We start from the raw sequence: 288,358 nt of genomic DNA on the forward strand, positions 1-288,358 counted from the left end.
AAACAATCATATGCGGATTTTATTCATATTTATAGCATTTGAGACGTGCGGGATTAAATACACGTACAATGAACACTGCTTTTAGCAGAACATATTTATGATCCTTGAGTTTTTTCACTTTAATCTAAGGACATTAACTCGGCTCATCCCAGTTCCACATTAATCTTGACAAACATAGGGATGACCGGAGGAATTGATATTGAAGTACACTGGATACATTGTAATTAGTTTCAGTTGGTCACCTGACTATCTCACACACACACATCCTGAGGGATATGTTCATACAGTGTGTACATCGGAGGCACAGATTACAATGGGAGAATGTTGTGTGACCAGTCTGCTGCTTCGCGAAGTATTTGGCAATAAGGCAAAGTGCCTGAAATGAATAAGCGGAATTACAGGAGCTAGATTCTTGCAAAAACATTTTCCCTAATTGTATATCATCTATATTCTCCACTCTGTGGTTTCAAGTGGTACGGTCTATTTTCAGCCAACGGGTGAGTGTTTGAGTGAGAGCTGGAGTCATTGAGTGCCTGTGTCCCTGAGAGAGAGCGTAAGTGCTTGCTTTAGTGATTGCTTGAATGCGTGAGTGCGTGAGTGAGCGAGCGAGTGAGTGAGTGACACATTGTTTACAAAAGCGTCAAGTCGTCTCTGCTTCCTGAGGGAGGGAAACCCGACGTCATCCAGCCCACGACCTTGCACAACTAATTGCGGTATCCAAGGAAATCAGACCATCCGTGCCCCCTCCCCTCTATCTTCGATTGAACCGAACATCCAACGAACTGACAACTAAGTAACAGATCTATAGCAGGAAACGTTTTGCCTAGAGCATAATCCTTCACAAGTTGACAACTATACCTCCTGCGTACCCACACTTTAAAGAGACCTCTTACAAAAAACAGCGAAATAATTCCAGCGACCGATTACTACACCGTGGAAATCCTAAGTGGTGGTTGAAGATTTTCCTCACCCCATGTCTTCCATTGCCAGATGAGGAACAGCTATTTTTTCGTTTGGGTTCCATAGCCTATGTGTGTCTATGCAGGTGAGAAAAACTCTTTTTCTCATCGGCCTGTTTGTAGAGTACAGAAATCATCACTATCAACTTCTGAACACGTATACCACTGATCTCGCTTTGAACAAATATCTAGATTTGAAAGAAATGGAACACTTCTCCCAGAGACAAACTGTAGAAAGAGACGAGGAAAGAACAGAGAGTAAAAATAATGGACACTTAAAGAACCATATTGATTCTACTGGCCGGACTCAGTGTTTGGAAGTGACGCCGTTAATTACAACCTGGAGTCTCCTAAACATCTGCTTCTACAAGCACGCAATCTACATGCACACGTACATACACACACACGCACAACTTCTCATTCAATTATGAAAGCCTCTTGTGCATACTTAAGATTAACAATGAATGATACGTGATATTGTAATGCTTCAGTTACTTCAGTGAGTGAGTGAGTGAGTGGTAATAACGGTATTTTAATCAGTGTTAGTAGTGTTACAGTTTTGTCACTAGTTCATCTTAGTTTGAGGCAAAGTCCTCAAAGACTCAGATCAGGCCCCGATTTCTCGAAACAAACTTAAGTCTGAGTTTGAGAGGTTGAACGTACCACCCTGCCCTACCAGTGCCATCCGTCACGAATACTTGCAAAGGCAAGTCAACAGTCACTTGAAGAACATATCCAACGGACCCAGAACATTAAGAGACAGATGTTTCGACACACCCGGACCTACTCTGAACTGTCTACATCATGAACTGTCAGCGTTCAAAGCAAATCTGGGCGGTGGGGTAGCCTAGTGGTTAAAGCGTTGGCTCGTCACGCCGAAGACCCGGGTTCGATTCCCCACATGGGCACAATGTGTTAAGCCCATTTCTGGTGTCCCCCGCCGTGATGTTGCTGGAATATTGCTAAAAGCGGCGTAAAACTAAACTCACTCACTCACTCAAAGCAAATCTAAAGACCTACGTCTTCCGAAAGGCATACGAGGTTTCCTCAATAAGACCCTTAACAAGTTTTTAACTGCCTGTTACTAGCTCAGTATAGCGATTTTAAGTGGTTAGGTTGCAAGAACAAAATTGCATCGCACATCACACTGTCCATCGATGTGCAAATCAGAAGATCTGAAATTGTGCTCACAAATCTCGGATCCAAAATCAGCGGATCCTGGCAACGCTTAGGGATGCAACTCTGTACAGGCAATGTATTTATCAGGCTCATTCAACACGATGATTCACTTTGTCAGCCAGGCCACAAGTGGTACTATACTGACGTCAATAGTGCGACTACATGCATCGGCTGATCGAGTGACATGGTTGATTGCAGTCCCCGTATCCCGACGGCGTGAAACGTTCTTCATTGTCGTCGTCAATTCCTGGATTGTTTGAACTAGAGACGATGAAGTACAAGCCATACAGCTGGAACATTGCCGAGTGCAGCGTTTAAAATAGTCACTGAAGTAGTGGTAGTGATGGAAGTAGTAGCAGTAGCAGCAGCAGTAGTAGCAGCAGTTGTTGTTGTTGTTGTAGTAGTAGTAGTAGTAGTAATTAGTTGTACAAGCAACAGAAGTAGTAAGTAGAAGCAGTAGTAGTAAGTAGTAGTAGAGTAGTAGTAGTAGTAGTAGTAGTAGTAGTAGCAGAGTAGTAAGTAGTAGCAGCAGCAGCAATAGTAGTAGCAGCAGCAGCAGCAGTAGTAGTAAGTAATAGCAGTAGTAGCAGCAGTAGTAGTAGTGGCAGTAGTAGTAGTAGTAACAGTAGTAGTAGTAGTAGTAGTAGTAGTGGTAATAGTAGCAGCCGCAGTAGTAGTAGTAGTAGCAGTAGTAGTGGTAATAGTAGCAGTAGTAATAGTAGTAGATGTAGTAGTAGTAACAGTAGGAGTAGTAGTAGTAGTAGTAGTAGTAGTAGTAGTAGTAGTAGTAGTAGTAGTAGTAGTAGTAGTAGTAGTAGAAACAACACGACCAGTTTAGACTTTTATGATCAAGTACCGACATGCTGCTGAGAAATTCAGTTATGTGTTGTATATTTCGAAGAGAAATGAAGGCCATTTTTAAACAGATTTTGTCAGCATCTCTCTGACTGCAAGAAACTGAAACATCATATGTAGAATTTCAATTCCATTATATGAAAATTGTTTGGAAATGTCATACTTTAAGAGGTGTTTATATGAAAATCTATACTGCTACAAGAAATACTTGGTTTGGCGTATTTAAGTTGAATTTTTAACCACCACGCTAAGAAAACATCTTAGGATAAAGTACAACATTCACGTCAATGCCCGCGTCTGAAACAACATATTTGATGGACTTTGATTGCAAATAATAACTGTAAGGTGATTCAGTTTAAAATTGATTTCCTAGGGCCAGTTTTCAGCCGCCATGCGATTAGATAAGAATCAAATTATATTTGGATCGTCAAAGGCTCTGAGAGACATCAGTACCTGAGAAGAGACTCAAGGTTTAGAGGAGAGCTTAGGCTAGAGCTGACTGTTCCAGCAAGTTATTCAATTACAAAAACCCATTGTCTCTTGTATATATATATTTAATGCCTTTGGCCAATTTAGTAAGCAATGACTATCCAAGCTAGAGTGAGACGTTGTCTGGGTGTCTTACTGGGTATCAAAACTGAGCGAAATGTTCATCACCCATCGTCAACCTGGTTATATTGGTACACATTTAAACCCACTGCAGGTGAACATTTTGGTACTTTTGACCCTAAGTGTAGTCGTTCCTGATTCGACAGTCTGAGTCTAATAGTTATTTTGTGATGGAAGTATTTAAAAACCCAGTGAAGCCCATTTCTGGTGTCCCCCGCCGTGATATTGTTGGAACATTGCTACAAGCGGCGTAAAACCATACTCACTCATTCTCGCTTTGTGCATGTATTCCATCAGCAACTTCTTTGAGTGGCATTTGTCTACGTTAAGAAGTACAATGTAGGCAAACTTTATGGATAACAACTTCCTTATTTCGTGAGTGCGACGTTTCTATATAGATTACTGTACCGTATCAAGCAGGCATGTGGAGGTGACGTAATATATTAATTTTGTTGTTGTCTTTGTTACACTCAGTACATATACGTCGCCTCCTTCATGGTATTCCATCAGCAGATTAACGCAACTACTCCCCTTGTACAACAACATTACCCAAACAACACACGTAATGCGGCAATCTATAAGCACAGTCAATTTGAAGTAGAGTCCGCTAATGGCATACAGTAAGTCAGCATAGTTTACTATGACTTCCAAAACAGGCATTTACCTGAAATATCTAGCTAAATTTAACGATCTAGACTGCTATTCTTGACATATTGCGAGATGACAAGGCGAGCGCGGTTCCCATTTTACATATACATATATATGAGGAAACATATACATAGGAAACGTATTTTCCTGTACCGTTTTACCTAAGGCTTTAGGTCAGTAAAACAGCTTCATTGGGTTTAGTTAATGTCATGTACAGACATACATCTATATTAGAAAATGTATTTATCGGCATTTTCTGTGATAACGTACCTTGTCTGAAACTGTCATGCAAATTGTGACTGGCAACTTGTAGATTACTTTGCTGCATATTTAGCCTGATTATACACGGAAAAAACGAGGAGAATTTATCTAGGGCGAAATAGATGACCATCACTTATTTGTATGATGTAGAGGACCCAAGATTACAATATACACTGTACCACTGAATTTAATATAGCTCGAGTGTGGAACGGCTGTTAAATGCTAAAGGTTTTCATGTGGAAAAGGTTTTCTGAAATACGACCAGACGCATTAAGCCTGCTAATACGAGAAAATATGAAGAGTTTGATTTGAGTGTCCATCTACATAAGTAAAGTATACCATATCCAGCCATTTACGACCTGCAGCTCCAGGGTACGTTCCAAGGTTATCATCATCAAATCGGTTAGCTTTCCGTATCACACAACACATGCTCGTCGAGGGCGACTAAATGGATCGGGTGGTCAGACTCGCTGACGTGGCTGACTGTGTGTCATCTTCCATAGTAGTAGCCGTAGAGTCGTAGTTGTGGTAGTAATCGTGGTAGTAGTCGTAGTAGTAGTAGTAGTAGTAGTAGTAGTAGTAGTAGTAGTAGTAGTCGTTGTTGTTGTAGTCGGAGTCGTAGCAGTTATTTGTGACCAGATCCAACTAATGGAGACTTGGATGGGTAGGCTACCTTCATGACGTGGATCTTTGTTCTTGCTATCAACCACTAGTATTCCGTCCGAGTCCAGGCACCATGATGTGCAGCTCTCCATGTTGATGGGATATTGCTGAAGTCTTTAAGGTAATCTTCGCTGGCAAATCCACTCACTCACTCACTTCCTCATCTCATTCACTACCTCATCTCATATATATATATATATATATATATATATATATATTCACACGTACCTACGACACACACACACACACACACACACACAGAGGTCGCCTGTTTCTGACACGCATCTGTATCATGCCAATACCACGTATGTCACGCCTTTCAGTTTTTCATCCTCAGCTCAGTAATATCGTGCATAACGTTACGCCTTCGCATGACGAGTCTATAACATCATTATTGTTGCAAGTATTTAATCAGAGACCCTTTTGAGTAAATGACAACCTACATACGATCCCAATAAATGTCTTCCCTCCGAGCAACAAACATGAAACACAACACAGACAGTCTCCAGTATACGTATTTGTGTAGTGTTCTATACAAGACTCTACACGGAGTGGTCAGGGGGGCATATATTGTGATATTTACCACCCATGTTTGTCCAGACAGGTAAACATATGTTGTACAATGGTCAAACACCCACAAGATATCTTAGTGGATATGTATTGAGTGAGTGAGTGAGTTTAGTTTTACGCCGCACTCAGCAATATTCCAGCTATATGGCGGCGGTCTGTAAATAATCGAGTCTGGACCAGACAATCCAGTGATCAACATCATGAGCATCCCCGCCAGGTCCTCATCCTCTGCCCAATGACATATCGTGAATACACCAGAACTACATATTCGCATGAAGACGTTGTGTTTGATCTGGTTTTATTAATATGTGTATTAAGTTTATATATGCGATATACACTACTGTGATGACGTGGAAAACGCACGCACGCACACATACATAGTCAAATCCGATTGATTTTTAGCATCCGAAAGTATCACATTACATAAAGATACGTCTCCCATGAATCGAGTTCATCCGTTACGGTAGTAACACCAGCCTCCTCAAACACGGTGCCAGTGAAAGGAGGACAGAGGCCAATTGGTGTGAAACTGGATCACCCCACGGCATTGGAGCGCCCCGAGGACCTAGTCTCGAACAAGGGTTGTGATAAATTACAACCCATTCATCCTGCAGTTCACAAGTTTCAATTTCAGAGTTGAACCTCCGTCGAAATTTCAAAAAAATACAACTAAGACCGTCTCGTTTGGCATTAATAATTCCGCTCAGTTCGAGCCAGTCAAGTCAAAGGAACACCACAGACCGTCCTCCAATATCTTAGGCCTGTGGGAAGCAACGTATTTTGGAGATAATTGCATTTTGATACCATTGAGTTTTCTACAACGAAGTTGCTGCGAGGGATAAAGGTTTCCAAACTTGATTTATCGAACAATACAAAACAGGAAAAAAACATCAGGAATCTCCTACATGCAATGATTCCACCCAGGGGCTCTGTTTCCTCCCCGACCAATTCTTGATCATTCGGGCAGTGTCGAGCATCCATACTCCTTAGCACCCTCTCGTAATAAATTGTTTTCCGGAAGAGAAAACTCACGCATGTGTTGTGTGTCTTAACAAAGTCACGAGTACTGAAAAGAAACCTTATTTCGTTCAGTACCTGTGACATTTGAAACAGGCAGCCATGTAACTGTTAAATCCTTGTCACGTTCGCTTCAAGGAGACAGTATGCTTATCAGAAAGAGACATAGAAACAAATTTTGATTTTCTATGAGCCCCAGGAAAATATTTAGCCCCAAGACCTATGTTGTCTTATTAAAATACATATCTACAAAATATAACATAAATTCTGAATGGAGTGAGTTTTACATCGCATCGGCGTTTTTTCAACCATGTTGCAACAAGTCAAGTTGGAACCCAGAACTGAGGCAATCAAGACTTGACAACTTCAATTGGATAATCTGTTTAAAACGTATTCTCAAAAGTCTGCAAGTCAAACTGTACAAGTCCCACCGAAATAGACTCGAGTATCAAAATGTTCATTCCCGCAGCCTACGGAAAATTCAACATGTGATAAAAAGAAATGCCTTTCGAAGCTCCAAAATGTCAAGTTTACTCCCAAATGAGCAAGAAAATCCTAAATATAGAAGAAACTACTGAAAAGATAACGCAAATTATGTACATTGAACAGTAAAAAGATTTGAATGTATTTCCACAGTGTGCAGTTGGCTCATCGTGGTACAAATACACATAATTGTGAAAGGCTAAAAACTAAAATTAAAATAACGAAAAGTAGAAGAAACCATTGAAAGGCATTCCGCAGCGAAAATTGCGATTATTTCCCTAAAGGGCGACGGTAAGAGATTGGTTTTTACATGCGCAGTTGGTGGTTGTACGCCAAAGAACAAGTGACAATACTCAAACCTCGATCTATTAACACAACGACAAACCTGTTGCATAGTATGTTTGTTGTAACGGACGTCAAATGGTTAATATCCAAACTTAATGTCATTAACATTGAGTGGTATCATTTCTTATAGTAACTAAAGAGTACATCTACACATTACAGGTCAGCCAAGTAACGTGTCCATAATGTTTGGAATTTTGCGGTCAAATACACTTATCAGGTGTATTCTTTCTTTTATAACTGAATTTCGTTTGCATTTGGTGTTGCCTTTATGAAATAGGTTCCTCCACATCCATCATCTGATATTGAGGACAACTCGAAACATATTCGATTATCCCCACGACAACTTAATGCATTTTCTTCTGCACTTGAAAGATGAAAAAAACTAAAACTAAAGTAAATAAGGTGTGTTTTATATTAATGAAATGCTTGCTAAAAGAACACCGTTAACCCATACTCATTCTACCTATAAAGTGATTGAATATGGTTTTAAAACGCTTCCAGCTATATTCACAACGGGGAGACTCCAGAATACGGCTTCAACCATTGTACCAAAATGTGAATCCGACCCCGACATACCGCGTCATGAGGATATGTTTCAACCACTCGGCTACCCCGTCGTTCCTCGAATCAAGAACCAAATCTGAGAACGGAGTATGTAGATAGCGCAGCGGGTACTTAAACATTGGGCAAGTTCTTTTTTTGTGACTTTCCCATACATGCTTGTTCATTTTAATGTGGACTCTTGCCATATCGCTAGATTACCCAAGACAGTTGTCAAGAACATTCACACTAATGCTATCAAAATGGGTTTCGGTGACTCCATTCAGACGCTTACCCTAATGATTAGCAACGTAAGCCCGGGTTCGGATAAAGAACGAACACTGACATTGACAATTTAAGTACATCACGTGATGTCCTATTATGACCACTTGTTACTCTACCACCATCACAATGGACGGCACGAGAAATTGGCAGTGTACCCATGTTGGAATTAAACCCGGACATACAGAGTGACGTGCGAATACTTCAGCAACTGGACCACCACACAGCCCCTTGAATCCTGACACGAATAGACCAAATCCTGAGAACACAAATACTTTTAATAGAGAAGGAATGATATGGACAGTACAAGACATGTAATTCGCGAAAATATTTCGAATAATCCATATTCGACATAGAAATACTTTCACTTTCATCACAGAATGTTGAAGCTTAGTCCAATTCGAATGCCTAAAATGTTTGTTGCGTAAACCATGGCATGCAATAAATCGTTCAGACATGAAACAGCACTCATATATTCAATAACGTATTGATTCCTCTTGAGATAACGGTGTCAGTGGAAGCTAATTATAACGGGCACCAGACTAACACCTGACGTTACAAACCAGGTAACGGTATTGCATCACGACAGAACGCACGGCGCTAATGGTCATCATATCCCTGTCACACACATCGTAACAAAAGCTTTATTGAATTGCAACATGCATTCCCAGAGGAATCAACGGTTTGGTCGAGAATATTGGCGAAGACATATAAGGACATAATTGTATTAACATTTCGACGAATGGTCGTTGTACCGTCAGCCGTTACGACGTTTCACACACGCCTTCGTGAGTACATATGGCAGGAAACTAGCCTCTTTATAGATCAATGAATCACCGGGACTAATATTCAGATAATATATCACCCTGGTAGGCGACAGTATTTGGAAATTGGTTGTTTTTTATTTAGATCTGCTGAAGAAGGATAGACTAACAAAAAACAGTTTCATAATATTAATGTCTTCGAAGATTACCGCGTGTCTACCCCCACTGAAATATTACAGCCTTTCCACTTCATGTGGGAGGTGACGTGTTGCGCATATTGTTGAGTGCCACGAGCTTGGGCATGACATCGAGAAACCAAGTATTATATTATATATGCAATATGTTTCCGAAACATGTTCATTTCAGCAATTCTCATTGGTGCTTGGTCAGATGAAGCACAATGCCGTCACAATAGGACGTCACAAAATGCTGACCTCATGACGTCACAAATTGCTGACATTACGTGCTATAGGTTCTAAGTTGAGTTGCGTTTTATTCTTAAAACTGATCAATAGAAAAATCGTCATAATTAAGAAATACAGTTCAGTCTACCCCCAATGGATAGTGTAATAAAGTACATTTTTGCCCTGAACTATTATAGTTAAAGTAAGAGGACGCTTGATAAAGTACTGTCGGCGCCTTTGATCTTTTAGCGAAGCGTCTTAGAGCGGATAAACTAAGCCTCGTGACTGATTGTTGTAAGTTCCTCGATAAGGCTCCGGGAAAACACCATTCCTGCATTGGGAAGAGACAGTCCAGAATGTCTTGGAGTTCGTTGGTTAATTTGTCTATTTTCAAGCTTGACACATATAAAACTATCTACATTTGACATGTAGAGATGTGCCCTTTAGCGAGCCTCTCCATGCAAATTACAAGGGCAAATTGTATACGTTTATACCTAAAGGCGATGTATCTTAACTGATGATCCCAAGTAAACAGATATTTTATTGCCGCCGATTAAAACTGAGACTATCCCGATAGCTGAAAATGCCCTATATAAACGTACATGTTAAGTTCCTTTAGTATAATAGTGTTTTTCTGTGTTAGCGGTAGCACTGTCTTAATGACTGGATAAACATAAAAATTATATTTTCTAATTCTCGATGATAGTCCGAAGGAAAATTTTAACGGTATATTTATGGCGACGAGAGCACGTAAACATTTCGCCAGTGTAAGTTTAATTTTATGATATTCCCTGCATTCTTGTTCATTTTAATGTGGAAGGTTGTCATAACGCTAGATTACCCAAGAAAATTGTCGAACAAATTGACACGAATATTGACAATATGGATTTTGGCGTCCCTTGTCAGAAGGGCGCCGATCCGTCTTACTGAGCGACGTCAGCAAGGATTTCCGAGTTCAAGAAAACAACCACATAAAGACCATTTATAATGTCACGTGTTGAACCCCGCTTATTGGGCGAATTAAAACCTCAAAACAAGCCCTGGCTTCCATGAACACAACGTTAACACCACGTGCGTTAGAAAGCAAAGCTAAGAGCCAAAGCTTTTCCTTTCGCACCAAATTCAAGCTACATATTTACGCCGCTTGTGCCAAATTCTGATCAGGTAGGAAACTCTTCTCCTACTGGGTCGTGAAAGCTCATATAACACTATCAATATCTACTATGGTCTGACATGCCTTATTCAAGCGAGATATGTGCTATCCAGACAATGTGTATCAAGACCCACAGAGCCAATCCGCTCTTTAACTATGGAGAGGGGCCAGACAGCCGTACCGAGATGTCTTCCTTAGATGACCAAGATGAGGAGAACATGGTCCACCGATTCCGTCCAGACTCATAAACAACCCAAATAGGAAGCCCCAACCGAGGAAATGATAAAGGATTGAGCTATCAGCTCATACACCTTAGTCCCATGAATTCACGGAATATAGAGGAGAAATAGATAGGGCTAAAATACGTCTATGTCATGGTTTGCACGAAAACCTACCTCGTACCAACCGGTATAATAAGAAGCAAACTAGTGATGGAAAATTTGAGTGTAAGTGCGTTGTCATGGTACCACTCGTGTGGTACCAATCTTCCCTGATGGTGACATGCGAGACGTCACAGCCAACCACTCTGACTGGGCTCCTGTCCACCTAACGAGTACGCCGGCGGTGACCGATGTCTCGTTGGCTGCGATTCGATGACACTAATCATAACATTCATTGGTCTTTGGTGTAGAATGTCAACGAATTTTTGCTGCAGTAAAATCGATCTCAACACAACCTCGTCAGAGCGCATTGTCAGAAGTTTTTATCATCCAAAACAAACGTTTGATGTGTAGACATGTCGTCATGTTCATTTGCAGCATGTAAAAGTGCAGGTTTGGAACAGCAAGTGAAATATCTCCTTGTTTAGAAGAAATAATTGGTGAATCAACGAATGCGCCAGTAGTATTGCTGCAGCAGCTCCTGTAAATAAGTCTGGGGACCTATTTTGTCCGGCATCCTCACAAGATTTCAACTAAGTCAATACCGATCCTGAGAGATATGCTATTTAGCTGTAGCACATAACAAATAATCCTTCACGCCTTGCAGTTCAGCCCGACAAGGTTTCTATCTGAGTAGCATTAGGACGTTAACACTTCAGAAGCCGAAGGAAGAGTCAGCTCCAGCCCTCGATCTATTTCTTGCACAGGGGCGTTGTTACAAATTAGAAAACCCCAGGATCACTATGGCCCCACCAGGGGAAAGAAAAACACATCATTACCTACGCAGGCATTGATAAAGCTCTAGGTGGTCCTCTGAGACTCGACCTAAGAGTTTTATTTTCAGTGATTTATGCATACAAGGATGGAAATGTCACTGAAGAGAAGTCCTCACTGTGACGTAATAAGAGGACGAGGACCTGGTTGATTGATTGTTTCTCGGCCTCCACACGCTAAGATATAGTCAGAATGTCAGACGAAATACAAAAATACATTCGGATACTATTTGAACCAAAACGATTGATAAGGAAGTGGCAGAAAGAAGGGGACTAATGAGGAAAGAAGTTCCGATCCTGGCTGCCCGCTTCCTTGGAGGTGTATCAGGTGAAGTGGCAAGACATCAAACCGAGGAGGGCCTGGTTGTATCACTTTTCCACCACACATAGCTGGAAACCGTACATCACAATGCTAACTTAAGCTAAATCATGTTGTATAATCTTACGTGTACAAAAAAAAATACAAGGCGGACTGTAACACATCTCGCACTAGTAGGTCGAGGGTCCGGTTATCAAGCCGAGAGTGGTTGTATATTCTGACGACACAGATACAGTTCAATGCAAGGCAGACTTTAACAAATCTCGCACTAGTAGTAGAGGGTCCGGTTATCAAGCTGAGAATCTGGTTGTATTATCTTATGAGTACAACACAAAGCAGACTTTAAAACATGTCGCACTAGTAGCTCAAGGGCCTGGATATCAAGCCGAGAGTGTGGTTGTACAATCTTACGACACTGAAACAGTACAACACAAGGCATACTGTAACAAATCTCGCACCAGTAGGTCGAGGGTCCGGTTATCAAGCCGAGAGTGTGGTTGTACAATCTTTTGACACAGAAACAATACAACATAAGGCGGACTATAACAAATATCGCACTAGTAGTAGAGGGCCCGGTTATCAAGTCAAGAATATGGTTGTATAATCCTACGACACAGATACAGTACAACACAAGGCAGACTTCAACAGATTTTTCACTAGTACCTCGAGGGTCCGGTTATCAAGCCGAGAGTGTGGTCGTACAATCTTACGACACTGAAACAGTACAACACAAGGCAGACTGTAACAAATCTCGCACTAGGAGCTCGAGGGCCCGGTTATCAAGTCTAGAGTGTGATTGTATAATCTCACGACATTTAAACACTACAACACAAGACTGACTTCAACAAATCTGACACCAGTAGCTGGAGGGTTCAATGGAGGTAAATGGCTACCCGCTACCACGAAGGGAAGACGTACAGCAGGAAAACCTTATAGCCGGGGGATTGACCGTTTCTGTCGGTCCCTGAGATCAAACCTTTCAACTGTTTTCTGGACATTGGATTGGAACGACCGAAACCTAATAAGTGTGAACATTCTGATGGTCTGACTACTATTGTGCCAAGCAATACCTCTTTGTGATATTTTCTGTAAGCCAGATGTTTGCCATGTCAGGATACTGACCAGGGCCCCGTTCCTCAAAGCGATCGTAGCGCTACGACAGTCGTTAGTCTATGTTAAAGTATGGGAGTTACGATCATCTTAGCGCTACGACAGTCGTAAGTCTATGTTAAAGTATGGGAGTTACGATCATCTTAGCGCTACGACAGTCGTAAGCTATGCTACGATGGAGTTTGATCATCTTAGGGAACTGGGCCCTGGCCACATTATTTTGCCTTATCATTGTAACATTGCCTGAGCTATACTCCATAAGTGCCAGAGATCGTTATAATGTCAACTGGTTCGCCCGCGCCATACGTGTTCATGGGATTTGGTGCCCGTCACTCAACCGATCAATTTAGACAACACTTTCATTTATCTAGCGAAAACAGATCACGCAGACAGAACTTATAAAACATATTTATGGAATGGATTTTCACCTTATCTTGTCTATGGGTTCCACCATTTTGAGACTTCAATGCATTGTAATTGCACTTAACTACGTTTGCGACGACTGACTGACTGAGTTTTGGTTTTACGCCACTTTTAGCAATATTCCAGCAACATCACGGCGGGGGACACCAGAAATGGGCTTCACACATTGTACCCATGTGGGGATTCGAACACGGGTCTTTGGCGTGACGAGCCAACGCTTTAACCACTAGGCTATCCCACCGCCCCCGTTTGCGACGAACTGAAAGGGACCATCAAACGTTCGTTATAGCCATGGTTCGTTATACGTGGTTCGTTATTTACTAAAATATACAACAAGTGTATAAGACGGGTATATGGATGGCAATCTTCTTCTTTATTGTGTAACACGACGTTTTAGGGCTACTTCCTGCCCCTTCTTCGGGTGATTCGGTGACCTGGAGAAGGGGCAAGAAGTAGCCCAGAAACGTTGTGTTATACAATAATGAAGAAGTTGTCATTCATATACTCGTATTATATATTCACCAACTTCTGGTGCCTCTCAAGAATCTCATACAACAAGTGGTCGGGACAAAAAACATTTCGATATGGTTATAGTTAACTGTACGTGTCACGATGAAAATTTAAATCCTTTCCACTCGCTTTTTGTTGTTGTTACTGAATAAATTGCTGGTGTAATCTCTCACGAATTCATCATTGCAGTAACAACGAATGGTGACGAATTCCAGCGCTGAAGCACCAAAGCAAGGATGCAAAACTGCTTGTAACATAATTAAGGCTATCCAACAGCCCATTTCAGGCCTGTTACGTGTGTTTTAAGCATAGGGTTTGATTTAGTAGTATGTCCTATATATTTGCGTTCCGGTTGTCTTGCATTATATTGTGTGACATGTGAGGTGATTCATATTTCTCCCGTCCCCAAAACACTGTGGGTCCGACTGAGGTATTGGTGCTCCGTGTCAAAGCGTTCACATAACCGTGATCGAACTTTACAGCAAAGACATAAACAGGGTAATGAATCTGAGTGCCTAATGCTAAGACCTCTAATGCTGAAACCTATTCTCAATGGATTGCTAAATTTAGGGGAAAGAAGACAGCTTGTCACCAAAGTACCAGACTGTTTAAAATATCCACTTTGGGTCAAAATTGAGATATCAGTTTTATGTTCCGTGGTATTAGGCCACAGCATGAGAAACGGCGTTGAAGGAAATTACGTGTGTAAAACACTCTTTGACTGTCGACTTCAAGTCGTTTTTGGCCCAATGGATCACACGGATAAATCAAGATGGCGTCGGTTTTATAGCGAGCAGACGACAGGAGAATTTGGCAGACGCCGGTCATGTTTGCGGGGGTTGTCTTCGCGCCAGAGGTCGTAGATCGCAACAACAACGTGACTGACGGTGTCTTGCCGGAAATGACCTCCATTTGATTATCCCATTTCATTTTGGATAACGGGATAGAGAGGCCCTTGTTGCACAATTGGTGTCGGACGAACGTAACGTAATGGCTGTAGATGGTAAAGCTTTTTTTCTTTATGAGCAAGATCGATTTGGGAGTCACAGAGTATATTTGGTTTCTAGGATGTATACAGGACACATAACCAGAATAATACATCACATTTGACAAGAAGATACAGTTAACTTGACAACGATGTACTTCAGATGGTCCTGTCATACAGTATACAATGAAACCTTGCTCACTCGAACTCCGACGTAACGTTCTGATCATTTATCAACATCTGCCTTTCTCTGTTAATTGTCACACTGTGTGTTAAGTCAGTTTGCCTTCAGGCAGGTATTCCAATGGGCACGGGTTGTGCTCTCCTCTTTGCTGATCGGTCCTTTTATGAATATGAGTCAGAATTTCTGCTTGGATATAATTTAGCAATATGGCCGACAACATAGACATAGGGATATCTATGATCTCACATCATTCAATAATTGTCAAGTAACCAATTGCTTTCTTTTGATTTACGTGACCAAATTGGAAGAGAAAGAGACAACAACCGAGGGAGAAACAACCTCTTAGATCTATGCATAAAGACAAATAGCGATAAAGCACCATCTACAAGACTGTATGACAAGAGGGATGACTTCAATTTCCCTATAGTCAACTTTCCCGTTATGTCGAGCAATATTCCAGCAGCTTCAGCCTTGGGTGTCTACAATTCACAACTTTTGTGGTACGATCGATCATATTCTTTCTGCGAGGATTGCAACGAGTGTCTTCTCACTCTTGCTCATAAGGTAATTGGTTACAACATTCAAGCCCTCAGTTTGGGTTTTCATATGGTTTTGGGGTAAACATTTATTTCAGGGAGGACATTTCCAAATTTGACTCGTCAGTGGCAAAACGGATTTCTAAGAAAGTCAGTATTTTGACCAGTGCTACAATTATGTCCCCGTGTATTTTCAGATGAACAATAAGTGTTTGTGAAAGGCCCGAATACGCTCACCTTTTTCACCAACACCTTTTATAATCACGTTTTGATAGACATTCATAAACACACGGTTATGATGCTTTTTGTTTGGATTTCTTATGATTATTAAATGGCATCAATGATACCTGTTGTACTTTTTCGATGGCTGTATGGACGGTTAGTAGGAGTGAGTGAGTTTATATTTACGCCGCTTTTGGCAATATCCCAGGCAACATCATGGCGGGGGACACCAGAAATGGACTTCACACGTTGTACCCATGTGGGGAATCGAACCTGCATCTTCGGCATGACGAGCGAACTCTTCAACCAGGAGGCTACCCCACCGCCCCGGGCTAGTACCACGGCATTACTAAACATCGTGGTGTACATGCCGCATCAATAAATAAATGAACGAATGTTGTTTTATGCCGAGTCAGCAATGTCCATTTACATCACGTCAGAGGGGCGGCGCGCCGGTAGCCTAGTGGTTAAAGCGTTCGCTAGTCACGCAGAAGACCCGGGTTTGATTCCCCATATGGGTACAATGTGTGAAGCCCATTTCTGGTGTCCCAGCCGTGATATTGCTGGAATATTGCTAAAAGTGGCGTAAAACTAAACTCACTCACATACATCACTTCTGCTTCAACTTATGGACAAGGGTCGGACAAAACAGTGGATGACATCATGAGCAACATTACCTAGTATCGGTGACACACAGTCAGCTTTGTCATACACTGTAATTGCCAACTTGATCCTAACTTTATTGATTATTATTGGCAATATTACCTGTTGTGCCCCCAGCCTCCACGCAGGGAACAGACGCCTGAGTCAACCCCCTACAACTTAAACATGAAAATAATGTCGATAACGATTTTATTCAAATTGAATTATCCAACAACTTAAACTGATTTACTATACATGTAACTGACGTTTATCATCCCGATGCCATTTCAACACAAACGGCCAGTCTATACATTTCTTTCGCAATTTACCAAATTGAATTTAACAAAATACATGCAATGCAGCATTCTACTTGATCACAATCAATATGAAATGGCTAACGTAGGCATCTAACACCTACTGGTCAGGGCTGTGTAGTCTAGGCAATAGGCAACAGCAGGGCAATTTCAGTAGGAAATATGGAGCCTTGATTGATAGGCTGATTACGTTCCTAGTCGTAAAGTGACCATAAGGAGCCTGGTCCACATTAAGCCACACGCCATTGCCCAATCATTGGAACGTGTTGAATCGGAAGAAAAATGTACTGTGTGTTAGTCAGCGAGATGGTCTAGATTAATGATAAACGGTTTTTCATATCTTTTCATTAAAATTATTGTTTATGTTTTTGCTGACAAAATACGATATGCACATCCCTGAGGTATTGACGATTTTAATTTAATATAAAATATCGTCGGATTAAATTCCGTTAAAAAGCGCACGGGTTTGGGGATTCAGCGCATTGGTCTTGCGCTAAGATGATGCTGAAACGATTTTCCTGTACGTTTTTATCTAAACCTATTTGGTTCCGTTGGTGAAGTGGACAACGTTGCCTCTTCACGATACACTGGTTGTTAGTTCGACTCTACGTGCTCCATATATTTGTCAGCACCATACCATGGTCATACGTTTCGTTTTCTTTCAGGCTCTAAAATAGTGAAATACAGCATTATAGGTTCATTTCAGACCAAAATCTAAACTGACCGACAATTTTTTCATATATTCTCCACCTGTTTCAGCCTGATGGTGAATTGATCACATTGCTGTCTAAAGGGCTTTGTTCTACAGTTTGCCGTCCATGGTACCAAACTGGATTCAATATATAATGAACGTTGAATCCAAGCCTTGCGTTTCTGTTTGAAATTGGTCCCTTTTTTAGCTTTTGATATATGAACAGCATAAATAAATATATGCGTTTTTTAACCATAAATGTTCATCACATATGAACTTTCTGATTTTTTAGAAAACATCTGATGACCATTAAACTGTCTGCTTAAACTATTTTTGTAACCAAACAAATTTAAGATAAGAAAGACATCTAATATTTAACATTCAAACGGTTGATCCGGTAATTTGCTTCGAATCAAATGTCACCAGATGCTCGTCGATTATCAGGTCACGTTCCAGCACTAACCGGTGGTTATACTGAGAGCGAACAGTATGGATTGATGTTGTTGGACGCCACAAGCAGCAACATTTTAGTAATCTGACAAAAGCAAACCGGTGGTTGGTGAAAACAGAATGAGTATATTGTTTACTTGATGCTATGCATGTTTGTGTTCACCGCGATTTGCTGTACAGTCAGATCAAGATTAGTCCCGAGCACCATACCCTTTCTCTTGGGTTATATACCCGTGACGGTCCGGGTTAGAATATTGGCCATCAGTAACCCATGCTTGTCGTTAGCGGCGACTAACGGGATCGGGTTGTCAGGCTCGCTGACTTGGTTGACACATGTCATCGGTCCCCAATTGCGCAGATCGATGCTCATGCTGTTGATCACTGGATTGTCTGGTCCAGACTCGATTATTTACAGACCGCCGCCATGTAGCTGGAATATTGCTGTGTGCGGCGTAAAACTCAACTCACTCATTCACTCTTGGGTAATACAGGCAAGATCTTCAATATGCGTCACTTTCCTTCGTAAAACTGTCACGACGCCATGTAGCTCAGACTACGCTCCCACCACGTCAGTTTGGATTTTGTCTCAAGTAACTCACGAAACTACAAGTAACCGACCCGTTAGTATCAAGTAGAAACAGATATGTTTTGTCTTATTTCAATCAAACACCCTACTCTATTTAAAACCCTTTCCGTCTCCCGAGGCGACAGTCGGATTCTATTCAAGGTTTTGTATTTGGTAGTTACATTAGCTATAATTAGAGTTACTGCGTGTTAATGTCGCTGGACTGATTCGGCTGACCAACATAATCACAGTTCCTGATGTTGTAAAATTCTTCATTACAGTAAATCCATATGCTAGTACATTGCGCCTATTACAACCTGAGTACGCATACTAAGTAAATAAGATGGCATACCTGCAAACAGTCACGCTGTAAAATAACATATACAGACTTAGATGAATAGATACATAACCCGCTCGTATGTATTCCTGCGTTGACAGCGGCGGCTAGGCAGCAATGAGCTATGGGGTATTCATATGAATACTTTGTTGCGTTCAGCGTAACTCAGTTATTTCATTTCTACTTCATCCTTGACATTATGGCCTAATGGCTATGCTATTAAATATTTCTTCCAATGTGTATATGGGTATGCGTATGTGTTATATACACATTCGATACATTGTTTCCATTTGATAAAACCTAATTTAATCCATTGAAGAAATGAATGGCAGATGATTAGACAGTTGGTACCCACCATCTGAAGATGTGGTGGGTGTGTGAAGGGGGTGGCGGAGGTGGGTGGGGAGAGCGTGGATTGGGTGACTTGCATGGAGATTAGATATGTTATATATTAAAAGTCATCTGGCCAACATTGTATTTCTTTGTCTAAATATGAAATTTACATAGAATGCTAAGATTGTTTTTCTCTTCTACTGAGCTTAGCATGTGACCTTCTTATATATCTATGTGACGTAAATGTTTGCTGAGGTGGACAAATCCTACCTAAATATTGCTAAACACAATATTATCATTATCGTTTGGAATGACAATTTCATAATGTTGTGCTCTAAACATCTTTAACAATATCCATGAGTATATTGACAGTTATACACTGGGAAGGTTTGAATTGGTACAGAGTCCCTGCAACCGAATGATGAGATACTGGTATGTTGCTGGTGTTTGGTCTCTATATCTCTATATCGGGGCCCATTTAACGCCTCATTACCGCCTGTCATCATATCTGCTCTATATCGTGCCTTGACATTTTACTAGAATAGTGCTTATCAAACCTTTATATCTTCATGAGGATGTTTACCCTTCTTTAGGTATCCGGATCATAACTCAAGAAGCATAGGTCGGATATTTTATGCATATTTGCCTCTTTGTAATCCAATTAGTGCGGACAGACAAAAGTGATGCTGTAAAACATGCACTGTTCCGATCGCAACCCGATGTATATTCCACAAAGATAATAAAAGATGCCAATTTAATTCGAGGAAATAGCACTGAGAGCTCTTGGAGATCTGTAGGGAATAGTAGAGCGAGAAACTGCGAGAAAGCACGCGAGATCGAAGTGACGATCGCCATCTTAGATCCCACGCCTCTGACAGCTGCATGTTTACAGCTGGAATCGAGTCCTATTTCAAGGAATCGAGTACCCGGAAAGGGAGAGAACTCAGTAATGACAAGGGCAGGTAACTCTAACCTAGAGCAATAGAGCAATATGGACGACACGCATGCTAAGTTGAGTGTTTGGGCTCATTTTGAGCTTGATGCAAATGGCAAGAGAACAAAATGCCGACTCTGTGGTATCATGTCTGAAATTGATAGTACAGTCTGCTTATGGTTTTGAGATTTATCAATGTTAGACCCTGCAAGTGAATTCTACTGAAGTGGTGAAGGTGTGGGACTTGCGCTACTCCTGGGCTTCATCCCTTATGAAGCTGACACGCCAAGATCAGGATATACTTAATCTCATAATTTAACACAGTTACAAATTTGAAGACCCATGCGGTTTTTCAATCTAATATGTCAATCTACTGCGGAAGCTGTACAAGGTCAATGCAAAAACATCTTGCACTAAAACACAACCTAAACAATAAACGTGTTCATTACATTGTGTATTTGTGTCCATTGCTTATCAAGCTTTTAAGATTACATGTACATTTCTATTTTATTTCAATTTCATGAAACACAGTTTTTACATTTGCGTTTAACATGAATACATTGACTATTAAAGAGATTGCAATTAAATGATTGTATGTGTTGGGAATATCAATTAAAACTAAGGAATTAACATTCTGATTTGCAAATACAATGTTCGACTGGTTATCATTACAATAAGAAGGAAGATGATCAGAAATAGAAGCAGAACTCACGTAACATATACATTTTATAGTTTAACAAATAATCAGCATACAGTTATTCCAATGAAGATAGATACAATTTTAGAATATCGATTTAACAATAGTTTTGTTTTTCATTTAATAGGGAAACTGTAATGCAACTGAGTTGCGCAACAGAGCAAAATGACCAGTCTTTCCAGATGCGAGCCAAGCATTTTGCTATATTGCTTAACTCAGTTGCATTAGAGTTTGCCTGTCTGTATATCTCGTACAGAATTCTCCGGTCAGTAAATTCATCAATCAAATTGTATTCTATGCAAGTTTACATAAAGTCTGCATGTAAAACATTATATGTTCAGTTAGAATATCACACATGAACGTAGTTGTCTACTGGCTGAATGAATTACTGGTCTTTTTCATTATAAACACACATTTTTGGCATTGTCCAGTTAATGGAGGTTATTATCAACGACGGTAATTTATCTGCGCATGAGCAGTGAGTAGTCAAATCACAGTAACAGCGGGAATGAAAACTTCTGTGTTTTAACATATGTTCTGTGTTTTAAGTAACAATGTAAGTAATGGTGTTACTCTTTATATTAGTTATAAACAGACGTAAATCAAATAGCCTAAGATCAGTTTCAATGTCTCATTGCCATCCTTTGAGGTTTTGTCAAATCGTGATTGAATATTCAGAAAGTTGACTGAAGCTATGTATTCCTTACATGTGCGGGTACTCGATTCCGATTCGGGTAAGTACATGCGGGTACTCGATTCCAATTTTTCCTACCCGTCCCAGCCCATTTAGCTTTGTTTTACAATATCACAGAATCCATTCTCGACGTGAACAGCAGAAAAACTCAAGCGTGAAACATAAGAAAACAAAGCAGTCCAAGATATCGATGTCAATGACTACAATTTAGCTATCCTTCATAACTTAATCATATCTGTCGTCTTCTCCGGAACTAAACAGCAGGATACAAACTGCTACATTGGAACTGTTACAAATTATTTATTAAGTTGTTTTTTTCGGACGGTAAAACGGAGCATGTTAATGCTTACCTTTGGAACAAAGGTTTGGGATGTTGAAACTGGTATGTTTTAATATCAATACTGGAGGTGACAATGGTGTTCTCTGTAGGGAGTGAGGTCGGGAGGTAGACTGGATTAAGAATAGTATTTCAGTCATGTGATATTACCGTGAGACAACTTTTAAAGAGTGGATTAAGTGTTGCAGTAAAGACGTCTACCACTTTGATCACACCCACGCTCATGTGAATAGTTTGGGATTTCCTTTAGCAAAATAAGCATCATGACCAGGGCAAAACGGGTAATTGAACCTACGATCACTGAATCCTGGCACTAACAAGGGACTGAACACTAAATCGATTTGTGGCGCTTTAGGCCAGTGGTCCACCCATGCCTTCAAAACTGTTCAAACATACACGTGGGTTTACCATTATTATTGTTCTAAAATGAACAGTGGGTTTCAGTGAATGGCGTCATCGTTGGAACTGCTCAGCGAAGCGACAGTAACGCCTTTCTTTAAAACAAGAGAACGGTAGAATGACGATAACAACTTCAGAACAAAGCAACCCACTGATGATAGGGAAATATTGATGTAAGTGAACAGCTTGATCTTTGTATGGTGTAATGTTTCCCATGCAATAGCTCCAAGAGAGCAGTCACAAAACGATAAGGCTCCCAGCAATACCATGATGTTGCTAGATGTGTATTCTAGCCCTAGTTACAGCGTAAAGAACGGCAGTTGGGGATATCTCCTTTGAATACCCTGTTGTCAGATGCGTATTCTAGCCCTAGTTACAGCGTAAAGAACGACAGTTGGGGATATCTCCTTTGAATACCCTGTTGTCAGATGCGTATTCTAGCCCTAGTTACAGCGTAAAGAACGGCAGTTGCATGGGGATATCTCCTTTGAATACCATGACGTCAGATGCGTATTCTAGCCCTAGTTACAGCGTAAAGAACGACAGTTGGGGATATCTCCTGTGAATACCATGACGTCAGATGCGTATTCTAGCCCTAGTTACAGCGTAAAGAACGGCAGTTGGGGATATCTCCTTTGAATACCCTGTTGTCAGATGCGTATTCTAGCCCTAGTTACAGCGTAAAGAACGGCAGTTGGGGATATCTCCTTTGAATACCCTGTTGTCAGATGCGTATTCTAGCCCTAGTTACAGCGTAAAGAACGACAGTTGGGGATATCTCCCTTTGAATACCCTGTTGTCAGATGCGTATTCTAGCCCTAGTTACAGCGTAAAGAACGACAGTTGGGGATATCTCCTTTGAATACCCTGTTGTCAGATGCGTATTCTAGCCCTAGTTACAGCGTAAAGAACGGCAGTTGGGGATATCTCCTTTGAATACCCTGTTGTCAGATGCGTATTCTAGCCCTAGTTACAGCGTAAAGAACGGCAGTTGGGGATATCTCCTTTGAATACCCTGTTGTCAGATGCGTATTCTAGCCCTAGTTACAGCGTAAAGAACGGCAGTTGGGGATATCTCCTTTGAATACCCTGTTGTCAGATGCGTATTCTAGCCCTAGTTACAGCGTAAAGAACGACAGTTGGGGATATCTCCTTTGAATACCCTGTTGTCAGTTGCGTATTCTAGCCCTAGTTACAGCGTAAAGAACGACAGTTGGGGATATCTCCTTTGAATACCCTGTTGTCAGATGCGTATTCTAGCCCTAGTTACAGCGTAAAGAACGACAGTTGGGGATATCTCCTTTGAATACCCTGTTGTCAGATGCGTATTCTAGCCCTAGTTACAGCGTAAAGAACGGCAGTTGGGGATATCTCCTTTGAATACCATGACGTCAGATGCGTATTCTAGCCCTAGTTACAGCGTAAAGAACGACAGTTGGGGATATCTCCTTTGAATACCATGACGTCAGATGCGTATTCTAGCCCTAGTTACAGCGTAAAGAACGGCAGTTGGGGATATCTCCTTTGAATACCCTGTTGTCAGATGCGTATTCTAGCCCTAGTTACAGCGTAAAGAACGGCAGTTGGGGATATCTCCTTTGAATACCCCTTTGAGAAAGCGTAAGTTGGGGATATCTCCTTTGAATACCCTGTTGTCAGATGCGTATTCTAGCCCTAGTTACAGCGTAAAGAACGGCAGTTGGGGATATCTCCCTTTGAATACCCTGTTGTCAGATGCGTATTCTAGCCCTAGTTACAGCGTAAAGAACGACAGTTGGGGATATCTCCTTTGAATACCCTGTTGTCAGATGCGTATTCTAGCCCTAGTTACAGCGTAAAGAACGACAGTTGGGGATATCTCCTTTGAATACCCTGTTGTCAGATGCGTATTCTAGCCCTAGTTACAGCGTAAAGAACGGCAGTTGGGGATATCTCCTGTGAATACCCTGTTGTCAGATGCGTATTCTAGCCCTAGTTACAGCGTAAAGAACGGCAGTTGGGGATATCTCCTTTGAATACCCTGTTGTCAGATGCGTATTCTAGCCCTAGTTACAGCGTAAAGAACGGCAGTTAGGGATATCTCCTTTGAATACCCTGTTGTCAGATGCGTATTAGCCCTAGTTACAGCGTAAAGAACGACAGTTGGGGATATATCCTTTGAATACCCTGTTGTCAGATGCGTATTCTAGCCCTAGTTACAGCGTAAAGAACGACAGTTGGGGATATCTCCTTTGAATACCCTGTTGTCAGATGCGTATTCTAGCCCTAGTTACAGCGTAAAGAACGGCAGTTGGGGATATCTCCTTTGAATACCCTGTTGTCAGATGCGTATTCTAGCCCTAGTTACAGCGTAAAGAACGGCAGTTGGGGATATCTCCTTTGAATACCCTGTTGTCAGATGCGTATTCTAGCCCTAGTTACAGCGTAAAGAACGACAGTTGGGGATATCTCCTTTGAATACCCTGTTGTCAGATGCGTATTCTAGCCCTAGTTACAGCGTAAAGAACGACAGTTGGGGATATCTCCTTTGAATACCCTGTTGTCAGTTGCGTATTCTAGCCCTAGTTACAGCGTAAAAGAACGGCAGTTGGGGATATCTCCTTTGAATACCCTGTTGTCAGATGCGTATTCTAGCCCTAGTTACAGCGTAAAGAACGACAGTTGGGGATATCTCCTTTGAATACCCTGTTGTCAGTTGCGTATTCTAGCCCTAGTTACAGCGTAAAGAACGGCAGTTGGGGATATCTCCTTTGAATACCCTGTTGTCAGATGCGTATTCTAGCCCTAGTTACAGCGTAAAGAACGACAGTTGGGGATATCTCCTTTGAATACCCTGTTGTCAGTTGCGTATTCTAGCCCTAGTTACAGCGTAAAGAACGACAGTTGGGGATATCTCCTTTGAATACCCTGTTGTCAGTTGCGTATTCTAGCCCTAGTTACAGCGTAAAGAACGGCAGTTGGGGATATCTCCTTTGAATACCCTGTTGTCAGATGCGTATTCTAGCCCTAGTTACAGCGTAAAGAACGACAGTTGGGGATATCTCCTTTGAATACCCTGTTGTCAGATGCGTATTCTAGCCCTAGTTACAGCGTAAAGAACGACAGTTGGGGATATCTCCTGTGAATACCATGACGTCAGATGAGTTTTCTAGCCCTAGTTACAGTGTAAAGAATAGTCTGTCTCACAGTCCCTGAACCACATTATTTTCCCCACTGCCAAGCCCTATCTGCAGTGCTAAAGCCCTAAATAAAGCAAGTCTAGATTTCCTCAGGTTCTGAATCTCTGGTCTCCCTTGGGCTCCTTTTCAATATAAATGGGCTTGTTTGTTACTATCAAAATTATAATATATTCAGAGACTAAGCCTTAGTCTATGTAAAGAACGGCAGTTGGGGATATCTCCTGTGAATACCATGACGTCAGATGCGTATTCTAGCTCTGGCTACAGTGTAAAGAATAGACTTACACTTGTCTCTAACGTAATAAAATAAATGATAATTTCTAAAAGCTATATAAATAACAGACTGGGGTCCTGTACTGTCCGTATATCTAGACTTGCCTCTTTAAAGGATAGAATTACTATACATCCATGGGCTTAGCACTCAGTATAGCCTTGTTGCAAGGCTACGTATAGAACGGGAGTTGGGGATACCTCCTGCGTGTTTTCGCTGACTATACAGAGTGACAGTATTGTAATAGAGTTCTAATGTACGAGAATATTCTACTTCGATCCACTTTTCTCAGAGGCATAAATGCCATGGCGGTAAGCCAAGGGAGAAATTGCAAACGTGTTTGTTACATAAACCCTACGTGAAACAGTTGTCCAGAATACACCACAAACCTGGCCACCATCGTCAACTAGCGCGTGGTGCCGACATAGAGTTGTTATTCTTTACAAATGGTTACACATGTCAAGCTTTCTTCAAATAAAAACAGTTTTAATCAAATTATGGCGTAGATATTTTGTTCAAAACCCCTGCTCTATATTATCTATATATCACCCAACAACCCATTGCGGTATGGACTTGATTCAATAATGGTAACCGGAATTAAAGCCCTCAAGTCGACTTGTTTGACCGAATCTGTTCCAAAACCCCAGCGAACTCAAACACTCGCTCTGTGTCAGCGAATCAAACAGAGAAACAAACACAATTTGGGGAAAGCTCTTTCTTATCAATAAGAATGAGGACCTGTGCTATCAACAGGGCGTGTGCCCATCTCGGTTTATTATACAAAGTGAGAAAAGGCGCGCTATACGGAGATGTCGAGTTATGTTTCTTTATTTAAAAAGCAATCAGTCCTGATAAGGGACCTATGTGTCAAGCATGATAAATAAAATTTGCAAAAAAATGGCCGCTGCTGTACAAATCACGACCTTTATCGCTCTGTCTGTCACACTTCCATTCTCTCATGTTTGCTTTCAGGGCAAACCCTGGCATTGAATGTATTAGGTTATGTTTTTCAAAGCTAAATAATGAAAACATTTAGTTTGGTTCTATCGTTATATATAATCTTAAAATGGGAGCCAAAATGTACGATATGATAAGAATGAATGTCAATTGTTATTATTCCAGCTGAATGTAAAGGTTGAGACCATTGATTTCACAATTAATGTTTGTGATGAAGCATTGTTTGGTACTACTGGATTGTTTGGATTTATTAATTGATAATTATTTGATCCGTATCCTGATAAGGGAAGCAATTAAGCCTTTAAATGTGAACATTAAAAAATATTGTATTTGGCATTTTCGAAAATTTAATAAATCAGAATTCCTCTTCAAATTCATTTCATTCCTGAATCCAAGGTTTACGATTACTGCGATATATTAAATACAATTTTGAAAAACTTTTAGATTCAGTAATGGTATTTTAATCGCATGGTGGTTTCAATTCTATATTCACTGCACAAATACAAACATTTTCAAAACAACACATGGTGTACAGAGAGAGTTATGCTAACTGTACACCGTGAAGATCTGGGTAAGAATTGATCTTCAGCAACCCATGCTTGGCGTAAGAGGCGACTAACTGAACAAGGCGGTTGTTGGCCAGGGCCTCCTTCACAAAGCACTAAGGTGATCGCAAGGTCATTAAGGTAACCTTAGCGCAATGTTAAAGAATGGGAGTGAAAGGAGCCCAAGACTCGGGACCTAGGGGGCCACATTTCACAAAGCGATCGTATCGCTAAGGTGATCGTATACTCCCATACTCTAACATAGACTTACGACAGTCGTAGCGCTACGATCGGTTTGTGAAACGGGTCCGAGGGCCTAGATTTTCGAAGCTCTCTAAGAGCTAAGATAGTCGTAAGTTAATGTTAATGTATGGCACTTACGACTATCTTAGACCTAAGAGAGCTTCGAAAATCTAGGCCCATGTTGATAGTGTGTCATCGAACCTCGACGGCATGCATCGTTCACAATATCAATTACTGGATCGTCTAGTTTTACCTGGAATAATTACAGGCCGCTGCCATGGAGATGGAATAGTGCTTAGTGCGGCGTTAAAAACAACAGAACGATCCCCTACTATTCATAATGTGAATTTTCACACATACATACATCGTCTTAAACTGATCTACCTATACTTGTCCTCCCATTTACGTCGTTTGCTTCATCCAATACGCTGGCCCTCTTAACGCCCTCCATTGCTGATCCATATATACTAGTTCCCGTATACAAGACATGGGCTGACTTCAAAACACTGTCTATCTGATAACAATGACATGTAGCTTACAAAGAATGTATTAATAACAAACCCGTTACTGGTTCCAAGGTAGAAGGGCAAGTTTGAAAATTATGGTCCAGACCCTCATACAGTGGAATGAGATGGTAAAGCACGTACTTCACACATTATTTCAAAAGCTTACGTGGCGTGTTCATGTGCTGCGTAGACGCCAAGCATATATTTCATAATTGCATAATATGCACCGCAGTATTCTTAACTGATTTAAAGGACGACAGGACTAAGCTTTAACTTGGCAAGACTAGACTTACAGAAAGTACACGACAGCAAGTTGTTGCATAACGGGATGTCCTGTCGCAATGTCGCTGCAAACTTGAACATCAACCACCTTTAGTCAGCACGTGAGGACGCCCGTGGCCTCCAGTGAAGTAAAGGATCGTGCAAAACCTCGAAACCCGAGGAAGACCAATGACCGTGAAGAGCGAATCCTAATTCGTCTGTCAAGACGCAATCCCATGCCCCATGCCAAAGAACTATACTAGTAATGGAAAGTGATTCCGACTCTCCAAAAGTACCATCAGGAGGCTGTGGGCTGCTACTCTGAGGATACGCTGTGGGCTGCTACTGTGGGCTTTGGGCTGCTACACTCCGAGGAATGTCACCAAGAGATTATCCATGCAGCTGAAAGTTTAGTGGTAGCTCAAAGATGGTGGTGGAACATTGTACTCGTCCGGGGCATATCACCAAGAGATTATCCATGCAGCTGAACCGTTTGATGGTAGCTCAGAGATGGTGAGGGGTTGCGTTCCATATGACTGCAAGCTGGATACCATTACGGTACTTGGGACCCTCAGTGGTCAACGTTATCAACAGGAAGTGCTGGAAACCGTTGTTGTGCCACATTTCCATAACCATCATCTTGACAGTCATGGATGACAAGTCTCGAGCCGCTATTGGGTATTTGCCCAACAACGCTATCGAAACATTATCATGAACCGCAAGGGGCCAGAAAGGAGCCCTTATATGAATACCAAAGTCTTTGGGCCTATTTTGGACGCGAAGTCCGAGCTGGAGACCCTCCTGTTCCAAATCAGCACGAATTGACGCAAGCACAATTGAAGAGGAGAGTGACAGATGTAATCCGTGCGAGGAGTGGCTACCCAAGGTACTGACGTGATCACTACTGGTTCATACAATCACAACAATAACTATTTGAGAACTGTGTTACAATCAGATTGGTGGCGTAGTCATGGAGATCATACATTTCGGCATTATTCATGTCCACGTTTTTTGTTAACAAATTTCACTTTCAATTTTGTTTTATTCAAAGTAAAATATGTTACAGTGGCCATTTTAAGACAAGGAATTTGGTTTTCAAAGCATACACAAGAATATGTAGTGTTTTGGCACTTATAAAAGAAGTGAGTAAGTGAGTGAGTTACGGTTTACCCCGCTTTTAGCAATATTCCAGCAATATCACGGCGGGGAAAACCAGAATTGGGCTTCACACATTGTACCCACGTGAAGAATCGAACCCGGGTCTTCGGCGTGACGAGCGAAAGCTTTAATCACTAGGCTACCCCACCGCCCCTATAAACGAAGTGGATGGTGCCTGATTATTGCTCTTGTGTATACATGGTGGTTATAATGAATAGTAAACACGCTGCTGGATTGTTTTTAGGACATCGAAAAACGAATCGAAACTTTAAGCCTAGCCGCGGCTAACTTTTTGATGCAAAGAAGCTCACCCACCCACCAATGCTGATGATCTACCCATGACAGTTCTCCCATACAAGTCACATGCTGATTTCAATACACTCGTCAATCTATATCAGCTGATGGTAATCCCCCTGTACAAGTACTCCCATACTAGCCACATGCGGATTTCACTCTATTTGTCCATCCTCAGCGGTCAATGGTCACCAATCTATACTAGTCTCCATACCACGCTGATTTCAACACATAGGTCTGTCCTCATCCACCAATGCTGATCCACCCATCACAGCTCCACCCCAGGGGCGATCCAGAGGGGGGTTGCGCGCCCCACTTCCCCCCGAAAACATTCCCTCAGGAGCATTCCCTCCTAGCCTTTTGACTTTATGATTTACGTGCACCCCCACTTCTCCAAAATCCTGGGCCTAGATTTTCGAAGCTCTCTTAGCGCTAAGATAGGCGTAAGGTAATGTTAATGTATGGCCCTTACGACTATCTTAGCGCTAAGAGAGCTTCGAAAATCTAGGCCCTGCCGCCCCTGCACACTATCCATATGCTGATTTCAATCCATTTGTCAATCCTCATCCGCCAGCGATGTCTAACACACACGTACAATCAATCCTTCCACACCAGTCACCATATATTCTTCTTTTTTTCACAAGTTATTTAAAAACTAACTTTACAAGCAAACAAGTCAGTCTAACTGTTTGCTAGTGGTGTACACATAAACACGTCGCTTTTTACAACACTAAGAAGGTTACGCACATCAATACCTCGAAATATTGGCGTTTGGTGCATCACGAGCGCTCAAAGTTTGAGAATTATTGCAACAGAGGCGAATACGGACAGAAAATCAATCGATGATCTGGTAATCGCGGAAGGATTTTCAAAGCTATTTTTTTCTATTAGAAGGTACACTCGGAGTAAAAATGATTAAACATGTTGTAATATCTTATTATCAATACCGCGGCACCATTGTCAAGTTCAATATAGTGTGGAGAGCGTAAATTATCACCTCGATATAACAAGGGTCTCGGGAAACATGAAATTCCCCGTCGGTGGTTGTATAATTTTCATAACGTCCCGGATTTATCGTCTGGCACGGATTTGAAACACGTGGTATGGTTTCGATTTCAAACCACTGATGCTTTAATTATTATAATGATTCAGTGCGTTATATTGGAGATCGATCTGAAACTGCAGCACTGCCCGGATGCGATTGACAAGCAAGTTCTTCATAGAGGGCGTTCGACGCAGCAGGTCTACGCTTTTGGTGAATGGAAGCGTCGGCGCTGTTTGCTTGCGAAGAAAATGGTTCCTATTGGGAGTTCTGGTCAAAATGACACATTGGATGCGCTTTAAATCTCGCGATACTTTACAACAGTGATTTCAGTGAACATTGTATCTATACATTTAAAGGTAAGTGTCATGGAATGTGTTAAATCAGTGGTGTGGCAGGTGTTCTAGCGCTAACATTAGCAGACGTCACAATCAAAATTGATATCGTCTGTTTCCAACGAACGAAACCTGTCAAACTGCATCACATCCCTAATTTGATTTTACGTTGCTTTTCTCATTGAACCAGTGACAGATATTAAAGTTATCGTAGTTTAAAACAGAATACTACAGTGGGTACAACTACCACATTTAATTTTTGATAAACAGATATCGACCCGAGGTATCCATATCGAACATGTCGTCTGCTTCGCCGGAGTGATTGGGATTGCACTATGGCGTATATGTAATTCATAATATACAAAACTGACTGCTTCTTAATGGTTCATATTTGATTAATGATTCAGTTTGTTAGGAAATATTATTTTCAGCAGCTCTCTTTAAATCTGGAAGTGTCAAATGTAATTCATTTTGTTGTCATCAGAATTTTCAATGCTTCCCTAACCCGTGCACTGTTACGGTGACAGACGGGGAGCGGTCATGGTGTCATTAGAAACTATGGACGTCCATTATCACAGGTAGAGACTCCCTTGGCAATTCGCTCTCACAACGAGCACGTGTTCTGTGCGACTTCGAAGCTCCTAATGCCAACACAGTTTGACGTCTTTGTATAATTTAACAACCATTTCCGTGAGTGATAACGTTTATGTATTCTAGAAACGTTCATGGGGTCTTAAAGACCTGTGTTTTCATGGCTGACTGAGTTTTGTAGTTAGCAGATCTGTGATGAATTAATGCTAAGGTAGTTGAAATATATTGTGTGAAGTATTATATTTGAATCAAGTGAACCTGTGATGAGCAGCAGTTACCATTGATATACACTTTTGTTGAACTACAAGAAAAGCTTTAGAATTACATTTGAAGATAAGGGACTTAATAGACATATAGAAGTTTGATATTATTATGGCAAGGAATATTATGGATAATAACTTCGAAATTCTCCTTTTATGCATCAGGGGCGGATCCAGAGGTGCCCCAGGGTAATGTGAGCCCATGTGCATGGTTCATGCCTTCTTGTCTTCTGGTGAATGATATTTGTTTTGTTCTTTCAGTCTGGTGTCCACCTGGAGAAGGGCCAATAAGAACCCTGAAACATTTTGTGATCCATAATATTCCTTATACATTTCTGATCATGTTAATGTCAGTAACTGTTACACAGTGCCTCTGTAGATGCCTGGAACTGGTACCTGGACAGAGTGTGTAAATTGTCAGTCAAAAGGATTCCAGTTGGTGGACAGGGGAAAATAGTATAGATAGTGAATAACTTTAGTTAAATGCAGCTTTTAACAATATTCCAGCAATATCAGGGCAGCGGACAACAGAAATGGGCTTCACAATTTGTACCCATGTGGGGAATCGAACCTTGGTCTTTGGTGTGATGAGTGAACGCTTTAACCACTAGGCTACCCCACTGCCCTGAAAAATAGTATAGAGTACAGGTAGTTGCAAAAACATTTTTACAGTTCTTGATTACTTGTATACATTGCTTTAGACAAGTTAACTATTTGCTAGCCTTAGTTTTCATGTTTGAGAATGGAGCCCTTAGGACAACATCTAGCTTTGGATTTGCATTGGGAGGGAGTTAATGTTGTAAGCTGCTTTTGGCAATATACAAGCTTGAATATATCTGGGGACTCGAAGTTTTGGCTTCACATGCTATACCTGAAAAGAGAATTGATTTCATCATGATTGACAAACACTTAAACCATTACACTACATCATTGATGTTCCCTATAAATGATTGTGTCTTAATCTTTTGGTTCTATATATTATTCAAGCATATTCAGGTATTTCTAGTGCTTTCTAATGGTTAGACAAGATACGTCATGTACATACATTTTGAATCAGTTGCACAATGTTCAAACATCACATGTGTATACAGTATTTGGTGAGGAAAATATGAAATAAGGTATAATTATACATATAATCTTGTCAGTTTGCATGATTTCATTTTATGTATGATTTTCAGGATGTTAGTAATGTTTTTGATCAGATATGGTATATCATATGTTTTCTTATACAAACAGATCGTGGTGTTTTGAAAGAGAAATTAATCATGTTATCTCCACAGGCTCTTCACATTTTTAGGCAATTTCATGGAAGCATAAGAAACATCTGCTCTCCGTCAAGGAAGTGATTTATCGAACGATTCCATTTCCTCTCCTGGAGCCATATGCTCTACTAGTCAGTGTAGGTGGACTTGTGATTTACATATTTATGGAATGCAGTGAGGAATAGACATCTTGGGGGGAATTTACATGACTAGACCAATTTCACGAACAAAATTGCCTTAAAGCAAATGAAAGGAGATAAACTGGTTTAAAACAGTGGCTTTTTTGTCTGGAAAATGAAGTACAGAAATTTCAATCACATCTTCCTTTCAACTAGAAGTAAAACTTCTTGATGACAAAAGTGCAGTGTTCAAAGAACTTTGAATATACATTTGTCTGGGAGTTCTTAAACTGTCCCTAAAGCAACGGCAGTGCCTGTGTCATCTGTTAGCTGCGAGGAAGCTTTTTGAAAAGAAAACATATTGGTGTTTGACTGAGTCTGTAAAAACAACATGTCTGTAATGGAGTTGATATGAAATCTGTCAAATGGCCATAGGAGAGAAAGAAATTTGAGTACAAATGGTTTTTTGATTTATATGTCACTTACCAGTGACATTGTGAAGTTAAGAAGAATGTCTTTAGTTTACTTTGTTTTCTGAGTTTTGCAGCCTTGTTTTTGAGTACTAGTATATATAATTTCTATGCAATTATGTAGATATAACTATATGCTGGATCACTGAAAATGCACTTTCCTGACAAGAAGTAAATCTGATGAATCCCAATATTTATGTTATGTACTGTACTGTACCAAAAATTATAATAGTGACTGCAAAATATATGTTATGCATATTTTAAACAAAGTGACAAAACCCTTTCGATAATCATAAGAAATCTTAGCTGCAGAGTCTATTCTATGATTAAGGACATATCTGAATATGTTTTCATGAATATTATCAAATAGTGATGACTCCAGGTTTTCGTGAAAAGTTTTTTTTGTGAAAAGGTGTCCTGCAGTTTATTCTTCTGGATAAGACTTATAATCTGAATATGTTTTCATGAATATCAAATAGTGATGACTCCACGTTTTTGAGAAAAGGTGTTATGTAAAAAGGGTTCCTGCAGTTTATTCAATGACTGGATAAGACATATAATCTGAATATGTTTTCATGAATATCAAATAGTGATGACTCCACGTTTTTGAGAAAAGGTGTTATGTGAAAAGGGTTCCTGCAGTTTATTCAATGACTGGATAAGACATATAATCTGAATATGTTTTCATGAATATCAAATAGTGATGACACCAGGTTTTTGAAAAAAGGTGAATGTACCTGCCATACCACTTGCATCCATCACAAACACATGCAAAGACTAGTAAACTGTTCACCTGAACATAGCATAGTATGATGTCCATGCTGTTGATCACTGGATTGTCTGGTCAAGACTCAATAATTTACAGACTGCCGCCATGCAACTGGAATATTGCTGAATGTGGCGTTAACCTAAACTGACGCACTCACTCACTCACTCACCTGATTACTATTAATGCTGCATAATGGGCAGACTGTAATAAGCCATTAAACAATAAAGACAGCAAAACTTTTGATAAAACTGCGATGTGGGTTAATCAAAAGTTCATCTGACAAACATTACTGGGCCTTTTCAGAATTTTATTACACAAGCTTGGGATTGAGGGTTTCACTTGAAATCATGCTGATTTGAGAATTGTTTTAGATCATAATAAAACCTTGATGGATCCACATCTGATCAACTGATGATGTTTATCCTTGTTTATGTGTCTGAATCTGACAGTCATTTAAGGATGCTGCCAAACAGACATCAATATCTTAACCGGTTCTGCCTTGCTAGTCCTTCTTTGTGTAATTGCTATATTTTATTTTCTGAAAATTACATGATTTCTCAGGATTTAGATGTGGTTTGTGTAAAAATGGTATTTTCCAGGTTTGTGTATAACAGACATTATTTGATATGATATTAGGTTCAGTAAAGACCATGTATGTGCTTCTGTAAAGAAGTCTTAACTGAAGTTCTTGATGACATTAGTTTGTAAATATTTGAAATACCGACAATAATAAAAGATGAAGAAGTGCAATTTGTTTCAAATCTAGCAATATCATGATACATCTATTTCCTGACATGATATTTATTGCTGTACCTTGTTCATGAACCCGTGAAGATCTGGATTAGAATTGGTCTTCAGCAACCCATGCTGGTTGTAAGAGGCAACTAATGGGATCGGGTGGTCAGGCTCGCTGACTTGATTGACACATGTCATCGAATCTCATTTGTGTAGATCTTAGCTCATGATGTTGATCAGTGGATTTTCTGGTCCAGACTCGATTATTTACAGACTGACGCCCTATAGCTGAAATGTTATGGAGCGCATTGTTAAACAACACAAGCAACAAAACAAACCTTGTTCATGATGTAATTTCATAGGGCATAAACACTGTTGAAAATTCTTAGGTTTCCTGAGTACCTTGTGTCATATTTGAAATTTAAATGTCCTATTTCAATCTTTACAAAATTTCAGATAAAACTGAGGTATTTTCTATTATTAAGTATAATGTTTGTCATTTATCTTAGATGTGCACCTGAAATTAACATCTAAATGAATGGGTCCATGTGTTAAGCGTGATGGGGCGGTGGGGTAGCCTAGTGGTTAATGCGTTGGCTTGTCACGCTGAAGACCCGGGTTCGAATCCCCACATGGGTAAAATGTGTGAAGCCCATTTCTGGTGTCCCCCGCCGTGATGTAGCTGGAATATTGCTAAAAGTGGGGTAAAACCAAACTCAGTCAGTCAGATAAGCATGACAGGATTAAAATAAGAATCTATACCCTTTGTAGTGCATCATGTTGTTGAGAATAGCAGTTTCGTAGCAGTGTATTCCTGCTAAGTTCTATGATACTTGTTTTTACACAGTTGCACATGGATATGATGCATGAATAATTGCTAAGTATGAACTAGGCATGATATCGATAAGATTACTGTAATGTACTGTATAAATAGCAATGAAAAGTTTTATTTAAATTTGTTGTAGAACAAACTCATTTGCATTATCCAAAGGTAAATCTCGTTGCCAACAATATGTATAAAACCAAGGGAGATACTTCTTAGAAATATTTTAGAACATTACTAGTGTTAAGACATCATTAAAACTTTTGACGTTATTGTTTTGATTAAATCAGTAATGTGATACAACAAAAACTTAAAGCAAAAAGGAATGAAAAATAACAATATCTAGTTGCCCTTTAGCTTGACTCTGAAGATATGTTTTTACCACAAGATGTACATGTGTATGTCAGAATTGGGAAAACAAGATGATTAATGACATTTCAGGCACAATATGAAAACCACTAGTCAAGTCTGGTTAAGTCTTCTTCAGACAGAACAAATGGCCCTTTCCCATAGAATACCCTTCTAGAAATAGAACATCACACCAGCATCTCCCTGTTCAACTGAGGGCCGAAAGGGCAGACTTCCAAGTGATATCAAACAGTCTAAGCCCTATACAATATTCTCCAGCCATGGACTCGCACCCTAAGAAGAATTCCAGAAAAGAAAAAAAATATCCAAATTGGGCAGTGGAGTTTGTGGTCAGTTGGCCTGAAGAAGGGCTGGATATTGATCAATGCCCATGGCTTGTAGAGCAAAGGTTCTATAAATACCATGTCAGGTTGTCTTGCATCAAACATTGATGACCCCCCCAGCAGGCGTTTAGTCACATTCATGACAGATCTTGAACATGGTGTTACGACATCCCTGTTGGTCATTGCAGACAGCCAACAGCATCACACCTTCCTTCTGACAGCTCTCGAGACAAAAGTCACACTTATTTTCTTTTGGTTTTCTTGTTTTCATTCTGAGATAGGTTATTGATTTCCTTAGATGTGGATTGTATATAATCTTGAGTAGGACTTTGCACAAAGTAAGTAAGTTTGTCCCTTGTACCAAGCCTCACATTGCAGATCCTTAGCACTGTGGTGAAGGATGACCAGAAATGAAACATAACCACTAATAGAGTAGTATCATAAACAGGCCATTGAGATTTTCAGCTGAAATACTTCTCACTGAACACACCATTAAAACAACACTTGCTATTTTTATGTATTTACACGATAATTTCTCTTATTTGTACTCTCAATTTTTAACATATGTTATATTTGGGATTACACTTTCTCAGTAAAGTACAGATTCTAGTACATAGCAAGAATATGACTCAATTTTTTTACAGTAGAATTCCATGAAGATGCCTTTATTCTGAAGTACAAAGTAACACCTCTATTTGTTTCTTGCTTAAATTGTTAAAATGATGAAAAGCGTATCTGCTACTTGATTTTTAAAGGATGATGGTCTGATGGGTGCATTTTGATAGTCAGGTGTTTGAAACTTTCACATATATATAGTCCATCGGTTTCATGTCCCCACATGGGTACAATATGTGAATATTTGGTTTCTCCCAAACATCTATATAGCAAGAATATGACTAAAACAAAATGAGATGCAACTCACTTACTCTGACCCTTTCTAGTGAATGTTTTTTGTAACTTTAATTTCTTAACAGATGGAAAAGTAATGCATAGTTGTGCTAATTGTTAGATTTAAGAATACTTTTTTGTTGTCAGAAATATGTGAACATTAATGCAAAAGAGACTATTATCTTCAGTTTCTGACTGAAGTATGTCTTTAAATAGTGTACGGCCTGTGTAATGGCCTTCAGCTTAATGACTTTGCAAGGCTAAACAAAAATTGTAAATATGACATTTATGTATAGGTTAGAGCAGGAGTACCTCGAGTTAAATCATTGACATGATTAGACACCAAGGTCCAAGTGTTCTAAATCGCTGCAAATAGCAGCTCAATTGCTGATGTGGTGTTAATCAATGCTCACTCACTCATGCCAAATTATTTATACCATGGCTAATATTTAAAGAACCATAACATCTAAAATGTTACTTTAAATCAGGTTCTGGGGAACGAACAGGGACACATGTATCAATCACCTATGTTGAACCTCTTCATGTTAATGGGCCTATCAAGTTAAGAGTAATTTGTTTTCTATTTCTTCATTTCTTTCTAAAAAAGGCTACAAAATCACATAAATTAACACAAAAGGTACTGCATTGAACATTTTTCTCCATATATTAATTAATAGACAATTAGCCATGCTGTAAGTAATTTAATTTAGCTACTTTCATAAAATTTCAAACGAAGACATTTGGTGGCCTTTGTCAGGTACTTTGCTCATGTGAATCCCACTGGCTGCCCAAATATTTGTGTGTGTGAGTGAGTGAGTTTAGTTTTATACCACATTTAGCAATATTCCGGCAGTGGACACCAGAAATTGGCTTCACACGTTATGCCCATGTGGGGAATCGAACCCTAGTCTTCGGTGTGATGAGCGAATGCTTTAAACACTAGGCTACCCCACCATCCAAATGTTTAGTGAAATTGTCCTGTCATCATTAAAAATAAACAACAGACATTTCCATTATCATGAGAATCAAAACAAAGGACAAAGAAACTACCCCAGTCATGAGTGAGTGCATCAGGCACAAGGATCTATGTTAATTGTGCAGTCAGTCCTCTATTACAAGAAATTACAAAACCAAATTGGTGTTAATTATTTGTTGAGTAGTAAACTGACATTTAATGCTACGATCAACATTAACATTTTCTAAATGCAACCGACTTCCTCTTTTTGTGGATAATCAGCACCCAAAGTGTATAAAACATCATGTACTTCATCATGGAATACATTCCTGGACCAAACTCAGATGTTGCATGTTCAGCAGGTAGGTGTTGATAAATTATTCTGTTCATGTGAAATGAAGCATCTCTTACCACCCGTGTACATGCATCAGCTTGAACATTGTGAGCAGAAGGCATTGAAGCAACCTTCACATAGAATTTATGTGCCATGTTATACTCTTATGACACGATCAACTGAATGTTCACAATTGACTGCCTTCTCTGTAAGTCATTTAATATTGAAGACTGTTACAGTTTGCACGTGATGGAAATGGTAGAAAGCCAAACAGAAAGAAAGGTGAAATTCTTTCAAGTTTATCAATATTCGAAGCTGACACTGCTGTGTAAAAAGAATATTATAAAAACGCTATTTTTTGCGCAGTTAGTTCCTTTTCTCACTACATTTTTAAATAACAGACAGTGAAGTGTTGAAGTTGTTTTATGGATGTTAATTATTAATCAAAATCCATATAGCAGAAAAGTCAAGTCTTTCACCCCTGTGCTCTACAGTGGGAGAATTATTTTCAGCATCTAATCTCAAATGGACACATCCTATCTACTGCATGAAAATAAGTTTCTTTGATTTCAGGTTACCTGACTAAGTATAGAGTTTTAACTTTGGATAAAAGAATCTATCACATAACATAAACTTTTATGTGCAGTTCAACAAAAAGAAACACCCTCTACTAAAAAATGCATCTAAAACCTAGAAGTTGATTAAGGTTTCTTTTGTCAGAGAAGCTGTTCAGAATTTCAAAGGTCTTGTTCCAAGCTGAAGTCTTTGATTGTTATATTTGCCAAATTACAATCTTATATCCTGGGGGAGAATATTATTCTTGAATGCAAATAAAGCTAGTTTTCAGGGAAACAGCTTCCTTCTGTTGAACCGTCCATTTTTAATGTGAAACTTTGTGATAGGATATTTGTAACAATGGATGTACATGTTTGGGCGGGAGTCATGGTGACCATGGAGCGATGTCAAAGTGTCGAAGAGCACAGCAGGTGTATCTATCAACTCTAGGATGGTGAAGGTGAGGTGAGGTGAAATGGGGTTTTACGTCGTACTTGAGAATATTTCGCTCATATGACGACGTGCATGCGTGTGTATGTGTATGTGCGGCTCCTTGTACTAGCCCAGACTTAAGCTTGTTTTATAGTGCTAGCTCACTGAGATACCATGCCGCAGTTAAGCATGAATACCCCACTCAGACACATTATACTGACTCCGAGCCGACCAGTCCTTGTTGTACCCATTAATGCTGAGCGCCAGACAGAGACCAACAAGTACCATATTTTTACGTGTTTTGGTATGACGCGGTCGGGGATCGAACCCACGACCTTCCGCTCTCCGGCTAGGATGGTGAAGATGCAGCAAAGTGGCAATATATATGTTCTTATGAAAATGAACTTTGGTGTTGAATAGGTGTTAAGAATTAAAAGTAGCATGTCATAAATACTATTGTGGATTGCAACTTCTTTTGTATATAGTTAGTAGTCGCTACATTTCAAGGCTTGGTTAAACTTCTTCAGATTTCCTAAGCATGGAGATTCTGTGATAGTTAAGTGGGTGAATGTTGCTTCATGCCGCAGGCGGCAATATTCCAGATCTTTCTCAATGGTTCATGAATAATTGTGTCTGAAACTGTTTATGACAGTTTCAAGTTGGATGTATTATATTCATGATGATACCATTTGTGTGTCCTGTGCCTGTTTGTCTGTGTCTGCTTGAGATAGTCTTGAAAGTGCTATCCCACTAACATACCATGCCACAGTGTAATCTGTATATCTCACTCAGACACAGTATCCTGACCATTGTTTTACCCCCTTAATTCTGATTACAAAGTGGAGCGGTGGGGTACCGTAGTTGTTAGAGTAATAGCTCTTCATGCTGAAGGCCCGGGTTCGATTCCCCACATGGGCACAATGTGTGAAGCACATTTCTGGTGCCCCCCAATGTGATATTGCTGAAATATTACTAAAAGCGGCGTAAAACCCAACCCACTCACTCACTCACTGAGCACAAGGCAGGATAATAAAAAGTACCATCATTTAACATCTTCGATTCCCTGGGCAGATGCTCCATCAGCTAGAACAAAACGGTGATAGAATAAAGTCTGTTGTTAGGACTGACTTAAATAAGAATGGTGAGACTAAGCGAGTTTGCCAGATGAGGCAACTAAATATAAAGTGTGCAGATCTTACCGTTTTGGATTTTCCCATTGGTTTGTCTTGAATGATCTGGCAATGGGGATATGATTATCTATGTTAATAGTTGCTATGGTAACACCTTCAAATCACTGTTCAGGTTATGATAAGGGTCACAAGTCCCCCAGTCCTCTTAGGGAGCTGCGTGATGCAGTGTTGCTTGCATCTTTGAACATGCCATAAACTTCAGCAGTGATACTAGGTTCAAATCCTGTTCTCCCCTCTGAATATGTTTCTAGGTTTGTTTGCACAATACCCATGCTTATGGGTTTCCCTGAAGTGTTTTGTGTCCAAAGCCTGCATCACTATGAGCATTACTCTCATGTAAAGCTGACATGCAGTGATATTTATCTGGAATACTGTTCAGAGCAGAGCTAAACACGACTCACAAATTTACTCACAGATTATACCAGATGAAAAGGCAGGTTACCCACAAGTGCATAACGGTAATTTCTTATGCATCTCTCACACAACATAGAAATTACTTCCTCTTTGTGAGGTTTGTATTAATGACATTTATAATTGGTATGCAAAACTATTTGATCTGATATTTGCAGATTTTGATTGTATGTTTTCTTAAAAAGGTATGTCTTCAGGTTAGATTTGAAAATCTTCAGGTTGTTAATTGTCCTTAACTCCAGTGGAAGTTGATTCCGGAGAGTGGGTCCTGCCACCTGAAATGATCGATCCCCAAACCTGGTACTGGACCTAAAGTGTGGGAGAACAAGAAGACCAAGATTTTCAGATCAGAGACTTCGGTTGGTGATATCTGGTGATCAGGTCAGATAGATACTTTGGAGTTAGGTTATTGAGACACTTGAAAACGAAAAGGTTGAGTTTGTATTGGATTCTGTCTGATATGGGAAGCCAGTGTAATATTCATAACTGCTGTGTGGCTGGTATGTGCAGTAATGTGTTGTGATATCAGTGTTTGCGTTAACGCAAAAACCTGCGTGTTTCACGCAAATAAATTTACATTTCACGCACGATATTTTCTACCTGGGTGTTCTGCATGCAAAGCATATTGTGTTCTGGGAACAAGTAACCACAAAGCGTATTTTGCCCAAGGAAACAACAAAATAAAATAAAAGTTTCTCCCTGCTAATTTGACTTGTGAATGATGAGAACATGCTCTAAAATGCAAGGAAATGGCATCTAAATTTCAAAATTTTACTGGGGTATCTGCGGTGCATGCACACGCAAGATTCTTGGGGCTGTGAACTTTAGGAACACAGAGCTTTTTTGTTACTGGGAACAGTGGATATGGATTGATACCTAATGGAAAACTACTACTGGATATGTGAATAGGACACAACTCAAATATAAGACAAAATATTATGGATGTCAACTTCTTTATTGTATACACAGTGTATACAATAAATAAACAGTTGACATCTGTAATATTTTGTCTTAAACTTGAATACCAACATCATGCCTGTCAAGAACCTTGACACAACTCTAAGTTTGCTGTACGTTGGAAGAAACTGTTCCTTCAGTTAAGCTCAATTGTTTGTTAATAATGTAGTGTTAGAAACTTCGAGAAACACTGGAATATGTTTTCATTAAAGTTTGTCCTACATGTACATGACGTTTCCTGCTTCTTGTCGTTTTTTGTACATGACCTCTGAATTTTGATGAATCAATTCCACAAGGGTATTTTAAGCATCAGTGCAACAACATGCAATGTTTGGAGAGTTAGATTGCCACATACATCAGGTGTACGTTAAGTGGCCCAGCTGAGAGCATTGTCATCCTTCATCTTAACATTCACCTGTAATGTTTGCGTAGAGATAGTGGATTTTTGTGTGCCCTGTGGTCTCTGCTCATTGAGGTTGCAGTCATTATACTAACTCCAGTTACCGAAGAGGAACTCGTGTGAATGAATCACGTTCAGAATGCAGTGAAACACTATTCTGTATAAAACCCTTTTATATGATTTAACAGTTGCATCAATCTGTGCAATCGTTTCAGTTACGTAATCCAAATTTATATCTTATCAGTTGAAACTCAGAGACTATTTGTGCAGACAAGTAATTGCTTTTGTTTTAAGAGTAACAATTTTGCTTCTGCAGTGCCTGAATTTACTATTTTGACCAACATGTCAAAATAGAATGTTGTAGCTGAGGTTTTATTTTTTGTCTAAATTATTATTGCCACCAAACTGAAGCTTTTGAAGAGTAATTACTATTGATGTGTGTGCATACCCCGTTGTGTTATCAGAATAACCCCAAAAGAAGCATTTAATGTTTAGAAAGTGTCACTGAGTTTTAAGGCTTTAAAGTAGTTAAGTGTTCCCTTGACAGAAAGAATAAACAGAATTCTTTTTACATGTGTTACTTGCAACTTACTAACCCAACACTTGAAATTACATTTTCTGTTTAGCAGATTTTAAAATAAGAAGCTATCTTTAAAATGACATGTGCCTAAAAATCTATAATCTGCAATCAAAACTGGCTCTTCTCAGGCTTTTGGATTGAGTTTCAATTGAATGTAAATGAAATTCACAAATTTTTTGGAGCCAAATTCATTTTGTTAAATTGGAAATGGGTTTTACTCTAATTGGAATATTCTTTTGAAGTTTTAAGTCTTGATTCTCAATGTTAGAATAGTGAGTACTTTTTCATAAGAAACAACAGTATTGAAACTCATGTTGTATGAGATGAGCATGAAAATGGTCAGCACAAACAGGGTTTTATTGATTTGGAAATGTTTTGCCTGAAGAGTAATGTGAAAGATTAAGACACTTGTTTTCCTAACCTAGATAAGGTCAGATGGATAGTTGCTACATGTACTTTTTAAGCTTGCATGTCTTTCATTATCCTTGGTCAAGGGTAGGCCAAGGTTTGTCTGCCCTTCTGCCCTGCCCCTATCAGACTGACTGGCTGAGTTTGGTTTTACACCGCTTTTAGCAATATTCCAGCAACATCACTGGCGGGGACACCAGAAATGGGCTTCACACATTGTACCCATGTGGGGATTCGAACCCGGGTCTTCGGCATGACGAGCCAACGCTTTAACCACTAGGCTACCCCACCGCCCCGCCCCTATCAGAGAATATCAGTCTTTGGGCCCCATTCCACAAAGCGATCATAGTAGCGCTAAGATGGTCATAACTCTAACTTTAACATAGATGTACGACTGTCGTAGGGCTACGTTCACTTTGATGAACGGGGCCCAGATCTTGCAAAATGTTCATGTGGCTTTATATCAATTATGGGAATATCAAAATCAACATAAACTGTGACCTGCTTTAAGATTCTTCTCAACATTAAGATATGGTATTAAGGGGACATGCAGTATTGAAAGAAGCACTGTTTGTGGATCTGGAGGTGTACTGGTGTATTGTATATTAATCTAAGCACCTGTTAAATCTATATTTGACTGACATTATTTCTTTTTAATGTAAGACATTTATCAGGGCTCCAGATAAGGGTCGTATCGGCATATGTACGGATAAAAAATATGCAAGATACGGTAGGAAATAGTTTAGAAAGCGTAGCAGATACACACCACAGCAATGGTGTATGGTCTTAGAATCATTTACACACGTATTTATCTGAAAAAGTATTGTTTTATTGTTTATTGACCTGTTTACACAAGAGCAGCATTGTTGTGGTACATATATATGAAACGAAACACAAGATTACTGATATGCCATCAAATTTCCATTCAGTACTCTAAATGTACTCTTAAGGTTTTCCAGTACTCCTATATTGAATAAGTAAGGAGTATGTACTCCTGATCATGAAAAATTATCTGGAGCCCTGATTTATCCTTAGTTTTGTACACAGCGTGGATGGAACTTAGCTCTAGCCTGCTTGCCTAGCTCAGTTTGTTAATGTTAATGTTTCCTAAGGCTAGTAGAATCTTAAACAGTTAAGTTTAGTGTAGTAGATGTTCTTGTTTGATTTCCATCCCTGCTTAACAAGAGGTCCTAATCGGTTTTAAATTTGGGACAAAACCAATTAAAAGATATTAAATAGAGGCACAAGGCACTGTAGCTAACCTGAGTTATTAAAAAATAATGTCTGGCTTGTATGAATTAAGATTGGAATTCTGTGTGCAATGTTTTTAGATACCACGGCATGGATTATTCATACCTAGTTTCAGATCCAAGTTCCCATAGTTTCAGAGGAGCTATGAAAAGGTTGCTTTACAACAAAGTTCATACTGATATATACAAACATGGCCGAGTATTGACTAAAAATACAGTTTCCAATATGGCTGCCATGACAGCCATGAAATTGACTTCTTTGTGAAGAAAAGTCAATTCATTTATAAGACTGCAGTGTATGGTATATATTGTAACATTTAGTGAGGAATTCTTAGTTCTAATGGTTAAGTGGGCAGGGTGTCCCAGAAGCTGAGAGCATCACAGTTCACCTAGCAGAGATATACTCCCATAATGATTGTGTATACAAATCCCAGTTGCACTTATAATGTTTCCAGCTGTGTCAGCACCATACCTAGCCTTCCTCCAAGACTGTACTGAATGCTGAGCCCATGGATGTATAGTAATTCTATCCTTCGAAGAGGCAAGTCCAGATAAGCAGACACTACAAAGACCTAAGTCTGTTATTTATTATTTTTAGAAGTTATCATTTGAACTATTAATTTTTACCTTATAGACTTGTGCAAGTCTACTCCATACCCTCTCTTGTGGTATACACTAAAGTAATCAAAGGCTATATATTTATTTAAGGGCATTTCTCCAAATTATATTTACACACTGTGATACTATTCTAAACTGGAATACTATTCAGAGTGGTCTATCATAGGCAGATCCGGAGTGGGGTCTGCAGGGGTGCACACCCCCTTTTGTCCAGAAAGTTCATTAATTGACCATTGAAACTCTCATGAAAATGGGTGAAAATGAACTGTGTGCCTTTTTGGCTAAATGAGCTGTTGTCTTGTTAGATTTAATTCATATTGACCGGTGAAGGTCCGGGTTAGAATGAACCTTCAGTAACCCATGCTTGTCGTAAGAGGCGACTAACGAGATCGGGTTGTCAGGCTCGCTGGCTTGGTTGACACATATAATCGGTTCCCATTTGTGCAGATCGATGCCCATGCTGTTGATCACTGGATTGTCTGTTCCAGACTCGATTATTTACAGACTGCCGCCATATAGCTGGAATATTGCTGAGTGCGGCGTAAAACTAAACTCACTCACTCACTAACTCATATGGTCAAACCAGAGACTATATAATATAATAAGAATCTATTATATGGTCTCTGGTCAAACCAACTCAGAATGACACCTGAGGTTTTTTCTGTGAAATAATTCCAGTGTGAAGCATTACAAACATTAGAACACAAATATTCTCTTGTCTGTCCATTGCTATGGAGGTTTGTATCAACAGGGGAAAAATTCAGGTGGTTATGTTCGCGTGATACATTGTGTCCTCTATAAAAATATCACACTCAGTAAGTTACTTTGGCCATACTATATATGTACCAAATCAAGACATATTTTCAAATTTTTTTGCTCACCCATTCTGAGGCCATTCACCAAATTGTCAAACTAGTGTCTAGAAAATAAAAACTCTGTAGCATTTCTTTTGAAGAAGTAATGTCTCCTGCCCAAGAGGAAGCCATGGGCTAAAGGAAGTGATCTTGCAGCATGGGAGTTTCAGGTTTCATGGGCTTAGCTACAAATCGCATTCTTTAGAACATTTCAGGCCAGTTCGTTACTAAGTTTCAGCCTAAAATCAATAGAAGTGAGCCTGGTCCGGCGGAGTGTTTTATGCTTTCTTGAAGAAGAATAGGAGCAAATCTCTTTGTTCTAAATGAAGATTGATAGGGTGTTTCAATGTTTTCATCATGAAACAGTGATAGGTTTGAAGTATGCACCCTCTGCACAATGTATCGTGTGGTAATTTACATAAACTGATCGGGCCCTGACTCCTAAAAACACTCCTGTTCTCTCGGGTGGAAAATTCCTTTCAGAACAAAAGATCCATGTGGCCAGATTTTGCAGCTTTCGCGTCTGCATGGACATTTTGGATGAATTTAATCTCTGTAAGTTGTTCAAGTGGAATGATTAACATTTTTTCAACGACCACAAAATGTTCATGCAATATCTGAAGAAAGTACTTGGTTTCAGCATATTGAAGTGATGTTACTAGTTGCTGCAAATTTGATATTAACAACAGGTTTCATGCTTGAATGACAACAATTCAAATGCTTGCGATTCGTCATGCCATAATGGTATTTATGTGGTTGTGTATCAAATTTGTATGAGGAGGTCTTTTTCTGTAAGGAATTATACTTTTGAGTGTTTTTTGTATGTGGTGAGATGAAATGGGGTTTAATGACGCTTTCAAGATTATTAATTATTGCACTTACATATAACATTCATGCACGCATGGCATTGAATCGCCCATGCATGGCATTGAATCCTGCCAGAGACTTTGTTGACTAAACAATTGAAGTGGTCTGAAATTTGTGTTACTGAAAACACAAGTCCAAATTGTGACACTATTAAGTGTGTAATCTGTTGTGCTATATAAACTATATACAACATTCTATTCATTAATATTACTGGGTATTCAAATATCTAAGAGAAATGAAACATAGCATGTCTTTATGTATATATCAGGGCTCCAGATAAGGGCCGTATCGGTGTATGTACAGATAAAAAATATGCATGATACGGTATGGAATAATTTAGAAAACATAGCAGATACGCAACACAGCAATGGTGTACGGTCTTAGAATCAGTTACAGACACATTTATCTGAAAAAGTATTGTTTTCTTGCTTATTGACCTGTTTACACAAGAGTATCGAAACGAAACACAAGAGTACTGATACTCCATTAAACTCCATTCAGTATTCTAAATGTACTCTTAAATTTTTCCAGTATTCCTATATTGAAACAAGAAGGAGTACGTACTCCTGATCATGAAAAATGATCTGGAGCCCTGATATATGGAAGTAAGAACGAATGTTTGCGTACCTGGCTTTGGTAGTATGACTGGTTATGAATAGCTTCTTTTAATCATGCTGCATATGCCACCCAGATTGTTTTTTATAGGTCTCTTTGTAGTTCAATTCTTGAGAGTTATTGGAATAATGATCATCTGTGTTGAAAGCATCCAGCCATAGTGCCACAACATTTGAAAAATCATGAAGGAATCAGATTTGTCAGAAATGAAATATGTATTCAAGTATGCCCATGAAACAAAACCTGACAAATCTGAATTATTAATAGATATAATGTAAGTGAATTAGCAATGAATTTTAGAGAAGGTACGTCCATTTTGTCACGACAGTGTGTGTTACCTGTCCATCTGAGTGGCAATTGTAGATTACTTCAGACAGTATTCCTGACAGCCTCCCTAAGTGTAGCACTAAGTTCCAGAATAAATGTATGTGGATGTGCCTCGAAAGGTCATCTGTCTTTCAAACGGATTTTCTAGCAAAGGAATTCCTTTTCAAAAATCAATTTGTGTCATTTCACCTTTCAGTTATATACCTTTGCCCCAGAAATTCAGTCTGCCCACCGATGGTTACATAGCCTTTAGCCTCAGTGACAACTTGACTCGCAGCCAACATAGGTTTGGGCATTTTTTATGGAAGATGATAAACCATAGATGAAATTTGGGGTTGAAGGCTTGATGAGTTGCTCCTGAAGTGAATTCTTGTTCCCCATCAGACAAAACCTTGCTGAGCTTATGACGTGTGTAGCCATCTTCGAAATACTTACAGTTATGGTTATTTGCTTCATTGTATGTTATTTACAGAAATGTGCAGAAATGTAAGGACATTTAGTCCTATATAAAGGCAAATCAGCCCCTATAAAGGCTAATATGGTGAAAATTATGTAAATGGTCTGAACACCAGCAAAAGAATGGCATTTTGTTTTTTTCTACTTATGTTTAATATCTCATCCGGAGAACAGTTCATAAGGCACTGATTGTCAGCTGAAGGGCAATTAAGGAAAACAATGTCATAAGATGTGGGGATTTTTTATTTGACATTTTTCGCACAAATTAAAAGCAACGAAAGAAATAAAAACAATGTACTCTTTTGGCATTATGTTTTGAAAATGTAATCTGACTCCTCTATATCGCAACAGACAATACACTCAGTAAAACTGCAAATGTTAAATGTCAACTTAAGTATCAAATTTGTGGAGTTCTGGAGAAAAATAATTGTTTCACCTAAAAGTTCACATAAACAGCATGAGCATGAAATGGTCCACAAGGTATCAGGTAAAGTGTGGGACACTCTAATTGAATAATGGGCTTATGTTGCCTATCAAAGTGTCAGTATTTTATCAATCATGTATTTAATTTTGACATCAAAGTTAATATGCATACAAATGAAGAACAGGTGTCTAACTGTATCAGTACAGCTCTGTCAACTTGATTGGTACCTCACAAGTCAGCTGAAAATTTAAGGGTTGATGGTGTCCCATGTACATGTATATGTTCAGGAGCAGATGGAGACTAAATCGAACTAAATGTCGAACTGCAACATGAAAACAGTACTCTCACTTTGCACACTGTCAATGGCCAGCAAATCTGTAAACTGATATTCGAATAGCTCACATAATTGTCAGTGGTGGAATGAAGGCTGAGGTTGAAGGCTGATCCTTGACTTTGTAATCTTTGTGCTTTTAGCCATTTTTAGTTATGGATTTCAAGGCCACTGACCTCCCTGTATGTTTTTGTAGAGGTTAGAACTGCATAGCATATGGTATTTGTGTAATTTACTAGATGGAATTGTTTCAGGGATATTATCCTATGTTATATTTCAAAATAATAGGACTCACTCACTCACTCAGATAGTCTAGGTCATGGTGCTCCTATTATTATGAAACTGGAACATTGCCACTTTATATTTATAGTAATCAATTACTGGTAGTTTTATGTTCCTTATAAACTTTGAGTAGCCAGACAGTGGGAATTGTACATGACTTGCTCCGATTTAGCCTTTGAGTGCCCATTCCAATTATTGCTAATCCCAGAAAGGAGGCTTACATTACAGTATCATCACTGATTTTCAGTGATCCATTCATATAATTTTCACCACAATTTGGCTGTTTCATCCTTTAGTGAATCGAGACTGTTCTCTGTCATCGACATTTTATTTTTATCATAGAGTCACTGGGTTTATCAACACAAACATGGTAGCAAGACACTGGTGTATTGTGCAGAAGGGAACTACAATATACAGCCCATAGGTAAAAGAAAAACTTTCCAAGAAACAGGATGTCTCTCTGGAACTTTGTCTCCAAAACTATTTGATATATTTAGGTAACATGATATCTGAGATCTTCCAGAAAATGTGCTTGCTTGGACTGAGAACTGAGAACTTTGCTTTCTACTCCATGATTCAGCTATTATGACATATTGGAAAATATTTTGGCATCAAAAGGGTGTCATTGATTTGAAAGTGTAGTCTGCAACTTAACCAATTTTTCTGGAGCACAAGTAAATTGCTGTATTGCCTGTATGGTAAGCACTGCTAAAAATAGTCCTCATAAAAGACACTGAAGATGTACTAAGAGCAAAGCTGGAGCTAGAAGATTCAAGATCTTCGACCCTGAATGCCAGATGTGTGAAAAACTTGGTGATGGTGATATTTGGAGGCTGTTTGCTACAATTTTTACCAAGATTGTGCCTGCAAGAACAATTTTCTATGATTAAAATGCTTGAATTGAAATGAAAATGTTTTCATTCTAAAATCCCAGTACAAGCTTCCTTTTATCCATTTCTCTGCAATATTTGTTGAGTTGGATAATTTCTTTTCACATTAATTCATTCCAGAGGCCTTTCCATTCACTTTTGTAGAAAATGAAAATGTGCAGGATGATGAAAAGTGTTGGACAAAGGGTGTTCTCTATATTCATCCATGCCTCGAAGTAGAGTGTGTATGTATGTAGAAACAGTGCTATTTCAACAATGGGTAAGTGAGTGAGTGGAGTCAGCGATATTACAAATAATAGCAACTAAACCCTTTCTACAACCATAAGAGGACTCTCACAAGAACAGAGTCAGGTGCATTTATGAATCACTGTCAAAGGTGATGATACCATGGTGTTCATGTAAAGGTGAGCATCCTGCCCCGTTGGTAGCACCCATCAAAAACTGGTCAATTGCTGTTCACCTTAAAAACATGAGAACTTATTGTATAACCTTACAATTGCATAACCCGGGTTCGATCCCCACATGGGTACAATGTGTGGAGCCCATTACTGGTGTTGCTGGAATATTGCTAAAAGTGGCGTAAAACCAAACTCACTCACTCACTACAATTGCACCAGGCATCAGTTTTGTCAAAGTTGGAAATGTCCTCCACATGTTGCCTATTAGACTTTTTGAAACTTTACTGAGGCCCTTAATTTTGTAGGGGTGGTGGGGTAGTCTAGTGGTTAAAGCCTTTGCTCGTCACGACGAACACATGGGTTCGATTCCCCACATGGGTACAATATGTGAAGCCCATTGCTGGTGTCCCCCGCTGTGATATTACTGGAATATTGCTAAAAGTGGCATGAAACTAAACTCACTCACTCACTCACTTAATTTTGTAATCTTGATAAAACAGCTTCTGAGCTAGTGTTGTATGATTTTTTGTTACAGAATGTAAAAAATGTCATGGCTACATGAACATCAACATAGGTAAGCACAAAATTTTGCAGCAGTTACAACCAATATTTTGGCTTCAGCTGTTAATGGACTGTGTACTGTCAACTAATTCTAGTGCATGATTTGTCCTTGCCTTAAGCCTATCCTGACTCCATTACCAGTGAGGTGAGGTGAAATTGGGTTTAACGTCGTGCTTGAGAATATTTCGCTCATATGACGACGGGCATGCATGTGTATGTGTATGTGCGGCTGCTTGTACTAGCCCAGACTGAAGCTGGTTTTATTGTGCTAGCTCACTGAGATACCATGCCGCAGTGAAGCATGAATACCCCACCCAGACACATGATACTGACTCTGAGACGACCAGTCCTTGTTGTAGCCATTAATGCTGAGCACCAGGCAGGGACCAACAAGTACCATATTTTAACGTGTTTTGGTATGACGCGGTCGGGGATCGAACCCGCGACCTTCCGCTCTCTGGGTGACGCTCTAACCACGACACCACTGAGGCGGTCTCCATTACCATGAGTCTGCATTGATAAACAGTAGTTGAATATTCCTGAATGTGGTGTAAAAGTAAAACAGGTTCACTGACTGACTGTTAGATTTGTACAATTACCATACATACTGGCCTTTACAGCATTTTAATGTCAGAATAATCAAGTATTAAATATACATAATTTAATAATTGGATAGTTCTGATAATCATTATATCTTCCAAATGTGGAAATCATGCTGTGGTAAATTATATTGCTGTTGACTGATGCATTAAAATAAACAGTCAATTTTGAAGTAATTTTTAATGTGCAGAACATGATCCAGAAAATGTCCTTGGCGATATCGTTTGTAATGAGTTTTCGGAATGTTGAACAGTGTTGGTTGATAATTGTTGTGAAATATGAACTTTTGGCATTTCTGTCTTATAATACATTCTGTATGGTGTATGTAACACAACACATTTGTGAAAATTAAAGGTTTTCTTCATTAAGTATTCATAAACAAATATAGGGCTAGGTTACAGGTTACACGGCCGCCTCCGTGGTGTAGTGGTTAGAGTGTCTGCCCGGGAGAGCGGAAGGTCGCTGGTTCAATCCCCGACCGCGTCATAAAAAGAGATGTTAAAATATGGTACTTGTTGGTCCCTGTCTGGCGCTCGGCATTAATGGGTACAACAAGGACTGGTCGGCTCGGAGTCAGTATAATGTGTCTGGGTGGGGTATTCATGCTTCACTGCGGCATGGTATCTCAGTGGGCTAGCACTATAAAACCAGCTTCAGTCTGGGCTAGTACAAGCAGCTGCACATACACATACACACGCATGCACGTCGTCATATGAGCGAAATATTCTCAAGCACGACGTTAAACCCAATTTCATCTCACCTTACAGGTTACACATTGTAAAGCTGTTTCCTGCTGAATTATCTTGTTTTTCTTTATTTACCTCAGAAGATAAAACCTTTTGTGAACATCCTGTAGTTTGTATGAAGAATATCAAAGCAATCCAGGACATAATTTGGCTATGCAAAACAATTCCAGTGGAAACTATTAATGAAAAGTGCAAACAATACTGAACAGCAAAAGAAACACAAGTGGTGTAATTGGGATGTATTTTGTACTGTTTGGATATGTCTAAAAGATCTTTTTGCAGCTTGTCTGTGGCAGTCTGGATGTAATGCTGTAAATGTTGGCAATAAATGTGTCAGTTCTTGCTCATCCACTTTGCTCCCATCATCAGTGTTGTCCATTGTTGAATTCATCTTGCAAGTGGAGAGCGGTGGGGTAGCCTAGTGGTTAAAGCGTTGGCTCGTCACGCCGCAGACCTGGGTTCAAATCCCCACATCTGTACAATGTGTGACGCCATTGCTGTCCCCCGCCGTGATGTTGCTGGAATATTGCTAAAAGCGGCATAAAACCAAACTCAGTCAGTCAGTCAGTCATCTAAGTTTCAACTTTGATAAATATATGGGACCATGGTTCATTCAATATTGTTTGGCCTGGTGTAATTAGGTTTTCTTGTCAACTTGGTGAAAGTTATATTATATCTAGCACCTGTAATCATGCTCACTTGCATTGTATTATTTCTTTTAAACAATGGATTGTGATTTTTTTGTCGAGCAAATAATTGTTATTTTGATATGATCACAAAGTCCAATGAAAGCTTGTTTTCCTTCAAATTCCATAGTCCAGGAAGGTATTATTTGTCTTAGTTTAGAGGATGACTCATCTCTTGATTATTCCAGTTAACAAAGCATTTAAATAGAGACAGGTAGTCCCATTTTGATTAGTTCTTGAAAGCAGATATCCTTTGTTTTGTGTGTATCAGGTAAATATATTCCTCACTGAATTCATCAGGGATGTAAAGGGTAAACACATACAGCAGAATTTTGAAAGCATACATCTGCAATGTGAATACTGTATTCTGAGAAATTGTTTCAAAACTTCAAGTCTTACGTTTTAATGTGCTATCATTGGATTTATTTCACCAATGTAACGTTAACCTGATTAATTTTAAGTAATGTTTATCATGAAATGAATGGTGTAGCTTTGATAGATGAATATGTAGCATTCCGTCCTGGATTCAGTGACGAATTATTAAGAATTCCGCGGCAAATTTTAATAAATTCTGCATCCCATTTTTCAAAATTCTGCCAAAAATTCTGCTGTTAAAAACTTGAAAACACACACAAAATAATGCAATTTCAATCTTCGAAAAGATCGTTTTGGTGAACATTATTGCAGTGTCAAATTCAAATAATATTATTGTTAGGTGCTGAAGAAAATATTACCTAATGAATAAATCATCTTTATTCGTGAATATTTTGAAAATATCGTTATAACAAATGTCTCAGTTCGTTTTTGTGTAACCCATCATACTTTTGACATTTTCCCCTTACTTTTTGTTTCGATTGATAGTCAATCTTGTTTCAACTTTCAAAATAAGTAAATTATGCAGTAGAAAAATGGCAAATTCTGCAGGTATTTTGCATGAAAATGCGTTTTCCGCGAACCATACATTTTTCTGCATCAAAAGGTAATTTCCGTGATTTATTATGCAATTATGGAATCCAGGAAGGACTGATGTAGAAAAGATTTATAGCCATGTGATAAAAAACAATGCAAAATGTTCTAAATTTTGAGAACTCACTTAGTTGATAATGTCCAATGGTTTTGTATTTTGTAACTACAGCTTACTCTGTTAGTATAGCTGGTGAAAGTGAAAGTTTTGCACATGCTTACGGGGGTATACTTTTTGTGAACATCTTGTGTCACGGATTCTAAGTGGTCCATTCATGTAATTTCCACATCCGTTTTGTCTTTTACATCCACTGAAATTGTAAATTCGACACTGATTATTCTCTGCCATTGACATTTTATGTTTGAAATGGTTTCAAATGGTGACTAAGTACAAAGACATAATCCCTTTTGACTAGTCCATAAAATACCCTATTCTTATGCTTAACTTTCAGGAATTGTTCAATAACAGTCTTAAGATATTCTGGTGTTGATTTTGTGTACTCTTTTATTACTCACCTGTTGAAGATATCACAAGCTGGTTTAATTCCAAAGAATATCTTTGTGTGTGGACAGAGCTAGTTTCAAATACTGAAAATGCCTGATGTCGCTGGGCTTTTTCAGTGACATGCTTTGAGATGGTAGATCACTAAGAGCAGTTCAAGCATACTCAATGGCAAGTTTGACATCACATGGCATCATTTAGAGTATCTTTCTCCAAAATTTAGCAAATTATGACATAGCTTATTGTGACATGTTTGAAAACTCTGTGGTGCTTACTTCAGTTGTATTATCCTGTTAAACTCATTTGGATTATGCTGTAGATCTTGTTGATGTTGGCCTATTCTACACATGTAGTATTCATATGCCTGTCTTAGTTTTTAATCGATATTCTCAATTTTAGATCAAGTTACATTTTCAAAAGTTACAATCAACAAGTAATAAATATTGTATTAAAACTACAATAGTAAACTGTATAATACCAGTTCTAAGAAACTTGGGAATAGCTTTCATTGAATTTGATTGCTGGACCTAATATTCCTGGTATCTTATTCCGCATAGAGAAGTAAGTAAGATGCTACTCTGATATCTTCCTTTCAAACACACCCCTTCTCTGACAGCTTCATCTGACTACCCATGAAGATCTGGTTTTGAATTGGTCATCAGCAACCCATGCTTGTCATAAGAGGCATCCAGCAGGAGGCAACTCAATTCTAGCAATATCGGGATACATCTATCTCCTGATATGATACTTATCACTGTACATGAAGATCTGGGTTAACATTCGTCTCTAGCAACCCATTCTTGTTGTAAGAGTCGACCCTGGGATTGAGTGGTCAGGCTTGCTGACTTGGTTGACACATGTCATCATATTCTACCTGCGTAAACCAATGCTCATGATGTTGGTCACCGGATTGTCTGGTCCAGACTTTATAATTAACAGATATATAGCTGGAATATTGCTAAGTGCAGCATTAGACAACAAACAAACTTCATCTGACCTCATTGCATATATTATCCTTTATCAAGCAATTAACTTGCCTTTGTTGGGCAGGCTATGCTTACCTTTCAGTGAACACCTGGTATCAGCAATATAGGCATGGTTGTGTCTCTTTTTGTTAGATAACAATTGTCCAAGACATTACTTAAAAACATTAAACTAAAAATTTAAAACATGTATGATCAGGGGTGGAAATAGCTTTAAAATTGCTAGTGTACTCCGGTACAGTGGCACATGTAAAGTCACTTGCCCTGATAATTTTTCCACTATACCGACCGTTTTCTTGCTGATTTTTTAAATAAACAACATAATACCATTGGAAAGTCAACTGGACACTGGTACAGTGTGATATACAAATTTGCTTGCCCGACAGAAAAAACACTGGACTCTGACGTTGGGCAATGGGTTATTTCCATCCCTGATGATGTATAAAGTGGATGCTGTTCTTGAATATCCAGCAAATAACTTTCCTTTAGTTCATAAACACTTCATTTTCTGAGGCTTCCATAAGAATGAATTGTCAGAGAATAAGGGTGTCTGTTCTATAAGAATCCATCACATCTTGTCCTGCTAAAGGTCATCAGTCACTTGCATTTGGCAATTGATTGGATGAAGTGACAAGGTCATGTGACCTCGTTGACTGCCGGAACCTTGGCAGTGGCAACAACTGGCAGTCACCGTAGTGCCAATCTGCCTGATTATCTAGCGTACCACCCACAAAGTGAGATTTAGCAGGCACACACAAAAACCCAGCAATAACTGGGCTTTATTATATTAAAGCTTGATTGAGAGATAAATAACTCAAAGTCTTTGGTGCAGGCCTCAGAATTGTGTAAATCATATGATGGAGGTGATGTTGCACTTGTTTTTCAATGTCTGTAATTATTCATGATTGTTTCCAGAATGATGTCATGACTTGTTAACTTAACTGTCTTCACATTCATGTGAAGGTGTCAGCAACAGTTTGTGTTGGATTTCAAGCTATAATATGTTTAAGAGAATGAGGAAACTGTCATGGTGTAGTGAGAGAATATACAATGAATCTGGGTCTGTATGCTTGCCCTTTGTTTTATGAAAGTCCCGAAGGTTTTATTGATATTTTGATAAGTTTTATAGAAGTAATAAACTTTGATGCTTTTGAAAATATGAACTTGACGTGTGAAACTTGATCGATGACTAACCCCAGAGACTGATCTAATTGGTACATACTTGACGTTGATTTCATGTCATAACACCAGCAAGCGATGGCATCTGAACCAAATTTAGCTGTCTGAAAACCACTGTTATAACACAAGGGAGAAAATTAAACAGCAGAATGATACATACATACATACATACATACAAATACTTCTGATGACAGATTATGGGCAGGAAAAATAACCCCATGAGATGAATATATATGGCATTAGTCAGGTCAAAGTGAACTTTTGCCAAAATCTAGACATCTGAAATCATGTTTAACAGTATACTGGGATTAAAAAAATTCTTTATGCCAGTGAATAAAAAATCACAGACATAAACATTATCAGGAGTACCTTAATATGTCCATAGCTTAGCTGTTGGCATTGAAAAGAAAGAAGTTAGTAAATATATTTCATTTGTGGAAAATGTTAATGCATTAAAATTTCAGGGACCAGAAGTCCCTGAGAGCTGATATTTAAATAGAAAATGTATCACTAGGTGTAGAGTGCACATTTCGTGATGAGAGGAGATTAGATATTGATTTTTTTCCTTGAAATAGAAAATGAAATAAAAAAATAAGAATGTAGTGATAAGTCTGAAATTTTGTGTAGATGATATTGATGTGAGGTTACTTTTGTGCAGCACCATCTAATTTTCCTTTTGGTTACAGATGATGATTCATGGTATCACAAACTGTATCACAACATCTCATGATACTATATTAGTGTACCCATAAAGCTCTTGGTCAGAACTGGTCTTCAGCAACCCAAGTCAACAAACATGATTGGGCAGGCTTGCTGACTTAATTGATGCTTGATATCCCAATTGGGTAGATCGATGCACATGATGTCAATCACTGGAGCGTTTGGTCCAGACTTGATTATTTACAGACTGCCATCATGTAGTAGGAATATTGCAGTCTGAAACAAACAAACATGGATAATGTAATTGCTGCAAGACACTGGGTGCAGATTGGTGTAAATAAAAGGTAGCAATTTGCAGTTTCATGATGCATCAGTGCAAGTTCTTACTGCTTAAATCAATCCCTGTAGAGGAATAAAATTTCAAGAAATGCTTAACATTTATGAAATGTTGTGGAGCTCTTCATCTACCTTGTAGTGGAGAATACCTTTGCTGTATATAAGTCTACCAGTGTTTTGGAAAGTTCTAAAATTGTTCATTGCAAGCTGTCAAAATGAAAGTTGAATCATGCTGTTCATTTCATATAGAAAAAGGGTAACCTTTGATGCATTAATACAAGACAAATCTTATGGATAACAACTTCTTGATTTATTTTTCACAACGTTTCTGGGCTATAGGTGGATGATGCATGTTATTTGCTTTTGCAGAGATACCGAGAAAAAGAATATTGATCTCCAGAAAGCTTTCTGAATTCACAGGTAAGGTCTGATTTTGTTCTCTCTCCATTGTGATATCAGGCCCCGATTTCTCGAAACAAACTTAAGTTTTTACTCAAATTTCAAACTGAGTTTGACAATTTGAAACAGCTGAATTTTTAACTCAGCTGCATTGTTAAGATAAAAAGGCCCAAACAACTTAAGTAATCAGTCCACCAAACTCAAATTGTCTACTATGTTTGAGTTTAATATCGATTTCAGTTCTGGGAAATACATTTTCTCAAATTTGAGTAAAAACTCTAACTTAAGTCAAAACTCAGACTTAAGTTTGTTTCGGGAAATCGGGGCCTGGTGTGTGTGGAGGCTTGCTACTGCAGCTTATCCTGCCCCACTGCTTACAGAGGCAAGTGAAGTCTTCGCCCCATGAACATGGAAGAATATGTCTCCAGTCAAAATTGGGAATTAATGGACATGATTTTGGTCAGTGATGCATTAAATCTAAAAATATCCACCCCATTTGCATATTTAAGGAATAATATTTCATCATTTAGTTACATAAATGTTACTAAAGTGTAGTATCTATGCTGGTTTTTAATACATTTCTTATAAAAGCTGTATTACTAAGTGTTTCTTTGTTTGTTTTGTGTATGACATTAATATGTGATCTTTTTGCAACTTTTAATTTATTGTACATTGGCCAATTTAGCAGAACAATTAAAAAGCAATACCAAAAATCGACAGATCCCTCTTTATCTGAAGAAATCCTAAAGCATGTCCATGAAACAAGATCAAGTCTGGGACACATTTAGTTTAAAAATTGAATTATTTTATCAGTAGTCATTATTTATAATTATAATTTATAATTATTTATAACTATTATTATAATAGTTTAATTTATAATTATATGAATTGATCACTGAAAATCAGTGATGGCACAAGGTATTTTCAAAAGGAGTAAGCTATGTCCTGCCCTGCTGGTAACACAGTCACTTACAGAATGTCCGCAAAAGTAGGTTTTCGTTGTCCGACGCTGCAATCCATCAGCAGTAATCCTGTCATGTGAACAACAAAATCTCTTCTATATTCGCAAGACACACATGAAACACACAGGAGATATCTTAGTTTTCAGAGCAGTTATTTGCATACTTGTCCCAAACATGAATTACCTGAGGGGTTAGTGTTGCAATATTTGTGGCTGAAAGCAAATGTTGGTGTATCAGCTTTGGCTACGTTTTCAATGATGCTCAATGTGATGTGACATTTACTGCGTAGGCATTTCCATTGGTGTAGCTCACATGAAATGGAAAGAGATGCAGTCATAATTATGGTATTCAAAATATTGTGAATACCTTACTATTGTTAGTAGCTCATTAATCACCTGGGGAAGGCAATGGGCTACTGCTTTCAATGCAGATGGGTATCAGGATTAAATATCTCCAGCAATGTGGCATGAATACTTGATAATGCTTAACTCTCTTGTACAAATGGCAATAGAAATACATTTCTTTGATGTCTCAGAAGAAATTGGATTTAAAGAGCAAGTATCTGTGCTATGTTATTTCTGTTCATAATGTATTTGTGTACACTCATAGGATGATTTATTTGTGATGATAGTTTGGTGCATTGAGGTTCTAACGATGTATTGTGTTGAAAGGTCAGGTAGGACCGTTGTACAGTTACAGGTACATTTAGTCCGAACATTCAGAGTGGATGGACTTTGAAGTATAGGAATTATGCAAGATGTGCAAGGAAGTCACTGTTGGCATATCTATCATCAGACCAGGAATTACCATAATAAAGCCTATGAGAAACTTCCAACACAATTGATGCAATTGATGGCTGAACATAGTATCCTCTTAATCACCATTAATCATCACCCTAGTGATGAGCTTAGTCTTCTAAGTACATAATCCATTCAGTCCTTTGAAGAATGAATTTGTATATTTGGAAATTTCATTGGATGGTTTCTGTGGATGCATTAATTACTTACAAATACCCAAAATGAGCATGACTCAGAATAACCTGAAAACAACTTTTTCATAGAGGTTCACATTTTACCTGATGGATCCAGATAACTTGTCATGAATGTATGACAGATCTAATATTTAGTCTGTTAAAGGTTTCATATTTACCTATTCACAAAACATTCTCAATAAACTGTTGTCAGATGGTCCTCTTCACTAAAGCAGCTTTAAAAACTGTCCCCACTAAACCATATGTGCCTCTTCACTAAAGCAGCTTTAATACCTGTCCCCACTAAACCATGTGTGCCTCTTCACTAAAGCAGCTTTAATACCTGTCCCAACTAAACCATGTGTGCCTCTTCACTAAAGCAGCTTTAATACCTGTCCCCACTAAACCATGTGTACCTCTTCACTAAAGCAGCTTTAATACCTGCCCCCACTAAACCACATGTGCCTCTTCACTAAAGCAGCTTTAATACCTGTCCCCACTAAACCACATGTGCCTCTTCACTAAAGCAGGGTTAGTACATGTTGTCGCTATACCACATGTGTATCTTCACAAAGCAGCTGATAGCTGTCCCCACTAAACCACGTGTGTATCTTCACAAAGCAGCTTATAGCTGTCCCCACTAAACCACGTGTGTATCTTCACAAAGCAGCTTATAGCTGTCCCCACTGAGCCACGTGTCACCTCACAAATGCTTTAAGTAAGGTCACATGTCACCCAGTGCCAGTGGGTTCTCACTTTCTGAGACTTGACTAATAACATTCTGGTTAAAGTAGTAATACCATTTAGACCCCAAGCTTTCAACTGAAGGAACATCTTAAAAGCTTAATGGCTTGTAACCTGATCATGAAGAAATTGACTATGTCAGATGGAGTTGGTTGTATAGATTGGAAGCTTGGTGGAACTGATAGATCCAGTGTGAATATTTCATGACCAGGAATGTTGGGGAGAGGGGCATCAGAAAGCTAGGCTAGGATGGTTGTATGTTTTTTAAGTGTGGGTCAGATTGGCTGCAGGATCATGCTGTCAAACAGTTGACAACTTGTACATCTTCCTGTAATCCTGGAGTTTGTCCATGTGCCAGGGTGATGCTTCCCATGTGGGTTTTGGTTTGAGTTTCTGTCAAAACCTTAACAATATGATCTAACTCTGGAACGCTTCATCATGCATGCCTGTAATACGTTTTTACGTCCAAGAAGCATTGCGTTTTCTGCTTTTGACATCCCCTCCATGATTTTCAGTTTTCTCAGTTTTGAAAGTACAGGTTTTCTCTTTTGTACGTCTGTACTTTTTAGAATTGGATATTTATGCATTTAAGGGCCTTGTGATTTTGTTCTCGTCTGAATAACAAAACTAGCATTATAAGATAGCAAAGCATGTTGAGTCAGGAAGCTAAACCTTCTCCTTCAGCTGCAGGATTAGCGACACAGTCTCATGAATGTATTGACCTTATGGCTAAAATGGGAAGCAGCACATAGTTCAACTCTGACCACTGTCTGCCCTGTCTGTCTACTCAAGCCAGAAGACATATCCATATTTCTTGCAACAAAGTGCATCATCTACTCAGCTAATAAGATGAGAGCTGAATGTAGTAAAGAACTGGACTCTTAAACACACTTTGACTTGCTTAATTTTCACTTAGCATTATATTTTTAATCGTCAGAACATCATAGATGTTGAAACACTTGTTTCAAACACTGTTGTCTTGAACTTACGGTTGTCGCAAAGTAAATGCTTGGTCCGTTCTAATGCTTTCCTTTTCCTACATTTTTCAGTTATGTCAAACATTGGATGATTCAAAGGGTTTACGTAGGTTACTTCAACACAACACTGTTTCCTGTATTTTTGAATAGTGATCCCCTTCAATATCATCATGCAATTTCAAAGCATATTGATTATTATAAGTATCTACATGTACATGTATTTATTAACAGGCAGAACATAAGGAGAATGTGATCGTTTCAAAATGTGATTTGAAGTTTACAGTTTTTTTGTTTATAGATTTAGATAGCTATGTTGTGGATACAGTTAAGAGTTCATTCTTGAATCATAACTAAGAACATCCATCTCCACTTAGTACCAATATCCTAACTGGCTTAATATACAGAACCTAGAACAGCAAATCAGAGAAGTCAAGTCTGACCTGCGATACAGAATCTAGACTTGTGTACCAGTGACAAGACATCCAAAGGGTTGTTGCAGTTAAATTTGTGCTGAACTGAGAAATCATTGGGACTGCATGTCAATAGATTTTGTGTTGGATCTGAAATAACATTGATACTTAAGTCAGCCTTGGGTTAAGGGATACTGAGATGTGTTGTAAGGATAACATGTCTGACCTGTCATCCTGATCTGTCAATGAAACCAAATCCAACCTGGCTTACACAATCAGCAGGTTTTTGTGAATAAACCCTGCTCTTAACCACAGGAGGATGAATATCTGTACACATGTTGCATCAAGGGACACAGAGGCAATTGATTTCCTTGTTTGATTATTTCATGACTTGTGTCTATGCAGGAAATGCACTGTTCTAAACAGAGCTGCTGATCGAAGCTCAATGGAAGATTAATGATTGTTTCGCATCCATGGAAGCCACGAATCACAAAGTTATTGAAACATAGCGAGAAGCATAAAAACGTTACAGTTGTATATGGTATTAATTTCTGTCTGTTTAAATTAAAAATGGCAGTGTAACTGTGGCTCAGTTGCCATCTGAGAGTGGTCATTTGATGCCATAATGAATGGAACACTCATACTTCAGTTCAGATGATGCGTACTAAACTCAAACAAGTTCAAATATAAAAAAAGCAACTTTGATTTGTGCTCTCATGTGTTAAATTGGCCATGGATTTTCAAGGTTCTTTTCAGTCAATCTGCGAACCTTAATTACGTCGTTCCAGAAGTTTGAAACAATCAACTCTCAATGAGCCATGTATGTGCATTATTTAGTATAATAGGTGCAGTTTACTGTGGTATACTCACTCAACCTTAAGTCAGCAGTCCGTAGCCTCAGGCATTTGCTAATCAATCTGCAGAAGAGTCCAAATGTACTTGATGCCTTCCTGATAACACAGGTGTTATTAGTCCGCATTTGATTTATGATTTGGATCTATCTCAGTGAATGGTCGAGTAAGTGAGTGAGTATGGTTTTATGCCACTTTTAGCACTATTCCAGCAATATCAATTTGGGGGACACAAGAAATCGGCTTCACACATTGTAACCATGTGAAGATTCGAACCCGGGTCTTTGGCGTGAGGATCGAGCAATTTAACAACTAGGCTACCCACCTCCCCTCTACCTCAGTGACGACAAACAGAAGGGCAGGTTATGAGGAGAGAAGCAGGGCCCCATTCCACAAAGCGATCGTTAGCGCCAAGATGATCGTAACTACCACACTTTAACATAGACTTACGACTGTCGTAGCGCTAAAGCTTTTGTGAAAAATTGTCTTGCATCCACTGTTTGCCAGATGATGAAAACACTCTATGTACTGACTGTTTAAATGAGAATGAGACCTCTGAACATGAAGCCAGAGACCATATAATATTATATGGTCTCTGATGAAGCTAAGTATTTCTATATGTTATTTCATATTTCCAATGTAATAAGTTGTAAATTGAAGTCTTCGAGGAAATTGATGGGTTCTTCTGTCCCCTTAAGCATAGAAAAAGTTAATTGTTTTCCAAGGAAGATAGATACTGTTTGTAAATCTAAATGCAAAAACGCCAGCTCTTGACACATGAGAGATCATTTTCAGATTAAACAAAAAAAAATAGAGTGCAAATTGTTCTTACGACATAGTTTTAGAAATAATCGTTTATCTGAGTGGTGCCGTATGTGAGTGAGTGAATGATCTTTTCGCATTAGGAAAAGGTTTTGGCGGGAGTCAAGTTGTTTCCTGATGTCAGCTTTTACTGTCAGCTCATGTTCACAAGAGACGCCTGGATCTTTTAATCTGTTTGCTTTTTTGGTGTCTAGCTTACACAGCCCCAGGTGCTCTAAGGCATAGTCACAGGTTCAAATTCGTCATGAGATAATGAAGGTGTGATATTTTGCATCATTTGGGTTGAAAGACATAGGTTAAATTACACATTTCTTCAAGAAAGGATAGGTTCATGGATATAGTTTCTTTATAACAGAGATTAGTATCACTAATAACACCTGGTGTTCTGCCAAAAGGTTAAGCATGTATGATCTTACCATTATCCCCCATTCCCTCAATTTGCATAAGAATGTAAGCATTTGTTGCCTGATGCGGGGCGGTAGGGTAGCCTAGTGGTTAAAGCATTGGCTCGTCACACCGAAGACCCGGGTTCGAATCCCCACATGGGTACAATGTGTGAAGCCCATTTCTGGTGTTCCCCCGCTGTGATGTAGCTGGAATATTGCAAAAAGCGGTGTAAAACCAAACTCAGTCAGTCAGTCAGTGTTGCCTGATGCTGCTCAGCAGTACTTCTGCAATGACAAGGAAACCTGTAAACAAACCAAATGGATGTCAAATTAACAAAATATTATTGAAATATTAATTCTAAATTTTGCTTTAAGTGGGGATTATTTTTTGGTACAAACACAATTTGTTTACTGGTTTTCTTTATTAGCCTGTGTGCGGAAATGGCTTAACTTGATCTGTCTTAAATAAGTAGTTAAGTCAAGAAAAACAAAATTTCGTGGAACAAGTTGCATTAATAAATGATTTGGTAATATGTTTCATAGCCTTATTTAAGTGAGTGAGTTTAGTTTTGCAATATTCAAGCTATATGGTGGCCTTATTTATAGAGTGAAAAGGGGATGAATATTTGCTTGAAATCCTGAGGTGTAATTTTTGTTGGAGGTCTGAATGGAAACTAATCCTGAAACAATGCCTGAGAAATTTCTATTAAGTTCCAATTAGGAATGAATCATTACTGTAGAGCAAGGTGCTTTGCTTTGTTAATGTGGAAGCACAACAAATTCCAGCACAGTGTTCACTGTGAAGTTGAACCAGCCAATGTCAAGAACCAATTTGTGGAGTCAAAAATGGCGTTTGATTGCAATTTGTTACAGAAACTGATGCAGTGGTTCGTAGTGACCCGAATGGGAGGAAATTAGGTAAATCTACTTACGCTCGAGGATGGTCAGATAATGATGGTCTAGTATTGATTCAACATGGACTGACCGACATTGCAATTCTATCTAAGGCACTGACCTTGTTTTCATGTCTTTTATTCTCAATATTGATCATCAGGTTTAATAAATGCCACATTTCAGCATACTGAGACGATCGCAAGGAATTTTCATCATTTCTCTGAAGGTTTAGTCTAATGTGTTTCATCGGGTTTTTTGTAAACAGTGATCTTTTTTAACAATGCTTCCCCAAAAAGTGCAGTGTTCTCGTAAATTAGATACTTCATATGTCAACATGGTCAAATTAAGTGAATCTGTACTGGACAAATTTATCAACATAATTGAATGTCTCGACATGTTCTAATCTTTATTTTGCCGATGGCTGTTTCCGTTGCTTCTGTCTTCACGATGGATGCAATCTTCTGCTCTTCGGAGAACTTACCAAAATCACTTCGTGATTTAAAGAAGCAAACATAATCAAGACTCTGTATTTCCATCGGCAGTGAGTATTGGTTGTTGAGCTATTTTTATTTATAGAAAAATTAGCACTGTCAATGAGTTGATAATGAAAATTCATTCAAGTGCAGTCAGAACCAAGAGCCAAACATATTAAGCCCTCTCAGCTTGCAACGTGTGTGCATGCATGCTTTAAGAGGTAATGGCTCCATCAGTTCAACACGAGCATTGGTTGCCTGGATTTTCTTTTGATATGAGCCATAACTGAGATTTGATGGAAGTGAAGGAAAGCGATTTATATTGATCCAAGGCTTTACATTACGACCCCACCAAGCTCACATTTGAGCAATGCACCATAGAAAGATGGACCACCTTGACCCTAGGAGTGAGAGTCGGAGATTATGGCTATTTTGTGATAGAATGGTAGTGAGTAAACAGGCCACACATCAGCCACTGCTTACCGTTGTTATCTGTATTCGTCATGACTTGGCGATTGACTTCGATAAGGTAAAACTGGTGAAAACATAAAATAAATCATTTATTGATTTTCTTTGAGGCAACATGCATACTCTGGTTTGAGCACTCTTGTTTTTATGGTCTGTCTATGTAGAAATAATTCCTATCCTGCGAGAGAGTAGAGGCCTTGATTAAGTTTGTTGGTGAGGAAGTTTTGTTATCTTCTTTGAAAGGTCTTCTCGTCATGCATATTGTAGGCGTGGATTTCTTGTGATTTCTTGAGGAGAATTTCCTTCCTCTAAAATCTGTGCATGATGTTGGACGTTTTTTGCTTCTATGTTGATGGTAAAAGTATTGGACATGCAAGCATTAGATCATTTCAGAGTGTGTTTTTGAAAAACGCTTGAAAAACTCGGATCATAATGGTTTAATGCACAATTCTCATGGAAGAACTCCCATGAGATTTGAGGCCATTACCATAAAACACCTAATTTAAAGTTCAGTAATGGAATAAAAGTGCTGACTTGTGGGATTATATATGTAAACTTCAGCTTAGAGGGTAGTTGACCAACATACACGATGATCTCCGAACATGACTGAAGTTCTCTGACCTAAATGTCTTTATCCATTTAGACCCTCATTTACCCAATAGATTACCTATCTATGTTAGGAAAGAAAAGACAGTTCGATTTTTACTGCCTGTTCATACAATCCCCCCTCTTTTTTTTAACCATGAAAGGTGGTGCTTTTATAAAATTTTCGTAAAATTTTCCTGTCTAAAGAATTTGAGCTATGTCATGCTTCTGCTTTTGAGGGTTTAAATGGATATGATGATTTTATTGCATGAAATATTATCCATCACAGCAAGACAGTTTGTCAATTTCAAAGTTCCTTTGATTTATGTGACCGATTATGCTAGTTGATTTGGAAATCCACAATTCTGAGCTGGGAGAAACACGGTCATCCTTCATCTTTCCATTTTCTGTTCCATAAATTGATTGCTTTGCATTTTTGTATGCCCTAAATCATGAATAGAAATTTTGTTTAAGTAATATAGGAACAGTTCTATTTATGTTTTCAAATTGAGTTTATAATTGAATTGTTTTTGGCCATGGTTTATTACAAAACAGATCTATTGATTGTTCTGAAGTGGAAGGGGTAACTAGATGGTTACTTGGTGATGATTTGTTTTATATGATCAAAGCCTCAACATTGAATTTTATGTTCATAATGTAGTCTAGATCGCTGAATGTAATTTAAGATGTGTGTTATTATTCACAATATTTATTATATTCTATCATGTATTTTGAGTTTGAGTAATTGAGATAGGTTTTTTTTCAGTGAGTGGGTCAGTTTTATGTGATATGTGTAAGTGATGCAAGTCATAACATTTCTGAGTTCCATGCTAGGATTCGAACCACTGACCTTCTGATCCGAAGTTGGATGCCTTGTCCACATGACCAAAGAGGTTAACCCCCGTCAGCAAGCTGACAAGGATGTCATCTGTGGGATGACTCCATGCCCTGCTACAATGATATACTACATCAGTTTACTATTCCTGGATCACTTATATACATACAATTATACATTCCATTACTGGAAAGTGTTCAGCAAGCAGGATTTACAGATTCTTTTAGTATTAAATGCCAGGCTATAAAATGGCAAAAACATTCATTTTGCCCTACAGTTTATATTGTCTGAAAGTATCCTATAACCTGTCTCTGAAATTTGGAAGGAAACCAAAGTATTCAGGGTTGTGATTCACCTGCAGAAAGAACATCAACTGCTGGAATAAAGGTACTGTATAACATATTGAGCCCTAAAATATTGGGATTTATTACCTATTAGGGCAAACATATCGGGGTTCAAATTTTTCATACGATGCCCTAGGGCAAAATATCACTTTGTCATGGTGACGTGACGTCATGAACAATGCTATGACGTCACGTTTCTTCTGTGACGTTGCGTTCTCATGCGGTGACGGCGGGTAGACAGCCTATGTTTGAAAGTGGATTTGGGTTATTTTCCTCAATTTCACAACTCCGGTAATAAACAGAATATTATATTCTTGCCCATATTATACTATGTTTACAACACTCGTGCCTAAATATCGGTATATCCCTCGCTCTCGCTCGGGAAATACCAACATTTAGGCACTCGTGTCGTAAACATAGTATGACATGGGCACTCATATAATATCCTCTATATGTACCATACTGTGACCACTCTGTATTGTTACACATCTGCTTCTTATGCTGCAAAGCCAAGGAACGTATCAATGCAAGTCAAGGGTTACCTCCCTTGTACCTTGTATCTGCTCACACAGAATGTCCCAAATATAGGTTTAAAAAACAGATGAAGAGTTCTAAGATACCATCAATGTAAGATGGTTATACTTCTGCACTGTATATCAGAAACTAACATGATCCAAGTATTCATTTTGGAAATTCCTGAAAAAAATGCCAGAAATTGAAGAATATATAGCTTCTGCTGTGGACATAGCAGCAAAGTAAATACAACACAATCAGAAAACAGAATGTGTTTGACAAAAATGTTCTGTTTAGTGATTGAATTTATAATAATAATGTCAAAATGCTATTATCAAGGAAATGTCAGCCTTCCGTACAGTCCTTTTTCGTCTACTGTATTCAGTATTCCTTGACTCGCAGAAATACCAAAGTCAATATAAAATGATGAATTCCCTTGCCAAACCAATATGTAAGGGAATTGTAAAAGCATGGCTAAATTCTTTACACTAAAAGTCTTTTGAAGAAGAAAAAAAAGGGTCAAAAAAGGAAAAGTACACACAATTTTGGTATTGAACCCTTGATTAACAGCTGCTAGCCCAGCTTTGGGTCTCATTTCTTCACACCGAAGTGTTGCATTGTGTCCTTTCTGTTTTATGTCATTCGTTCAGTGTTTTACGGTTTATTATACGGCATTGTGCCCTTCCTGTTATATGTTATTCGTTCAGTGTTTTACGGTTTATCCACCAAAGTACTAGGGCTGCAACGATTCAGTTCGATTCATCGAAAATCAAATCTGACACATTAGTTTCGATTTTCGATAACCATTATCACTATTTTGATTCGATATTTGAATACCTATTTAGATTTTTCCACACAGCCAGAATGTAATTTTGACTCCAACTCGAGCTGTTTTAAGTGCTGAAATAAGGCGAAGTGTGACTGGTTGACGCGTGTTCTGATTATCCAATGAGAATTGTTGTTAGTAGACATCGCCAAGTTGACGATGGATTTCACGCTAGAAAAGCCAACAGAGAGTTAAATGAAATCTGATGTTTTTACTTGTATGAAGAATCGAATCGAAAATAATCGAATCGAGGATTTAAAATCAAATTGAATCGAATCAAGATCTGGGTGAATCATTGCAGCCCTACAAAGTACTGAGTTGATTTCCACAAATAGTTTACTGTGAACCACTGTCCACTTTTGTATGTGACAATGAGATTGATGTTAGCATGAACTTCATCCCTTGTGAATGTAGATGATTGTGTTAGTTCATATGATTTGAAGTGCATTGATTCTATAAAATTGAAAGTTAAAACACATGTCAGAAATTGGTAACTGAAGCATGATGCTCATTTTAGGGTGAAAATTCCATGATTCTTCAGAGCTGCTTGTACTTGAATAAACAACCGCACCAGGAATGTGTTTCCAAAAACCTCAAGCAAGTAATAACTTGTGAAATTGATGTACAGCGCTGCCAAAATCCTTTTTTTGCGTGGAAGGTTTGAAAAGGTTTTGACTTTATCACCTAGAATCAGGTGCTTCAGTGGACAACTACTTTAATAATTACATTTGTAGTTGTATTTCAAAGAGGTGTTACTTGGTGCAGCCATATGTAGATCCTGAAAGATAAGTTAAGGGAAGTGTTGATGACCTCCAAGACAGAATGGTAAACGTTTGGCTTAAAATCCAAAACTAAATATGTATTGCCTGCTCTGACCAATAAAGTGGCAAAGATACTAAATTTGAACCATAATTCTTGTACTGTTTGTGGAAATCCTTAATGGTGAAGTTCAGTGATTATATTGAGCTATTTTTTTATGCTGCCTGGTCTAAGTGCCTCCACATCAATGGTTAAACTCCCTACTTTGAAGATCTGCATGGAATTAAATATCCTTCTTCAGATGTAGTATTTGTCTGTTAAATTGCAGAATCAGTCAGCATCTAGAAATTCATTTTAATTTTACTCTTTGATATCTGATATGCTTGTGTCAATGGTCGAAGTTTTTTTTGCAAAAGCCTTTGTTGTCTTATTTTCATGTCATTTCCTCGGCCCCAAGGCAATGTTTAATATTGGAAAGCTGGGAATTTGCCTTCTTGTAAATGTCAATTTCGAGTTGTGTTCAAAAGTGCCTCAGGTGTAGCAATTCACCAGAAACAATGCATAATCGAGTTGTTGTGTCTACTGGATTATGCTGTTACAGCCTGTGTAATGTTTACATTAATGCATTTCATACAAAAAAGGTAGGAATTCATGAACCCATGTGTTCTGAGTCTGTCTATGCCTGTTTGGTCAAATATGGTAAACTCTAGATGTTCAGTCATCTTGTGGACCTTGAATACAATGTAGATCGATGCTCATGCTGTTGATCACTGGATCATCTGGTCCAGACTCGATTATTCGAGTGTGGTGTTAAACAACAACCAAACCGAACTTGAATACAAACTCTTTTAACCTGACACTTTTCACTAGAACAGTAACATTTTAGTTGAGATATCTTAAAATAAACTTGCATATTTTATATCACGTTTCATTTCATTATGGTTATCATTGAATCGTCGTTACAAGTTGACTTAGTTTATATAGATTTCTATTACTTGATCAAATATGCAGTATATTTCATTTGATGTTTATTAAATCTACCTAGATTAATTGAAACTTTGATTCTTTTGTAGCTGAAAGTTCATGTTACACTTTGGTATTAGCTGATTATGAGGACCTCTATAATATTCATCAGATATGTGGGTGGTGGGGTAGCCTAGTCGTTAAAGCGTTCGCTCATCACACAGAAAACTCGGGTTCGATTCCCCAAATGGGTACAATGTGTGAAGCCCATTTTTGGTGTATTTTGCTGGAATATTGCTAAAAGCGATGTAAAACTAAACCACTCACTCATAAGATATGCTGCTGAACAAGAGAAAGCATTCACCATAAAATGTTATCAAAACAAATGTTATCAAAATATTTGTCTGAAAACAATTGATAATAGGTTTATAATACAAATATGATAGGAGCATAAAATAACCAAGTAACTATTTCTTGTTCATTTCATTTTTGTTCACCATCAGCCCGACTAATGGGATCGGGTGGTCAGGCTCACTGACTTGGTTGACACATGTCATCGGTTCCCAATTGCGCAGATGGATGCTCATGCTGTTGATCACTGGATTGTCTGGTCCAGACTCGATTATTTACAGACCGCCGCCATGTAGCTGGAATGCGGCATAAAACTAAACTCACTCACTCACTCACCATCAGCTGCCATGTAGCTGGAATACTGCTGAATGCGGCTTAAAGCTAAACTCACTCACATATTCACCATCAAACATGGGTGTGCTTTTTGTTTTGGGCAGTAGTGAGGGAAGTTACGTCATGGCAGGGAACACTAACAAGAATGTTCTACAGTTCTCTCATGGTTGTAGGACCATGAACATTTATATGAATTTCCTGGCTACACAACCTTGAGGTTTACATAATGTGCTGTCTTCCAGCGGTGATGGACCTAATGCATTGATGTGCATGAAAGGTAATACTAAGTGAATATAGCATTCTAGGTAATGGAATACATTAAATGTATATATGTTATGTAGACAATCTCAAATTCTGTTGTAGCTGTTAACTTGCTTATGATGAAACTATAATCTGCAGTAAATAGCAGAAGAAAGAATAGGTTTTATGAAATATTCCAGGCACCACATTGAATGTGAATGGTGTTTCTGACACCTTGAGATGATCTGGTAAAGAAAATATTGAGAATCACTTCCTTATAGCTTAAGGCTAGTTAGTCGGTAGGATGATTTCAGTTGAGTCATGTTTCAGATCTTGCTTTAGACAGTAGGAGTTGCTAAAATACAGACCAGCAGACGTGCAGTGCTATTGGTGGGATCCTTTGTATCTGTTATTCTTTGAAACTAGGTCTTGTGGAAGCAAGCAGAGTGACACTGGGTGAAAATATCTCATTTAATTAACAAACAGTAGTCTACAAAGCTTCAGTGTTTTTGGATCAATATTTAGAAAGTTGTTCTTCTCCTTACCTTGACTGTTGGTTTGAGTGATGTTTGTGAAGTTTTTATTTCTTCTGGATATATTTTAGCTCAGTATAGATGCTTTTAAACTGATGAGCAGTGGGGTAGCCTAGTGGTTAAAGCGTAGGCTCATCACGCCAAAGGCCCGGGTTCGATTCCCCACATGGGCACAATGTGTGAAGCCCATTTCTGGTGTCCCCCGCCGTGATATTGCTGGAATATTGCTAAAAACAGCGTAAAACTAAACTCAGTCAGTCAGTTTTAAACTGATGTTTGAAGTTTTCCGGAGTCAGATGATGTTAGCTGTCAGTTGAAAGAACACTATAAGGATATGGGTCATGTGGAGACAGTGGATGAAATACCAACTCCATTAAATATTGTGTATGATACTCAAGTGCTGTACAGATCTCTGAAAAACATGTTATTTGCCTTACTTTGCAAAATAGAATGGTGTGAAATGGCGGTGGGCTCGACTAGTAACCAGCTGCAAGCAGAAGCAGAATTGTGGACATCATATACACTTTACACTGTAAAACTATTTAGCACAGGTGGCCCTGTTGTCTAAGGTGCCTTAATTCACTCTGCCGAGAAACGTATGATTGTGATGATTAAATTTCTAAGTTTTTCAGCATCCTCACCAGGGCTCCTGGGTTTCACCAAAGCAGTAAATGTTTCACATCATTGTGGAGATTTACAAAAAACTAATGACCCACATGAAGGATTTAGAGCCTCATTATAAAATAATGAGCCTTTCCTGTCCACTTGGAACTACTTGTGATTAGAGAGGAAATAAAGAAGGTTATAGCAGCTCCATAATGGAAAATAGAGTTGATCAAAGAAGATACACCATTGCTGCACAATGACATGCAATCAGTTTTATGCATGTATGCAGTGCTTTCAAACCAAACATCTTTCATAAGCTGGACAACACTCTGCACAATGAAATTTGGCACCTTAGACCAAAAGGCCACCAATGTTCAAACAGCAATACAGTGCACTCTGTCTAATTCGGACCAGCTTGGGACCGACAAAGAAGACAACAAAGAAGGATTACGTCGGGACCGTGAGTTCAGTCCTGTTTATACAGCAATCCGAGAAAGACAGAGTCCGAGATTGACAGAGTGCACTGTAAAATCAACATGGACTCTTGAAGGCAAGGCTGAATTTCTGTAAAAACGTTATAGTATAGTTTTTCTCAAATGTTGCCCAGGGTTCGGAGAAATATTTTTGGTAAACCAAGACACAGAAAAGCTTGGTTTATCTAACAGCCCATACAGTATATCATTACGCAGTGTGATGGATACGTTGGTATCAATACAGATGTATAGTAGGACTCTCTTCTTACAATAAAATCCTGTATACGATACCTGAAAATGTCTGAGTCAATAACCACGGAAACTAATCAATTTGATGAAAGAATCCCTATGTGCTGTGAAGAGTTGTGTCCTTCACAAGCAAGAAATTCATCGGTTTTAAGTTCAAAGATTGTCCCAAATAAGTGTGTCAGTGCTTTATGTACACTTTTGCTTCATTTGTTCCCTTCTTTTGCATTTCAAGCCTACTTATTCTGGCTCAATCATGCTACTGCCCACATAGAACAGGAGTTGTATTCCTCGTAACAAAACATGATATCCAATCAGATCACTGTTCTTATTCGAATGACTTCACAAAGATGACTACTATAGCAAACAACCTGGCCAAGCAGAGAAAAGATTCCAGATATCATATCTTACAGACAAAAAATACTATAGTAAAGATAATTGTTACTGCATCATTTCACTCTTACAGTGATAGAGGCATGCAAAAAACACACAGCATCAAGTAACACTCACTGTAGTATGAAATGCTAAATGATTCAGCTTAACAGCATTTGTATCTCGGTCACTGTGGTAAGTTTTCAGTCTTTCAAGCTGAAAAACTGAACTTTCATAGGTGGATCCAGAGGGTGTGTGCAGGGTGCGCACCCCTCTTTTGTGCTGAAAGTTTGTTAAATGACCATTGAAACTCGGGTGAAAATGATGTGTCCACCCCTCCTTTTCTCAATAGTGTGCACCCCCCTTTCTCAAAAAGCTGTATCCGCCCTTGAGTTTGCATGCAGTACATAACAGTGCTCTCGCAAAGACAAAATGACAAAATTGAGCCAGTTTGAAAATATTTGTCTTTGATTAATTTTTGTGATAATAGCATTCTATAAGCAATGGCTGTGGCCATATTAGTTACCACATTATCAGGATCCAAAGCTGGATTTTGTAAAATATTGGATGGCATAGTCCTCTCATATTTTACCTCAGAAGAGTAGGGTTGAAATGACACAGGTGAAAAATTTGATATAATTTAGTGGACACTGTATGTTTTGAACTGAATGCACTTAAATTACAGGGGCAGTGGGGTAGCCTCGTGGTTAAAGTGTTCTCTAGTCACACCGAAGATCTGGGTTCGATTCCCCACGTGGGTACAATGTGTGACGCCATTCTGGTATCCCCACTGTGATGTTGCTGGAATATTGCTAAAAGCGTCGTAAAACCATACTCAGTCACTCTTAAGTTACAAATTTTGGAGTGATTCCTCAATTGAGTCATAAGACACTGTAGTGATGATGAGAATAATGACTTGCTTTCCATTAAAAACTTTAAGGTCTTTACACTTTCCAGATGACCTACATATAATAGATCAGACGAAATAATTACCAGGTATTAAGAGAGTAAGTGGTAATACTACTTTGGTTTGGTAACTGTCTGCAGTATGTGGTATAAATATTCTGGGATTAATTTCTCATTTTGACTTGTTAGATGAGAATAGCCCAGACTGATCCTTTCCTCTGGGTATCATTATGTGGAAATAGCAGTCGGTAAAGCACCAAGACAGGTCAGCCTCCCCATAAGTGATTTGTATTTGTACTGGACTTCACCCAAGTACTGGACACAAACAGTGACATAGACTTCAATCAAAGACTGTGCTTGGCAATGAGGACTATTAGTCAAACAAACACTTCACAAATGGCAAAATAGATTGGAGGCTACCTGCTATATAATGTCTAATGGGTGTATAGGGTGAGGTGAAATAGAGTTCGTGTTCAAAATATGTGGGTATGTATGTATAAACATAGGTCATGATGCCAGGGTTTTACGTGACGCACAAATGTGTGTCTTGTACACACAAATGCAGAGAATGGATGCAGAAAACCCAAAACACTGCCCCCGGAGAGACGCACAAAAATACTGAGAATGTACCTACGGCGCGTCAAGAGTTATCCATAGCTCCATAACTGGTCATTATTGGCTCACCAACTTCTAGAACACTAATCAAACAATTAGTAGTTATCTGGGTCTGTTATTTCACCCATCAGTCATGACCACTGTCTACATGACTGCTGATTCATTCCAGGATCTGAAGTCATTATCTGAACGTACACTTCAAATATCATTTCAATACTTTACTGAACCCTCATATTACCAGCAAGGACCCCTAAAATTTATTGATGGGGTCCAATGGACCCCTGCTTTTGTAAGTCAAGGTAAAACCCTGTGTTTTCTATGATTTTTAAGACAATACTCCTCTCTTTCTATTGTTGTAACCTTACATTATTATCACATATCTACAATATATTAAACTAGTCCCTGTTATAGACTGAAAACCACTAAAATCTCAATAAGGTCTTAAAGTATTTGTCAGAATGCTGTGAATTGACACCTTAAGAATGAGTAGTTATTTTATTGTAACTGACATGTCTACAATTTCATTGCCAGAAATGGTGACTTGTTTTCAGCATTACCCAAATTTGTACTGGATATAGACAGATTATAATATGCAAATGCTTGGTGTGTTGTTTTGGGTAGACTGCTAATGTTCTCCCTCCAGTTGTCCTCAGTACCTCACAGACATGTAATCAGTATGTTTTCTTTGTTTACAGAAGCAGATGTCAAATTAGGCCACATACTTTTTCATTTGTTTTACAGATTTTTAACAGGAAAATACTTATCAGTTGGTAAATTAGAAAGATATATAAAAGGACTACAGATTATGTTTAGTTTGCTCATCCTCTGAAAGCAGGCAGGTGTAAGAAAAGAATTTTTTTTATGTATCACAAAAAGTCTTAAACATAGATGCAAAGCCATTAATGTTTTGTCCTTCTGTAGAAATATATTTTGGGGATGCAGTAAGCTCACAGCTTATCAGAGAGGAAAACGACGGCAAATTCAGAAATGTTTTTTGCCCGCTTTAGCAAAATTTAGAGCCAGCAGATCCGTAAGACAAGTAAAACAAATGTGTGGGCCTATTAGGGAATTGGTGGTTATGTAAAGGTTACAGATGCGACCTTGTTTTGACACGTTGGCACACTTAGGTAACCTCTTCGCTCTGGTTCACCAAGGGCTGTTTCAGCAACATAAATTCACCTATATGTGTCATGTCCGTTAATCCTGAAAACACGCTGATTACAAGTTTGAGAGGGATTACTGAAGTTTATGATTAAGGACATGTCTCTTCATTTAGATGTATAGCAGCTGTATTATATCAATACATGTTATCCAAATTTAGATAAGCCTCAAAGTTAGCTTCAAATCTGGTAATGCAATGTGATAAATTGCTCTTGTAAGAAATGATCTGAACCAGATGTAGATTTTATGTCAAATACATGTGTGATGGAGAGCCATCATTTTACCACCGAAAGAAACCTCCATACAAAATCATAGCTAGACCAGTGTAATATCGGACAGATTTTATATATGAAGACCATTTTGACAACAAATATAACAATTTTAATTAATGATATGTATTTAGTGTGTATTAGGATAAAGATTTTCAAAATATTCAAATGTTCATGTGATTTCAGGTATTGTTTCTTTGCCAATGAGTATTTATACAAGTTATCAATCACATTGGTTATTGATAGTTTTCTTTAGTCATTGATTATACTTTTACTCACATGGGTCAAGTCAGGTATATGAGTAGACATATGTATATAAATAAAATGTTAAATGCTAACTCCTAATTTGTATCTGTTCGTGTGCTTTCCAAACCATGTATCGTGTATCATAAACTCATAATAGTGATGCACTTGTCTGAATAGGAGTAGTGATGTATTTTGCATGCCGATTTCCAGCTGATGCAGCTGAATCGCAGCTGTGGTACGACTCGATCATAAATGTGTCTTCATTGCTGAGATTTTTTATAGAACTGCAATGAACAATCAATGGCCATAATGCACAGAGCAGTGACAGTAGCAATATCCATTATAATATTGACATTCCTCAACACAAGCTTTTACAATAACGTGACAAGGTCGTACCTTCAGCCAATATGTGAATAGCAAGGCATGGCTCTTTACCCCCCAAAATTCAACCATTGTTCCCCTGTCACGGCCCATGGACGCAGACTGTACGAAGGGACTGTGTATGCCCCAACATTTAACGATTGACCTGTCCATATCTTGTCAGGGAAAGAAAGGCTCAGCTTCGAAGGGACTCAGTAGTGAAGTGAGATCGCCTGCTGGTTGGAATGTCGCCAGTGGTTGGCCTACCTCAGTTTACGATGAGCTCTCTCCCTCTCCCTCCCTTCCCTCCCTCCTGTAACACCTGAAAGGGTCCCAGTGTATGAATGAATGTGGGTGCTGGAGTGGTTCGCTTGACACAGGTTATCATACAGTACGCAAGGGAAGGCAGTGTGCCAAAACGCTATCTGTGTGTCTGTCATACGCACTTGTGGATATATGTTGTGGCTGGATGTAAACCAGTTCAGGGAGAATATGTGGGATTTTCATATTTGAAAACGTTTGAGGTAGGTGTTTGTTTTTGCTATAAATTTGTTGTTATTTGTGTGATTAATGAAGATATTTATTGTGGACAGTGTGGTGCTGTTTTTGTTGACTATACTTGTATATCCAAAGGGCAGTCCACCTAGACATAGCTTGTTGATTGAAGACAATGGAATCAGTGTTATTTATGCTATTATTATCTTATAGTTTATTAATATAACATGACTTATATATGTGGGAAAGGAATGTGCGTGTGCATTTACACTTATCAATTTCTAAAATCAGTTATGATTCTTATTATCGTAGCCTTTTGTGCTTTTCTATTGTATTCTTTTTGTTATGTGAAAGAAAATAGGTTAAATTAAAAATTTACATGTAATTCATCATCTTAGGGGATGTCATGAAATTTGATCTGAAGAAATGAGAACATTGACTTGTGTTGTTGGAAATATTTCTGTATAATACTGCATCACTATTATTCACCGATTTAGGATGGAATAAAAACTCACCACCTAAAGGTTAAGAATGTGAAAAAACGTATGGTTTTGATGTTGAAATCTATATTGTTGGCACATCTAGAGTAACAATTACCCATGAGGCTGATATAGGTTGCCCTGTCACATTGCCTTGGGACATGCTGGTGAGTAACAAAATGTTTATGTAGGAACACAAGTATCTTGACAGATGGTGACGTTTGTGGATGGAAGGTCATGCATATAGCTGTGTAAAACATTTCTGTTTGCTGTGAAGGTATAGTTTTATTTGACATTATATACTTGTGAACAGAATGAAAAAAACGCCAAAACTCTTTTGTTGAAAAATACCTTTTGGGTAGTTCTTGACACTAGGGTCCGTGTTCCTCAAAGCGATCATAGCACGGCCATTGTCAGAAGTCAGTGTTATAGTATGAGAGTTACGCACATCTAAGCACTAGATCACTACCTGAAACAGATTTCCTTGTCATTTGCCTCAGGACAAGTATGGGGTATTTTTGACTATATTCTGGGTACTGAAAATGCTACTAAACTGAAGCTACGTACTGTTTGAAGGCAAGCTTGTACAGGTACTCTGATATAGTTCAGATAAGGATTCTGTTGGTACCAGAAAGTTAATCATCTTAAATCACGCAGCACATTAATTGTTTTTCTTCCGTGTTATATTTCCAGAATTAATGGATAGGGTCATCATGTATACAAGTCCTTGCATGCTACGATAGCTTTTGTGATCTGTTCTTTCCACACATTTTCACGTCGACTTCTTTTCCAATGATTAATAACATGGTGTTATTAACATGTATATCAGTGAGAAACAGGCTTTATTGCACCACATCCTTCTGATATTGACAGTATTCCTGGGTATTGACCTACAACCACTATATATGGATATTGCAATGGGAAGAGAAACAGGATACACTAGGCAGGGAAGCACAGGTGTTCAGGCACATAATGATAGAACACGTTTGAAATCAGACACAGCAGCTGACTAAGGCTACTTCAATATAATCAGAGAACCTGGGGCTAGATTTAAAAATACTGCACAGCAGCCTGTATGAACAATTCCTCAGTGCTATTGATTTCGGGGTAAATTTACAATTCAGATCGTAGATCATAGTTTGATATTTTTACATTTATGCATGTTGATAATTTTTTGTTGCTGTTGTTTAGGATGATATAAAGCAATGATATATGCATCTTCATTAATTGTCTTTTCTATTTGGAAACTATGATTTCATGTATTGTATATATTATCATTAACTATTATTTACTTTCAAAACCAATTGTTGTGCTATTAGATATCAGACTAATCCTATCTTTAGAGCCAACAGCGAACATTTATCGATTCAATGTCACATTTACTTTGTACTTAAACATCACTTTGTTTTAGAAATGTATGTAAACAAGAATGAATACCTCTTAAGTGACATCCCTTTGAGCAGTATAATTGAGTTGCTTTAACCATACTTTATGTTTAGTAATTTGAGATGACTGTTTATGTTGATTATGTTAAGTACAGACAGTAATGTCTACATTTCCTTTCAGAAGGGAAGTCTCTTGTGACAGTGTTCTTACATGCTTAAGGGGGAAAATTCTCCAGTTGATCTATATGATTAAAATTACTTATGTATACCAGAAAGACATCTCTCCTATGCCGGGCTTATTCTTCAGCTATATAAATTAGTAATACACTAATAAGAATGGACCCTGATCAGGCAGTTTCAGACCAGACAATAAACAAATCGAGAGCTGCATATTTCATCACTTGTGCTGTATGCAGCCCCTTGAGTGTAGTGTTGCTGAGGAGAAGCCATGTTTAAGCTGTGTGTTCGTGTAGCTGTCGCTCATATAAAACCTGGTCTTTGATATCACAGATAAGGAAATAAGATCAAGCATGCTTTGTGGTGTAATCGCATCAAGGTAAACTGGGCCATACAGGTGGCACTAGTGATACACGTATCAGCTGTCACAGTTTATACTGCTTCTATTGATCAATTACCAGGAACTTCTGGGAAGACAGAAATACATACCAACTGGTTCATATGGTCAATAGTGACTGGTGTATATAGCATGCTGAATCAGGCAGTTTGGTAAGAGATGCAAAGAAACATTATTGTTATTTTTTGTAGTTACATTACACTAATAAGCAGCAGAAAATGTACCGGGTGGGATATGTCATGTGACTATTAACCTTCTAGCGCAGCTTGGGTTATGCAGGATAATAATAATCAGATTGATAGAATAGAATAGAATAATACTTTAATGCCTTTCCAGGAATTTGTGTTACATCAGCAGAGCTACTGACACATTAGAGAGATACCAAACATATTAACATAAATTCTTTGATTTAGGTATCTTCACATTTGTTTAAGAGAGATATGGTACTAGGAATAAAGGATGTACGGGCTCTCTTAGTTTTCACAATTGGAACTTTGTAGCGGCGGCCTGAAGGGAGGAGGTTGTATTCCGAATTGGGGTAGTGAGTACGGTCAGATATGATTTTGACAGCTTGATTCACGATTTGCCGCTCATATATTGATGATAAACATTCAAATCTGACTCCAGCGATTTTACTTGCAGTGTTAACAATTTTGTCTAGCGCTGTGAGCATTCACCTAGTGAATGGAGTTGAGCTCATTATATATGCACTTATTGTAATTATCAGTCCACATTAATGTGGAAGCACTTTCAGGACTGGATTTGGTTCATTGTAGGAATATTCCATATTCCAAACATTGGTGAGGTGAGGTGAAATTGGGTTTAACGTCGTGCTTGAGAATATTTCGCTCATATGACGACATGCATGCGTGTGTATGTGTATGTGCGTCTGCTTGTACTAGCCCAGACTGAAGCTGGTTTTATAGTGCTAGCCCACTGAGATACCATGCCGCAGTGAAGCATGAATACCCCTCAGACACATTATACTGACTCCGAGCCGACCAGTCCTTGTTGTAGCCATTAATGCTGAGCACCAGGCAGGGACCAACAAGTACCATATTTTAACGTCTTTGGGTATGACGTGGTCGGGGATCGAACCCACGACCTTCCGCTCTCCGGGCGGACGCTCTAACCACTACACCACAGAGGCGGTCTCAAACATTGGTTGGTTCGCTGAACACATATACCTCACATTGTACTTACCTATGAGACAGTAACGTGTGTAGGTGTTCAGAATGGACCTTAAGCATCGGGTGTTGTTTATTCATTAATGCAGTGTAGGACACTACATGTTGGTGAATCATATTGTCAGTGAATAACAGCTATAGTATATGGCTTTATGTTACCTCAAAGACTCTGTTACAAACATGGATGTGGAATAATTCTTTTAACCTGGAACAGTGGTAAACTATGTATGGCATAATACTTCCATCTGCATGGTCGATATGTAAATTTCAGACAGTAGGTATTATCACCCTAGTACATTATCATTTGGTTTATTATTTTGTAAAATCACACAATTGCTGTTATTCAACGTTCCCTTCATAATCATGTCATTCAAAATTTGCCCAACTGGAATAATAAGGGTACAAAGCTGGCAGCACCGACTGAGGAAATTGCTATAAAGAGATGTTGGATGATACGATACAAGGATAGTGCACACGATGCATACATAGTGAAATTAACGTGAAATAGACGGAAATTGCAGTCCACTCCCTGTGTGGCAACGGTGATATGGAGAGGCTGCAACCTGAGGCTGCTGTGCTTTGATCATGAACAACAGAAATGTACACGCCAGGTTTTGTTTGTGAAGTGGAACATGCACCTGACCACTTGTCTGTGATATATGGCTTGATAGTGCTGGCAGTTTACACCAGTTTATAATGCTCTAGGTGACAATAATATAACTTTAAAGCTTTGTAGGTTGTTGGCATATGAGGTTTAGTTCTTCTTTTGGTCTTTTTCACAGTGAATATTTTATAGAGGGATGACAAACTGCCACAAAGTGAAATATTTAGAAAGATCACAGGGTCTCAGTTGCTTTTTTGAAAACTTAGATCTCAGTGTCACTGTATGACCAATGTCTATAATAATCCCATGTGCATCATTATATACTGAACAAAAAAAAGTTACATATGTTTTGCAGTGAAGAGTGTGCAAAAATGATACTAATAATAATTATTATCTTTTTCAAATGTGGCTGTTATGCACTGCACTCTAGTTGTATAAAGTAAAAGCATCATGAATTTTACATATAAACGTGCCTGTAACTCTACAGCATTTATCGAGGTAATTACTTGTTACTGTATGTTTTGCCTTTTAAGTAAATGTATGTTAAAAGCTCTGAATTTTCCATTTACTGTTAAATGTTGCATTAAAAACACTAAAAAATGTTAAATTTGTCAGCTTCTTACTTAGTTAAAATGCCAGCTTCCTTCCACACCATTATAGAACTTCCTGCTTATTCATAACTTCAGGTTCTTTTCATAATTAAACAGCTTTTATGCTAGCAGTTTGTTAGAGCTATGCCATATGATAATACCAATGAGCAATTACAATGTTGCAGAGTAATCCTAAAATGAGATCAGTCCATTTATTATTTGATAAAAATCAATACTGCATCTTCATTAGTTGCCTGTATCCCAGCATACATATCATTCATCTGTCAGTGCATGGTTATTGCTCCAAGAAAATTGCACTGCATGTGGTTTCTATATCTAATACAATGTTGACTGCATTGCAGCAGGGTCCTAACTAACCATTGATCCATAGGGCATTAACTAAGTGAAGGATTGTTTTTAATGTCCACCTTCCATTTGTAACTTTTAGCCATCCCTGCTGACTCATAAATGGCAAGCATTTACAGTCCTTCTGGAAAATGATTGTTATTAACGAGTACACTAATGACTACTCATTGTTGAAGTTCATCTCTCCCATATTGGCTAAGCAATAGTCTGTGTAGTACAAATGTAATTACAATTCTATTCTCTCACAGTCCAGATTCTCATGACCACAGATAAAAATAAAACTTGTTAGCAATCAAGTTACACGTTCTTCATTTGTAGTAGGGGGTGGTGGGGTAACCTAGTGGTTAGAGCGTTCGCTAATCACGCCGAAGGCCTGGGTTCGATTGCCCACATGGGTACAATTTGTGAAGCCCATTTCTGGTATCCCCCGCCGTGATATTGCTGGAATATTGCTAAAAGCGGTGTAAAACCATACTCAGTCTTTTGTAGTAGCAGGTCTGTACGCTTGCAAGATTCCAGCATAATTTGATAAGAGCGTGCATGGTTAGCCTCAGGGTGAGACTACTATAGATTATCATCAATCTCAATTCTGGAAATTTAAACCAGATTTTAACATACAGTCAAGACAATGGTGTTCAGTTTACAAGAAGTGGGTTGGGTTATAGTATTGGTCATAAATAAGAAGGGTATATAGATTCTGAAGTTGCAAAATATGCAGTTGTGACATCTTTTGAAGGAAATATTATATATGAAAATTCCATTAGGGCCTCCCGCTTCCTGAACGTGATATAGATCCACTCAGAAACTAGATCTTTCTGTCAAGGGACTGCAGCAGTGGGTTCTAAAACATCTTTCACCATGTTGGAAGTTGAATGCTGTAAACATCATTGATTTTCTGTTCATCAGCCTGGATGATATTGACTTATATCAGCATGGCTATAGAGTTGAGCAGTGTACAGTGTGATTTCTGTTATTTCACTTGCGCCCAACTCTCCATGTGCAATATAACCTTGTATACTCTGCTCGTAGCTTCACTTGGCCATGGCTTTGAACTCAGTGTCTGGGGATATGTGGACTCGAGGAAACAGTGGAAAGTGGTGTTTTAGTGCTGTTTATTACAACAGTACCGCTTGATACACTGAAGAGTGAGTATGGCTACATTATGCTTTTACAAAGGGATACAAGTAAGTTTATTACATTTTGGATGTATTTGATATTTTATTTATAAGGGATTGCAAGCTACAGCCATGAGCACAGTGAAAATAAGGTAGATGATGAGCTTTTGTGAACATTATAAAGACAAATGCCTGGAATTTCGCAGGGATGCATCAAGAGGATGATGCAAGATCAAAGTGGAATGGACTAACCTTTTATATAGTTATATTGCAGTATTTGTTATTCATACCGGTGTGGTGGGGTAGCCAGGTGGTTAAAGCGTTCGCTTGTCATGCTGAAGACCCAGGTTCGATTCCCTACTTGTTTACAATGTGTGAAGCCCATTTCTGGTGTCCCCCACCTTGATATTGCTGGAATATTGGTAAAAGCGGCATAAAACTAAATTCACTCACTCACTCAGTGTTATTCATACCATTCACATTCAAAGCACATGTTTATGGCACCTTAACATGAAACATGATGTGTTTAAGACTTTTAAGAAACATATTAGAATGCCATGTTTTTTGTTTCATGAAATTAAATTAGGTTAAAATTTCAGGCTATCATGAGTACAATAAACCTACAGTTAGGCATATTGTTGAAGTGTGTCGAGGTATAGCTGGTATCAGCTGGAAAGGCAGGTTCATGAATGAAGACGTTAATGGTAATGAAGGGTGTGCCTTTGAAATGGTTATCATGCCTATTGCTTGAGGATCTTTCCTATTATCGAAAAAAGGAATTTGTCATAATCAAATAACTGTTAGTGCTCTGATATCAGTCTTTAAAGCTCTGATATCAGTCTTTAAAGTAATCACCAGTGTATTTTAGAGGACATATGCTATATATAGCATGGCAAAGAGAAAACAGCTGTGACATTGTTGGAATAGAGCCTGACAATACGTCACATGATCTGCACATGCATAACAAATGATTGGTAATATGAGAACGGTAAAATGCAGACTGCATCAATTACGTTAATAAAATACACCACGCATGTAGAAGGCTCATAACTATTTATTATGACTATTACACATGTGCCTTCCAGGCCATCATTCTGAAGAAGTGTACAATCACTAATGAATCTCATTCACGAAATGTCATGGGAAAAGGTTATGTGCACAAAGAAGATGAAGATGTAAATATTATTGTTGCAGATCTTCTCTATCCCAGTGAAGAGATAATTGAAGGGTAGGCTTGTTAATAACATGTCAGTTTCATCTGTCCTTCTGCTTTTATCCCTCTCAACCTGACCCAGATGAAAGTCATTGACACGCTACTTGCACAAACTCAATGCTATTATGTTCAAGGTTTTTGTCATGTTGAACAGTTCTCAGTCACTTTGGTTAGGGACATGATTGAACTGTATGTCAACATCTATGTATCCCGTAGGCACATTTGTACAATAGGTTTAACATCCCTTTTGATTATGTTATCTAACTTGTACAAGGATGGTTTGCAGATGTTTGTTTTTCAGTATATATGAAAGATCCAGATGTTTGTTTTATGATTCAATGATGGTTTGCAGATGTTTGTTTTTCACTGAAAGATCCAGTATATATGTTAGCAAGGATGGTTTGCAGATGTTTGTTTTTCACTGAAAGATCCAGTATATATGTTCAAGGATGGTTTGCAGATGTTTATGGTTTTCACTGAAAGATCCAGTATATATGTTCAAGGATGGTTTGCAGATGTTTATGGTTTCACTGAAAGATCCAGTATATATGTTCAAGGATGGTTTGTTGATGTGTGTTGCTCACCTAATGATCTAATGTGGTCAAGGATGGTTTGTAGACCTTTGCTTTGTTGCATTCTAAATGATGGAATGTGTACAGTGATGGTTTGTAGAACCTTGTTAGTTGCTCACTGATTGGTGTAATATGTTCAAGGATGACTAAAGATCGTGATTTGAATCCTCATTTGATCCTCATTGAATGGTCTGATATGTATAAGGATTGTTTGTTGATCACTTCACTCATTAAGCTGTTCAAGTTTGTTTGTTTTGTTAGTTTGTTGTTTTACGCAACACTCAGCAATATTCCAGCTAAATGCCAATCAAACAGAATATTCCAGCTATATGGCAGCTGTCTGTAAATAATTGAGACCGGGCCAGACAATCCAGTGATCAACAGCATGAGCATCCATCTACACAATTGGGAACCGATGACATGTGTCAACCAAGTCATTGATCCTGACCACCTGATCCTGTTAGTCGCCTCTTACGACAAGCATGGGTTGCTGAAGATCAGTTCTAACTCGGATCTTCATGGATATATGTACAAGAATCATAAGCTTGTGATCAATCCTTCAATGTATTGCATAGTTTTCACACCCAGTATGCTGGGAAGTCTTAACCTTTATCCTTGCATTACAGTTATTTCATTGTGACAGGTAAGACGATTTTGACACTTTTTCAGCAAACAGTTAAGTATAATTGTTGCTGACTCAGAACCTTTTTGTTCTGTATGTTCAGCCTGTGCAGTACAGACATGGTAATTGTCAGCTGAAATTCTGTATCTGTGGGAGGATGTACAATATGACACTGTGTCCTGTAAACTGACAGCTGTTGTTGATGCTTGGAAGAATGTGTGTATGTATGATTAATTTATGGAAATATGTACAGCATGGATGTAGCAAAGAACATTCCATGTGTGTTGCCCTTGAACAGGATGCATAAAATCTCATCCATGTGTTTTGTTTTCCATATTGATGTTGAATGTCAAACGTGTATATTTATGCATTCTTAGACCATTAACAATAATTGTATCAACAACAAATCTCTTAATCTTTTTCCGTTTTTCCTGAGTTTATCAAACTGACACCCTGTAATCTCATAACATGGAGTCAATAGTAATCTGCAGATATATTTGTCACTCTGAAATCAATAGACATATAGTACACAATGAGCCCTTTATGGTAGTTATTTCAATGTGGAATTTGAAAAAAATGCATCTTTCCCTTTCAAATAGTAGTACTTAACAAAATCTAATTTATATGATAAAGGTTTCAGCCAGTTGTACCCAAGATTTCCAACTGTGCCGCATGCTGTCAAAGACGATATATGTCAATAAACATGTTTTGTGTCACACAGCCTATAGAGTTCAAAGTGTACATATTTAGAATGTTGATGTCAGGATAGAATAGCAAAACTGATGGGCTCCCTGCCATGGCATTGTAATCAAATTTCTTTGTGGCCTTGTTCTTTTAGTAAGTCTATGATAAATGTTTTATGAGTTTTGAAATGAGGCAAACATTGTCGAGAATTCATACAGTGTGTAATATGTTCTGCATGAATGACCCTCTCTCTTCTCTTTTCGGATGGCTTGGCCTCTTTTAGATGAATGAATGGCTATCCATTATAATAATGAAAACCAAGATATGCCTGTTTCGTGGGATACTTATCCAAGTCCTTCACTTTTCAGTGTGTCCATAGGCTGCCAGTTTAATTCCTATCTTCATATTCATTATGCTAGGGTAACTTCTTTCATTCTTCTTAAGGATATTTTGAGCGTTTTCTCAAGTGAAAATTAATGGGATATTAGTTGTTGTCAATTAACTTATATTGTGTGGCAGGAATGAATCGGTTCATTGAATGTTTTATTCTGATGTACATGTATATTCTATTTAGTCTCTGAGCTGGTATATAAGAAGATTATCCTATTATAAAATAGTAGTTTGTTCATCTGGTCTCAATTTATCCTAAAAGTCTTTTTTTTTGAGTAATTAAATATAACTTTTTACTTTACTTAATCATGAGAAAGGATACTATATATAAAAAAATATATCTATATATATTTCTGTGGCATTGACATCAAAGATCATTATATATATCTTTTCCAATCCTTATAGTATGAGTTTTCCTAATGCCTTTTCAAAACTGAAAGCAAAATGGAGATAATGTTTGAGAACTTCTGCAGATTTGCTTTTCCAGCATTTTGGCAGTGAGGTTACTTAATTTGGCAGTGGTCGAGCTGTCACTTTTTGCAGACATAGTATATGTATTATATGTGAAGGTATGGAGTGGAATTCTTTTTAACATTTATCATGCTCTTCCTGATGGTTGTCGTCTATGTCTGTCAGAGATGCAGTAAAGAAAACGGCAACACTCTGTGAAGGGAATACTCTGTGCAGTCAAATCATAAAATATTTGTGTAATTAAGAACTGAGATCAAAGGAAAGTATCCAAAGCCCAAAAATTCACTATGCAGGGTCTAGATCATTCAGTGACCCCCTAAATTGACCATTTAATTGTTTTAATACATATGGAAAGGACTGCCTCCGTGGTGTAGTGGTTAGAGCGTCCGCCCAGAGAGCGGAAGGGCGCGGGTTCGATCCCCGACCGCGTCATACCCAAAGACGTTAAAATATGGTACTTGCTGGTCCCTGCCTGGCGCTGGGCATTAATGGGTACAACAAGGACTGGTCGGCTCGGAGTCAATATAATGTGTCTGAGTAGGGTATCAATGCTTCACTGCGGCATGGCATCTCAGTGGGCTAGCACTATAAAACCAGCTTCAGTCTGGGCTAGTACAAGCAGCCGCACATACACATACACATGCATGCACGTCGTCATATGAGCGAAATATTCTCAAGCACGACGTTAAACCCAATTTCACCTCACCTCACATATGGAAAGACTGGCCCTATATTTCTGAAACCTAGCTCTGAAATGTCAATCAGTGATGAAATATTGCAGTTATTTAAATACATTGTGACTCTGAGCTTCATAATAAATGCCATGTAACTGGTAGTGATGGAACAGCCAGACACCAATCCTGATTACAGGAACCAAAGACTGAGATTTGAACAAATTTGAAAGCATGCCTCATGGCACACGATCCAGGTCAGTGTTCATCCTAGGCCAAAATTGTGTTTGCACGATCAAGAATGTGCCCTAGTGGGGAGGTCAAAAGTCAACATGGCGACTGCGATTACAAAGTTTCTGGCTTGATTGCATATCAAACATAGGCGATAGTTGGCAAGGGTCATACAGAGACTCAAACAAATCTCCCTGGTTTGTGGTTAAAGCACCTTGCGTCGCAGTGTAGTGATATTACTCAGTGTCAATACGTGGATTCCCCTATGTATTTGTCTCAGATTAAGGTGAATTTCGTCTGCAAGGTTTTGTTATGGGTGAAGAAGAGAGCTGCAAATTTGCCAGAAATACTGATCTCAGATTCCCAAATCTGCATAAAATGAACGATTTAGGTTGTCATGCTGGAATGTAGCAATGTCTTTTTTGATAAACAGTCAGGCAGAAGTTATTTGTACCGGAGAAAACATTGTGAAAAGGTTGAAATATTTGTAGCGTGGGGAAGGTTGGAATTCTGAGTAGGTTTGGGGTCTTTTGAATTCCCTTCTAATTATTTAAACAGGGATCAAACCGGGGTACTGGAATCATTACCTTTTATATGTCCTTCCTATCCATCATTCCAGTGATCAACATGGTGAATGAGACTGCATATACCTTTCAATGGTGTCAGAAACTGCTGTCAATATAGAACAGTCATCTTTGTTGTAGCATGCAGAGAATTTGTATGCTTTCGCTTTTTTCAAATCTAAAATTCAAATTTGAAACTTGTGAGTGTGATGTTTGAATGTCTTAAAAGTGAACTCTTGATATATGTCAGGTCATTATGACCAGATATACACAGTGTGGGATTTTGTTTTGACAGAAAGGGATGAAAAAAAGATATCCATGTAAATTTGAAGTGTGAAGTTGCAGCAGGTTCAGCTGGCACTGAAATAACATATGCAAGACACTTGCAAAAACATGCTTTTTATTTAGACATAACAGCATTGAAGTGTGGTGTCATTTCTGGCAACAGACCAACTGTTGGTAATACAGTACGAGGAATACCCATTCCGCGAATATATGGGTATATTACTACTGACCCCTGTTATGCCATGTCAATATTGTAGTCAGTTCCATTTATGCTCATGCAAAATGGGTATCCAGCATCTTACCACATTAATATGATTGATGATACATGATCTGATCATAAACGCTTCCTCGGTATTACCACTGTATTAGCCCTATATTAGCACTCTCGGTCCCTATCCACAAAGTGTCTGTAGCGTTACGACCTATCGTAACTCTATACTATACCATAGGCTTATGAATGACGTAGTGCTATGAATACTTTGTGAATAGGGTCCCTGGTCATGAAAACAGATTTGGATTAACAAAGCACACTTTGCAACCGTGAATGACTTTGAATGACGTCTGCCAAGTTACAATTTGGTCTGAGGATAACAAGCTTTATAGCAGTTCTTAATGTTTATGGTTTGCACCATATTGCACAAATTGGCTGGTCGATAATAAGTACACATAAGATAAATATATATATGTACGAGGTGTGGGTATGTGACAGTTGTGTATTGGGATATACACACAGCTGAGAAGAAAATTGTGAAGCAAAGAAACTTGTCTTAGTCAACTTGAAAAAGTAATGTCACAAGTCCTCTGTTTTGGACTACAGTCAAACAGTCAAGCTAACAGCAAGGTCAAACAGCACTTTTTACTTTCCACTAACAGTCTCAGGTCCAGGGTGCCATTGTACAAGCAATCTTAGCACTAAGGTGATCGTAACTCCCATACCTTAACATACAATTACGACTGGCGTATCGCTAAGGTTGCTTTGTACAATGGCACCCAGGTATCTGCCATCTTGAGAGACATGTACTTGCATTTCAGGCATCACTGTTATGTAAAAACTATCTTGATTGGAGGATATTTTCATGATATCATTGCAGCCAAATTGCACATGTGCATTGGTCCAAAGTGATTAGCTGTGCTGCAATCTTAGAGGACAATACGAGTCAATATATCTCTCTTTGGATGCTGTGGGAGAATGGTAGAATACCCGGTACAGCGTGCTTGTCATAAGAGCAGTTGTATAATGATGGAGTAGTTATTATTTGGTATCTGAATTATATAGTATCTGGCTGATTACTGGCCTGACCATGCAATTAACAGCCACATTAAATATGGACTGGTCCATAATATCAACGCAATTTCAGTGCTGAGACAATTGCAATTTCCATATTTGAAGATTAACTTTAGCAGCCATAGCTCAAAGGTCCCTTCATGGAACCAGGGCTCCAGATAAGAGCCGTATCGGCGTATGCACGATACGGTAGGAAATAATTTAGAAAACGTAGCAGATACGCACCACGGCAATGGCGTACAGTCTTAGAATCATTTATCTGAAAAAGTATTGTTGTATTTTTGTTCATTGACCTGTGTACACAAGCGTAGCAATGTTGTGGTGCATATATGAAATGAAACACAAGATTACTGATACTCCATTAATTTCCATTCAGTACTCTTGATGTACACTTAAGGTTTTCCAGTACTCCTATATTGAACAAATAGGGAGTACTTACTCCTGATGTTGAAAAATGATTTGGAGCCCTGTGGAACTGTATTCTGGAATATATCTGGCAGTTGCCTGAAACAACATTCACTCACTTCCTGAATGTATCAGTCTCTAGGAAAGTATGGCATATGAAACACATTGCCCTTTTGTCTCATTAGTTACTTACTCAATCAACCCTGAAGATATGGGTTAGAATTGGTCTTCAGCAACCCATGCTTGTCATAAGAGGCGACCAACAGGATCGGGTGGTCAGGCTCGCTGACTTGGTTGACACATGTCATCGTATCCCAATTGTGCACGATGCTCATGCTTTTGTTCACTGGATTGTCTGTCCCAGACTCGATTATTTACAGACCATATAGCTGGAATATTGCTGTGTACAACATTAAATACCAACCAAACCAAACCAAGCTTACTGACTCAGATCTGAGGGTTCATGTACAGGTTTACCATTATAGATTACAAAATTCAAAATTTTTAAACAAATTATCAAGAGGCTACTACTGCTAGTGCTGCTGCTTCTGCTAAAGCAGAATATAATGTCATGAATGATATATGCATTAATGTTATATATTTAAAGAACATGTTTTCTGAATTTCAATCTTTCATGAGTAAAGACATGTCATCTTTTGTCCTGGAAGAATGATCAACATCACAGATGTGATTCTTTACAACCTTTTCTATGAAGGAAATCAATTCATTGAGTGATCAAGTGATATATGGTAGTTGTCTGGGGTATTCTGACTTGCTTGCAGTGCTGGAACATATCAATAGAGATGACAAGTCATGTTTGCTTTTATTTATGTCTGCTCTTAAGGGGGACTGAGAAAAGATCTTATGCTCGAACTGAACTGTTGTGAGACATGCACTCTGAGTAATCGAACCTTTGCAGATGTAAGGACATAAATGTGTTCACAGGTCCAAATCCTCAGATAAAAGATATCAGCGAAGAAAGGACTTACCCTTCATGGTTTATTTAGAAAGCATCTCTAATGCTAATACCCTTGAAATCTGCTGATGGGTGGTGTTTCTGCAGAGTAAGTCATTAGGAAAGAACCATAGCTGTTCTTTGTTTTATGTGCATGATGTTTTTTGCCTACATGGGGCAGTGTGGTAGCCTAGTGGTTAAAGAATTTGCTGATCACTGCCGAAGGCCAGGGTTCGATTCGCCACATGGGTACAATGTATAATGCCCATTTTGGTGTCTCCCACCTTGATATTACTGGGGTATTGCTAAAAATGGCGTAAAACTATACTCACTCACTCTTTGCCTACATAGGCAACAGAAACATACCCAGAAAATATGATTTTTGTCTGACCTGCAGATGCTTTTTCTGAGATATCTGCAAAAAAAACTTGTTTTAGAAATATAAGAGAAACTGTTCAGAAACTCACTCAATCATTTTAGGCACATTGTGTCAATCAAATGAAATCCGAATACCAATGAGATGGAAACATTTTTTGCAAACATCTGGTGTCATCATCAGTAATCCATTAAATGTGCATGCATATTTTGCCTCCATTTCATTCTCAATTAAGAATTGGCCAGTTTGGGTTTATGCTTATGCGTTTGTCCAGCGTGTTGCATTTTGGCTCCTCACATCCTTTGTTATTAACAGGTGATGACTACATTCTTTTTCCAGAAGACTAAACAAGTCCCCAACATGCTGCATTTTGCTAGTACTTTCTTGTATAGTTGTTTTTTTTATACACATCAAGGTTGAAGAGTTCATTTCATTTCATTGTATATATTGTGAAGGGCAACTGAATTGACACTCAGAATTAGGTGTTGACTTTGTAGGGAAAAGTGTTCTTTCTGTATTCAGGCAGAAAGATTAGTTTCTCTTGCAAAATTATTTGATTTCGATTAGTTTTGATCAGTAGGGAAACCTTGGATCTCATGTTTCTGGCCTTGCTGTATATTGCATGCTGGGAATGCAATGAATGCGATTGGAGGAGGTATATTTGTCCCTTCTCATCAGTTGGGAGACATGGATGTCGTGTTTTTGCAAATGCCTTTGTTAGAAAATAGAGATTACTTCAAATAACCATGTACAGAGAAGGCGATTTCCAATTGCACTTCAATCAATATGTCTGCATGGAGATTTGTTTCAGAAAAAAGTTAATTGTTCTTGTTAGATACCATTATCATGACAAATCTTCAAATACGCTTTTTTATGGGACTTTCAACCCACTTCATTGCAGCTCACATTTGTCAAGATTTTTTTAAAACCTTCTAGTTTTGTTCTTTTTTTTGTGAAGGTAGGAATGAGTGTAGAATGTTTTTCATTCTGCCGGTCAGCACATGCAATGAATCCAGCTTTTGATTATACTTTTTAACAGAGTACTTTAGAATTTTTGCTTTTATCAATAAGATTATCAAATCAATTGTAAAACATCTATATTTCTAAGACAAGTTCAGGACAGAGTGCTAACAACAACATTTCGCCTGTCAAATTGAGTATATATATATGAGCTATTCATCACCAATTTGCTTAAATTTGCCTTAAATTTAGCTGATCTGAGTCATCTGTCAAAGCTGTGATGAATCTAGCTGAGCAAAATCAATTTTTCATGTGACTGAATGATTAAGATCAAAGAATTTCAGAGGCAGCTACAGCAGTGTTTATCATTGATTACTGGGATGTCAACAAACAAATCACTGCAAGGGCGTCACTTTGTCATAAACATTTGCATTGAATGAGCTGAAAAATACAGTTCAAACGTTGGCGTAAGCATTATCTGGTCCACAAATTATCTCACGCAATGCGCTACTGTGAGATCTCATATTAAGAAAACATTTTTTCTGAGATAACTCTTAAATTAGGAATGCAATTAACATATCATGGCACTGACAACTTGCACGTAATCATCACCCATGCAAAAAACCTACGTTGAGGCATCCTTTGTATGAAGCCCCTTTTTGAAACATAAAGCAATCGATTTTGGTTGCAGGAGCACAGCAAGTGCAGGAGATGTCAGGGGGAGTGAGGTACTTCTCAGATTCAGGATGCGTTAGATCCGAATAAGATTACAAGAAACCTTTGAGAGCCGTAGTCCTCGTTGCCAAGTAATAGGGAGAGGATTAAAGGAAAGTAATGATTCTATTTTGATGATATCTCCAGTGAGATCAAATGATTTTCATGTCACCATGGATTTAGGAACCAATATCTGTTAAATTCCAGGGAGATCTAGGTCTGATATGTGAAGTCAACATTATAAACTGGGAGAATGTAGATTTACAGTGCAAGCGTCTTAATTCGTGTTTAATTTTATGGATGGATTAAATGAAACTTGTGTTTACCGCACAACTTATTTCAATAAATGTATCCAAGTATGTCCTATCTAAACTGCCTTTCCTCTGAAAGTGAAGTACAATATAATATTTCCGTAAAGTGATGTTCAGTGAACTTTTATGTTGTAACTAGCGTAATAATATGCAAACATATAAGGTCTATAAACAGTCTCTTCAGTTAATACAGTTGGAAGTAGTTGGTCAGTTACATGATCTTTATCAAATATGGGTGCGAGGCACACATTTGGTACACTTGTAACTTCAACATAATTCGAACCTGTTTTATGTGGAACTGCAAAAATTAAAATCCAACAAAGTATAGCATTATTTAAACTTGCTTAACAAGTCCTTTTAATCATGTGAAATATTTCCTCCTCATTACTTAAACCTTTATGTATACATTTGCCAGAGGCCTGCCGGTAGCATATTTCAGTTGGAAATGTGACACATGTATGCTTGCCACTGATGCCTATCTTTAACTGGCAGACAAGTTTGAAGTTGAGATATTTGACATAGTTTGATAAGCAAAACCAACAGCCTTGGGTAGCAGCCTGTCCAACTATAGTCTTTTCATGTATGAAGATGACAGCCAAAACATGCCACAAAAAAACAACTTAAAAGGGATAAGCATTGTTTATCTAACACACATGATGTTGAATCACAGTGATAGCAGGTCTTTCAGTCGTGGTGGTGCTTGTGGACTTGTGGATTATGCATGTATCTAGTCTGAGGTAGGTCGAGTACAGTGTAACAAATACTGGAAGTAGATGTCCTGATAGCAGGCAATATATATAATGGATGTTTCTTTGTTCCTTATCGTCACTTTTCGATAATAATTCATAAACACATATTCTTGACATAGAAGCTTACAAGGGATGGGAAGATTCTTCTGATTATGGGGTTGGGGTTATGGATTGGTCACTTTTATTATTAAAATGTGATAAGGTATTGATTTATATCCTAAACATGGACATTTTGACTTTTATCTCCTTGTTGTTCTGAAATAGTCATCAAGGACTATTATTACTCATTAAATATGTAGAAGTAAAGGATTTTAAACAAATAACTCATCCACATCTTAGTTTTTTTCTCTTTTGATAATGATATCAAGGTATTATTAGAAACTGCACCAAATTTCATAAGAAGTAACCACATACAGTCAACTATATTTATAACAATATCAAAACAGACCATTAATTTTAGTTCATTATAACGGTAGCTATATACATCTGACTAAACTATACATCTAGTGGCTGAGACAAAACAGTCTGTCAGTTTAAAGTGTGTTCATTATATACATAGCTTACTGGTTGTCATATTGACAGTACAGTAGTTGGAAGAATACTATTCCTTACTTAGTTACACATAAGTCAAAAACTTTCTCATTTGGGGTTGTTTTTTTCTGTTAATTTCTGCTAACTACAGTTTAGATAAAGACGGCTGACAGCTTGTTTTAAGGGGATATCACTACATGGCAGGAATGTCCATGTATATGTACCAAGAACATTGTTAGAACACCAGGGTGATATCCCTATCCTGGTCTAGTCACGTAAGTAGTTGTTATTATCAAGGGATGATATGGTAGCCTAATGGTTAAAGCATTTGCTTATGATGCTGAAGACCCAGGTTCAATTCCAAAACTTATGTGATGCCCATATCTTGTGTCCCCCGGCATAAAAAGCGGAATAAAAACATACTCACTCACTGTCAATATCAAAGGGGCAATTATTGCAATGACTGTATCTGTTTTCGTCCTTTCAAGTGTTGGTGTCTGTGTAACTGTTGCCTCTGCCAGCTTTCTTCCACTTTATCGTTCTGTTGGTGAGATCTCTGACTTATCCCTCTGTAATCCCCAGATAACTTCAGTCTCGTGTAGGGGATGATCCAGAATCACAGTCAGTGTTTTGCTCTCTTTGCAGCAAGGCAAGGCTTCACATTTCTGCACCTGGTTCTTTTCAAAGAGGGGCCTCATTTTTTTTCATCTGCGAAATACAAAGTTTAGAATTTATGCCCTGGAAAATCTATGATATTCGTTTTTTGTGCCCAAAATGGAATTTTTCTTCTTCAGGATGAAGATTAAGCTTTGTTTTTTGTCATGCCACTTTTGAATTTATATGATCTTTTGTGAAGAATGCAACTGAACTTTCACAACAAAGATAATTTCTAAAAACATAAGGAATGAAGTTGTGTACAGTGATATTCAATGATCATTAGCATGCCCTCATCAGTTACTAGTGGGTACCTGTTAGAAGAGTGCAAAGGTGTTAATGATGTACCCAGAAGCATTTGAGATGTAACATAAGACCATTTCAAGGCTGTTTAGTTTCAATAAACCTATGTGTTAAAGTCATATACATGACTTATTGAGGTGCACTTTTGTATTGGATCTGTAACCTGATAGGTTTGTTCTTGTCAGTAGAGAACTGTAAACTTAAAAAGTGAACCACTAATACAGTGAGTATTTATGGCTTGGATATCATGACCAATGTGTGGGGTGGCGTGGTAGCTAGTGTTGGGAATTGGTTGAAATGTCATAATCTTTAAAAAATTGGTTAGCAGCATTTTCAGATTTTCCTGTTCAGGTTGTTATTTCAAATAAGTATAACATGATGCAACTTGCTACTTTAAAGTGATGACTAATATATCATGAAGAAAAACCTCCCTTTAGAATTCAAGAAATATTCAGTCATGTCTTTACATTAAATGAAGTGAGTTTTCTAAGAATTAAACATGTTTTCAGGCCCTGACAATTTCTGAGATATGTTCCATCGTCAAGTGTTTCAAACACTAGAACAGTGGTTCCAAAATCGTTCGTGTTCGATTATGAGAAAATGTGATCGATTGCTTGGTCGTTTGGTCACTGCGACTGATCTTCGATTATTTCAATTAATCGGAACACCACTAGGGGTAATCTAGTGGTTAAGGTGTTAGTTCATCACGCCGAAGACCCGGGTTCGATTCCCCACATGGGTACAATGTGTGAAGACCATGAGAAGCTTTAATATTGCTAAAAGCGGTGTAAAACTAAACTCACTCATGAACAATGTTTGTGTGTGAATTTTGTTTCTCGTATCAGCTGGAATCAGGGAGTGGATAAAATTGTGTGCTATTTCAAAAAGAATTTGCTCAGCTCTTTGAAGATGCTTTAGTGCTGAACTTATTTGATAGAGATTAGGCATGTAATTATACTTTTTGTTATGGACACTTATGTAACCATGGGATGTTTTTCTTTCGTATTGATCTAAGAAATATGAAAGACACATTTAAGCCAGCATTATCCAGAGCCAGTGTTGAAAGCAAAGAGAAGCTCAATTATGTTTTCGTTTATGCTTTCTCTGAGATAACAGTTATCCCAATTGTACACAAGTCTGGGAGAAAATTTATCCTGAAGACCTGAGATTCAAACCTCACAAAATTATGTTCAGAATTTCTGCATCCATTACGTACACCAACAGTGTGCTAAATAAGCACATAATTACAATTTCGTAAAGGAACTATTGTACCTATGAGTTCAGTATAGATGATTCGTTTTTTGCTGTATTGCTACATTAATGCTGGGACTGCACACAGCCAGCATTTACTGTTGTCATAGGAGATAATTGAACAATAGAGCATTGTCTGTTATCAGTCTAAATCTTGCCAATGTTGAATTACCAGCTGAGTGGGAGATGGTTGTGTATACACGGATAAGTATTAGGTATAAAAGCAATTGTTATGTGCCACCAGGCAGAATAATCAAGTGAATGGTGCGTAATAAAAACGTTTGATGTGATACGTCTTGTCTACATGTATTAACATGGGGCCTAATGTTGTATAACTGTAAATGAAGACAGAGGCAGTTCCCTCAGATTACAACTTTGTCCTGCTCTATCAAATTTGACTCCTGCTGTGCAAATTGTAGTGTAAAAAAGTAAATGTTACAATCAAGATTACTGTCTGGTCTGTGGTTTCTTACAAGCAAGGCACTGTGTATTTCTTGTTTTATAGTTTATAGGCTTCTACAGGGATAGTGGCCATGAGGCAAACCCAGCAATTCAGACACAGCTCATTAGGGTCTGGTGGTTTAGTGCTTTGTACAACTACTTAAATGGATTCATTACTAGACACTTTGAATTTGGTAGAAAACAAGTAGTCCTTCCATAGTTTTTTGGGAGGGGGGGGGGTTAGAATTCTGGCCATGTCTTAGTCTGATAATATTGACAAGCTACTTTTTCTGTAATTATAAAATCATCTCAGTCCATATCATAAGTAATAAGAAGGGGTGTTGGGGTAGCCTAATGGGTAAAGTGTTGGCTCGTCACGCCGAAGACCCGGGTTCGAATCCCCACATGGGCACAATTTGTGAAGCCCATTTCTGGTGGTGTCCCCGCCGTGATGTTGCTGGAATATTGCTAAAAGCAGCGTAAAACATAAACTCTCAGTCAGTCAGTCAGTAATAAGAAATAGTGATGTTTCAGGTGTTCACAAAGTTTCAGGTGTTCACAAAAGGTATATGAATCCTGCCTCAATGTTGGCACTCTTCGCAAACATGTGATGGTAACCTGAATCACAAAAAGGATGGTTTGAGATAGTGTAATGATAGATAATATCCATTTATAACAGCCTTGCACTTGAATCACGTTGTCCTCAAAATAAACTTAATGAAACAACCCTATATGCTTCATTGAGATATGTCTTTTGACTTTTTTATTCTTTTACCCAAGATACTGGTTCTCATGAAAAAATTGCAATACGTATCGTTTGAAAATTGTATTGCAGTATACCAGTCCTAATATAGACCTATCTAGCATTCCCTAGGAGGATACAAAACGGCATCATTATACAAGACCAACGTTTGGTATAACAAGTGTGTCAACATTGATTACTGGCGTCAAAGCACTCTTCAAACATTGGGTGAAGAAGTCAGTTGAGTCCTTGACTTTAACCCAGTTGACTATTGTAATATCTCACATAGGCAGGTCGTAATCCTGGGTACTGCTTCTGATAACATCCAGCCAGAGCTAACTATTCTCAAATGTAATTCAGTCGGTCCATATATACATAATTACATTCATTGCCAAAGTGTGGATGCTTTCAGAACCCCTAACCAATAGGAACGGCTAGACATTACGGTAACATATCTCAATAAAATCTCCAACAACTCTGGCTTAGGATGTCTATGGAAAGTAATCAGAAAATTGTCTTCATCTACAATTGTTAGTCTAGTTACTGAACCAGCAACTGGGACCTTTCCTTAGATGAAACTGATTTTATTCCTGGAACTTAATAGATGTCTCGAGATTCCACAAACCCAATCTTCTGTGCTAATGTTCGTTGAAATGAGGCTCGGTTTAGTAAATAACTCTCCTTCTTGGTAGCTCAGAGCATCAGAATGCTGCCTCATAAATTGTGCAATGATTAGTTATGAACGCATGATTACCAACTTGCCAGAGATTGTCTATGCGGAAAATTTGTCATCAGCTGGTGAAGTGCCTGTTATTAGATTGTGGACATAATGATAAGGTTAAAGTCATATGCAGAAAAGTCTCAAGAGATGAAAGTGTGATTTGTTATCCTATCTATCTGTTTTCTTTCAGGAAGTAAAAAAATATGCACGCAAATTGGCCATCACATGAAAACTTTTATCCCACTATCTCATTTCTGGTGATTAGAACATGGATGACCTTGAAAATGGTTTGAATGATTTGTAAGAAGTTCATATTAATTAGCATCACATGCTCATAGTTCTGTTTTATTTTGCAGATTTGGATGCTTCCTGCAGTACACAAGTGACTGAACTGTGATACATTTGCCAATCTACATCGTTGCTCAACTATGAAACACCACCACCATTATCTGCATATCAACACTATTGGATTCAATTTGGTCTTGCCATAAGCCAGAAGATAGAGGTGTCCTTGTTAGTATGAGGTGCTAATTGCATGTGAATCATGATGTTCAGTGCCAAAATGTCACATTACGGAATGTTCCTGTTAAATCTTGTGCTTCTGGCACTGGTCCTACCCAGATGCCTTGGCTTCTCCCTAGATGGTTCAGCAGGGTCTTATGCAAAATTTCCTGGCTGGGAACCATGCTTAAATGGAACTCTTAATTTTGAATTTCAAACAGATCGTCCAAATGCATTGCTATTTTATTTTGACAGTGGCCAAAAGAAGTACTTGGAGCTTAAACTTGTTGACGGGATTGCCAAATTGAAAGTTAATTTTGGCAAAGGACTTGTCATATTATCTGCTGGGTCAAATTTGAATGATAATGCTTGGCACAAAGTAGAGATTATTCGAAATAATTTGGACACTACATTAATGGTGGACTCAATTGAATTCAGAAGAAAATCATTAGGAGTTGATTTCGATTCAGAGAATGTTACTGAAGATAGATTCTTATTCATGGGTGGATTACCTGAAGAATATGATCGTGAACTCTCAAAACTGTCACTTCCATCAGTCCTCTTTGAACCAAAGTTCCGTGGGTCTATTCGGAATGTGTTTTATAGTAATTGTGGTGCTCTACCTGAAAGGCCAGAAATGATCGATTCACAAGGAATTCTGGGTAATGAAGCCGATTTATGCGAGCAAGGGAACCCCTGTTTAAACAGTGGATCCTGTCTGACAACTGATCATGGCCTTGTATGTGACTGTACACGTACAGAGTTTCAAGGAGAGAGATGTGAAATTGGTAAGTTCTGATCAAATTTCAATTGACTTTAAGCTCAAAAAAGGGCTTACATCTGTGGGTGGCTAATGCATCATCCTCAGCAATGGGAGGTCAAGTTAAAAATGTTTTCCACAGACTTCTTTCACATAACTACTGATGGACTCTGAATAAAGTATTTTTTACCAATTTATAGCACAGTAAGGCCATTTACCACATTTGCATGGTCATCTGCATAAGTAGTGCAGCCTCAGACATTGATCATTTGAACTGAGATCTGTTTGACTGGATAAGTTCTTGTCTTGATGTATACTATTCACATTTTGCTAAGGATCAAACCATTGATTCAACAGAAACTATGATGTGGGGTCTAATTTTGTTTAAATATCTAAGCTTATTGTAAGCATGGATCCTAGGTTTCAGTATGTCACTACATCTTGTGGATCCCATACCTGCTATTCACTGGTGTTGTGTACTTGTCAATGACTTGTTCCATGATTTACAAAATGGTTGATTGGCACCATAAAAACATTTTATGGCTACTCATGTATCAAGTACATAAGGTTAGATTAATGTGGCTGTTTGACTAAAGAGGGGTTACCATATCATTATTTATCTAGTTTTAAATGGATACAATTTCAAATTATAAATCTATGTTTAAGTAAAGTTGGGAATTTTTGTGATCCTTAGCAAAGTGTGAGTAGTATATTAGCCTACCTGTACATTCATATTTGGGGCAAAAGTACTAATAACTCTGTCTATTTTAAATATAGTGGATAATGTGTATAAGCATTATTTATCAGGCTGGAATACCACATTTCTAAGTCAGGTGAAGAAAAAGTATTCATGATTAGCCCTTGAAATTCTATGGATAATGCTTCTCTTTCCCTTTTGCGCTTCCTGTTCTGACTTGTAGCATTCTCCTTGATCTGGTGGACATTGTACATGAGATAAAAAGTATTGATCTGATGATGGGTATTTGGATGGATTGCTTCTCATCTCAATACCTGGGTAATCAAGCAAATAGAATTAAGATACATCTCATTTACATGGGAGTGATTCTCAATGCATCGTACACTGACCATGGCAGACAGCAGAATGAGACGGAAAATGTCATAATCACTGATGTAATACCATCCACTCCCGAGTAAATTATGTGCAAAATGCCATCCTTGATATCTAGGGAAACATATAATTTCCAGGCTGTATTAAACACATTTACAACAAATTGTAATCTGATTGAAAACTTGTGATTTAAATAGAACAATCATTATTTCCTTGTTCATCATACTAGAAATAATGACATAAGTGTTCGAAGACTGCTATGGCCGAATCAATCATCTTTGGCTGAGTTTGTCTTGATCGCTCATCAGAAATCTGCGTGTGTTGCGAACACTATCTTTTTATCAATACGTAGACATCCTCACCAACATCCAAGTAGCCCAACGTCTCGAGTGTGTTTACCTTGGTCTTGTGTTGATGCAGTACACATGCTGACGGGTTTGGTATAGATATGTAGAAAGCCATAGGTACCTAATTTGGTTGTTGATGCCTCAGTCAAAGGATTAAGACCGTTACAGATCTCATGTTTGAATCTTTGGGGGGCGGTGGGGTAGCCTAGTTTAAGCGTTTGGTCGTCACACCGAAGACTGGGATTCGATTCCTCACAGGGGTACAATGTGTGAAGTCCATTTCCCGATGTTATTGCTGGGATATTGCTAAAAGCAGTGTAAAACTAAACTCACTCACATTCATTGAATCTTTGGCTCATTTGAGATTTGCAAAATATTCACTTTGATGAGAAAAGTCAGTTTCAATATGACCATGCATTTATTTCTTAGTATTAAATACATATAATATGGATAACAGAACATGTCACACTTTAAGTATTGCAATTGTTTACTGAAATGTCAAGCCTTTTCATGAAAGGAATTATTTAGTAATTGGAAATACATGTCCAAACATTTACTAATTTCTTAAACTCACATGTAAAAGAAGCTTTTGAATAAGTTTAAAGAGTCTTTGAATTTTATCCTATTTTTTGTTATTGAAGTGCAGGTGAGTCGAGTTTAACCTATTATTGTTTATTAATCAAGGTAGTGGTCACCTTGTGATTGGCTACAATACTGATACAATGAGTTCAGCATAGTAAAGCCGGCTAGTTTAAGCATTTTCACAAGGTTAATTTCATCAAGGAATGTTAATAAGTTGTATGTCATGTGCATTTCTCAGTATCCAAGTAATTAGTAGATAGGAATATATTCAGAATTTATTCATGAAGAATGAAACGTAATAGATTCATTTTTATTTATCTGCTGAGATCACAGTGAAACAACACCTAAATTTTGGACTGATTTCTCTTGATTGTGTGAAAGATGTCTTTGATGTTAATGCCAGATGAGGTTTTTGAGCCTTGTGTGTAATAAACACTGGGGAGAATAAGACAAAGTCAACAACAGCAAACATGACAGCAATCTTTACTCAGCCCACCAACCTAATCCAAGGCAAACAGTTGGCTGTTTGCCACACATAAAGGGCTGATGTGTCACCTGCCACAATCCTATGACATACTCTATTGGAATGCATCGATATTTTTGTTTCAACTCTACGGCACAGCAGCAATATAATTTTAAATAATCTCGTTATCTAAGGTCATGGTTGGTACATGCTAATTACTTTGTAGTCCAAGATGCATGTCATAATAGAGCCGCATGAAACGCACCATAAACTTCATTGGAATGGTGAATTGTCCATTAAAATTGATGAGAATCCTTCCTTGAGTTTTTTGTGGTTAGCCACAGTCACTCAATTATTTATAAGGCATGGCTGAAAGGAGTGAGGTATGTTTATTGTGTTGCGGAAATGGACATAGTTTAATCACATCAGAGAAATGGGGAACTTGTTCAAGTGCTTAAAATAAAGTCTAATGTTTTACGCCAGTGGAAAGCCTGTGAAAAGTGTTGGAATTTGGTTAAAATAATGGATTAAACCTTATATTCAATAGCATTGAAAATATTCTTCTTTTTATGATTTCAGGTTATTTATTAATTTTTGGAATTGCATATGCATGTTACACTTGCTATCACCTTAAGAAAGTGTCACAAATTAGTTGAACTGATTAGTAATTTAGGTCCCCATGGAAACATGACACATTGCAAAAATGGGGAAAAAAGAAGAAGATAGATTTTCTATTTCATTACAAGTCTTTTTACATGACAACACATCTGCACATCATATGAACACACCATCTCACTGGACTCATGTTTAAAGCATCTAATAGAGAGCGCAAAAGTCTATGGTTTGTTCCCTGGCCATGTCACACCAGAAATTTTTACCCTGTCACTCAACATGAAGGAAATACATGTAAGAATAGTGTTTTTTTAATGGGGTTATATGTGGTGTGGTGTGCTGTGTCAGTGGGCAAGTTACAGAGCTCAGGGTTTTATGTGATGCACAAATGTGGATCCATTATGCGCAGATGTAGGGAATGAAAGACAGAAAACCCTACAGAGTTCATCCAAAGAGATGCACAAAAATACCCAGAGCTTACCTACAACACATCAAGAGTAGTTGTCTGTTATTTCACCCATCAGTCATGACCACTTTCCACATAATCACTGATTCATTCCAGGATCTGGAGTAATTATCGGAATATACAGTACACTACACCATTTCAGTACCATACAGAACCCTCATATTATCAGCAAGGACCTGTAAAATGTATTGAGGGACGACCCTAGTCTGTCGTACAGACCCTGAAGCAAATATATCCAAGAAAGCCCACTCAAGTCTAGAAAATGTGGTAAGTCTAGATTTCCTCAAAGAAAGTCTCAGGGCTCCTTTTCATTATATTCATTTTTTTATTACTATGAACTTTTTTCAGTAAAGTATGTTCATTTCAGAGACTAGTTGTTAGTCTAGGAGGACCCCCTGTACCCCCACTTTTGTAAGGCAAGGTAAAACCCTGAAACAGACTTAAGTCCAGATCATACAAGCACCACACACATACATGTGCATGTTGGTATACACTGTTAAGAGAAATAATCTTGAACACCAAGTAAAACTTCATTTCACCTTATGTCTGGAGTCAAATTATGCCCTTCATGGTAAATCTTGGAACCACATAATTCAGAATTATGAATATTAATGTCCGCAAGAACACTGTTTGACATTTGGAAAAAGGCAATCTTGAAGAACGTCATATCCAGGTATGTCATATCTTACACTAATTGTTTATGAAAGGTACAAAAGTGTATTCTCTAGTTGGTAACTATGTCCAAATTGCACAACAGGGAATAACTTCATGACTAGTACAAGCAGCCAAACGCAGCCACAGGCAGGCACATAAAGCACTGAGTTAAATTAGGTTTATCAGTTCAGCATATTCTAAGCAGGGCCCTGTTCCTCAAAGCATCGTAGCTACGACAGTCATAAGTCTATGTTAAAGTATGGGAGTTATGACTGTTGTAGCGCTACAGATCACTTTGAGGAACAGGGTCCTGGTCATTGAGTATTATAGAAAATGTCATTGAAGACATGAAATGTATGCATCAAGAAATTCCCATCTACTGCACTATTACAGGTAACAGCTACCACAGCTGACAAGTTAGCTCATGTGTATAACATGTCAATGTATAATTGATGGTGTGATCAACCGAGAAAACATGTTGACAGCAAGAAATAGAAAGGCGATAGCAGCCATGACACAGTGAGTGAGTGAGATTAGTTTTACGCCGCAGTCAGCAATATTCCAGCTATATGGCGGCGGTCTTTAAATAATGGAGTCTGGACCAGACAATCCAGTGATCAACAGCATGAGCATTGATCTTCGTAATTGGGAACCGATGACGTGTCAACCAAGTCAGCGAGTTTGACCACCGAATCCCGTTAGTCGCCTCTTACACCAAGCATGGGTTACTGAAGATCAATTCTAACCTGGACAGCTGGAGGTTGGTACTCAACCTACCAAGTATTATCAAATATGTAAACTAGCCAATGCCAATTTAGTGAGTGAGTTATACAAAAATCTCATCCCTGAAACAAACAATGATTATTATAAAACAGTTGTTAAAAAATGATAGGAGAGACTAGGAGTGAATGAATTTGCTTTTACACTACTATAAAACGAGTGTAAGTGAGTTTAGTTCTATGTTACTTTTAGCAATATTGCAGCAGTATCATGATGGGCGACACCAAAAATGGGCTTCACACATTGTACCCATGTGGGGAATCAAACCCGAGTCTTCAGCATTACAAGTGAACACTTTAACCACTAGGCTACCCCACAGCCCCTACTGTGAAATGTAAATGAGTTATAGCACAGCATGAAATAGGATACAGGTACAGGTTCAAGATGTTTATCTCACCTGAAACCAGTGAACACTGGCATTGTGCTGACAATCTATGAATCGGAAGCTGGACATGTCTTGGACTCGAACCAGTGGATCTTGTCACGCCTATCAAACATGTCTAATTTAGATATCTTATCTGACAAGCATCGTATAGAAGGAGACCTAGTTTGCCCGTAATCCCAAGAAAGCAGATTAAGGTGTCGTTAACGATGGTCATCAGTATCGGCTGGTAACTAGCCTGGTCTCTGTTTACAACATTCTACAACAAATTGCCTCATTATCTAGGGAAATAATCATGTTAAATGATTCATAGGATATTTTAACAACCCCAAGTATCAATCGCCACACTGTTCATTAGTGTTATGCAAATAAAGAAAATATAAATAACACCTAATTTGATTAAGAATGGAGTTAATGTATCTCTACCACCAGCTAGCTGATGACGTGTAAACACAGACGGTCGCCATCGACATGTTTTTGGTGTCAGGAAAGTGACCAAAATGGCACAGTCACTTCCTGTTCAGCAATTCCCTTCTTGAAATTATGGTTGCGGTGCTATCAAGGACAATTAAGGACCAGGTTTAATTTGTTCAGAGACGTCTAATCAGTGTAAAGTTTCAGTATCCATGCTCAAAGCTGTCACCATGTTTCATTCCTCTTGATTTACTTTGCTATAAATACAAACAATATCACTGTTTATGTATGATTGTGCATGCTTGCAATGGGATTAGTCTCAGAACTTATCTTACACATGCACAGCCACAGCAGGAAATAATCTCTCCTTGGCAGAAATGTAATTAAGCCTGTATGGAATAGATCATGGGATAGGTCTTTCAATGAGAAAAAGAAGCAGTGCCAGCAGGTGGTTTTATGTGTTTATTAAACATATGAAAAGATAGTATTCAGGGTGGTGTGTATTATACAGTAAATTGACTCAGTAAAATTCCTTTCACTTCCACTAACCAAAGGGAGAAAGTGCGTTGACATTCCATCAATATCAAAGCAGGAGACAGTTGAATAGGCTCTATACTTTGTACCCATGTTGGGTTGGTGGGGTTGGTTGGTTGGTGTGTTGTTTAATGCTGCACTCATCAATATTCCAGCTATATGGCGGCGGTCTGTAAATAATCGAATCTGGACCAGACAAACCTGTAATTAACATCATGAACATTGATTTACGCAAATAGGATACAAAGACATGTGATCCCATCTGATCCCGTTAGTCATCTCTTACGACAAGCATGGGTGACTAAAGACCAATTCTAACCAGGATCTTCATGGGTCACCCATGTTGGGAATCAAACCTAATCCTTTGGCATGAAGGTTGAATGCCTAACCACAAGGCTACCACACCATGCTCCCCAACCATATTCCACTCATTACATGTGTGTTGTGCATCTGATTATGTTTTATTTGGATTTCAAAGCGTTCCTGACAAGTATGATGCCAGATTTTTCCCTCTGTAGCTTAACTGGAACTTCAATATAACTATGAAATTTGCACAGCATTTTTGTTGATTAGGGTAAAGGAAATATTTGTTGTTATGTGTAAACAGGTATGCTTCAATTCTTAATCTTAACCTCAGTATTCTTGACTTTACAAAAACGTACACACATTGTATCCACATTGGTAGAAAATTGTTTTAAGACCAGTTCAATTCTATGGTAAACATTCTTTCTCAAAAAGGAATTAGTTCAAGGTCACATTCCAAAAGAGCAAAATGAACTTGAACATGTCCTTGATGATTGTTCATTTAATTCATGATATCACAGGAATGGCAAGCCAGTTGAGCACAAATCCAGAAGGATTTCTGGTATTTAATATTTGATAAATCAAATTTATCAGACATGGTATTTCTCTTTAATCAAATGCCGTATCTGTTTTCTCCATTTCATCATGCCGATTTTAACCTCAGAATGTTTATTTATGATGGCACCAAACTAAGGCTGTGACACCCATGGAATAAAACTATTTCATACCATGCATGGCTTCATTGCATGGCCAAACTGGTTTTTGATAATTCCAAATCTGAAAATAAAGATTTATCGGCTAACAATCCACGGCTTGAAATGGCATGTCAGTGTTGTGTCTTCCTTCATCAGGTTACTTCAAAGGATATCCCCTCTTAACGAGGCCATTTCTAAATGCCAGGCCACAAATTAGTGAAATCAAGATGTAAAAATTATAATGGAGCATGCTTGTATTTTTAAGCATAAAGCTTGACAGCTCCACTCAGTCATGTAGTCTCTTTACGATTCTATTGATGAAAAAGAATACAAAATCTTTGCAGTAGCACAAATAAAAAGTTGCTTTCATGTTCATTAGAGAAAGTTGGCAACCAAATTTGCAATTCATTTTTTATCTGGAATGGGTAAAAAGGTTAATGTCCTATCAATTTGCTTGACATTTTACGTCAAATTCTGACTTGAAATATAGTTTTAAGTCAAGCCAGTTTCAGGTGGATAGCATAAAGTCATCAATATTTCCTCACAGGGTATTAAGTTACAACAACACTAGTAAAAAACCAACTCAGTTGCTTAGTGTTCAAATGACCATTATCATCTTATGTTCTCAACATTGCCCCTCAAACTACAAGATGTTAAGCCAAAATTTTGTATTGAAGTTAAGATTCCCTATAAAGGGTGCAAAGGGAATCCTATTGAATTCTGTTTACTTTTTAGATCCCCAAACCCATTTTTGTATGTATCTGTGTTAATTTTGACATGCAGAAGGGCAATGATTAATGCTTTGATGATATTGGTACATATGTACATTGACCCGTGAAGATCCGGGGGTAGAATAGGTCTTCAGCAACCCATGCTTGCCGCAAAAGGCGACTATGCTTGTCGTAAGAGGCGAGTAACGGGATCGGGTGGTCAGGCTCGCTGACTTGGTTGACACATGTCATCGGTTCCCAATTGCGCAGATCAATGCTCATGCTGTTGATCACTGGATTGTCTGGTCCAGACTCGACTAATTACAGACCGCCGCCATATAGCTGGAATGCGGCGTAAAACTAAACTCACTCACTCACTCACCATCAGCTGCCATGAAGCTGGAATACTGCTGAATGCGGCTTAAAGCTAAACTCACTCACTTATTCACCATGGTGGTGCTTTTTTGTTTCGGGCAGTAGTGAGGGAAGTTACGTCATGGCAGGGAACACTAACACTAATGTTCTACAGTTCTCTCATGGTTGTAGGACCATGAACATTTATATGAATTTCCTGGCTACACAACCTTGAGGTTTACATAATGTGCTGTCTTCCAGCGGTGATGGACCTAATGCATTGATGTGCATGAAAGGTAATACTAAGTGAATATAGCATTCTAGGTAATGGAATACATTAAATGTATATATGTTATGTAGACAATCTCAAATTCTGTTGTAGCTGTTAACTTGCTTATGATGAAACTATAATCTGCAGTAAATAGCAGAAGAAAGAATAGGTTTTATGAAATATTCCAGGCACCACATTGAATATTGCTGAGTGTGGGGTAAAACTAAACTCACTCACTCACTCACTCACATATGTACATTTATCTTGACCTAGTTATGACACATCTCAGTATCAGTGTTTGCATTGGATGACTGACCCCAGCTAAAACAAATAATCCTCTTATCTGAGTAATATCTGTTCCGTTCCATACCAGTCCTGATACCCGACCAATCATCTGAATTGGACACTTCCATTTATTGTCCATTCATGATATAACTGAAGACCTAACTTACAAAAAAACTCTCGTTCTTCGTTCTTTCCTGTGATTATCAAAACAGGATATACAACATTGAAGCAATGTTTAGCACACTCATGAAGACAGCAAGAATTTTTTTGCCAGCAATACTTTTTACCAAAATAGCTAGCAGTACTTTTTACCAAAGCTCCAACTATCGATGATTTACATGATAAAAAAGGAATTGATTCTAAATCTTCATTGATATTGACATGGAGATTTTTGTGTTGGCACTTCAGATATGTGGTTAATCCCATAATGGTTAACTATGGATGTTTAGTTTTCGAAGCTTTGATGAATTGTTTTTCTCGGAGCACAACTATGTTTTTTACATTCTAATGGTTTTGCTCTGCAATGGATACAGATAGTTAACTTTGTTAGACCTCAACTTGCTAGTATTGAAGCATTAATGTGGAAATTGTGCTAAGCATTTTTACTGACAAAGAAAGAAAGAAAGTTTTTTCAATATAGAAAAAATGATAGCGACACATCTTGTAATAAAAATAATAATGATAATAATGGCATCTGTATTGCACTGTCTCAACGCCATGAAGGTATCAAAGCGCATTAACACATAACCCAAGCTGCCTGTTGGGCACTAGAAGGTTATAGTCATATAACTTATCCCACTGGGTACCCATTTTCTGCTGGGTGAACAGAGGCAGTTTTGAACAAACTCACTTGCCTAAGGTGAGACCACATCTATCACATGTGCTTCGTTGTGTGTCCTAGAAACTCTCAGGAGTCAAGCTGCCATACATGGTCACCCATCCAAGGACTCTCTGTGCCCAACATTGCTTAACTTCAACTGATTGTGACCTGAGCCCTATGCACAGAACCACACACCATCTTCTAAAGTCAAAACTATTTGGTTATTTAAGTACATGATATTTTCAAGATGTTCAGAAAAATGCTGACTTTCAAGAAATACAAAAATACAGCTGGTGTAATGTTAACTGTAATTTGCTTGATTTTTCTAAGCTAAAATCTAAATAATTAATACACAATGCCTTTACTGAGAAAGTGTAATCCCAAATACAGCACATCTTAAAAACTAAACTAAGATCAACAGACACATAGTGTGAAAGCAAATGTTTAATGATAGATGAGAGATTAGTTAAAGCAGCTAGGTAACTGCATGCAAGTACATGTGAAATGGAGGGTGTTTACAAAAGTCAAAGGTTTCTGTTACAGCTTTTCAAGAAATCAGGAAAGTAACATAAACATCCTCACAGCCCCAGATACAGAGGCTGACAATAAATATTCCTAATGAGTGTTCATTACCAGGAAATCAGATGAATGGGGACAATGTTTTGGACTTACTAATCCTAAGTCAGAAGTTATCCTTGTTTGCTTGATCTACAAACAAGTACAAAAGACTTTGATGAAGCTGCACATTGATCAGGGTAAAAAATCAATGCTTCAGCAACTTGCAGGGGTGATTTCTCAACTCAGCGGAATGTCTTTGATGTTACAGTTAGGATAGTGCTTGTTGTGCTCTGTGATATCATACAACTTATCATCCACGATTGATGACCTTACTAAGAGACATAATCATGTTTCTGACATTTGACAAATGGAGGTTGTGGAAGTCTGTTGGACAGGGAAGGAAATGTTTTCCAGATTAATACGCATCGATACCTTTGTATGCTTAGTGCTCAGGTATTATAGAGTAATATGTCACAGGTAGCAATTGAGTAATATGTTATAAATATCAATTTTGTCTTAATGTCTCAGCGTTTTACTAAGCTGAAACAATATCAGCTTTCCTTTCAAGACCTTCCTTGCACAAACCTACAGATGAATGTGTAAAATTAGGGATAAATCATAGGACAGATTTTGTTTGTGAAAAATTAGAAGATTTCTTTTCAAATGGATAATCCCAAATTTAACATTTGTTGCATATGACCACTTCCAAAAGGCTGTGTATTTGCAGTCTTCAGTCATGGAACCATGCCAGTAAGAATACAACTTAGTGTGACTTCCTTTTCTGTGGAAGCCTAAGTGGCTCAGTGTGTCATATCATTGACCTTGTGTGCTGGTGATCAGGTGCCCCTCTCTGAGAGTGTCTGTTTGAAACCCAGATGGGACACAAGCACCTCTCTTTCTCCATCCCCCAACAACCGCCTCCATGGTGTAGTGGTTAGAGCGTCTGCCCGGAGAGCGGAAGGTCGCGGGTTTGACCCCTGACCACGTCATACCAAAAGACGTTAAAATATGGTACTCGTTGGTCCCTGCCTGGCGTTCGGCATTAATGGGTACAACAAGGACTGGTCAGCTCGGAGTCAGTGTCTGAGTGGGGTATTCATGCTTCACTGCGGCATGGTATCTCAGTGGGCTAGCACTATAAAACCAGTTTAAGTCTGGGCTAGTACAAGCAGCTGCACATACACATACACACGCATGCACGTCATCATATGAGCGAAATATTCTCAAGCACAACGTTAAACCCAATTTCACCTCACCTCCATCACCCAACAAAAGGTTTAGAATTCATACTTCTCTAGGTAAGTATGATACTAATTATGATATTTTGATGAATGCTGAAGAATTCTTGGGCAAAATCTGCCCCCAGTGGCCCATTCATTAGAGACCCCTAATGGAGAATGAGTGGTTACATTGAGGAATCAAGCTCATTATTTGTCATATTTGACCAAAGGTGCAGGTCGATGTTCATGTTATCAACTGGCTGGCATGGTCCACACTTGATTATTCCCATTCTGCTGGAATATACCTGAAATATTGCTGACTGTGGAATGAAACAGGCAGCTACTGGATCAGAATGACCTGTCATTATGTGCAGGCCTTGGGCTGCAGTGGCCCCTGCACTGCAGACAGAGCTGACACAATGAATAGATATCAGTAGTTTTGTAGCGGTATGGAAGTCATTACTGTGATGACTTGGACAAAGAGTGAAGATAACAAGCAACTTCACAGACAGCAGTACTTATCATCATGTCTCTGTCTGGCTGTAGCTTGATCTGCATGATGGCTTGTCCTAGATTTTCTATGTATATCACCAGAACTGTCTTGAAGATTTCCTGTATATATCCTCTTGTCAGTTTGGCTGTCTAGATACACTTGCTCTTATCAAGTTTGTGTAGCAGTTCAAAGTCTGCCTTGTCAGACTCCAATGAATGCACAATATACAATTTTTGCAGTAAATTTATTAATCTACTACCAGTGTTAAGAGTTGTGAGTATGTGAAGTTTCATGTATCTTTTGTACTCAGGCAAATATTATCTTGGTTGTAAGAGTCACGGCAGCTAATGCTTCATCCACTCATGTGATAAATTGCAGCTAAGAATCGCAATGGATGTCTGATCAGCCAGGAATCTTTGTAATTGTAATACATCTACAACATAGAGGTTCAGAAATACCAGGAACATACTTATACATTTAACAGGATAAGAAATGTATTTCATTTTGAGTGTTCCTTAAGGCACCTGGACAGATGCCCTTGTGTGGCCTTGGAATTTTGTTTGTGTGTCAAAAAGAATACTTTTGGGAGATAAACATCATGTGTTGGCCAATTTCCGGGTGTTATTGAGTATTTGAAGCACAGGAATTCATTTGGAACCGACGACATGAGCTGGAGGTTTCAAATTATATATATTCCCGGGCTTGAAATACTCAATAACACCCGGAAATTGGCCAACACATGATGTTTATCTCCATTGTAAACTCAAAAGTTAACCAAAAGGTCCACACGCGTTTTTGTGTCTGCACTCATTGACATCGAGTGCGGGTACAACAGTGAAGTGTCATCAGCCAGCTGTTTTGGCTGTCTCCCATAGTAGCATCTGGAACTGCTCATTTGTGACGTCATTCTGTCTTTACGTCACAATATGATTTGAATGACGTCACCACTGCTAACGATGTAACAATACAATGATGTGTGCGATGTTTGTATGTACCAATACGCAGCAAATGGTCTTGCAATTTCCGGGAATCAAATACCATTCGATCATGTTTTTCAACCAATCAGATTAAAGAACACAAATACTTTTGGTTTACAATTATCAGTAGTGTTATTTGATACTGTGTTTGCATGGTCATCATTTTTAAATTTAAAGGCAGGAACCATGCATTTGGCACTGTCATACAAGGCATTTCAAACCCTGCATAAGAAGTGAATAGATATGTGTCAGGTGTCAAGGAAGAAATATGAAACTGTTGTGCAGTTCAGTCTTGCTTCTAGTATGCCATCCAACTCATAACTTATATTTAAAAACAGGAAGCTGTTTTCTTTAAAACAAGATTTGTATTTGTGTCTGTATAATGAACATAGATTCTCTTACAGATACATCAGCAATGTAAGACTAGTAATGTATTTGACCAAATATCTAGATCTTATTCTTATATTCTTTTCATTTTCTTTTTTCAGTATTTTGTTTATATAAGCGCTATATAAACATAAAACAAAACTTTACAAACATGTTTTGATGAGTAAGATTCTGCCCCACCTGCAAAGAGTGTGGCTCTTAATAGCTATATTAATACTGACATGGGGCTCCTGATATAATGAGATAATACAATAATGTGGTACCTCACACAGTGAAGTAATTAGATTGCACCGTATGTCTTGGCACTACAGCTTTTTTATATGAGATACTTACTCGTTAGAGTTTATCAAAGGTTACAGACAAGGATCATTAGTTCCCAGAAGGACCATTTACAATGAAGTATTTGTTCAAGTTTTATCATAGAAAGATTGTATAATGTTTTAGGAACATTGTTTGATTATATGATTTAGGGCCTTTGAATGGCATAATAGATTAAAGAGTTTAGTTGCTCATTATGTAATGAACTTGGTAAATTATTATCCAAGACAAATATTATAGTCTATATTTTTTTTAATTATTTTTTTTTAGTCTATATTTTATGATTATGAGATGTTAGCTTTGAACATAGATTTGAACCATGTAATTTCATTTTGAAACTTGTGTGTTGTTTAATGCTTCACTGAACAATATCTCAGTCTGGCAGTCGACGTCTGTACATCAATCAAAGCTGGAACAGACAATCCACTGTTTGACATCATGAGCACTGGTATTCAAAATAAATATGCAATGACATGCATCAAGTCTGACTCCTCAATTCTGTTAGTCAACTCTTACAACAAGCATGAGTTGCTGAAGACCCTTATAACCTGTAGGGTCAGTGGCATAGCCTAATGGCTAAAGTGTCCGCTCATCACGCTGAAGACCCGGATTCAATTCCCCACATGGGTAGAATGTGTGAATAATTTCTGGTGTCCCCTGCCATGATATTGCTGGAATATTGCTAAAAGCGGCATAAAAACAAACTCACTCACTCACTAATAACCTGTGATCCTAATGGGTGATTTCGAAACAAGATGCATTAGTCAGAAGACAGAGATAAATAGTTAAATTTCAAACTCGACAAACTTGCTGTTACATTGTGTATTTCATTCCTGTTACTTTGCCAGGACAAGGTAAATTTCAACATTTTGGCAATGTAAAAAGTGACAGATACTGTACGTGGTTAAGGTAATATAGGCAATGCATTAGAATTCTGGAATCTAAAACAGTAATGTTTATTTAGCTATTCAAAAATGCTTTAGAATTATGTATCTAATTATTAAGTGGCTGGTATTCTATATGTCAGGCAATATACATCTCCTACTATGTGTTTTCATTGAAATTGATTGGTAGTGAATTAAATAAGGCATTTAATTTTACTCATAGGTCGTCAGAGTAATGTGAGAATGACAGCACTGACAAAGGATTGTTTCACTCAAAGGCCTGCAATACAATAGTCCAATCCCTAAGCACTGAACGTAAGCAAATGAGAGGACAAAAGGAGCACAAACAGTGTGTGACTCTGTTTCAAAGCAGGCAATACATTTACCTTAATTGGAAATAGATGTAAATTAGGTTGACGTGAACCTAGCATTACAAGCCAGGAACCAGCTGCTACTACAATGAAAATTCATCAGCAACATACGTAAAAAAAACTCCCCGAACATGGTGTTTATCCACCAGGGGAAATCAAGCTCAACCTTTCACTGACAGTAACATGAAATAAAGTGATAGGTACACAGGCCCAGCTTATGTTGGAGACTGTTACCCAGTAACACATTAACTGATTACTATGGTAACAGTTCAGCTCAGAGCACTGCCAAATGTAACGTAATAGAATCAACTGTCAAAGCCCAACCTTATGTCATGGCCTTTATGCATTAACTTGTGCATCAATACTAACTTAAGAGGAATCTCTCGCTCAGGAACCTGTTGTAGTACAACAATGTCCATCCTATTTTGACATTGGAAGTCTTGTTCCTATTCATTGTAGCAATATCTCCTTGGATTTCATCCATGCAGTATCTCACGGAAGTCTGGTGTTTGGGATGATAACTGGAGAGCTTTACAACCTATCCGATTTTTTTGCCAGAGATAACCATAACAGTATTGACTTCATTGAAATAAAATAGTGACAAATTACATCTTAAGCTTGTTTCATTAGAAGTCAAGTTATCGCTCAAAGTAATGAATCTCCATGGTCCTGGCAGAATCCTTATTAGCTCATGTCCTGATTGTGGCACTTCTGATATTAATGTTTGGAAGTACAGATGACTCGCTAACATTTCAGTTCAAAGTTAACATGTATTCACTGTTTATTAAGTTGCAGTCTGTTGTTGTGACTGTTGTTCAAGATAGATTTAATTATGAAAGTATCATGGACATGGACTTGGAGCATTTGGCCACTCACTGTTTTTGCTGGTTGAGTAACACAGGCCTCTTGCTGATTCACAGCAATTTGCAGAAACGTTGTAATAAATAGTGAACAGTGCTCACCCGGACCAATCAAACAATTAAGCAATTAGTGCTTCATTAATGGGTAGTTTATTGTTTGCTTTATGTCAAAAGTAGATCAGTCATAATTATCGATAAGCGTTATGCCCAGTTACGCATTTAGACACATCAACACAATCAGTGTTTTATCAGTCTGTAATTTGGTAAATATCTTAGCCATAATGATTTGAGAAATCTTTGATTGATTTTAGAAGTACATTGTTAATATGGGACCACATCATTCTGTATGTCAGTGGGTGAGTTTAGTTTTATGCCATTTTTAGCAATATTCCAGCAATATCACAGTGGGGACACAAGGTAGAGCTGGAGGCAACATACAACAATGGTAATCAAGTAGAGACAATGTACAGCAATGATAATGAACTTGACGCAACATACAGCAATGGTAATGAAGTAGAGACAATGGACAGCAATGCTAATCAAGTAGCGGTAATGTACAGAATGGTAATGAAGTAGAGGCAATGTAAAGCAATGGTAATCATGAAAAGGCAATGTAATGAATGGTAATCAAGTAGAGGCAACATATAACAATTGTAATCAAGTAGAGGCATCAAACAACAATGTTAATGAGGTAAAGGCAATAAACAACAATGATAATCAAGTAGAGGTAACAAACAGACAATGGTAATCAAGTAGAGGCAACAAACAACAATGGTAATCAAGTAGAGGCAACAGACAATGGTAATCAAGTAGAGGCAACAGACAATGGTAATCAAGTAGAGGCAACAAACAATTGTAATCAAATAGAGGCAACACACAGCAATGGTAATCAAGTAGAGGCAACAAACAATGGTAATCACGAAGAGGCAACACACAACAATGGTAATGAAGTAGAGGCAACAAACAATGGTAATCAAATAGAGACAACACACAGCAATGGTAATGAAGTAGAGGCAACAAACAATGGTAATCAAGTAGAGGCAACAAACAACAATGGTAATCAAGTAGAGGCAACATACAGCAATCGTAATGAAGTAGAGGCAACAAACAATGGTAATCAAGTAGAGGCAACACACAGCAATGGTAATCAAGTAGAGGCAACAAACAATGGTAATCAAGTAGAGGCAACAAACAGCAATGGTAATGAAGTAGAGGCAACAAACAATGGTAATCAAGTAGAGGCAACATACAGCAATGGTAATCAAGTAGGGGCAACAAACAATGGTAATTAAGTAGAGGCAACACACAGCAATGGTAATGAAGTAGAGGCAAAAAACAATGGTAATCAAGTAGAGGCAACAAACAACAATGGTAATCACGTAGAGGCACCATACAGCAATGGTAATGAAGTAGAGGCAACAAACAATGGTAATCAAGTAGCAGCAACACACAGCAATGGTAATCAAGTAGAGGCAACAAACAATGGTAATCACGTAGAGGCAACACACAACAATGGTAATCAAGTAGAGGCAACACACAGCAATGGTAATAAATTAGAAGCAACAGACAATGGTAATAAAGTAGAGGCAACAGACAATGGTAATCAAGTAGAGGCAACAGACAATGGTAATCAAGTAGAGGCAACAGACAATGGTAATCAAGTAGAAGCAACAGGCAAAGGTAATCAAGTAGAGGCAACAGGCAATGGTAATCAAGTCGAGGCAACAGACAATGGTAATCAAGTAGAGGCAACAGGTAATGGTAATGAAGTAAAGGCAACAGGCAATGGTAATCAAGTAGAGGCAACAGACAATGGTAATCAAGTAGAGGCAACAGACAATGGTAATCAAGCAGAGGTCTGTTCTAGCATTGGGGTATTTTTTGGCTTCAATCAAGAATTAAATTTACCTGAAGTATAAAAGAAATGAACCCAATGTTATCAACATTAACTATACCATGAAATAAAGGGCGTAAGATTGTATATGTGTGTCTATTGTTACCATTGGATACTGGTTGAAATGTTGGAAACATTGGCTCTGGAATATTTATATTTCCCTTATCAGAAATAGCCGCTTCCCAAACTTTTGATAAATAAATCTGGCTGGCTCAATCGGTCTATACCTGTGACACTATGTATGCATAGTTTTGACATATATGGAGATTTCATTGTTATTCTATTTGATCGAATTCTGAATTTGTAAGTCTATGAATAATAAACCAGTAGGATTTAAATGTTAATCATGATCAAATGTTTGAGCTTTACTGATTCTATGGATGATTATGAGTCTTTGGATGCCTAATGGCAGAGGTTAGGATGACATCAGATCTGATGGATCAAAGTGCACTCATCTTCAAACAACTCATATGAGCTGTTTATCCCTCATTAACAATAAATTACCACATACATTCTTGAAGCAAACATCTGAAAGCTTTTGCCTGTGATGATTTCGTATTATCAGTGGCAGAAATATGATAGAGACATGCAAATTTTAACCTGCATTGACATGAGTAATTGTAATGCTCTTTTATCAAATTATTTTACCCAAAGAAAGGATTGCAGTGACTCTTTTTGATAGTAATTCTGTCTTTTCAGCTCAGATCAATAACAAGCGTCATCCTGAAAGATTTATTCCTCTCTTGCTTCATTAGTCATGAGTCATATGTGAAATGGATGCTAATAATTCATTTCTGTTGGTTCCCTTGATGATCTATGGTGGGAGTAATCAAGTAAAGAAAAATGACAGTGTGAAAAGATGCACATTAAATTTCTATTCAGTAGTTGGAGGAATGATATGGTTTATATATGGCCACATAAATATCTTGGAAAAACTGAAGACATTTTGAAAAGGGATTGACAAACAGCAAACTTTCTGAGTTGTTTTTTGGATCAATTACGTAGAACATATTTTTTAATCTGATCCTCATCATTGCCATACTAAATCATACCTTCTGATGAAGTCATACTGCATTTTTGTAGTGCTAATTAGATCACTGGATGCTGAAAGTATTCTGCACTATTTTTTATTTTCTTAGCCTGGCATGACTTCAAACACACGTTTTCTGGTTGGATCTGATATAACTAAACTGATTGGAGAAGCTACCCAATCATCCAGGGCAGATGTTTTGGGTGCACTAACAAACAGAGAATAATGATCCCCCCCTCTTTATTTGGATGATCCTTCCGATGTCAAAGAACATTTTTTCAAGGACCTCACTGAAAAGACAAAACCAAAACAACATTGTATGTTATTATAAACTGTCCATGTTTTCCTGGCATAATAGAAAAAGGCATCTCCTTCAGCAAGAAAAAGTCCTTTACTGAAGTTCATTGTTTGGAACACTACACATCACAAAGCCTTCTTTTTCAACTTGATATCCTAATAAATTATTCATCAGCACCTTTTTTCAACACATTCATAGAAGCATGAGTATCAACGAAAGCTGTGTCTCAAGGTCTAAGACCTATTTGTGTAGCTTTCACCGTCAATATGCATGACGTCTGCTTCACAGAGAGAGTGTCAGAGTACTCAACAATAAGTGCTTTGAAATAGGTCTGTATTATACTGTAGGAGTCATGTTGCATAGTAGCAGTGCAAGTCAGAGCAGCAGTTGTCTGTCTCCTGCCAGTGTGGGACGTCTTCACCATCACAATTCTCCTGCTGCCTGTACATTGGTAAATAGAATAACCTCCTTGATGTACACAAGATTGCCTTTTTTATGACATCACTGTGGAAGTTACAATGCCCTCTCCCTATGCATAGGTTAGGCCTAAATCTTATCCATTATTCAGGCCCTGTGTCCTTTTATTGTTCCCACCTGACAACATCGCTAGATTGCCATGGATGTGTAATTTCATGAATGAGGAAAAAGAGCTGAGGCCGCGACCAGAAAACAAGTGCCTACAATCAATAGGGGGAGATTTTTGTTACGTGTTAGAGTTAAGGCGTTTAGAGTTGTCACAGTTGTTGAGGACCAGTGTGGTGTGTTGGATACTTCTTAAAGATTTATGCTATTTGGGCTTGGTGGTTCTGAATGATTTCATTTGGGAGAACATTTGTCAATTGTTTCACCGTGTCATGAAAGGAAATTGGATTTGTTCAGTTTGAAAAGATGGAGCTGTGGTAGGGAGAAACATAATACTCGTTTATCAGTAGGTGGATTTGATGCAAGTGGTCACAAATTATTTTAGCAATACGAGACATTTACTGTGAGTGAAAGTGTGGAAGTCTTTGCCGCTGTAAGCAATATTGCAGGTGTGCCAAAGTCGGCAGGTGCCTGGAACAGACATCACAAATTGTACCCATTTGGGGAATTAATGTCTGCACTTGTACATGACTAGAACTAATAACTAGGCTGACCTTGTGTCACAAATAAACCCTGAAATGTTCATTATGTTACAAGCGTGGCAAGACATCACTCAGGGAACGATTTCCATGTTTGTAAAAGTGATTAAGTAAACATGGATAACATCCCGATTCCCTGCCCAAGCATATGTTCCATTAGGATGGCTTCCAGTGTTACAACCTGGGATGCTTGAGCTATATGGCATTACAGTATTTAGGCTACCCACCAGAACCAATGCATACCTAAGTAAGGGTAGAGCGCATCAAGTGAATGTGTGAGAATCACTTTGGACACTGTCATTATGTCACAGATAGTCTCCACTGATGGGGTAATCAGAGGCCTCTCGGGAAGGGGCCTGGGGAAAAATGCCATCAAATGAGGGGGTCTTTGTCAATCATGATGTTAGTTTCTTGCAACTCCTTTTTATGGTTTTGGTTCTTTTCGGGAAAAAACCTGTAAGCCTTGTCAACAGTGGGTTATTTAGAGATAGAAAAATCAGTAATTTTCTTAATGTCTTTTCTTATGTATTTGCCATCACATGTTACGTTGACTGAATGTTTTTCCTTAACATTTACTGTTGTCTATTTCAGCTACATTATTTCAATTTATTTTTGGAAAATGTTCTGATTGCTGAAGTTCCTACCACTGGCTCTGTTCTAACAACCAAAGGTTCTGCATCTGGTAGTGTTGCCAGTACCACATGTGCCATCACTGGTATCCTAATAATTAGTGTAACTCCTGCTATCAACAACCTCCACCACGTTAACTAGCATCACATTGATCAATACCAAAAGCCTCTACAAGCACAACTACTGTTATAATGAGCTATGGGTGTACAGATGTTCACTCACTGTGCAGATTTGTGTCCCATAGTTGCTGGACATAACATTTAGTCTTTGACTCAGTTGCTGTTCCTTGTCACCATATTGTTAGTTGTTTCTGATCTTCATCACTATGAAGTCATCGACTACATTCAGCTACCATGCCATAAGGTACCTGAGGGTTGAAAGTTGTTTTAACCTAACTTGATCACTACAGAAATGACCTGCTATCAGTCAGGCAGTGGCACTTGTACTGTCACTGCATATCTCTCTCTACATAAGTTGAACAACTATTAACACCACCGGTTCCCAGTATTTACAACCAGGTTAACATTGGTCTTCAGCAACCCTAGTAAGAGGTAACTAACAGGATCAGTTGGTCAGGCTCACTGACTTTGGTGAAGGGGCGGTGGGGTAGCCTAGTGGTTAAAGCGCTCGCGATCGTCACGCAGAAGACCCGGGTTTGATTCCCCACATGGGTACAATGTGTGAAGCCCATTTCTGGTGTCCCCCGCCATAATATTGCTGGAATATTGCTAAAAGCGGCGTAAAATTAAACATGTCTACATATCCCAACTGTGTAGATCAATGCTCATGATGTTGATCACTGGATTGTCTAGTCCAGACTCGATTATGTACTGGCTGCTGCTATATACCTTGAAGTGCAGCCTTAAACAGCAAACAAACAAACCCAGTATGTCCTAAAAAGTAACGTTAATACAGAAATATATGATCATGGCTTGTCTGTCAAACCAGAATGTATATATACCTTGGGGAAGCTTGAAACTGATGATATGTGTCACATTACAATATAGTTCAAGGTAACTTATTCCAGTCATAACAGCTATGCTGTCTCTGGAAGTTGCCTTTAGGTAATTGTAAAATTATTACAAATGTTGAAATACCTTTTTTGTATGATTTGACATTTGAGCTTTTGAAACCTAAGCAAAATTATTGCATTGTCTGTTAGGCTTATAGATCATCATATATTATTTACACAAATTTAATAAGTTTATCTCCAAAGGATGTGTGTATGTGTGAATGTTTTGAAAATTATTGAGTTAGGCTCATCTGTTAAAGCCAGACCTTGTATATATACTGAGGGAAACAAATAAGGGAACACCACGTCATGAAAGTGTTCTTTATTTATTGTAAGATTTCCTCTTGCAGCGCTATTCAAAGCTGGTGATGTAAACTGGAGAATATTAAAGGAACGCTTGAATTTTCCTGTGTTCCTTTATTTGTTTATCTCAGTATATCTTCTTCCTCAAATTTTCCTGCAAGAATGTCTATGCATGAATCAGTTGGGTACCCATTCTACTTAATTGTCTTGTAATCATTCTTTCATACTTTTGTGAAAAGTAAGGCGAGATGTATAAGCATACCAAAGATATGATCATGCTACCCATTACCATGTACAGTTACTGCAAGGAACTGGTGGGGGTGCCAATGCTATGTATTACCAGATTATGTAGCTGTTACGCTTTGGGTGCATGTTCCAGTAATGATCATTGTCAAGGAGACGAACACTGATACAACTATACTGACACACCTGCACTCACTGTGGTGAGTGTTTCTCTGTAGCATACACAAAATGCACTCATTGTCTTCACATCACAAGAAGATTGTGTGATGATTGTAATTTTTGTGTTTAATCCCAGCAGTGTATTGATTGAAGGCAAGGTGTGTCAATGTAGTAATTAAGGCAGTTCATCACCCTCTTGGGACCATATCGGCAAATAATTTCGATCGCCGTCCTTGGTGTGCCTTTGATGTCCAACCAAATGACGTGTTGGGTGTACAGTTACCATCCTCAACATTGTTGGATGATCACCTTCTTATCATGGTCTTACTCCATCATGGTCTGTACTGGATTCTAGCTCATCATTAGGGGATTGTTTTCACTGAGTAGAGTACTATCCTGTTGCTGTTGCCACTGACTAGAGCATTATCCTGTTTCAGTTTATGTCACTATAAACTAATTGCTTACAAAACGTCCATGATCAGATTTGATACCTTAGCATACAACTGTTGATGACATGATAAAACAGACGATCCTTTATCGATCAATTGTGTTGATATTACAGTTGTAATTATAAACATCACAATATGATGTAGGCAGGGAACATTTGATACACAACAGAGATAATCTTCTCCAATCATTTGTATAATCAAGCAAATTAAAATGATGAGATGGGTTACAGGGTTACTTACCAAATCTCAAATAACTGCTGTAGGAGATATCAACCCTGGCAGTCTACCAGTACAAAATATTTGCCCTTGTAACTGACTAAGTATTGTAAGAGACTTCGTTGCAATAAATCTTGACAAAATCACTAACATTTGTGGACATTTGATGGTATGAACAACACCTCCAAATGTGGATCAGGCTCCCAAAATCTACAAATCAAATCAAGTGTCTCCAGTAGACGTATCCTTTCCCTCAAGGCCCCGTGTTTACATGAAATAACATACCTTTGTTTCCAGACCTTTCAATATCTGCCCTGCAAGTCCATTATTTTATGTTGTAAATAGCAATAGAACAAATTCTGAAATAAAACAGGGGTGACAGTGTTGTGTAATAACACCTCTGGACTGGCATGGCCTGTTCTGCACAATTCCTTACTGAGATTGATCAGAATAATCTTGATCATCAAGGATGCCTAGCTATTTGTTTCAATGTTTTTGGTTATGTCATTGATTGAAACAACTGGATGTTAGTCTGTAAGTGATAAAGTTTCATAGTATAGTAATGGCCTCTGTGACACCATTAATAATTTGTATGTTTGTGAAATATTTTGATACATAATTGAATTGTTTGGTCATAGTTTGATATATCTGGGCATTGGTTTGGAAGCTGGAATCTAGGTGACAGCTTATATTACTGACCACCTTTCCATCACAATGTACAGAATTTGTCATGGGATTTACAAATCAGGAGAGGTAGAAAATCTACTCCTCACATTGTCTTGTGACATAAAGAAAGCGAAGGCTGGCTGTTTGACCACTGTCCATGTGATTCCAAAAGACATTACAAAAGTTGCTTGTTGTTACCCTGGTTGAGTACCTTACCAAGCACTTGGCATAACGAGGATAAAACTAGGACTGTAAGATTTATACAATGTTTGTGTGAATACTAAGGGTGTGATACGATACATATCTTGAAGCTATATTGTCGTGATACCATATGTATCTCAGAATAATAGTTATGACAGTTGAATAAAACTTGATGACATTTTTCATGTCTTCAGATCTCACAAGGTCAGGTTTTGTAACTAATTTCTGAAGTCATTTTTAACCACCTTTGTGATTTGGAGGAAACTGCATCTGTTGGTGGTTGGTGGTTCTGTGCCTTTGCTGTGTGACAAAAGATATTAAATAGATAAGACATGTTGTTATCCTGCCTGGTGTTAGTATTATTGGCTAAACAGTAGGGTATCAGTGTTGTTCTCAGGCATGTTACTTCAGTAGGCTAGCCCTATAACATGGGTGTAAGTTCATCCTAGTACAAGCAACCACATTCATGAAGATACACATTGCCGTATTACGTGTGTAATCTTGATTGTGACGTTAACCCCATTTCAAACTCTCTTCTGTTATGTTCTTCATGCTAGATTGTGGACTGACTGACTGAGTTTGGTTTTACGCCGCTTTTAGCAATATTCCAGCAACATCACGGTGAGGGACACCAGAAATGGGCTTCACACATTGTACCCATGTGGGGATTCGAACCGGGTCTTCGGCATGAGTGACGAGCCAACGCTTTAACCACTAGGCTACCCCACCGCCCCCTAGATTGTGGAACCACATAATTCAAAATGATATGTGTATGGAAATACCAGAAAATAGCAGAAGAATTTTTATGAATTTGTCCATGGCACTAGACCGTAAATGACAGGTACAATGGTGAGTTGTACACAAGTTTGTTAATAACTGCATGTCAACATTGTGCAGGAGGAAAATCCTTCGTAACTCTGCTTGTGTCCTTAAGTTGAAATATCTACTTAGAATTTTTATCCTGTTGTAATTGCTGTCCTTTATAATACTGCATCTGAACATGGACTTGGTCGTATCCAATCTAAAAGTATGACATTCTCAAATTAAATGTCCTCATAGGATGAGAGCTATTTTCCTCAGATTTCCCATGGGGCATCTTAGGAGCCCATAGATTTAATTTTGGTATGTCAGAAGCGAGGATCTTATGGTAGAAGAATGGTCATTCAGTTCGGCACAGATTGTTTCTAGGATAAGTATTAGTTCAAGGGGATTGGGCAAAGATTCCTGCTAACTTCATAAGATGGCTGTTGATTAACCAAGCCATATCGTGTGATGGACATTTTCATGAAATAGTTATTGATTGTCATCACTCATGTGTATATAGTAGCTGTAGTGGATCAACTTAATTCTAGGTAAGGGTATTCAAACTTTAAAACTGATAGAAAATTGATGTGTCAGTGAGTGAGTGAGGAGGGTTTAATGCTGCTTTTCCATTACATCATGACGTGAGGTAGAAAGGCCCAACTTAATTCCAGGTCAGGGTATTCCAACTTCAAAACATGATAGAAAACTCATAAAACTGGTAAAAAGGTCCAATGTGATGCATATCAAAGATGGTGCTGAGCAGGGATACGGTCATGACTAACTTGGAAACATATCCAGGCCATACAGAGGTTCAAAAGAAATGGGGGCTGTGGGGTAGCCTAGTGGTTAAAGCGTTGGCTTGTCACGCCGAAGACCCGGGTTCGAATCCCCACATGGGTACAATGTGTGAAGCCCATTTCTTGTGTCCCCCACCGTGATGTTGCTGGAACATTGCTAAAAGCGGCATAAAACCATACTCAGTCAGTCAGTCAGTCAGTCAAAAGAAATGTGTTCAATGAACATATTAGAGCAAAGTCATCACATGTCACCTCCTAATTTAAGAACAGGAACAGCAAAGGACAGTCCAAAGATCTCTGTCTGGCAAAATAGGATTCCTGTTTTGAAATGTGGTAGCAATAACTGCATAGCAGAGCAATCAATTAGTGTTTTTATGAGTACTGAAACATTCACTAAAATCACAAACCCTAGCAAATGAATCCTATCATTCAACCATGCTATTTTCTGAGAACCTGAAATACATTTGATAATGATCATGTCATAAAATACACAGCTATGCTGAATGTGGACAGAAAGTGAAGAAAGGAAATTGAAAGATATCCATCATGATGTTTCCCAGACTGGTAAAGAGGAGCACATATTGCTGCCAAGACTCCTGACGTCATCTTGAAGATAGGGTTCGGTAGTTTGGTGACATTTGGCAGAGTATCCAAGATGCATCCCTTGAGCTTTATTTCATAACCATTACGATATATTGATTCACTCTGGCCGGACACTATATTCATTTGGGAGTCTACATGATATGTGCTAGGTCCCTTCATAATACTGGATGGAAGGCTTTTGTATCTTTTTAAATTTTTGAAATGCATTGAGTTTGCAATCTTTTTTGTGTGGAATTTGTGGATTTTAATTAATTTGTATAATCTTCCCCATCTCCAACAAGCTACCAGATTATAGTGAAGAATCAAGATGGTAGATAACTACCTTGTATTGTGTTTTGGTTGGAAAGGAGAAAGGAAATATCAAAATATATTTCAGTCCATAAAGTGCCATGAGACAGACGGATGTTGATTTGAGGTAAAAAAGCAACTTTTTCTATTCAATTCAGTGAATTGCTGCAGGGTTCTCAGGAAAGTGTGATATTGCTTGTTGACAACACTTTGGCTGTAAGAGGCTTTCAAAACTGATAAGTTGAAGAGGATTTGGCATGGATCCTTTGAAGTTTCAAAAAACAATTTTATATCCAATGTTATGATAGAAGCGTCATCATCATGTTCAGAGATAATATAACAATACCCCAGGCAATTCCGTAGGTGTAAACTGCAAATCGCTTTCAACACAAAGGTGACATGCAGGTCAGCTAATCAATATCAGATAATAACTTCCCACATTGATATGCCCTGTGAGAATGGAAAATGATGATTTAGATGTTTCCAACCAGTGTTTAAATGCCCATTGTATTTGAGGGCATATGGTGAAACAGTTGGAATCCTAGTCTGATAAAGTGATTATATGTCCTTGATTGATGGCTAGCTCTTAAGGTGTGATGAGAAGGCAGCAGTGGTTCTTCAGGGCTTTCTCGATTCAAAGCTTCATTGAAAGAGAAGATACAATTCACATTGGTATCTATCAAGCATTTCCTAATTGTTGATGGGTCATTCAGTTAATGCTGACTGGGACAGTTTATATCTGGGAGGTTTTTAGAAATGCTTGAAGAAAAACTGAAATCTTCGCAAATGAGATATTGAATTGGACCAGTGACATAAAGGGATATTGAGTAGACTTGTGACTTACCTCAGTTGCTGCAATAGCTTGTCAATGTCAGTTCATCAAGCGGTCATTCTTTGATGATTTGTAGTCTTTAAGATGTTAAGATAGTAAGGACAGGGATTGAAGAAGGAACAAGACCATATACAATATGTATTATTGTGTAAGGAGTATCCTTATAAGGATTGTAGGACATGGCTAATGCTGGTTTGAAGAAACAATTCCTTTGAAACACATTTCTTAGTTTTGAGGCATAGACATATAACGGTGTTTACTTGTGCCTGTCCTTTGACAATTATTACAATAAGTGAATACATTTTTTATTCTTGATTTTCAGTTTTTGAAGATGTGATTGCTGCCAATAAATCAGGAATGTTGCCAAAAAACTTGGTTACTTAGTTAAATGTGGTTCTACAAACTATGCATACTTTGGGCACATCATAGTCTGCAGACATGAAAGTAGTCCTTTCGATTAAAAAGTGACTTTATTGACTGCTAAATGGATTTTTCACATATTCTGCTATTACCAACTGTCAAAGCAATTAACAGAATGTAAATTTGAAATGAGAGATCATGTTTGACATCTGTGCAGAAACTTGACTTAAAGCAGAGATTTCCTTTAAGTCCTGAATTTGAACTATTTTGGTTACATTAAGCATTGCCTGTATTGACATAGGCATTACTCTGAGGTGTTGGCTTAAAGAGATAAAAGTGTCTAGAGGTACTTGTATGAGTGATAAAAGTTGCTGAAACCGTATGAATATGACCATCTCTTACTTCCGAGATTACCAAACATGGCAGTATTTGCAGGCTGGTGTCTGGAAAGCCTTGGGGTATATGTTCATGTTTGCCTAAACCCAGTCCAAAGTCAGATAGCACCATGACAGCGCCTCAAAATGGTTTTCTGAGCCAGGAATACCACAAGGGCTTTTTCGAATGTCAAGGTCATTGCTGGCTCATGTTTTATTATATGTGGGAACGATTCTGTCATTAACCTTGCTTGCATCATTACGAAAATTGTAAAAATCATCCGTGTACGTTGTGAAGCGCAGGCTGTAATATTCAAACCACATTGATCTTGCTGTTGTTATGGCACTCGTTGCTTGCGGAATCTGTTCAGTGTGGAAAGGAAAGATGGAGGGAGTGGGGTGATGCATGGGAAATCAATACTGTTTCACTACCGCTGATCCCATGTTGGAATTGCTCCACGAGCCGTGGGAAGACCACACTCCCAGTTACATCAGTTCGCTGATTGGGACACTGCCTTCAGTAATGTTTGGTGATCAGTGCCTATAATCATAGTCGATGGTTCCACAATGAAATTGCTTAGCTCCTTTGGCCACTGTATGGGCTTCTGATAATGTTGATATGAAAGTGCACAGGTATTAATTGTACTCTTGAGACATTCTCATATGTAGTTAGGGGGCATTTGTCCTAAAATGATGCCACTCATTTTCAGAATTTTTTGTTTTATTTGAAGGATGAGATGTGCGCAGGGTTAATACAGATAAAATAGAAGATACACATCACTTGTTCCAAAAAGAGTCTCATCCTAATGTGTATTTCAAGGTGGAGACTAAAATTCTGTTTTCGAGGACATTTTTGTTCCCATGGCAGTCTTTAAGTAGAAAAGCTACGGAAACAGATAACCATGTCATGACAATATGAAGGGTCCTTAACAAAAATGTTTAATTACAGGCCTTGAGGTCAAATCACTTGCTACTAACCAATAACACACCAGTAAACTTGGTTTTCTAATGCAACTTGTTGTTGGGTATTGATCATAGAATTCCCTCCTGCTTGTACAGTATTAAAAAGCTTAAGACAATATTGACCACAAAGTTGGTGCAGTCGTTATATCAAATGAAAATTGAATGAAAATTCCAATACATGCTTTGGCATGAAGGTACCAGGGATTGCGTTCATGTATGTTTGAGGTTGGCTAAGCCAATCAGATAGTGTTAGTGTAGTCAAGTGTTGTTGCCTAGCTAAGTTTTGAAGCCTTTGTTTGATTTCTAAGATAAAAAGACTGGCTAATGCCTTTGGGTGCTATTTTAGAAATTGAAAAGCAGTTTAAGAGTTTGGGCTAACAAAATTGAATTTGTGGAAATGTTTTTTGTTAAAGATAATTGAAGGTTTTGAATGATCAGATAATTATTTTAAATGAACTAAGGTTGTGGAAATGCTGTTCCAGTACCTTATAATCATGGTATAAATGATTTTATGTGTACCGATAAGTCTCCGTATTCCCCAGACATTACCATACAGGTGTGGAGGAAGGAAGTAAGGCTGATACTATCTGTTATTCACTAACATTAAAGCAAAAATGCTGCTTCTGTTCAATTATTTATACCATATGCTACTCAAGATTCAGTAGTCATTACAATGTGCATTCAAACATTCAAAACAAGAATTACAGTTCTTTTGTTGCTTGTCTGTGTTAGAAATCCAGTTCAATGCTGATTTTAGTACTCACCAAACCAACCAATAACAACCTTCAAATAAACTTGTATAGTTACGAGACTAACACATAATACTAATTGACAGGTTTCTTTGTATAAACAGAGACCATATATCTATATTGGTATATGGTCTGGTGTACTTGTATGTTATGTCTGAGACAGCCAGTTGTGGCTGATACTGTTCACTAATAATAACTCTGTAATGACGTTAATGACACTGATCTCAGTAATTATCCTGATATATTTGCTGTGTATGACACAGCACATTAATAACGCGATGCCTTGATGAATCATATGGAGTAATGGAAGGTCATTATTCTCAGGTACTTAGACATGTCGGTATTAGCCTGTCACTCATTTTGTGGTCATGGAAATATTTGTGTAACCATGGTGATGACAAACTGTAGATGATGTTTCCTTATTTACAACTAATCATTGGCCTTTATATTTCAAGGTTACTAGCCTTGAACCTTGAATGTATTGAAAAATGGCTCCATAAACTGTAGATTATTCATTAGCAAATATTGACATGAGAAAACAGTAATGTATTATTATAGGATATTTATATAGCGCACATATCCAGGCAACTAGTGCATGCTCAAGGCGCTGGTATTTTCCCCTCGATCATTGGATGTCAATCTCAACGGCACATCGTATTATCAATCTCAACTCCCTGGGGAGTATACAACTCTTGCAGCCACTAGGCGCACCGAGTTATTGTGGCTTTCTCATCCTAACGAGGTACCCATTCACAGCTGGGTGGACTGGGACACATAGTCACAGTACTTTGTCCAAGTTCACTGCACGTTGCTGTACCCGCAATGTATATCTGGAAAGAACTAAAGAACACTTAATTCTTCAATACCACTAGAGTTCATCTGTCTAGGTGCTGACTGACTATAGTGATATGAAAGAACAGAGGGTCTTTAACTTCTTTTGATTAGTATATGTTTCATATTTTTTCAAGATTTCATTACGATCATGTCTATAAAAGGTTTCAAATTAATGTTCCAAATGAAATGACATATGGAGATGCCTTTATGTATGTAAACCTCATGGGAATTTATCTCAATTGTTTTGGTATCTTTTAACAAGAGTGATTCAATTTTTCCCAATGAATAATGAGTTTGGCATTTGAAGTTCAGATTTTGTACAACTGTGGCTATAGTTAGTCATTTCTTTTTCAGAGAAGATTCCATCGGATGCCACATTCCTGGGAGCACAGTATTTTAGTTATGAGCTAGTTAGTAGAGGTGACCCCATTGTCAGCAACAGTGATGAATTGCAGTTGGATTTTAGGACAAAACAAGTCAATGGAATACTGTTTTTCACAGGTAAGTAACATATTGATTGTATTTTAATCCTCATTTTGTCCCAGTCATCTGACAACTTATTCATCAGTGACAAGTGTTAATACTATACCAGTGAGACTGTTATTAGGAGGCTGCAGATAAAGACTCTTCTGTGTTCTCAACTTTACTGCATGGAGTAAATTATGTATAATTATTTCTGAAGTTGTTGTTGAATAGATCTATATTGGCATTAGTTTGTATGCCACTTAATAAATACTGGTTTAGAACTTGATCTTATTGTTACGAATGTCGTAACTCCCAAACCATGAAAAAGATGTGATGACTGTTTTTTCACTACGAAGCCCTGAAATGGTTGGAGCATTCTGAGGCACTTGCAGTAACCCAGTGATTAAGATCCTTGGATGAACCATTCCTATGGTATTTTTGGCAAAGTCAGTCAGAACTAGTCGGATGGACAAACTGACTAAAAGAAAATATTCTTCAATGAAACCGTAATTCAAAATATATATACTTATAATAACCAAGAATCTATGATATATAAGTAAGTCCTAATTTATTTCTTTTCACCTCTTTCGTGTTTTGGGGGCGGTGGGGTAGCCTAATGGTTAAAGCGTTGGCTCATCACACAGAAGACCCGGGTTCGAATCCCCACATGGGTACAATGTGTGAAGCCCATTTCTGGTGTTCCCCGCCGTGATGTTGCTGGAATATTGCTAAAAGCGGCGTCAAACCAAACTCAGTCAGTCAGTCTTTCGTGTTTTGATGTCAGATCCTAGGCTGCAAGGAAGCGAGTTCTCTAACAAGTTGTATTTTTAAAAATCACAAATATTGCCTTAAGGCCGTTTTTAACTACAACTAAGTACAAGTGTGATGCCTCCCAACTTGCATTTAAAATTAATTCCATTCAGTGCTTCATTATTAAATTGAAAACCACAAAAATGCTTAGAACAAAACAGAAATAAAGAACAAGATTTCATTCAGTAATTCATAATTTGGTATTAGCAGCAGTGTCACCTTAGGGCAATAGTATCAAAATCTAGTGAAAAGGTTATCGAAGTTTCAATTACTCGACTTGTTTTTCAGGTGATCTAAAAGATTACTTGAATGTAGCCGTACGAGATGGTGGAATAATTGTTACAATCAATCTGGGCTCAGGGGCTTACGAAGCTGAAGTCCGACCAAGTCATGTGCGCTTTGATGATGGCCGCTGGCACCACCTCGTGGTCAGAAGAGAAGCAAGGGAGGTAATGCTGACATTCATAATCCCATGGTGTCAATAATCTATTATCTATATACTCCAGTCCAGTGATACATTTATACTACCCTATATTATATATGCCTATTGCACAAACCTGCACCTCCTTAGTTAAATGAATAACAGCGCATGGAGATATTTGTTTGAAGAAATTGATTATATACACTTAGATGTTTACACTTTGTTGAATGAGATAGTTTGTTATCTTTGTTTTGAAATGGAACTTGGTTGTTCCCGTAAACGGGATTTAAACCCTGATGGTAAAATCAGACTCCCCGTAGTCGCCAGAATATGTTTATTTGCCTGCATGGAATGTTAGCAGAATGTAAGAATTGGTTTGACATTTTTATTTTAGAATGATGTGAAGTTTTCGAATGTGATCAATTTTTCTTGAAATGAACCAAGTTTTTAGATCATTTTTCCATGACGAGTTTTTGACACAGGCAAGCAAATACCATAGTATGCACAGAGAGTGATACGTTAACAATTTGTCACATGATTTTCATAATTTGTCTTTATTTGTTGCAATCTTTTTTTTCCAATTTTGTAATATCAGCTTACTAGGGACAAAGGGGTTTGCTTTGTAAGTAATTTTGCATGTCCCGGGCATGCTAGTAGATAGGTATAGCCCCCCTTTTCACCCGCCTTGTCCTGTATGTTTACCCCTCCTATTGTAATCAACAACTATCTTTCTATATTGTGCTGGTTTATGGGGGTTCGTCTTGTTCAGATTGACATCGTCAAGAACTGCAAGTATCACATACATTTCAAGGAACTTTTGACATTTGGGAAATGTTGAAGATTTGTATGATGTTTCTTGTTAAATGTTTTATGGATTAACTCAATGTAATTTTTTTTATTTCAGCTTTTTTGGAAAAAGAATCTGAAAAGCAAATTGCAAGATTGTTTGATAAGATATTGATATGTTTGAAATAAACTGAATTGTGTGAATTTGTCAGTGGTCATAAGTGAAAGTTGAAATCAGTGGGAAAAAATCCTCTAAAGTCTGAAGTTATCATCTTTGCTTACTGATGCTTACATTAGTTTGTATGTTTCATGTAGTTATGCTATTGTGAAAACATCTTTTCAAATAAAACTTTAAATGTGCTTTTGGTGGCAATAAAAAAAGTAGATAAATCAATTCATTTTTACATAAACACTTTTGAAGAACATATACCTTGATTCTGTACATCTTCTGCACTGGTAAACAAAATAATAAAAAAGGCTTTTGATTCAGTATATTTTTTTCAAAACATGCACCAATTTTCTTCTTTGTGAATTTCATTGAAGCCATAAATGAATTGAATTTTTTTAAATGCCGATGTAGGAAAAAAGTGGTGCCAATCTTACTTATGGCAAGTCCTGCTTATAGAGTGTGTGGCACTTTCCAGAACAAAATTAATTGTTGTAATATTGTCTTACAGAAGTCCTTAACATTACCACAAAAATATTTGTCAATTTCAGTGATTTATATGATTTTACCAGGGAAATAATTACAGTACATTAATAATTATCAAGTGCATTATAGTGAAAATGAAAATGAATAGAAATCTTTGAAAGAAAACACAGGATGTGATTAAACTTTCTTTTAAATTTAAAAGTAAATAATGAAACAAGTATTGGTATGTGTATGGTGTTTCATAACGGATTCATGTATGTGCAGCATCTTGAAGGGTCACCTAGGTTTTGTTTGTTGTTTAATGCAGTATTCAGCAGTATGCTATTTTAGTGATGGTGTCAGTAAATAACCCAGTGAATGACATCATGAGCATCGATCTGCTCAGTTAGGATACAGTGACATGTAACTACCAGGTCAGTGAGCTTGACGGACCACCTGGTGCCAATTGATCAGCCTTCACCTCAGGCTAAGTTGTCTCTTACTACATACATGTGTGGCTGAAGAATTCTAATCTGCATTTTCAGGGGTCAGTCAACTAGGGTGAGTGATTGAGTTTAGTTTTATGCTACACTCAGCAATATTCCAGCTATGTGGCTATGATCTGTAAATAATCAAGTCTGGACCTGACAATTCAGTAATCAACGTCATGAGCATCAATCTACGCAATTGGGATACGATAACATGTGTCAACCAAGATAGTGAGCCTGACCATCCTGTTAGTTGCCTCTTACGACAAGCATGGGTTACTGAAGACCAATTCTAACCCGGATCTTCCCGGGTCAGTCAACTACAGTAGTTATGCAAGATGCCCATTAGAAACATCAGCAAGCATATCGTCACAGCTTGTTAACAGTTGAAAGATATTTTGTTGATGTTTAAGTTCCACTATTGGATATTTTTTTTAAAACTGGGAAAATGGACAACTACTATTAAGACCGATGAAAGTGCAAGTATAAGGTGCTAGAAATAGCTTCCCCTAATACCCCTGAAAGCTCATACACCTGTAAAACATGACCTATAACAGTCAATGTGTGCATAACATGATTCATTCCATATGCCACTCAACTGCACTCTTGGAAGCTGAAAATGCAGTGGGTCATTTTCAATACTAATATGTCCTAATATTTGCTAGACCCATTGGTATTAGGACGCTCAGTATATACTGTGAAAAACAATAAACTGTCCATATATATACTTTATGTTATGGATCTCTTGAATTTTCATTAATGATAACAGCCACATCCATAATTAAGTGCCTCACGTGGTATTATTGGTTGAGTGTCATTTACTTTGAAGTAAAGATAGGTTCTGAAACTGAAATCTACACTAGTTGAATGTTGTAATTGTTGGTCCTTGACCATGCTTGTTGAGACCTCTAATGCTGGATATCCCCTCTGATACCTCTTTGTGTATGGATGACAGTCTTTCTTCAATCAAAAGTTATGTTTAGCATATAGTAATAATGTTCTTCCCTATCAAAGTTGTATTCTGTGCATATATTTAACCTCTTTAATGATTTTACTGACAGAAATTTGCAAGAAATTTGTTAAGGAAAACCAAGTTCTATACAAGGATTGATAACGGTGTTAGTACCTACACCGAAACGCTGCACTCATTGCAATAAACAAGTTGACTATCCATAGAACTTGGTTTTCCTTCACCTATACAACTTCTAAAATACCTCTCAACGAAGAAATTTGTTGTTAAGTGATCAAACTAATGGGACTGTTAGGGTGTGTTTCATAATTGTTCATATGTTAAACCCAATTCTACAAATGAATGTATGCAGGTATGAACATTTCTCAATTGTTTACTTAACAACCTTGTTCATTGTTTTGAGCCTTTGCCTACTGTTTTGAAGGCAAGAGAGTAGCATACAGTATCTGTGATAACAATAATCAGTAACCTTTTAAAACACAGAGACTGTAATTGTAGAACTGGGAGGGGACACTTAATGGTATTAGAAAAAAACAGCTTCCTCGTTTAAATGGTACATAAAATGTCATAGTGATTAAACCTTTGAGTAATTTGGTATTTGGTATTCTTAAATGTCATCGCATAATGTTACATAATAATTGTATTGTATTTAAGGAGCTATCTGTGATGAAAAACTTGCACAATTTTATGCTGTACTGAATAGTTTTGATATTACTGGAGAAAAAAACCTTAATAGTAAAAAAATAATTAACAATATTCATCAGTAGTTATACATTCTTACAAGATACAGTCACACACATATTAATGAAATGTTTACAAACATACTATTTGCTCTGTGATCACATACGATCTGAATACAGTACTGCATGGTATTGGAAAAACTAAATGTTTCTCAATCTTATATAGATTAATGTATAATGTCCCAACATATTTAGTGAGATTAAATGGGTTATGGATATACCTAAAATAGATATTATGAAATATTGTTGTTGATAATATTCATGTACCTGATGGGATGTATGCAGTCATATGATCCTGCCAAGAAATATTCATCTTGTTGATAAATGTGGGACGGCATTGATCAGAATTGATGTAATCAGGTAAGGTATATTGTTACTATATAATGATAGGATTGAAAATAATGTTGATAATTAAAATTGCGCTTGATTCTCTGTGTAGTAAATGTCAAGTGTAAATATTGAATTAATGTCTTGAGTTGAACGATTGAATACAAAAAGGGAGGAAATGTTAGACTTGAAATTTGATATATTGCTTCTATTAAACTAAATCACTGGGTAATACAGTTCTCTACATCAAAGACAAGCATTATATATTTATGGTTGTATTTGTACTATAGCCTATTGTATCACATAGAACAAATTCCAATCTTCATACAATGCTAAGTAGTACTGCTAATGTATATTGATGTGAGAAATAAGCGATGAACCTATATTGAATCAGTAATGAGTTTGTCAGTGATGGTAGTTACAGTGATGGTACCAACTACCTAACTTGGTGGACTGTTTGATGTTTGGAGAAAGCACACGATACTGAATACCTAAATCACCCTGGGCAGCTTTATGAAGCACTGTTCTTTCAAGTTAATTATAAAAATGTAATTAAAAGACATAAAGATGTGATTTTGCTCTCAAAAAGAAGAACATTATTACATTTTTGTTGTGTTCTGCCTTTGTTTCATTAGTTGGTAATCAGTGAAATTAGTTTTTCTAGTGAATGAATGTTTTTCTCATTTTCTCCCCTTTTCATCAAAACGGAGGCCAGTACAAATGCATGAAATATATACACACATAGGCCATTAGCATTGTTGAGGTGTCAATAATACATTCAGTGTGATAAAGTCTTCTTTGTCCTATCCTACCAGTTGGTATGGCAGTTTATATGTTTCCTCATCTTCCTTGTAGCATGTGAAAACCACATGGTAACATAACAAATGTCCGTGTTAGATTGCATTACACCTAGGTAAGCAAACATTACAGCAGTAGCTTGATATGAATTAGAAACTTTAGGAGACCACAGCTGCATTATATTGATCTGAGTGAGTGAATGAGAATGGTTTTCTGCCGCTTTGAGCATTATTTCAGCAACAACACAGCAGGGAACACCTGAAATGGGCTGTACACATAGATATTAATATGGTGTATCAGTAAATTCTATGGATCATGTAGGATTAATTTCTGTTTGAAAGGATAAACGTATCGTGTGTATGTAATGATTTATGTTGCACCACTGACAGGATCTGAAGATGAATTAGCTTCATTTATGGATTCATCCTCAACAGTGATGAACAAATGTATTGGAAGTATAGAATGACACAACCACCCTCCTGGGACACCCAGCACTGGTTGATGGATGTTTGGCATGATATCCATACACAGGAAGAAGGAAAGTGAGCTAGGTTTCAGTTCACAGAGGTCAAGGATTCAGCAGCCTCCATGCGAAACATGTTCAGAGATGAGATGGTTTCAGACAGATCGTTATCTGCATGGTACATGAATTACAAGTCTAGATTGATTAGGAAATACAATGGTGATCTTTCATGATTGTTTTCTGTCAACCTAGATGACTTTGGTTGTAATCATTTTATGATCATTTCAGCCATAGACAAATACTTTTGTTGAGGTCAAACTTTATGCAGCCGTTTAAGACAGGTCTTTTACAACAGGGGTTGTAATTGTGTATGTGGTGGAATGTCTAGGTTCTAAGTTTCCAGAACATGTATGACTGAAAGAGAGAGATGAACATGTTGTAGATGCTAGCAGATACATGTACATGTACTCAGGCAGGGGCGGATACAGCTTTTTGAGAAAGGGGGTGCACAGTTCATTTTCACCCATTTTCATGAGAGTCTCAATGGTCATTTAACAAACTTTCAGGACAAAAGGGGGTGGCGCGCGCACGCACGCACACACACACACACACACACACACACACACAAGAATGATGTGGGATGTCATATTTATCAGCTTTTGTGTTAGATGACATGCCATAATCTGAATATGGTTGCTATGAATAGAGAGGGGTTTTGATGGAAGACCATATCAGTATTGCTCAAACAGGGGATAATTTTGTGACTTCAATTTGTATTAGTTTCACTCATAAAGATTTGTTAAAATTAAGTCACAGAAAGAGTCAGCATATTTCATGGTCTCAGATAAACTTTAATTTGCTCATATCATTACTCTGTCCTTTATGATAAATAGGGTCACATACAACAATGCAATTAGCACCCAGGTGATCATAACTCCCATACCTTAACATAGACTTTCAATAGTAGCACTATGATTGCATGTGACAAGGTTGATTTGATAACAATACAAAATTTGCACAGTACTTGTTTTTCATCCTAGTTTTATTGTTTGGCGTGACACAGTCGTAGTATAGGGACATTTTGGTCAGTACTGTATATGAATCATGGCCTTCCATGTTAGGAAACATAAATCGACCTCTCTGACATGTTCTGCCTCCTTTCTTCTCCTTTTCATTTATGTTGACAACCGTTTATTTTGAGCCAATGTTTTGTCCTGTTTTGTCCACAAATGGCTATATGTGTGTAGCCATGTCCATCGTTATTTAAAGGAGGACTGTATTTTTGTTGGCGGGCTTGCCCTGTATTAAGTAGATGACTCTTCATGCTTCCGGTGATAATACCTCATACTCTACAGCAGTGTTGTCATCTATGTATAGTCTCTTGCTGTCAGTCAATGTTGTACATTTCATTTGGCTGACAGTGATTGCCTTCTCAAACAATACTACATAGATGTGTCTACGTTGTTTAGAACATTACATATTGTTGCATGAAGTACAAGTAAGCAAATTGGACATATGTTCTGTGACCTAAATTTACATTAGTTTCTTTATTCAATATTAAAAGAAATATAATGAGTATCAGTCATTTCTCTACTGTATCATAAGAGTGGATATGTCTTGTTCAAGGTTCTCATTTTGAGAGATAGTTTCAAGAAATAACATTGATAAAAATAACAAATATTGTGAACGATGTAACTGATGCATGAAAAATTGTTGTCTGTCATGATATACGTAATTATATTGTAAAAATATTAAACATATTCTGAAATGACGTTGCAGGTAAGATGAGGAAGATTAGATTTATGTATAATAAAATTGTACCTTTGTACATGTCAGGTTTAAACTTCTGTAATTATAAATGATGTTTGTCTGATCAGACAAATTCAATTTTCATTGCAGTTGGGTGGGTTAAAAATAGGAATATTGCCAAATATATTTTCGTTATTCAACTGTTATGATAGCAAAGTAGAAATATGTATTTGAACTATTTTGTGTCCTAGCTTGCTGAAATTGATTTTATGAAACACAAAATACTTACCTGAGAGTGTTTGACTATGTCAGTACAGCTATCTTTGCATGGACACATGGTCTATTAAACTTCCTATCTCTATTGACCTCAGGGTGTTCTGTTTCAAATTCACTGTCTAATGTTTGACAATTAAAACTTTCATCAGGTCCTTTTACTATCTTTCGGGATGGTTTAATGGTTATTGTTTATTGATTGGGGATACTGATCTTATTCTATTATTTCAACTGGGTATTTGTTTTCATGGTTATTGCATGAGAAAACTGGGCACTTTTTCATTTGCATGTCAGAATGAGGCATGTTTATTGCATGCATTTATGTTGTGAATTCATCACCATAATTCCAAGGTATAAGTTATGTATAAATAAGATAACAGTTGCACTTTCATTTTCATTTTCCCCCTGTAAATTGTTCCTTTGACATACACAGCTTTTAAAAATATTTGTAAGAAAAAACAACAACATAAATATAATATAATCATGTTAGCCACTATCCACACATGAATGATAACACAAGCTGATAGAATATAGAAGGAACTTAGCTGCTCTTGCTTGATGCGATAAATGAATTATCATCCTAGGAATCATCTTCATACATCATTTTTATATGGTACCATTTTCTAAAGTGGTAGATCCACATCACCCTGTTATAATTTCTGGAAAGGGGTGATGCTTTAGAAAATGGTTCCATATTTTGTTGTTTCTTCTGTCAATATTTGAAAAAAATAAGTTTCTCGGCTCCAAAGCTAAATGTCTTGAGTAAAACTTTGTCAATCAAAATTCAGTTGTTGAACTTGCAGGAACAATTGAAGATAGTATTACAGATGCTGAACTTTCAATAAAAAAAGAGGGTTAAGATCACCCAACAATGCCGTGCCTAATGTTAATATGGGTTGGAATCTGCATTTTCAATGAAGTAAGAATTATGGAATCATTATTATCCTAATTTTCACTCAAATCTGTTTTGCTTGTAAGATCTCAGTTGAAGTGGATGGTGTCCATAGAAAGTCCGGCAGCACAACTGGCCAGTTCACCTTATTGTCCAGCAGTCTCCTCTATGTTGGAGGGAGCCCCAACACTGCCACGCTGGTCGGCTCAAGGGTCACCCAGAACTTCAAAGGATGTATGCGAAAGGTTAGTATATATCTTTTAACAGCTTATGCTTTGGAAATCTGTTACAAAAAAACCAAAATGTATGGACTTACTGTTCCACACTGAACACTATACAAATAATTTCTGGGGCAAGAATGAAATCAGTTTCATTAGAATATGGACTAATTGATATGTTTTAGAAGATCAAGACATGCAGGATCTAATTAAGTCAAAATGACCCAATTAGGCAAGACTGACTCATTGACAAGGACATACCTCTGCATAGAAGACCAAGATGTACTGGATGTGTGTTCCTTGAAGAACTATCACTGCTTTGAAGTCCAGGATGTACAGGGACTATCTTTGCCTTGAAGATCAACTTACGTTAGATGTGTATCTGCCTTGAAGATTAAGATGTACAGGGTTTGTCTGTAGTAAAGTCTAAGATGAACTGGCTATTCTTCTGCCTAGAAGATGAAGATGTAATGGATGTGTCTGTCTGGAGACCAATATGTACTGGGTCCTTCTCCTGACCTTGACGTCCAAGATGAACTGGGTGTATCTCTGCTTTGAGGACTAAGATGAACAGGGTCTGATGGCAGTGAAGTCTAAAATGAACTGGTTATGCCTCTGGCTAGAAGATGAATATGCACTGGATGTGTCTCTGCCTGGAATGTGAGTGAATCAAAGTTTTGAAGACCAAGATGTACCTGGTCTATCTCGTCCTGGAAGTTTTAGATGAACTGGATGTCTCACTGCATGGAGACCAGTATTTACTGGATATGTCTGCCTAGATGACCGATATATCCATGGTTCTGCCCAGAAAATCATTTTCATATGCAGGACATACCACTGATGGGAGGACAAATAAACATGTGCACCACTAATGTTTGTCAAAATGACTGATATGTTGGATATTTTACTGATTATCTGACCTAGCTATGGAGAACCTGCATTTTAAAAAAATCAGGACGATCTAATTGACTTGGTCATCCAAAACCTTCTCATCTGTAAACTTGAGTTTGATAATCTAGTTCAAACTGGTAATAACATTACACGCTCATCAGTTGCTGCTACCAAAAGAAGACTTTCATTAACAGTCTAGACAAAGATTTGACAAAGTTACCAGACCATGAAGATTACCCTTCAGTTAATGTTTTCTGTGAGCAAACTGTTCTGAGGACTCCTTGCTATTGGATATTTTATCATTTGATACTCAGATTCTAACAAGTGCATTCAAATGGAACTATTTGAAACACTAATGCCAGGAATGAGATGGATGAAGACTCTTCTGAAAGGTGAAATAGGTCAAGATCCTTCACAGAATAAACATTTTCTTTGCTTGCTTCTCTGAATATAATTCAAAGCAAAGTCAACTGAATTGAGTGTTTACATGAACTTAAACAATTCAAACACTATTGAACAATTCAAAATCTGCATGGAATCGGCAGAATTCTGTTGATTATTCACATTCACTGAATGACAAGATTGTGAAAGCAGCACAGCTTGAAAATATTCCTGTTATTTGCAAATGGAAGTTGCTGTTCAGCGTCATATTTGTATGAATATTGTTTGAATTCATTTGAGAGAAATTATGTTATAAGTAAGCAAGGAAAATATGGTGGTATATTTAATGTCCAATAGTCTTCAAATATATTCTGTAGATATTATGTATTACCCTCAGTTACAAAAAGGTCCTTAAAATTATATATTTTGTCAGAGTATGAGGATTGATAAGAAAAAATATAGTTTTGATTTGAAAAAAAGTTAAGGCAAGTTGTTCAATAAGTAATATATGAATAAGAAACAAAGCCCTATTCCAAACTTGATTTTAATATGAATACACAGTTTTTAATATTGTGAAAATCGTATTTTAAAAGTAAAAATGTTTTCGATGAAAATTATTGATCTGTAATTTATCTTGACACTGACTTAATAGTTGTGTATCACAAAGCTTTTCATCACCCTCACCAGTGAGCCAGCAGAGATAGCCCAGATGACAAGGTCGTAGGGTTCACTGTTTTATCCTGGAACAGAAGCCAATTATTGTTTGTTGACTGAGAGGTTGCACGGTGACCAGATTGGTTCTGGCAGCTAAGTAGCCACGAACCATAATCCAAAACTTATTGTTTCCTTCTCATTGGATTTGCTCTCGAGATAGAAGGAGTAATTGTTCATTACTGGTATCAAGCATAGACCAGAAGGAAGTCTATGAAGGTAATGGGATGTAGTGTAATTGTCGGACCATTTATGTGATATTATTCAGGGAAATTAGTGCAACAAGACCTTTTCAAGTGAAGATGATTAAAACTGGCAAATTTCTGTCTGATCCTGCAACAAAAGCTTTTCTAATTCAGTTTAGTGTGCCTTCAAGATTATCAATTACAAATAAGAGCTGCCATTGATAATTTGACAGGAAAAATATAATTGTTTGTCATGTGACTGCTTGGAAATAATTGTGGTTTATTAATCTTGGAATACCAAGAATGTTTGAAGATGTTTTGATCAGGAACACAGAGTGGATGAAAACGAAGACCTGCATTGTTGATAAACTGATATTCGTATGAAACAAACTTGTTTGAGTCTTGTGTTCTGGCTTGCTTCAAAAGGAGAAATTGCATGGATAGGAATGGTGTGTAGATTTTCCCCCGATATATTCTGTTAGATGATGTGGGGTATTTATACAGACCTAATTTATGTTCTTACCATGTAATACTGATTACAGGTATTAAAGAGGGTTTGCATATTTATACAGACCTAATTCAACATATTTTAGTTCTGTTCTTCATGTTTGAGTTAAGGAATGACTTTCTAATCGTAAAGTCACAAAATCAATCAGAACCTCAGTAATAGTTAGGGACTAATTACCAATTTCTAATTTGTCATTCTTTTCCATAGTAATTGAGCCATATTACCAATTTCTTGGTCCTTCTTTTCCATAGTAATTGAGCCATATTACCAATTTCTTGGTCATTCTTTTCCATAGTAATTGAGCCATATTACCAATTTCTTGGTCCTTCTTTTCCATAGTAATTGAGCCATATTACCAATTTCCATAGTAGTTTGGTCTTGGTCCTTCTTTTCCATAGTATTTGTTGGTCATTCTTTTCCATATTACCAATTTCTTGGTCAATTTCTTTCATTCTTTTCCATAGCCATATTACCAATTTCTTGGTCATTCTTTTTAGTAGTTGAGCCATATTACCAATTTCTTGGTCATTCTTTTCCATAGTATTTCTTGGTCATTCTTTTTGAGTGAGCCATATTACCAATTTCTTGGTCATTCTTTTTAGTAGTTGAGTCATTTCTTGGTCATTTTTCCATAGTAATTGAGCCTTCTTTTCCATTACCAATTTCTTGGTCATTCTTTTCCATAGTAATTGAGCCATATTATAATACCAATTTCTTGGTCTTGGTCATTCTTTTCCATAGTAATTGAGCCATATTACTAATTTCTTGGTCATTCTTTTCCATAGTAGTTGAGCCATATTACCAATTTCTTGGTCCTTCTTTTCCATAGTAATTGAGCTATATTACTAATTTCTTGGTCCTTCTTTTCCATAGTAATTGAGCCATATTACCAATTTCTTGGTCTTTCTTTTCCTTAGTAGTTGAGCCATATTACCAATTTCTTGGACCTTCTTTTCCATAGTAATTGAGCCATATTACCAATTTCTTGGTCATTCTTTTCCATAGTAATTGAGCCATATTACCAATTTCTTGGTCCTTCTTTTCCATAGTAGTTGAGCCATATTACCAATTTCTTGGTCATTCTTTTCCATAGTAGTTGAGCTATATTACCAATTTCTTGGTCATTCTTTTCCTTAGTAGTTGAGCCATATTACAGATGCTCCAGTTTTTGGTGTCATCATAACTTTTGGGGTACAATCATCATACCATAACTGGTCAAAAGATCAGGGCTACATCATTCAAGGTCTAGAGCTTTTGAAAGGTTTTATGATAGATATGTTGAGGAATTTTCTGTTTTTCATGAATCGGTGATGCAAAATAATGCCTTATGGAATTTCATTTTCTTAACCTGCTTCGTATGTATGTGGACTTACTACTATTCAGGTGTAATCATAACTTGCCACTGCATGTGTTAGTGATGGTGCAGCAGGATATGCTCACACTTTTGTGAAAACCTGTTTATCATCACTATTTGACACATATCCTTATGACTAAGACTCAGTTGAACTGATTGCTTTTAGCATACCCCAGTAGTAGTTTTGATTGTCACAGATGTGACATTTTAGCGATAGGCTCTTGCTTCACTACGTATAGAGAATGTTCTGAAAATAGGAATAAAAACCCCAACAGCTTAAAGGTGACATAATGTGGGATCCATATTTGAAAGTCTGATAGAGGATGACTGAAGAGACACAAGGAACAGTAAAGAGAGTGAACACAGTATTCCACAATGAAGATGACAGCCTGACATGTCAGTAAATGTGTGGAGGCAAATCAGTTCATATGTTGTCTCTCAAGTCAAACGAACCTGAGTGTAGTTGTCAGTTTGTTCAATTTTTATGATAAATCACATTTGACTAAAGTTAAAAATAAGATATCATTTTTAAGCTTCCAAACTACAAATGTTTATGACACTGTGAACTGTAAATTACTTGACTGGGACTAATTATTTGATCATATGTTGCCACATTCAGTGAGATATTTCTTGTCTTGTTATTTTCAGGTACGATACAAGGCCGACACTATCGACCTTGACCTTACAGAGCTGGCCAAAACAGACCATGGACTAATAACAGTTCATGGTGGTGTCATCTTCAACAAGTGTCAGGAGCTGGTGGAATCACATCCAATAACCTTCACATCACCAAACTCAATCCTCACGCTCCCTACATGGGACGTCAGGGACAGGAGAGGCTCCATTGCCTTCCAGTTCCAGACAACAGAATCCAATGGTGTGATCATGTTCAATCCTGGCCCTGATGGACATACAGACTTCTTTGCTGTGGAGATGCTGGATGGTCACTTGTATATGATTGTTGACCTTGGATCTGGATCAAAGAAGGTCAAGGCCAGTCGGAATCCAGTCAGTGATGGCAATCCACATGAAGTTTACATTGATTATCAGGGTCCACAAGGGTACATAACTCTTGACGGACAGAAGGAGTCCTATTACGCTGATGGGAAAGATGTTGATTTGACCTTGTCTGGAATATTCTACTTAGGTGGAATAAGCAGAAACCATGATTCAACCAAACTACCACATTCCATGTGGGCAGGCATGCTTCGGCATGGCTTTGTTGGATGTCTCCAAGATTTGGTTATCAATGGTAACAAAGTTGACCTGGTCGCGAAGGCAAGAGCTCAGCGTGCGCAGGGAATTGCTGAATACTGTCACCGTATGGAGCCTCAGTGTGCCAGTCATCCATGTATGCATCGAGGAAAGTGTCTGGAAGGATGGAACAGATTCGTCTGTGACTGTAGATCTACAGGCTTCAATGGAGATGTCTGCCAGATAGGTTTGTACCAAACCTTATATGTCCCTTTTACACATAATGTATATGTCAGGGTAGAGACTGCAATCTGGTAGAATCGGGGATTGCAATCTCTACTAGTAGGATCGGAGATTATACCAGTAGAGACTCCGATCGCAATCTCTACTGGTAGAGACTCCGATCGCAATCTCTACTGGTAGAATCTCTGATTCTACCAGATCGCAGTCTCTACCCTGATACATATACATGTGTTTCATTGCTGAAAAGGTGCAATTTTAGGGTATGTAAGAAACAGATTACTCTGCTCATGTCTGCCATACGTACCATTTATCTTTCAACTTGTTTACAAATATATAATCAATATATAACTCATTCGATAAAAGTATTTGAAAGACATTCTATGACTACTGTTATAAAAACTAGATACCAGTATTTCCGATCATTTATCAATGTTCATATCAACAATCATACCTACCACAAAAGTACCTAGCAGCATTAAGTTATTGTTGGTATATATTAAACTCTTAATGTATTGAGATCAAAATTACTGCCCGTCTACTACTAGAGCCAGACTGGTGGTTGACGGATGTGAAAGGCTGCCAATGCCAAATCACCACTCATATGACAACTGAAGTAACAACTGACATCTCTTATTGATATCAACATCACTCACCTTCTCAACACATAATTTTTATCCCCTTTTAAGGATGAAAAAATTAAGTCTGCATTTCATTGGGACTGTTTCCATTTGCTTCTGTAATCTGTGAGTAGCTGATAGCAGCAACTATCAATTATTTTGGCTGTGTTTTATTTGCTCATAGATGATGTATTGTCTGGCTGATAGATTTATTCAACTATTCAAATACTGACCAGACTGTTACCTGTCAATACAACTTGTCCTAGGGCATGTATTTGAGAAAATTGGTCTGGAGGGAATTGAACAGCATTTCTCCTTCCCCATCTTGTGGCCTCTGTTACAGAGGCTTGATTGGCAGTTTAGGTCAAAAGTGAATACGTTAACTTCATTGACATGACTACTAAATTTGTATTGGACAAGACAAGGCACGTTTTTCATGGTTCTACTTGTTCTGTCACACAGTTAGCCTAGGAGCTGGATGTTTTTAGTACAGTACAGGTTGTAGCTGTCAGGAGACTTTTTTTAAAAATCATAATAAATGTTTGGAATGTTATTATTAAACGTTGAGTAGAATGCCAACATGCTTATCGCAGTGATTTTATTAAAGATATATGATTAGCTGTCTATTACATCTGGAAATCACCTCAATAAGCATTACCATTACTGAAAAATTGCAAATTTGAAATCCAATTTGAAAGTTTTTACCTTCAAGTGAGTGAAATGACACCATTCAGTCATTGGAATTATCAGATTGATGTAAATGTTTTTCAGTGAAAATATGTCCAATCTGATGTGACGCTTATGACTGTATATGTGGCTTTTAGGATTATACAAACTGAAAGCATGTATACATATGTCCACACATCTGTTTATCTGCACTTTGTATAGAATCCTGCCATTATCCTCACATCTGCTAAGTGCAGCGTAAAACTACCGGTAAACTCACTCACTTACAGAAATCCTTGATCTCACTTGTTTCTTTTGAATGCAGCCTCTTGCTGCTAAGTCTTGCTCTTCCTCTTTATGAAAAGGAAGTGACAGACAGAATGCTAGCAAGTTACTATTAGCATGTCTAGAGTTTTACTGACACCCTGAAGGAGCTTGTTGAGTTCATTTTGCTATCCAGGAGACAAAAATCTTGCTTAGAAAGAAGAGAGTTGCTTAATTATGTTCATATTGTCTCAAATCATTCATCAGTCTCCAAGATGGAGTGTTAGTTATGCCATGAGTAAACAGTGTTCCTCATTGTGTGCAAGGAGAAAAACACTGTCATCAATCTTTGCTGGCAATTTTACAATTTTTGTTCAGTCAAGGCGAATAGCAAACTTGCATTATTTTTCCTCCTTTTTTTAAATGAATATCGAACAAATAATGGAATGGAAGCTGACTCTATTATCAAGGTTTTACCGTGACTGCAATGTATTGTTTCTGGTCCAAAATGAATTTAGCTTCGGTGACAGTTTTCTGTATGGGGAGATCCATGGGAATGTACATATAAATTGCTCCTTGCTCTACCAAGTGCCGGCCAGACAGTATTTTATGGTATTTCCTATCAAAAATGACATTGAATTAAATTGACTTTGTTCACATTTTCCCAGATGCGTTGTAAATCTTTGCTTGCATTAAGTTATATTGCCAGACATTTTAGTGTTAGGAGCTTGTTGTGGAAGTTTCTGTTTGATCGATGCTTTGATTCTTTATTGAAGATTTATTGTTAAAAAGTAGTGTTGGATGGTCATAATGGCTCATGTGCATGTAAAGTACATATATGGAAGCTAAAACCTACACCAAGCCGTGGTTCAGTGTGTTTTCTATCAGGATAGCGTCCACTATTTTAACACCTCACAAGCCGTGGGTCAGTGTGTTTTCTATCAGGATAGCGCCCACTATTTTAACACCTCACAAGCCGTGGTTCAGTGTGTTTTCTATCAGGATAGCGCCCACTATTTTAACACCTCACAAGCCGTGGTTCAGTGTGTGTTTTCTATCAGGATAAGCCCACTATTTTAACACCTCACAAGCTGTGGTTCAGTGTGTTTTCTATCAGGATAGCGCCCACTATTTTAACACCTCACAAGCTGTGGTTCAGTGTGTTTTCTATCAGGATAGCGCCCACTATTTTAACACCTCACAAGCTGTGGTTCAGTGTGTTTTCTATCAGGATAGCGCCCACTATTTTAACACCTCACAAGCTGTGGTTCAGTGTGTTTTCTATCAGGATAGCGCCCACTATTTTAACACCTCACAAGCTGTGGTTCAGTGTGTTTTCTATCAGGATAGCGCCCACTATTTTAACACCTCACAAGCTGTGGTTCAGTGTGTTTTCTATCAGGATAGCGCCCACTATTTTAACACCTCACAAGCTGTGGTTCAGTGTGTTTTCTATCAGGATAGCGCCCACTATTTTAACACCCCACAAGCTGTGGTTCAGTGTGTTTTCTATCAGGATAGAGCCCACTATTTTAACACCCCACAAGCTGTGGTTCAGTGTGTTTTCTATCAGGATAGCCCACTATTTTAACACCCACAAGCTGTGGTTCAGTGTGTTTTCTATCAGGATAGCGCCCACTATTTTAACACCTCACAAGCTGTGGTTCAGTGTGTTTTCTATCAGGATAGCGCCCACTATTTTAACACCTCACAAGCTGTGGTTCAGTGTGTTTTCTATCAGGATAGCGCCCACTATTTTAACACCCCACAAGCACAAGCGTGGTTCAGTGTGTTTTCTATCAGGATAGCGCCCACTATTTTAACACCTCACAAGCTGTGGTTCAGTGTGTTTTCTATCAGGATAAGCCCACTATTTTAACACCCCACAAGCTGTGGTTCAGTGTGTTTTCTATCAGGATAGAGCCCACTATTTTAACACCCCACAAGCTGTGGTTCAGTGTGTTTTCTATCAGGATAGCGCCCACTATTTTAACACCTCACAAGCTGTGGTTCAGTGTGTTTTCTATCAGGCTAGCGCCCACTATTTTAACACCCCACAAGCTGTGGTTCAGTGTGTTTTCTATCAGGATAGCGCCCACTATTTTAACACCCCACAAGCTGTGGTTCAGTGTGTTTTCTATCAGGATAGCCCACTATTTTAACACCCCACTGGCTGTGGTTCAGTGTGTTTTCTATCAGGATAGCCCACTATTTTAACACCCCACAAGCTGTGGTTCAGTGTGTTTTCTATCAGGCTAGCGCCCACTATTTTAACACCCCACAAGCTGTGGTTCAGTGTGTTTTCTATCAGGATAGCACCCACTATTTTAACACCTCACAAGCCGTGGTTCAGTGTGTTTTCTATCAGGATAGCCCAGTATTTTAACACCTCACAAGCTGTGGTTCAGTGTGTTTTCTATCAGGATAGCGCCCACTATTTTAACACCCCACAAGCTGTGGTTCAGTGTGTTTTCTATCAGGATAGCACCCAGTATTTTAACACCCCACAAGCTGTGGTTCAGTGTGTTTTCTATCAGGATAGCGCCCACTATTTTAACACCCCACAAGCTGTGGTTCAGTGTGTTTTCTATCAGGATAGCGCCCACTATTTTAACACCCTTCAACAGGGCTATTATGTCTTCAGGATGATCATTTGCTGACACTGTGAACAATGGTTTATTGTGTGTAGATGTCTCTATTATCATGCTACAATATTACTGACTTCTAAATAGGCTAGGTGGTTGGTTTAAGTGTTCATTTGTCATATGGGAGGCTTATGTGTTAGTTCCAAACATAAGTACATTGTTTGGACCTCATTTTTTATGTCCCATACCTTGATATTCCTTAATATTCCCTCGTAAGAGGCGACTAATGGAATCGGGTGGTCAGGCTTGCTGGCTTGGTTGACACATGTCATCGGTTCCCAATTGCGCAGATAGATGCTTATGCTGTTGATCACTGGATTGTCTGGTGCAGACTCGATTATATACAGACCGCTGCCATATAGCTGGAATATTGCTGAGTGTGGCGTAAAACTAAGCTCACTCACTCACCTTAATATTCCTTACAAACATAATCACTCACTCACTCTAATCAGGCCTATATACCCTTTTCCAAAAAATGTAACTTTGGACATCTGATCACTATATTTGTTGCTTTTAAGGTCAAGCATGTTAATAGCAATACATTTAACATTTATATCAATATTTTCATATTTGATTAGTATGGCAAGATGTTGTAAAACCTATTGATGCATTGATATAGCTGTGTGTATCATGTTGCTACCGTGTAAAAATCCTTTTACCCTCGACATCAAAGAAACAAGTATGTTTGAATATTGACTGAGAAATGCAGTCAATTTCTCACCAAGCATAGCCTAGATCCAGTCGATGGTTCCTGGTAATCTGGTTTGTTGGGTTTTTAGGTTTACGTTGAGACCATTAAAGTGAATTAGTTCATATGATAATTGAAGTCTGTGATTTTCATCAAGTTATTCCTGAAATCAAACCGGGCAACTTGTCACTGTCAGTCAGTGCTTGGATTGAAGGCCAGTGAGGATCTAGGTCCAGTCTGAATGTCTATTAATGTCACTCGTCAAACGGTTTTCTCAAATCCTTATTGGCGGTGATCTACTTTCATCAATAGCAATCACATTTCAAATTAACAAGTGTTATGTACTGAGACACTTTGACAACAATTTGATCTCATCTGAAATATATCACCCTCCTATCTTTTACTGTAGACTAATGTTCCTTAATGGAATCACTTTCTGTTAGTTTTGAGAGACATTAAGTGACATGGGGAATTTTGAGACTTTGCTCAAGACCTATGTTTAACGTGGATTGACTTTCTTTCCAGACATGAAGTAAGTTTAATGAAATCGTGGGTATTTCTGATATACTCTGTGTTGTAAGTTGTAACAGAGTAATCTGTTCAAGTACGTCAGCTTGGTAGAAATAGTTTACTGAAAAGTACTGAAATAATCAGTTTCTATAATACACTTGAGAAAATGATAACAGAACGTTCATCTTTACTTGCACTATGGTTAACTTTAGTGATAGGGAATATAAACCAAATGAGTGATTATTGTATGTGTCAAATGGTAGGAATGAAATATGTATTGTATAATCATTATTCAAAGATTTATGACATTTAATTAGAAAAACACTCAAGAGTAATAATTTCTTCATCATAATAATCCCCATAACATAATTATGTTTTGTATGTAATTTCACAAAATGAAGGTTTACTAACCTGACTGCAGTTTTTGCTTGAACAACACACGATTGATTACCTGCAGGTATGTCGGTAGCCATGTTACATCACATTTTGAAACATCTATGTAACCATATTTGGTATGTTAATAATAAATAATAATAGTGCATATTTATAATGCGCTCATTTCCATGTTTGCAGCATGCTCAAGGTGCATGTTCAGTGTTGGTCAATAGTTTATTGAAGATGAAAACATCACATTGAAGTAGGGACTTTGTAAGGTGTTTCTGATAGGCAACCTCATTCGCATATTTATCTAATCATGATACGAAGTTTATCAGATTGGTTTGTCACATCAAAAACAGGAGTATTTATTTACTGAAATGTGAAAATTTCAACAATTTAGAACTGTAATAGACTTACACATATCTGGAATATGTCTTTTTTTATCACTCAAACTATATTACCGAGACAGGGAGATGTGCAAGTTGCTGATTTTGCCAGAGCTCTTCAGAAAATAATCAATTTCAGAGTTTGCTATGCAAGCAGAATGTTACAAAAAAACCACATTATTCCAGGAAATTATTCTTAAAAACTAGCTGTTATTGTAACACAGACTCTTTTCTGGAGGTAATATGTATAAGTTTTAATATGATAAAAAAGACAGAAGAATCTCAAGTTTGGTCCCAGGACAAAACCTGAGCAGTTTGACCTGTTCTAGAAGTCTTTGGGCTGCCATTCTTCATGTTTTTTGATACTGTTGATGTTCTTTCACACAGAGCCCATTTTGTTCGTGAGACTTTTGATTGTGTTAGAACCTCCTAAACATATTTTACTACTTACTTAATTAGTGTTGTACTTACAACCAGGAAACTGACTTAGTATTTTCTTATGCACCAGTGTATCTTGTAAATCCTTGTAGTGAGTTAGTTTAGCTTTACACCCCTTTCAGCAATATTCCAGCAAAATCACGGCGGGGGACACCAGAAATGGGCTTCACATATTGTACCCATGTGCGGAATCTAAGCCGGGTGTATGGCATGAGGAGTGAATCTATATGGGGAATCGAACCCGAGTGTACGGTATGATGAGCCTGTGTGGAATGTTTCAGTGCGTTACTACTGGATTACCTACATCAGTGTTTACAACACACAGCCACAATTAGTGGGCTGCGTGAGGAAGGCTGAACCATCGTGGACCCGATCAACAAAGCCTTCTTAGTGCAGTGATATTCACAAGTCTGTGTTGAAGTATGGTGATCTGATCACCATAGAGCTATCATTACTTTGTGGAATGGGTCCCTGGACTAATAACATGTGTTTGCTGTCATTTTGATAACTTTATCTGAAGGGAAATTAGATATTTGAGGTCCCAACTGTCGTCCTGTTATGACATCCATCTATATATTAAGTGAGTGAATGAGTATGGTTTTATGCGGCTTTTAGCAATATTCCAGCAATATCACAGCAAGGGGCCTGGAAATGGGCTTCACACACTGTGAGGAATCGAACCCAGGCCTTTGGCGTGATGAGCAAACGCTTTAACCACTAGGCTACCCCACTGTCCCAATAAAACTACTAACTAAAGCTACAAGATCCTGCTGCTGTTTGTCTGTGACATTTTATGTCATATTTCATGAAATTTCAGGGAACATTGTGCCCATATTGGAAATATTTATTAAGTCGGTAAATTTCTTTATAGTAACCAAAGTGTGAGACATACACACATAAGGGGGCGGTGAGGTAGCCTAGTGGTTAAAACGTCGCTCATCACACCGAAGACCTGGGTTCGATTCCCCACATGGGTGCAATGTGTGAAGCCCATTTCTGGTGTCCCCCATCCCCAGGAATATTGCTAAAAAGCGGCGTGAAACTAAACTCACTCACTCACTCATAAGGGTGAGGATGGATGTTTCAAGACAGTGGGTTTATGTTCTTAAATGATTCTGTCAGCACTAATACAGCTGTATCCCACCAGCCCATTAGTTCAACAGCACTCCGTCGTTTTCGTAAGAGCTTACTAAAATAGGCATTGCAAAGAGCGATTGCGTGTCATCGATTGATGTCACTGGTTTGATTACTTGCAGGATACTGTGATATTGCTCACTTGGTCATTGTACCTTTTAAATGCACACACCGCTGGTACTTCCTGGTTTGATATGTGTTATACATGTTTTGAAGTGAGTGTATAAATGGAAACTGATATTCCAAATACAATGCAGTTATGTGATAATGTATGCAGTGTATTGGGTATATTGTAATTGGAACTGCTAGTTTCTGCAACAGAGTGGATGTGACAAAGTGATTCTGCTAAAAGTTGGTACTGTTGGTGTGATTGAGTAACACTATGCAAATAAATTAAATAACCTAGACATAATGTCTATAATATCTACAGACTTATATTTTAGAGACAATAAATTATATTCAACCAATATTATGGCAGTAGATACCATGATTGCAGTTTTATTGAGATTTCAAAATTATGTTTTGAAAACATTAGGGTTGATGAAGATGATGTTCAGTTGAATATAAACTATTTATGTCACATGTTTATTTTTCACTTAAGCAGCCTTCATGTTGTCAAACTCGGGTTTGAGAGTGTGAACATTGCCACCAACACCAATTTCAGAGTTGTCAAACTGTTGTGGAGAAATAGGATCGGTCTCTATTCCCACCAACTTTCCATCAAACTATCAGTGTTGTCAAACTCATGTTTGACGTCTGAAATGTTGTCAAACTCTTGTTGTTCAGAAACAACCAATTGTAGTCAAAGAAATTGTCATGTGATGTGACGTGGTGCTCAAATGACACAAAAGTTTGATAATATGTGTTTGATGTGTGAAAACGCGAGTTTGACAACTTTTAATATTTTAACAAACATGTGTTGTCAAACTTTAGTTTGCCGTGTGAAGGCCGCTTGAGCTATATTCTGACATTGCCTCACACGATAGAGAAAAATACAAGGAACATGGAATGGATGGAACCAAACATGGATCTTTCTGTGACTCTCAGGGACTCTTTGTTTCAGCTGCCACTAGTCTGCGCTTTGATGGCACTCAGTATGTCAAGGTCAAGTTCCCAGAAGAGTCATCAACAGAAGCTGAAGACATTTCGATGCGATTCCACACAATGCATCCCAATGGACTGCTGTTCATGACGACCTCAGACAAAACATCAGACAGGATGGAGCTATACCTTGAGGCTGGGGCTCTGGAACTAAGGGTTGATGTTGGCAGTGGCACTAAGGTTAGTTAGCAAACTGAGACCAAGCTTTGGAAGGAAGGGGTGAATGTTGGCAGTGGAGATATGTTAGTGTGGGTCGACGTCTAGAACTAAGGTTAATGTTGGCAGTGGTAGTATGGTTGGTTAGCAAACTGAGACAAAGCTCTGGAAGGAAGGGGTGAATGTTGGCAGTGGAGATATGTGGCAGTGGTAGTAAGGTTGGTTAACAAACTGAGACAAAGCTCTGGAAGGAAAGGGTGAATGTTGGCAGTGGAACTAAGGTTAATTTAGAACTAAGGTTAATGTTGGCAGTGGTAGTAAGGTTGGTTAACAAACTGAGACAAAGCTCTGGAAGGAAAGGGTGAATGTTGGCAGTGGAGATATATTAGTGTGGGTCGACATTTAGAACTAAGGTTAATGTTGGCAGTGGTAGTAAGGTTGGTTAACAAACTGAGACAAAGCTCTGGAAGGAAGGGGTGAATGTTGGCAGTGGAGATATGTTAGTGTGGGTCGCATCGCGTCTAGAACTAAGGTTAATGTTGGCAGTGGTAGTAAGGTTGGTTAACAAACTGAGACAAAGCTCTGGAAGGAAGGGGTGAATGTTGGCAGTGGAGATATGTTAGTGTGGGTCGACGTCTAGAACTAAGGTTAATGTTGGCAGTGGTAGTAAGGTTGGTTAACAAACTGAGACAAAGCTCTGGAAGGAAGGGGTGAATGTTGGCAGTGGACCGGAGATAAGTTAGTGTGGGTGGACATCTTGAACTAAGGTTAATGTTGGCAGGGGACTAAGTGTAGTAAAGTGAAACAGAGCTTTAAATAGTAATGGTCAGGGCTTGCAGAGACATGGAGGTCAGTGAGTGACTTCAGTATTGAGAGTTAATGTTGACAGAGGTACTTCGGTAAGTGAGAGAGTTCAGGGTGAAATAAATATGGGTTGATGTTGGCAGGTGTCTCTTAAAGGTTACTCTTGCATTTTGCGGGATATGGCTACACAACTGATAGTGACTGTATAATGTTTACATTTGAGCTTACTTTGGTATTTAGAGGAAGTGGCTTTAAAACCTTAGTGTAATGTTGACAGTGACAACAAGATGAGGTTTGTACCTGGAGGCTAAGTATATCATGTGGTGGATTAATGGTGTTATACATTAGAGTGAGTGAGTGAGTGAGTTTGGTTTTACGCCGCTTTTAGCAATATTCCAGCAATATCACGGCGGGGGACACCAGAAATGGGCTTAACACATTGTGCCCATGTGGGGAATCGAACCCGGGTCTTCGGCGTGACGAGGGAACGCCTTAACCACTAGACTACCCCATCGCCCCTTATACATTAGATGAGAATAATGCACTAAAACTAATGGCACCTTAATGCAGCAGAACTGGGGATGCTTGTTGACTGGTTGCTGTCATGTCGCATATTGAAGTTAATGTTATCTAGGCCAAACTTAGATTTGCACTTTGACACAGGGAGCACTAGATTGTTCACATGTGCAGTGTACTTCACTTTCATTTTATCCTTCTGTCACTGACCCTGCAAGGTGCTCTGACCAAGCGGTCCGATCTTCAGCTGATAGCTCATGTGGAATGTTCCATGGTTGTGTTAAATGTTACTGTGACACTTACAGGTGGTTATCAAGTGCAGTCTTTACATTTTGGTTGATACTTGTGTATGGACAGTACTTCTTTCATCTAAACAATCATATATCTCTTGTTATGTTGGAAATCAGCCCTTCCAGGTCAGTTTGTTGCTATTAATTGTTGAGACAAATATGTGTATTTTATAACTATATTGTGCATAGCTCTCAACCCCTGAGAGTTCCAATTAGTGAGAAGCTGGGATCCAGGGGATGCAGGCCCTGGTTGGGTTCAGGGCGATGCCCTGGTGGGGGGGTTGAGGGTTGAAAACATATTTTTTTTAGGTTATTTAAAGATGATTTTTATGTCATTTGATGCTATTTTTTAAAAATTGCCAATAATGTGTGAGTTTAGAGAGGTAATGTGTGAGTGCGTGACTTTGAGGGAAAATGTGCGAGTCTCATGCATGATGCATGAGAGTTGACAGGTATGGTTTATGAGCATGAATATAATAATATTGTAAAACAGTGGTTCAAATGGTGTACAAATGTTCAATATCTTACAGCAGTTTAAATGAGGGGTCAATAATGAAGCGTTATTTTAAAGCTTGGTTCTGTATTCCACAGCTCTATATTCCACAGCAAACATAGAGCTAACAGCTGTGTACAAATTGACAGGTTTGACAGTCTCATTTCAAAAATGAGTTATCACCCTTTGGGACACACGTATCACCCGTTTGCCTCCAGGATTAGTGTTGATTGGATGCTAAGGCAGGATTACAATGTCCTTTATTCTGATTATTTATCTCATTTTGGAAGTCCTATTACTTGGAAGAAATAATGTGTATAATGTTACTTTAATCACTACTACTATTTCACAGGAACTGACAGTTGGAAGTGTACTGAACGATGACCGTTGGCATACTGTTGTCATCAAACGTCGAGCTCAGACTATTGAACTTGGTATTGACGCTCACAGACCAGTTACAGGTAAAGGGAGACAACTATCTAGGATATTTTACGTCACTTCAATGAATTGGTACTTTACTTTACATAAAAAGCCTCACATCTCAGGTCATCTTAACTAAAGACCAAAGTCATCATTATGAGTCAAAGACTGTATCTAGCATCTGTCATCAGAACCCACAGCAGGTGTACAGTTTATGACAGCACTAATATTTGTTGAAATAAGTGATGATATCTCACTGAATTAGAGTATTTCTGTCATGGTTTTCATTCATTTCATTTTAAAGACTTAAAACCACCGAAAAACCACTGAAGTGTGGTCATTGTTTTTAGCAACTGACCAAAAAATTAATCAGTTTGAATTAACGTTCCTGTTACGACTGAAAAGTTTGTGGCAGAATTTCTGACTGTATTTCCTGTCTTTTGTCATATCATTTACAAAGGACAATACGCGTGAAGATCCGGATTGGAATTGATCTTCAGCAACCCATGCTGGCATTTGGAAGCTGGTATTGGGTAGACAACGTCTTTATTGCAACAGATGTGACGTTTTGGTGTAGATGCTAACATCGTTGTCAAGCTTGTTTTACCTGAAAACCTGAAAACATCTATTGCAATATGGAGTCTATCCATAAACATTGTTCCTTCTAACCCATACTTCTCGTAAGTAGCAGCTTACAGGATCAGAAGGTCATTCTCACTGACTTGGTTTTCACATGTCATTGTACCCCAACTGTGGAGATCAATGTTTATGATGTTGATCATTGGATTGTCTGGTCAAGACTTGATTAGTTAAATACTGCCGCCATATAGCTGGAATATTGTTGAGTGTGGCGTTAAACAACAAACATGTTTGGCCTAAATGGCTTTTATATGGTACTTAACCTAGTGGAAAGTCTATCAACTTGACATAAAAAAGAAATGAGGTGACCCCCAAGTGTGTATTGTATTTCAGACCAACTCCCAGGACAGGAGACATCCTTAGATTCCAACGTCATTTACATTGGCTCTCTAGAGCCACTTACTGCTGGTATAACACCTACTGTTTGTTGTCCATGGTGTCATGTGTCAGTGTTTTGATTTTGCACTTATCATTTCAAGGGTTTTAGTTGCAGAATTACGACATGACCTTTGACAATTTTTGTTTTATTACTTTAATCTTTCTTTGGTCACCTCTTTGTTTCTTTCTCCAATCCTATAGGGATGAAGAAGGGGCAAGAAGTAGCCCAGAAACGTTGTGTTATACAATAAAGAAGAAGTTGTCATCCATATACTCGTCTTATATACTCAAAACCTTGTTTGAATCAGTCACCTGTAATACTTAGTTGTAAATATTGTCTGTGAAATAATTATGAAATGATGTGTTTCCTAAACATCCGCTTTTTAAATCTAATGGGGAGAAAAACAACAAGCTGTAACTAACAAAGTCAGTTTTCTTATGGTGGAATTACTGGTCATGTGACCTGGAACATGTATGACTACCCTGAAGGTAACTGATTCAGAATATTTATCCATCACTGCATGCTGGTTCTTTGTTGCTTGTACCCATATGTTCATACCGGTGCATTGCTTTTCAGTTCAATCAGTTCATTTTGGAAGTAAAATGCAAATGTAAAATCCACATTGTACCTTCAATTACCTGCATTATTTAAAAAAAATATGTACAGCACATTTCTTGTACCTCATCTTCATATTAAGGTAACTGCATTGAAAGGTGCAGTTAATGGGAGACAACTCTGTCAACCTTTGTGGATTTCCATTTCATATGAGTCATGTGCCTTTCCTTTCGTCTTTTGGCTTTCTCATTACAGTCAGTCAAGTGAACTTTGACATATTAGTGCTCTGATCCAATAAACTCCCTATGTTTTGAATTATCTCCAAGATTAAGATAGGTAGAGCTCCTTCATCAGAATAATTTACCTTTTCTGTATTATAGCAAAGTGTCTAGGTGGGTAACTAAGTTTTCAAACAAGGATGAATGAATTATTTTCTATCCTGGACTTTATACTGTACATTGGCATCACATGATAGATGTTGTAATTTTTGAAAACATACGTAAAGTTAAATTATAAAGTATTTATAATTGCGTATTAACAAGTAAATTGTGAAGAGACATCAATTCTAACCAACAACGTATGCTATGATATTTTGTCATGCAATACTCATGCCTTACTTCATCAAACATTGTATCATTTATCTCTGAAGTGACTATTTTGACAAAATATTTAACCTTGTATCATTTATCTCTGAATGTGACAATTTTGATAGAAATATCAAACATTGTATCATTTATCTCTGAAAGTTACTATTTCGATAGAAATATCAAACATTGTATCATTTATCTCTGAAGGTGACCATTTCAACAAAAATATTAAAGACTGTATTTATGATGTTGCAGCTGACATGGGGGGAAGAGTTCAGGATCTAGACTTCCGCAGCATCAAGATCGGCCACATGATGCTGGACGACAACTCCCTCGGGGACTACTCGGGCTTCATCGGATCTATGCAACAATTCCTCTTTAACAAGAATGCATTCTTTGAGCTTGCTAAAATAGGAGATATAGAAAACATTGTAGTGACGGCTAGGTTTAGCACTGACGACTATGTTGTGAGGGACCCCGGTGACCTTCAAATCCGCATCTGCATTTGCAACCTTAAATCAGCTTCAAGCGTATGAGGATTTTTCATTGTCATTTCAATTCAAAACAACTGAAGCCTATGGATTATTGTTTTATAATTCTGGCAGAGGGCAGGATTTCTTTGCCATAGAAATGTCTGAAGGATATCTGTATTATGTGTACAATATGGGTGATGGTTCCGAACGGATACGGGCGAACTCCAAGTCGGTGTTGAATGACAACAAATGGCATGAGGTGAAGTTGTTGAGGCCACAAACATACAAGCAGCTGATCAGGGTGGACGACAATACCCCAACTGTGGATAACCTACAAGGAGCCCATGCTGTTAACTTCAATTTGGAAGGACATTTGTACGTGGGTGGAGTTAGGAAGACAATGTACCACTCTCTGCCGAAAAATATCAAGTCTCGCCATGGATTCCTCGGATGTTTAGGTTCTTTAGATTTGAACAGTTACTTGCCGCAGTTGGTGAAGGAGGCAGACACTATACATGAGTCTGTGGTAGAAGGATGCAAAGGTGAGGAGATTTCAGCTTCATAAGTTTGTGGAATGTAATAAATAACAGTTCCCCTTTTCACAAAGCTGTTGTATCTCTACGATTGCCGTAACTCCCATAGTTTGACATGGTCGTCTGATAGCGATAAGATTGCTTCATGAAATTTGGCCTACTGGGTAGATAGAAGATTACCATTTGTCTTATTGTGTGGTTTCTCTTGGACTTTTACCAATATCATTTATTGTCATGGGTGTTTTTATTGACTGAAATTAAGCTTTATGTATTTGTTTTATGCAATAATGTTGTTTTTTGTGGAAAAAAAGAGTCCTGTTCCTGTGCTAAAAACAATCATTTCTAAGTGTCTGGAATAATCACACAACAAACAAACAAAGCAAATACTGTCTTGTGTCTCTTGTTGATTATGCTTCTACTGTTTCCTTCTGTCCTTGCAGGCCCCACGACCCAGTGTCAGACTGACTCATGCTCCAACTACGGCCGCTGTGTCCAGCAGTGGAACTCCTACAACTAATCTGCAGGGTGACTGTGACAATTAAGATTGGAAAGTCAACCCAGTGTACGTGGGCACATGACAATTGCCTACAGTATATAGTATCCTACTGATTAACTAACACAATCACATTAACAGGGGTGGAAATAACTTTAAAACTGCTAGTGTATTCCGGTACAGTGGCACAACACAATTTTTCCACTATACCAGCAGTTTTCTTTGTTGATTGTTCGATCCTTTTTTACATAAACAACACAATTAAGATTGGAAAGTCAACTGGACATCACAGTGTGATATACAAATTGCTCAACCCGCGATTTCCAGTTGAAATCCTGTCTGGAGATCAGAAAAACACTGGACTCAGGCGTCGGGCAATGGGTTATTTCCACCCCTGATCTGCTCCACACCCTACCAGAATTCATGAAGTGAATTGTAAGATATTGATATTACACCACTTGTGATGTTATAAATGAATGTAACAAATAGCATGAAGGCAGTGAACTATGGTTGTTCTGAACCACAGATTATGGCAATATAACCTTTTTTGTTGTACATATTTCGACTGAAACATGCAACAAATGGCTGGGACGAAAAAACAACAATTTGTGTTTGTTATAAACAGTTTTCTGTATATCACTAGTACAATTAAAATAGTAGTGATCGTTTAAACTGAAGTAATGTAGCTATTTAATTCTATTGCAAAGAATGAGTGATAGAAAAGTGTTATGTGTCAGAAAAGGTTCATACAGGCTTGAAAATGGAATTGGTCATTCTTGAAAAGTCATAAAATCACCAAAATAGCTTGAAAAGCCTTGAAGTTTTACAATATGATGTATACTTGTTAATGAAAGTATTAAAGTTCATAACAGGTTTAATCTGACTTTATTTGGTGGTTGTGAAAATATGCCTTGTTTTGATACAAATTTGTGATGTAATACTGCTATTTAAAACTTAAAGCTAAGATGTAGAATCCTGGATTTTAAAATTGGTATACAGACTGGGGCTATTAATCAAGCTAAAGAAGACTTGAATTTAAGTGTTCCATATTTGCCTGAACTTGGAAGAAAAAATGTATGGAAGGACATGTTTGGACAAGCAGGCAAAAAGGTGATGGCACAGGCTGATAAGAGGCTGCTGCTGGTTAGTGTTGGGAATCGGAAACCAAATCCACTATCGATTATCGGAGGATTAATATTGTGGTGAACGATTATCAATTATAATCGAAGTATATACATTTTTAATGTTATCACCAATTTCAAGGGTTTTTCCTCAGTTTTTTTTCTGATGAATGTTTTTTTATAACTAATACTGTCAGGCAATGAAATACACACAGGCAAGAAAGACACTGGAATTGTAATTAAACAATAAAAGTGGTTAAAATGTTACAGTGTGTATAGCTTTACGCTGTTGAGTGCATGTTTGTTCGTGATTATTTGTCAAATTTAATTTTTACTTTACTTCATTCAAGTGTGTTATACTAAAACAACAAAATTCTGATTAATTGGAAATAGTTTTTTACAATCGATAATCATTTTTAATCCTTCTTTCGATCAATTTTCGATTATCGATCATCGGAACACCACTAGTACTGATCAATGTATAGGTCATCATATGATGTGTGTTTGTTTGCAGAGAGCACGTCCTATGAGTTTGGTCCTAACGGTGGCATGGTGATCTTGTCCCACCCTCCTGGAAAACATCCTAATGCAATCCGGGACAACTTAGCCCTGGGCTTCAGAACACGGTCAAAGGATGCTGTGCTCGTCAGAATAAACAGTGGAAACTATGATGATTACCTAGAACTGGAACTGGTAAGGAAACACTCAAATCTTGGAATACTTTAAACATCTCAAAGATATCAAGAGCTTACTTGACTGTCAATGAAGGAAAACCAAGTTCTATGGATAGTCAACTTCTTTATTGCAATGAGTGTGATTTCAAGCGTAGTACTCATAACACCGCTATCAAGCAAGTGATATTTGATTATTATTCTTGCTTGATAACAGTGTTAATACCTACAACCGAAATGTCGCGACTCATTGCAATAAAGCAGTTGACTATCCATAGAACTTGGTTTTCCTTCATCTTCACAACTTCTAAAATGCCTCTCAAAGAACTTGACTGTCAATGTTTGGGGGGACTGCTTTCTGCTTAGTCTCACTGGAGAGGCGGTGTAGTGGTTTTGCCCAAGCGCGGAAGGTGTTTACCGTCTCACTGGAGACTCAGTCAGATGTGTCTGAGTGGGGTATTCATGAGGCATGGTATCTCAGTGGGTAGCAGCTTAATAGAGCAGCAATACACATTGCCATCATATGAGTGAAATATTCTCAAGCACGACGTTAAACCTAATTCCACCCCCACCACCACTCTAGTGAATGGAATGATAGATAGAATATTAATTTTATCAAGTAAATTATGGAGTATGGATATGTTTCCTTTCTAGTACATGAGATTGCCTTGAATAGCGAAAAGGATGTTTCCTTTCTACTAAATGAAGATTGTTTCCTTTCTAGTAAATGATAGCAAAAGCATTAAATACTTGAATATATTTTTAGCATTAAACAATATTTTACTCACTCACTGAGGTAATGATAGAAAATTACATAGGTTTCCTGGAAAGGAGAGTGTTATTTCAGGAGCTTGACTTCATATTTTTTTTAAATATTATTTGAATGTGAGTGTTTAAAGAGGTTGAGGGCCTCTTCTCCAGTTTTCAAAGCCTTTGCCTGAGCACATGTTTGCTTTTTCGTTAACAATTATGGTCCATTTTCCAGGTAAATGGAAATGTGTTCGTGGTGTACAACATGGGGACATCAGACCATCCAATAGGAGAACTGTTTGAGAGTGTAAATGATGGAAAATATCACATAGTCAGGTTTACAAGAAATGGCGCCAACTCGACCATCCAAGTTGATAATGCCATGATGCAGACAAAGAACCCCCGAGGTAGGTGGCCCTTAGAGGTAGTAACATTAACTGCATGATTGAAATCTCTAAGTATATAGTGACAATGTTGACATCTGTGACAAGTCTCTGTGGAGCATGGATGCATGTTGACAGAGAATTGCTTTACCTATTGACATCAACCGATTCCTGTAGACAGTGATATTGACGTGCTATATTGTACAGTCTCACTTGCATGAGAATGAAGAGCTAGAGAGGATACTAACACAATGCAGTGTCATGGTAAACTTGTAAATGTGCTATAATAGCTATAACATACTTGTCAGGAAACATATCATGCTGAGGTTATGTGAATGTAACAGGTTTTATTCTTCTACTGTTTGTTTTATATTTATTCAATATGTATGTATGAAATAACAAACTTCTAATGCTATTTTTCTTTGACTTTGTGATTACTTTGCTGACCGGGAGTTTTTGTCATGTGCTTTGTATCAACTGGAAAGTTATTTCATTACAATAACCACATAATCTTGTTTCCATAATTTAAAAGTAAAATGTTCGTGAAAGACATTTTTGGGTTTAATATTTGTTGGTACCAAATGGAACATTTAGACAGTGTGGTTATTTCAATGAAATAACTAACTTTTTGCTGGACAAATATTGAATTGTAAACCAAAATCAGGATAATTGTTGTCATGTTCAGTTAAGAAAGTATGACATGGGAGACAACTCTTTGTGCACTAATAGTTTAACTCAAATAAATGGTTTGTAGTCTCACATGGGATGTTGATTGTCACTTTTGAAGCAGATTGAAAGTATTCAGACGTTAAGTCCTTTAAGAATCGATTGTGGCTTTGATATTTCAGAAAAAAATATTTAAATTTATTCCTGCCATATCAGTTGAACACAAGAAGTGGCTTATAGACTAAGTTTTCTCTTAGGATTTAAACTTAGATCTTCAGCATGATTAGCCAATACTTTCTCCACATGGTCATCCAAGTGCCCCTCCGTCATAATGGTGATCTGCCAGTTGTAAAATATTTTCATTTTACACATAATGCATTGATACAATGAATTCGACACACAAGATAAAACAAACTGCATTAAACTGTCTGTAAAATGGCAGGATGTAGTTCAAAAGAAAGATTAAACAGGGGTTAGCAATTTTCAAGCTCTCTAAAAGACAGTCTGCTGTGGGTGTATGTTAAGTAAGTAGAAACTGAGACATAGGATTTTAGTAAGTTGCAAAACGGATAGTGGTCAAATGAGGCATGGGTGACCTTTTTCTATGCAGAATTGTGTCCCTTTGGCTTGCCAGAATCCTGTGACAGTGGATTTGACTACCAGATTGTCCTGATTGATTCTTGGTAGCAGTGCTAGCATGTTCCATAAAGTGGTGAACTGCCCAGACCTGCATCACTTCATGCTTTCCACCCACGCCCAGCTGCCTCATCACGATATAACTGGAATACTGTTGAACAGCCAGTAAATCTTTGAGACACATTGCTTTTTGCAGTAACAACTTTCCTAAATGTCAACTAATGATGATATCAAAATAATCAGAATACATTAAGCAGCAGGTTAGGATTGATATTTAGACAGCCATGCTTGTTGTAAAAGACGACTTACAGGATCAGACGGTCTGACTTGCTGACTGGGTTAATGCATGTCGTCATGTCCCACCTGGGTCGGTTCACTGGATGACAATCACTGGAGTGTCTGGTCCAGTCCTGATAGTTTATAGACCTTCTATAGCTGGAATGTTGCTTAAAACAGCATTAAACAATAAACAAACCAATTTTAAGCAGTTATATTCACAAACTAGACCAAAATAAATATGGTTAAGAACAGCTGCATACATTGAATAGTAAATTTTCTCTCCCTTCTTAGATTAAATTTGTAAGTAGGAACATGATTCCTTGTACGTTTTGTGTTAGCGTTTCAATATTATCCTGATTTTGGTAATCTGTGATGGTAGTTGGGAATTTTGTATGATAAAAATGTGACTACATGTGTGTTTATTATTACTACTGCAGTTACCAGTGCATTCTGGGATAGCTAATGATTAACCCATTTCCAATGTTATTTCAGTCACACATTTTCCAATTGGCATGTTGGTGGACATTATGATCTGTTTGATTCTTATGCATTATGAATATCTTCTTTATTATCAGCTCAATGGTGACTTTTCATTTGTAAAACATATGTCTGGACAATTAAAAAAACAGCATTAATGATCAATATGAATATAAAATTATGTAGATTATGCCGCTATGTAGCAAACAATGTATGCTTGTCATAAGACAAAAAATTAGATCAGGAGGCCAGCTTTGGTGACTTGGTGGATTTATTTGCTCATTGCTCAACACTGCTCATCTTTTCAATCTCTAGACTGTCGGGGCAGTGGGATAGCCTAGTGGTTAAAGCGTTCACTCGTCACGCCAATGGCCTAGGTTCAATTCCCCACATGGGTACATCGTGTGAAGCCCATTTACGGTGTTTCCTGCTGTAATATTGCAGGAATATTGCTAAACGTGGTGTAAAACCATACTCCCTCACTCTAGATTGCCTTCATTACATACAGGCTTCCATGGCTGAAATATTGCTGATTGTGACGTAAAACACAAGTCATAGAAGGATGAGCATTGTAAGCATGACCTTTGTTGCTGGTGCTTCCAAAGAAGTTTAGGAAAGTATAGATGTAATGTGAATTTCCTAAAACACATGTACCGGTATACAATCACTTAGCCTTTAGGCAGTATTTAGGTTTTATGTTATTCTATTTTAAAACTCAGACATACTTTATTTATTTATATCAATGCTATTCCCAAATAAGGCTATAGCAGACTGAATTGTGTTATTTCTTGCAACAAATTCAACATGGTTGTTCTGCTTTGACAGCATGAATTTTTAATACTGCTTCTATTCCTGTATTGATTTTAACATGGTAATCCTCTGTGGGCTTCACTACACATTGCAGTAAGATTATCCTGCCCTCTCAGATGTTATGCTATTTCTCTGAATGTTTTCTTAATACAAGCTGTGTACTTGTATGTTTTTTTTAAAAAAACAGTAACTATTTTTTGCGGTATACTTGCATTAATCTGCAATTTGATAGTTTTGCAGCAAGGTTGGTACAACTTTACATGTATCCAAATGATTCTGAGGTTTAAAAACAGGCCGTGTTATGATTACCGTATTCATTGTATTGAGTACCCTTCACCAGAAAGTGCTCCTGACCTACTTCCATACTGATCCGTAAATGATTTTTATAAATATATTTGGCTAGCAACTTTTATTGCAACATTTTTTTATAATTTTCCATTGATGTTTGTACTAATGTTTTCGTGGCTCATCTATCTCTGACGATAGATTTAACTCATTTGTGGTTTACATATGTCAAATTCCATGTTGCCAGTGTGCATATTAGGGCGAATACATTACGGTGTAAATCATGTTATTAAATATGGCACTGAGTACAGTGTATGGTCTTTCTTCATCATTATTACTGTAATTTTTACGTCAATCACTTTTTAATCTGACATGCTAATTTGTTCATGTTTTATGGTTGAAATGATGCGCAAAGTAGGGATGGGACTCATTTCACTGACGCCACCACAACATAATACCGATCGCATTTCGCAAATGCCGGATAGAAACTGTTTTCGAAACGGAATGAACTGTAGAACGGGACTTACAAACGGTTTTGACGGTTCTCGAAGTCAAAGAACACTACTCGGCCACAAAGTCTGTTGATTTACGAACGGATGCTACCTATTATTCGTGGCCGACAGTTGGTTTGTCAATCCCTGCGTTTTCGTGGCTGTTATTATCCTGGATCCAGCTCGCCGATACGGACACGATACGGCGTAAATCCTGACCTCCGATCACCGGTGTTCAATTCTCGCTGTTATCATCGCCAGAATTTCGTGCGCTTCCATTTCTTCTAAGAGATGGGACCATTTGTTCGCGCGCCATTGCATCGCGAAATGCAGAAAGTCGACAAGACTTCGCTATATCGGAAGAAAAGTGACCAAAAGAAAACCATGGAACGGGCGGCTGCAATATTCCAGCGTTCCTCTTGACGGGTCGACACCGAAATGAACTACCTGTTAACGGTGAAAGCGCGAGAACAAAACACCATCGCCGGCATGGCAAATGCTCGCCCGCGAATACACAAACCTCATGGAAGGAACTTGACCAGGCCTCCCTCATTATAAACGAAAGCTCCAGCGAATGATTCGCTGAAGTGGAAAGTGAAGGGCGAAAAGCTTCAAACTGGATTCATCGAAACGGTTGCCGACTGAAGAAAAAGAAGATCGGTGGCGTTGCTTTCAACTGCTCAATCGAAAGTCGCTATTGCATTTCATTCTATGTTTATTCTTTATAAATCCAGCTGAAACAAATATGGGTTCATCGGGCCAATGGTGGATTCTAATTCGACTTGAACAATTTTACTCATGAAAGGCGCGATGAACACAACCAGTTCAAAAGATCTTCGAATGCATAAGAAAATCTGGTTTGAATACCGCATGGGATACCCTCGTGAGCTTCCATTTCGATAAATCACAACTCACCGATCAATTCGCCAGATCATGCGCAAAATCAGGGTGCTCATCTACTAATCAACCTCACCCCATTGAAGAAATTTTAGGGCCGAAACGAATATTTCCGCCCATGATCTCAATTCCCTTCCATAGTTGAAACCCGACCATAATGGGGACCGTAGCCGACTGATGCATCTCATTCAATGAAATGAATGGCCGTATTGACGACGAATACCGTTTATTGTGAACGTTGAGTATACCCCTCATTTACATGTACGAGCCTTCATAAGGATGACTATAAACCGCCAGGAGGCAGGAGCAGGCTTAGGCTGAGGGTTGGCATTTTGTTACCACCAGGGCTGCCAAGGAAAACCGAGGATGTTTCGATTCGGTTCGTTGAAATTCTTGGAATGAGAAACAACCTCAATGCTCTCAGGAATCGTACCAACCACTGGTATAGTCGCGAAAATCAGACACCCAATACCGAGTAATCTGACTCAAAGTGTCACTCTCAATATCACTATTCCGTGATAATTCGAAGCATGATCGATATAAAGTTACTGCTTTATAAGCGGATAACTTTCAATCACAGATGTTCACAAAGACAAAAGCATATTATATCATATTGTTGAATTTGAACAAGGCTAATTGAAGCTATTCAATCAATTCAATCAATGCGCTAATTTGAAAAGTCGTTCATGGCTAAAGGTAACAAAACGCTGAATGGAATGGAAGATTACTACCCGAAGATCCCAGGTATCCGGTTGCCGTTTCATTTTGGTCGGTATCCTTCAAATCAGGCAGGAAGCGGGCGTTTGCCATCCATCGATGAGTTTGTTCAAGATGAACTGGTTGAATTGTGCATCAATGGCATGCGACTTCTGCAGGCAGCTCGCAGGGGAAATGGGTGCTGTGATTGCTAACTTCATGAAGCTATTACCCTAGGGAATAACGGAAGATGTTGAAAAATGATTGTTTATCATTTAAGCAGGATAACAAAAGCGTTCAACAGGATTCATTTGCAGACGCAGATCGACGATCAACAATGGGACTGCCGGGTTCGGAAAATCAATACCAATTCAGCAAACGTTGATCGTGCATGAACATTGGCAAATGAATGTTGCATTTATTCCTTCTGGAGCTGGGGGATACCATTCCCGTAAGGGACGTTCCATTTTCACCCTCGCACTTCCGATCTTCAACGGACCAAATTAATTTGAACGATGACATTTCATGCGGGTTTTATGACCCTTTGGTTACGCGTTTCATTGTTTGGGTTCCATGACTTCAATGTTTAAACGAAACGCTGAACTTCGTTGCATGATACCGATCACTTCGAACTTTTGGGATTACTTGGCTCTGCGATGGTTCAATCGACTACTCGAGTGACGGTTTTGTTGAAAGTAACGGCTTTAAAATTCAGGCTGACGATTGAACGGTTGATTTCCGGAATATTGGGTTGACCGGTTTTGAACGATTCGACGATTCTGCCGATGGTGAAACAACGCTATCTATTAGGGGATCGATCGCGGTTTCTCAAACTCCTGTTTGCCTTTGTTCGTTTGAATCCGGCTTTATACATGACATGAAATGTTTTCTCTGATTCTTGGATCGGCGCGACTCGGAATCTCTTTCGAAGGATCATTGAAAATGTTTGCTGAATCTGGTCAACTTTCAAAAATTCGCCGCCGCACCATTCCACCTCTTCGAGATAATAAATTCGGTAATCATTACTGAGATGATCTGGCGAATCTTCATATGTTCGAAATCAAAACCGTTCCATTTCGATATCAAAACTCTTTCCCGACCATAGAACCTATTATTCCGTAGATATTCTAACATACAGTGACACTCCGCCGAACAGACATGGTGTATGACTCTATATCTGGTACTCGAACGAAACCTAGGTATCCCATAAATCCATAAAGAGTGGAGTCCTCATAGTATTTGCGCGCTTCTCACCAAACCACTATCATATGATCATCAAAATTCACCAGTAGAATCATGCATAGCGCAGATGGAACCTCATCATTCTATCATTGTCGTTAATATTTAGGGAAACCGACCTTTAAAACCGGAATCGAGGATATTTTACCGTTTTTGATCGAGAATCTATTTCTTTTAAAGGCTTAGAACTCAACAACCATTCCATAAAATTTCTTCATCCGGATCGAAATTACCGTGGGCACTTTCTTCACCAACGTAACCGAACCGGTTTCATAAGAAGACTATTCACTCCTTATTTCGCTAAATTTTGCGGGGCGAAAAGCATTCCCTTCTGGCGCAACAAATGATATCATTTTATGGCTATAGCACTCTTCTATTGATTCTACCATGGCGAATTTATTACGCCTGAACACCGAGATTCTTTATTGACTGTTTGCTTTGAAAGATGGATCGAATCAATACATCGATACGATCAGTAATGAAGGATAACGGCAAATCAACAAAGCTTACTCAGGAAACTGCTATGAAGGTAATCACCCTAGTTTTCTCTTTGCGTGTTCATTTCCTTTTCTTGAAACTTAACACTTCATCATTCAAATGAATCAACTTCATTCCATTTCGCGGACGCGATTATACTACGCAGCGCAACACTACATTGGCCGTTGATTGAAGTCTGAATAAAATATGATTCAAATACAGAGCAATGGTTGAACTGAATGGACTAGCTAATGATTATTTAATTTACGATATCGTAAAACTGGCTCAACTAAATAAATCTGAACACTAAGTATGTCTCATTTCGCCGACACTTAATTGTTATCAAAGGCGCGTTACATTATTCATTAACGGTATATAACTGCGCAACTACTTCTGTCGCTGACAGCTTTGTGACCAGTTTACGATGCTCGTTAGCTGATTTGAAATGCGCTGAAGACGGTATCCGCCATTCCACCGGTTGATACCAACAGATCTGCATTTGCTGTTTCATGAAAAGGTATAGGCTGTAGAGCCCTTGTCACATAAAGTGAATGTGGGCGGTGTGTGGTATGCCTTAATGGTTCACAAGCATTAGCTATCGCCATGCCAGGGCAGGTTCGATTTCTGACATGGGTACATCCGTGTACACCAGCTTCTGGTGTTCCCCACCGTGGTATCCATTGCTGGAATATTGCTTCAAAGAGCAGCGTGAGAGCCATATCTCCTCACATGAAGTGAATGATGTTTATGCCAGTCAGCAATGATCCCCTATTTCATGGCAGCCTTTACATATTGAAATCCAGTACAAGGATAACTCAGGACAAAGAGATTAGCAGGATGCGTGGATCAGGCTCGCTAAAACTCTTCGAGATTTGACACATGTCATCGCATATCTTCAATTGAGTGGATGATCGCCTTATGCTGTTGATACCTGACCATTGTCTGGTTAGGACTTAATTATTTGCAGGCAGCGCCATACTAGCTTCGATATTGCTGATAGCGAAGCATTACCAGCTCGCTTTCACTCGGCATCACTTACCCAGAACGCAAAGCGTTAATATCTTTTTACTTTACAGAAAGCAGTTTATAAATTACATTACTGTGTGTGTTTTTAAGTGTTCTCAATATATAGATTTTAAATCAGTACGCTACCTTTTTTCTCTGAAATATGATTAACTTTGTGTTCATGATTTGTGTCATGAAACTGTATCCATTATTCCCCAAGTTTTCCATTGTCTTTGCTGTATTCAGATTTTACTGATTGTTTTTTGCTATGTGGTTTATGTACACATGTTTGTGAAGAATGTAACTTCATCATCCCCGTTTCTTTTGACTAATCAGGCACTCAGCTTGGAAGTGTTCAGCGACTGGGGACGATAAGGTGGAAAAGCGAGACAAAGATGGAAACGCTTATCAAATCCTTTGAAGGCACAATATCAGGTAAGATTTTCCGGAACTGATAATGTAATGAAAACACCAAGACACAACCTTAGTCAGCAGCACGACAGAGGCTTGTGACTCCAGGGTGCAAAGGCTGTGGCATTTGTTACATGGGAAATATTGCCATTTTGTGATTGGTCAAAGTACCTGTTGGTTTCCCTCTTGCTGGGTGCAGGTCAGGTCATGATTGGTTGGTTATATATAGCGACTACATTGCAAACTGACTGGAAGTAGGCCGGATAGTGGATACAAACTGTGGAGTATTGATGGTGATTACAAATGAATTTTTAAAACTCTCCATGACTGTTGTTTTACATTCTCCTGATTCCTTGGACCTACTGGGACCATATTTAGTTGTCCACAAGTCATGAATGACCGATCAATTAGTTCCATAGTATCCTGAAACTGGCACTGCCATTGTAGCTTAGAACTGGAAAAGTGGTGCCATTGTGGCTTGGAACTGGCACAGCGGTGCCATTGTGGCATGGAACTGGCACAGCGGTGGCATTGTAGCTTGGATCTGACACAGAGGTGCCATTGTAGCTTGGAACTGGCACAGAGGTGCCATTGTAGCTATGAACTGGCACAGTGGTGCCATTGTAGCTTGGAACTGGCACAGAGGTGCCATTGTAGCTTGGAACTGGCACAGAGGTGCCATTGTAGCTTGGAACTGGCACAGCGGTGCCATTGTGGCTTGGAACTGGCACAGTGGTGCCATTGTGGCTTGGAACTGGCACAGTGGTGCCATTGTGGCTTGGAACTGGCACAGCGGTGCCATTGTGGCTTGGAACTGGCACAGCGGTGCCATTGTGGCTTGGAACTGGCACAGTGGTGCCATTGTGGCTTGGAACTGGCACAGCGGTGCCATTGTGGCTTGGAACTGGCACAGCGGTGCCATTGTGGCTTGGAACTGGCACAGCGAACTGCACATGGGTGCCATTGTGGCTTGGAACTGGCACAGCGGTGCCATTGTGGCTTGGAACTGGCACAGCGGTGCCATTGTGGCTTGGAACTGGCACAGCGGTGTCATTGTGGCTTGGAACTGGCACAGTGGTGTCATTGTGGCTTGGAACTGGCACAGCGGTGCCATTGTGGCTTGGAACTGGCACAGCGGTGCCATTGTGGCTTGGAACTGGCACAGAGGTGCCATTGTGGCTTGGAACTGGCACAGCGGTGCCATTGTGGCTTGGAACTGGCACAGCGGTGCCATTGTGGCTTGGAACTGGCACAGAGGTGCCATTGTAGCTTGGAACTGGCACAGAGGTGCCATTGTAGCTGGAACTGGCACAGCGGTGCCATTGTGGCTTGGAACTGGCACAGAGGTGCCATTGTATTGGTGGCACAGAGGTGCCATTGAACTGGAACTGGCACAGCGGTAACATTGCTAAGCTGGAACTGGCACAGAGGTGCCATTGTAGCTACTGGAACTGGCACAGAGGTGCCATTAGCTAAGGAACTGGCACGGTGCCATTGTAGCTGGAACTGGCACAGTGGTGCCATTGTAGCTTGGAACTGGCACAGAGGTGCCATTGTAGCTTGGAACTGGCACAGAGGTGCCATTGTAGCTGGAACTGGCACAGCGGTAACATTGTAGCTTGGAACTGGCACAGAGGTGCCATTGTAGCTTGGAACTGGCACAGGCGGTGCCAGGAACTGGCACAGAGGTGCCATTGTAGCTTGGAACTGGCACAGCGGTAACATTGTAGCTTGGAACTGGCACAGCGGTAAAATTGTAGCTAGGAACTGGCACAGCGGTAACATTGTAGCTAGGAACTGGCACAGCAGTAACATTGTAGCTAGGAACTGGCACTGGCACAGAGGTGCCATTGTAGCTAGGAACTGGCACAGCGGTAACATTGTAGCTAGGAACTGGCACAATTTAACATCTTGTAAAGGATCCTTAACTGCAGGAATGAATAAAAACTAAGCTAAGACATATTTAGTAGTTTAGTGTCCAGATTGATATATAGAACAGTAGCTTGAGACCTCTTAAACAAGCTACATACATATGTCACATTTACAATGTATATGTGTATCATTTTGTAACAATATGCGACCTAACAATACTGTTTTCTTCGGGGATGTAACTATACACCTGCTCTCGGGCTGATATTTGACCCCAAGTCTGAAGCAAATGTCAGTAAAGATACCTTAAAGTGTAATAAAAGAAGTTCCCAATTTAGTTAATATAGTTATACCAAATATATGGCTTTGTGGAGCCGACTCATATTTCACGAGGACCAGAGGAAGAGGAATTTTTGTATTAAACGCAACATTGAAATACCACATTAATTATTGATATTGACTTTTATGAAATCCCAATTTTGCACAAAATAAGTTTTTCTCACTTTACCTGCCAAGGGCACTTGGTTTGAAATTCACTGATAAATCCTCGCTCTTACGGGCTCAAGTATAACCTTTACATCCCGGGTTGTTTAATCTGTTATTGTTACTGCCGTTCTGTGATTATTCTCAACTCTGATTATTTAGGAAAGGTTTAGTTTAAACACAAAGAAAAGAATTATAAACTGAACACATACACCCTATCGCCTCATATTTTAGGTCGTGGTATGCTCAAAACTTGTACAATTTTTCAGTCCAGGAAATGGGCCACAAATCAACATGATTAAACCGATATTGATAAAATCAGTTAGATTCATTCACAAATCCTCATTGACCTACTTGCTACTCTTGTTACACGATTCAGTTGAAGGAAATTACAGAACACAAGTGTCCTTCAGTTCCGACAACAAGGTCAAATCAAGATAGTTGAATGTAAAATATATTGATTCCTTCCAAGTATACTTGATGACAGGGACTTGAGTCTGGTTCATAGAGAGAAGTGGGATACATGCTTTCTCTTAGTTCTATACAGTTTTCAGATATTGGCATGTCATGCTGATCAATATGCTAGAAATATCCATGACATGACTGACTGACTGACTGAGTTTGGTTTTACGCCACTTTTAGCAATATTCCAGCAATATCACGGCGGGGGACACCAGAAATGGGCTTCATTCATTGTACCCATGTGGGGATTCGAACCCGGGTCTTCGGCGTGATCCATGACATGACACTTTGGTTGTTTCAAATACTGTATTAGGGGCTTTATTACTGACAAATAATTTTTGTAGCTATATTCAGTCAATTTGTAGAAAGGTTAGCGGCACCTGGTCTTGTCTTTACTGAATTATACATTCACTACACTGGCTACCAGTCAGAGGATCAATTACTTTGTAACACAAAACCATCTGTCTATAGTTTACAGTTATGTTTGAAGATTAAAATAATACATTTAGGTGTGGCTGATAACATGTCTGAAATATCACCAAAATTAACTATCAACCAGGAGCTGTTCAGTTCACAGTGAACATGCAACTTAAAACTGAAAGGTATGTAAGGAACCTTTTTGATAATCTTGACGTATCATATGTGAGGCATTTTTCTTGGTGATATCTGGATAGAAAGGTTTGAAGTTTTGTAAGTGAAAAGCTTACTGGTACAGAAGATTTTGTGTTTATTTGTAAATGTATGACAATTGCAATGCTGAAACAACGCACAGGAATTTTCATGTTTCGAACATCTGGACTTTCAGCAATATTTATAACATTAAGTTATGTACATAAGAACATTACAGTGTTGCTAACATGTTACGAAGTGAAAAGCAAGAAACAAGCACCTGTTGTTACTCTGAAATAGCATGATGTCGCCATTTAGGGAAAGAAATGATATTTTAATGTCTAATATTTGTAAGTACAAGAATTGATCTGAATGTGTTGTATTAACCTGGCAAAATATTTTGTTGATTTGGTGGTTAGCAGTAAAGACAATCATCCAAAATAGCTAAAAATGTAGCAATGCTAAAACAATTTTCTTTAAAATGTTGACAAATTCTGTATAATTTCAAAATTTTATATAACTTCATCCTTAATGTAGTGAAGTATTCTTTCTAATTAATTGCACTGTGAGATAAAAAATATCAATACACATAAGGCATTGACACATTTGATTTATCATGCTTAATGTCAGAGTCTATAGTGAAAGAGATATCCTGTGAGAAAGAATGCCAACTGTTCTGATTTTCCCAGGAGATAGATAGAGAAAAGGGATCTAAAAAGTGGCAGGAAAATATTTTGAAATAACTGATATGACATTATTAATAACATCAAGGCAAATAGAATTAAATTTGGATTATCTCAATGGGTTGTCTTTCATCCCAGAGGATGACCATTTACTTTTTGAATTGACAGAAGTGACAGTGATTCATATGCTCCTTTTTAGCCTCTGTGCACTGTGACAGAGCCAGGCTTAGAGAGGTCTCTGTTACCTCTTCCAAGAAAGTTCATTACTACAGAATAGCTGATACTTGCACATATCTTGAAGTGATTGTTGCTTTAGAATGGCAACTTTTGTTCAGTCTGCAGCTAGAACATGATCCAACATAGTGAAGGTGACAAAAAACCTCCATTACATATTTTGTATCACCCTGGCCTGTCAGGAAACATAGAGCATCCACTGCATCATTGAAGCAGTACAAACTCATCATGAGCCAATTGTGCTATTTCTCATGATAGAGGTCCAAACTGTTGCACAGTTTTCACACTGCCATAAACTGTGATGTAACAAAGTTCCACAAATATCAATAGAATTTTTTATAACATTGGGCAAGGCAGATGCCAGTTGAAGTAAATTGCAAAAATTGAATAACATTATTGATTTATACATTGGCAATTCAAAAGGCCATGGTCTAGTGAAATTTGAAATGAGATTTTTCTACTCTAGTCATATGATTGATGTCAGCAAAGTGCATTGTATGTAATTGGATGTGAGGTTTACAACATTTGGTATGAATTATTTTTCTTTTACTTTGCTGGGCAAAAAATAGTAGAGTGTGATTTGCTGTGAATGATGTGGAATGAAGTTATAATTATCGGTAACTGCCAGTTGTCTTGTGGTCTGAGGTGGTCATGATTAGGACCCCATCTCGGGGGTGTCGGTTTATGCACGAAACATACCATTTTGGTACTGATTTAAAGGGTCAAGTTTGGGGGTCGGCTTATCTATGAGATCAGCTTATCTACAGTAATATACTGTACTTTGTGACTTCTAAATTGTATAAACGAAATCCAGTGTTCAAATCATATGATATTTCACTTTTATACAATTCAAAACCTCTTGTGCAAATAATCGCTGCTGCTGTGCGTGCGGTGTGTGCGTGCGTGCATGCGTGCGTGTGTGGTGTGCACCCGTGAAGGTTCGGGTTAGAATGAACCTTCAGTTACCCATGCTTGTCGTAAGAGGCGACTAACGGGATCGGGTGGTCAGGCTCGCTGACTTGGTTGACATATGTCATCGGATCCCAATTGCGCAGATCGATGTTCATGCTCATGATGTTCCATAGTATCCTGAAACTGGCACAGTGGTGCCATTGTAGCTTACAACTGGGTGGTCAGGTATGCTAACTTCTATATAGCTGAAATATTGCTGAGTGCGGCGTAAAACTAAACACACTCTGTGCGTTGTGTGGTGTGTGTCTCTGTATGTTGTATGTCTCAGTGTGTCGTGTGTCTGTGGTGTGTGTCTATGTTTTGTGGTGTGTGTCTCTGTGTGTCTTGTGTAGTGTGTCTGTGGTGTGTGTCGTGTCTGTGTGGTGTGTGTCTCTGTGTCATGTGGTGTCTCTGTGGTGTGTGTCTCTGTGTGTGTTGTGTGTCTATGTGTGTTGTGTGGTGCATCTCTGTGTGTTGTGTGTCTCTGTGTTGTGTGTCTGTTGTGTATCTCTGTGTGTCGTGTGTGTCTCTGTGTTGTGTGGTGGGTGTCTCTGTTTGTTGTCTGTGTGTGTGTTGTGTGTCACTGTCTCTGTGTGTTCTGTGTCTCTGTGTGTTGTGTGTCTCCATGTCTGTGTGTTGTGTGTGTGTGTGTGTGTCTATGTGTGTTGTGTGCTGCATGTCTCTGTGTTGTGTGTCTGTGGCAGGGCATTACATCAAAACATTTATGTCGGTGTATACCAAGTGATATGTGATTCTTCATATGCAGTGTTTATGTGTGTGCATACATGCACCTTTGTGTTTAGTTTACCCACCCTGTTTGGATGATTCTAAGCATTTATGCATAAGGAAGTGTCATAGATGAGTGAGTGAATGAGTTGGGTTTTAAGCTGCTTTTAGCCATATTTCACCAATAGCATGGCGGGGGACAACAGAAATGGGCTTCACACATTGTACCCATGTGGGGAATTAAACCTGGGTCTTCGGCATGACAAGCGATCATTTTAAACCACTGGGCTCCCCCACCGCCCCTTCATAGATAAAAGTGTATAATGAGGTTAAATGTGTCAAACAGTACCATCACTAAGTCACTTTGAGATAAGTTTTGTCTCAACCGAAAAAGATTATGGGCAATCATTTAAGATTTGCATATTTGTGGTAGCCAATTGCATTCCACTGTTCCCCAAAACTGTATCCATGTTTATTATTCTTTCTAATGAAACTCTGTGTATCAAATTGAGGATGAGACTGCACTGCTTAACCATCTGTAAGTGTCCCAGTAACACCACATGCACTATCACTTAAAGTTGTGGCGTTTGCACACCTTGAAGGTTAGGGAAAGGAAGACAAATTGGAAAAGATAGTCCATTAATCGTTAGGTCAGAGTCTCTTATCTGTTGTCAGATGATCTTTAAAAAAAGACTGTTAAAGAGCGTTGCTTTATTCCTACAGAACTCATATCTTTTCTCATTATCGTGTCATTTGCCAATACAATAATGTGTTCTAATTAGAAAATTGCAGTTTCCTTGTAAGTAAAATCAAACTCTTGAAGCTGGATAATTATCTCCATGGAAACAGTATAGATCAGAGTCAAGTGTGTTTCTCTAATACTCTCTGTGAGAACTGACTCTCTGGATCCGAGAAATGATATGATACATGATGTGTAATCCAATCAGCACCATCATGTTCTTCTGAAATCTTCTTCATTTGCACAAGGAGTGTAAATTTCACTTCCTCACATCCTGTTACTTGATCTTTCTGCTTGTCCATACCTGGCTATTGGTAATGTCTGGATATCTCGGATCCATAGCAAGGAGCTGCTAGGGTCAGTATACTGGTACCTTGCCATACTACCAAGAAGTAGCTGTAATACTGTGGACAGTGGCATAAAACAACATTCAACTCATTATAGATGAAGTATACTGTGGTTCAGCATCAGTAAATTCCGCGATCTTGGTTTAAGCAATGTTATATCTTCAAAATGGATTAGTCGACAGAAGCGATGCCTTTTGATGCCAGACTCGCTGACATGGTTGACACATGTCATCGTATCCCAATTGTATAGATCGATTCTCATGCTGTTGATCACTTGATTGTCTGGTCCAGACTAGATTATTTACAGACTGCCGCCATATAGCTGGAATATTGCTGAGTGGGGCGTTAAACATCAAACCAACCAATCTTTTGATGCATGCATCATCTTCAGTGTAAATGACTTGTGTACCACTGTCACCCGACTTTATTGCATGTCCCATACTTATCATGGTGCACTGTTTGTTCTCCAGGTCTTGTCCTGAATAGTATGAGGATACTTGACCTAGCCAAGGAAGGGAATTCCAGGATTACTATAAAAGGCGATGTGCGGCTTGTGGAGGAAGATAATGAAAGGTGAGAGCTGTCGTCACCAGGAAAAAACTCATGTCACGTACACAATACCCTTGGGTAAGCAAATGACAAGATGACTGGTGACTCATCTGATGCAGGCAGATGGATTAACATACTGTCTGTGTCCTGTTAGGAGAAGCCCTTATGGGCCTTGGGAAGACTTAGCCACTCTGATCAATTTGTACACATGTAAGCAGCTTTTTCTCTAAGCAGGAATTCTTCTGAAATGTGGAAAAAAACTTCAATGTCTGATGTTTCACAGTGATAAGATTGTTAGATCATGAGGTTTGTGCCTTCTAGAGACCGTTTATATATGTTCACTTGGCTAATGGTGTAGGGAGTGGACATTTATATCATACAGATGTGAAATTGAGAGTGGATGGAAGAAGGGTCATGAAAACATACAAGCACAAATGAGAGGGAGTCCCCCAACTATATGTAGTGGAGGATTATGAAAACATGTATGTATTTGAAATGGGGTTTAAGCCATGTAACAATATCACTCCCTAATTATATATCATGGTCAGTCTCCAAGGGGACATGTTTGTTCTGTTGAGGAAATGATTGGTCATCTGGAGATATTGCTCAGACTGGACATTAGCATGGTTAGAGGATGCGATAGTTTGTATGTCCACTTTCATGTTGACTAGATACCCGTGAAGATCCAGGTTAGAATTGGTCTCCAGTAACCCATGCTTGTTGTAAAAGGCAACTAACAGGATGGGGTGGTCAGGCTCGCCGACTTGGTTGACACATGGGGCACGATGTCTTGAGGTGAACCAAACCAGGGACTCTCTTGGAGATGTTCTTACCTGAAAACACTTCTGGTGTAGAATAACTTAATTCAATAATTCCTAAATGTAAATGTTTGTATGTTAATCAGCAATATTATGCTGGCTGAAGGCAACTGCAAAATTGTTGTGAACAGATGAAAAAGTCATGGTTCTATTAATACAATAATAGTTTTTATCTATAATTCCAGTGATTAAAGTTTGGAATCTGAAACAGGGTCATTAGATTGAACTGTCTTTTTGAGAATAACAAGTGTTTTTTTCATGAGTGGACGTGACTTCAGCAGAGAAGTCCTGTTCTCAGATGAATTAAATTATTCATCACCAACTTAATAAAATACCAAATAATGGCATCAAATTGAGACATAATGATGAATTCTATTTCATTATGAATTGCTGTTGAGGCAGCAATGAATAATTGATAAGATTATGGCACAGTGGTTTGGATAACTTCCATAGGATCAGATCAAGCACAGGACCAAATTATTAATCAGGGAGTATGTCATCATTCCTTGACTGTGATTATATTGATAACTGTAGAGACTGTAATTAAAAATTAGCATTCCCATCCATCCATCCACCCACACACTCACTCACTCACATACACACATACATACATACATGTGGTGGTGTTTGGTCCTGTGCATAGAGCTCAGGTCACAATCAGTTGAAGTTAAGCAATGTTGGGCACAGAGAGTCCTTGGACGGGTGACCATGTGTGACAGCTTGACTTCTGAGAGTTTTTAGGACTTCAGTGCTGCCCCACAACGAAGCACATGTGATGCATGTGGTCTCACCTTAGGCAAGTGAATTTGTTTAAAATTGCCTCTGTTCATTCAGCAGAAAAAAATGGGTACCCTGTGAAATGAGTCGTGAGACTATTAACCTTCTAGTGTCTAACAGGCAGTTTGGGTTATCCAGGGTAATAGTGATCAGATTGTGCACTTTAAGCAGAATATCTAGCCTAGAAAACAAACACTCACTCACTCACTCACATACATTGTTTTTGTTAATTCCTCTTTAAGTCATTGTATCAAGTTTATTATCATTAGTAGGGATTTCAAAATTGACCACATATCAAGTTGCACGTTAATTGTTGCAAGTTGAGTTGTATTTTGTATGCGTAGTTTGTAGCAAACAATTGAGATGTTGATTATGGCTTTAAGAACAAGAGTATAGCAGTTTTGAGTTAGGTGAGGCGAAATTGGGTTTTACGTCGTGCTTGAGAATATTTCGCTCATAGGACGACGTGCATGCGTGTGCATGTGTATGTGCGGCTGCTTGTACGAGCCCAGACTGAAGCTGGTTTTATAGTGCTAGCCCACTGAGATACCATGCCACAGTGAAGCATGAGTACCCCACTCAGACACATTATACTGACTCCGAGCCGACCAGTCCTTGTTGTACCCATTAATGCCGAGCGCCAGGCAGGGACCAACAAGTACCATATTTTAATGTCTTTTGGTATGACACGGTCGGGGATCGAACCCGCTACCTTCCGCTCTCTGGGCGGACGCTCTAACCACTACACCACGGAGGCGGTCAGTTTGAGTTAACTTGTCTGATCATATCTTAGAAAATCCAGTAACCATGAAATCATATTGCAAAGACAAAAATTGAAAATATTCTTGAATAATGGAAATGAAATATCTACTGCCCTATATTAGAATGGGTCACAAACAGATTTAGACGTAAATAGGCAGTGTGAAATATGGTAATGAGGAAGTTGGGAGCAGCGGGGAAAAAGACTGCAATCGATAAAGAGTTCCAGACCCTTTTAGAAAAAAACAAGATCCAATTAACACATTCATTCATGTCTTTATCATATGTCCTGAGGTCATCTGTATTTCAATAATGAGTGCTAGCACTTTGAAATGTTTCAATTTCTGCATCGATCTAGAAGTAATTATTGTAAAGCAGTTAAGAATTTATTAAAATAGAAACTCATGGATATTATATAAGCAGCAGAAGTGTGCCTTGATTTGAATATACATGACGGTTTCATGCAACTTTTTCTAAAGTGCTTCTGTGTATGTTTGTATGAGTGAGTTTCCACTGTAGTATAATAGTGTTCAGATGAGATATCCACCTCCACAAGTAATTTATACAGACAAATCAATGGCTAACAGTGGACTCAATGATAATAAAACCCAAAGGCCAGTACCTGTTCCATGTTCATAAGAAATCTCTTCCAAAAGCAGAGAATTGTACAAATCCAAACTATGTTATGAGCATGTGTTCATAAATGAATATCAATTTTAAGTGGTCAAATGGTGATGATACCAGGGTCCAGATTTTCGAAGCTCTCTTAGCACTAAGATAGTCGTAAGTGCCATACATGTACATTAACTTACGACTATCTTAGCACTAAGAGAGCTTCGAAAATCTAGGCCCAGGTGTTCGTAAAAAGGTTAGTGCTATTCCTGACTGGAAGGGAGGCTGTCTGAAAATTAAGTTATACTACTTAGTACTTATACACATTAGATTGCCCAACGTATAAAAATCCTCTGTCTTGACAAATGCACTTCTGCCTGGTGCCAAATAGGATCTGCTTGCTGAACATCTACCATCTGGTTATGATTAGTGTTAATAATGAATTATACTGAATTGTCACATAAATTATTTAACAACCACTCTGCATTATCCTTACTTTACAAGGAGGCCAAGTACAGTTGCATGTGTTCAGGTGGGGTCCTATTTCCAATTCAGTAAAAAGTAAAAAAAATTCTTAATTACCTCCAGTAATTAGGGACCCTTTATAATTTATGGTTTTTTTTCTTTTTTTTTTAGGGGATGATGATTTTAAGGGGGTCACTCATTTTTGTTCTGGAGAGGTAGTGTGTGTGGGGGGCACTAATTTTGTACACATGTACTAGGGGGTCACCAATTTTATATACACAAAATAAGAAAAAAATATGATTATAAATTTGGTGGGGGAGTCATTGATTTTATACATGACATGCAAGGGGGGTTCGCATATTTTGTACATAAATTTTAGGGCGGGTCATTCACATTGTACATGCCTTTCCATGAAAATCATCATATCACACACACACACACACACACACACACACACACACACACACACACACACACACACATATAAATTATGAACGGTCCCTAACATTGTTCACTGTTAGTTTGTTTTATACCAGGCAGACTGGACACACACACATCTGGATGTATTGTTCTTTTCATTGTTTATATGATATATAAATTCAGAATTCAAGAGATTGTCTTGTATGATAAACTTAAAGAAATAGGATTATTCTTTGAAATATTATACACTTCCAATATCCAAGCAATGTTAATCTGGATGAATAGTTACAAGACCTAAGAAATACAAAACCTCAAACAGAATCAAGGGGATCTTACATTATTGTTTGTATTATTGCCTTTAAAACATTATTAAAGTTCAAGACATAGTGTTGAATGTTTAAAGGTTTTAGGCAATGTAACATGTATAGATATGCAGTCAGCTTCATTCAGCTGTTATTCCGACATTGTAAAATCAGACACTTAAGCTGAGGTCTGGTAGTTTGGAGGCATACTCCAATCTAAAATGTTGGATCTGTTTCAAAAGATGTCTTGTTTGCCAAATATTTCTGCATGGATTGATTAATGGACACCACAGAGAAAACTAATCAAATCAAAAGCTTTTTCAAACCAGTCAATAATGTTATGATAAATGGGCCTCCCCTATGGTGGCCTTGGTTTTTATGGTCACTGTCTCCGCTCTAGGAGCTTAATGCATATCATATGATGATGTAAGCATAGCATTACACATATAGTTTGTCTGAAAAATTGAAATGACCTTCTAGACAGAAGGTACAGGTGGAAGGATACGATATATATATTTTCCTATACTGTAGGTGCATGTATCTTGATGTAGCTCTTGTTTTAAAGCTGATATTCCATCTTTTCCCTGGTGATCACAACATTTGTTTTTAGTTTCAGAGCTCAAAGATTGGATATTGTAGTACAGTAACACATAGGCTAGAGGGCACTGTGAATGCATTGATACAGGACATCAGTAAATGCTAGAGAATCTCTGTAAGCTGGTTGTTTGACAGTGTCTGTAATTGTTACATGCTTTTGCAGCACTATTACTTGTTATAGTGATATATCATGAATTTATGTAAGTAGTTTGAGTCATCTACTACCAGGAGTTGCAGTTTTCTGGATGTCCTCAGAGGTATGGTCTCACAGCAAAGTCAGATTTTATATAAGTAGTCCATAGTTATGATGTGAGAAATAAAGAAGTCATACAAATGTAAACATTTGAGTCATGTACTACCAGGATTTGCAGTTTTCTGGACGTCTCAGCGGCAAGGTCTGACGACAATGCTCCATGTGGATCGTCACTTACTTGTCAGTAAGGGTCTCAGCATGTACTTTCATTTGATACAGATGAGAAATAAAGAAGTCATACAAATGTAAGATGTATAGTATGACCAGAAATTATTGAGAATTTTAGGAATATGTTTAATTAGATTTCCAGTATAAACAACCTTGACCAGCTATCAAGTGCTTGGTTTCATTCAAGTGAGACAACTCTGTTAATCCTTTTTCATTAGTTTGTGAAGAGTTATCCCCCTTTGTTTACTTGCTAGCAGATGACATTTTCAGTGATCCTCAGTATGGATGATTGAGAGAAGAAGAAGTTGATTTTAGAGTATTATAACAAGGATATCAGATCAGCTAAAGTGATTTCAAGTAGAACAGGCATCCCTTTGTCAACTGTTTATCGTGTTTTGAAAAATATTGCAAATGGATATGGCATTGAGCACCAGGGAGGCGCAGGTAGGCCCAGAAAATTGACTTCGGTGACAGTTGGCGGCTTGGTATTCTTGTTTCTAAAAACAAACGAAGGAGTTTAGAAAACTTAAGGCTGGATATGATTGATAGAGGAACTGTGGCTGTCTGTAAGGAGACAATTAGAACTGAGCTGCATGCAATGGGTTGGCAGAAAAGTCGAGGAATTCCATCACCGATCATGAAACCTGAACAAAAAGAGCGAAGGTTGAACTGGTGCTTACAGCATAGAAATTTTAACTGGGACAATGTGATTTTCTCAGATGAAAGTTCTGTGTGGCTGTTTCCTAATACACTGAAATTCTGGACCGAACAAACCTGAAAAACCTTTGTATCAGCGTCCAACGTACAGTCCAAAATTTAACGTGTGGGGTGGCATATCTGTGTTAGGGGCAACACCCCTCTGTGTATTTGAAGGGAATATGAACAGTGAGTGGTACATAGATATTCTCCAGGGACATTTACTTCCATCTGCTCATGTGTTCTGTGGAAATTTTTGGATTTTCCAGCAGGACGATGACCCAAAACATCGTTCAAAGCATTCACAGGCCTGGTTTCGTACCCAAAATATGACATTATTAGATTGGCCAAGCTATAGCCCTGACCTAAATCCAATAGAAAATGTTTGGGGACTTATGAAGGGAAGTGTCAATAAGAAAAATCTGACAAATATTGCTGAAATGAAAGAAGAGGTGGTCCGATATTGGGACAGCATGGACCACGACTTTCTAACTTCTTTGATCAGTAGTATGCCCCGCTGCATTGAAGCCTGCATTGCTGCCCATGGTGACTTGACAAAATACTAACTGTTCACCTGTCTTTGAATCTGGAGTTATGTTCTGCTAATATTCACATTTAATACATGAGTAATGAGTGAAAAAAAAAAAAAAAATTACAATCTTTAAATTCTCAATAATTTCTGGTTGTACTGTACAACCAAGAATTGCAGTTCTCTAGACGTCTTCAGAGGTGGGGTCTGATGGTAATGCTCTATGTTGATCATCACTTACTTGTCAATAACATGTACTCTCATTTAATACTGATAGTTTTATAACATTCAAGTTCTCAGTTGTCAAACAGATTGTCTAGAAGATAGCTTGGCTAGTTAGTGAACACTAAACATTAGTGGTGGTCCGATTAATTGAAATAATCGAAGATTGGTCGCAGTGACTAAACGACCAAGCAATCGGACATGATTTCTCATAAAAGAACGCAACCAATCTTGGAACACTTGTTTGCATCAACAATATTTTTCACAAGGTTGCTTTTGTCTGTGTCATTAAATTTACGTTTCATAAGCACAAGCTTGTTCCAAGTCATGATTGAATTTATCTTAAAGAACCAGGAAATCTGTATTCCTAACATACTAATAATCCTTTAAATATGCAAAATTTGCAAATGGATTTTGTTTAATTTGCAAAAAAAACAACCAAATTACTACATGTTTTTCTTTATTGTTTACAAAGACAGCAGGAACATTTGATAAATGACGCTAACCAATTATTTTCGATGATTGATCGGTTGTAATGGACCAATCATCAATTATGAGATTTTAACCAATTCCCAACTCTACTAAACATGGGGAGGACAAGAATATGACATATGGTGAAGTTTGGACCCGAGTTAGGAGTTGACAGCCTCTATTTCCTGTGAGTGGAGCATCTTACTTGGATCAGGTGGCCAGGGTTTGGAGGCTAGGTTGTCATGTATGCTATATAGACTAAAAGACCTATGAAGATTAGGGTTAGAATTTCTCTTCAGCAACCCATGCTTTTCATAACAGGTGACCATGGGGAAACCAGTGAACTTGCTGCTTAATTTGCATGTCATCATATCCCAGTTGTGTAGATCCAGACTCATTTTATAGAGACTGCCATCATATAGCTGGAAAAATGCTCAGTGAGGCATTTAACAACAAACAACACCCTCAAAAGGATACAGTCCAAAATAAGAAATAATGTAATGCTGGCCAGAAGTTACCTTTAAGAAAAGGTCGATATTTCTATTAAAGGTAATACAGTTGTGAAAATAGCAAACATCAGTATGGTCACTTTCTCCAGTCAGAGACACGGATCATGATACATATCTCATAACTCAATTGATAATATTTTCACACTGGTGTTTTTGTTGTTGTTGTTTTGAGTGTTTAATAATGTATTTCGATGTAAAAATGAATTCACTGAATCAGTAAAAATGTCTTAATATATATACGTTTGAAAACACCAGTGAGTATGGCCTTTGGTTTTGCAAGAGTGTTCATTGTCTTGAAAGGTCACAGAAGGTTCTTAAGCTTTTTGCTCACAATGAACCATGATATATATGATTAAAAAAACACAAACAGATGATTCTGGCATAGTTAATTGGCACAAAACCTGCATTAGCTCACTTGGCTCTTGTCTCATGGACCGCCTCCTGTGGTGTAGTGGTTAGAGCGTCCGCCCAGAGAGCGGAAGGTCGCGGGTTCGATCCCCGACAGCGTCATACCAAAAGACGTTAAAATATGGTATTTGTTGGTCCCTGCCTGGCGCTCGGCATTAATGGGTACAACAAGGACTGGTCGGCTCGGAGTCAGTATAATGTGTCTGAGTGGGGTATCCATGCTTCACTGCGGCATGGTATCTCAGTGGGCTAGCACTATAAAACCAGCTTAAGTCTGGGCTAGTTCAAGCAGCCGCACATACACACATAAACACGCATGCACGTCGTCCTATGAGCGAAATATTCTCAAGCACGACGTTAAATCCGATTTCACCTCACCTCACCTTTTCTCATGATGACATTGCAAAACATGTGGCAGACATTTGATGTTTAATAATACATGTAGAATGAACATGCCCTTTGAACAAACATGGCTACAAGATTTTGCAAGTTAATGTCTTGTTCTTGATTCTGTTACATTACATGTGACCCACATCATTAGTTATATGAGTCATTTTAATTTTATTTTAGCACAGTATACACTCTTAAACCTGATTAATAATAAAACCTGTCTATGCATTTCAAGCTTGACTGGAAATGTTGCTACATCCATTTAACATGTGATCTGAACAGGAAAACTCCACTGACAGACAGTATGAGTGTTGTTATACTAAGTGTATCATTAAAGACGAGGAAATTGATCATCAACATGTCTCAGCCGTGGCAGGGAGCTGTGTTCTTACTCACATCCCATCATTCAACTCTGCTGCACATTAGTTGCCCAATGTCAAGGTTGAAGACCTGTAATCTACTTTGTTGTTCATTGCTGGTGGTCTTGATTACTTTATTGATTTCGGGGATCAATATTCTCGTACCATCTGATTGATTTCTTTCAAGTAGACATGTGCTCCTCAACAGATCCTATCGCCTTGGATGTTGCAGTTGTAAATCCTGTTTCTAATACCCTTGGCTGTTATTATATTGGCAGAGCAAAGGATTATTTCAAAATGTGCTTGTGTCAGCTTCTTTGATTTTATTTGGTTTTGTGTTTGAAGCTAAGAAAATACACATTGTTAAAATGAGATAAAAACTGGCTTAAGTATTTGACCTTTAACATAACGGACAGTGTGTTTGAAAACAAATTTAAGGCTTTGGGAACCTGATGCTATCTCAGAGTTTATGAAAGGTCAGCTAAGTCGGTATTAAATAATGTTTGAATGTCAAAGCTGTGTGAGCAGTAATCTGAATTCGAACCATCTTCTTAATTACATATGTGCACAACACTCTGTATAACTTTAAAGGGATTAATGATTTGAGGCCCTGGGATTTATTGTTTTAATTTTGTTGAGACTCTCATACTATTCTTGTGACAGATAGAAATCTGAGTACCTCATATCCACTGATGTCTTAAGTGAATTCAGTATCAATCCTATGATAATATTGCTTGTAAGAATGGCATAGGGAATGGCACAAAGGGTGTATCTGTATTATATATTCCAATGTTGGAAGTGAAACATTTTATGTTCTAGGCCATGTAGCATCAGTTATTTTTTCACCTCATTTCATGTACAGATATTAGTGACAAGAACCATTGTAGTCATGAAAGATTTAGAGGTCTCAAAAAACTTTGATGAATGTGTTTGGGAAGGCAGCAATTGCAAAAGAAAATCAGGTCTCACTTAGGAACACAAAATATATTCAATGATATTTGGGGGAAAACGCATTTTAGTATGATTAATATTCTGACTGTTTGTGCTGGATTCCTGTATTGATACCAAAGAGATACCTCTCTCTTTCCAATGTCAGTGCTGGTACATGAAAACTCTTCGTTTGTTTGCAATTCAGATTCTCCAACACAAACTGTCAGCCTTTTAGAATTTTTATGCCTTTGTATCGGTATATGAGCCACTCCAGGACCTTCAATATAGATATCATATCGTCTGGTTTGAATCGATTTCCTCAGTGTCATTCAACTATATTGTGCCTTGGCCATGTCTTGGAAGGCTATTTGGGCAAAGATTCAATATTACGATCATTGCAAACTCGAGATTTCCTCAATTTATCATGTCCTCAATTCTCGGGGTATTGGAAATGGGTTTGATGCCGCACAACTGAATAAGAGAAAAGGGAATAGATTTTGAAATTGTCTGAATAGAGATATGAGGACCATTTTGGGTTGAGATTTTGCAAAGGCATGAAATGATTTTATACAAAGGCTTGCAGTGCGCATCTTTAATCAATCAACAACTGACTTATGTCAGAGTTTGTAGTTTATGTCCTTGGTACTTATCAATACAAAAACAAATACGAAAAAGCAAATACATACAATGTTTACACATGACTTTGATTTATTCCATGCATCCATATGTTTATTATCCCACGAAGTGGAAGGGGAATATAGTTTTGTAATCCGTCCGTCCATCCGAGATGATGGGGATAGATTTTCTCAGTAACCGTTATAGATAGGGAAACCAAATTTGGTATGTGTTGTTAGGACAAAAATGCCTTCATGGAGTTCGAAAACGGAAACTGTGTTACAATTTGTTACAGAGTTACAGCCCTTGCCATGCATTTCATGACTTAGTGCACGGTTGACCCAATGGGGACAGATTTTCTCAGAAACTGTTATAGATAAAGAAACTAAATGTGGTATGTGTTTTCAGGACATGAATGTCGTGGTGTAGTTAAAAAATAAGAACTAAATAGGAACAAAACACTGGCAGGGGATATTGATGACCATGTCTTCTTGTTAAACCTATGTTGGTATAGAATGAGCGGACATACAGGTGAAGTATGAAGTATGAAGGGATCTACAGTAATACTTTGAGTTAATCAAGGTTTGACACAACCTCACACTAATGACCAAATATGGAGTACACAGGACTAAGTCATTGGTTGGAGACAATTGTAAATTTACACCATCAAATCTTTGTGTTTGTACATGTAATCGGTATTCATGATATTTGAAAATAATTATGCACATTAACATTTATTAGCGGTATTGTTTCTTTTCGAAACAACTATGATATATAATCTATTTTCACATAACCATTTATGCACAGTTACACAACAATAGGCTGAGATTGTGTCTGGCTCTTTTTAACAATAATAAATGTTGATACTACCTCTTGAAAGAGTATTAATCAAGGAAATATATACAGACAACCACCTCCCTATAGAATGGAAACCCTTAGAGAGTTGCTTGTTGCTGCTTCTGTCAACCACAGGTGCTCAGGCCATATTTGATAATTTACAGGCCTGTCTGACATACCTAAAATGTTGCTGACTGTGGTAGAATTCACTTCATTATGGGTCCAAGACCACCTCATTCAGGGTAGAAGAAGGCGTCCATAATACTCTTTCAAAATTAGTGTTTACTAGTTTGATGTCCTTTTGACACTTCAGATGTGTTTGTTGTACAGTAGGTTTTAGTAATTTCAAATTTCGTCTGAGCCACTGACCCATGTAGATAATTGTCTATTACCAGTAACCAACCATGACGTTTGTTTTTTATGCCCAAAAATTAGGAAAAGATAACACAAGAGTAAAATTATTTATTTATTTTCTTACTCCCTTCTTTCACTGCTGGTGTCCCCTGCCGGGATATTGCTAAAAGCGCCGTAAAACCAAACTCAGTAAGTCAGTCAGTCAGTCATTATAATTGCTAGAATTTACATTGTGTATGAATGGTTTAATGTTTGAAGTTTGTTTAGAATTCATCTTATCAAAATATGATAGTGAAATTTTAGTCTGTGAGGAAGAAGAAACCGTTTGTATAATAATACAAAATCTCTGCTAAAATCAGAAACCCTTGTATGTTGCTGACAATATCATAAACATGTGTTTATGAATATCTTTCAAAAGTGATGATATGGGTGTTTGAAAAAAGGGGAGATTTACTGCCCCACCTACAGCACCTGACACTAACACATGCAAAGTCAGTTGTGGCAGACATATTGAAGTTGTTTAATATATGTACTTTGAATTTTTAGTATGCATATGCATGTATACAAATCTCACTGATTTAACAATATAGAAACATATTTTTCATTCAGCAGAAAGGAGTCTAAGAAGAATAAAAATAGGAACACAATACCAGACGAGTCGGAAATGCAATCAACTATGGGGTTCAGGGTAAGTGCAGTAGAAATCTATGGCCATTTCCAGTAGTGAATTATTGATGCAACATGTTGTCTTAGGTAGGTAGCTCTTTCAAAAGAAGTTGCCATTCTCGCATTATCATTTTGATTGTGAAATATTCATAAGCATTGTGATTCAGAGACTCAGTGTCAACCTGCATTGGCAGCAGCAGTGGGGTAGTCTAATTGTGGACTGTCCTACCACATACACACGCTGGAGGCTTGTCCTTACCTTGTACTTGGCGCCTGTTGACGATACATCAACAAGCTTTGTGTGTCTCACTCAGAGTGGACTCTTCTAATTGCCGATTTAGCTCAAAAGAGGGCTTTTGGAAATTCCTACGATACCCTGCCAGTACACTAGCCTACCAGGACTGAGGAGTCACGATGTTGAAACATTCCTCTCATATCATCATTTGCCTTATCATGTGTATCAAGGTAATGTTGCCAATGTTCGTGTCTTTCAGACTGAATGGTCTAGGTTCAGATTACGTTTCACTGTAGCCATATGTGTCTGTTGTATATTTCAACTTCATGCTCATTTCACATAACTGCAAGTTCTGTGATGGAAAGACTACCATGACATAGATCACAGGGAGGAGGGTGAAAAATCAATACGTGTGTAGCATTTCAAACAGTCTTCGTTTCAGGAAGGGATGTCTTGCCCAAAATTGTCTTAACTGTTGTCCACTGATGGAATTAATGATGTTATAACCCATAATGGTTGTCTAGAGTTAATTCCTAACAAGTGTAATTGCAGACCTAAATTGTGTAGCAGTTGTTCAACCATCAGACGTTCCTGGCATCAGGCCATGGTGTGCTGATCCATTGATCACAGTTATATTTGTTCGTATTTGTTGTCGTTACATGCTAGTGTTTGTGGAATAATTCATCATTGAATCGAACACTTGTTATTGTTATGAACTGTAATTATTTCCTTTTGCTTAAACTAATCAATATAATCCACTAATAGTTCTGTTAACTTCGATAAATCCAGATATTAAAAAAAGACGAAAATAATTACACCAGGATGTTGTGTGTTGAATGGCTTAACATATTCTTTGAGAAAATCACTGAAACATGTATCAGTAATTTAATAACTTTTCTTTCAAGATTGAACTGGCATGCTCTAGTTGGATCATTTACGGTTAATTGGTTGTAGTCTAAAACAGAATAGTGGAGCTACATTAAATAATCATGTAACATAATCTTGTTATGCTGGTAAGCCAATAGTTTAGTCAGGACATTCTACACTAATGAAGGTATTGAGAATGTTTACCAGATCTCCAGTCAAGCAGGGGCCAGTGGGGTAGCCTAGTGCTTAAGGCGTTCGCTCGTCACACCAAAGACCCGGGTTCAATTCCCCACATGGGTACAATGTGTGAAGCCCATTTCTGGTGTCCCCCACCGTGATGTTGCTGGAATATTGCTAAAAGCGGCATAAAACCAAACTCACTCACTCCGGTCAAGCAATTCCTGAATTCAGGCAGTGTTCAAAAGATGACATGTACTGTATTTAATGCAGAAAAACATGCTTTTGTGTAATAAACCCAAACCAAACGGCATGTTTGATTGCAATACACAAAAAGTAACAGGACAGAATTGTTTATGTGGTATTAATTAAGATTCAATTGTTTGTGAAATAATTATGATTCAAAGATTGTTCCAATGAAGACATATGTTAGGTTTGGAATAAAAATGTCTGTCAAATTTTTTACCCTTTTGCTACTTTCTTTGAATAATTTTACGCGTTTCCATTGAAACTTTTTTTACCATAATTTATGACCTTTTATAGAGGGTGATTAACAGTCATTCTTCACCTTTCTGTGAAAATACTGCTGTAACAGTTTGATCAGAGCAGGTCATACAGGGAGTAAGGTAGAGCAAATGAAATGAATTATTGATTTGTGTTGCTATAAATGGAAGATATTTCTTGATGAAGTTACTGGGGAGGAAAGAATGTCGGTCCTTCCTTAGCTGATGAAGTATTGTTGCAAAGGATTTCTTACATTCTGTAGACCTGATTAAGATTTAGATGTACAATAATCTCTTGGCAAAGCCTCCAGTGAGCCAATAATATTTGCAGACGTATATGAATTAATATATGATGAGTATCAAATCTAACTATTTGAACTGTACCAGACATTGCAATATACTAACGTGACAAAACTACTTACATATTCACAAGAGATCTCTGTCAAAACTGGATCTGACTGTTGAATTTTGACCATATCATTAATTGTGTATAGAAATTACTATTAGATAAAGTTAAAAGTAAGGAAATCTATATCAAATCTTCACAAGGCAATTGAAATAATATTGAATTAATCCTAGTAAGTAGGACATTCATAAATGTTTTTAGGTTTGTAGAAAAGGGAGAATTTAGAAAAATCCATAATAATGAGCATGATATTAAGCTTTAGCTAATATGAACTTCATTGCATCAATTTCAAGCTAACTGAAAATGGTGAACCATGGACCAAGTATTCACAAGTCACCACACCTCCGTCAAGTAGGATGAAGGCATATCAAAAACGATCCATTATAGACAATGGCGAAATTGTCAGCAACAACAAACTTCGACATTCACGTAGAAAACATAGGCATAGAGACAGGAACTTGTACAGTAGACAGTTTCGGATGCTTGTATTTGGAGACAGGGATCCTGATGACAATTCTATGAAAAAGGACTGGGAAGTCGGAAAGTCACGGAATCAAAGAACCCATGGCCGAAAGGGTACAACCCCTGATTGGCGTCAAAGGGAACAAATTGCATCTAATGTCCCTGAAAGAGTCTTATCAGAAGAAGGAACCTGCCATTTTGAAGCAGGAGGAAGTTTTGTGGACATGGAAGGTCATCGTTTTCAGGAAGGGAGTGGCAGTGACACGCCTGAGATTGACGCTGAGGATTACTCAGATTATGATACAAGTACAGAAATCATTACAACTTTATTGCTGTCTGACCCACCATCTACAACTCCTGAAGAACCAGAAGAGGAGCCTGAGACTTCTAATGTTACCAAAGTTTTGGTATTCAAGTCTAAAGACAACGAAGTCCAAACACCATTATCAAAGAACCGAACTGAAGACACATCTCGCCACTTTGTTTGGACAAACAGAATGGCTGGGCTGTTGAGTACAATTGGACCAACGTCATCTTTAATGGTATTTTATCTTCATATCTGGGCATGAATTGGAGATTGAAGATGTTTTCTGGTATATAGAGTCTTTAGTTAGTATTTGGTCTTCAAATATTGGCCATTTTTTGTATATGAAGATTATCTTAAACGTTTTACATTATATTTGACATTTCATTATTTCTTCCCATCTTTTATTAATTCAAATGAATGGAAGGGGAATATATATGTATATATTGCCTGTGTGTATATGTAACTTGGCAAGAAAGCATGTAGGTGTACAAAAAGTTAACCTTTAGAATGCCGAAGAAAAGTACTCATGACATCCATAAAGGAACAATGAATGTAAAATTATGGATTGGATTAATTATTGACAATAATTGACATTTAAAATAAGTTAAAACTTGTTTTGTGTGGTATGCATCTTGCAGACTAAAGGTTAAGATGTAGTCTTTTTGTGGCTTTAGCTGCTTTGTTTTGTGAATTGATGCATGTGCAAAGCTGCAGAGTGATACTCATTTATTTACATTTTGAAACATTTTATGTATATGTATATCTATCTCAATTTTCCAAAGACAGCTTCTTGTATAAATGTTTATGAAAATGTATCAATTTGATTTTTATGACCAATGTTTAAGCTGTCATTAGGCATTTTTAAATATTTTTTTCTGTGATTTTTATGGAAATATCTGAGAGGAGGTACAATGGTATCAGTATAAACTGGACATTCTCATTTCATACAGTTTTCCGTACTTCTGAAAACATCTTTAGGTTCTGAACTATAAGTTATAAGCTTGTTGGAAATTAAGACAAACAGATGTTCATGCATACCAGCATTATTGCTTAAGTTTACTTTGAAATATACGCACATCAATCAGTGCAGCACTGTATTCATCACAAAACATTATTCTCTAAATCTTTATTGACTTAAAAGTCTGTTTGTATTTGTTTGAAATGGGTATGCCAATAGTTTTTGCTATGTAACCATGGTAACAGTTAGCAGTAAATATATTCATATACATACGAATGTACATTGTGGCACAATATTGGCATGCTAGTGTAATATGCATCTTCAAATAAACTTTTTTCAATTCTTAGTGTGTTAGTTTTTTTTCAGTCTGTGTACTATTTATTCATGGTTGGTGCTCTAGAACCTTTACTGTGAGTGTCTATGGTCTTGTCTTCATGGCACCTTATTTGAATATATGCACCACATGTGAATCAATAGTCATATTCACTTGCTAACTGTTGAATATATTTGTCTTACAGATCAGAGATTCTATACAAAATAGGATTTCTATAATAAAATGAGAAAATATGTCAAATCAATATACTTATTTGTGTTCAATGAAGGAAAGAAATTATACTGATAATATATTTGGAAGTTGTTATGAACATTTATGCCCATAAGTGATATGTTTTATATGATGTAAATGCAGTCCATACAAGTTAACTGATGAAAATATTACTAATATGCATATTGCGGGCACATGTGATAATTGTGATTACTGCACAAGTGATGACTATTTGACTTCATTCATTCAGATGTTCCCATTTGTTTTGTTCTTCAGCAAACGACACCAAAGCTTGGCGTGACAGATGACATAATATTTTCTGGATCAGGACCAGGCTGCCACAGTGATGACGAAGATGATTGCACCTCAGTTGGCTCTGGCACAGAGGACGACATCATCACTCCAACTATTATCATCAAAACTACACCAGCACCACCAACAACCAACGAAAAAGTAAGGTTCTCTCAGTTACTTGCCACCAACTGAGTCTGGAAATTCAATATGACAAGGGTCTCTTCTACATAATCAAATCTTCACCAGCTGATAAATGTGCACACGCTTGTTTAGTGGGGTGGATAAATACAGTTGTGTTCAATGGGTATTTGATTCAAAATACATCCCCCAGAATTACAACCTGGTTCCCAGGGTCTGCTGCACTAATGCTTCGAGACTGACACCGGCAATCACTACCAAGATAACGCCATATATTTACTGTAGAAAAATCCAAGAATGGTTGGTTAGAATTTTTCCTTAGCATTTTCATCGATACTGTGACAAAGTCTATGTCACAAGAACAAAGCCCATTGTTACTTTTAGAGCATGGAAACGTTATTCGAGACACAAAAGTCGTCTTTACATAGATGAAATATAAACAATAACACACAACCCATTTTCAACACCAACGTGCGTTGATATTTTGTGTCAGCTCACTATTGTCACGAAATCATACGCATAAAATTTGGATTTGGAAGACAATATTGATTGGATATAGTTAGCATATTTTTTTAACCAACTTGATGACAAATAATTTGATGATTGGCCCCATTTTCTCCTGTTGTATGCTGGAAATAAACTGAATGCCCAGTAATAGCAACTAGAAAATGATTGTTACCACATTATATAATTAATAATAAATAGATCTAAAACATTTCAAACACATAACTGATTAATTCAACCATGTATTTTTAACAATGTATGTGCTTTATACAATGGAATAATATTAAAGAAAAATACATATTTATTTTTTCTATTCATTTGGCATATATAATTTCAGTCAATATAACATCCATTCTATCATTATCTATTCTTCCATTTTGCTTCGGGTTGATCATGGTGATGCAATAGGCATTGATCTTAGAAAGTATAGCATTAGTCATGGTATGGCAACATCTGCATGATGCTACCGAGAAGTTCATAACACATCAAACCATTGGCTAGTTATCTACTGGATAAGTCGCATAACTGTTTATATATGTAGGACTCAGATCTGTGGCGGGTCTCTAATCTATGGCGGGTTTCCTAATCCGTGGCAGGTTTGATTGTTCGATTGTGTTACATGACGTCATTACGCGATGACGTCATAATCGCTAACCGTTCCCGTCGAAATTCGACACTAGCTGTTCGTGGCGATAGTAATTTCAGTTACATCTTCAATGCTAAGAAAATGGAAACCATAGAAAGTTAGTTTTGTAATTGCGGAGCCACCTACAAAGAAGAAGAAATCAAAAGATCCCAATGCAGAAACATTTTGGAACGACATGGAAAAAGTATGTGAGATTACAAAACTGAAAACGCTGAATCCGAAATGGGGAAGTGTAAAGATTTGCAAGATCCTCTCGTTTGCAGCCATGGAAAGATTATTAAAATGAAAGCAAACGTATTCGATAACACTTTCGAAGCTCTCTTAGTTCTATGATAGTCGTAAAACCATTGGCAAAATCGAAAGACGATCTTAGCGCTGACAGAGCTTCGAAAATCTAGGCCCAAGGGTATCAGTAAGTTAGAAACACATAAATGAAATGCCATTAACCCCTATTCTACTGAGCTGAAATATTCTAATGACGACGTGCAGGAAATCCGCCACAGATTAGGGTAGGTACGGCAACTAGCCATGGATTTGGAAACCCACCACGGATTTGAGGCCTGCCATGGATCCGAGTTCTACATATATAAAACTGAAAGTACCCAATTGCCCACCCCACTCCAACACCTGTAGCTACAGTTTTTTATGTAATAGGAAAACAGACACATTATGAAATATAAATAACTGTGTGTGTAAGTGTGTGTTTCAGCTTGTTCTGAAAGAGCCCACTCATAAAATGGAATGTGTGTGTTGTCCGAAACACACACGCTCCCAAGTGGGGCTTACCATTTGTTAAAGACATGTTTATTAAAACACAGTTATTAATATTTCATAATGTATCTGTTTTCCTATTACATAAAGAAACTGTAGCTATATATGGGGTTGGAGTGGGGTGGGTGTCGCCCGGCGGTGATGGCTGTCATTCGGTAGTGATTGCCAGGGTGAGTGTTGAAGCGTTAGCGCAGCAGACCTCAGGAACCAGGCTGCCAGAATTATTGCTGAGTAGATACAATATGTGTGCCAGTAAATTGTAATCAAGAGTTACTTTAAGACTACAGTATCTTTGTGCATCCTTAATAGAATTAAAGCATTAAAATATAAATATCAAATATACAATATAAGTGATATGAAAGGAGGAAATTATTTTGATTGGATATTTTTGCTGTTATTTTCACGCCACCTTCTGCAAACTTCTACAAGCCTATTAAACATATAGAACACAACACAAAGAATAGTCAGCCTCAATTTTCTGAATACACTGGGGCGGTGGGGTAGCCTAATGGTTAAAGTGTCCGCTCGTCATGCTGAAGACCTGGGTTCAATATGGGTACAAGGTGTGAAGCCCATTTCTGGTGTCCCCCCCACCATGATATTGCTGGAATATTGCTAAAAGCAGCGTAAAACCATACTCACTCACTCACTCACTCACTCGGAATTCACTGGTCAACGTAATGATGGACATTATTTGAATGAAATTACTGAAATAGGTGATGACATTAGGTGGTCGCTGAAAAGATGACTTTACATACCTTTCTAAGTATTACCCTAGTTTGGCTGTAAATGCCAGTAATGCAGGTTAAGTCCTGCAATATGTGGAAATCCAGTGTTAACTTACCACAAATCTTTTGTTTGATATGTCAGTTATGTGTGGAAGCATGTTAGTGTCACAGCAAATTTGTCATCAGTTGTAATCACATCTATAGAAGATACTTTCATCTTCGTATATGATAATACATGTATAATCTATTTGGGAGTAGGTATCATCTGCTATCTAATTATTGACTTTGGCAAGCAGATTGTCTTGAGTTTCACAACTCTTGTGTCTTTTGTATAACTTCTGGCTAAATTATCAATGACCAATTTAAAGGAGAAATTTATAGATGTCAACTTCTGTAACATGAGGATCATGATGTTTCAGAGTATATTCTTACTCCTTCATCAGAAGCTGGCGTCCATAAATGTTCCCTTTATGTATATCACGTTTAAATGCCATTCAATGACAATGACCAAATTGTTTGAATTTCAGCCTTGTTTTTTCATTGAGGTACTAAGCTTTGAATAAAATAATCTTCATTTTAATGCATCTCAGCTCTGTTAAATGAGTCTCTTTCTTACTGTTACTGATAGTTTGACATTTGAAATTATTTCAGTAAGTTGTAAAAAATACAGGAAAGACCAAACATTTAAATAGATCTTTTTGTGTATATCAAATGTTTGTATAGGCTATGTTTGTATAAGCTATATCCAACTAGTCACACGTCAATATCACAGTCTGAGTTGTAAGATCATCTGTGCACATGAATGTATCATCTACATAGATGTATCAACTATGTATAAAAGTATCTTAAACGAAGATGTAAGTATGAACTATTTACATAATCATATCTTAAACGAAGATGTAAGTATCGACTATGTAGATAAAAGTATCTTAAACGAAGATGTAAGTATGAACTATTTACATAATCATATCTTAAACGAAGATGTAAGTATCAACAATGTAGATAAAAGTATCTTAAACGAAGATGTAAGTAGAAACTATTTACATAATCATATCTTAAACGAAGATGTAAGTATCAACAATGTAGATAAAAGTATCTTAAACGAAGATGTAAGTAGAAACTATTTACATAATCATATCTTAAACGAAGATGTAAGTATCAACAATGTAGATAAAAGTATCTTAAACAAAGATGTAAGTATGAACTATTTACATAATCATATCTTAAACGAAGATGTAAGTATCAACTATGTAGATGTAATTATCTTCAAGATGTAATTATCAACTATGTAGATAAAAGTATCTTAAACGAAGATGTAAGTAGAAACTATTTACATAATCATATCTTAAACGAAGATGTAAGTATCAACAATGTAGATAAAAGTATCTTAAACAAAGATGTAAGTATGAACTATTTACATAATCATATCTTAAACGAAGATGTAAGTATCAACTATGTAGATAAAAGTATCTTAAACGAAGATGTAAGTATGAGCTATTTACATAAACATATCTTAAACGAAGATGTAAGTATCAACTATGTAGATGTAATTATCTTCAAGATGTAATTATCAACTATGTAGATAAAAGTATCTTAAACGAAGATGTAAGTATCAACTATTTACACAAACATATCTTAAACGAAGATGTAAGTATGAACTATTTACATAAACATATCTTAAACGAAGATGTAAGTATCAAGTATGTAGATAAAAGTATCTTAAACGAAGATGTAAGTATCAACTATGTAGATGGAATTACCTTAAAGATGTAATTATCAACTATGTAGATAAAAGTATCTTAAACGAAGATGTAAGTATCAACTATGTAGATAAAAGTATCTTAAACGAAGATGTAAGTATCAACTATGTAGATAAAAGTATCTTAAACGAAGATGTAAGTATCAACTATGTAGATAAAAGTATCTTAAACGAAGATGTAAGTATCAACTATGTAGTATCTTAAGATGGAATTATCTTAAACGAAGATGTAAGTATCAACTATGTAGATAAAAAGTATGTGAGATAAAAATCTTAAACAGAGATGTAAGTATCAACTATGTGTAGATCCAACGAGAAAGTATCTTAAACTTAAGATGTAAGTATCAACTATGTAGATAAAAGTATCTTAAACGAAGATGTAAGTATCAACTATGTAGATAAAAAAAGTATCTTAAACGAAGATGTAAGTAGAAACTATGTAGATAAAAGTATCTTAAACGAAGATGTAAGTATCAACTATGTAGATAAAAGTATCTTAAACAAAGATGTAAGTATCAACTATGTAGATAAAAGTATCTTAAACGAAGATGTATTAGTATCAACTATGTAGATAAAAGTATCTTAAACGAAGATGTAAGTATCAACTATGTAGATAAAAGTATCTTAAAACGAAGATGTAAGTATCAACTATGTAGATAAAAGTATCTTAAACGAAGATGTAATTATCAACTATGTAGATAAAAGTATCTTAAGTATCTAAGATGTAAGTATCAACTATTTACACAAACATATCTGAAACGAAGATGTAAGTATGAACTATTTACATAAACATATCTTAAACGAAGATGTAAGTATCAAGTATGTAGATAAAAGTATCTTAAACGAAGATGTAAGTATCAACTATGTAGATGGAATTACCTTAAAGATGTAATTATCAACTATGTAGATAAAAGTATCTTAAACGAAGATGTAAGTATCAACTATGAAGATAAAAGTATCTTAAACAAAGATGTAAGTATCAACTATGTAGATAAAAGTATCTTAAACGAAGATGTAAGTATCAACTATGTAGATAAAAGTATCTTAAACGAAGATGTAAGTATCAACTATGTAGATGGAATTATCTTAAACGAAGATGTAAGTATCAACTATGTAGATAAAAGTATCTTAAACGAAGATGTAAGTATCAACTATGTAGATGGAATTATCTTAAACGAAGATGTAAGTATCAACTATGTAGATAAAAGTATCTTAAACGAAGATGTAAGTATGAACTATTTACATAAACATATCTTAAACGAAGATGTAAGTATGAACTATTTACATAAACATATCTTAAACGAAGATGTAAGTATCAACTATGTAGATAAAAGTATCTTAAAGATGTAAGTATCAACTATGTAGATGGAATTATCTTAATGATGTAATTATCAACTATGTAGATAAAAGTATCTTAAACGAAGATGTAAGTATCAAGTATGTAGATAAAAGTATCTTAAACGAAGATGTAAGTATCAACTATGTAGATAAAAGTATCTTAAACGAAGATGTAAGTATGAACTATGTAGATGAAAGTATCTTGAAAATGGATCTATCTTGTTTAAAATGTCACCATCATTTATGTTGGTGTTAACTTGTTACAGCTTGTTGCTCTAATGTGCAGTTATAATATCTATTTTGTGTAGATGTGTAGAATATATGGAAATCCATTGGTAACTTACTGAAACCTTTAATTGATATATCAGAATAAATATCCACTTACCTTCCTCTTCAGACCAACTTGGAAAACACCATGCGTTGGGTCCAAATGTCCAAGACCACGGACAGAAGAGGTTATGAGTTCAACGTCCAACCGGGGAACAAGCCTAGACCCTGAGGGTAATGATGGTGGCAACACAGGCCTTCATCCAACAGGGGAGACAAGCGGGGGCTCAGTAGCCAACAATGGAGGTGGTACTCCTGTCAACATCGGTCTCATCATTGGAATAGCAGCAGGAGTTCTGGTTGCTATTCTCATATTAATATTTGCACTGTACAAATTTCGGAGTCGAGACGAAGGAACATACAAAGTGGATGAAAGTCAGAACTTTTCCTATCTGGAATCTAAAAAGCAACAAGGCAATGGAGCTTTGTTAGGTAAAGGAGAAGAGACTGGCAAAAGAGGGAAGAAGAAGGATGTTAAAGAATGGTATGTCTGAGAGGAGAATCAGTCCCAGTTCCTTGCCAACATTCTTGGAGTGGTAAAGAATGTCATAAGTTGTGATAAGAAGGATGATGTCATAAAAATGACTTGTCCCAGTTTTATCAGACTGTTCTTATGTTGGTAGTAGAATCGTTCAAGGAAGGATTGACTGATGGTTGACGAGTTCACTTCTCATGCAAAACTAACAAATTGTAAGACAAGAACTTCATCTACAAATTGAGTGTGAGATACTCAGATTTGTAGTCATGAAGATTGCTTCTTGGAGAAAATTGAAGGAAACAGTGCGAGTGGATTAATTCAGTTATGATTGCACCTAATGGAACGAAACAGCTCCATTGCAAAAACTGACCATAATCTGATATATCATTATGTGGGCATATGTGTTCATACTACTTACAAGATACAGATAATTGCTCACATGTATATCAAAGTGCATTGCTTGTGAATAGGAATGAAGGTGGACATGTTCAGTGTTGAAGGAGGAAGGGATGTGCATGACTGGTGAGAGGACTCCGGCTGGCAAGTTTAGGGAGCAGTTGTCTCCCTTGTTGTATCCTGACAATTCCTCCATGCCATACATGTTGATTGCAAATGTGATCCGAAAAATGAGTGAACGCGGTGCTGAGGTCTTGACCTTCAGGTCATAAACATGACCTATCCTTGTAGACTCGTTAACTAATCCAAATCTGCTGTGAGGTGCATCAGTGTACTTGAGAGATTTATGGAAATTTATCTACCTTAATTTGATTATTGTAAAAACACTCTTGGTTGTTACATTGAAAACATATTCAAATCTCTCTTGCTGTATCGTCTTGTCACTGCGTTAAGGTGTTATACTAGTTTTGATTTACCATATAAGTTATTCTGTTAACTATCAGGTATAAAGCATTAAATTCTTTTATAAGGAGATTAGGAAACTAGTTTTACTTTCAGTATATTACAAATACCTTTGTATGCAGCTATACAATATTTTTTGTCTGAAGTTGTAACAACCTTGAGGTGTTTTGCTATAATCTATTCTCAGGTACTCTCAAGGAAATATTCATATTAACAAAGGATGCAAAAACATTTTGCATTATAGATATCCCATAACACCTTATAGGCAAGAATATTGACTATTGCACTTATCTAATTAACAAGTTTTGTTGAATTTTGTTTTTGTTTGATGTTAGTGGTTGATACTACGTGTACTGAGAACATCCATAAAGTGCTCTGGAGTTCAGTTATATTTTCTGTTTTGATGACAGAACACTAATTGGGAACAAATGATGAAAATATTGACTATACTAATGTAACCTTCAAATGTCATATTATTCTTTTGTTTCAACTAAATCAAAATATTTGTTTAATATTATGTTCTACACAATGTTTTTTATATGATCAGTTCTTGAATTTCCTCTTTTTTTCTGCATTTACATAATTTTATTGCATGACTTGCTGACATTTTAGATACTACATTATAAACAACCAAGTGAAGGGTGTTATATTCTGTCTCCTTATTAGGATATTAAGTATTGGGTCCTTGTTCAAATCATCAATAGAATGATTGTACAATTACCTCAGATATGGATCTACTTTATGTCTTAAGGAAGCAATATTGTAGGTACAGCAAATTAAGATTGTTATTGTAAACGTCATATTTCAGAGACCATATTATTAGATGATCATCTAATTGTTTTATAAAGTATTTAAAACAGTTAAAATATTATTACATTTTGTTGTATTATTGAAACTAACATTCACAAATTTAAGCAACTGTAATACAAACCTTGCATAATTTTTGTGTGAGAGCTTTAAAAAGTTGTGAATTTATTTTCATAATGTGTATTCAATCATTTACTCTTGAGTGATACTGAATAATATTCCATTTTTCTGACAATACCAATGCATTCCAAAATGATATTAGTCTTTTGATAAAGAATATGTCTGATATTGTTTCCAAAGAATTGAAATGAACAACGTAATACAGTGTTTGATGGTTTTAACCACCTTTATAATTATTTTCAAGGAATCTTTCTTTGATGGATATCTTATCAGACACGTAAACTGAGGTTTTTATTGTTGCAAAGAGTAAATTTCAACAATCCATTTCGAACAAATCAACAATATATTTTCAGGATTTAATACCAATTAATAATATTCAATTTCAATCAGTTCTTTAAAATGTTTATTACTAGTTGTGATTTTACAGTGATGAATGCGCCATTCAAAACTGACTGTTTAACAGTATTTGTAAATATCAATATCACAATTTTTGTCCTTTCATAAACCTCTTTGTCTGATTCCAGTTGTTCCACATTACGTTAGCAGAATGATCTGTAAAATAAAAGCATGTGAACATTGTAGATATGTATGTTTTTTGAAGATGTGAATGTGTTCATGTGCTTTCTCGTCTTCATTGTTGCAGCTGTATGCTTGTATAATACAAGTCACTGTTAGATATATGAGTGTATGAATGCTGGAGCTGTCTCCATGTCCTTTCAAAGCTATATCTATTTCCTAGTTATTATCTTTGGCTTCGTAAGACTAAATAAAACTTGTCATTTGTAGTTAGGATTATTTCAATTTAATGCCTTGTAATGTCATTGTTAAAGAATACTTTACTGAATATTGCTAAAACACTTTCTGCAGGTATATAGGGACATCCTATATGATAGTGACTTTTAAAATTTCCCCAAATGGTTTCTATGTATGTCTTTAATACCTGATGTGTGTCATGATTTCACAGAGGATTGACTTAATACCAGTATATCATCTGCTAACAATGACCTGTTATTGGTTGTTTAAATAAAACTAAGATATATGAGTATGGTATATATAGTCATGATTCTCCGACTTCAGTTATACCATTGATACACCCCTTCATGACAGCATTGCATTTCTGTTTTGACATTAGGCATGAAATTTCTTTCTTGGTAGCACTCTTCACTCTTTCAAAAAAGACTGTCTGCCTGAACTAATATTTTATAAGCCTGATAATTAATAATCTACATAAGTGGGACTAACAGAGTCAACATTGTATACATGGTGATATTGAGCGGGTCAAATTAACAACTTGTATCCAACATCAAGACAATGAAACAATTATGTTAATTGCGGTAAATAAAAAGAATACTCATGAAATAACATTTGTGGTAAATTAACAAAACCTTTGTATGACTAGTAATGTCAATAGGCAACTAAACTGGTATACATCTAGCCGGATTACATTTAAATGACAAAAATTGTGTACAGTATCAGTTCTCAATGTAACTAGAACATTTTACATTGTATATTGTGTTTTGTATTATACATATACAGTTGAAATAAACGTTTTTGTAAATAAGCAACCCTGCATGCATTATTGTTTGTGTATAGGGCAGTGGCATTGCTGCTTTATATGACATCTTCAGCTTGTGGGAAGGCCAGTTCAGAACAAATGTTGAAAAATGTTCCAAATTATGCGTCTTATTTCCAGACTACTGAGGTAGTGATTGCTATTAATCCCTATGTATAGTCACAGGCAAATTGTAGCGCACTTTGAGTTGGGAAACAAAGAGAAAATGACAGTCTTTCCATATGCGAGTGAAGCGAGCAAAGGTTGGCAACGTGCTTCCCTCGACGGAAGCTGGCAGGGGTAATGGAGGCGAAGAACAATTTGACATGCCACAATTTGCGCTTGAAATGTTGAATTAAATATATTGTACACAAGTAATTATTAAATATGAGGTTGGAAATCTGAGAACACAACTCTGTGAGGAAATGAGTGTATACCTTTGATGATGGCGATATTTTATTTTGATTTTAAAAATATTTTTCGAACCAAAGCGAGGGAAGCACGTTGCCAACCTTTGCTTGCATATGGGAAGACTGGTCATTTTCTCTTTGTTGCGCAACCCTATTTGAGCTACAATTTGCCTGTGGTATAGTGTAATAAAGTATTCTTTTGCCCTGAACTATTATAGTTAAAGTATGAGGACGCTTGCATTGGTTACCAAGGCTACGTTAGTGAGGGGGCAGATGAGAATGGCGTAGTGACATCAATAGTGTGACGTCAATAGTGTGACGTCATGCAAAAAAGTGCACTTTATCGGCTGATAAAGTACTGGTACTGTCTGTACCTTTGATCTTTCAGCAAAGCATCTTAGAATTATGAATAATGAATATACATTATTTGTGGTTTACGTTCTCTGTGTATAAGTTACATCCGTGATGTGATAGCTGCAGAATTGGCACGTGATAAAGGTGATTTCTGCTTGTGGTGTTCAATGTAAGCATGTCTTGCTGAGAACTGATTTTTATGATGACACAGAAAGAAACTTGCAAGAATTCAAAATTTCCAGTGGCACGGTAATACATTTTGTGCCAAACATTGTTTGTGATTTGTTCCCAAAACATGACACAAAATTTAAAGGGAGTTTCTCTTATTATGTCCAACAATGACCTGGCCTCCCTTTCAAAGAATGACTAAGTAAAATTCATGTACCCTACCAGTGCCATGTTGCTACACCAGAGTTGTAAACATCTACGACCTTGGGTTTTCTGCCCACATCAAACTGACAAGCTGTGTTTTTTTGTTCAGCACAAGTTGTATTTGTGGTAAATGTAAATAGCTGGTATTACACTTTCCTATAGATTATATTATTACCCACCATGAAATAGTGCAGGGGATATAGGAAGAGAGTTCATATTTCCTTCCATCTTTCTGTCCATCCATCCATCCATCATCTGCTTCTCAGTGGTGGCAAGGTCTATTCATTTTACAAACAGATGTATCACGCCTTGCATACACAGTTACTGCCTTTGATCAATGTTACTTTACACAATTCATGGTGTCAGAATGGGAACAATTATTCTCAAAATATGATGAAGTTACTCAAGACAGATACAAAAAAAACCATTGGTGGCACAAGTGTTGTTTTCTAGAGATGGGGGCCAGTTGTGGGATTTATTTCACTAAGATATTTATTTCTGATGACATAAATCAATACAGGTGGCTATCTCTTTTTAATGCTTTATGACTTTTTTTTATATACACATGGCAAAAAGTATTGCAACACCTATGATTTTTAACCCCCATAGGCATTTATATTCAATTCATAATTATGTTTGTATGATTATTTTGACCCTTCTGGCACACCATACATTTATTTTAGATATACTGTATATTACCGTCTATAAGCCGAATTTTGAGGATTAAAAAAAAGCAGTCTGTAGAAGGGGGTCGGCTTAAGTATGAGTTACGCTATGGGGTCGGCTTATAGAAGGTAATATACGGTACACATGCTATGATCAGTATCTGTCATTAAGCAAATATCAACTTTACTGGTAAACTGTTCTTACACAGCTTGGTAAGGTTCAATTAGGGAACTTTTTACAGTAATATTCGCATCCTCACAAACACAACATAACACCATAAACCAGCAATAGGTGGTATGGTTGTATTTATAACAGTACTGATACATATGTTGTCTAAACATAGGTTCTTTACTGACCACTGGACCAGGTATTACTTCTATTTAATTTGATGTAAGTCTGCCTGTACAACACATAAATAGTAAGAATTCCTGCACAACAGGGATAATGTCAAGAATGCATCAACTTCCTTTACAAACATGATGAGTGAAGAAGGTTTTACACCTCTTTTAGCTAAAATTCAGCAATATCATTGTTGGGGACAGAATTGGGCTTCACACATTGTATCTATGTGGGGAATCAAACTCGGATCTTTGGCATGACGAATAACACTTCAATCACTAGACTACCCCACCATCCCTTTAAGATGAAGATGAATTAATGAGGATAGCTTTGCAGCTGGTCTCTTTTGACTACATATTTCTTTTCAACAGTTACGCCAGACTTTGCCAACTGATTTCCTGGTCTATAGTTGATAAGATAACAAACTGAATGGACATTAAGTAATATGTTCCTGGATCCGGTTGTATCATTGCCTCATTAACTAATGTCAACATTAAACCCTAATGATACATTAAATCCATAATGCATCATTAGTTAATGGCAACATTAAAAACGGTTGTATCAAACACTTATTAGCGTATCATTATCTAATGACGTCCAAATGTAAATATTTTCATTAAATTCGGGGATTCCCCTAAATATTTCCCACAATTCCGCGACGTAAACATTACACTCGGTCGTCCGTCAAAATGGCATCTTTACAGCTAAACCACGGAACAAAAACAAACATTTCGACTGCTGTGAAGAAACACATCTAAATAATTCTGAAACGTCTCCGATAAACCTAGAATCGGTTGGGATGTTTTGGAAAATGCACGAACACGAATGCCGAAGTGAGCTTTCCGCCATATTGGATAGTGTTTACAAAATCAAGTTTCGCTAAGGCCAGTCATATGACGCCTATTACATAACGTATATTTCATATTCAGTTGTGACAAATGCATCGCTGAATTCCTCATACATTTTAGAATCAACTTACAAATGGTCTTTGTCACTAAAACCAAGTGTCTAGAAAAAATCTGAAACATTGGGCGTGAAAACGGAGTGTTGTGCTCATAACACAGCGCTTGCTAGAAAAGTTAACAAAACGAAAATCAGATTTTATACTGGGAAGCATTTTCTCAAGTTTTTAGACATCAGTTTGTCTATTGGTAGCATGCATGAGCACAATACTTTTAGATTATGCACGGAAAGAGTATTGTGGCAAGAACTAGAAAATTAAAAACAGATACAATACAGAAATTTGATATATTCATTCGAAAGTTCTGTGCAGCGTGTGACGCCATGCCAGATGCAAAATCATGAAAAACGACAGGCAATTATTGGCATTTCTGACTTTTTCAATGAAAACAATAACAACAAATAACCATACGCAGATAGTCAGAATGTTTCCGATTACTTACATCATACATTTATGGACAAAGGTTCCCTCGCAAAATCGTGGGCACCCATATCCACAAAGCCGCCATTTCATGAGAAATCGGTCATGATGTCATACATCAACATTGTTGAACATATTTGGCAATTTCTTTGAGGTGAAGGTCGGTTGAATAAGATTTAAACACCATCACACTGTCCTGCGGATTACAGTTTTAGTATTAATGTATCCTTTGCGTTTCATTCACATATGGTTTCATGAAACTAATTTCATTATCAACATTAAGTAAAACTGACTGATGATTTATTCATTTCATGAAATGTATATATGCACACGTTTTTAAAGGATATATACACTCATGTGCCAGATTAATGTTCACAAAATGACTGCTGTGATTATTGCCAGCAGTAGCTGGTCCTTTAAAATGAAAGTTTATTTCATCTTAGCAATAGTTATAGGGTATGAAATTTTAGGGGGTACAAATTTGACTTAACAGCTGTTACATTTTGTAAACAAAAGGGGAATAAATCTCAAGTGCTTAGTATGATTCTGCTAAAAGTGTCATGGCACTTAGAGGCAAAGATCTTACTGCCTATCAGAAAAAGCTCATATTAAGTTTGAATTCAGAAGGCAAGAGTGGAAGTGAAATAGGTAAAATAACTGGAATTAATAGGTTTACTGTCTGTAAATTTCTGAAGAGGTTTTCTCAAGGAGGAAATACAGAAAATAGTCAGAAGTGGCTGGAGAAGAAAATCAACTGACAGAGATACTAGAGCTTTATTGAAGATTGTTAAGTGTAATAGGAGGAAGTCTCTTCAGGATATAGCTTCACTTTGGTACCAGACATCTCAAGTAAGACTATCCAAGAGGACAATAGAAAGGCGTCTTCATGAAAATGGTTTTCATAGAAGAGTTGTGAAGAAAAAACTACCATATCCTCTCAAAACAGGTTCAAGAGAAGAGCCTTTGCCAGAACACATTTGAGATGGAATGTAAATAGAGATTGGTCTAGGGTAATATTTTCAGATGAGACTCAAGTTGTTGTAGGAAAAGATCAGAAAGTTTATGTTTGGAGGACAAATGAAGAAAAGTGGAAACCCAGGTGCCTTGGTGTGTATAGGGATAAAAATGCCCCACGTGTCAATGTGATGTTCTGGGGGTGTATTTGTTTTGAAGGCATTGGAACCCTTGTCGATGTAGATGGTCATATCAACTCTACAAAGTATATAGATATACTGGACAGCAACCTTTGGCTAGTAATAGCCAAAGTTCCAGCATATCGGGGCCATATATTTCAAGAGGACAATTGTCCTGTCCATGTTTCTAGACAGACAATTCAGTGGAAACGTGACAATGACATTCAGACAATGAATTGGCCTCCTCAGTCCCCAGACTGTAATATCATTGAAAATGTATGGAGAACTCTGAAAATCAGGCTACTAAGACAGTTACATGGCAAGCAGGATCTGATAGATCACGTTCAAGTTATCTGGACATCACTTACTCCTGAGTACATAAAATCACTGTATTCTACTCTACCTAAGCGAATGAGGGCTGTACTTGCAGTAAATGGCTGTATTACTAAATACTGCAAAATATCAGGTAAGTGGCTTCAGGCATTATTTTGAAATCAAGCATTATTTACACCCCATCACAGTTAGCGAAATTTACATGGCAGCCATTTTGTGAACTTTAATATGGCACATGATTATACAAAACAATGGTGTATAATCATTGTCCAGGTGCGCGTTTGTCACAAATGTTTTGAGTATCATTGTTTTCGATAATAGTGGAACAAAACATCACGAAAATATAGTGTCCTTATTCACAGCAAATTCTCTCCAAGTGATATGAGTTACAATGACGTAGAATTAAGCATAGCGGAGTGATGCCCCCTTATCTTTATAAGTGTATGACCTTTTTGTAGCCATTTGACGTCATAGGGGAAAATCCATTTTCAACACATATTGCGAGTCATTTTGACGATTAAGTGTATAACGTTATACATAAGCACACAAACTAATTTAATACATACCTATGTCGTTCAGGTATCAGGCAGAATTTTGTTCGCTCACACTTTCCGTAAAGATGCCAAATTGAAAATATAGCAGCACAGTACTTTTATCAGTGCACGATAAAAAGCAGACAAATTTACTGTTTTTAAAGCATACCAAAATTAGGGGTAACATTTAGCAGTGTCTACTTTTCAAACTGAGTTTATACCATGAGATGGGACATTTAATACTCTACATTTCTGTGTAATTTTATAGCTGTAGGTAGATCCAGTGCTGCGCAAACGAAATTCTGGCGCAATGTTCACTTTTCCAGGAAGTTTAATGACGCTCTAAAGATACCCCAGGACCTTCAATAAGTTAATGACATGCTAATGACAAAACGTCATTAAAACGTTAGTACAACAGAATTTAATGGCACATTACTTAATGAACATTTAATGTCACGTTAATGCTTCATTAAAGTTTCATACAACCAGGTCCTGTTCTTCAAAGAGGTGAGGTGAAATTGGGTTTTACGTCATGCTTGAGAATATTTCGCTCATATGACGACGTGCGTGTGTATGTGTATGTGCGGCTGCTTGTACTAGTCCAGACTTAAGCTGGTTTTATAGTGCTAGCCCACTGAGATACCATGCCGCAGTGAAGCATGAATACCCCACTCAGACACATTATACTGACTCCGAGTCGACCAGTCCTTGTTGTACCCATTTATGCAGAGCGCCAGGCAGGGACCAACAAGTACCATATTTTAACGTCTTTTGGTATGACGCGGTCGGGGATTGAACCCGCGACCTTCCGCTCTCCCGGGCAGACGCTCTAACCACTACACCACGGAGGCGGTCTTGTTCTTCACAGAGTTAACTGACTATGTTATCATGTGTGCTGTGTTAATTTCAAATAGCTCTTCATCCCCAAGGGTTTGCTGAATTCTCAAAACCAACGAACTAAATCTTGCATTAGTGAATGTCACTTATGGTTATTCCAACAATAATCAACAACATGGGAATTATGCATTCATGGTATTTATTTTACATAAAACACATAAGTTAGTAAGACAGCCTGCTTTATACAATTTCCAAAATGCAGACACCATACAATTAAAATATACATGTCATCACACACAACATCCAAACTTTTTAGCTGACATTAAAGAACAGCTCATCCCATATTAATGATTTGAATGATACTCATGATGCAGAATGAGTATATCTAGACACCGTGTACAAATGGCAATCTTGCTGTCATAATCGACTAGTCAATATTTACATGATACATATATCCATACAAGATCACAGTTGGTTTGTGTAATGTCACTCTCAACTAAAACAAGTCTGAAGTTTCTAAAATGTTTTCAATAACATAACATTCTAAGTCAGTAATCATATTTTTCTTCTCTTTTACTCTATTGTAAAATGTAAAGATGAACTACGTCATTGGTGCTCAAATGCATGTTATCACCAAGTACATATCAACATTGAATGCATATAAAACACTGAACTGTCATTACAAATATATCATAAAATGAGAAAAAATCATTGGAGGTGTTAATGATCATATTGTTTAAAGGCACTATATGCAATCATAATTTAGGCAGGAGAAAGAAGGATCTATCCATTGAGAGAAAATGGCAATCACCTCAAATGAACAAAGCCGCACACATATCGCCATGCATTGATTCTTCTTATGAACATACATGTCATATATCACAAATTACAAGTCATGTATCACAAATTACAAGTCATCTTCGACTACTAAAAAATAATTACAAATCTATTTTTGTTTACGTAAATAGTCAAACATGTACAAATTCATGACTTCACACATTTCTTACAAATAGGCTGCAGCAATTATTCAGTCCACAGATAACTTCACTTGATAATTAATATTCATGAAAGAATCCACAAGCAGGCTTATTGCCATGGGCAAGATCCATCCTGATTTGCCATCGAAGGGTCTGTCTCTTCTTCTCTGTGGGTACCACATACTTATTGGCAACAAACACTCTTTGTGGCCTCTGAAAAATAATTCAGAAAATTGTTGAAAAGGGCTTAATTACTGGCACACTCAATACACACACAATAACTTTCAGTTACTTCTTCAAAAGTTAATATTTTCCATTTAAAAAACACAAAATGTGACTATAATTCCATTTGCTAAGTTTTTACCAACAATGACAACAACATACCACACAGATCATAGCACAGATCTTTGTACATTAGATTTCAGAACTTTTATACTCAAAGCAGTATTAGGTCATAACCAACAATCTAAAAGAACATATTTAACTTTCTGCCGACATACATTAGACAAGCCGAGTCATTGAGGATGAATATTTGACATACTGAATGATGTAGCCCTACTGACCTTCTCAATGGTTTCATGCACCAGCATCTGTTCCCGAATGTTCCAACGGAGCCCCTTGTGCCCCTTCTCCCCCGGGGGCCTTCTGCGTCTGCCAGGCCTGCTGGAACTGTTGGTACCGCGCCACTGGGTCTGACTTCCGGATATTGCGTGTGTGTGGATGATCAGCCGTTCGAAGGATCACTTGAGGTAAACATAACAAATTTTTTTCAGACCATGCAAGACAGCAGACTGATGCTTTTAGGTCTGTCTGCAACACACCCATGCTCGTGGGTTTCAACAAAGCGGTAAATATCTGAGATCTGCATCTCAATGGACCTTTCTCCCACATTAAACTGATGCACCATGATATAACTGTTCAAAATGGTGTTAAACCAATCTCACTGTCACTCGCAGGCTTTAAGAGATGTGTACTTTGATACTCACCAGAGGCAGGCCGTGGATCATCAGGAGATAGTCTATATGGGGCCTACAGATGAATGACAGAAAGAATAAGTTTCAAAACAATTAGAAATGGATGGAATTTTATCATGTTTATAAAGAGATCAATAACAAAGAAATCATCAATTAGGAATTCAAATTCAAATTAAATTATCATGACATTTCAATGTTATTGATACTTCAGAACCAGTCAATACAGCATATTCTTCAGATGAACAAGCTTGCCAAAATTCATATTAAGATGATAATGTAATACAACCTATCTTCTGGGATACTCACATCTGCAGGAGCTGAATGCGGTCGTCGGATTAAGGCAATATCATCCGAATCTCGTAAGGCTAGTCGCTGTAGTCGTTCATTGGCATCAATGATACTTCCTTCAAATACATATAAGTAAATATTTATTAAGTCTGATAATGACAACTGACTTCACAAAATTGATGAAAGGGAGATAACCCCATTATGCTATACAAACCACACTACAATTGCAGCAAATAGATCATGAACTACAATTGAGATATCTATACATTTCTTCGCATTTCTATTATCATTATAATGTCTATGACAATGTTAAACAGTTTCCTTTATCGTCATAATTTAAATTATAACGCAATATGCTGCAGACATGCATACTGACTGCCACCACATACCAGCATCACTTTCTGTCATGGATTCATCAATAAACTTTGAGCCTTTGTCATTTTTCCTGCAAAATAAATCAGAGAAATTGAGTGACCTCAAGTTGAACAGAGCAAGAAGCATGTACATGCCTTGTGAGTGAATTGTACGCTGCTTCTGGACATTTTCCAGATTTATTAAGGTATTACACCACTGTAGGCAATCATCTTTTATCAAAGAACATTTCTCTTGGTGGTGTAAATGGTAATCCATGAATGCTGAACTTTTACTGACAAATGAACAATTTCTGTTTGTTGATAATTCACTACACTTTCACCATTGCCCGCTATCATGACAATGTACACAAGTTTTGAGCATCCACGTTTTGCTGAAAAAAACCTGATTGTATTATGATGGTTCAGACCAAGAAAGCCATATATACAGCACAATAACACTTGGGCCTCAAACTTACATGAGTCATTGACGTAAAGTACATGTTACACATATGATTACTGTGAGTTTGAAAGTGAAATTAGCAAAGCTACCTTAATGTTTTCCTCTTCACCATCCTTCGTTCTGAGTCAGTCTCTGATACATCATCCCTGAACGTGTCATCACGGCCTTTTGTGGAGTGAACAGTCACTGGCCTCTTCAAGATTGGCTCCACTCCATAATTATTCTCCTTTCCAATCCCTCTCTAAAATACACAGTTGAAGTGATTATGGATATTAACTGGATAAATACATAAGGTATTGTACATCAGGATGTTAGCAGTAGTTTATTGATATCATTTATGAAAACCTTTTAAGGTAAAACATACTTCATGATGATGAATACATTACCAATTGTTTGTAATTATACGCTGCAGCCAGCTATATCATGGTGGCATTGACCAAACTAGGGATTAAATATATAGGAGCAATGTCCTACACATTCAGGTAATAGTGACATGCAATCAACTGAGTAACAATCCCTGACCATCTTATCCACTTCAATACATCTTACTAGAAGCATAAGTTACTGAAGACTTATTATATTCAAAGTTTCCCATACTGTATTACATACCCTTCTCCAATAAGTACTCTCTTACCAACTTCTACACCAACCTGTAGGTAATCTTTGTAAATGTCCTCTACTAAGACTGAAAATTTACTTGAAAGTCCTTACTTTCCTGTGGACATTACAGGGTCTTTCTAGAGAAAACAGCAATGTTGAAGGTGCACATGTACTGCCCTTGAAACTATTGTCAAAACATTTTATTGATTAAGCTGATGCTTGGCCTCAGTTTGTCCATCATTGCTAGATCTCTGAAAACAAATTTAACTCTTGTATGTCCCCTATGTCCATTTTAAGCACATTGAGTGCTTTTTATGACAATTCTTCAAATTTTCAATTTTTATGATTTCAAAATACTAACATGTGAATACACGTGTGTTCTGTGGTCGAGGTAACCCTGGTCAGAAACTTCCTCTAGTGGGATTCTCTCTCGTCTCACACTTCCATGTGCTGAAAATAAGAAAAACTGTGGTTGAAGTGATCATCTTACACTTAGAGAATGTGTGTGTTGGGTTTGACTTGGAAGAGTGTTTCTGTTATTTCATGGTGTTAGCCCTTGATGCATAGCAACAAACTCTTACAAATATTTACCACTTTGGTAAAACCAAGAACACAGCTATGGAGACAATAACACAGCTAGAAACATTCATCAGAACAAATCATGCTTTAAACTCTTGACACTGCACAATCAGAAACATACAATCAACATTGTCAACCAGTCAACAATGTCCAAGTCTAGTGCTGCTTCATCATTTCCCTTTCTACATGTTCAGTTGTATTTTTTTTTCCATTCACACCTTTGTAATCAAAGCAATACTGCTCATCATGATTATTTTTAGCTGGGACAACTATATATCTTCTTTGATGATCTTGAGAATCAAAATGTTACCCTGACAATAACAGTTCAAGTGAACAGGTGAAGTTACAGGCATCAACAATAAAATGTTGGCAAATTGGTATTGTGATCTTTATCCAAGGTAACAAAACTTCTTGTGGTTATTATCGTCATGTTACCTGAAGATGCTGATGTGTCAACAGCATCGGCACCTGGGTGTGATGAGCCACTAGTGTTGAAGGATGAGTTCTTGCTGCGCTCTTGTCGGATTAACCTTTGGAGGTCTGAAATATAATCATGATAATGATTATGGTAATAACTGGTAATATTATATGAATGAATTTCTCTAGAGACAAATGGCTAAAGGACATTTTTACAATATATCAGCTTTAGAAGGGTTGTTCTCCTTTATTATTACCAATCTTCAGAAACATCTTCAATTTGTTTTGGATCATCATCAACAAATAATATAATCAACAAATGCCGAAACAAAATCAAATCTGAAACAGAGTAATTATGGAGTGTTATAAAAAGGAATAAACAAGTTGGCAAACGATCCACACTTCCGTAGAAATATTGTCAACATATCAATATGCAAATGTCAACTGGAGATTTACAATATTTACACCGTGGTACACAGACACCTGTCTCTTATACACAGGCAGAACTGGCGAAAGCTTTTTGACTGAGCTGTAGCAAATTCCATTATCCCATGCTGGTTTCTTTTTCTGAAGTCCCAGTCGAGCTACCCTAATGCAACGCAACACATCTATGTAGTTACCATAGAAATCTCTATAACAATAACATATGATCAAAAGAAAATAATATTCCACGCATTGTGCATTAAACTCAAAGACATGTTCTTCATGTATAACGTACCTTTCTTGAACTCTCGTAATTTTTCTTCGGGAACATTTCTGTAACCTAGTCGTGCAAGTTCCTCTTGTATTTCTTCCTCCGAAAACTCAATGCTTTGGGAGTCCATTATTATCTACTGGAAATACATACAAGACACGCGGTCATTAACACTTCCTACTGGCGTTCTTCTTTGAAACAAATTAATGCCTACCTGCTTGATAGTCAAGCTAGTCTGCTCATTTATTTACCAACAATATAACACACATTCACAAACAGAATAATTCCACACTTGCACAGGACGAGCAAGTCCAAACATGATGCGCCGTGTCTGCAACATGTACATACGGAGCTATTTACCAATCTCCATTCTAAAAAAAGAAATAGACAAATGAAAATGTCCATCTAAGACACATAAATAAAATACCTAAAGAGTCAAATAACGCAGGAAAAAGCTAAGAGATGTCTATATTTTGACGAGGAAATGTGCCTATCGTCACGGTTTAGGAGAAATTTGCCGCCATGATGTAAACATCGCCGGGCAATGAAATACGACCACTGATTGGGTTATACGCTAACACATAAACCAATGAAATATCGTTTCACTCAAACTTGTTTACTAGGGGAGATAATCCCTTTGTATTTGATCAGAAAACCGCTAAATGTTTGTCGCATCCTCTGTAACGACAACAAATTAATATGTTCCAGAAGAACACTTAACAAAATTACCGTCACGCAATAGGCCTTTTTATGTTGATATGAATAAAACTCTCCAAACTATGTTCATTGAACATCGATACATGTTTATACCCACACAATATAGGGTACTTGAAGAACATTGTCGTTAAGATCGTCCTTTAATGACACTATCAGTGTGCGAAATAGCCACTTGCCCGCTAGCCCGTGGCTAGTAAAAATCCAGTCGGGACAGTAGATCTCCACAGTCACTGGCCCGACTGGCTTTTCATGGTGTCATTTTGTAAATATATGACTCTCTCCGACTTGTTAAATTAAAATACACTTTTAAATCATGCAGAATTATGTCCTGATAAAAATGTTCATCATATTAGCAGCTTAACGATGAAGCATATTTTCATCTATTGTTGTAATCTTTTGCTTAGTTTCTACATTCATATTTCGGACGAGTGAATGTTTTTGTGGGCTAGTAAGTTTCAGGCATAGTTAGCCCGACTGGCTACAGAATTTGGAAACTAATCGCACACTGGACACTATTACGTGGTTATAATAGTTTGTCAGATTCTTTCTCAAATGAGACAAACATTTTAAAAATTGAAAGAAGGTAAGTTCGTTAACCACCCATTACCCAGATAAGATGTCAATTATCATCTCAGTAGCACGTATGAAGAACGGATATGTTGAGTCCTGGTGTTGAAAACGATAGTTATCACGAAATAGTTAGTATCAAGAATAGGGAACTGAGATATGTACATTGATTTTCTGATTTGAAATAAACTTTAAAATGTGTTTATAATGTATTGTTTTGTCAATAATACCATTTATCATTAGTATTGAGTTCATATAAAAAAATTCTTGTTTTAAAAAAACACGAACATTTTTATTACATTCCTAATTTGATTCTCAAATTTATTTTATGAACATTTTCTTGAAAACAAAAATAGGTTCAGTATTAAAGAACAAGCAACATTTGAGTGTGATAGTTAATTCCTCGTACTATACCAGTATCTTATAGATTTTAATGACACGGGCAATAATCAACTATCAAACTACAAGTGGATGCAATATATTAGATATAAAAGTACTACTTATTTGGAATAACTTCGTCCGGGTGTAAACAAGACTTCTCCTACATATACAGAAACAATAATCAACAGAAGCAGCCACGTGTTCTTGGTCATGAGTCATAAACGTATGGCTTCTAATATATGCATCATAAATTCTGAAAGTACGATCAGTGGCTTCCACGTATTTACTAGGCTTCAGGATAGTGGTTTATCATGGTTATCCATCTTCAAGCATATGGAATTTTCGCTTTCCGCTATTAGTCGTTTCGGCTTTTCACATTGAATATTTTGTAATTGTTTGACTAATGATCAGCGTTTGAAATATCATACCTTTCAATCAACCAATCTTTATTTCTTGTGGAGGCCGCAGGCCCGTTCTACATTTACATTTGACTATGAGAGAGTACATGTATATACAATATACAATATACAATATAAACAATAACATACGGTTCGGTTATGTTACAATATGTAAAATGACTGTCTAAGTCGCATAGCATTATATTCACACACTGATAGATTTTTTGAAGTTTCTGGATTTACTTCTGACATTAACAGGTTAATTTATGTGCAGTAGGATGCAAATAGTATATATTTGGCAAAAATACCTTAAAACAGTCATAGGTCAGTGAGGACGGAAAAAACGAATACAAATTCTGAAAGAAATGCCGTCTGTAGTGTGACCCGCTAACCTAATGTCATTCAAAATCATGTTGACACTATTCTATGTTTATCTTTTCTCATCCAACACATTTCATGTCGGTTCATCCTGATTTGTGTTAGATACATTTGACTTGATTAATTTCCTCAATAAAGAGGCACGGTGGGGTAGCCTAATGGTTAAAGCGTCCGGTCGTCAGGCTGAAGACCTGGGTCCGATGCCCCACATGGGTACAATGTGTGAAGCCCATTTACGATGTCCCCCGCCGTGATATTGCTGGAATATTGCTAAAATCGGCGTACACACACACACGCACACACGCACGCACGCACACACGCACGCACCCACGCACCCACACACCCACACGCACACAAAGCGGAATAATAATAGTCATTACATCAGGCGTCGTTTGGATGACAAAACCTTTTAACACAAAACCTACGAGTTTCTCATTTAGACAAACATACATTGTTTACTGGATGTCATTAGTTAACTAAGTGTAACAGCTGTCAACTTGTGACGATGGCTGTTTGATTCATGTCTATGGAGTGATAGGTGCCGGCACAATATACCTGATGTTACAATGAAAACTCATTTCACACTGATTATAGCATTATAAAAGATTCCTTTGCCTTCGGCACCTGACGTGATCACTCTAATGGCTACAATGCAGAGAGATTTCCGCATTATTATTGAAAATGTTTCTCTTCATGTTTGCTAGACATCTGCACCAAAGGTATGTGTTATTTACAAAATGTGTTGATGTAATTGATGACATACTCTACAAACGCAAGTGCCGGGCCATACAGTACAAATGGTATGATTGGTCGGCAGAAGACAGATCAGCTGAATAATGACTGTGGTCCGTACTATGATCTACGCTAAACATGTCAAAAGTGCTCTAGCCCGGCGTTCTCGTGCATTTTTGTTTATCGTACTTTTTTGTCAAATGTAGAGAAAACGAGAGTACGAAATTTGGACATGATGCAAACTCACAATCAACATTTCACTTCCTCTTCCCGCGATCCGAAATTTTCACGTTTCAGACCCGTGAGTGCATGTGTAATATGATATTATTAAGGATTGATCAGTTGGTTGTTAACGCCGAACTCAGCAATATTCCAGCTATGTGGCGGCGGTCTGTTATTAATCGAATCTGGACTAGACAATCCAGTGATCAGACCGTAAATTATTTAATTATGTATCGATGTTTGCTAAATTATAGTGTATCGCTGCAAAGTCACTGGAAGTGATTGTAATTTTAACACTTTCGTAAAAGATCTAAAATTACATTAAAAAACACTGAAACATACCGGAAAAATGTAAGTGAAAAAGTAAAATCTTTATGTGCATAGTTTTTAACACTTATGACAACTGCATTATTAATTATGACCTATCATTTTTAACCCCACCACCCTGGTATTTCCATCCACGTGACACTGTACAGGGGATGTAAAATCGTGGAATTCTATTGCTAATAAATGATGCTGAAAAAAAAAAGGAAAAAGGTGACAATATAGTGAAAGGGAAAAATAATAAATCCAGTTATCAACAGCAGGCGCATCGATCTACGCCATTGGAATGACGATGACACGTATCAACAAAGTCAGCGAGCCTGACCAGTGACCACCCGATCCCGTTAGTCGCCTCTTACGATAAGCATGGGTTCTAAAGACCCATTCTGACCCTGATCTTCGCGGGTTTATTATTAGTGAGTGAGTGAGTGAGTTTAGTTTTACGCCGCTTTTAGCAATATTCCAGCAAAACACGGCGGGGGACACCAGAAATGGGCTTCACATATTGTACCCATGTAGGGAATCGAACCCGGGTCTTCGGCGTGACGAGCGAACGCTTTAACCACTAGCCTACCCCACCGCCCCTAGGTTTATTATTAAGGAACTCGAGCACTGTAATAGTTCGCTCGAGATGCTTCTTTCAAGTTCTTAGAAACTAGTAGGTTCTACTGGCATTATGTTAACCTGGAATCAGTCTGTAAAGGAACTAGGCGTGAAATCACGAACGTTAACCTGGAATCAGTCTGTAAAGGAACTAGGCGTGAAACCACGAATGTTAACCTGGAATCAGTCTGTAAAGGAACTAGGCGTGAAACCACGAATGTTAACCTGGAATCAGTCTGTAAAGGAACTAGGCGTGAAATCACGAACGTTAACCTGGAATCAGTCTGTAAAGGAACTAGGCGTGAAATCACGAATGTTAACCTGGAATCAGTCTGTAAAGGAACTAGGCGTGAAATCACGAATGTTAACCTGGAATCAGTCTGTAAAGGAACTAGGCGTGAAACCACGAATGTTAACCTGGAATCAGTCTGTAAAGGAACTAGGCGTGAAACCACGAATGTTAACCTGGAATCAGCCTGTAAAGGAACTAGGCGTGAAACCACGAATGTTAACCTGGAATCAGTCTGTAAAGGAACTAGGCGTGAAACCACGAATGTTAACCTGGAATCAGTCTGTAAAGGAACTAGGCGTGAAACCACGAATGTTAACCTGGAATCAGTCTGTAAAGGAACTAGGCGTGAAATCACGAATGTTAACCTGGAATCAGTCTGTAAAGGAACTAGGCGTGAAACCACGAATGTTAACCTGGAATCAGTCTGTAAAGGAACTAGGCGTGAAACCACGAATGTTAACCTGGAATCAGTCTGTAAAGGAACTAGGCGTGAAATCACGAATGTTAACCTGGAATCAGTCTGTAAAGGAACTAGGCGTGAAACCACGAATGTTAACCTGGAATCAGTCTGTAAAGGGAACTAGGAAAGGCGTGAAACCACGAATGTTAACCTGGAATCAGTCTGTAAAGGAACTAGGCGTGAAACCACGAATGTTAACCTGGAATCAGTCTGTAAAGGAACTAGGCGTGAAATCACGAATGTTAACCTGGAATCAGTCTGTAAAGGAACTAGGCGTGAAACCACGAATGTTAACCTGGAATCAGTCTGTAAAGGAACTAGGGCGTGAAACCACGAATGTTAACCTGGAATCAGTCTGTAAAGGAACTAGGCGTGAAATCACGAATGTTAACCTGGAATCAGTCTGTAAAGGAACTAGGCGTGAAACCACGAATGTTAACCTGGAATCAGTCTGTAAAGGAACTAGGCGTGAAACCACGAATGTTAACCTGGAATCAGTCTGTAAAGAAACTAGGAGTGAAACCACGAATGTTAACCTGGAATCAGTCTGTAAAGGAACTAGGCGTGAAACCACGAATGTTAACCTGGAATCAGTCTGTAAAAGGAACTAGGCGTGAAACCACGAATGTTAACCTGGAATCAGTCTGTAAAGGAACTAGGCGTGAAACCACGAATGTTAACCTGGAATCAGTCTGTAAAGGAACTAGGCGTGAAATCACGAATGTTAACCTGGAATCAGTCTGTAAAGGAACTAGGCGTGAAATCACGAATGTTAACCTGGAATCAGTCTGTAAAGGAACTAGGCGTGAAATCACGAATGTTAACCTGGAATCAGTCTGTAAAGGAACTAGGCGTGAAACCACGAATGTTAACCTGGAATCAGTCTGTAAAAGGAACTAGGCGTGAAATCACGAATGTTAACCTGGAATCAGTCTGTAAAGGAACTAGGCGTGAAACCACGAATGTTAACCTGGAATCAGTCTGTAAAGGAACTAGGCGTGAAACCACGAATGTTAACCTGGAATCAGTCTGTAAAGGAACTAGGCGTGAAATCACGAATGTTAACCTGGAATCAGTCTGTAAAGGAGCTAGGCGTGAAACCACGAATGTTAACCTGGAATCAGTCTGTAAAGGAACTAGGCGTAAAACCACAAATGTTAACCTGAATTAGTCTGTAAACCCAGGCGTGAACCCAACAAACGACAAAGGAATGTGGTGTAATAACAATTGTATTCTAACAGTTCACAGATCAATCGAAATTCAGTACAAAGGTATGACTATGGCAGTACGAAATAGAGTGGCAATACACATTTAGATGCAGAATAATACGAGAGCAGTGATTATATCAACAAAGGCAATGATGTTAATATACACCTCAACAGTAAGCCATCTTACAACTAGACCTGGCGGGATAAGATCAACATACGTACTCAGTGCTGGTCATCTGCCGACTTCAGATGTAATGTGAGATGAGGGGCAACAACTCGCCCCCTTATATACCCAAGAAAATCCTAGAACATTCTTAAATAGTCTCGAAGGCAGATGGTTCAAGAACAGACTTTCTAGACACATCCTACTTTGTTCTCAGCTCCACTGGAGATTGTAGCACAAGTCTATATATAGTACACTACTGGGCCTTCATTTTCGAAGCAATGTATGGCACTTACGACTATCTTACCGCTAAGAGAGCTTCGAAAATCGTCACTGAGTGAGTGAAGTTATTTGTACGCCGCTTTTAGCCACTTGATGCTGATCTTGCGAGTTTTCGTTTTGTTCACATCAGTCATCACACGAGTACGTCAAATACTCTCTCCATCACGATAATTTGGTTAGCATTTCAGACTGATTATTCCAAAGACCGCTGGACTATTTTACTGAGAACCAAAGAATGACATTGTGTATGTTTTAAACGACCTGTCCCAAAACATCACAGACAACGTGCATTTAATTGGTGTAAAACATTTAAATGTTTAAAACAAAGAAAACACGAAAGTGCATTTCGACGTTGGTAAAGACGACATCTTCCATCGCTGAAGAAGAATTCGTGATTCATCACTGAACCAGTCTGGTTTCTCGGTGTCCGTGCCTGTGCCCTGTTGCTCGTAGCGCACTGAACGTCTCAATACGTTACGAATACCACCAACCAGCCTTCTGGGTCCATTACAGACCTCTCGCAGACGATTCGTGATTGCTGGATTCGGTACTCTCCTCACACCAGGCACATATCCATCAGCCTCGGTGGCAGTAGTGTAACGACAACGTAGATGAAAGACCCGGATGTAGGGGAGGTAGCTCTTGGCCGCACACTCCACGGACGATCATGCGTACAACTGAGGTGAATATCACCCCATATACGAGATGTGATGTTCTGCTGTACGTTGAAATGACGTGTAACTGCAGACTGGGACAAGAATCTCATTAGCTTGTGAGATTGGGCAAAGTGTTGCCTATAACATGATGAAAGCAATTTGGTCACGGACTTGCATGAACATTAATGTGTGTCTGATACAACCAAATACAGGTATTTACACCTGTTCAAATAGATGGCTTACAGATCTCGGCCTACACATGAGACCTGGTTCTCTATACTGACGGTCCCTATGGATTGGCATACATAAAATATTTGAAGTGTAATGGGTTCACATATATATTTTTTTATTAAATGTAATGGGTCACATTAATATTTTTTATCAAATGTAATGGAGTCACACATATATTTCTTATCAATTGTAATGGGTCACATTAATATTTTTATCAAATGTAATGGAGTCACACACATATTTCTTATCAAATGTAATGGGTTCACACATATATTTTATCAAATGTAATGGGTTCACATTACATAATAATGGCAAGTCTAGATTACGTCGCTTTCTGGAAAAAGAGATCGCTTCTAAGCGCCTTTTATCATATTATATTAATAATATAGCTGCGAGCAGCGATGTAGCGCTCCTTGGCTTTACTTCTTTGGAGCCTTTTGCATCTCTCACATATCTCATGAATGTAGTAATGGTATTAGTTAATATGAATCATATCACTGCTAGTCGAATGCTCTTCGACTGGAAGTACTGGGAGGTCATTAAGTTTCGATAAACTCATCACAAAACCTATTTTCGTACATTAAATAATATCACTTAGGTATCATGAATATCAAAACAGAAGAACCCTTTGTTCAAACAGTCAGAGAAACAGAAAATTTTGTTGCCTCAACTATATAATTTGAAAGGTTCACTGTGACTGACATTATGTGAATCTAAATGCAACGTCACATGTAGCTGACAAGTCGTGATGACTCGATTATTTACAGACCGCGGACATACAGCTTGAATATTGCTGAGTGTGGCGTAAAACTAAACTCACTCACACTCACGCTCACGCAAGTGAACTTGTGATTACACAGCAGTTAAGGTACTTCAGTAGTTTTGCATCAGTATCCATTACACTGTTACACTCGATCTGTTGCAACTGAATTCGTGAATCGAGAGCAGGTATATATACTGGAAATACACCTAAACTCGATACAGGTCACCTATGAAGTTTTAAAATCCATGCAAACAGCACCGAATTGTTAGCAAAAGCGTATTACTCTTCGGGCATTGCAAAGTCGGCGCCTGGTCGTTGTTGAACGATTTTACTAGCGCTTACTTCAGCTAGACCAGAGTTTGCCCCTTAGACCACAGCTACAACTTTTACCCTGACCCGGAACGCTCAATCATTGACAATCTTTAAATACTGCCTAAAGACATAACCCTTACAAAAGATTGAATTACAATGAAGGAATAGCACCTGTACTGCAGTGTATTTTAATTTTGTGTAGCGCTAGCTCTCGTCATTATCAATTGAAATTTACATCGTCTCCCATATCTGCACGTTGACCACGCTTTGCAGTGGTAGTCTCTTTATAGGAGATATCGTCCTTGCGCCTTCCTTCAGACTGTCGCATGCTTTGCACGGGTAATCTGCTGTGCCGTAAATGTCGATGAAACTTATGACACATTCGGCAATGTATCCCTGGGCCGTCGGTGATAAAAAGAAGTCCGTATTTTGTTAAATCTGTCCAAACTTTGGGTTTTTGAATGTAAGCATTATTTATGATCACTGGTACGTTGTTGGAAGACTTTTTGCGTGATGTTTCGCGTGTTGTGCCTGGAGTTGTGAGTCAGTTTGTTTGGCACTCTTTTTCTTTCATTTGGGGCACGTCTCAAACAGTTTTTTTCCCTTTTAGCTCCCATACGTTTTATCCACATGGATAATGTTGAACAGATGTTTTTGATCAGTAAATTTTATGGCGCTCTTCAAAGTTTGAAAGCCGTAGCGCTTGCAGGGTCTTTTGACATAGGACCAAGAACAGAAAATGTTCAACAACCAAAGGCAACTTCAGAACAAGCGTTTAAAGTGTTGTATGTGGTAAGTTTCGTTTGGCACAAAATAGCAAAGTAGCCCGTGAAAGTTTTTTTTGAAGACAACTTTTGCCCAAAAAGTAGCGTCCAATATGGCGGCCATCATATAAACATAGGCACATTTGACGATGCTACTGTGTAGAAACATGCATAGACACAAAGTATGCAACGTTTGAAAGCCGTAGCCCTTGTAGTTTTAGTGCAGCACATTTTGGGAGGTATGCAGTCAGGATTTTGCTGAAAAACATCAACAAAAACTTCAATCCCAAATAGCGTCCAAACGGTGCATTGTAGCGACTTGAGCCGTCCAGGCGAAATTGTAGGCATTTTGATTGCGCATCTGCTCAAGAACTTTGGCACACATTGGAGCATTAGTTTTGGAGATATTTGAATTTGAAATTGAAATTTTTGAATTAATTTTGAATTATCTGCCTCTTTGCTATTGGGCCTACAGCCTAGAGATTTTAAAGCGCGATATCTACACCTCGGTGGGCATCTGGGTGATTTTTGTCAAGGCATTCTGTCCAGCGGTGCTCTCTGTAGCTCTGTTACAAAATACGGCGGAAGAATAAATAATAATAATAATAATAATAACTAGGATTGCCTCCAGGGCAATACTGGCGGTCTTCAGACTTCCCGCATACACCCCCTGTGGCTACCTTCACTTGTACCGTTTCTTTGGACGACAGCTGGAGCGTCCATTACAGATAAAACAAACAGGAACGCATATTCCAACATAAGAAACTAATTTGGCAAAATATACAGATATATACTAAAGGAGACATTCATTAGCGTTAAATGTTGTTGGAAATTGACGAACAGCATCAATTTCCTACACTATTTAAAACATCTACCTACAGATAAAACAAACAGGAACGCATATTCCACCATAAGACACTACTTTGGCAAAATATACAGATATATACTACAGGAGACATTCATTAGCGTTAAATGTAGTTTGAAATTGACGGACAGCATCAATTTCCTACACTATTTAAAACATCTACCTACAGATAAAACAAACAGGAACGCATATTCCAACATAAGAAACTAATTTGGCAAAATATACAGATATATACTACAGGAGACATTCATTAGCGTTAAATGTTGTTGGAAATTGACGAACAGCATCAATTTCCTACACTATTTAAAACATCTACCTACAGATAAAACAAACAGGAATGCATATTCCAACATAAAAAACTAATTTGGCAAAATATACAGATATATATTACAGGAGACATTCATTAGTGTTAAATGTTGTTTGAAATTGACGAACAGCATCAATTTCCTACACTACTTAAAACATCTACTTTCAGGAAATCAAACTGGAATGCATCTGCAAGCAGACGACACTAATCATTTCAGATATACGGAATTGTCAGATGGGCATTTAGAGTGAGTAAGATAGAATTTAACGTCACCTCGGCAATATTTCAGCCATAAAGTGAAGAGACATGGTTTACATAAACAATAAATTTACGTTGCTAAATAATCAGTCATCGAAGAAATCATCTGGAGAAGAGATGGTAGTAGCGGTTGTAGTTGTGGAAGTGGAGGTGGAAGTGGAGGTGGAAGTGGAGGGTTGAGTTACAGCAGTAGTGAGTGGCTGGGAGATGTCCTCCATTGACATGGCAAGCAGAGCCATGTCATCAGCCTCGTCTGATTTTTTTTTCTCAAGTTGTTCCCTGAGATAGGACTGCGTCCTCTCCAGGTTAACAATTCTCTGCGAGAGAATGTCGTTTCTGGCCTGCATGTTACCAACTTGAGTTTGGATGGTGGCCATTTCATTCTCAAACTCCATTTTGAAGTTTGCAACATCCGTACAGCACCTCTGCAGATGGTGGTGCGCTCCATCGTGGTTGCGCTGTGAAAATTTGTACAGCGCAGCACTCATGGACGTGTCCATGTTCTCAAGGAAACCTGATATGTTCGACCTGACATGTTGGAGCATTTGCGGCAGTCTAGGCGTGCTTGGAGGGAGAGACGTTGGGGATGTTTTCAGAACTTTAGGGGGAGTAAGAGAAGGAGCTTGTGAAGATCTTTTAGTTGGGGTGTTTTGAGAGGCCATGTTGTAACTATTCTTGGAACAGAGAAAAAAATGACAGACAAGTGAAGTAACAGTAGAAAATGATAAGACTCAAATCTCACCTGATTAAAATTTTGGCACTGGAATTGATACTACAAACCCAAATATTTTCTATTGCTAATTAATATAAAAAAAATACTCCCAGCTAACCAGCTGGAAAATTAATTAACGACTAGCCAATAAAATTACTATTAAGGACAATGCAAATACTACTACTAAGGACTATAGAAAATTCAACTTAATCCAACACGCACAACAATTAAATAAGTTGTGTTTCAATTAACTACACCGCAGAAAATGACTACAAAGCGAACGTATTACTAAGAGAGAGAAAAACTACAACGTGAACATAACTAAATACTAACAAGCTAGAAACGTAAAGGTAAATACCATGGCGATGTTAACTGGTACACACCCAGTAACTACACCACAGAAATGCAACTACAGAGCGAGCGTAACAAAATACCTAACCAGCTGCAAAACTACTAATACACTAGCCAATACACCGCAGTTCCAACAAATTTTATCTGAGCAGGCGACGCGCACTCAAGCTAGCTGATTACTGGAAAGGACAGCGCGAATGGAGTCAGTGGTATTTATATGTACCGCAAATATATCCGCGAAGCGGTGTGTGTTTTGCCGAATTCCGTGAACGTTCAGCAAGAACCAACTCAAGTTCACAGAAATACACGATCGTTCGCTCAAACACACACCGCTTCGCGGATGATAGCAACCCTCACTTACCCGAGCCTCCCCGCCCAACCCCCTTGCAGCCAGATCAAATTTAGCTCACTTGCGCTTTATCATGTAACATTTTCTGCTGGGCCAGTGACCATGGCCATGTGCGCGTGCCAGAGAGAGAGAGGGGTGGGTGCCCCTTTTTAATGTGGTTTGTTATCATAAAAATGCTGCCCTCAATTCCACAGCGTTAATAGAACTCGAGATTCTTTTCAACTGTGCTTTGCCGGATAGGCACTAAATGTGAACAGTAATAAACGAGCGTTACCCAGTTACCCAAACGCACAACGCATCGCAAATGAAAGGACAAACACACACACACCCTTCTCCCTCCCCCCACTCCCAAACTCCGCACTCCGGGCGGACGCTCTATGTGCATTATTACACCACGGAGGCGGTAAACTTGATGCTTTTCAGTTGTTTGAAATGATGAGATTCACTAGTAATGTCTCTTGTGGTATATATCTGTTAATTAATGAAAATTGAAAATAATACTAAGGCTGAAGAGGTCGTTGTCGGCACGGGCACTACAGATATGTACCTGGCTATAATGGGAATACAGAAACGTACCCTAGGACGATTCTCTGCTCATTGTGTCGTATTCTTAATCGGAACTGTCATGCTGTTGTATTAGATACATTTGATTGCGTTATGTAAGTAATACACAGTAACGGATATTTCGCGATGTATATGAATACCACACCCAATCAGATGGACGGGAACAACTACATGCGGTTTCGGTTTTGGATCGCGGAATATGGACTCGTCTGCCTTTTAGGGTACGTTTTAATGCGTTTGCATTTTTTATTCAACTCTAATTACCATAACAGTATGGCCGACAAATGGTAGAACGTAGGTAGGTATCTATGTTTCAGATCCTTTAAGTAATAAAATGAGTCGTTTTTAGAGGAGCTAAGTATTTCGTTTTGAAGATGAATGAAAGTTTTATCAATCCATGCACATGTATTAGTCGATAGGTTGAGTTTCCATCCTCGTTTTGTCCTAAATCCGTTGTGCCTCTGTGCCCAGCGAAGTGCGACAAAGAACTTGGATTCGCCGGCTAGACGTCGCGCACACCTTGGTATAGTTCAGAGTCGTCTAGTTATATGCTGGACTAGTTTATGTATAGCACGTAATGCACTTCTTGTACGATCTTAACAAACATTTTGTATAAACTTATTCTGCTTATTATTATCATCTCTTAAGTCGTTTTTCACTTTTCATTTCTCGTATCCCGTTGATCAACTCTACATATTTTGTGAAATAGAAGTTTATGTTGAAGACATGTGGCTATTGTGTTAATTCTATAAAATCGTTGACTGTATTACAATTTATCAACATCGTTATTACTATAAACCTACAGTAACATTTCTGGAATTGCTGCTGACAGCCTGTTAGATTGCGACATGTGCTGTGCGCCCTTAATGTCATCTGTAGGTTTGCGTGAGTTTGTACACAATGGCCGTTTGTCGTCTAACACTATATTATGTTTATATGACTTGACAGTATCAGCGATCATAGTGATAGTCGCAAATTCCTAATATCACAGAAACCCATGACGGGAGGGTATAATGTAGTGTTTTTGAGATTAATGTGTCGCTGCTGCAATGCTGCTGACAGAAACGGACTACATGAAAAGCAGGAAAGCACAAACTGGTGCCTCCATGACAGTGTGTTTGAGATTAATTTGGCTGTTGTCAAGAGGTCAAGCGTTATGCCGTCACCGCCAGGCGTTATGGAAATAGAGTTCCCTTTGTTCATGTCGCTTAAATGACGTGAGGGTAAAATGTTTTGACCTCACTTGCAATTGTTTGCCGATTCAGGCGTAATATCATCCGTAAAGCGATGTGCGTTGTGTCGACGCTCGAGTATGTCTTTGAACATTTAATACCGATTCATGTAAACAAAAGTCGAAAATAAACTCAAGTTCTAAGAAGATTCTGCCTGTGTGTTACGTAAATAGAAATTGCTTTGTGAATATCGTTACCATATCGCAAAGGGCAGAATTTTCTTGGAACTTGAGCTGATTCTCAAATTTGTTCTGAATGAAGGAACATGTTTTCGGAACAAAGTATTACCAAAACACTCATCGCTTCGCGGATATTTGTAACGATGGTTATAAATTTCGCCTTCAGGTCAGCCCATTGTCATTGTTTATTTGAACTTGCTAGCTGGTGCGAACGTGGTCTGCTTTGATATAGCTGGTTACAATTGCGGTGTGTACCAATTGTGACTGCATTTACTATATATTAGTTCGTTTTTTATTTCGTTTCCAGCTGGTTAGCTGTGAGTATGTAGTTATTTAGTTGGTGCGCTCGTGACCTGCTTTGATGTAAGTGGTTCCAGTTGCGGTGTGTAGCAATTGTGACTGCATTTACTATATATTATATTGGTTAGTGTTTGATTACGTTTCCAGCTGGTTAGCTGTGAGTATGTAGTTATTGAGTTGGTGCGCTCGTGATCTGCTTTGATGTAAGTGGTTCCAATTGCGGTGTGTAGCAATTGTGACTGCATTTACTATATATTATATTGGTTAGTGTTTGATTACGTTTCCAGCTGGTTAGCTGTGAGTATGTAGTTATTGAGTTGGTGCGCTCGTGACCTGCTTTGATGTAAGTGGTTCCAATTGCGGTGTGTAGCAATTGTGACTGCATTTACTATATATTATATTGGTTAGTGTTTGATTACGTTTCCAGCTGGTTAGTATGTAGTTATTGAGTTGGTGCGCTCGTGACCTGCTTTGATGTAAGTGGTTCCAGTTGCGGTGTGTAGCAATTGTGACTGCATTTACTATATATTATATTGGTTAGTGTTTGATTACGTTTCCAGCTGGTTAGCTGTGAGTATGTAGTTATTGAGTTGGTGCGCTCGTGACCTGCTTTGATGTAAGTGGTTCCAATTGCGGTGTGTAGCAATTGTGACTGCATTTACTATATATTATATTGGTTAGTGTTTGATTACGTTTCCAGCTGGTTAGCTGTGAGTATGTAGTTATTGAGTTGGTGCGCTCGTGACCTGCTTTGATGTAAGTGGTTCCAATTGCGGTGTGTAGCAATTGTGACTGCATTACTATATATTATATTGGTTAGTGTTTGATTACGTTTCCAGCTGGTTAGCTGTGAGTATGTAGTTATTGAGTTGGTGCGCTCGTGACCTGCTTTGATGTAAGTGGTTCCAATTGCGGTGTGTAGCAATTGTGACTGCATTTACTATATATTATATTGGTTAGTGTTTGATTACGTTTCCAGCCAGCTGGTGAGTATGTAGTTATTGAGTTGGTGCGCTCGTGACCTGCTTTGATGTAAGTGGTTCCAATTGCGGTGTGTAGCAATTGTGACTGCATTTACTATATATTATATTGGTTAGTGTTTGATTACGTTTCCAGCTGGTTAGTATGTAGTTATTGAGTTGGTGCGCTCGTGACCTGCTTTGATGTAAGTGGTTCCAATTGCGGTGTGTAGCAATTGTGACTGCATTTACTATATATTATATTGGTTAGTGTTTGATTACGTTTCCAGCTGGTTAGCTGTGAGTATGTAGTTATTGAGTTGGTGCGCTCGTGACCTGCTTTGATGTAAGTGGTTCCAATTGCGGTGTGTAGCAATTGTGACTGCATTTACTATATATTATATTGGTTAGTGTTTGATTACGTTTCCAGCTGGTTAGCTGTGAGTATGTAGTTATTGAGTTGGTGCGCTCGTGACCTGCTTTGATGTAAGTGGTTCCAATTGCGGTGTGTAGCAATTGTGACTGCATTTACTATATATTATATTGGTTAGTGTTTGATTACGTTTCCAGCTGGGAGTATGTAGTTATTGAGTTGGTGCGCTCGTGACCTGCTTTGATGTAAGTGGTTCCAATTGCGGTGTGTAGCAATTGTGACTGCATTTACTATATATTATATTGGTTAGTGTTTGATTACGTTTCCAGCTGGTTAGTATGTAGTTATTGAGTTGGTGCGCTCGTGACCTGCTTTGATGTAAGTGGTTCCAATTGCGGTGTGTAGCAATTGTGACTGCATTTACTATATATTATATTGGTTAGTGTTTGATTACGTTTCCAGCTGGTTAGTATGTAGTTATTGAGTTGAAAGTTGGTGCGCTCGTGACCTGCTTTGATGTAAGTGGTTCCAATTGCGGTGTGTAGCAATTGTGACTGCATTTACTATATATTATATTGGTTAGTGTTTGATTACGTTTCCAGCTGGTTAGCTGTGAGTATGTAGTTATTGAGTTGGTGCGCTCGTGACCTGCTTTGATGTAAGTGGTTCCAATTGCGGTGTGTAGCAATTGTGACTGCATTTACTATATATTATATTGGTTAGTGTTTGATTACGTTTCCAGCTGGTTAGCTGTGAGTATGTAGTTATTGAGTTGGTGCGCTCGTGACCTGCTTTGATGTAAGTGGTTCCAATTGCGGTGTGTAGCAATTGTGACTGCATTTACTATATATTATATTGGTTAGTGTTTGATTACGTTTCCAGCTGGTTAGTATGTAGTTATTGAGTTGGTGCGCTCGTGACCTGCTTTGATGTAAGTGGTTCCAATTGCGGTGTGTAGCAATTGTGACTGCATTTACTATATATTATATTGGTTAGTGTTTGATTACGTTTCCAGCTGGTTAGTATGTAGTTATTGAGTTGGTGCGCTCGTGACCTGCTTTGATGTAAGTGGTTCCAATTGCGGTGTGTAGCAATTGTGACTGCATTTACTATATATTATATTGGTTAGTGTTTGATTACGTTTCCAGCTGGTTAGCTGTGAGTATGTAGTTATTGAGTTGGTGCGCTCGTGGCCTGCTTTGATATAACTTGTTCCAATTGCGGTGTGTAGCAATTGTGACTGCATTTACTATATATTATATTGGTTAGTGTTTTATTTCGTTTCCAGCTGGGAGTATTTAGCTACGTTCACGTAGTAGGTGCCTTGTTTCTGTTGCATAAATCGGATTGATATGTGATTTCTGATCAACGCTGGAACAATGTAATTAAGTTAGTTCATTCTCGCTGTGTTGTTTTCGTCACCTGCTGTTTACTGTTCAACTGCGGCTTGCCGTAGTTTAATTATATTTAGTATCATACCGAGTGTTTGAATTTATAACCGGTTTGGATGTCCGTGTTGTAGCAATTATCATTTTCTAAAGTACCAACTAATATTGGTTATTTTTGTATCCATCTTGAGGCTGAGGAACGGGGAAAGTTATTTTCGTTCAGCTTGTGGGTGCCTTGTAGTTGCCTTTCACGTACTATTAGTTTGAAGAATGATTATTTAGGCATTAAAATTATGTTGTATTAATTACGGCCCTGTGATCATTACCATATTAGTTACTTTGTATTCTCCCCTTTGTGGTGGCGAACGATACATATTGATTTACCATCTGGTTGGTTTATGTGTCTTGAGCATAACCTACTGAGTAGTTGCTGTGAGTGTCGGATTTAGATGTGATTCTTAGCCGTAGCTGGGACTTGTGAATTATTCTTATAGTTGTTGAGGCAAATATGATGTGTTGGCCTTGAGACGCCATTCTCAAGGTAGCTGAAATATTTCCACAGAGTAGTATTGAAATAATTGTCAAATTGGGAGTGCAACTATTCAGATCGCATTCATATTGAACGGCGTATTTGATTTTGTGAAGTGCTAGCACAGAAGGAATCAGGTTAATAATTGTTTTAATAGGGTTAGGCAAGCTTACTGTTGGGCCTCGAGACAACATTTTCAAGACTGCTGAAATATTTTCACATCCTGATATTGAAGGAATTGTGAGTGCATCTTTATAGATCGCATTCATATTGTATGGTGTATTAATTTGAATTTGTTAACAGCATTAGCAAAGAAAGGATTGGGTGAATTATATTGCTTAATTCTTGTGACAACTTTGCTTGTTGGCTAAGACACGTCATATTTAAGGTTGGTGAAATATTTTCACATAGCGACATTGAAAGAATTACGCACAGGGATTTGTCAAATACTATTGACGTGTGGTTTAGCAAGAATTTTATTTTGTTATTGTGCGTTTAGCAAAATTCCACCCCATTTGGTGATTTTGACACGACAATGTGAGGATCAAATTATATTGTACAAACACGTGAGTAGCTTGGCGAATACAAACAATTTTGTGAATTGTTCTTTGTCTAACTCATTGATTTGACACTCATCAACACTCAACTCATTGATTTGACACATTTAGTTTTCAATTCTCATTGTGTTGATTTGTGTGATTATCAGTTAACAACCATTAACAATGCCACGGAAGAAATACTGGAAGAAGTCTCAGGCTAGGGCAGTGAAAGATGAAGTAAATCCTACTTCAGATGACATAGTAATAGATGATCCTAGTGACATGGACAGGTCTGTAGATGGTGACTGTAATGTTATAGCCATGGAACTCGCTGATACTGACAGTGGCGGAGAAAATCAAATTTTCCATCAGATAAAGCTGAGAGGTCGTTTTCATCAAGGGGATGAGCGCTTTATGCCAAACTCTGGTCGTCAGTGCACTTGTTGTGCACTGATGTTTCTGCACAATGCGCAGATTAAAACATTATATAACTGGACAGTGGATGATCTTGACAAAGTCGTTGTTGACGGAGATGAGCTGTATGGCCACATCCAAAGATCTTCCACCATATCGGCAACACATCTGTTAATAAATGAGCTGCCGGAATTTATCTCTGCTTCTGATGATAGCACTTTCAGACTACTGAGGGATGAACCAAGCTCTGGGTTGTTATGGCCTGCAGAAGGCATGGGTGATTTTGGAGGTTTTGTTGGTCTGGAAGTTGCATTAGAAAGGGGATTATCAGATCATACCTCATGTTTTGTGAACTTTCGTGATGCGGTGTTTGCCGTTGTACAAAGTGGAGGCTCATACTTTGTGTTTGATTCGCATTCGAGGAATGAGGAGGGTTTATTAGCTTGTGATGGCACAAGTGTCCTCATTTCGTACAGCTCTGTTCATGAGGTTTATGAACATTGTATGCGTTTGGCATCGTCTATGAATGCTAATGCAAATACTATGTTTGAAGTGACTCCTGTGTCTATTCATCGTGATTTTGAAATGGAAAGTGCAATGCGAATAATGATTGATAACCAGTCACTCACTCAAAATGCAGATGAAACTGAACGTGCTGGAATGCTTTCCTCAGACGACAATCAAACGTCTACTTGTGAAACATCAGACGTAGAATGTATCCCTGATGAAAATGCGTGTAGTGTGAAACAAACACAAAGTAGCAAATATGTCAAGACAGTTCAGAGGCGTAAATTAATGAGACAAACGAGAATGAAAACTCGGAGTCAAACACCAAATTTACCTAAAACGAGAAAGGAACGGAGACATGAAATTGCAAAGGAGAAATACAAAACAAATGAAGAATATCGCTGTAAATTGAGAAGAAAAAGTACAGAAAAGTATGCTCAGAACCAGACATTCGCAAAGCGTGTGAAAGATTTCAGCATAAAAAAGTACAAAAGCAGTGAAAATTTCAGGAAGCTGTGAAAGGGCATCTGCTGAAAAATATGAGGCAAATGAACAGTTTAGGGAAAGTAAAAAATCTGCAAGTACTGCGAAATACAGGGGAGATAAACAGTTCAGAGAAACTAAAAAATCTGCAAGTACTGCGAAATACCGGGGAGATAAACAGTTCAGAGAAACTAAAAAATCTGCAAGTACTGCGAAATACCGGGGAGATAAACAGTTCAGAGAAGCTAAAAAATCTGCAAGTACTGCGAAATACCGGGGAGATAAACAGTTCAGAGAAGCTTAAAATCTGCAAGTACTGCGAAATACAGGGGAGATAAACAGTTCAGAGAAGCTAAAAAATCTGCAAGTACTGCGAAATACCGGGGAGATAAACAGTTCAGAGAAGCTGTGAAAAAAACACAATCTGTCAAATACAAGACTAATGCAGCGTTCAGACAACAGGTGCGAAAACAAAACGTGCACAAAGGAAATAAGAAAGCTGCTTTTAAGAGCAATATGCTGAATGTTATGACAGGGTTTAGGAAACTTATTGCAGAAGGCCCAGAATATGTATGTTCAGTGTGCCATCGCAGACTTTTTGAAAATCAAGTCGTTCCATGTTTGAAAACTAATTATGGTAAAGCCCAACAACTGGCAGGTCATTGTATTACAGAAACATTTGTTCATAAATGTACTGGCACTTGTATGCAGCCTTGTGTGTTCGTGACAGGTTCAAGTGGCAAGTTATGGATATGCCATACCTGTCACAGGAAGTTAAAGTCTGGCATGAAACCAGCTGAAGCAGTCGTCAACAATCTTCAGTTACATGATATTCCGAAAGAACTGAGTTGTTTGAATAGCTTGGAACAGCATCTTGTTGCTGTCAACATTCCGTTCATGAAACTTTTGTCTTTGCCAAAAGGCCAACAGAATGCTGTGCATGGACCAACTGTGGCCGTTCCATCAAATATCAAGCAGACAACAAATGTTCTGCCTCGAGTTCAAACATCTGACCAGATGATCCGAGTAAAGTTGAAGCGGAAATTGGCTTACAAGGGTCATTACCAATATCAGTATGTTAACAAAGAAAGCATTAGAGCAGCTTTGTCGTATCTGAAAGAAAATAACATTTATTACAGGGACATAGAATTCAACAATGCCTGGATCAACCCTCATGATATTGAGATGGAGGATGATGAATTACAAAATGCTGACAATAATGTTCCAGATGCAAATGTTGAAGATGTTGCGAGAACGTCCGATCATGCAAGTGCTCCAGGGGCAAATTCTGCTTCAACTTCCGAGGGAATATCTGAAGTCGTGGGTGATGAAAATGGATTGGTACTGGATACATGTCTTCAACCAGTTGACATTGGGCAAGATATTTTGGACAATAACTATGAGAATATCATTAACATTTCTCCTTGTGAAGAGAATAGCCCAGTTGCAATTTCCAGTGACAAAACCAATGAAGCTAAGTGCTTTCCTACTTTATTTCCAAAAGGGACACCTACATTTCACGATGAGGCACCCATGAAGGGCCACCTCCTCGTGGTGGGTGCTGGGTCACGCTAAGCGCCCTTCAACCCCGTTGTGGACCCGGGGGTATCTTTGGTCCACCAATCCGTTTGCCGTGGGTTGCGCCCCTGTGTCGGTGGAGGACGGGAGGCTGGTGGTTGAGGGCACTGGTTCCAGGAACAGTGTTCCTTTGCCCAACACACCACTTCGCCCCTGACTTCACCTAGACGGGTGGTTGAATGGGCCCGGTTCAACCAATCGGCTGGTCATGCCAAGCCCTGTGCATGGTAAATATTTTGCACAAATTTTGATGTATTCCAAATTATACTGTATAGTCTTGGCGATAAATGTTTGTTGAAAACATAATTAGTGAATTGTTACTTTGCCTAGAGTCCTATGCCAGAAGGCGGTGGCTCATGGGCCAATCGGTAGGATTTATCTTTTCAAGATTTTTCCTGCTTGAGTATACCCTCCTAGTATCCTTGGTGTCGTCTGTTGGAGATCCACAGACATGAGACATCGTCCTTGTTGACACTCCACGGTGGGTGGGGAGCTAGGAGGGTGAATCGTATATATTTCAACCATGGCACCCCCACTTAAAAAACGTACACACGAATCTGACGATTCGTCGTCTTCAGAAGATGAAGTCAAAACAACTGTCACCAATCCTGATAATTGGCCTCGATTCCTGGTAATGTGTGCACCTGATGGTGGCCCTCTCAAGTTAAATCCCTTTGCCGTATCAAAGGGCATAGAGTGAGTGAGTGAGTTAAGATTTAAAGTCACATCGGCAATATTTCAGCCATATCGTGACTAAAGCCAAAGGGCATAGAGGGTTTGGCTGGAGAAGTGAAAGAAATTAAAAAGTTGCGATCTGGTTCCTTGCTGATTGAATGCAGGAAAGAAATCCAATCTAAGATTCTTCAAAAAACCACAGTATTAGCTAATGTTCCTGTGGAGGTGTCCCCTCACAGGACATTAAATCATAGCAAAGGCATCGTCCGTGATATTGGACGTTGCCTTTCAGACATGAGTGAACATGACATTGTCACAGAACTACATTCTCAAGGCGTTACTCATGTCAAACGCTTCACTGCTAAAAGGAACAATGAACTATTCCAAACAAATACCTATCTCTTCACATTTTGTTTGCCGGTGCACCCACAATCACTAAAAGCAGGTTATTGCAGGTTAAAGGTTGATACTTTTATCCCCAATCCATTAAGATGTTATTCTTGCCAGAAATATGGTCACGGCTCCAAGTCTTGCAACAATCCAGCAGCATGCCAACGATGTGCTGGAGCATGCGAAGACAGTAGCCTCTGTGACAAAACACCCGTTTGTGTCAACTGTTCTGGTTGCCATCCCTCTTCTTCCAAGGAATGTCCTTCCTGGAAGTTACAGTCAAAAATATCGCGAGTGAAACATGAGCGAAACGTGTCATTTTTCGAAGCAAAACAGCTTGTTCTGTCAGAAGAACAATCAGGTCCGACTTATGCTACCACTGTTTCTGCTTCGGTTCAGGCCTCTAAATCCAAACATGTTTCATGTGCTTCAGTAGGTTGTCAAACGGACTATACCTGGGCTAGAACATCGGCTCCTACCTTGCTCTCTGCTGAAACTCAAGCGAGACCTGCAAAGGTGTCTTCCAGTGCACAAACCGTATCTTCACAAACATTCAGTCAGGCAAAAGTTCATCTACTGAGAAAGATACATCTACATCTCAGAAACAACCATCTAAATCATCAGACACAAATGTGAAAGCAACTGCGAAAAGTAAATCCAAACCAAACTATGAAAACAAAAGGAATCAAAGTACCAGAGCCCCGAAGGGGTCAAATAACCAGGTCCAACTTTTTAACAAGTTTGGATCTCTTGAGTTTATGGATGTGTCCGACCATACCCATGGTAGGACACATAGCTTGTCACCCTCAAGGAAGGTGAGGGGTAGATCTCCTGTCCATCCGCCACAGAAATAATGTCTTCACCCATAATACAATGGAACTGTAGAGGACTCCGGAATAATTTAAACGATTTACAGTTATTAAACCAAGATTTTTAAACCGTCAGCGTTCTGCATCCAAGAAACCTACCTGAAAGAGACAGATAACTTTGACTTACGTCAGTTCAATGCATATCACAGTTTTTCTCCTCCAGGTGATAGAGCTTCGGGTGGATCATCAATCCTGGTGAGGAACAATATTATCCATAGCTTAGTTCCACTCACAACCAATCTCCAGGCCGTTGCAGTGCGACTTACATTGCAGGTTGCATTCACTTTGTGCTCTTTATACCTTCCACCTTCATCAACTGTTCAACTAACCGATCTGCAAGCTCTTTATGATCAACTACCCCAACCTTGTATAATCATGGGTGATTTAAATGGCCTACAACCCACTCTGGGGTGGCACTAATACGAACACCAAAGGTAAATTACTGGAGGATTTTATTTCAAACAACGATTTATGCATTTATAATGATGGTTCAAATACGTATCTTCATCCTGGCACAGGAACATATACAGCTCTTGATTTGTCAGTTACTGACTCCAACCTAGTGTGTGAATTTGAATGGTCAGTCCACGACGACCTTTGTGGAAGTGATCATTTCCCAACATTGCTAAAACCTGTGAATCCATCTGATGTTCCTCCATCATCAAGATGGAATTTTAAAAGGCTAACTGGCCTTTATATGAAACTCTCTGTCGTGACAAACTTAAGCCTGAACTTTTAATGATATTCCTGATGCCATAAAATGTTTTTCAGATGAACTAAATAATATAGCTGACGAGTGTATTCCAAAGTCCTCTGCAATTCCTCATGTACGAAAACCATGGTTTACCAATGATTGCAAACAGGCTAGGAAGGCCCGGAAGAAAGCCGAGCACTATTTCCGTCGCCATCCTATGGTTCACAATTTGGACAAATATAAAATTTTAAACGCCAAAGCACGACGTACTTTCAAGCAAAGTAAACGCCTATCTTGGCGAAATTATATATCAAAAATTAATTCTCGCACACCTATATCCAAGGTGTGGAATATGATCCAGAAGATCAAGGGTAAAGGCTCTAAGTCTAGCATTCACCATCTCAAAGATGGGAACGAACTACTTACTAATAAATCTGATATTGCTAATAAACTTGGTGAGACGTTGGCTAAGCATTCTTCCTCATCTAATTATGTACCTGAATTCCAAAAATATCAAAAACAGCAAGAAAAGACATCTCTTAATTTCAATTCAGATAATGGGGAAGACTACAATGAAACCTTTTCGATACATGAGCTACATACTGCTCTTGATCAGGCTCATGATACTGCTTCAGGGGCTGATAACATACATTATCAACTCCTGAAGCACTTACCTGAACCATGTTTAGAGACGCTCTTACACATTTTTGATGACATTTGGACATCTGGAAATTTTCCTTCGTCATGGCGGGATGCTATTATTGTACCCATACCTAAACCTGGACGTGATCATACTGATCCCTCTAATTATAGACCAATTTCTCTGACTAGCTGCGTTTGCAAGACCATGGAACGCATGATCAACAATCGACTTGTTTGGTACTTGGAAACCAATAACCTTATAACTAATATACAATGTGGTTTCCGCAAAAACCGTAGTACCATCGATCATTTAGTGCGTTTAGAATCTTTTGTAAAAAATGCCATAATTAATAAACAACATGCAGTGTCGATTTTTTTTGATTTAGAAAAAGCATACGACACGACATGGAAACATGGGATTTTAAGAGATTTACACGATTTTGGATTGAGAGGACGTTTGCCTCAATTTATATCCAAGTTTTTAGCTGACAGGCAATTTCAAGTTCGCGTGGGTTCTACCCTGTCTGACCATTATAATCAGGATCAGGGTGTCCCTCAAGGCAGTATTTTGTCTGTCACACTTTTTAGCATCAAGATTAACAGTTTATCCAAGGTTTTAAATGATTCAATAGATGGATCACTTTTTGTGGATGATTTTAATATTTCTTGTCGTGGTAAGAATATGCATACTATTGAACGGCAACTGCAGCTGTGTTTAAATAAAATACATAAATGGTGTCTTGAAAACGGCTTTAAATTTTCCAAGTCCAAAACTAATTGTCTACACTTTTGTAGAAAATATAAGCCGCATAAAGACCCGGAACTATCTCTAAATGGCACTCCTATCAAAGTTGTGAAGGAGGCCAAGTTCTTAGGTATTATTTTTTGACTCACACTTAACGTTTCTACCACATATTAAAGCACTTAAAACTAAATGCCTGAAGGCACTTGACCTGTTGAAAGTCGTTTCCAATTCTAAGTGGGGAGGGGATCAAGCTACCCTCCTACATCTATATCGATCACTGGTACGTTCCAAACTTGATTATGGTTCCATCGTTTATGGTGGAGCCTGCAAAAAGCAACCTAAAACTATTAGATTCTGTCCACCACCAAGGTCTGAGACTTTGTCTTGGCTCTTTTAGAACTTCACCTGTTGACAGCCTCTCTACGTAGAGGCAGATGAGCCATCTCTTGCACAACGCCGTATCAAATTATCATTACAATATATTACCAAACTGTTCTCAAACAAATCTAACCCAGCATATAACTGTATCTTCAATCCCCTCTATGAGGATTTATACACCAAGAAACCTTCTCTTGTTCCGCCTCTTGGGCTCAGAATTAAACCTTTCATTTCTGCTGCTGGCATTGAGCTGGACAATATATCTCCTTCCCGTCTTCTTTCTTCTCCTCCCTGGCAGTTGGTGAGGCCAGAAGTTGACTTAACATTAACCACATTTAAAAAATCAGAAACTAATGATCTACAGTATAAACAAGAATTTAGTCAATTACGAAATAAATATACTACCTATAAATCCTTATATACAGATGGATCCAAGGATGGTGGCGCGGTTGCTTGTGCCACTGTCATTGGGTCCAAAACAATATCTTCCAGACTACCCAATGACAGTTCAATTTTCACAGCAGAAGCAAACGCAATACTAACAGCTCTTAAATATATTAATAAACACCGTAAATATAAACAATATATCATCTTTTCAGATTCTCTTTCGTGTCTTCAGGCTATTAAAAATCTTTCTTGCAAACATCCACTTTTATTAGAAATTATTGAATTGTACAATGAACTTGCTACTGGCCAATGCGACATCGTCTTTTGTTGGTTACCCAGCCACGTTGGCATTTCTGGGAATACAATGGCTGATATTGCTGCTAAGGCAGCACTCAACAAATCTGTGACACCACTTCTGATCCCATACTCTGATTACAAAGCTGCTATAAGATCTTATATCCGTGATCTGATGCAAAAGAAGTGGGACACCCAAGTAGGTATCAATAAATTACATGCAATAAAACCCTATATCGGTTACACTTACTTGGGTTGTCAGTCCAGATTTGAAGAGGTCATTATGCGACGATGTCGTATTGGCCACACTAGATATACTCATGAGTACCTATTAAAAGGTGAGGATCCTCCGTTTTTGTATCCCTTGTGATGAAAGAATCACAGTCAAGCATGTCCTGCTTGACTGTGTTGAATATTCCATCACAAGGGATATTTATTTCAACGTAAAAACTATGAAGGATCTTTTTAGTCATATAAGTTCTCATTTAATTATTGCCTTTTTAAAAAAATTAGACTTGCTAACTGATTTGTAGATAGATATATATTTTATTATTGGTAGTTTAAATTGGTAACTGATATTGTTAGTGGCTGTACCCTCAAAGGGGGTTGAAGTAGCGTAAAATTATTGTCCTCCTGAGAGGGTACGTAAGTCCCAAAACATTTAGTCAATTTAAGTGTACCAGGTTTTTAATCGTAGAATATGTGTACTTTTAATTTATGGCTAGGTTTCTCTTCTGTCGCCAATGGCTGAAGGGATGGTGTAAATCCAGCTAGGGTCCATGCAGGAAGCAAATGTACTGTAAGTCCCCATGGTCCCTAGTATGGTGATCTACCTTCAGTTGTTGGCGATCAATAGCCTGTTTTTATATTGTATCGTCTTGTATAGTTCAAATGTTTTAGATTTTTGTTACTAGTTTTATATCTATATCTGTGATAATCTAGTTATTTTACTGTCCTTCGTCGGCAGAATTTTACAATTTCACTTAAATTGTCGATATATTTATAACTTGCTTTAGTCACGATATGGCTGAAATATTGCCGATGTGACTTAAAATCTTAACTCACTCACTCACTCATTTCACGATGAAAGAACCGAGCGGCTGACATTAGGTAGATACTTGAACACCAGATTACTGAATGCTGATGGAAGATTTGCTCAAAGTACTGACTACATATTTTATGCTCAGTATCTTTCTGAACTCGAGCAAGTCAAATCTAATGTCCAAATTTCCATTCGTAAAGGAACTACTTCACAAAGCAACAGAGCAATTGTAGCCAGTGATCTTGCAAACAAAGAATCTCTCTCACAAATTTTAAAGCATGATGAAGGGTACAAATTTTTAAACCAATTAGAGGGACACCTCCATTTTGGCAATCTGTTCAAAAGGACCTATTTGCGATGATCAGGCAGTTGGGAATACCTACATGGTTTTGTTCATTTTCCTCTGCCGAACTGAGATGGACTGAGATTATTGATTGCATCCTGCGTGAAACATGTGATTCGAGGAAAGCAAAAGACCTTGACTGGAATTCCAAATGTTCAGTACTGAGAAGAAATCCAGTTACAGCTGCCAGAATGTTCGATCATAGGTTCCATGCTTTCCTCAGAGATGTAATAATGTCTCCAGCAGCTCCAATCGGAAAAGTGATTGACTACTTTTATCGAGTGGAGTTCCAGCAAAGAGGTTCACCACATACTCATTGCCTTTTCTGGATAGAAAATGCACCTAAAATCGATTCTGACTCTGATGAAACTGTTGTCAACTTTGTTGACAGATATGTTTCATGTGTACTGCCCGAGGATGACGAAGAACTTCAAAGCATAGTTGAGAGTGTACAGACGCACAGCAAACGTCATACAAAGAGCTGTCGTAAAGGTGGTAAAACCTGTCGGTTCAACTTTCCAAGACCCCCATCATGCAAAACGTTCATTTCTCATCCTGAATCAAACAATCAAACGAAAACTGTTGACGATTTGCCCAAGGATGCTAATGGCAACCCAGATATGCGATTCCTTGGTGAAATCCTACAACCAAAAATGTCATCCAAAACAGCAGAAGAGATACTGAACCAAATTTGGAGAGAGATAAATGATGAAAATCAATACGATTCTACTGAGTTACTGCTACAGGCAATAGGTGTTGCTCAAGAAGACGTAGAAAGTGCATGTGCTGCACTGGGCAAACGAACAAGTATTTTACTTCAAAGGCGACCCAGTGATGTATGGATTAACCAATATAATCCTGCTTTGTTGAAATGCTGGAATGCCAACATGGACATTCAGTTTGTCATTGATGCATATTCATGTGTGGTTTACATCATATCATACATCAGCAAAGCCGAACGTGAAATGGGTTTACTGCTTGCCCAGACAGAAAAAGAAGCACGTAAAGATGACAACATCAATGCAAAGCAAGCACTCAAAAAAGATCGGTCACACGTATCTCACTCACAGAGAAGTAAGTGCACAAGAAGCCGTGTACAGAGTCTGCAATATGCACTTAAAAGAGAGCTCTCGTTTAGTGCAATTTGTACCTGTAGGCATGAACACAGCACGTTTAAGCTTGCCACTTGAGACAATCAAACAAAAATGCTCTTCTGGAGATTTTGAAGAAGACGACTTGTGGGCTACAAGTATCATTGATCGTTACACTCACAGACCAACTGGTGTGGATATGGACAAGCTTTGCTTAGCCCAATTTTGCTCAGAGTTTAGGATAGTAACACAATCAGAAATGTCTCGTGTCAGCAAGGAGAAACGCAGAACTCCTGTGCTCACTCTTCAGAAAGGCCTTGGGTTCATGCAAAAAAGAACTAACAGCAAACCAGCAGTTATTCGTTATCCCAGATTCTCCCAAATGAAAGATTCAGAGAAGTACTATCACTCACTGTTGCAACTATTTCTGCCATACAGAGTCAATGCACAGCTCAAACCACCAGCTTTTCAATCGCACGAACGTTTCTATCACGAGGGCAGTGTAAAAATTGGCACTACTATACAGTTGGTGAAAACCATTGTTGATGGAAACAGGAAGCTGTTCGAAAAAGATGCAGATGAGTTGACAGAGCTGAAGAAATTCTAGGACTGCTGGTTCTTTACAAGATGCATGGTCCCAAATTTGTCCTGAAACTGAAATGGAAAGACAAGAGTGTGAAGACCTACGGCAAACAGTTGATGACGAAGAAGATTATGACTCCACTATCCCAGACTTACAGGGTCATGACCACAGATCCCATGAAAGTACAACTGTTTCTTCTTCACTATCCAGAACCGAGGCTCAAAAGATTCTACAGTCACTCAACTCAGAACAAAGTGCCATCTTCTATATGGTACGTCAATGGGCTCTTTGAAAAGAAATGGTCTGGAACCGAAACCCTTCCATCTCTGTGTTCATGGCCCTGGTGGTACAGGCAAAGTCTCTGGTCATCAAAGCCATAAGCTATGAATGTAACAGACTTCTGGCTAAATGCAGAGATAATCCAGATGACATATCTGTGTTACTTACTGCACCAACTGGGGTAGCTGCATTCAACATTGATGCCCAGACAATCCACAGTGCATTCTCAATTGGCATTAATGCATACTGGCCATACATTCCTCTTAGTGAAGAGAAGGTCAATACCCTTCGTCATAAGTACCAGAGCGTTCAATTGTTGATTATTGATGAAATATCAATGGTGGACCACAAATTGTTGTCATACATTCATGGCCGACTCAAACAAATAAAACAAACTCCAAATGACGTGCCATTTGGCAATGTGTCCATTCTTGCTGTTGGTGATTTCTACCAGTTACCACCTGTTAAAGGTAGACAACTATTTGCAGAAAATGTTGAGCAGATTATTGGAATGACATTTTTGTGAAAGCTGAGCTGACACAAATCATGCGTCAAAGAAACCTCATCTTTGCTGAAATGTTGAACAGACTTCGAGTTCATGATCGTGAAAATCCATTACATCCAGAAGACATTGAAACTCTAAAGGATCGAGAAACTGGAGAAGAAATGGATTGTATTCACATCTTTCCCAGAAATAATCAAGTTGACGAGTTCAATGAAGAAATGCTGAATGCCAAATGTCCTGACATTATTACCATCGAGGCTGAAGATATTTTGAAACAACGTCAGACAAATGTGAAGCTGACAAAGAAAATGTGTGGTTCGTTTGATCTGCCCAAAAAAATCAAAATTGGCATAGGTGCCAGAGTAATGCTGACAAGAAATATTGACACAGCTGATGGTCTAGTCAATGGCGTGTTTGGCACTGTTTCCATCTGTTAATGAGAGAAATGCAGAAAACCAATCAAAATTTTCATTGAATTTGATAATTGTAGGGTTGGTGCAGAATTGAGGAAAAGAACACATTTCCCAATGGACGTTTCAGTCCATAGCACGCCAATTGAGATGCAGGAAGAGACAGCAAGAAATGGTGCTGGGGTTAGACGGCAATTTTCGTTAAAACTTGCATGGGCGTGTACTTCGTACACAAAACGCAAGGTCTGACGTTTGATAAGATTTCAGTATCCTTTGAAGGTATCAGAACTCCAGGACAGGCATATGTTGCGCTCAGCCGTGTAACCTCATTAGAAGGTTTAATCGTGCAAAAGTTTGATCCAAACAAAATTTACTGCAATGATCAGGTGACAAATGCATTGACAAAGATGAAAAGCTTTGATGCAGAAGTTTCCACGAACCAACACAGCTCTGATTTCACTGTGATTATGCACAATATACAAGGTCTGGGCGCTCATTTTCACTGTTTCAAAAATGACAAACGATTCATGAAAGGCGATGTCATATGCCTTACAGAAACATGGATAGCATCTCCAAATGTGTCCAAAGATGCTTCTACCATCTTACAACTTTTTACCATCAAAACAGGGAGTCTTCATACGACCATTCGAACACAATGTTTTCGAATTTCAAATCACAGACTCATGGTGGTGTAGGAGCGTTTAGAAAGAAAATCTGAATGTTGAACTACTAAAAACAAAACTGCAATTTAGAACATCTGTGCATGTACTTGCCCGCCATAGATATTGTTCTAGTTTTGATATACAGACCTCCAAACTATCAAATGGCAGAGTTCAAGAATAGTTTGAAGTATCTGATGGAAAGACTAGGGTGAAACTTTTCACTTGTGGGATGATGATCCTTGGTGACTTCAATGACAACATCAGAACGTCGTCATCTATTGAAAATTTCCTCAGAAATTTTGGTTTTGTTCAGAACGTAACAGAAGCCACAACTGAAGACAATACCATCATAGACCATGTTTACACCAGAGACATCCAGGATATTTCAGTTAAGATCCTACCAACGTACTTCAGTTACCACGAAGGGCTGGAAATAAAGGTATCCAAAGTTGGCTGAAGTTGATTGATCTTTGGACTGGCACTCGACTGTCTCCGTTAACTATTGTGCTGCCAATATATGCTAACTGTTTAAGTCAGCACTGGCCGTCTTGATTGTTCTCCACTAAAGCGTTTAAAATGATTTGACCACGGGTCCCTGTGTATATGTATATAGTGCATTTGTGAAACAGCCATGGACGTATATGTATGTAGTGCATTTAGAAACAGCCATGGACGTATGTGTATATATTGCATTTGTGAAACAGCCATGGACGTATATGTATATATTGCATTTGTGAAACCTTGCTTTAGTCACGATATGGCTGAAATATTGCCGATGTGACTTAAAATCTTAACTCACTCACTCATTTATGAAACAGCCATGGACGTATATGTGTATATTGCATTTGTGAAACAGCCATGGACGTATATGTAAATATTGCATTAGCGAAACAGCCATGGACGTATATGTATATATTGCATTAGCGAAACAGCCATGGACGTATATGTATATATTGCATTTGTGAAACAGCCATGAACGTATGTGTATATATTGCATTTGTGAAACAGTCATGGACGTATATGTATATATTGCATTTGTGAAACAAATATAGACTTATGTGTATAATGCTGCTGACACAAACGGAAAATTCACAAACTGCAGAAAAAACACACAAGAAGGCACAGTCAAACAAAGCAAAGGAATTGAGGAATATATAGAGACATATACTAAAAGGAGAGATTACTGGTTGTACCCATAGACTTATGTGTATATATATTGCATTTCTGAAACAGCCATATGGGGAAGATCCTCCGTTTTGTATCCCTTTGTGATGAGAGTTACGGTCAAGCATATCCTGCTTGACTGTGTTGAATTCTCCATCATAAGGGTAAATATTTCAGTGTAAAACACTCTAAGGATCTTTTTACTTCTGTTAATTCTCATTTAATTATTGGTTTTTTAAAAGAAATTGACTTCATTGATGAATTCTGATTAACATGTTCTGTAGATAAATGTATTTTAATGATTGGTAGTTTAGATTAGTAACTGAGATTGTTAGTGGCTGTACCCTCAAAGGGGGTTGAAGTAGTGTAAAATTATTGTCCTCCTGAGAGGGTACGTAAGTCCCAAAACTTTCAAAGTAGAATTTTCACATACCAAGTTTTTAAACGTAGTATTTTTGTTCATTTAGGTTACGGCTAAATTATCCTAACTGAAGGAAGCGCCAGTAAAATATAGCAACACCCGCTGCTTCCTTGCCTGCCATAGATATTGTTCTAGTTTTGATATACAGACCTCCAAACTATCAAATGGCAGAGTTCAAGAATAGTTTGAAGTATCTGATGGAAAGACTAAGTGAAACTTTCACTTGTGGGATGATGATCCTTGGTGACTTCAATGACAACATCAGAACGTCGTCATCTATTGAAAATTTCCTCAGAAATTTTGGTTTTGTTCAGAACGTAACAGAAGCCACAACTGAAGACAATACCATCATAGACCATGTTTACACCAGAGACATCCAGGATATTTCAGTTAAGATCCTACCAACGTACTTCAGTTACCACGAAGGGCTGGAAATAAAGGTATCCAAAGTTGGCTGAAGTTGATTGATCTTTGGACTGGCACTCGACTGTCTCCGTTAACTATTGTGCTGCCAATATATGCTAACTGTTTAAGTCAGCACTGGCCGTCTTGATTGTTCTCCACTAAAGCGTTTAAAATGATTTGACCACGGGTCCCTGTGTATATGTATATAGTGCATTTGTGAAACAGCCATGGACGTATATGTATGTAGTGCATTTGTGAAACAGCCATGGACGTATGTGTATATATTGCATTTGTGAAACAGCCATGGACGTATATGTATATATTGCATTTGTGAAACCTTGCTTTAGTCACGATATGGCTGAAATATTGCCGATGTGACTTAAAATCTTAACTCACTCACTCATTTATGAAACAGCCATGGACGTATATGTGTATATTGCATTTGTGAAACAGCCATGGACGTATATGTAAATATTGCATTAGCGAAACAGCCATGGACGTATATGTATATATTGCATTAGCGAAACAGCCATGGACGTATATGTATATATTGCATTTGTGAAACAGCCATGAACGTATGTGTATATATTGCATTTGTGAAACAGTCATGGACGTATATGTATATATTGCATTTGTGAAACAAATATAGACTTATGTGTATAATGCTGCTGACACAAACGGAAAATTCACAAACTGCAGAAAAAACACACAAGAAGGCACAGTCAAACAAAGCAAAGGAATTGAGGAATATATAGAGACATATACTAAAGGAGAGATTACTGGTTGTACCCATAGACTTATGTGTATATATATTGCATTTCTGAAACAGCCATATGGGGAAGATCCTCCGTTTTGTATCCCTTGTGATGAGAGTTACGGTCAAGCATATCCTGCTTGACTGTGTTGAATTCTCCATCATAACAGAGTAATATTTCAGTGTAAAACACTTAAGGATCTTTTACTTCTGTTAATTCTCATTTAATTATTGGTTTTTAAAAGAAATTGACTTCATTGATGAATTCTGATTAACATGTTCTGTAGATAAATGTATTTTAATGATTGGTAGTTTAGATTAGTAACTGAGATTGTTAGTGGCTGTACCCTCAAAGGGGGTTGAAGTAGTGTAAAATTATTGTCCTCCTGAGAGGGTACGTAAGTCCCAAAACTTTCAAAGTAGAATTTTCACATACCAAGTTTTTAAACGTAGTATTTTTGTTCATTTAGGTTACGGCTAAATTATCCTAACTGAAGGAAGCGCCAGTAAAATATAGCAACACCCGCTGCTTCCTTCACTTAGTTATGTCACAACTGAAAAAAAATGCGCAATCCTAATGTCCCTCCCTGTTTGTGGCGTAATTGTGGCGTAACTATTGACTTTTACATAATAATAATGTGAAGCAAAATTGTTCCACATTTTATTGTCTACAGTTTGGTACCTTCAAACATGACATCAATTGTGTTTTCGCAGAACTGTGAACCCTATAACAATGTGTTCTGCCAAAAATTGACCAACTTCCAAGGGCAATAACTCCGACACTATTCAAGATATCGACATGCATTGAACAACCTAAGTAGTCCGGAGTGTGGGCTTTAAAACGATATATAGAACACTATTGTACTATTTGCCGTTCAGGAGCAGAGGATTGTTAAACAGAGGCACCGTCAAAAAGGTGCGGAAATGTGCAAAATTGCGAAGGCCGTGTTTGCGTCGTAATGGTGACGTTATTATTGATTTTTACATAACCATGATGTGAAGCAAAAATGTTTCCCATTCAATTATCTACAGGTTGGTACTTAGAAAAATGGAATACATTGATTTTTCGCAGAGTTGAGACCTTTTTCTTAACCCTATGAAAATGCGTCTTAAAAATTTCACCAACTTTCAAGGGCAATAACTCCAAAACCATTCAAGATATCGACATGCCTTGAACAAATTAAGGTGTCCAGAGTATAGGCTTTCCAACGGTGTATCGAACGCGATTGTACTATATGCCGTTCTGGAGAAGAAGATTTTTAAAGATAGGCACCGTCAAAACGAGGAAATCGGCAAAAATTTCAGTTTTTTCAAAATTGCGGGAAATTTATTCTGCCGTGAAACTTCCGCTATGGGTTGAATCCATGGCGAAGGTTGTTGTCTACATTGAGTGAAAATTTGGTGAATTTATCTCTAATAGTATTGGAGATATAGACGTTGAAAAAGTTTGAAATATTTTGAGATTTTGGGTTGTCTGCCCTTACCGGAAGCCGGAAGTCGGGATTTTTTCGACTATGTATCAATTTCAGCTAATAATAAGGGCCTGATGATGTACGCCTCTTCGTGGTGGTGGGCCTAGATAGGGGAATTTTATTCCCTGAACTGAACGTACATCACCCAGTTAGGGCTGACCCCGAAGCTGGAATTTTTCACTGGGTTACAAACAGCCAAGAAAAATTTTATCTTTCAACTCCGCAGCCCAGTCAGCCTTCCTCCGGTAGTGACACTAACCATACTGGAGATGGGACTTGCCCCAGGGGAAGGCACAGAACCCGACCAAGAATATCTTGGTCAAACCACCTTAAAACCACACTACTTGAGTGTGCGAGAGCGACAGGATGGCCTGAAAATCCACGTATCAATGGCAAGTCGCTGAAGCTGCATTGGGACAATGCCATGCCCATGTATGCTTACCTGACGGAGCAAAATCTTCGAGATCAATTCCGGCGGCTTAAAAATCTCTTGCCCCGTGAGCCAGTTCAACCCACAACTGGTGCCCGTCAGGAACCTTTGCATGAACAGAATGCTCAAGTGGCAGCAGACCCAAAACTTCTGATGGACGTCCGTGTCAACCTCTTTCCTCTTGCTGATGGAAACTCTTCCGGCGTAGAGCCAATTGGCCCCGAAATTTCAGACCCTCACTCTTCCTCTTCTTCAGTTGCGGATCTTTCCGAAAACCCTGTGTATATTTTGTTTCATTCTATTTATGATGAAATATCTGGCATACCTTTAGAAAATCGGAGGCCAATTAAACAAACAAATGAATCTTTTCCCAAAACTGAAATCAATTTATTAAATGATATTATTTCTATGAAACTTTCATCGGACTGTTCATTACATGAAGTTAATTGTTGTGTCTATGCTGCCGCTCGAACCTTGGAGGAAATTCACACAGTTTCCAAAGAAAAATCATCTAACACTAAGAACAATACACCAAAGAAAAACCGGTTTCAAGTAAAACTAACGGAAACTCGAAAATACATTTCCTGGATAGAGCTGTGCCTGAAGTTAAGATCATCAGGGAGTCCAATGTCAAAACGGCAAAAGTCAATTTGGAGAAAATTAAAATTACAATACAAGACAACAAAAGAAAAGGTACTTCTCCAAATTGTCGATTCCCTTAAGGCCAAAATAAGGGTTTGGACTGAAAGAAAGAAAAAAATGGGAAAAGAAAAATAAATTCATCAAACAAAATAAACTTTTTAGAAATAATGAAAAGCACTTTTACAGGCAATTGAAAACAAAGGGTGATGGTGAACATGATAAACGGCCTCCCATGGATGCCAATGAAAGGTTCTGGAAACAGTTGTGGTCTGTACCCGGCAACTGTAACCTTGAGGCACCATGGGTCAGTGATTATGACCATGCAATGCATGAGAAAGTAACTAGGTCGTTTGTCTGTTACATCTCACCAGATTGCCTGAAAAGTGTTATAAAAAAGTCCAAATCTAATACAGCTCCAGGGCCTGATGGCATTCGAAACCGGTATTGGAAACTGTTCCCCTGTGTCCAAACACCATTACTACACTGTTTTAATACTCTCGTGGACACAGGTGATGTTCCTCCATGGTTCTGCAAAGGTCGCACAATACTCCTTCCCAAGAAAGGAGACTTGACTGATCCCAAAAACTTCCGCCCTATCACATGTTTGAATACACAATACAAAATATTCACAGGGTGTTTGACAAACCTCGTGTCATCTTACTGCTCTTCCAATGATATAATTACAGAGAGCAGAAGGGAGCAAGAAAGGGATGTTGGGGGTGCAAGGATCAACTTCTTGTACAGAAAATGATTTTGGAAGAGGCTAAAGCATATCACCGCAACCTCTCCATGTGCTGGATTGACTACAAGAAAGCATACGACTCTGTCCCTCACGAATGGATTCTGAAGTCTCTTCATTGTATTGACCTCCCTGAGCGACTACTTGATTTACTCAAGTCTTTAATGAGTTGCTGGTCGACTCAGCTTGAGATGTACTCACAAGGGCAGGTGCAGACTTCGGAATCTATTCCAATCAGAAGGGGAATATTTCAGGGGGATTCCTTTAGTCCTTTGCTTTTTTTGTCTGTCTTTAAATCCTTTGAGCTTTCTGCTCAATAAAGAGGAGGGTTACCATCCCGGACCTCCTCAGCACAGATCCCCAACACCTCTTACTCATCTCCTTTACATGGATGACATCGAGCTCCTTGCCAAAGGAGATTCCAATTTGAAAGAGCAGGTTCTCCTTGTCGAGTCCTTTTCTAATGATATTGGCATGACATTTGGACTCGACAAATGTAATACTCTTCATTTGAAACGTGGCAAGGTAACTAATGATGGATCGGTCAAGTTACAAGGGGGAGGAGTTATTGAGCATCTTGTGGAAGATCAGGCCTACACCTATCTTGGAATGCAAGTTCGAGACAAGCTCCAGGATGCCCAGATTCAAGACAAACTTCGGGCCGAGTATAAATCTCGTTTAAAGAAAATCTGGAGCTCAGAGCTAAATGCTCGAAACAAGGTCAAAGCCACCAATACTTTTGCTGTGCCAGTCCTTTCCTATTCCTTTGGAGTAGTTGATTGGACGAAACAAGACATCCAGAGTCTTGACCGTCTAACCAGAAGGATCATGTCTGATAACAGAGCCCACCACCCTCGTTCCTCTCTTAACCGTTTATACATGCCAATCAATTCTGGAGGTCGGGGTTTGATTAATGTGGAGGCTCTTCATGATAGAATTTTATTGTGTACTTTTGCACATATTTATTTATCAGATGATCCTCTAGTGATGCATGTGAAGACTCATGATGAAAGCAAGGAATTCCACAGCTATTTTAAGCGTGCCAAGGTTGTTGGACAGAATCTGAAATTTGAGGTTGACTTTGCTGATGGCAATGTACTGCTGGACGGTACAGCGATGGGAGTAAACCAGGTGAAGTCCTTTACCAAGTCTGCCCAGAGTCGGTCTTTTGTGGAGAAGCTTTCTGAGAAGCCATTGCATCGTGTGTACATGCAGTGTGTTGAACAGAATAGCAATCCCACCGACTCCTTCGCCTGGATGAAGTCGGCTGGTCTTAAATGTGAAACTGAGGGCTTCCTTTTTGCTGCTCAGGACCAGTCACTTCCCACTCGTAATCGCCTAAATGTGATTCTTAAAGAGAATATTAACATGAAATGTCGACTTTGCAATGAATTTACAGAGACTGTCCAACACCTTGTCAGTGGATGCCCTTCCTTGGCACAAACAGCATATCTTAAACGACATGATGGCATGGCTCGTTGCTTTTACTACCGTCTCCGACATGCCTGTGGCTTTGACTCCGAGGTCCATCCATGGTACGACCCTGAACATGTCCAGGGCGTCATGGAAAATGATGCTTTCAAACTTCTGTGGAATAGGCCCATATACAGCCTCAGAAGAATTCCAGCTAACAAACCTGATCTTGTCCTTTTTGATAAAGCCAATGAATTTATTTATATCATTGAATTTTCTGTCCCTTTTGACACCAATGTGATTGGCAAGATTAAGGAAAAGCATGATAAATATGCGGACCTCGCCTTTGAAATGTCTCGCTTGCATCCCAAGTACACTGTCGTCAGGCTCCCCATTGTTCTCGGTGCCCTTGGTTTGGTACCTCCTGATCTCTTGGCGCAGATCAGGAGAGTGCCCGGGTTCTTCACCGGGAGCACAGCCCTTCTGACACTCTGGGTAATGCAGAAGGCTGCAGTGTTGGGGGAGCCTTCATATTCTCCGGCCATTTTTATATTGTGTTGTCCCCCATAGTTATAGTGTTTTAGATTCAATTACTAGTTTTACATATATATCTGTGATAATCTAGTTATTCTACTGTCCTTCGTTGGCAGAATTTTATAATTTCACTTAAATTGTTGATATATTTAAAACTTGCTTTAGTCACGATATGGCTGAAATATTGCCGATGTGACTTAAAATCTTAACTCACTCACTCATATTCTCCGGAAAGTTCTTGGTGGGTTCGACTAGGCAGCGTTTCCTGGGAGAAGTCCCATTCGATGTCTGGGCTGCGTGTAGAGGGGGGCAAGGGCCCTGAGCTGATGATGAGCCTTACCAGCCTGACTGTGCCAGGATCACCCGAACCCTCTCTGCTGCATACAATCTTTAATCTGTAAAACATAATAATAATAATAATAAAAACACGAACGATTACAATAGGTCTCCTGCCTAAAGGCAAAGGAGCCCTAATAATGTAACAGTGTTGTTTTCTGTGAAATATTTTCACTTCTGAGACGAGTTGTTACGTGAACACAGATCCTTGATAACATTTTCATCTTATGCCAATATATTATATGATCCTTGTTCATAAACCTAAAAAGCTCTTCCAGTGAATATTTCACAGACACAACCAATAACATCCCATCAGAATGAAACACAACGGCGTCTTCCCGGAATGCCGGCACCTTTTGTTTTAGGCAAAGCAGTGAAGCATGCTAATTGGAAGACAATGGGGTATTATGGGGGGCTTCTCCTAAACAACCATGTGGACGGCTGCAACTTCAACGAGCGTTCTGCAAGTCACCCCAACCTGTTCAAATTCGTCTCCTTGCTGAGACAGGAGCAGAACGCCACCGAAATTATCCTAATGCAGCTGAATGCTGGGGGTCGTCTTCCACCTAAGAAGAAGAAGTATATAGAGCTTGACAACGCACTGGATTTGACTAAACGTCGCCTCATGAATGGACAGATCTCTCGGGAACAGTACCACAATACTGTAACCCATTATGTGGGCCTGTAGATGTGTATTATGCGTATTGTAAATGTTACTGCCTTAGCTGGTGTTCGAGTAATAATGAATGATATATGTCCATTGCTTTACATGAATAAAACGTATTTTAATTGTCACATCTATCTTTCTTTCATTTTCCTTAGAAATACAAGTATCATCCATTACTAACTCCTACATGTAAACTGTAAATTATAATTTGATACGACCCGCGTGCTTGTAACAACAGCGTATTTGTTCAGCAACCGTAACATGCCGGTATTCCGAGAACAAAGCGACACAACAGGATTAACTGTTATTATAAATTGCTTTAATGCCAAAGAACTAGCAATTCTAATGGTCTCCTGTTGTGTGTAACTGTACTATGAAATAGCAACAAAACACACATTGGTTATAATTGCAGATTTTATTGTGTGAGACGTTAATTGTATGTCACAATAGCCTTAGTCATCGAGTCCATTAGAAAGGTAGGGTCGGGAGGTGGTATCATATCAGTTGAACACGTGCTTGTATTGGAGGAATGGGATTTGTCACTGGTTGACCATATTTGCCAGATGTTGTTTCTTAGCAACTGTATAGGCTTTCAACATCTTGGACACGAGAAGGCCAAAGTCCCTGATATCCTTACTGAAGTCCTCTTCGATTTCTGTTGCCATGGGCACACATGCTGCAGTCACCCTTCTGATAATCTGTTGAATGAAATTGTTTATATGAAGTCAGGTGCTATTGTTACAATATCCAATTGCACAAATTGTAACAGTTAAAGTCTGATTTATGCGCCAGATGAGAGGACACAGAATGTACATTAACTACATTACGATGTTTTAACAGGAACGGTTGCCCGTGAAGATCAGGGTTAGAATTGATCTTCAGTAACCCATGCTTGTCGTAAGAGGCGACTACGGGATTGGGTGGTCAGGCTCGCTGACATGGTTGACACATCGTTTCCCAATTGTGTAGATTGATGCTCACAATGTTGATCACTGGATTGCCTGGTCCAGATTACTTACAGACCGCCGCCATAGAGCTGGAATACTGCTGAGTGCGGCGATAAACAACAATCAACCGACCTAACATGATCGGATAGTTTTGTTCATAAATACATATTTTCCAAACGTACCCCCTGATCAAGGACGACGTATACACTGTCTGTCTCCACCAAGCCATTGACCAGCCCATTGGAGTGACGAAGGTCGATAGAGCTTGCTAACTGATGAGCAATGGTCAGCATTTGCCTGGCGGACATCAGTGACCCGATGTAAGTGGACAGGCAGACCGAATTCGGGGGCTGGCTCAAGAAGAGGAGTTCTTTTCGCAAAATCTGAGGGACAGACAACCTTGTCCTTACTGTAAAAGTAAGCAAAAATACATAAACTTTTTGTACTTAACAAAGTTGATTTGTTTTCCTTGTGAATTGAGTTTATATTATTCATATAAAAGTTTCAATGATTTCAGACTTAGAAACCTGAGATAGAGTGAGTGAGTGAGTTAAGATTTTTAGTCACATCGGCAATATTTCAGCCATATCGTGACTAAAACTAGTTCTAACTTTGTAATACAGACATATTATATATAAAACCCTGTCAACGAAGGACAGTAAAACAACTAGAATATCACAATTAGATTTAAAACTAGTGTGGAAGGTTAAAACTAATAGCACTATTAGGACAATACAAGATAAAAACAGGCTATAGATCGCCAACAACTGAAGGTCGATCACCATACTAGGGACCATGGGGACTTACAGTACCTTGGCTACCTGCATGGACCCTAGTTGGATTTACACCATCCCTTCAGCTGCTGGTGATTGTAAGAAATGTCAGCTACAATCAAAATGACAAAAATGCTACGTTTAAAAATCCTGGTAAGTTTAAATTGACTTTCGAAGTTTTGGGACTTCCTGAGATAGAACAAAACAGGATTTCAACATGGACATGTTTCTTTACAAGTATAAACAAAACAAAAGGGTTCATGTTGTTTGTCACCGATTCAAAGATTAAACACATACCAGTTGATCGAGTAGTACTTGAGAACGTCTTGTCACTGGTTAGCTGTAAATACGTAATTGGAATAGAGTTAATGCAAGGAACAAACGGTGTCAGCCCGATCTGTCGACAAATGAAAAATAGGATGTTCCTAACCGTCGACAAAACAAAAAACCCGGAGTGTCGACATCGCGTGGTCAACATACCGTGACGGTGTTCGTATCATGAGTAAATAAATTAAGTTGATTAAATAGAATGTCTTTTTAACAATTTGCAAGAGAATTAAGGTTGCAAAAACAGACTTTTATTTTACGTTATGCGAGTGGAAGGATGACCATTTGGGAGTTTAACATGCAACAACATCCGGAAAGAAACAGAGAGCTTACAAATTATTTTGTGATATTGGGAGTAGGATTATCTAAATGCTATACAAATATATTATATTGTGTGACATATGATACATGCATGATACATGCATGTTGTTATATTGACTGAATAATTATATTGTCTACTATATATATCACACTCTGTTTTAATTGGTTTGTTAATTTCGAGAACACTGGGAGTGAAGTCACTCATGTAGAACATCACCTACCTTTTCCCGGACTGTCGACAAGTAATTTGGACAGATTATTTCTTGTTGTCGACAGTCCGGGCATAAACCGAACAAACATCTCTCGAATCCAACATTATATCTGCATAATTAAATTTTGGTACATGACTTTTATGTGAGTAGGTACACAAAAGAGAAGATTGTAACCTTTCGTTTTCTCATGGTGTCAACTGATGACAGAGTGTAGATGATGGGATTGAGAGCGGAGTTGATCGGCAGGACAAACACCGCAACCCAGGCGTACACTTCAGAGTTGATAACATGACCTTGGAGAGCCATCAGACCTGGAGCAAGAAATCATTCGATCTACAATTAAATATATACTTTTTGTCTTCCTTACAATCAGATTGTCTGTACGGTTCAGGTATTTTGGCATTCGTGGTAAACGACAATATGAAAGCGACATACGAACTTTTCTCAAGCCAAACGAAATCCCAACTGAGAACATACTCATCCGCACGATTCCTATTTTGTCATCAATATTAATACATAACTATTAAGCAGCGATGATACCCAGGTAAACGTGTCCTGGTTCAAACACATGCAAAGGCATGTAAACTGTATTCCTATACAAACAAAACACGGGAACGTATGGTACAAGTAAAATACGGAAATGCCCAGATGGATGTCACTGATGAGGTTGATGCACGGCCTAATGAAACTTTTCTTTCACCATTAGTTGTGCTTATGAATTTTGCATATGTTCGTCGAGTCCATAGACTTAATTACATTTACTGTCTGAGTCCATAGATTTAATTACATTTACTTCATATTTTAGATATTTTCTAGGTGTTAGTAAATGCTCCTCAAATATTGCTATCTTAGGTGAAACTGGTCGGCATTATATGTTTGTTCAAAGCCGGAAACGAGCTGATAAATATTAGATAAAATTGTTACGTTTGGATAGATCTAGATACCCTGCACAATGTCATTTTTTGCTTTAAAAAATTAGATGAAGAAGGTAAACGGAACAGGGTAACAGGTATTAAAAATGTTTTATGTTTTCATGGTTTCTCATGTATATGGAATTATCAAAGTGTTGGTGATGCTAGAATTTTCATGCATCAGTTTAATGAAAGATTACAAGATGTTAGTGTACAAGACTGGTTTTCTAAATTGTCGTCTTCAAAATACTTAGACCATTACTCAAATGTGAAGTCTTTGCTTAACGTTGAACGATATATTACATTTTAGAAGATAAATCTTTAAAACGTGCTTTTTGCAAATTAAAAATAAATTTGCACAATTTCAAAGTTAATATGTTACGAAAGAAAAAAGTAGATTTTCAAAATAGCCTTTGTAATTACTGCAGTAAGGGTCTTATTGAGACCGAAGATCATGTTTTCTGTGTATGTGAATATTATAATGACTTACGTATGCATTATATTACACAACTCACAAATGTATTCCATGGCCAGTTAACTTTGCCAAATATACTCAATTGCAAAAATGAAACTGTTATTAAAATCACTTCTATTTATATACAAAAACTGTTTATGTCAAGAAAATCGTGACTAAAATGTTATTCTTAAATTTTAATTGTGTGTTCTATGGCCTGCATTACCGGATAAAGTCTGTCTACCATTACATTTACTGTCCGAGTCCATTGACTTAATTACATTTACTGTCCGAGTCCATAGATTTAATTACATTTACTGTCCGAGTCAGTGCTGGCAGAAGTATGAAACAATACTCTTTTCAGATGTAAAGTGGCACCCATGAAAGGCCACCTCCTCGTGGTGGGTGCTGGGTCACGCTAAGCGCCTTTCAACCCCCCGTTGTGGACCCGGGGGGGATATTTTGGTCCACCAACCCGTTTGCCGTGGGTTGCGCCCCTGTGTCGGTGGAGGAAGGTAGTCTGGTGGTTGAGGGCACTGGTTCCAGGAACAGTGTTCCTTTGCCCAACACACCACTTCGGCCCTGACTTCACCTAGACGGGTGGTAGAACTGGCCCGGTTCTATCAATCGGCTGGTCACGCCATGCCCTGTGCATAGAAAGTATTTTTTGCAAATTTGAATTGTTGGGTATTGGTAATTTTGAATGTATAGTATACAAATTATTGTTAAATTTATTGCCTAGAGTCCTATGCCAGAAGGCGGTGGCTCATGGGCCAATCTGGTGATTATGACCTCTAAATTCTGTATGTCTCCAAGTTTTTGTTAGAGCCGAACCAGCCTGACATTATATTTGGTAGACAGATATAGCTATTTATGTTGTATTTACTGGAGTATATCACCCTTGTATCCCTGGTGTTTGCATGCTGGATATCCGGTGCTATTAGACACTGTCCGTGTTGACACTCCGTGGTGGGTGGGGAGCAGGGTGCTGAATCACATTCCTTTCATCATGTCACAACAACAAGCTGGTTCATCTCGCCATGAAAAGAAACGACGTATTGACGACATAGATCAATCAAGTGACCAAACAAATACAACTGTTGATTCTTGGAATCGGTTTTGGTTATAGAAGCTGCGGATTTTCTTCCTATCAAACTTAATCCTTTCGCCATTTCAAAGGCTATTTCTGGAATTTGTGGGAGGTCAAGAATGTTACTCGTCTCCGTAGTGGTTCACTTTAGTTGAATGTTTACGGAAACAACAGTCCCTCAATCTGCTGTCAATCAAGACCTTTGCAAACATAGAAGTTACCGTGTCTGCACACAGAACATTAAACTCTTGTCGTGGCATTGTGCGTGACAGGGCACGGTGTCTCTCTGATATGTCCGAGGAAGACATTGCCGCAGAGCTGCAGAATCAGGGAGTTTCAGCGGTAAAACGTTTTACCGTTAAAAAGGAGGGTAACATTATTAAAACTAATACCTATCTGTTGACCTTTCTCGTTCCTCACTTCCAACATCTATCAAAGCAGGCTATTTCAATATCGGGGTGGATGTATGTCCCCAATCCACTCCGATGTTACAAATGTCAGCATTTCGGACACGGCTCACAATCTTGCCGAAACTCTGTAGTCTGTCATCGTTGTGGCGATCGTCATGACGATTCTGATTGCGACAGAGAGTACAAATGTGCTAACTGTAATGGTGCTCATCCTGCGTCATCGAAAGCTTGCCCTGTGTTCCAGCGTGAATCGCAGATTATGAAACTTAAATGTGAAAAAAACGTTTCATACCAGGACGCAAAAAAACTGCTAACTCAAACCTCTACTCCATCAAATGGTACCTACGCTGCGGCAGTTACTCGCTCTGTAGCAGTGTCCTCTACTGCGTGCCAGACTGACTTGACTTGGGTCAAGTCAGAGAAACCTCTTTCGTCAGCTTCAACTATTAAACCTACTGTCACAGTCACTCAATCTACGTCTGATTCTCAGACTGATGAAACACAATCCGAAACTTCATCGCAAACATCTGTTTTGCAACCAGCCGTGCATAAACTTAAAAAGAAGAAAGGAAAAGGGATTACCAGGGATAAACTAACTGTTGTTCCTTCACCTCCAGAGGTACCTCTTGAAAACTCATTTGGACCTTTAGATATGGAGGTTACTCCGTCCTCACAGGACAGGCGGAGGAGCTTATCCTCCTCGCATTCACGTGAGAGATCACCAATTGAGCCGCCATGATTCAATTGTCTACTCTAATGCAATGGAATTGCAGAGGACTACGAAATAACTTCAATGAGATACAACTGCTGATACAAGATATTCAGCCGTCAGCACTCTGTCTCCAAGAGACATATTTAAAACCTACAGATAACTTTATTATGAGACAATACAGCGATTATCATTCCTTTTCTCCCCCGGGAGATAAAGCAACTGGAGGTGCTTCTATCTTAGTACGACAGGGTATAATACATAGCCCTGTCCCCCTTCATACTAATCTTCAGACTGTAGCTGTTCGACTGACCCTGCACATTGCTTTGACTCTGTGCAGCTTATATATCCCGCCATCTTCTGCTGTCCGTCTGTCGGATCTTCAGAATCTGTATGATCAGCTTCCGAAGCCATGTATCATCATGGGCGATCTGAATGGACACAATCCGCTTTGGGGAAGTGTCCATACCAACAATAAAGGTAAAATCCTCGAGGAATTTATATCAGATAATAATCTCTGTATTTTCAATGATGATTCAGCCACTTATTTACATCCAGCTACGGGAACATATTCTTCCCTGGATTTATCACTTACTGATTCAACCCTATATGATGAATTTGAATGGATGGTACATGATGACCTATGTGGGAGTGATCACTTCCCAACCATACTCAAAAACATCAACCCTGGTGATGATCCACCTTTGTCGAGAAGGAACTTTGCCAGGGCTGATTGGTCATTGTATAAGGCTCTGTGTGTTGAACACATTACGCATGATCTTTTTAGTAACAGTGAAGATCCTATACAGTCTTTTTCGGATATTTTAAATTTTATTGCTGACAAAACAATTCCACAGTCCTCTGCAACTCCACACATACGTAAACCATGGTTTAATAATGAATGTAAACAGGCCAGAAAGTGCAGGAAGAAAGCGGAAAAATATTTTCGCAAACATCCTACAGTCCATAATTTAGACAAAGTTAAAATATCAAATGCCAAGGCTCGACGTGCCTTTAAACAAAATAAGCGTCAGTCTTGGAGGAATTATGTTTCCAAAATAAATTCACGTACACCTATGTCCAAGGTGTGGAACATGGTCCAAAGAATTAAGGGCAAAGGTTCTAAATCTACTGTACACCATCTGAAGGATGGTGATAATCTCTTAACTAATAAAACTGACATAGCAAATAAAATTGGCGAAACTCTTGCCAAACATTCTTCATCATCAAATTATGTCCCTGAATTTCAAAAGCACCAGAAACAACAGGAGAAGAAAAGAATAAATTTTAACTCAGACAATGGTGAAGATTATAATGAATTATTTTCACTCCATGAGCTACATACTGCTCTTGAGCAAGCTCATGATACAGCTACAGGGGCTGATGATATCCACTATCAGCTCCTAAAGCATTTGTTCGAATCGTGTTTGGAAACACTGCTAAATATATTTGATATGATATGGACTACAGGAATTTCCCAACTTCCTGGCGTGATGCCATTGTAGTCCCAATACCAAAACCTGGCAAGGATCATACAGATCCGTCTAATTACAGACCGATATCTCTAACTAGCTGTGTCTGTAAAACCATGGAACGTATGGTGAATAATAGATTAACTTGGTATCTTGAAACCAACAACCTTATAACCAATATTCAATGTGGTTTCAGGAAAAATCGAAGTACCATTGATCATTTGGTACGATTAGAATCCTTTGTTAAAAATGCAATCGTAAATAAACAACATGCCGTATCGATATTCTTTGATCTCGAGAAAGCATACGATACCACCTGGAAGCATGGCATTTTAAAGGATTTACATGATTTTGGTTTGAGAGGCCGTTTGCCTCTTTTTATATCACAGTTTTTAAAAGACAGGCAATTTCAAGTCCGAGTGGGTTCTACCCTGTCTGACCATTACAATCAGGATCAGGGTGTCCCACAAGGCAGTATTTTGTCTGTCACTTTATTTAGCATTAAGATCAACAGTTTATCCAAGGTTTTAAATGATTCAATAGATGGATCACTTTTGTGGATGATTTTAATATTTCTTGTCGTGGTAAGAATATGCATACTATTGAACGGCAACTGCAGCTGTGTTTAAATAAAATACATAAATGGTGTCTTGAAAACGGTTTTAAATTTTCCAAGTCCAAAACTAATTGTCTACACTTTTGTAGAAAATATAAGCCGCATAAAGACCCGGAACTATCTCTAAATGGCACTCCTATCAAAGTTGTGAAGGAGGCCAAGTTCTTGGGTATTATTTTTGACTCACACTTAACGTTTCTACCACATATTAAAACACTTAAAACTAAATGCCTGAAGGCACTCGATTTGTTAAAAGTTGTTTCCAACTCAAAGTGGGGAGGGGATCAAACTACGCTCCTTCACTTATACCGAGCATTGGTACGATCTAAACTTGATTATGGTTCGATCGTATATGGCGGAGCCTGCAAAAGCAACCTTAAACTACTTGATTCTGTTCACCACCAAGGTCTAAGACTTTGTCTTGGATCATTTAGAACCTCTCCTATTGATAGTCTCTATGTTGAGGCAGATGAGCCTTCGCTTTCCCAACGCCGTATTAAATTATCCTTACAATATATTACTAAACTATATTCAAACAAATCTGGCACCCATGAAAGGCCACCTCCTCGTGGTGGGTGCTGGGTCACGCTAAGCGCCTTTCACCCCCGTTGTGGACCCGGGGGCATATTTGGTCCACCAACCTGTTTGCCGTGGGTTGCGCCCCTGTGTCGGTGGAGGACGGGATTCTGGTGGTTGAGGGCACTGGTTCCAGGAACAGTGTTCCTTTGCCCAACACACCACTTCGGCCCTTACTTCACCTAGACGGGTGGTTGAATGGGCCCGGTTCAACCAATCGGCTGGTCACGCCAAGCCCTGAGCACACATTATGTAATGTTGCACAAAATTTTGAATATTGTAACTTCTATTTTTAAGTCTTGGCGAATTTTTAGAGCTTTTGAATTTCAACTACACAATTTCATATGTGTTTTTGCCTAGAGTCGTATGCCCAGAAGGCGGTGGCTCATGGGCCAATCAGGTGGAATATTTACCTTTGTATTATTCTGCTTGCGTATATCGTCCGGGTATCCTTGGTGCTGCAGGCTGGAAGCCCGCCTGTTTTTAGCATTGTCCTTGTGATACTCCGTGGAGGGTGGGGAGCTCGGATGATGAACCATTCAACAATAACTATGGCTTACGAAACCCCCATTACAAAAAAGAAACGTCCACTTGACACTGATCCTGATGTTAACGACCAAAGACTGCCCACATCCATTGACTACTGGCCACGTTTCATTGTGATTGAGACCGTTGACAAAACACCTTTAAAGCTGAACCCTTTTGCTGTATCAAAAGGCATACAAGGCATTGCAGGAGATGTTAAAACATTAAACGTTTGCGGACAGGTGCACTTCTAGTTGAATGCAGTAGAAAACCACAGGCTACCAACCTCCTGTCAACTGACTCATTTGTCGGCATTCCTGTATCAGTCTCTGCCCACCGAACGCTTAACACCAGCAAGGGCATAGTAAGAGACCGGGATAGACTTTTTACTGACATGCTGGAAATAGATATTGTCTCCGAGATGAAAGAACAAGGTGTTATGTATGTTAAACGCTTCACAACCCGGAAAAATAATGAAACCCATCCAACCAACACGTATCTGTTCTCTTTCTCCACTCCGACTGCTCCAAAGTCAATAAAGGCTGGTTACTGTCACATCAAAGTGGATACATACATACCAAATCCACTGGAGATGCTTCAAGTGCCAGAAGTATGGTCATGGCGTCAATACTGCACATTGTCTGTTGTGTGTGCTCACTGTGGTGAGAAAACACACACAACAGAAGATTGTGACAGTACTTACAAAAGTGTACCAATTGTTCAGGGGACCATCCCTCTTTCTCTAAAGAGTGTCCGATTTGGAGACATCAGATGGAAATAAACAGAATCAAATTTACTACCAGAATATTAGTTTTGCCGAAGCTAAACAACTTGTACAAAGATGCGACCAACAAGAGACATATGCTTCAAAAACCAGAAAACCTGAGGCAACTCCTAAAGTACCTAAATCATCTTCCAGCTGCCAAACAAATTTGACTTGGGTAAAAACCGATTCTCCTCAGATTTTTTCAAGTGCAATATCGACTCAAACAGCGGAGCCACTTTCTGGCATGTCTCAAACTCAATCACAACAAGTTCATGATCCTAACGCATCCTCTCAGTCAACTACAAAGTCTCAATCGCTATCTAATGTCCCTCAAATTGCTAAAGGCATGACTAAACCTAAGCCTGATTATTCAAAAAAACAAAGTGGCAGAGCCCCAAAAGGGTCTGAAAATAAAATCAAACTTTACAACAAATATGGATCACTTGAGGACATGGACGTGTCCGAAAACGTCCAATATAGGGCACACAGCTTGTCGCCCTCCAAAACAGTGCGGGGTAGATCCCCAATAAATCCGCCGAAAAGATAGTTAATTCCAACACCATCGTACAGTGGAATTGCAGAGGACTAAGGCATAATTATAATGAATTACTGTTATTAGTCCAGGATTGTATGCCGTCAGCATTCTGTTTGCAGGAGACTTATTTAAAGCAGACGGATCTTTTTTGACCTACGTCATTTCAATGCTTATCATTCTTTCTCACCTCCGGGTGACAGGGCCACTGGAGGTTCTTCAATCCTAGTCAAACAGAATGTTATCCATAGCCCTATTACACTTACTTCTCATCTTCAAGCAGTTGCAGTGCGACTCACTTTACACGTTGCATTCACATTATGTTCTTTGTATATCTCACCATCTTCAGTCATTCAGAAGACTGATCTTCAAAATTTATATGACCAACTCCCAAAACCGTGTATCATTATGGGAGATTTAAATGGCCACAACCCGCTCTGGGGTGGTAGAACAACTAATGCTAAAGGTAAACTCTTAGAAGACTTTTGTTCAGACAATGATTTATGCATATATAATGACGGTTCTAGCACATATTTACATCCTGGCACAGGAACTTATTCAGCTCTTGATTTATCGATTTCTACCTCAGACTTATTGAGTGAATTCGAGTGGTCAGTCCACGACGACCTGTGTGGAAGTGACCATTTCCCAACAATTCTCAAACCCGTGAATCCATCTAATGTTCCTCCATCATCAAGATGGAACTTTAAGAAGGCTAACTGGCCTTTATATGAAACTTTCTGTGCTGACATACTCAAACCAGAACTTTTTCATGATCTTCCTGATGCCATCAACTGTTTTTCAGATGAGCTCAGACACATAGCTGAGAAGTGTATCCCCAAATCCTCTGCAGTTCCTCATGTACGTAAACCATGGTTTAACGCTGAATGCAAACAATACTCGCAAGGCACGAAAGAAAGCTGAACATTATTTCCGTCGCCATCCTATGGTCCACAATTTAAACAAATTTAGAATTTTAAACGCCAAAGCACGGCGTACTTTTAAACAAAATAAACGCCAATCTTGGCGAAACTATGTCTCAAACATCAATTCGCGCACGCCGATATCAAAGGTGTGGAACATGATTCAGAAAATAAAAGGTAAGGGCTCTAAATCTAGCATTAAGCATCTAAAAAGTGGAGATGAATTATTAACTGATAAATCTGACATAGCAAATAAACTTGGAGAAACTTTGGCCAAACATTCTTCCTCATTTAACTATGTACCTGAATTCCAGAAATATCAAAGACAGCAGGAAAAGAAATCTATTAATTTCAATTCAGACAATGGGGAAGACTACAATGAAACCTTTTCGATACATGAGCTTCATACTGCTCTTGACCAAGCTCACGATACTGCTTCAGGAGCTGATGGTATACATTATCAACTCCTGAAGCACTTGCCTGAATCATGTTTAGAGACGCTCTTATCTATTTTGATGACATTTGGACATCTGGACAATTTCTTCGTCGTGGCGCGATGCTATAATTGTGCCCATCCCTAAACCTGGACGTGATCATACTGATCCTTCCAATTATAGGCCAATTTCATTAACTAGCTGTGTTTGCAAGACCATGGAACGCATGATAAATAATCGACTTGTTTGGTACTTGGAAACCAATCACCTTATAACTAATATACAATGTGGTTTCCGTAAAAACCGTAGTACCATCGATCATTTAGTGCGCTTAGAATCTTTTGTGAAAAATGCCATAATTAATAAACAACATGCAGTGTCGATCTTTTTCGATTTAGAAAAAGCATACGACACAACATGGAAACATGGGATTTTAAAAGATTTACATGACTTTGGATTACGAGGCCGTTTGCCTCAATTTATATCCAACTTTTTAAATAACAGGCAATTTCAAGTCCGAGTGGGTTCAACCCTGTCTGACCATTATAATCAGGATCAGGGAGTCCCACAAGGCAGCATTTTGTCTGTAACACTGTTTAGCATCAAGATTAACAGTTTATCAAAGGTTTTAAACGATTCAATTGATGGATCACTTTTTGTGGATGATTTTAATATTTCTTGTCGGGGTAAGAATATGCATACTATTGAACGGCAAATGCAGCTGTGTTTAAATAAAATACATAAATGGTGTCTTGAAAACGGCTTTAAATTTTCTAAATCCAAAACTAATTGTATACATTTTTGTAGAAAATATAAGCCGCATAAAGACCCGGAACTGTTTCTCAATGGCACTCCCATCAAAGTCGTAAAGGAGGCCAAGTTCCTGGGTTTAATTTTTGACTCGCATCTAACTTTTCTTTCCCATATCAAGTCCCTAAAAACTAAATGCTTGAAGGCACTTGACTTGTTGAAAGTCGTTTCCAATTCTAAGTGGGAGGGATCAAGCTACCCTCCTAACATTATATCGATCATTGGTACGTTCCAAACTTGATTATGGCTCCATCGTATATGGTGGAGCCTGCAACAGTAATCTTAAACTTTTAGATTCTGTCCACCACCAAGGTCTAAGACTATGTCTTGGTTCCTTTAGAACTTCACCTGTTGACAGCCTCTATGTCGAGGCTGATGAGCCATCACTTACACAACGCCGTATAAAATTAACTTTACAGTATATTACAAAACTTTATTCAAATGAGTCTAACCCTGCATATAACTGTGTCTTTAATCCACTATATGAAGATCTGTATAACAATAAGCCTTCTCTTGTTCCGCCTCTTGGTATAAGAGTGAAACCTTTTCTTTCTGCTGCTGGCATTGAGCTAGAACATATAGCTCCTTCCCGTTTTCTTTCTTCTCCGCCTTGGCAATTGGTTAAGCCACAAGTTGATCTAACATTAACTACATTTAAAAAATCAGAAACAAATGAATTACAGTATAAACAAGAATTTAGCCAATTAAGAAATAAATATACTACATACAAATCCTTATTTACAGATGGGTCCAAGGATGGTGGCGCAGTGGCATGTGCCACTGTTATTGATCCCGAACAATATCTTCTCGAATACCGGATAACAGCTCTATATTTACAGCAGAAGCAAACGCCATCTTAACAGCTCTTAAATATATTAATAAACACCGTAAATATAAACAATATATCATCTTTTCAGATTCTCTTTCGTGTCTTCAGGCTATTAAAAATCTTTCTTGCAAACATCCACTTTTATTAGAAATTATTGAATTGTACAATGAACTTGCTACTGGCCAATGCGACATCGTCTTTGTTGGTTACCCAGCCACGTTGGCATTTCTGGGAACACCATATTGATATTATTGCTAAGGCAGCCCTCAACAAATCTGTGACACCACTTCTTATCCCATACTCTGATTATAAAGCCAGCATTCGAACATACATCCGCGATCTAATGCAAAGAAGTGGACACCCAAGTGGGTATTAATAAATTACATGCAATAAAACCCTACATTGGTAATACCTACTTGGGTTGTCAGTCCAGATTTGAGGAGGTCATTATGCGACGATGTCGCATTGGCCATACCAGATATACTCATGAATATTTATTGAAAGGCGACGATCCTCCGAGTTTGTATCCCTTGTGATGAAAGGATCACAGTCAAGCATGTCTTGCTTGACTGCATTGAATATTCCATCACAAGGGATATCTATTTCAAATCCAAAACACTGAAGGATCTTTTTAATAATGTCAGTTCTCATTTAATTCTTGCATTTTTAAAAAAATTAGATTTGTTGACTGATTTGTAAATAGGTATATATTTTATTATTGGTAGTTTAGATTAGCAGCTTAGATTGTTAGTGGCTGTACCCTCAAAGGGGGGTTGACGTAGCGTAAAATTATTGTCCTCCTGAGGGGGTACGTAAGTCCCAAAACTTTCAAAGTCAATTTAAGTGTACCTGCTTTTTAATCGTAGAATAAGTGTGTTTTTAATTTATGGCTAGATTTCTCTTCTGTCGCCAATGGCTGAAGGGATGGTGTAAATCCAACTAGGGTCCATGCAGGTAGCAAAGGCACTGTAAGTCCCCATGGTCTCTAGTATGGTGATCTACCTTCAGTTGTTGGCGATTTATAGCCCATTTTTACATTGTATTGTCTTCTTTAATTGGAATGTTTTAGCTTTGTTCGCTAGTTTTAAATTGATAGCTGTGATTATCTAGTATTTTTACTGTCCTTCGTCGGCAGTTTTTTTTATAATATACATATATTTCATTCTAATATCACATGTTCTCGTCACGATATGGCTGAAATATTGCCGATGTGACGTTAAATATTAACTCACTCACTCACTCAAACAAATCTAATCCTGCATTTAATTGTGTCTTCAATCCTCTTTATGAGGATTTGTATAACAAAAAGCCTTCTCTTGTTCCGCCTCTTGGGCACAGAATTAAACCATTCCTTTCTGCTGCTGGCATTGAGCTGGAGAATATATCTCCTTCTCGTCTTCTTTCTTCTCCTCCTTGGCAATTGGTGAGGCCAGAAGTTGACTTAACATTAACCACATTTAAAAAATCCGAAACTAATGATTTACAGTATAAACAAGAATTTAGTCAATTAAGAAATAAATATAATACCTATAAATCCTTATATACAGATGGATCCAAGGATGGTGGCGCGGTTGCTTGTGCCACTGTCATTGGGTCCAAAACAATATCTTCCAGACTATCCAATGACAGTTCAATTTTCACAGCAGAAGCAAACGCAATACTAACAGCTCTTAAATATATTAATAAACACCGTAAATATAAACAATATATCATCTTTTCTGACTCTCTATCTTGCCTTCAGGCGATTAAAAATCTATCTTGCAAACATCCACTTTTAATTGAAATAATTGAATTATATAATGATCTTGCTACTGGCCAATGCGACATCGTCTTTTGTTGGTTACCCAGCCACGTTGGCATTTCTGGGAACACGATGGCTGATATTGCTGCTAAGGCAGCCCTCAACAAATCTGTCACATCACTTCTGATTCCGTACTCTGATTATAAAGCTTGCATTAGAACTTACATCCGTGATCTGATGCAGAAGAAGTGGGACAACCAAGTAGGTATTAATAAACTACATGCAATAAAACCTTATATTGGTTACACCTACTTGGGTTGTCAGTCCAGATTTGAGGAGGTCATTATGCGACGATGTCGCATTGGCCATACGCGTTATACTCACAAATACCTATTGAAAGGTGAGGATCCTCCGTTTTGTATCCCTTGTGATGAGAGAACCACGGTCAAGCATCTCCTGCTTGACTGTGTTGAATTCTCCATCATAAGGGATAAATATTTCAATGTAAAAACAATGAAGGATCTTTTACAAATGTTAATTATCATTTAATTATTGGTTTTTAAAAGAAATTGATTTCTTTGATGAATTCTGATTAATGTGGTTTATAAATAGATATATTTTAAAGATTGGTAATTTAGATAAGTACCTTAGATTGTTAGTGGCTGTACCCCTCAAAGGAGGTTAAAGTACTGTAAAATTATTGTCCTCCTGAGAGGGTACGTAAGTTCCAAAACTTTCAAAGTAGTCTTTTCACATACCAAGTTTTTAAACGTAGTATTTTTGTTCATTTAGATTTCGGCTAAATTGTTCAGATGTAAAGTAGGAAGGATCAAAACGGAAGGTGTCAGCACACAATAGCAATGACCGTGACCTCTTCCATGAGACAAGGTAGATAATCTTAGTCCACTCTAGTTTGGAGTAGCTTTGGATTTATGTCAACGCCTATAGAACAAATTGTTTTCCCACAGGCTCTAGATCTATGAACGTCATAAAATGCAAGTCTGAGTTGATTGGCTTTGAGTCGTGCAAGTTCATGTTCTTCTGGGCAATAACCTGAATTATTCCAATCCAAAATGTACATACCAACGGTCGGATTGATTTCCGATATCATCACATGTGTTTGTTTTGATATACCGGTAGATGGGTTTTGTGACCTTAAACATGGTGATTGGGAATTTTGATTATAAGGCATAATGTTGTACTACTATTATTTGTCTGCTTCTGTAGGTTTAAACAGATGTGCTGTATTGATTACAATGCTTTTCAATGCAATACGACATTGTAACGCTTACCTGAGTGATTTTTGGAGAACTATACACAAGGCTGTTAGTGCATTACTGTGGAGAATTAAACCTTACCCATGACACAGATAGGGAACCAGCATACAAAGTCCGTCAGAACAATGAAGGACAGCTTCCTAGCAATGGCCATATCGTTGGTCGTGCGTCCCCTTTCTCAGCTTCTGACTTGCTCTCACAGCCTGGTAGATAACAGCCTGACCCAAAGCGATGAAGACAAAACAGATAAAGTTCCAGATGACAAAGATGGTGGTGGAATACTCCCATCCTGGCGGCCTATCCCTAGTCAGCGGTAGAGCGAGACAGACTCCTGATCGAGAGTAGAACGACCTTGAAAAATAATCTATAGGCAAAAGTGGCATCCCTGCCATCAGCAAACCTAGAATCCATACCGAGAGACTGATGTACTTGGAATATCGTTTGAAGATATTGAAATCTTTGAAAGGGAACTTGATGGCCAGGACTCTGTCTGCCGTGATGATACAGAGGAACATGACGGATGTCTCACTTGACAGAGTTGCTAGGACACCTGCCAACTGACACGCCCAGCTGCTTCTCCAGGCCTCATCGTTCCAGCTGTATACTCCTCTGTAGAAGGTGTCAGCACTTGCTATGATGATCATGTATATTCCCATCACAAAGTCAGAAATAGCGAGGTTAGCAACAAAGAAATCATTGCTGCGTTTCAAACTTTGCCTATCGTAAATGTATCGCGAAATAAGTGATAGAAAATTGCCAATGAGAGCTGCAAAGCCCAGAACCCACATGCATATTTTCAGAACTTCATTCTTCATCAGGTCAGAGCAAGAGGAAAATTCGTCAGCAGCAGGTAGACATTGTTCATGTGGGGCGCTCTGGGGTTTGAAGCAACAGAAGACATACCTATCATTGTACAGGTAGTTCAGCTGGTTTAGTCCATCAAATATATCTCCGGTAAAATCTGTGATGACATTGTTTGTCAGATCAAGTGTGAGCAATTTGCCGAGTCCATTGAAACTCTTGTCTTCTATTCTACTGATTTCACTGTTAGAGAGGTTCAAATACAGAAGACTAGATAGCCCCTGAAACATGTCCCTGGTCAATGCCCTCGGAGCAATACCGGAAAGGTCCAGTGAAGGTAGGCTTCTTAGTCCATCAAATGATGCAGCACCCAGGCTGAGCATTCCATTTCCATTGAGTAATAATGACACAAGATTTCCTATACCCTGAAATAGCCCTTCGGGTATGAAGCTTATCGAGTTCTTACTGAGGTCTAAATGCATTAAGTTGTTCAGTCCACTTAACGATGTTTCTTCAAGCACATGGACTCCAAGGTGGGAAAGGTCCAGGAAGGCTAAGGTTTTCATATGGCGGAAAGTATCATTCTTCAAGGTTTTATCAACACTTCCACTTAATTTGAGCACTCTTGTATATTTGGGTAGGTGTTTAATTTTCTCGAGATGGAACCCAGTACAAGTGATATAGGCACCCTTACAGACACACTCATCAGGGCAGCTGGTGTCACAGAAATATTCATCGTCTCCATCAGGACAGTGTCGGACTTTGTCACATACTTGTTGCCATGGGATACACACCCTGGTGCCATGACAACGGAATCTACCAGAGCATGTGGCATTAACTGGAATATAATAAGAGAGACATGTAACTTGTGACACATGTGGTCTCGTTGTTAAAGAACGAAAAAACTTTGGGTTTTTTGTACACTTTTAACCACTACATATGAAATACTTGTTGTTAGTGTTTAGCGGAACATCAAATTTATTCTTAAAAACCTTGTGGTTAATTAATACCGAGCGATTAAAAGTTGCCAAAGAGCTGTCGCTTCACTCTCGCCCGCTAACGAAACCACAGAGAGGTTATGTAACTCTGTCGCCAGAGCACTGCAGCGAACCGGAAGTGACGTTATGTGAGGAAGGATTTTCAGTCAGTTGTATATAAAGTGTGTAATAAGCTCGTCATTTTGCTGATTTCTCAATGTTTTCATCGAGTAAAAAAAAATCAAAACTACTTACCAGTTGTAGTTAAATATGTATATGATTGATGACCGAAAGGATTTTGTAAGACACAACTTGTAATATAACGATTTCTTCCTACTATTATATTGACACCCACCTCGCTTCCAAGAGAAAAATTGTTATGCTATAAGCTGTCATGCAAAATCCTATTGGCCATCAATCAAATACATATTTCACTACCAGTAAAGTAGTGATTTTGTAACTCGGTGAAAACAAACCTAAATAGCATTTATTCTCAGACTGTCGGACAGGACGCCGCCATTTGTAAAAATCGTACGTCACGGGCAAAAATATATTCGAGAATTAATGAGCTTATGGTTTGTTCTCATCAAGTCAGAAAATCAAAACTACTTTCTACTCGTAGTTAAATATGCATGTATTTGAATCATGACCAAAAGGATTTTGCATGATACAACTTGTAACATCACGATTTCTTCCACGGAAGCGAGGTGGGTTCGAAGTGGCAATATTGTGCGATAGATTTCTTGCTACATTCACGTGGTTAGCGTCCACTCACCACTATGTAGATACTAGTCGATCGTGATGAGAGAGACTGATCATCATTTTCACTATCACTAGCGTCTGGCTCGAACAAATAAGGCCTGGCGATTGTTTTTTCATGTCAGAGTCTGCTTTGTACCGAAATGCCGAGTAAACACCCGAGTAAATTGGGGAACAAAAGCCAGACCTAGCCAGCTTTCATTTTCACAACAAATGTCACGATTTCAGGCTTAGACTTAACTTGTAAACAAGATAATTTATCCCCGGAAATGTACATGAATTCTACAGTGCCCCTCATAGCAATACCTCATATTACGTCACGGAGACGCGCCCCTCTGATTGGTTGAAATTTCGTTCGCGGGAGAGAATTGTGCAGTGTTGTCAAAAAGGTCGATATAAGTTAATTAAGGGTCAAAATGAGTAGTTTTAATGAAGGGGTTTGATTTACAACGATGCCATTAAATGATTTATGCATTTGTACCCCCCAAGAGTACATGTGATCTTTAAAGGTAAACGAAACGCTGAGTATACACTAAAAGCTTACTGTTATCATTTGGAACAATATATAATTATGTGTGTGCGTCCCACGTATATTCCAGAATCAATAATTCATCATGTTTGAATGTATGGTCACATGGCCTAAATACTAATTCTTTCACAGCGACTTAGATCCGATTTTACTAACATAAGTACCTTTACCATGATTAATTACTGATGAAAACATGACATTTTTAAAAAACCATGACATCAGTTAAACCTACTGCATCCTGTTTCGTCCATCCCGTCAGCACAGTCCGGGCGTCCGTCACAGACCAGCCTGATAGGGATACAGTAGCTGGAGGGGCACTTGATGTGGTTAGCAGGGCACTCGTGCTTCTCTGGTGTCATGGGGACATACATTTACAACGTATAAGGTCTGCCCAATACATTAGTAAAATCTATTGTATTCAGAACGAGGAATTTATCTTGTTTTTTAATGCTAATTGTCGAAGGAACCAAACATGAATGCATAAAGGGGAAGTGAATTCATCTTTGTCACATGTCCTCGCCAACATCCTCTTTCACCGTTTAATTTATTTTTCAGTGATCTGTTCATATGTTCAACACTATTTCACCTTTTATGCCCAGGGGAATTTGATTCGGCAGATAATCTCATTATTCTCTGGATGACGTTTTATGTTTTCTTGTGGTTTCTGTACAACGGTTGTCACCCCTACAGGTGTTTAAAGGAGCTTTTCATTGATTGTATCGACTGTATATACCTACCACAATCCACTACATGTGTGAGGTCTCGACATCCTGTGTAGTGCTGATAGATGTCGTAATCCAGGATGCATTTGTGAGAGATGTCAACAACTACACCGCTCGCACACATCAGGGAACTCGTGTTGGACTCTGATGCTGCAATGAACAAATGTGTTAGGGTTATGAAACAGGGCTTATCAAAGTGCAATTAACACCATTTCACATCATCCAAATTTCTGATCTTCTGGTATACAGGTGTCTACGCTTTTATAAATACCTTGACCGACATCATTATGGAGTATGTGATTCATTTATGTCGTTCCAGTAATTCTATTTTACTGTTAAAGATCATACGCCGTAAAACACCGCCATGTCGAACTTTGATGTGTGAAACTTTGGGGAGCTTTCTCCCTGCATATTCCCTCTTTAGCTTCATTCGGTTGACTGAAACCTCAGCCAACTCGAAGTATTTACGTAGGTCTCTTCAACTTCGACGCAATGGTGTTCGACTGTACAAACAATCGCAACATTTGAGTCACTTACATTCTTCACAAATGAGAGGTCCAACGAGATGTCTCACTCGGCTTAATCTTAACTGCGACTGCATCCATAGATGTGTTATGGGCAAGCCATCAATGTCGTCAAAGTAGCCACTGTCAGACTCCCATGTGTTGTCGTCTGCTCTTGTTAAATCGTCTCTCGTATTGTCACATGCGCATCTGTTAAACATGCAGCTGACTCGTTAACGTGCTTTCTATAAAATATGTGAATTATTGCTTTATAAACCTGAAATTGTCTTCATTCTTAAATATGTACTCAGACTTGCATTGTAGCCATCATGGCATGATTGCCCAGTCATTGTCCACATATCCAGATGTTATCATTCACTGTGAAATGAATCTAAGCTTATAGTGATACAACAATTTGAATAGTAATCCAACCCCATGTTTTCCGTTTTGCATAAACTGACTGTGATGTTTAGTATTCCGATAAACACTGTTGAATGTGTTTAAGCCCTTATATTTGTTACTAGCTTTCTGAGAAAATTGGAATATTTAATTAGTTTGAGTTTTCTCATTGAGTCACCAGAAGGGCAGACAAATCACCTTTCACCTAAGCACAACATCAATGCCTATAAAACGCGCTCACGTAAAGTCAACAAAACATGTATTGAACCATTGTTCGATCTTCATTATAGGATACAAATATAAAAAAACCCCACTTACTTAGTAGAGTTGGCAGTGCAGGCGCCCTTTAAACTACAGCTGCAATTACTGTTTGTGTTATCTTTATAAAACCTCTTTGCTCCTCGTATGTCCTTCCACCATAAACGATTGTCATAAAAGTAATATGCTTGTAGACAATCAAATTGAAGGTGTTGCCGACATGAGACGGAGGCCGACTTGATGTGTTTGATGTCATCATTCGGGACATCGTAATGGAACTTCTTACTATATCCTGGTTCCCTTGTGACTACCCAGTCCTCCAAGTCATGGTGGATTATTGTTGTTATCATTCCTTCGCTCATATCGAATTTACACTCCACCGGGTACGTCTCTGGAATTAAGTTGTTGAGGGGCAAGATCTTTAGAAATGTAATGTTCTACGATTGTTTGGTTGGTTCGTTGTTTAACGCCACACCCAGCAATATTCCAGCTATATGGCGGCGGTCTGTAAATAACCGAGTCTGGGCCAGACAATAGAGTGATCAACAGCATGGGCATCGATTTACGCAACTGGGATACGGTGACATGTGTCAACCAAGTCAGCCGGTCTGACCACCCAATCCCGTTAGTCGCCTCTTACAAGCATGGGTTACTGAAGGCCAATTCTAACCGGGTCTATGTTCTATGAGTACTAACCAGTAGGGGTTCTTCGTACGGTAACTTTAAATAGTTATTTGTTTGATGAAACTGTAACCAAATCTAACATAGATTATCATCAAACTGTCCTCAATGGTTCAGCTTCAGCCTACATAGCAATTCACTTTGCGATGCTGCTTCTCTTAGGCATGCCTGTAATTTGCTGTGATGTAGGGTCTGAACCCCAATAGGATTTCCATACGTAAAAGACATGCATCATTAGATTGGCTTCCACTTGCATCTGACTCGAAATATCTTAACTGACTCGAATAAATACATAATGATTCATTCTCTCATTCATAAATTCCTACTGCTGATTGGTGACGGATATAGATTATAATAAACATATATCTATGAACATATAGGAACGAAACGTACTGTTCCCTATCACAATACTGTATTCGCCATTTCTCCTTGACCCCAGGGCATACCACTCCCTACAGGACGGCTGACTGTTGGTGGTACATTGAGGACCCTCGTCTTCTCTGTACTGTCCCCCACAGTCAACAAACCCGTCACACACCCTGGCAGGGGGCAAGCACTGTCCATCGTAGCATTGGAAGAAATTATTTTGACATGTCTCTGCAAAACAAAATGGGAAGTTTCACAAACTGATAAATGAAACTGGTTCTCCAAAATCACAAAGGTGTCAACCATAAACGATTAGTCTATTATTAAATGTAGGGCGAAAAGTGTAGTGAAAAAGAATACCCAATCTTGACTATCCTCTGAAACAAATTCTGTTTGAAAAAAGGAACATTTAGTCGTGCACATTATGAATGGATTACTGAAAATCACCCCTGTGGCACCGGGTGTACGCGAAAAGGGTACGCATGTCCTGCTCTTACAGTAGTGAATATGTTATGTGCACACACGTTGTCCAGCACTTTCTCAATGCACGCCAACAAAAGTTAAAAACCACGAATATTAATTGGTGTAGGTTAGAGATATTAATCTATTTCTGATGTCATAAGTATCCAAACAACTATAAAACAAAATGGGATTTTTCCAAATGGCATTAACTAAATTCGGATTGACATTGAAAACACTATTCCATTTGTTACATATACAAATACTTACTATTTAAAAGCGGCAAATGCCAGAAATTAGACATCACACAGCCATGTTAAATTCCAAATAAGATATTTTCTCACTACAGTTCTCTTCATCTGATCCATCTACACAGTCCTGTAGAAGGTCACATCTCTGGTCAGCTGACACACACTGTCCATTGCTGCATCTCCACTGGTCAGAGGAACATTCACGGGACACTGGGGGACAGAATTTTCTAGTTACAACAAAATTAAGAGAAAATTGTCATACTGAAATTAGTCATCAGACCCTTACCACACTTTGCTTCATCCGACCCGTCTCTGCAGTGTTCCTTGTGGTCACAGTAGAAGGCAAAGTCAACACATCCTCCATCAGTACAGGTGAACATGCCAAGTGGACACGTTTCTGAAAGACAAATACATGCAATGCATTGATGTATTAATGCATCAATGAATCAGGTGTAATGTGACAGTGACCAACATCAACACGGGTACCTGTTGAACAGTTAACTTCATCACTCCCGTCCAAGCAATCCATGCTTCCGTCACATGTGTACAACCTGGAAATGTACTCTTGGCTGGTACAGGGAAAGTAATACCCGGCCTTAGCATCATCATCACTGCCGATTACCATGGGGTTTTCTGTAAGTATTAACGTTTATGCTGAATTGCATATTATTTGCAACAGATTAAAAAATATATAAATGTTCTTCAAAGATCAGAATGAATTGCCTTTCTTAAACCAAAGATGCTTTATTGCGCAAATACAGTTCCTGGTCATCAATTGTCAGATTGCAAATATATCGAGAAAAGGTCAAGTATCGAATGAATGCTATAAGATCACACTTACATAATTAAAACACGTATTATTAAGAGTTATCGGACCTTGTTTGCTTTCAAAAACGTATTGGTAAATAAATGCTTGCAAACATATGTTCATTCTGTAACAAAAGAAATTGCTTTAAAAATATTGAAAGATAATTTTAAAAAGATAAACATCTAGGCTTGTAAATTTAATCAAAGGGTGTCATATTTGAAATAGTAAAGACAGTACAATTGCTACCTTGTGATAAGAACATCTCAAAGAATATTAAAAACGGAATCCCACAGTAAATTAACTTGGTAACGCTGTTTTTAAGCAAAATACATTGAACCTGATGAAACCAATGTACTGTTTGACGTCTCACAGATATACTGTGAAATTTTGTCAAAGGCGCAGGCCACGTCGTGCCAGTTGTCGGTGGATCTGATGCTAGAGATGGCCATCATGGTGCACGCCTCTCTCTCAAACCCATCCGGCTGAGGAGCTCCTTCAGAATCGCCAGCATACCTAAAGAGGAAGACGACAGCGAAGACAAGTAAATCTATCTGATTTGTTTGCACTTGCTGTTTTCGTTTTTTTTTCAATACGTTTGTCATACTGACACGTTTATCTGAATGTCTCGGTTATATGTAATATTAGAACTTATCTTTATCAATCTATCATCTTTGATAATTATTTTCATTTTCTTAAAAACATACTGTTGTTGTTTTGGAGTACGTTACCATTCAGTGTGCGACAATGGTTTTCCATCCGCCCACATGTGACTGTTCTGACCTGTTTTTCGTAGCCCTGGACAAAATATAGACACATTTACAGGGACTTACATTTCTAAATCAATATCAGTGGTCACTCAGAACGTGTAAACATGACGCGCAAACGAAAATGTAAAAATGAACCACAACCATAACAGGATTCTGGAAGTAGAATCAGAAGATGTTCATTTCTTCTCGGGGTGTGAGAGTAGCCAGTCACGCCAAAGACCCTGGTTTGACTCCCAAAGTGGATAAAGTGAGTGATACCCACTACTGGAGTTCCCAATCTTGATGTTCCTGGAGTATTGCTAAATTATTCACTCAAATTCATATTCACTCACTCACTCACTCCTTCTGATAACACATTTAGTCAAGGAGAGCAATGCTAACCCAATACAGAGATGTTTGTGGAGCTACCTTTCTATTACAAATGATTATATATATATATATATATAATCATTTGTAATAGAATCATTTGTAATAGAAAGATTATAGAAATATATATATATATATATATATATATATATATATATATGATTATTTTTTCCAGGTTTCTTCACAAGCTATACACGACATAGCTTGTGAGGAAACCTGGAAAAAATCAGGAACACTTGTGATTTCATGTGATCCCTTATTTTTTCCCCTCAGTATATATATAAACGCAAGACTCGTAAAAAACTATAACAATGATGTTTACATTGTTAATCACTGTTATTTATCTTTTGTTTATTCCTCCATATAGCTGGAATATTGCTGAGTGCGCCGTAACACTAAACTCACTCACTCACCTATGTATATTTGTTGCTCAGAAAAAAGGTTGTTATTAAGAATGGTCGAATGGAGGAAATTGGTCTCCTCGGTGTCGCTTATGCTGACAAGATGGCCTCCAGCTTCAATGCAGTGTTTCTCAGCATCTATCCAGGTGAGTCCTTTATCACTTGTGATGAAGCGGTAGCAGCTGTGCCCATATTCGTACCAATTCTCGTCACAATGACCTACGTAATACATAACAAGGTCTCAAAAGGACAGTTTTATTGCCCATGTTATTTGGTGCCCAGGTATTTGACCGGATATTATTTAGTAGCAAACAGAGATAACGCGAAATATGGAGACTTAGGGAAATACATCCGAAATGTGGATGATTAGAGAATATACCTGACAAATTCAAGAACCTTGTGCTGAGCTGAACAGTCTGAAGGGTATATTTCAGAAGGAACCCTCTTCCAACAGTGTCAAAGTCAGAATAAAACTCCACATCCATCATCTGCCAACTGCTCTGGATGTCTCCTATTGGCCTTCTGGTTTTACAAAACTTTCCAAGTAATGTTTTCTTTTTTGTAAGGTCAAGGTCATAGAGGCTGACGTATTCTCCCTCACACTCGCCAACAGCTATGACGTCAATCATTTCAAATGTCACTGTGACATACTGTCCAACCTGACCCTGTATCCTCCAGTGACAACTCGCTGAGACTGGATAGAAG

General features: G+C 38.2%; 2 protein-coding genes across 2 annotated transcripts; one reads left to right on the forward strand and one right to left on the reverse strand.

The window, feature by feature from the left end:
* Positions 1-78,857: 78,857 nt before the first annotated feature.
* Positions 78,858-209,958, forward strand: LOC124286346 (neurexin-3-like). The gene is given in 21 exon segments (XM_046722707.1): positions 78,858-79,133; positions 101,861-102,793; positions 133,755-133,901; positions 134,964-135,124; positions 135,692-135,718; positions 143,300-143,458; positions 148,110-148,902; positions 157,688-157,905; positions 160,337-160,445; positions 161,377-161,451; positions 162,820-163,040; positions 163,042-163,579; positions 164,011-164,084; positions 165,063-165,206; positions 165,701-165,877; positions 166,841-167,012; positions 175,283-175,381; positions 182,931-183,033; positions 195,110-195,188; positions 199,902-200,078; positions 206,172-209,958. Coding segments are annotated over 20 exon segments (4,671 nt in total). The 5' UTR covers positions 78,858-79,133; positions 101,861-102,048; the 3' UTR covers positions 206,625-209,958.
* Positions 209,959-216,485: 6,527 nt separating this feature from the next.
* Positions 216,486-222,066, reverse strand: LOC124286352 (hydrolethalus syndrome protein 1 homolog). The gene is given in 10 exon segments (XM_046722715.1): positions 216,486-217,493; positions 217,844-217,918; positions 217,920-218,023; positions 218,267-218,309; positions 218,561-218,658; positions 218,932-218,987; positions 219,445-219,596; positions 220,317-220,405; positions 220,970-221,074; positions 221,670-222,066. Coding segments are annotated over 10 exon segments (963 nt in total). The 5' UTR covers positions 221,776-222,066; the 3' UTR covers positions 216,486-217,358.
* Positions 222,067-288,358: the final 66,292 nt, after the last annotated feature.

The sequence above is a fragment of the Haliotis rubra genome, unplaced genomic scaffold (assembly GCF_003918875.1).
Source record: "Haliotis rubra isolate DU_JTF1 unplaced genomic scaffold, ASM391887v1 Scf380, whole genome shotgun sequence".
In the NCBI taxonomy this organism is placed as follows: Eukaryota; Metazoa; Mollusca; class Gastropoda; order Lepetellida; family Haliotidae; genus Haliotis; species Haliotis rubra.